Source organism: Python bivittatus, unplaced genomic scaffold (genome assembly GCF_059951505.1).
Source record: "Python bivittatus isolate LINGU-HERP-01145 unplaced genomic scaffold, Pbiv_v1 ctg000980_np1212, whole genome shotgun sequence".
NCBI classification, from domain to species: Eukaryota; Metazoa; Chordata; class Lepidosauria; order Squamata; family Pythonidae; genus Python; species Python bivittatus.
Genome location: NW_028277125.1, coordinates 44,082,376 through 44,340,197, shown reverse-complemented (window position 1 = coordinate 44,340,197; position 257,822 = coordinate 44,082,376). Strand labels below are relative to the sequence as shown.

The 257,822-nt window shown below is 38.7% G+C and overlaps 2 protein-coding genes and 1 long non-coding RNA gene across 7 annotated transcripts; 2 read left to right on the top strand and 1 right to left on the bottom strand.

Annotated features, from left to right (window-relative positions):
- Positions 1–12,669: 12,669 nt before the first annotated feature.
- Positions 12,670–105,223, top strand: LCOR (ligand dependent nuclear receptor corepressor). Of its 5 annotated transcripts, none has more exons than XM_088132193.1 (7): positions 12,670–12,776; positions 34,046–34,111; positions 34,504–34,583; positions 43,843–43,975; positions 49,220–49,507; positions 56,403–56,496; positions 93,318–105,223. In XM_088132193.1, the coding sequence occupies exons 1-7, from the start codon at positions 12,680–12,682 to the stop codon at positions 97,999–98,001; spliced, it is 5,442 nt and encodes a 1,813-aa protein (XP_087988319.1). In that variant the 5' UTR covers positions 12,670–12,679; the 3' UTR covers positions 98,002–105,223. The 5 variants fall into 5 exon arrangements, with proteins under 5 accessions (XP_087988319.1, XP_087988320.1, XP_087988317.1 ...); XM_088132194.1 differs by lacking the exon at positions 93,318–105,223 and adding an exon at positions 59,568–66,349; XM_088132191.1 differs by lacking the exon at positions 12,670–12,776 and adding an exon at positions 35,614–35,708 and having other exon boundaries at positions 34,071–34,111.
- A 6,075-nt stretch (positions 105,224–111,298) lies between these two features.
- SLIT1 (slit guidance ligand 1) lies at positions 111,299–255,732 on the bottom strand. The gene is made up of 37 exons (XM_025167881.2): positions 255,536–255,732; positions 231,571–231,642; positions 231,231–231,302; positions 229,278–229,349; positions 163,689–163,760; positions 160,074–160,145; positions 159,543–159,614; positions 158,178–158,341; positions 156,302–156,449; positions 151,494–151,565; positions 150,678–150,749; positions 149,790–149,861; positions 148,763–148,906; positions 147,962–148,125; positions 147,256–147,279; positions 144,677–144,821; positions 144,194–144,268; positions 143,453–143,596; positions 143,186–143,329; positions 141,446–141,612; positions 139,531–139,663; positions 138,605–138,673; positions 136,032–136,103; positions 134,423–134,494; positions 123,397–123,468; positions 122,105–122,268; positions 120,468–120,592; positions 119,746–119,843; positions 118,092–118,228; positions 117,102–117,195; positions 116,745–116,882; positions 115,418–115,655; positions 115,177–115,307; positions 114,702–114,856; positions 113,807–114,095; positions 112,291–112,502; positions 111,299–111,614 (listed from the first exon to the last, which is right to left on the bottom strand). The coding sequence occupies exons 1-37, from the start codon at positions 255,730–255,732 to the stop codon at positions 111,376–111,378; spliced, it is 4,602 nt and encodes a 1,533-aa protein (XP_025023649.2). The 3' UTR covers positions 111,299–111,375.
- LOC112540893 (uncharacterized) lies at positions 122,103–133,585 on the top strand. The gene is made up of 3 exons (XR_003084938.2): positions 122,103–124,375; positions 125,287–125,397; positions 127,509–133,585. It is a non-coding gene; the product is annotated as an uncharacterized LOC112540893 (long non-coding RNA).
- Positions 255,733–257,822: the final 2,090 nt, after the last annotated feature.

Here is a 257,822-nt window from a genome sequence, read left to right as displayed (position 1 = left end):
TGTAATATTTCTGTTAGATATGCTGACATGCACCAATTCAATTTCATTGAACAAGGAGATTCTGTCTAGATTTGAGTCATTGGTAAGTATACTATCTTGGCATGGTTTAAAATTATCTTCCATAGCAATGGGAGAATCAATTTTGGTGCAACCATTTCTGACTGTGTCAGAACTTTTTAAGTTGTTTGAGATATAATTCCTATAGAGAAATAGGTAGAAATTAATTTAATAATTATAAACATCCTGATGGGAACCAAATTCTCATGAAATATGGGCTGCTGAATAATAGACAAATGAATTCCCAGTTTCTTTTTTGTAGCTGAATTAGCTGATCTGAGAACTTCAGATCAGAGGAGGATAAGGTAAAAGCCAGCTTGTCATTAAAAATAAATGTTAGACTATTTACATGGAAAGACAAGTGTGGACTGAAATTTATCTTAGAAAACAAGTTCACATTCTTAGTTATTGACATTACTTGTATTTGATTTAGAGATTGCTTGAGCATACCTGTGGGCTCCACCTCTGCCTGCTGTCTTGGTGGGAAAACTGCTAGTTGTCTTCTTTGCTCCATCCATGTGGGACAGTGAGGAAGGTTGAGTGGAGGAGCAAGAGACAGTGATAAGAACTACAGAAATGAAGAACCTAGAAAATTGGTTGTCAGCAATGATTGGGTTTGGCAGGTGCCAACCTCATAATTCTGTGCTATTTTCTATAATGCTACAATGTTGTATTTTACAAAGTCCTCTGCAAGATCATCTTGCCTCAAATCAACATAATTTCAAGTGCTGTGTCTCTGTGCTGTACTTCCAATTAAAGCTAGAACAATATTGATGTTTTTCAATATAACTTGTTCTTAGATTTGGTGCTCATAGGAATGATGTGATTTGATTGCTAATTCAGCTACAAAAAAGAAACTGGGAATTCATTTGTCTATTATTCAGCAGCCCATATTTTGTGAGAATTTCTCTTTCATTACAGCTGTTTCTTGCTACTTCAATGAAATTCATAATGAATACCAAACAGAAAATTAAAGGAGGCATACATCAAATGAAAGCAAACATACAGATTTTCTGCTGTATTTCTGAAGATAATACTTCAGTTTTTCATGGTCTTTGTACTTCATATGGATTATGCACCTGTCAGAGCTCTGTTCAGAACTCAGTGCTTTCAGACAAAGTTCTCAAATATTGCAGTACCATGTTCCCTGCCCAATGATAAATGAATTTGTGTAATACCCCTGACTGAAACTAGTGATTTTACTGAAGCTAAGATGAAGCAAGAAATAAATATACCACTTTTAACAATTACATTTTAATCTATATATCAAACAAAACTATGACAGAACCTTACAACTTGTTTGCATTACTTGTTTCCAGATGTCATTTTAATGTACTTGGCTCTATACGCTAAATAGACAACATTTTCTGACAACGCATTGAGGTCATTCTTGAGTAACAAAAACATACTGTATGTTAAATCAAACAGTATGTTACTTCATCATACCATCTTGATTGATGCTTGCTTTTATTGGCACTACTGATATATGTCACCTCTAACTATTCTCTTATCACTCAACAAAACCTTTCCCATTTTGAAAAGCCAGCAATTAAAATAATGGATAAAAATACTGAATTTCATTAACATGTATGTTTCTATTGATTGGTTATTGATTATGTGCCATCAAGTCAGTGTCGACTCTTAGCAACCACACAGATAGATTTTCTCCATGACAATCTGGCCCTAGCCTGGTCCTTCAGGTCTTCCAATGGTGCACCCATTGCCCCTGTAATTGAGTCCATCCACTTTGCTGCTGGTCATCTGCTTCTCTTTCCTTCCACATTTCCCAGCATTACAACTTTTCTCTAGAGAGGTAGGTCTTCGCATGATATGTCTGAAGTAGGATAATTTGAGCATGGTGATTGTACCTCATTGATTTATTCAATGATCCATTTGTTTCTTGGCTGTCCATAGTATTCTTAGGAGTCTTCTCCAACACCAAAATTCAAAGCATCAATATTGTTTCCATCTTGCTTCTTCACTTTCACTTCCATAGAGTGTCATAGGAAATACAATTGTTTGCACTATTCTGATCTTTGTAAGTATAGACACAACTAACCACATGGATAGAGAAGGCTTCTATAGACATTCCAAAAAGTGTATGCCAAGTTAGTGGACATACTGGAGACACATGAATGTTCTCTTGGGGTACCTGGCCTCAAGCTGGTGCTGGTTAACTCCAAGTCTGTCTGTAATAAGACCACATCTATCTGCAACTTGGTGGTGGATGAATGGGCAGACCTGGCATGTATTACTGAGACCTGGCTGAGGAAGGGTGGTGATGTGGTCCTCTTGGAAATCACTCCTGCTAGGTTTCAGGTCTTGCACCAACCTCAGTGCCAGGCTGAGGGAGGTGCAGTAGCATTGATATATTGAGACATCTTACCTGTGGCCAGAATCACTGTTCCAGAGGTGGCTGGGTGTGAGTATCTTTGTGTTCAAATAGGCCATAGGGACAAATGAGGGATCTCTGGTGCACCAGCCACCCTGCTGCCCTTTAGGATACCTCTCTGAGCTTCTGGGCCAGGTTGCCAACTTGGTGATAGAGAGCCTCCCTCCCCTTATGTTGGTACTGGGGAACTTCAATCTCCAGGTAGATGGGCTGGGTCTAGTAGGGCTGAAAAGATCATGGCCTCCATGACAACCATAGGCTTGTCCCAGATTACCTTGGTTTCGACTCATGTAGATGGTCACATATTAGACCTGGTTTTTGCCTCCAAGCAATTGCTATGTGATCTGGATATGGTGAGTATTAATAGAATGTATGTAGCTCAGGGTCAAACTGTGGAGTCCTTGGGGTTCTCTGAGCTTGGTTGTTTTCTTGAAAACGTTTCGTTACCCAGCTAGGTAACATCTTCAGAACAGAAGGTGTTACCTAGCTGGGTAATGAAACATTTGCAAGAAAACAACCAAACTCAGAGAACCCCAAGGACTCCACAGTGGTGAGTATTGTCATTTGCACTTTGCCATAGACAGATCACTTTCCAGTCCAGATGTGATTGATTGCCACTTGTTTCCTCCATAGGGTTGGACTCATTTGGATGGTCCACCCCAGAGACCTTATGGATCTATCTGGTTTTTGGCAGGCACTTGAAGATCTCCCTGACAATCTTGTCGGAGAGTTGGCTGAGGACCATTGACAAAGTCACTTCCAAGCAACCTCTCTCTATTGGTCAATCCCAGTTGACTCCTTGCTTCTCTGAGGATCTCTAGGAGACACAACATTAGAAGCAAAAACTGAGGACAGCAAAGACTGAATTTGACTGAGCATGGATACATGCTCAAGTTCAGGCCTACTCCATGGCAATAAGAGAGGTGAAATGTAGTTATTTCTTCTTGCATTGCATCAGCTTGTTGTTATCTAGTGGCTTTTTTCCAGATGGTCAACTCCCTTTTGGGTAAGGGCCCCCCCATTGATCTCCCATGTAGTCACTATAACCCAGTTTGCTTAACACTTTGCTGGCAAAGTTTCCCAAATTCACTCCAGTGTGGACTCTACTTGGGCAGGGTCTCAAGTGGTGGCTGGGGCATTGTCTTGCTAGGTTATTTGGCTTTCTTCAAGGATCCTTGCCCTTCCTGACTTCTTTGGGCAGCCAGAGGTGGGGGAGGTAGTTCCCAAATCCAGGGGATTGTAAACACTTCTCAGCAAGAGAAATTGATGCTGTCAGCCCTTAAGGAGTCATTGGTTCACCCCCTCCTTAACAGACCTTCTCTGGATCAAGAGGTTTTAGATAACTACTGCCCAGTCTCCAACCTTCCCTTTGTGGTGAAGTTTATCCAGATAATGGTGCAGGACCAATTACAGAGCACGCTAGATGAAGCAGATTGTCTGGACCCATATCAGTCAAGATTCAGGCTTGGACCTGGGATAAGAGATGTCATTGGTCATTCTGGTTGATAACCTATGTTGGATCCAAACAGGGGTAGGGCACCTATCCTGGTCCTTTGGAATTTCAGTGGCCTTTGATACCCTAACCCTAGCAAGACAGAGCTACTGTTTATACATTGGGGGTCCTCTATACCCCATTTTGTCTCTGGATGTGGTTGTGCTACCCCTAAGGAAGCAAGCCTGCAACTTGGGGGTCCTCCTGGATTTGTGGCTCCTGTTGGATCAGCAGGTAGAGGCTGTGGCCAGGGACCCTTTTTCTAGCTTAGACTGGTGTGCCAGTTGTGGCCTTACTTGGGACAAGAGGATCTGACTATAGTAATTCATGCCCTTATCACTAACCAGTTAGATTACTGCAACACACTCTGCATGACGCTGCCTTTAAAGACTACCAGGAAGCTTCAGTTGGTACAGAAGGCAGTGGCCCAAGGTACTCATGGGTATGGATTGTTGGGCACATATTTTACCTGTTCTGTAGCCCTGCATTGGCTACCTGTTAGCTCCTGAGTGCAATTTAAAAAGCTGGTCTTAAACTATAAAGTTTAAAGCCCTTTATGGCTTAGCACCTGGTTACCTGCAGGACTACCTCTCCCCATTAGAGTTGGCCTGACCACTTCAATTCTGCTGTAATAAGCAGCTGTTGTTCCCCAATTTTAGGAGATCATGGGGGGCATACCCTAGAAACACTATTTTTTGGTGATGGGCTAGCCCTCTGGAATGACTTCCTGTTGGAGGTTTTATTTGCCTTATTTCTAAGTTGCTTTATTTTATTGTATTTCTTCATCTTGTGAGCCACCAAGAGTCTCATGATTGTGGCGGCATACAAATTTAATACATAAATGCATTTTTGAAAGGAGACATTGTTCCCAGGGCTAGGAAGATTATATTGGATAATTATAAAGTGGATGCTAAGCTGGTCAAATACTTTACAAAAATTATATAACTTTATCATTTTATTATTGCTCAAAATTGATAACCATTGATTAATATATGATTTGAGCCTTAATACATTTCTAGGGATATCATCAAAACAATCTATGTAAGATGGACATATAATTTGGAACCCAAGTGTTGGTCATTACCTTTAAACTCCTGAACAGCATAGCACCAGAATATATCAGGCAAACATTGCCAGAATTGAGTATGTACATCTGAACAAGACATCTAGAAGTTTCCTGAGGTTCCCCTCTGCTTACAAGATTCATGGTATATATACCCTGCTTCTCTGGGGTAGCCATTACTCTGAAACACCATTCCCTGGAGATTCATGCAATATTATTTAGTTGTAGAAAACAATTAAAATCAGTATTGTTCCAATGTGTCTTGAGCCTGGTCGATTATGAATGGCCATCACAGATAATGTTGTTTATACTTTTACTTTGCTATTCTCGGATATTGTTTCTGTTTTTTAATTTTATTTTTGGAGTTAGCTGCTCAGAATCTTTTCTGGAGGTGGTGGTTATTGTGAAATAAACAGACTGACATTACTGATGAATCAAAGAACAATTGAGAAAGCAGGTCTTTGTTTACGGAGAGGTCAGTGAAATTAATAGACAGCATCATTGTCTGCTCAGATGAAACTTTGGACCAGACATGCTCAAAGCCAGTAATCCTGTCACATTCTCCAGTGCCTTCTGTGTGTTTCAGGTCAAAGACAGGTAACCTTTGAGGGTGGGGGCTGCACTTATCTCTCTTTAAGGTTGTGAGGACTGCAAGGGATGGAGAGTGAAATGGTGATGTGAGAGGATAGAATTTTTAGCCCAGAATTTTAAAATTTGGGGGCTAAATGTAACAGAAGTTTCTCAGGATCTTATTATAGCAATATAATATCTCAAGGGCTCTGTTATTTTCAGGCTCACTTTTTGAGACCCCTCTTAACACTACCAGCTGTGTATCAAATGCCATAGTCCTTTTAGAGACAGGGCAAGGCCCACTGGAAACCAGGGCATGGTTAAGTGCAACTAAACTCTGGTTCAAAATGTATGTGTTCTATTCTACTTCAGGACTACTTTCTTACCTTGTTTATGACTCATTTGATAGTTCTTGGTTCAAAATTACATCTCAGAAAATTATTCAAATTGGCCTCTCTCCAGATCACCTATTTTTAATGGGGCAGGCTTCAGCTTTTTTGTTAATTAGGCAAAGACTCTGGGATGTAAATTTGCAGGACCTGATTAGTAAAGCCAATTCACCCTGTTCTCCAGTTCATTTAGGCACCTATTATCAAAATAATTGGCTTATGGCCTCATATATAACTAAACAAAGTCAAAGTACTTATCAGATGGCTTTTGCAAAGGCACAATTAAACACTTTTCCATCATAGGTCCTGTTAAGAAGATTCCAGGGCATACCTCTGTACAAAGACTCTGCCATTGTAATAAATCAGAAGTAAAGTTGGTGGAGCACATACTTTTGGTTTGTGGATTGTATATTGATCTAAGATAAATCTTTATTTCCCCTTTATGGAGTTTTTCAACCAGGCCATTTAAACCATGTACTGTATATGCAAATTTTCTCTTAACTGACTCTGGGCCCAATGTGACTATGCCAGTCGCCAAATTTTGGGTTGCTGTGATTAGACATAGGAAGAAACTATTTTCGAAATGATTTGTTTCCCATGAAATGTCAAAATGTATGCTGTTTTGTTATTATATTTGTTCTTGTGGCCTTTGACTGTAATAAACTTTCAATTCAACATTTATCAGTCTTATTGTACCTGTTTTGAACCTTTTTTAAGCAATAAAGACATGGCACTGATACTCAGCAATTATCTGCAGAATTCTGACAATGCAGTCTTGGAGTTTCTGAGGTAGGCACAACAGCGAGGATGTGTTTGCAGTTTACCCATTCTTTTTAAAAGAAAATCAATATCAGGAACTAAAGTTGTTAAAAATTGCAATTCTAAGAATTAGAAATTAGGAACTAAGTGTTAGATTTGTTGTTATAGTCTAATTAGCCCCATATCTCACTAAGAGGCAATGCAGAGGCTGTTCCAATCACAGGATAACATTTGGATGCTTATAAGGAACTGTATCAGTTACACTTGTGCAATATTTTTATTTGTACATTGCATTCATCACAGAATTGGAGGGGTCTGTTTAGTCCATTAAGTGCAACCATCCATTCAGTGCAAGAATCTAAATTAAAGGGTCTCCAACAGATGGCAATCTAGCCTCTACTAGATTCATATCCAGTGAATAGGAGCCCACTACCCTTGAGGTAATTGGTTTCACTATAGGACAGCTCCTAGTGTTAGGAATTTTTTCCTAACATTCAGAGAGAATCCCATATCCCATCTATAAACAAATCCTTACAAGAAATCCTTGTTGTTCAGTCCTGATTAGCAAAAGTCCATTGAGGGTTACCAAAGATTTACAAATTTTAACCTCTATTTTAACCTCGATCAAATAAACCAACTTTATATTTCTTCTTTTTACTTTGAACAATCTTGATCTTTAGTCCCTTCAAATAATGTCATAGAACTTGATTTAATTTCATTTTTCTTTGTCTCTTCTCACAAAATTATTCAAAACTTTAACAAGCCTCTTTTGTAAATCCAATATAGGAAAATTATCCAGGTCATTCTCTTGGTTTGTTATTTGTATATCCCTTTTAATTATTAAGGCATCAACCAGTTTCTTTTGTATGTCCAGTGTAGCATCTTGTTTCATATCATTCTTGTAGCCTGTCATTTTTAAATCTACTTTCAGATCAGTCTCAATCTTGCTAGGTAAAACATGTTCCTCTTTTATAACATCTTTGAAACACAGTCTATCTATAGAGGCAGACACTCTTAAAATTAACTTCTGAGTCTGTTGTTCAAAAATATCCTTCAATATGTCCAATGTTAAAATATTTTGCTTCATTCTGTATTCATAAGTCAAATTTAAGTGTTTTACTCCTTTAATTGTAATCTTTAGTTCCTTCTGGTTCCCTCTAGTGTCCAACCTTCAAAGTCTCATCCTATCATGTTCTTTTTAAAGGGAATTAAATAATTTTTTCCCCCGGGAAGGATTTTTACAATTAATTCCAAAATCTTATTTCAAATCCATCTGGACCCTTAATCTGTTTGTAACTTTCCATAATTAAAGTTCTAATCCCCCTTTTGCTGTTTATTCTAAAATATTTTTTTAAGTCCTTAAACTTGTATTTAAAACTTCTAAGGTTTGAAGGAAACTCACTCAGTCCTGTAAAACTTATCAATCCAAAAGTTCCTAATAGCTGAAAAGCAGTTAACAAGCAATATCCAAAAGTGATTAGAAAAGGAAGTATGCAAACCCAGTGTCCTTTTTGAAGGTGCTGACCACAGTTTCAGCAAGATGGTTATTCCCTCATCTCCCAGAGCTCTAAACCCGCCAGAGACTGCTGTCTTGTGGTCTTCTTGCAAGGAGCAACCATATGGAGCACTTGTAGGCAATGTCAAGTCCTCTCCTTGTCCAGAGAGGAATTGCAAAGAGCCAGTCTACTCGTCAGCTCTGCTTTTAGCAGAGTGGTCTTCAGCCATTTCTTCCCTGGAGGTCAGCTTAGAATAGTATTTTGACAAAACCCAAGATTCATCCTCACTGATGAGCATTGTTTCAGTTCTTTTATTTATTGATGATGCAGCAATCTTATCTATATTGCAAGTTGGAGTATTTGAATTATTATTTATTAGATTTAATAAAGCCACACACTCCAGTGGACTCTGGGTGGCTTACAAAATATAATTAATAATTAAAATAATTAAAAACATAAGCAAAATGAAACATGCTGATTGGACAGCACAATCATGCTCGCAAGATTGATGCCAGCCTTATAAGGTAGACTAGACCAGAAAATCAACTCCACACGAAGGCTAAAACTACTTTTACTGAGATTGACTATAACAAAATCTTGCAGTCTGATTGTGCTATACCTCTGCCACCTTCTTATAGTTCAGTGTACTAGGGAGGTATCTGCCTGAGCCACTTCTGAATGGTATAGTATCTCACTCTGGACTTAAAGAATGCTTCAGCTCCTTTTGCCTATGTAACAGTTCCTACATATTTCTGTCAAGATAATCTTCTTTACTCTCTACAGCTTCCCACCTGATAAGGACAGAAAGGTATGGAGAGGTACAGCAAATGGTATTGGTGTAAACTAGATTTAGTTATATTTCTTTTTCTTTTATCTCCTGCCTCCAATGTAATTTGCTTATTTCTTTTTTTCTGCACTTTGCATGAAGTTGCTTATTTTTTTATTTTATTTTTTTATAATATTTATATATCATATTTATTCTACAAGGGAACAGTATGATGGGTATGCATGTACTGTGTGTGTGCCTGCGTGCGTGCGTGTGTATGCATGTACAATTTAAGGACCTTTTGGGAACATGCAAACTTTAGAGTTATACAAATTTTTGTAAAGAGTAGCTCCCGGATTCCCAGATCCCATAAAATATATGAGATATGGGAAATTTCCAGAAAAACACAGATCTATATACCTAATTTTATATCCTCAGAGAGAGGTGATTGTATTCTCTCTCCAGTCTCTTAATCATAGGAGAATATTTGGTCTTTTGTTCCTATATCACCTTATATCCACCTTTATTTTGGTCCTCAAAAGAGAATAAATGAAAATAGATTTCTGGACAATTTACAATAAATAGACAGGTTGCTGTTTCTCAGCTGGCTAACAATAAGAATTATAGCTGCAAAAGAATAGTGAGGTGACTTGTTTCTGATTTAGAAAATATATTTTTAAGCTCAGCATGTGTTTAGGGTACTTGGTTCCTGAATTCTTAATCTATATCTCGCTTCCCTATTCCAGTAGGTGGAATCAAGGTTCTTGTAAAGTATAAAATATATCTACAAGTGCAAAGTCTGCTCGCTTTCTCTCTAAACAGTATGTTTTCCTGTTGAGACTTCATTTTTACATAAAACTGAAGTATGAACCTGATAAGAACAATCTGCTCTATATTCTAAAACTTTTGCATATGAAAACCTGATAAGACAACTTTAGCATGACATTAATTCCAAATCTGAGGCAGTCTTCCCACACACATGGCTGCCCTAATTTGACTGAACCATGGGGAAAGTGTCTTTTCTAGTAATTTGGCATCAGACAATCCAGTGACTAATGGCTGCCTTGGTTATACTAGGGATTGCCATCTATCTGAGGTTTTTGGTTGGTCAGTTAAGATTTAATAAAACAAAATTAAAATCACAGTTGCCCAATTAAGGTCAGAGCCATCTTGCATAGTATAGAAAAATGCTTAGCCTCCCCCTAACTCTTTTTTGCCTCATTTCACTCTCCCAACACACATCTTTTTGTAGCGACTTTCATATCTTAGTGCCTCTATGTTTAGAAACTGAAAGGAAGATTTATACTAAGGTTCAGAATTAGTTTCATTAGAATAATGCATCAGAATAAAATCTACAAATTTAACAATATTCATCTTTTCTATTGTTCTCAAATTCATTGCTGCTTATTGTTAGTTTTCTCCCATGTCTTTTAACACACTGAATCTAACAAAACAAGCTCTTTCTCCAAGTATAAGTATCCACTAATAACTGGTTTATACATTTCTTCTTTAAAAAAGCATGAACTTTCTTTTATCTTGAATCTTCATTCAAAATCCTCTTCTTTCCTCAAAATTCAAATCATATCCTAATTTCTTTCTGTGTCCATAGTATATATTCTAGGACTGTAGCCTAATTAATTTAACATGCAATAGTATGAAAAAGAATGACAGGACAACTTACAATGCTGAATACAATTATAATTTTCATTCTGGCAGCTTCAAACTGAATATATAATTGAAAAAAGTTTCCCTCTTGGATTATAATTCACCATGTCCATATCAGCAAAATATTGTAGCTATTGGCTGGTTGAAGAAAGAATGTTTGGATTAAACTGAGAAATGTATGTCTTTTTAAAGATTCCTGCAACAAAGCTCTCTTGACCTCTGCTTTTGAAACTCTTTTTGCCTAGGACCTTCTGAATGCAACGTTTATGCTACCCTTGAGCTACGTCCCGTCTGCTGTGCAATAACTGAAATAATAATTCATCTTACCTAGTGACAAAATAATTTGGTAGCTTATGGTTGGTTATGTATAATATATCCTTCAAGAAGCTTATGCAGAAATTGCTGCATCACTCTACATTGTTTCAGAATTATGTATTGACAGATGAGACTGGCCCTTCTCATGATACTGTGCCAAACGTGAGGATTGTTGTTAGGAGACAAAACAGTAAAAGGTACTAGTTGTGCTGAAAGTACAGTATATGGCAGAAGATATTACTCATCACAGTTTGTTCCTTCGTATGATGACTGGGTGAAATAATGCAGTGGTTGTCTTTGGCCATGGCAAAGTCAGCAGTCTATAGATGTTCCATTTATCAGAGGAGTTCAGATTATCTGAGAAAATAAATTCTAAGAAATGAACTGAAGACAACATTTGTGAAGGATTATAGTTCTTGGACAGTGAAAAAGCAAATAAACCCTTGCATACTGTAACCTACAATAAAGGTACATCATCATCTTTTTTTACAAAAGCAGAAAGATTTCAGTATTTCTAGTACTTTCATGGCAATGTTGTTATAATATAATATAGTTGGTGGTTCAATTTTCTTTTATCAGTGAATCCAGGGAGTTTCTTGATAGCTGTAAACCTACATACTATTTTGAATGAGTTATCTTTTAGTATCTGAGACAGATACACATTTTATGGGAGAAAGATGCAGCAGAAAAAATTGCTTTGAGTTGGAATGGAGTTGCTGCCTTACTTGCCTTATGGCAGATGTTATGTGTGGCCATTTTTTTTCTTAGGCCAGTTTTTGAGTGTATAAATGGAGACAATTTACATTTCCAATGATTTCTCATTCAAAATGCCATGTAATAGGGCAGTGAACTAGAATACAGTATCTCACTATTCTGGATAGGGTAACAACAGATTTTGGGGTACTGTACAACTATTTGAGAGTTGAGCTGGAATAATCAAAATGTGATTTCTTTAAACTAGTATTTCTGATGAAACATCCTCCATAATGTTATCAGGTTTAAATATAGAACATCCAAGTTCAGGAAGTCATTCAGGGCATACTGTATATACATTCTTAAAATTAATACTTTGTATTTTCAACATTCTTGTGGGAAAGAATGTGAAAATGTGAAAGACAATGTTGCAGAGCCTCATGAAATTGTATCAACGAGACCTAAAGATGACTGTGTGCGGTTTTATTTTTTTTTTATGTATGATATTCTATTAAAAACATTATTATTATTGTTATTTAAAAGGTTGAAAAAGAATGCCTCTTATCTTCGTGTCAAATTTAATTCTTTTCCCTTACGGTATAATTTTATCTTTGTTTACTTGGAAGGACTCCCACATCAAATGGTCTCCAGGCTAGTTGGGGCCACCCCTTAGAAAGGCCGATTCGTGTAGATTTGAGATTCATTTATCGCAGTTTCGCTTCTAGTTTAAGCTGCGCTGCTAGCGGCCGGGCCGGGCCGGGCCGGGCCGCGACGCATCGCCGGCCGAGCTCAACGCGCCTCCCAAGCGCGGGAGTCGGGGTGCGAGACTCCGCACCTGCCAACCGCGGAGCCTTTCATCCCTCTTCCAGCGATGAGTGCCATGCAACCAACGCCTGCCCACTTTGGTTCGGGCGGTAGCCGCCAGCGGTGCGCCCCGCCCCCGCGTGGCTTGTGCGCGGTGACGGGCGCGTGACGCAGATGGCAGGCGTGCCGGCGGTGACTTGGGGCCCCTCCCCCAGAAGATGGCGAGTCCGTGCGGGCGGCAGGAGTGCTCCATCGAGAGGCGCGGCTTCCGCCACCAGCTCGACTCGTGGCGACACCGGCTGCTGCGCTGTGTGGGTGAGGGACCGAGGGGGGAGGCGAGGAGAGCTTCTGGGCGAAGGGGAAGCTGACCACTGCTTGACCCCCCTTTCCCTCCCCACGCAGCGAGGGGACAGCGCGCCGCACCCCTCCCCCCACTCACTCCCACCTGCTCACTCGCTCGCCGGCTAGCCGTGCACGCTCCCGCCCGCGCGGATCCGCCGCTTCTCGCGCGCTCTTCACCCCTCCCCCATTTGCGCCTCACGGAGCAACCGCGGCCTAGGCTCCGCCCCGCCCACTCCGGCCTGGCCTCCCGCCCCCTTGGGGGAGAGGAAGAGGGCCCTTTGTTTGGGGGAAGGGGGTAGGCCGGTCTGTATCCGCCGGAACGGGTGAAGGAAGGAAGTGTTTAGATTAGCCCTCGCCACGCGATGCACACCCGCGATGAGAGACTGAGCGAGTTGGGGAAAGTTGCCCTTGATGGGATGATCGTGGAGTCGAATCGTTCCGGGTGACCACGCCCCTCTCCTATCCCCAGATTTTAACGAGCGGATCGCCATCGACACCCTTTTTTCCTCATCGCTTTTACTCCTGGCTTTCCCTTTTGACAGCCGAATTATGTCCATGACTAAAGAGTAGCAATTTTCTTAGCACTAGTTTAGCCACTAGTGCTAACTTACTTTGAGGTCGTGGTAGGGTCGAAAGATTATGGTGCTTAACTCATCTTTTGGATACCTAAGTTAGATTTTGGTCAAAAATAGATCCTGTAGCTTAAGTCATCTTGCTACGTTTAATGAAATACTGATCTCCAAATGCTTTGAAAGTTGATAATAGATTTCTGTTGTGTTTTTTTCTGAGAAGATAGCTGTTATTGCAATAATAATTAGCTGCTAGAGATAAAACAAAGATGAAGGTGAAGGATGCACTAATTTAGGAAGCAAGGGTTTTCTATCTGGTTGATTTTCAAGATGTATCAACAATATAGGCTCCTTTCAGTAATTAACAATGTCTGCAGTCCTGTACAAGTCTGTTCAGCACTAAGCCAGGCTGAGTTCAGTGAGTCTTATTCCCAGGTAAATTAGAACAGGATTATATCCTAAACATTTTAAAATCTTGTATGTATTCTTTTGATTTACTTGAAGAGTAATATGTTTTTCTTCAGGCTAAGACAATACTGTTACTAACCCAGTACTTTACTTCAGAGTTCTAAGTTTACAATATAATCTTTTGCATGCTTATTTGGAAGTACACTCACTGTTTTCAGAGGCATTATTGCCAAGCACAGAATATATTGGTTAATGTTCAGGAATAGTAGAATCTAAGATCCTATTTCTTAAATAGCAAAGGAAACATGCTGGAATATATTTACTGTAATCTTAAAAATATTGACTGCTATTTTATCTTAACCCCCAAGTTTTAGTATAAGCAGAACTCAGTTTAATAATCATGATCTTTAGTTAATCAGTATGATTCAGTTGTGATGTTCTTATTTATTCTTGGTCATTATTTATTCCTAACAATGCACTATACTTTCTTTACAAAATCTTGATTATTTGAATTCAAAATATGGAATAATTGCTTTTTGTTTCACTAGTATATTGCTCAGTAAACTATTTTGGTTAATTGTACCAAAAATAGTCCAAGGTTTCTGAGAATATATGACTATATCAACTGTAAGAATATCTGAGTAAGGTGATTAGTTATGTCATGAAAGTAGTTTAGAGGTAACTTTTTAAAAAATATATCTTCATTTTGCTACTGCTGCTGCTTCTTTCTCTTCCTCCTCCTCCTCCTCCTCTTATTTTGAAAAATTGCAGAATTTAATGTATTCCACATGTTTCTTTTAAGGAGGAAAACATTGTGCCTAGAGTTTATTTGGATTAGTCTCTGGTTACTAGGATCTTACTAGGAGTTGGATCATTTTGGTGCTTCCTATATTATTGGATTTAACATGCATGTATTTTCTGATTTAATATATTTTTGTGACCATTGCAAATTCTTCAAGTAACCCTCCTCATTGTGGTGTTCTCCAGATGTACTGAATATAGCTCTTATCTTCAGCCACTATTGCCCTTGTTTTGTAATCCAGCACATCAGTAGTGCAAATAGTTGGAGAGGTTTCTTTGCTTGAATTGTACTTTCAGTTTTAGAAGGCTTTTCAAATTTCAGCTTGGAACTGAAACTGATTTTCAGGAAATATTGATGATGGTCTTTTATTCAAGCAGAACCAGTAAAGCTGTTTGTAGGCTCAAAGGAAGGAGAGCTATAAAGCAGTTTGGGAAGCTTTAGCAGCCAAAATCTGAGCAGATGGCAACACCTAGCTGACCTTGTTTAGGCTCAGAAGCTAAACGGGGCTGGACCTAGTTAATACTTCGGTGACCACCAGGGATTTCCAGGGCTGTAGGCTAAACCTGGAAGTCAAAACAGCATCCCAGAAGAAGGCATTGGCAGCTTCCGTATCGCAGTCAAGAAGATTACATGGACATATCCATGAAGTCTCCTGGAGCTGAACTTGACTTGGAGATTATTTTTTATATTAGCAGCCAAATGTGCTCTGGGCAGAAAAAATAAGGATACTATCTATGCTAAATGCTTCACTCCTTTTCCTCTTGCCCTCCTTTGCAGCCCCAGTTTCTATTTGGGTGTACTTTCCCCCTCTTGTGTAAACAAAAGATATGAAGGAAATGACTAAACTGTGAAGGTTAATCACCTAGTCATCCAGATTATTTTTGGAGGTAAAGTACAAAAACATTTTAGAAGGTCCAAAGTATAATTATGTTAGTGATATTTTATCTTGATAGTATTGTACCTAATAGTTTGAACTTCACATTGATCCATTTTATGAGGTGGTGTTTACATCATGTATCAGCTCTCATAAGATTACCAGGATATATTAAGATGTTTTCTGATCCTTCTTTAACCATAGAAGTGAAACAATTGTATGTATAATTTCATTTTCATTTATGAGAAAGGAAGGCCATGAAGTATGGCATGTTATCTCTTTTGTTTGCAGGGTTGATCTTAGGCAGCAGGGCTGGAAAAGAAATCTTTTTGTTACTTCAGAGACTAGGTTCCAGACAAATTAATAATATTGTACAAGTGATATAATTCATCTGCCTTTTTTAAGGTAACAAACAGGGGAAGTAGAAGAAAGATGAAGTGTTTAAGTTGGAGTGATGTAAAATCATATTGAAATAAGATCACTAATTTTGGTTTCTTAAACATTTTGAAATAGAACTGTTTTGGGAAGCAATATAAAGGCATAACTACATATTTTAAACAATATTTGTATGCTTTGGGGTACAGAAATGGCTCTTAAATATGATAAGCATATTACTTGCTTAGAAATGGAATATGGCATTTATTCTATTTTTTATCAAGATACATTTGGAATAAAAGAGCTTTTTACTGTTCAGAAACTAGAAATAAGTATGATGTCTTCCTTAACTTAATATTTGCCTGGGTGTCAAGACTACAAATTGAAATGATAATTTGCAAACTGAAAAACAAGTTATCAAATATCTATCCCTTTCTAATATAATAAAAGGGCTATAATTGGTATGAAGGTACTAAGATTGTATGCTATCTGTTTTTGATCTGCATGTTGCATACCATATGACTATTAGGTAAAATAAAAACTAATAGAGTAACTCAGATTTCATTACTCAGTTTTAAAATATGCTTTTGTTGGTATGGATATCATTTTATAGCAATTGAAGAAATAATTAAATTCAGTTTCAGATAAAATATGCCATTAATATACCTTGTATCATACATTTTCATAGACTTTTTCATGAACTTTCATTGACATTTTCATGAAAAAAAAAAGTCCCATTAAAGTTATTCAGTGTGCTATCTTATGTATTGCTATCCTACCAGGAGAATTTTAGGGTTTATTTGAGATAACTTTCTAGAGTGAAATTTAGAAAATATTTTCATTCAGTGCTTTGGCAGTTACAGTAATGGCCATCTCTTTCTGAATCTTTAGTAAAAGCACATTACATTTAATACTTAGTTTTTTTCTGAATATCATACAGGCAGATATTGGAGTTCATCTCTATGTTTTTTCCCTAGTAGCTCTACTATACAAACATCTAAAGTCATTTTGTGACTGGTGAAGAAAAAATGGCCTGATATTAAGTGTATATACCTTTTTTATGTACATGTGAACACCTTGACAGGTTTCAGTTTCAAACTTTTTAAAATCACAAGATGAAAACCCATACTTGTTATAATGCTCCTTGTTATATAGATTATAAATAAAATATAACATCTTGGAAACATTATAGTTGAATGTGTAACTGTATTTTTAGTCTTTTGTTTATAAGTACAACTTTATCATATTTATAGGTAATATAACAGAATTTCAGAGAACTGGCACTATCTGATTTGGAAAAGAATATAGGTGAAACAAAACCTGTCTTCAGAGAAAAGTATTCAGTTATACAGGACAAATGAAGTTCAGGAAAGGCCTCTGGTGGAAGAGTGACAATAAGGTTAATGTTAAGTGCCCTATGTTCCTTTGCCTGGTATCTGGTAGTACTGTGTCACTGAATGCACAACTAGGAAGGTTCATAAAATATGTCAAAGTTGTTAATTTGTTGTGTATTGCTTAGGAAGCAGACCTCATAAAAATTTAGGTAGCAGGTCATAAAAAATGAAATGATAGAAACAGTGCACCAAAATCTCAGAAATTTGAGTACAGATTACATTAATCTCCCTCAAGATTGTATACATTGATAAAAAATATTTGATGAAAGAGTCTTTTATGATTACAATTACCTAAAGTTGTATCTTCATGATTATTCATCAGAAGTGAATGAAATATTAGTTCTTAGGTAAATAATTAGATTAGGAAAAAATGGTAATTTATGCAGAAATGGTTTCAGCTATCCAAAAATGAAAGCTCATTCCCTCCTTTGTGTCTGGTAAACAATTTTATAAATGTTATTGTAGAAATGTATTAAAGATTTGATTATGAGAAGGCTATGTTGTGCTGATCTACTTTGTAATTTTTAAAATTCTGTTATAGCTTGTTCTAACTAATAGGAGACATCTCTTAGTAAAAACAGTATAAGAAGCCTTTGTCACAGAGAAAGATTTATAGGTAAATACTGTATGGTGGCTCTAAGATCCCGAGAGATAGATACTCCAGATAGATATTCCAGGTATGACTGTGTACTTCAAAAACTCTAAATGTGTCCTGTAACTGAGAGGTGAATGGCTTAACTAAAAAGCTACTTTGAGAATTTTTTTAAATAATAGAGCGATGGCTTACAGCTAAAAAGTGAAATTGGTATTGCTGTTGATGCATATTTATTAACGAAGACCTCAATATCTAAAATATATGTGATGGCTGGTAACCCATTCTTTCTCAAATGTAAAACAATTATGCTTATTTAATTGATCTTCAGAAGCAGTTACTCTCATGAACTCTTATTTGCAGAGTTTCCTTGTTCCTTTGCACCAAATATGCAGGTATATTCATGGTTTTGTAGCAGTGAAAAATGTTAAAACCATTTAAATTTCATTAAATACACAGTTGTATGTTTTAAGCACTCAGGGTCATATATACTGTAGCTAAGGAAACAACATATATGTGAAAATATATTCCCATTTCATCAAATGTGAAGTGCACCAATGTATTTAAAAGTGTCTTTCTCTTTAGCAGACACAAAAATGGTGATTGGAAAAAGGGTTGGGTTCCATCTTGCATGTGTTTCAAAGGGAAAAGCTGTAGTGTGTACATAAATGTGCCTTTTATAAGTCACACATACACATTCTGTTAAACATAATAAAGTATCTCATAAAGTTACCTTCAGATTTAAGATGGTTCTGAATAAATAGCTTGCTTGAATATTTTAATGTTGTGCAGGATTTTCTATAGCTAATGAAAGAAATCCTGTCTTACGGATCCCTTTACTAAAAATAAACAAGATTGCCTTTTGCCTTTCTTTTTTCTCCTTTATATGATTAGATGTTTGTTTGTTTAAACAAATATTTTGTCACATGGTATGCAACTATACAATATGTTTTAAGCTTTGAATTTGGCCTATACTATATCAAGTAGTTTCAGCATTTGTATCTATGTGGTCAGTATGAATCAGTACTTTCTTGATGGTATGTAATTAATACATTGTCACACCTCAGGCTTTATATACTAAAATTTGACTTTGCAGTATACTGTTACTTTACATGGGTCTTACCAGTTTTCTCTGAGGAAAAAAAAAATGTACTACTGCATTGATCATACATGCTTACAGGTCATTAAGTTAAATCAGAAAAACCTCAAACACAGACATGAAATTTTAGTGCTGAAGGTCTGAATTCCAGTCCTTCTGAATTGTGAGGAATAACAATGTTATTTGTGGGATGGAGGACCGTGTATGGTACAGGCAATCTAAGTGCCTGTTAAGGTGACCCAGACAAAATTGCAAAATATTAATTTTCAGCAGATTCTGGATAAAAATGCATGAACAGAATGATAGAGAACAAGCCTATCAGAGGTAATTGGTCTGTTGATCAGGAAACATTTATCTTTGAGATTGAGTACAGTTGTTGGAGCTTGCTATCTGTTGCACATTATTTCTCCAGGTTTTTTTTTAATAGTCTGCTGAAAACCCTGTGAAGAGAAATATATAAAACCACCTATGCTATGTTGCTGTATTGTCTTTTGTCATGAGGTACTCCATATGTGTTAACCACAACAGTATATAGAACACTGACATTGACTCAAACCCAGATAATTGCATTGTACTATTTGTACCAAGGTAGCCAAGGGGATGTGTTCTGCCAGAACATGCAAAGGAATTGCTAGACTATTTTTCATGATTTTTCATTCAGATTCTGTTGGCAAGCCAACTGAACTTCCACTCTTTTTTTGAAAACATTTATTGGTGAAATATTCCCATCAAAACAATAGCTTATTCTGACCAAAAAAACTAAAATGTGTTTTTCTTTTGTAAATCCTGAGGTTATTTTTTATACTTGATGAAAGAAAGATCAGCTTAGAAAAAGTTGTCTTTACCATGTAGCTGAAGTTCTAGGTAGAAAACTAAATAACTTAATATGAATGTGCACCTTTTGCTTCCTAAGCATGCTTACTGCATCTTTGTGAGAGGAAATGCAGTTTTCCCTCTTTAAGGGTTCTAATTAGTACATGTAACTACAGTACAAGGTTCCTGTGTAGGAGTGAATGAAAATTTCAATGGAAAGTGTCCATGGTTAATTTTACTTAGTGTAGCGAGGCAAGAGTAATTTTATTGTGGCTCAGAAATGTAACATTTCAACTCTTGCAATTTTCTTATCACCCATAGCTCCTTCTGTAATTTTTTTGGGAGGGTGGGGCGGAGCAGGGTGGGGGAGCATTTTCACTGTCTGCTGAACTCTAATTGCATGTCATTGTCACATTTGTGGAATATGCATTTTCCTTCATGTATTCCAACATCCATTTGTGTTTTTGTTCCTGCTAATGTTTGCAGCAGTACCCAAGTAGTGCCATCTGTGAATTTAACTAACATGCTGTTTACCCTTTTTTCCAGATCCAGTTTCTGATCCTACTTCCACATTTGGGAGTATGCAAGGGACAAAAACACCTCTTTGCGTAGCTTGACTGGATGCCCCAAGACTAGGATGTTAGTATATTTAAACCATTTTCATTTCTTTATCGTGTTGCCAATAACTATTTGTACATTGGTTGTTTGGCTAGAAGTGGCTATTATTGTAGCACTCTGAATGCAAAAGGAAGTTAGAGAGCTTCTGTAAATTTGGCCAAGATGTTCAAATTGTTTGGCAAAAGCTGGGCTCCTAATTAATGTAGATGATAGATTTTTGGAAGCGCCAACTGATGTCTGTTCCCTTTATCAAGAAAGCTAAGAAAATTGAGTATTTTAAATAATTCAAAATGGACCTGGAAATCTCATTTTCAATATCAGTTTCAAAAAAGTGTGTGCTTATGATAGATAACATGGTTTGCATTAGAGTATCATTAACTGGATTCAGATAAGTCAATAAATTGAACTGATTCTGTCTTTTAGAGACTTATCAGACAGTTATCAAAATAATGACATATTTTCCATTTTTATTTTATTTTAAAATCTGTATGTTCCATAGTTAAATATTCATAATCTTTATTGAGATTCCATGTTGAGTAGGTCAGTTGCAGATTGTTGAAAAATGTGATTTCTTAGCTGGTGTTTATTGTTATATACGCATATATATTCCGTAATAAGGATTGATTGAGAAACTAACAATTGGATAGGCATTTTTAAATCAGTCCAATGTTTGGCTATGAATCTTATTCCATATTTTAAATATTTGGCATCTACTAATTGCTAAACAATTTGAAAAAAATTAGGTCCTTTAATGCTTTCATAGATAAATTCATCTCAGCCAGATTCAGTGACCACAGTGACATATTTCTTTGTCTTAGCTTATTCCATCCTTCCTCCAATCTTTATAAAGCCTAAAGTGAAAGAGAAAGTTACCATCTAGAAAAGCTGCAATAGTTGTATTGTGCTAAATAGAAACAGCAGAGGGTAGGGATAACAGGGAGGGCAGAAAGTGGAGGCTGTTGAAGTGGGCTGATACAGCAAAAAGGTGGTCTATTGCGTTTTGCCCCTTATGAACAAAGTCTTAAACTTCGAAAGGCTACTAGTGCAGTTTTCAGAGCTTTGACTGTGATAGCTGTCTTACCCAGCATTGCTACTTTTTTTTTTTTTTTTTTACTGGAGATGCCAGATTGATTGTGGGACTTTTCATATGCAAATTTTGTGCTTTCCATCAAAGTTTGGTCTATCCTCCCAAAATGTTTATCTGACCTATAGCAAGATTTACATGGGATTGTAATACAGAACTTCAAATAAGAATAATATCTATGTATCAAGATTTTAGATAACAAATTGAATGGGTACATTCACTGAGTTTTGATATACTGTGGATTAATTACATTGCTTTAAATTGTATCTGTTCCATTTCAACATGAGGCAAATATATTTAAGGACATAAATGCTAGATTATACTTAGCTATTATATGAATATTACATTTATAGCTTTTATACCTTACTGTTTTGTCAGTCTTTAGGAGTGGGGTGGCTATAACAAATCTAATAAATCATCATCATCCTAGCACAAATTGTTGAATCACATGTTAATTTGTTTTTGATGGCAGGAAGGGAACATTTACTTTTTGTTCGTGTTCCTTAATACAGTTATTCAGGTGTATAGACTATAGCTTTTTTAGCTGTTTTCAGATGTTCAGCATTAAACTCTCCTTGTGTATTTTGAAGTGTCTGATAGCAGATTAGAGCGAGTGAAAGATTTTATAATGTAAAAAGGGCAAATGGGCAAAGAGGTAAGTACAAGATAAGAATGAAAGTATAGTGGGAGAAAATGGAAAAGAAAACACATTTGTAAGTGGTTGAAAGAAACATGGTGTATGAGTGAAGGAAAAAGAGATACCCAGAGGATGATGGATGTATAGTATCATAGCAGCAGATGACGACAATAAAAGGAAGAGGTGAAAATTCTTTATACCAAAAAATAGAGAAAAATCTTCAGAATGAAGAATTCTGTTACAAGATATTATATGCAGTGTATTTGGCAAGATGCCTTCTAGAAGATTTGAAAAGAGACTCTTCTGCGTATTGGCTGTGTCAGCATGTAATGGTAAGCCAAATTTTGAAGTTTTCTGGCTTACTGTGAACGAGCTGTTTGGCTTCTCATGCCAGCAGGAAGAGTTAAACAAGCCACTGAAAACTCCTTTCATGATTTGTTTATCATGATATGTAAACTTGGTTCCCTGGCTTTTCTCTTCCTAATAAGTCAGGAATTAAAAGCCAAGAAGTTATGGCTTCCAATTCGGTCTTACTGGGAGTGGATCAACCCAGAGATCCTAGTTTGCATGTCATACTGCATACCACTGAAGAGTTTTTGGAGCTTATTTAGATGCTTCTGCTGGCATGTAACGTCAAGCAGGAGCAATCAACCACTATGCATTAGTACACTATTGCTGGAAAGCCAACATTTTTAGAATTCTGAATCATGGTAATAAAGAAATGCACTGTGATAGGCATATCTTCTGATTTCTGAATGCCAAATATAATTTTTAAACTTTGCCTCTCTTTGAGCCAAAACACCATGACTAACTTGTAATGAATAGATTTGAGATATTATACTTGCTGAAATAGTGCATCCTGTCCCTGGCATTCTGCATCTGTTTTGTCAAGGAGGAGCTAACATGCTTAGCTAAGATTTTAAAAGCAGGACCAAATCTGGTTGAGGCATGAAGCAAGATAAAGCCTGTAGCTGTCATCCCTATAGAGTAGATCAGACTAAGAAACCAGTGTCATATAGGACTAAAACTATTATCAGAACAGCTGTAGTTACAGAATTTTGCAGGTGGTAATGTCTTTCCCCCTTCCTCACTTTATTTTTGTGTGAATTAAAGAGGGGCCTGAGACATTTTCTCAAGTTAGTTTTTGGAATGGACTTAAACCATGCTTGTCTGACCAATCTCTTGGTAACTGATCTTTCCACTGTCCTTCAAGGTCATTATTTATGCCCTCTACAGTAGAAAGGTTTGGAGACAAGATTTTGGAAAATTAAACGACCTATAATATTCAGGTGCTCCAAATGATGACTTTCACATTTTGTTCCAGTAAGTGGAAAAGAATGGACCCAACATTTTTTTATATGCCAATGCCAAGATGATTTCCTTCCTTCCTTCCTTCCTTCCTTCCTTCCTTCCTTCCTTCCTTCCTTCCTTCCTTCCTTCCTTCCTTCCTTCCTTCCTTCCTTCCTTCCTTCCTTCCTTCCTTCCTTCCTTCCTTTTTTTGCTTAAAGTATTTATCAGAGAGAGCTTTGAAAAAGAAAAAGGAGGAAATAAATCTGAATTGTACTACCTCTCCCCACCCAGGATTGTTTTTGAGAGCCCATGAGTGTGTGTGTGTGTGTGTGTGTGTATAACAAATTCCCTAAATAACTTTAAAGTTGTTCGGACTCTGAACAAAGTAGATGATCACATAGAACATAAAGTTCCCTTATCCTTGTGGACAAACTGCCACAACTGCAAATGATTCTCAAACTAGTAGAAGCTGAAAGCTGTGTAGCATACACTATCACAAAATGTTGGCAATAGAGCAGCTTAAAGACAAGATCACTCACCCAAATGAAGCAACAATTTAGGCAGAAGAATTACACAGGTGATCTGGTGTTTATATCTCTTCAGTTTGCAACCAAAGGTAGTATAGTTGGATGTACATCTTCTGAGGCCAGTTCCCATTTCCTGAGAAAATCCTCTAAAGGGAAGGGCTTTTTTAACAGCTTGAAGAATTACATAGTGTAAATTAGAGACTGGGGTATACTTTGACAGGTTTTTTTCTATTTAAAGAGACAGAAACTTAAATTGGCTAGGATTCTTGACCATAGATAGATCTATGTACATCTGTATTGCTGCTCTTTGAAATGAGGGCTGTGACTGATACATGCAATCAGATCTAGAGGGTGTGGCTGGCCAGTATGCTGTTTTGCAAATACCAGTAGAGGAATTATTTTGCATCAGGCTCCAGATCTGCTTTTTGGAAACTGGTCAGATATTTCTCAAGGTGTAATGGGAAATATGTACCTCCAGGGAGTTATATTAAATCCATCTTGGTCTTACTGCCACCATCAAATCTTTTCCTGATTTGGAACTCTTCTGTTTATTTTAGTAACATGACTTAAGAGGAATGTTGGGAAAGTATTCATAGGTTCAGTTAATGGTATAGCATTTAGAAACAAGAGTTCAACTTTAAAAGGTCAATAGAAGAGAATATTTGTATCTCAGGGTTGAACTGTGGAGTCCTTGGCGCTCTCTGAGCTTGGTTGTTTGCTTGCAGATGTTTCATTAACCAACTAGGTAACATCATCAATGCTAGTGAGTATGGGATTTGCTCCGTTTATATACAGTAGCTTGCCCTGCCAGTGTTGGCGGGGGTGTGGTTTTCTCCTTGGTAATTCCTTGATTAGGGTATTGTTTTCTGCTTGATTGTTTGTCTGATGTTAATCACTGCTAATCTGGGGGTAGGCTGCTGGGGAAGATGTGTTTTGGACTTTTTGTTTTATTCTTAGCTTTTTTATTGTCTCTTTTGAATGGAGTGTAAATGTGGTTTATCTCTATGTGTCTATTGATGGCTGATTTGTCTGAATGCCAAGCTTCCAGGAATTCCCTAGCATTTTTGGATTTAGCTTGGTCTGGGATGCTGACAGTTTCCCAGTTGAAACTATGGTTGAGTCTGTCCATGTGTTGAGAGATTAAGACGTTTTCATGGATGTTTGTGGTTGGTGTTCATGGATGTACTCTGCTAGTCTTCTGCCCCTCTGTCCTACATAATGGCTCTTACAGTCGTTACACTGTATGTTGTAGATGACTCCTGTTTTTCCTTCTTGGGCTACTGGGTCTTTTGGTTTACTGTTGGTTTACTTAAGATGTTTTGGAGGGCTTTAGTTGGTTTGTGTGCTACGGTGGTGCTATGTGGTTGTAATAGTCTGTTGGTTGTTTCTGATATATTTTTATGTCTGATATGTTATCCTTTTCATACCTTGTGTTGGTTGTGCTGTAGTGGGTTGAGTGGTCAGGCACTTTTTGATAAAGGTGCGTGGGTATCCATTTTGTTGGAAGATGTTGTATAGAAGATCTGTTTCCTTTTTCTGGTGTTCTGGGTTGCTGCAGTGCATTTGTAGTTGTCTGAATAATATTCTTACGCAGTTCCCCTTGTGGGAGGTTGGGTTGTTACTTTGGTAATGTAGCACTTGGTTAGTGTGGGTTGTTTTTCGGTAGACAATCAGAAGTTATGATGAAAACTCTGTAATCTCACAAGACATGGACAGACTCAACACCACACTCAGAACCACCCTCCCACCAACACTGGCAGGGCAAGCTGCTGTATATAAACAGGGAGAAAGCCCCACACTCACTAACACTGATGATGTTACCTAGTCAGGTAATGAAATGTCTGCAAGCAAACAACCAAGCTCAGAGAGCACCAAGGACTCCACAGTTTAAAAGGTCAACTAAAATTAGCATTTCTGTATGTGGAATAAATAACAAGCTTGCTTCTGATACAATAATGTTTTGACTTGGATATAGATTTTTACTCTTAGAAGTATCAAATTGTCTGGTAAAGGTATTTCTAATCTTACAAAAGACATTCAGAAGGATATTTGTTAAGATCAGATTTACTTAAGAATTATTTCAGAGATTATTATCCCATCTGACCTAGCCTTTTGGCTCCCAGTATTTTAACCACTCTGGATTACTATTCTGCTCTAGCTCTTTGGCTGAAATTGCTAGCCATCTTTTGCTGAATAACTTATTGTAAATAACTTACTGTTATTTAAACCAGGCATTCTGGCTGCTGGAAAATATATTTAAGTAAAGACTCTGAGCTTCACTCTCACACATCCTTCCATCCAAACCTCCTATTTCCTCTCTTCTAGTTGTCAGCTAGAGACAATTGAATTATCACCCTTTCCTTTCTATATCCCCCTCCTTCAGGAGTCCAGGTAAGAGGAGGTCCTCAGTTTAAAATGTTTTAAGTGACAGGTTCCATTTACCTTGTTATCATACAGTTTACAACCAGCTTTCAGAGCAAAGGTTGTATTAAATTAATTCATTTCTGCTTGTTTTCCAATTTCTTTCTGGAGAATAGGCAGAAAGAGAAGAGAGTTTATTCCATACTTTTGGGGAGGATGGGGCAAATAGCCAAGAAGGCAGTAGGGATTGTAATATGTGAAATTTTTCCCAGGTGTCTATTTATTTTGCCTGCAGGATGGGTCATACAATAGTTTTGAATTTTTTTATTTGCATCCTGTGGTACAGTCCAGGCCAAAGTTTTTTTTATGTTAAATTCTCCTATCTAGGAAGTGCAGCCCTAGATATTTTAGTGCATGAGCAGCTTTAGTGGATTAATGAACCGTTTCATGGTTCCTTTGTACCTGCTAAAGTCATCCTGTATTTTCAGCTTTTAATTTATACTTATCTTTTCTATCCATGAGAATGGCAGCAAAATTAAAATACATGGCAGTCCCAAATGACAAATTACTAGCTATGGAAGTATGGAAAAAGGAAAGACAAATTGGTGTAGTATCATTGCCAAGAAGTTACAGAAATTGAGCTCAACTTTATTTTGTATATGTAATATTCCTGTGGAATTAGGTAAATCTGTTTCTGGGATCATGGTCTGAGTTCTTTTGCATATTGCATATAACAGTTTGCTGACCGGAAGCCTATACTATTTAAAGCATGATCTGGGAGAGAAAAGCATTTACAATTAGTTAGCTAATTAGTTAAAGTGAAAAGGTGTGCTGCTTCTTTGCTTTCTTCCCTGTCCAAATCATCTAGAAGATGAAGACATAGTCTGCCAGGGCAATTAACACTTCACTTGAAGGTGAAGGCACTGATTACCCGGGATGCAGATTTGTTTCATCTATATCAATTAAATTCTGTGGACAAGAAGAATGTTTTTAGAAAGCTACATTCTCTCAGTCTTGGCCCTTAACCCCAAATTTGGAATTATAATCTCAGTGCTATTTGTAAATTTTACCAAACAATATGCATGGACTCTTTTGAACACTTATCTCTGTGAAGTATTACAAGTATCAGAAATTAATATGTTTTTAGTGGGGGACAGAGTATGGTTGGTTTTAATTGCCTCTGGGGGTCTCTACCATCTTAGGGATAAATAGGCTTGGCTATGTGTACTATGCCCCCAAATAATATTCAAATCAAAATGAGGCAGTAGTAAAAAAAGTGAATTTGTAACTTGTATAAAATCAAAAAACTGAGCAAGCTTTTAATTATTTTCCTTTATTAACATAATTCTTTAAGGTTCTTTTGCATTCTTTTAAATTTTTATAAACTTAGAAAAGGAAAGAAGTTAAAAGTTCTGTGTCCTATGCCTTATTGTGCAGGTTTTCTGGCTTCCCTAATTTAATTAGAAATCTCCCAATTTCTAAGCCTATTTTAGCAACGATAAATGCTGGAAGTATTTTTTTTTTTTTAAAGAAAAGGTGTATATGTACTTGTGCAGTATAGGATGAACGTGTATAATTGAATTGTGCAGATTTATATTTACCTTCCTGTCTAGACAAAACATACATGAAGCATGTTCGTAATATATGGTCCTGATGCTGACTGCAGATACTTAGATGTTAGAGGCTTTATTTTATTTATTATTTATTTATTAAATTTATGCGCTGACCATTTCTCCCAGTTTTGACTGTAAATCTTTGCAGTAGCTTTAATTTGAGATCTTACAGCATCCTACAGCCACGTTACATTTACTGATAGTATAATACAAGAAGTAGTGCTTATGTTCATTATAGCACAGCCCTACATCAGCCCACAAAATTACTTGCCAACATTTTGACTACGTCACCTACTGGTGAATAACTAATTTTCAGTGTTTCAATGCATTATTAGTCTGGCAGATTAGAGTGTGAGGATTGAAGATTCTAGTTGTACAAAAATGTGCCATGAGAGGGGTTGGGTTTTTTTTGGTTTTTTGGGGTTTTTTTTTGGCAACTCACCCTCTTTTCTTACCTTTGTATTGCATTGGTAGAGAACAAAATGTTATTGTTATAAGCAAGCTTATAAAATATTCACTTCTGACAAATAAGAATCACAACATAGGAGAGAGTTTTTTTAATCCATTAAATATGAGTTATTTGTTTTCTTTACCAGGATGCTTGGGCTATTGCTACTTGTGAACGGTCATCATTAATCAATGATCTAATGTTGTTTTATCATACTGCTTTCAATCTGTTACTATCCTGCTCTGTGTGTGTGTGTGTGTGTGTGTAATTCATCTGTGAGCTGTAAACTTGTGTTTATAAAACTTCACTAAAAATTTATGCCACCCCAATCATAGAATTCAGATAGTTCACAAAAGTCAATATAAAACAAAGCAACTATACAAAGTTTATGATTGGGATGGTATAAAAACAACCAGAAAATCAACATAGAATCCTTCAAAATAATCATAGTCCAATGTAATTTTTAAAAATTATTATTTATGTTTTTTATATACCAATGTAGTTAAAATATGGCTCCCAGTGTTTAGTTAGTTAAAAAAGTTAAGTAATTTTAAAAACACCCAGTTGTGCCTAATTTAATTGGCAACAATTATATATCACATGCTATGCAAAACAGTACTAGTTGACCACCTGAGTGATACCAAGGACATGCCAACCTAACATCTGGAGGGTGGCTATTCCAAGGGAAATGGGCTGAATGGAGGAACATTGCCTTTTCCTCCTCATCCATTCAAACAGGGAGAACTTAAGCATTCATAAAATTAGTGTATGAGACAGGCAGTTCTATTGGGCATAATGTGTAGCAGCATCCCCTCCAATCAACTTTGCTCCATATGCTTGATGAAAAGGATAGTCTTTACCTCTTTCCAAAACAGGGAGAGAGCCATCTTGATTTTAGGGAGGAGAATATTCTGTAGGGTTGTAGTAGGAAAAGCCTGTTCCAGTATCCCATTTCCCCTTGGGGATCAGCATAGTCACAAGCAGTGTCTCCGGATAGAACACACAAGATGGATAGACTCTGACTGGAGAAAAAGGTTCTGTAGTTAATGAGGATCTGAACCATAAAGGCCATTATAGGTAATTGCCATAATTTTGGATTCTACCTATTGGTAACTAATTGACCTTCTGCATAATAAGAGTTATTCTGCTGAACTGGCCATGACTGACAGCTGAATTTTGAACCAGTTGTACTTTGCAGGATGTTGCCCCAGTAATCTCTCTCTATGATGCTTCTAGCTCTGGTAATATTGTGTGCTAAAATAATCTAAGAATGCAAGTCATTCTTGATCAATATTGGCAAGCAGAAAAAAAAGCCAAAAAAACCCTTAGATTTTCCAGTTAAAGAAAAGGGCAGCAGTTAATCACAGCACTCACAGACAATATCCTTGTGTGAAAATAACTAGAACTTGCAAAATTGTTTTAACTAAAAGTAGCAGGATATCTAGATAATCTGTTGCAAAAATAGTGGTAAGCTTCAACTATAAAATCTGATCTCAAATCTTTTGGAAGTGCATAGGGATTGCCAACTTTCTGAGAAATTACCATTGTTGTTATGTACTTGTTCCAATGAGCTCAGGACCAAATACAAGAATTTGCCTAGGAAGTACTGTAACTGTTCCCTTTTCGCAAAATAATTCTCCACTCTTGCTAAATTAAGGAGTTAAGTTTGAATGAGCCCTCCCCTCCATCCTTCTGCAGTTTAAATGAAGAATTTAAAAAGTCTTATCCTTTAGGCAATCTTATGCAGTCATAGAGGTCATATGGGTAAGGAATCATTTCACTTGGCTTCTGCTTCCTATTTTGAGAGGTCAGTGGGCAAACCATTTGAAACCCGTCTTCCCAGAAATTAAGATTTTTTTTAATGCAATGTCTACCCCCTCCCTCCTGCTCATTGTCAGACATATCAGACTACAGATTGTCCCCAGTTTAAGAATGAGTTCCATTCCCAAGGCCTGTCCTTAGTCGAACTTGTATGTAAGCTGGAACAGTATTATTGTATAATACTATATAAGTAGTATTGGGCAATTAACTTGAACCATTGTGTATTTAACTCAAATTTTGCTGCAGTAGGCTTTATTCTTAACTGTGGGTCGTCATAAACTGGGCATTCTTAACCCAGGGACTACCTGTATTGAAAACTGGCAATACATTCACTGAAAATCATGAGATTAACCCAGGTTTATTTCCCTGATTGGTATATGATTTTGAACTTATTCTGAGCTTTATAGCTTCAGTGGTTTCCTTCATGCAAAAGATGGAAGAAACTGAGGCAAGCTGGAAAAAAAATAATTAGTGATCATGTTGTACAAAGGCTGTGCTGCAGTGTTGCAGGAGTGATATGTATCTCTGGTTGGTTTGAATAGCTGAATCTTCTCTGTATTTTGTACAGTTAACTGGCAAGGTATTTTGGTTAGTTCAGCAACTGCTTATGCTACCAAGTCTTCCTGAGAGCATAGTATAGGCTCACCTCAGGAAGCAACCCTAACTTTAAATTCACTGGCTTGTCCTCAGTTCAGAGAACAGACAGCCATTCATGTATAGCTGTAGAGTCTTCATATAAGCTTTGCCTGAGCTGGGCCACTTGCACTTCACCATATGAAATTCAGAAGAGAATGAAAATGTTTCTTGGCAGCTACTTGCAACTTTGTACTTAAAAAGGCTAAAACAAATAAGGAAACCCTGATAATAGATTCTAGGATTCTTTTCTTTGCCTGTTCTTTAAACATCTATAACAAAGCACTTTGGAATCTAGTAGCTTTTCTTTTATGCAGCATAATGACTCTAGCCATCTATTGGTTGTTTCATAGCTGCCCATTAGATCCTCCTATGGCCATTAGAGGAGGTACTATGTAAATACCTCTGGAAAAAACCAGAGAGAATGAAACATACAGTATAGCTGGGAACATAAAGGATAACCAGATAACTGATGCTTAGTGTCTGTGTTGTATAACTTATTAAATATGAGCTATTTATATGGTATTAATATAGATAAGATAAAGTATGCATATTCCTGGTATCCTGTTTTTACTAAACAAGGCAATAAATAATGTATTAAGAGAAGTAAACATAAACAGGGCAATACATACATTTTACAGTAAATTTTTCAAATTTAATTTAAAATACCCAAATTTAAAAAAAAAATCTGTTGGAAGAGCTGCCAGCAATAATAACCGAAGTAATACATGCTAACATTTTAAAGTATGAATCTATATACGTGAGTGTATAAGATTACTGTTTTCTTTGCATTTATCCCTTATACTGGTCTATGGCCATAATAAAGATTTGATTTGATTTGATCTGCATTAATCCCTGATTTTTTAAAAAATCTCTTAGTGAGTCTTCTATGGTGAATAATCTATCTCTTACAGTGGAACTTTTTTTTAAAAAAAGTCAAGTGTTGTTATTCATGGTAGTTTTTTTTAATAGAAGGAGAATATAACTGTATTTCCTTGAAATCAGTCCATCACCACCAAGGACAGAAAATCTAAATTCATTGTGAAATGGAAATAACAAAATGAAAATTTTCTGAGACTTTTAAGATTCTTCTGTTCAGCAGTAGAAATGATCAAACATTCCTGGGAATGAATGAAAGAACCAGACAAAGGCAGCCATATTATTTCCTCTTAATCCATAGGAACATATCACATCTCAATGCAGGGGAGTAAGATATTATCAGTGGATAAAATCGTATTTCCTCCTAGTTCGTAAAAGGTTGATAAAGAAATCTTAGTAAAACATTAGCAGATTCTCATATTCTCAAATCTTTCCAGTGTAATTGATACATGCACACACGTGCTTGTCCTTTGCTTTTTCTTTATTAAAACTTAACATAGCAAATCACATTATTTAATTAATTTGTTCCCTTTTCTGGTGTATTGGGTTGGGCTGTATAATCTAAATCTAATAAATTATAATGTGGGTCTTTAAAATAATTTCTGAATAAGTTCATCCTTGCTTGTTTGGCATTTTCTGTGGCAAGTATTTCATATAAGCTTTTCTGCTGTTGCTATGCAACTGTTAAATCTAATATTTAATATTAATATAAACCAAGTGTCATTACCATTGGTAGAACAGTGAACAAAGCAAGCCAGATTGTATACTTTATGTAACCCATTTCATAGACACTGTGAATGCTTGTTTAGTTGCATAACAAATTCTGTGTCATATGAATTAATGGCAATTATTTAAAAGATTTCTGGTTTTTTAGAGACCAATTTGCATAAGCTAAAATGTGTAAGATTTTAATATTCAAGATTTTAGTTGTATATTTACATGTACATGTGCAATACAACTCCTAACGAGAAAGCAAAATATAGGAAATTTTTAATGGTGAAATGTTGTGCAGTTCCTAACATTTTCTTTTTCAGCACTCCAAATTCTTTCTTTCAGTTCTTAGTTTTCTAATAACTTTAAAAAACAAACATAGTGCTTAATTATATTAATTTATAATATACAAAGCATCCATGTTTCTGGACTATTTCTGTTGTGAATTAGAGATGTGCCAGTTTCGCTTAAAAGGCTAGACAAGGCTCCTTTAAAATTAACTAAAAGACTCAGTCTACATCCCAAAATTTGGATTTATCATCTGTGTTTAGATGCTCCCAATGTGCATTCTCTCCAATTCCTTATTTTTCTGTTGTTTTATTTGTATTTTGTCTCCCCTATACTTCTGTCACTTCTTTGTAGTTTTGTCATTAGGTAATCAACAGACTGAAGTGTGATTATGTTGTCAGTTTCATTCCACCACAGTCGTTTGAATATCTTAGTAAATACTTTCAGGATCTACTTAATAACTGTTACTCTTCAAAATTTGCAATATGACTCCTGATAATATTTACTAAATGAACATCGGACTTTTTCTACATACTAGGAGGATATCACCTTTGCTTAATGGTAATTTGTTTCTCCAAAGCCAAATGATCCGTCTGCTCTCTATGTAATATAGATCAAGAAAAAATTTATCCCTTGAATTTTTTTTTACCTGTAAAACATTATAAAATCTGTACTGTTCAGCTCAGATATTGTAAGGCAAATGTAAAGTATTTGTAAATTATCTTTACATGTAAATGGTAAATGGATTACCTCAGTAGAATTCATGCTTGTTATGATGCAGTATATTTCCTATTTCTCTTGTATTGTGAGAAGCTGATAAATAGGTATGCTGTTTCTTTAGCTGCAAGCCAAAAGTACACTGTAATTATATTCACAAATATGGCAGTAATTGGGGGGGGGTGTGAGATGTAATCTTTGAAATAGGAACTCCCAGCATTGTAAAAAAACAAGTAAATACCTCAGTAATAATTAAGCATGTACAGAGTGAACACACTCTATATTTGGCTTCAGATTAACCATCAGTGGCTCTCCTTTTCAAATAATTAATAAGGCTTAAAAGTGGACTCTATTTGGAAGATAAATAAATTTCTGAATTCATAATCTGAAGTGAGTAGTTTTTTTTTTTAAATGTTGGCATCTTTTAATTGAATCACATTTAAATACAACATTTTCAATTCCTGAACTACGTTTTGCTTAATTTTCAGTATGCTGCTTTTATGTCATTTTGTGTGTGTGTGTGTGTGTGTGTGTGTTTTAATTGACTTGACAGGATTGACCAAGGGATATAGAATACATAATAAAAGCACATTCAGATTTGTTCTAAGAGCAGATAAATATAGAATTGTCGGTATTCTGGCACTGATATGTATAATTGAGGAAATTAAACATTCTTTCTTTACTTTTAGGATTTGAAAGTATTCTAGAAGGGCTGTTTGGACCTGAATTATTAAAAGATCTGAGTTTGTTTAAAGGTATTATATCTTTTTTTTTTTTTGCCTTGATCTGCATCTTTAATGACAAACTCAACCTCTGCTCTGTCTCTAGAAAATGTATGTTACCTTGGTGATTTGTGCTTTCTTCCCTCCCCCAGGCAGTGCTCACAGTTAGTTTCATATTGGCTAAAATTACTAATGAGCATAACTGGCAGTGGTTTTGGTGTTGCTTAGGAAAATTAGCTTTGTGTGTAGGCGAAAATTATACTTTTGTAACATTGTGGAAATTAAAAGCATGGTAGCATTCAAACTAGCATTGCTCATATAGCATCAAGCGTCTTATAAAACAGGTAGGGAATTAGGAATGAATTTTAGTCATTCAAAAGTTGCATCTTTATAGATGTGAAATAACTTTTTCTTCTTATTCACAGACTTTGAGCCTGAAGGTGTCTCTGATTGGTCTTTTGATGAAAATTGTCTTTTCTGCTGTTTGAGAAGAGAAAAAGTGAAGGTAACAATGCAACGATGATAAACTTCGGCAAAGATTTGGGATTTTATTTAGCTTTGTTTTTTGCAAAACATAATAATCAGAAGGTGCTTCTACTGTTCCTATTCACATCTTCAAAGCAGGAGAATGTTGAACAAAGTAAGCAATACTGACTGGGTGAAGTGTTTTTTTTCCCCCATTTGCTTTCATTTTTATCCATAGTGATTACAGGACAGTTATAGTCTTACTGTGCCCGGGAAGGCAGTTGGCACTAAATGTTCTGTGGCTACTATCTGTGAGGTACAGTTTCTAAACTACAGATATGTTGCATACAGCTCTCATTGCAATTGCTATACAAAGACTTTTTCCTGTGCTGACACTCTGGAGATTCTTTTCTGCACTGTGGCATCCTTTAACCATACATGTCATGCAGTTGTTTCATGGATAAAAGAGAAGACTGCATCTATTGGTCTCCCCCCCACCCTTTTTTTCCCTGCAATATTAAAATTCTGTCTTCTAGTATTTCCTTAGTTAAGGAAATAGTAGCTACAGCTACTTAAAACAAACTGCCTAATATCTATTAGATTATAATTCTGCTCTTTGTTTTCTGGATGTATTAGATAGCATTCTACAGTTTTATTTTTTTCTCCTTATCTTTAAATACTGTACTCTTGTCAGTAATTTATGAGATACTACATTCATTGGAGTGATTGTTGCATTTCTGGTGTACTTCATTCATACACTGTAAATGCCTCTACTGTTTTTTCTTATCATAATTACAGTAGGGAGAAGAAAATAGATCTGTAAAGGTCAACAAGAATTTCATGGGAAATGATGCAAGAAATGTCAATAAACCTGATTTTACGTATAGGAATAGGGTAGATTTTGACACATACTGCTATTCTATTGTATATATTTTGTATGTATTTTAAATTCATCAGTTCAGAGTAATTGATTCTGCATGTGGGAGACATTTAGCACATCTAATAGCTTTTATAAAATGCATTTGTTTTCAAGAAGGCAGATTTGAATCTGCATTGTCCTCTTATTTTAGATGTTGCTGAACTACAATTCCTAGCATCCCTTACCAATGACCCTGTTGGCTGGGACTGCTGGGACATTTTTCAGCAATAACTGAAGGACCATTAGGTATTGATCTTACTTAAATTACTATGGTTTGTTTGATCACTAAATGTATATATTACCTCAACTCCAAAATTAGGATTTGTTTTGTATTTTCAAATTAATGCTAAATAGCATGGTGTTTAGGCTGCATTAATGATAAATGGCCACTTCAGTACATAATTCCACAGCCTTTTTTACTTTTTGAACTTTGTTAAGAATATTTACAGCCATAACATGTTGCACTGAGATAAGAGCAGTAATGAGTAGATTTTTTGAAAATATGATATTTAGCTACACTTGGAGGAATAGTTTTGTTTTTGTTTTAAATAGGAAAGCAACTAGTTTTGTCAGAATCTATGTGAAACAGTTAAAAAAAAAAGCTAATGCTGAATATAATTGTATGCAAAAGTTTAGGCATCCCAGGTCAAATTGAATATTTCAGTGAATTCTGAGTGAACAGAGGCTGGCATAATCTCTGTATGGTTACAAACTTAAACCTCACATGTTTTTGCAAATTTGAATGCATGCTTACTATTCATGTGCATCTGTTTACAGATTCAGAATAAGAATACAGCAAAAGTGGGTTAGAGTTAGGATCCCAAAACTTGAATATTATTGAAAATGTTTATGGAGGTCTCAGATAAGCAGTACATGCAAGAAGATGTAAGAATATTTTCGAGCTAGATGAGTTATGCAAGGAAATGTAGGGAAAATTGCAAAAGAAAGAATAGATCGACTCTTAGCTGGTTACGGGAAACATTCTAAAGCTGTAATTTCTGCCAAAGCAAAGCACTGACTGAAAGGGTTCCCAAACTTTTGTACCTACCTTATTCACTGCTTCATCATTTCATCATCTAAGCTTATGTATGGCTTGAAGGGTAATAATGAGTGCTTCGCATTCTGTTTGAAAACAAATTGGCAGCTACTGCAGTGCTTTATGCACAGATGTGATATGGTATCTTCACATCCTTCTTGAGACTAGCGTGATTGCTGAGTTTTATACCAACTGAAGGTTCCAGACTAGACTCAAAGGCATCCCTTATAGCGTACGTTACTATAGTCAAGCCTGGAGGTTACCAACCTGTGAACCACAGTTTAAAGGTCATTATCTTCTAGGTAGGGATGCAGCTGGCTTATCAACCAAAGGTGATAAAGACATTGCTGAGAAATCAAAGATTAGGATCAAGAAACACACTATCTGCATACCTGCTCCTCCTGGCAGAATGTAATTCTATTCTGGACAGGCAGATCTACTACCTCTATAAAATTATACTCTATCACAAACAGCACCTTTGCCTTGTCTGGATTCTGTGTCAATTTATTTTCCCTGACACAGCCCATTACTGATTGTAGGCAGTAGTAGAAGTTGTAGCCACATCATTTCTTGCAGATGCCATAGAGAAATAGATTTGAGTGTGATCAGCATACTGGTAGCACCAAGTTATACATATCCTGATGATCTCTCCCAGAGATTTCATGTAGATACTGAAAAGCATAGCCCTGAGAAACACTCTATTAGCTTCCATTTTGAGGAGCAACTGTCTTCAAGTGAAGTCATCTGAAATCCGCTTGAGAGATGGGAAGGGGTCCACTTCAAAGCCATGCCACTTATTCCCCAATCTCACAGCAAGTCTGAAGGATACCAGAGTTGTTGGTATGAAAAGCCACTTAGAGGTCAAGAAGAACCAACTGAGTCATGTTCCCTCCGTTGATTCTCCAGACAAAGATCTATCAGGCTGACAAAGGCAGTTTCAGCCCTGTATCCTACACTGAAGCCAGATTGAAATGGGTCAGAATAATCTCCTTCTAGACTGTCTGCAGTTGAGAGGTCACCACTCTATCAACCACTTTATCTAGCCATGATTGATAATTACCCATCTTTGAGTGATCTAGGGCAAGCTTCTTAAGAGGTTTAAAAGTTCTTCCTTATTTAGCTGTCCTCCATCAGAGAAGCATTTGTGATGCTAATTAGGATTTCTTTAATCACTTCCTGGGTAGGACTTGCAAGTCAAGTTGGTTAAAAGTTCTTCCTTATTTAGCTGTCCTCCTCCAGAGAAGCATTTGTGATGCTAATTAGGATTTCTTTAATCACTTTCTGGGTAGAACTTGCAAATCAAGTTGGGTGGGGATCCAGAGGCCAAGTGATTTCAATTTCATTTCAACCAGCCTGTCTACATTGTTGGGGATCACAAATAGAAATTGAGCTAATCTAACTAAGAGTTAGCAAACACTCCCATATTTGACTTTATGTCAAAAGTGGCATTCAGTCCACCCCAAATATGGGAGATTTTATCTGCAAAAAAAAAAAAAAAAGGAAATTGAAAGCATTATACCAAGCCACTGAGGATTTTGTAATAGAAGAGGTTGCTTCAAAGAAAAATACTTTGAGTTCTCCATAGTTTTGTTTTCAAGATATACAGATATCTGTACAGGATGTATAGGTAATGTATTACAGTACATTAGAGCCAGTGTGGTGTAGTGATTCAAGTGTTGGATAAGACATCAGAGACTCAGGTTCCAGTCAGCCTCAGCCTTGGAAACTGACAGGTGATGGTTCCTTTCAGTTCCTCTCAGCCCAATGTATCTCACAGGGTGGTTGGGGGTAGGATGGCACTGGAGGACTATTTTGTACAGTAGATTAAGCTCCTGGAAGAAAGGCAAGATATAAAGCTCAGAAATAAATGCTTTGATGTGGATGGGGTACATAGAAAAGTTGCTTCAAGGGCATGGTTGTAATAGGCAATCTGGGGCCTGAGAAGTAGGTCGGTTGATAGATGCCAATATGTGGGTTTAATTACCATTCTTGAGTGATACTGTTGAATTATCTATAATATTTTCTGGGTTTTATGCTTTTCCTGCTGGCAACCATCTAGGATGGGGTCAGGCAGTAAGACTAGAACCTAGGACTCTGATAGTACAATAGCCTAACCTTCAGAGTCACAGAGGCAGGCAGAAGATAGGTAAATAGAAATTTCTAATATGTCCTTGTCTATAGGCATTTCCAAGGTCAGTTTCTGATGTTACAGACTACAGAATATCAGGGAGAATAAGAAAGCCATTGTAAAGATGTAGTGAAGGTTTAACAAATCTGATGTCAGTCACTACTGAGCATTATAAGCAGATGGCCTTTTTCTTGACCCTGAAGGGGAATGTGTGCTAATCTGTGAGTTTGCACTCACACATGGTGGCCTTTTCTGCTCTATATGAAGACAACAGTGAAAAGGCATTCTCCTATATTTCTTGAACCCATTAGACATTTCTTGAAATTTATTAATATTGGACATGAACTCAGTGTTGTTCAGTGCAAGCAATTTTTAGTTGAAAAAGGATTTTCAGAGGAAGCCATAGTAAATTGAAGTTGTAAGTTTGAAATTTCAATGAGTATTTCATAAATGTCAAATTAAAAACAAATCTGCATTACTTTGAAGTTGTTTCATTACTAGATGTGCTGCTTTAGCAGGAACTTTGCATGTGAATTATATCAAATAAAATAAAATGTACATTTTCTAAAACTATGAATTATCGGTGGGTTGAATTGTTTAATTTTCTTACTTTGCTTAATTCTAGCAGAGATGTTTTTAGGACACTTAATCTGTAAATTGCCATAAGCATTTGAGAGGACCAATTAATAATTTGTTTCTTCTCAAAACTGACTTGAGAGCTCCCCTTCTAGCTGATTTTTATGATTTACTAAACAGGAATCATATATCACTTCTTTTTCATTGTTCTCATTGTTAAGGATTTAATGGGAAATTGGAGAGCGCTCTCCATGGGAAACATTTGTAGGTTTCTTTGCAGTAAAGACTCTAAAAATTGCTATATAGAGTGGAACAGAGCTTAGCCAGAGTAGTGCTTTGTTTACAGTATTGAGCCACTACTTCTGAAAACTTGCAACTTATCACAAATAAGTTAGGAAAATGAAGACTATTCCCTAATACAGCCTTTTCTATTTTGGGTTCCTGCCAGTGTTTAGACTATAGCTGAAACTGTAGTCATCTGAAGGAATTCAGGCAGACTGTCTTTTTTCTCAAATCTTTGGTTCTCTTGGGTATGCTTGTAACCTGACTCTCTATCTGCTAATTGCAATCATATCTTGCTAATTAATTATACATTGCATGAAAATATTGCTCTGCAACAGCTCCTTATGGAATAGGGTTTTGGACCTATCACAGAATCTTATGCTGGCTAGCTGCAGAATCTTTAGGCACCTTTAAAAATATTGCCATTTCTTCTCCTTTACTTACATTAAAGGTAAGCGGAGTATCCTACCCCCTCATCCTGTCTTTGCAGGTAAAGATCTCTGGACATTTATTTTTATATCTAGTCACGGTATTTAATAAGTTTATAAATTCCTGGCCTGTTCTACCATTGTTCATTTTCTTTAAATCTGATTCCCATTACCACCCCATTATTAGTCTTCCATGGCATGAAATAGTCCTCTGTTTTACATGATCCTTATAGTTGTTCTTGTAGCTTTGCTAGTTCTGTTATGAACTTTAGAAATCTTTTGTGAACATATAATGTGATTGGGTGAGATATTTGAATTAAGTTGAATGATATTAACATCAGATTATATTATATTTGTTTTGTTTTGTCCTCAGTTAATATTTACAATTTTTAATTAGATTGAGATTAACTCACTAGTGGTTAATGGAGAGAAAGGGTATATGGGATATGGTCATTTCTTTAAAGGAGCACATTTGCCATTTGCAATATATCTTAAATCCAGCTTTATTCCTGGAAAATCAGGCATTAACTATGGTTAGAGTTTTCTGTCAGTTGCACAAATCAGACCTTTCAAATGTTCCATCCATCACTAGTGATTCTGTAGATAGAAGGCTGCAGTAAATTTAAAAAGATCTCCTTAAATTCAAATGTAAATTAGAAACAAGACTATTAATACACTGAATCTCGTGTACTTATGTTGGATTTTCAGATAATAATTTTGCCACAGTTGCCATAGAATCTGGACTAATGAGTAAGTTCAGCCTTGACAGAAGATATCAGGGTATTTATATGTATAATGAACATGTGATGTGAACATAGTATTCATTTTTTGAAGTTTGCCTAGATTATTTTGTTTTCTCTAGGTCATGAATACAAGAAGAGATGTCCAATGCAACCTGCAGTGCCCCTTTGCTCTCTACCAAACTCCCCTCCTGCCATTTTTTTTTTTTTTTGCACTTCTTGTGATGATCAAAAGAAAAGTAGGCAAATGAAAAGTAGGCAAAGTCACCTTGGGAGAGGCTTCTGTATAGTAGGGAAGCAGCTTTTTTCAATCAAAGTAACATTCTTTTTTCCTAATAATTTTATTAAAGATTATATAAAACAGATAAAACTAATACAAAAATCTAATACAAAAATAATTAAAAGAAAAAAAATAACATTAAGAAAGTGCAGGGAAAAAAATCCCCCCCACAGAAAGATAAGAAGAAACTTCCCCCTTCATCACCAGCAAGTATATTCAACATTAACAACTTATCACTGTCTCTTAAAATACTACCCAATACATCTTCATTTCATACTACACCCCATTTTCTATAGACCTGTCTCTAAATCCTCAGCTCTACTTATTAATCAACAAAAGGTATAAAAATTGACATAACTAACAACATAAGCATTTAGTCCCCCTTTCCATTTAAACATAATTCCCCTAACCTGTTTCTTAATAATCAAAATCTAATCCCAATTAAGAATTAAACATTACAAAAAGATAAAAAATAACCATTAATCATCACCAGAGATAGCAACACATTATTAATCCCAATTAACAATTAAACATTACAGAAAAACAAAAACAAACAAAAACACGACCAGAAATAATAATCCCTTATTTATACACCAAAAATAGCAATATAGATATTACAAATTAATCCATTACACTCAATGGAACACTTCCAAAACAAAAAACAAAAAAACTACCCTATCCAAAGTAACCATTTAACATCATCGAAGATAGCAACCTATTACTTTACCATAATGAAATAAACCAGTTTTTTCTTGTTCCTCCCATCAATCCTTCAATCCTATAGGTAAAGTTCTAACATCTGCTTTCTTCTACTATCCTTGTCTCTTCTCTCGAAATCCTTGTCATCTTTATCAGAGTCCATATGTAATTTCAATATGGCCACTCCAGTAAGTTTTTTATATTCCAGTTTAAACAGGTAATCCACATCCCTCTTTTGATACCTTATTTGTATATCTTTTTAAAATTTTTAAATGATCATCCAATTCCATTTTTAAATCCAATATTTCCATCTCTTTCTTATAGGTTATAATTTTTAAGACCACCTTAAAATCCATTTCAGTTATCTTCCAAGGAATCTGTTTCTCTTCAATAACAAGTTTTGGTTCCAGTATAGGGTTAAATAGTCCAAGCATTTCTTGAGCCAGCTTATAAAACGTTTCCTTTAAAGTAGTCCTTTGGTGCTGTCTAGTGATTAACCTTCAAAGTTTTGTTATCAAGTTGAAATATAAACATGATTTTTTTCCCCACACGAGACGATCTTTTTAATTAACTTCAAAGTCTTTCTTTAAATCAATTTCATCCAAATCCTTAGCATTTAAAAACTTACCAAAAAACAACACTATAATTCCCCTTTTGTTACATATTACAAAAAATAAATATCTTACAAAGCTGAAAACACAGTTTGCTTTCTTTTTAAACGAATTGAAGGGAGACTCACCCAGCGAAAGCCCAACTTGCGGTTCCGAAGGTTTTTCAATCTTAAAGAATCAGTAAGAAAAAAATTAAACTCCAAGGTGATTAAAAAGATGAGGTTTGGATGAATTTTGAGTCCATGAAAAGGCTACATTAATGGCTCAGAGCATGATGAAACCTGCAACTCCCAGCTGATCGCAAGCAACAGCAAAAATGTCAGTTTCTGCTGTCAACTCATAAAACAACCCAGCTGTCCAGAATGCGTGGGGGTAATCTCAAGCTCTCTGTTATCGAGAGAGAATTATCAGCAGTCTGAATCCTGCATTCAGTTGCCTTTTGGCCATAATGTTTCCCATGGAGCGTGGGGCGTCAGTTCACCATTCCTCATCGGCAGTGACTCCTCAATCAAAGTAACATTCTGATTCAGCTGCTTAGAAATAGGAGGAGGTTCCTTTCTTTATTAGGTTGCTTTGATCAAATCTTCATCAAAACAAATATTCTTTTTAAGATCTTCACATCCCTAGGTAAAAAAAAACCACTATTTTTGTACAGAGAAAAAAGATACAATTATATATTACTTTTGGAATTTTGTATGGCAGCAAATTATTACAAAATAAAATTAAAGCTAATCAAAATAGTTCTGTGCACTTTTGCAGTGTGGTCATTTACATGGGGTACATTTACTGGCGAGACCTTCAAACCAACAGAAGTTGTGCATCCCTACTTTAGCCTGTGTCTTGATACCAAAGGTTTTGTCAGAAAACTTCCCAGTAAATATGAAGAGAATTGGGTATGGCTGGAAGAAGAAGGAAAAAATTGAAATAATTTCCTAGAAGCAAGATTATAAGTTTAGATAAGTGGAGGTTTATCAATGAAGCTGCAGTTGGTAATAATAGCATTTTTCCCATCCTCTTTTTTTCCCCTTGTGTGATTTTTTTTTTTTTTGACCCTTGTAATGATGAGAAGCTGTTGCAATTTCAGTAAGGCACACTGCCGCTCTCCTCTACAATATCTTAACTGGAATTGTATTAGTTTTCTTGATCGGTTTGGAAGAAAATGCCTAAAATAGTAAATCTTGTGTTGTTATACACCTGTTGAATATAGAGGAGATGTTTTTTTTCATATTCAGTACTTTGATTTTATTACGCTAATAATTTAGGAAGGAAATCTATGTTTTACCAGGCTCAGAACTAAGTAACATGTGTGGGGTCTCACTATATAGTATTAAATGAGGCCAGGGTCAAACTAAAATTAAATTAGATTGCAATATAGATATTATATTTCTTCTTCCGTGATATATTTTCCCCTTCTGTAATCTAGAAATAATTCCATTAAGATGATTGAACTTGTGTAATAACTCAGCAAACCTAAACAGTGAAACTGGCTTGTATACCAGCATATTAAGTGCTTGACTGTTTGAATTGTATTACAGTTGTTTTATTAAATTTAACAACAAGAAGTCTTTGTGTTTTTACTCTTTTGTTAAATGTTTCACAGGAACATTTAGTCAGTCTGGATGATCCAGCGTTGGAAGTTGCGCACCACGCTCTGCTTAGACGAGAGCAAACAAAGATCATTTGGTTTGAGAGGCAAGCAAAAGAATTCCTCCATGAAGTTTTTTATCGAAAAGGTTAGACTTAATAGTTAAAAAAAATGTTTAATGTAATAGTTAGATTTATTAATTTTTAAATTTCTTTTGTGGTAGCTAAATATTGCCCTCCTCTCATCTGCTCATCAGCTGCCACTGCAACATATCGTAATGGCCTGCCAGTCTCCAATTTTTCCTGTCTCTTTCCTTTCCTTCCTCTACTTTCTTCCCCCAGCCTCTTCCACCAGTGACCCAGCGCAGCATATTTCAATAGCCTGCACACTCCTCTGAGCTTCCCAGTGCCTTCTCTTTCCTTTGCTCTCTCATCTGGCACCACCAGTGTGTTAGTGTGGCATATCTTTGTCCTCCATCTTCCCATGGCCATCCCTTCTATCCCTTCTCTCAGCTTCTGCTGTGATATCCCAGCATGGCACATCCCACCAGTTCCTTGGGATAAAATTATTTGGTCATGGAGATTTAGCCTCTAAATAAATTTGGTAGTCCTTGACTGTGTTTGTTAATCTCAACCTTCAGTCCTGCCCTTTCAACTCACCCTTCATGATGTCTTAGTGGAACACATAATTTTTTGACTGAACTAAAATAGTTTATTTTATTTTATTAAACCAATTTATATAGCTGCCCATCTCACCACAGGCAACTCTGGGCAGCATACAACAAAGCTTGTTCAGTTCAGTAGCTTTGCCTTTTCTTTGTTACCTGTTAGCATTTTATATTGTTTATTGAGCTGGTTGTCAAAAATCTTATCAAGTAAAGCTCCTCAATATAGGTAATCCTCAACTTATGACCATTTGTTCAGTGACCATTTGAAGTTACAATAGTGCTGAATGAATGGTGGTGATAACCAGTCCTCGGAGTTAATGGCCGTCCCAGCACCCCCGTGGTCACGATCTGGACACTTGGCAACTGGCTCACACTTATGACCAGTTGCAGCGCCCCACAATCACATGATCGCCATTTGCACCCTTCCCTGCCAGTTTCCCCAGAAGGCCAGTGGGGAAGCCAGCAGGGAAGGTTGCAGTCACTGGGGTAAGTCTTTCCCCCTCGTGCACCCTTGCCCAGCCCCTCTGCACTTGCACCATGCCAGCAATTCGTGCACCCTCCCCTAGCTTGCCATCCCTCCGCATACCCCGAGCTGTGCCTCCCTCACACACCCACACACCCTCCCCAAGCCTCGCAGCAATAGTCCCTTGCGCACCTTCCTCCACTTGGCCGCAGCCACCCAAGCCTCGCTGTGCTCGTGCTGTTCCAGCCACCCATGCATTCCTGCACACCCTCCCCCACCTGGCAGCAGCCACTTACTTGCCTGTTGGCCTGCTTGCGAGCCACCTGGGACTTGCGACTTCCTGCCGGCTTCTCCACTGACTTTGGTTGTGAGAAACCGGGAGGAAGTTGTGAGGAAGTCCGCTGCGATTCAGTTAACAACAGCAATTGAGACTGCAGGAATTGCCATCACTAAGCAATGTGGTCATGCTTAGTAACCGCATCACTTAGCAATGGAAATTCCAGTCCCAATTGCTGTCATAACTCGAGGATTATCTGTAATCCTTTTATTAAAACTTGTAAAATATTGTGACTTACAATGGGTCCTCATAAATACAACATTGCAGCGTCCCACGGTCACGTGATTGCCATTTGTGACCTTCACTGCCGGCTTCCAACAAACAAAGTCAATAGGGAAGCTGGCAGGAGGTTGCAAATGGTGATCATGTGACTGAAGGACACTGTGACTGTGTGGGATTGCCTAAGAATAGCGACTGGGACTGCCACAGCTACCCTTGTAAGTTGGCGTGGTCATGTGATGTCACAACCTAATGACTGTGTTGCTTAGTGATGGAGTTCCTGGTCCCAATTACCATTGGTAAGTGAGGATTCCCTGTATTTCCAAGTGCTGCTTATTTCTCTTTTTTAATAATAATTTTATTAAAGATTACAATTGAAAAGATAAAAACTAGTACAAACTAAAAAAAACTAAGAGTAAAAAGAGAAATTGCACAAAAGAAAAAGAAAGAAAAATAGAAAAGAAAGAAAAAAATATATATAAAGAAGTAATTTCCCCCTTCGTCACAAGTATAAACAATTTTAAGAACTTATCACCTTCTCTTAAAATACAACAAATACTCTCTGTTTCCCATATCTCATCTCTTAACTATAAACAAAATCTTAAAGCCTCACCATTCATTCCTGGTCAGCAAAAGTCCATTAAGGGCTATCAGAGATAACTGATTTTTAATCCCTTCAAATAATGTCCTAGAACTTCATTTCTTTTCATTTTTTCTTTGCCCCTTCTCAGGAAATCCTTCAAAACTTTAACGGGTCTTTTCTGTAAATCCAGTGTAGAAGAGTTATCCAAATCTCTCTTCTGGTTTGTTACTGGTATGTCCCTTTTAATTATTAAAACATCAACTGGTTTCATTTGTATATTCAGTATATCATCTTTTTCAATATAATTCTTGTACCTTATCATTTTTAAATCCACATTCAAATTAATTTCAGCCTTGACTGATAGAGCTTGTTCCTCTTCTGTAACATCATTTAGACACCATCTATCTATAATGACAGAAATTCTTAAAATTATCTTCTGTATCCGTTGTTCACAAATATCTTTCAAAACATCCAATGTTAAAGTATTTTGCTCCAGTCTGTATTAATGAGTTGGCTTTAAGTATTCTTCTTCAATTGTAATCTTTAGTTTCTTCTAGTTCCCTCTAATGTCCAACTTTCAAAGTCCCATCCTATCATTTTTTTCCCCCTAAGGAATCCAAACAACACCAGTTTCCCAATGGAAGGATTCTTATATTTAATTTCAAAGTTTTATTTCAAATCCATCTGGACCCTTAGTACATTTTTAACTTTCCAAAATCAACACTCTAAACGCCCTTTTGCTGTTTATTACAAAAAGTATTTTTTTTCTAAGTCCTTAAACTCAGAACATCTTTCACTAAGGAGAAGGAGCCTCACCTAGTGAATGTGATAAAAACTTGTCATTCCAAAGATTCATAATAGTTGAAAAGCAATAAAATAGTAATTCCAAAGTGATTAAGAAATAAGGCTCGGTTGAGCTTTATGTCTACGTAGGCCACATTACAAATGTGAGCTTAGATGGAATCCCTTGACTTCCAGCCACTTGACTCATAATCTTACTGCAAAAACTTCAGTTTCTGCCATCTACTCACAAGGAGCAGCTGTCCAGAGTACATGTGGGCTATCTCACAATCTCTCCTTTCTCTGGAGAGATTTCACTGGCCACGATCTAGTATCCAGCCACCGATTTCTGCCGTAAACACCATCCCTGCTCCTTCAGGGACATTTAGTTTGCCATGTCCTTGCTGGAAGTCCTAAGTCCTGCTTATTTTAATGGGAGAGATTGAGACACATATTTAAAACCCACCTTGCTTATTTACTGATAAACTTCTACTAGTATTTTCAGGCCTTTAGCAGAATACAGTGAAATCTGCTTTTGCTGCTTGTGTTGCTGCTGTGTTTTTATCATGTATATATTTTCATTTTCATTTATTTAACTGTAGCTTTGTTATACAGAGTCAAAATTCATAAATGTATAGAATAAAAACAGTAAACAATAAAACTCTTGAAATGATGGGATTGTTAAATGATTGATTTGCAGAATTGTGCCTTAAACTTGTCTTTCAAGAAGCAGTACTCGTGAATGATGCTGTCAAATGTTGGATTAGTAAGAAAGAGAATTTGTAGGATTACTAATAACAGTAGCTTTTATTTAGCACATTTCAAGTGTTCACAGCATATACATTATGCCAATTATCTTTATGACAGCCTGTTAAGTAGGCAAATATTATTCACATGGTACAGACTGAGCCATGGGTTAGGGAAGAAGAATGTGTATGATCATGCTTTTTAGACATCATGCTTATAGCAGTTTGGTTTTCTTTGGTGATTTAAATGTTGCAAACCTAGAATTCCATTGAAGGAAATCTCTAGGTCTCACAGATCTTCCATTGACTGAATACTATTAAAGTAGATACTGTTTTGTAAACCGCTGCCTCAAAGAAATAAAACCAGGTTTAATTCGTTTCCCCACTTCTGAAGAAATTTTAGTTTGGTAAGATTGTATGATACCTTTTAAATTTAGCAATATTAGAAATGAGATGGTGTTATATTGGTCTGATATAGGGTTTCTCAACCTTGACAACTTTCAGATGAGTGGGCTTCAACTCCCAGAATTCCCTAGCCAGCAAGGCTGGTTGGGGAATTCTGGGAGTTGGAGTCCACCCATCTGAAAGCTGCCAAGGTTGAGAAACCCTGGTCTAATGCATTCATGACATCAGTATTCTCTGAAACCAAAGTTAGGAAAAGAAGCTATGGAGAGGAAAAGTTTTGCAATTGCCACTTGTTTTATATTTCTTAAAAGATGGCAACTGTGGCCTGGAAGGCCTTTGCACAGCTTCATCTGGTATAACAGTTGCACCCTTTCCTAGATTGGGAGGCCCTCTAGAGAGTCACTTATGCCCTAGTTACCTCACAGCTTGACTACTGCAATATGTTCTATGTGGCGCTGCCCTTGAAGATCACCAGAAACCTTCAACTGGTCCAGAATGCAGTGGTGTAGGCAGTGAAAGTCATGCCTCGGTATGCCCATGTGACACCACTGCTTCATGAGCTGCACTGGTTGCTGGTTAGCTTCCAGGTGTGATTCAAGGCACTGGTTATGACCTATAAAGCCCTACATGGTTAGGGACAAGTTAATTGAAGGACTGCCTATCTTCTGTTGTATCAGTCTGCCCAGTGTGATCCAGCAGGGTTGGTGCAGTTCCAGGTTCTTTTAATTAAGCGGTATCATCTATTGGGACCCCAGAAGCAGGGTCTCTGTTGCGGTGCTGGCCCTGTAGAATGAGATTACTCCTGAGATCCAGGTAGCTCCCACCCTGTTGGCATTCCAGGGGGTCTTAAAGATCTGGCTCTTCACCCAGGCTTTAGGCTAGGATGGTTGGAGCCCTTTGTAGGGTATATGTATGTTGCTGTTGGCCAGATTTGCCATGTTGTTTGCTGTTTCTTTCTGGATTGTATATTGTTCTTAGTTTTTACTCTGTGAGCCGCCCAGAGTTAATGGGCGTTGGGCAGTGTCCAAGCCAAATAAACAAATAAAATAAATATGTCTCAGTCTTGAGCTTGCATTTTAAAATAATTGAACATGATACCTAAAAATATTTGGATATATTTAGGTTATTAATTTATAATTCAGGCTTTACATTTTTTTCGGAGTATTACAACTTCAAATGTTATGCCTTTTAGATAGTCCCAGGGTCTCTGACCCCAACATTCCCTTAGTGGCCCGCGAGATCATGCAGCGGATGATCCGGCAATTTGCTGCTGAATATACCTCAAAAACTAGCTCTACTCAGGACTCCAGTTCGCCCAATAGCACAAAGAACCAAAGCCTGCTGAAAGCATCTCCGGTTGCCTCATCCACTGCGGGTGCAACAGCTCAGAATCCCGTGCTCAGCAAACTTCTCATGGCTGACCAGGACTCACCCTTGGACCTCACTGTCAGAAAGTCACAGTTGGATCCTAGTGAACAAGGTATGCATGCCACATTTCTGTCTAATGTGTTTTGCAAGTAGTAATAATACGTTAGTCATGAATTACTAAATGAATAGAAGAATATATTATGACTATGAGAAGTGAATAAGACAAGTTTGGAAAATTTCTGCTCCAGCAGACACGTCCATTGCACACGAGGCCTCAAATTCTGGTTTCTGTCCCAAATCTGTCAGTGAGGTAGCTGTATTGTGAAAGCTGTTTCTGCCTTGTGGTCATACTGAGCATTGGAAGCATTGATGATCTATGTAATGTCAGAGATGAAAACCACATTTCAAAATATCTGAACATGTGCTGGACTTCAGAAGTCATGAAATTCTTCATTCCTGATGCTTCTGCAGTCCAATATTTGTCATTTCACGTTGGTGGTAGCTATTGTTTGTGTTTAAGCAGTAGTTGACCCTGATCATCATTTGTGTGTACCCCTGTCTGTAATCCTTATTTTAAAAGAAAAGCTTCATTTTTTTATGACAAATTGGACATGGTGAGCAATTTTATTTTTTTCTATCTGTCTGTCAGTTAATCACATTTGTGTGGCTGCTCAAATCCACAACACCTCTTCACTGTGAAATTATTAAAAGCAATTTGGAACAGTACAAAACAGAAAAAAAGTAATAAGCATCCAAGAAGAGCAAAACACACTTCTTTCGCATAGAACACTCCCACGAGGAGCCTGCTACCTACCCTAGCCCAAGCCCTGGGGAACAACCATGTTTTAATGGCCTGTTTAAACAAGGCCAGGTAGGGGCCATAGATGTCTGGGGAGATGCTGTTCCAGAAGGATAGGCACTGCAACAAAAAAGGCCCACTTCCTGGGTCCTATCAGATGACGCTGTTTAATTGAGGGAACCCAAAGCATGCCAACATTGTCAAATCAAACAGGACTGGCAGACACCACAGGACAGATGATTCCCCAGATAGTCAGGCCCTATGCCACTGAAGAGCTTTATAGGTAATAACCAGCACCTTGAATTGTACCCTGAGGCCTACTGATAACCAGCGCAGCTCAAAAAGCAGAGGCGTTACCTGGATATACTGTGACATATCCGTAATTCCCCATGCTGCCAACTTCTGGACCAGCTGCAGCTTCCGAGTGATCTAAAGTGGCAGCTCCCTGTAGAGTGCATTGAAATAGTCCACATGTGAGGTGATCAAAGCATGAGTGACTGTTCCAAGTACCTCTTGGTCCAGAAACAGGTGCAATTGATATACAAGATGAATCTGCAAACACTTTTCTGGCCACAGCTATCAGCTGCTTTTCAAGCAGGAGCTCTGAGTCTAGAAAGACTCTCAAATTGCTTGATTAGGTAAATGCATCTCCATTCAGGACTAAAGATGGAAAGTCTCCCATTCCATTGATCCAAATACCCATATCACTTGGTATGTAGATATTAAAGAGGGTCAGACAGCAAAGTCCTATGGCACCCTGCATGTCAGAGGCTTTGGCTCAATATAATTCCCCACCAAAGCTGACTAGAACCAACCACAGAAAAAGAACACTGTGTCCACTGCTCCTAATCCCTGTAGGCAATCCACAATTGCATCACCTGTCCCTGTTCTGCCAGGGGTCATAGATGAACACAACTGTTGCTGTCTCCATATTATGTCCTGGTCTGAAACTTGACTAAAAGGATTTAAATAATATGTTTCTTCCCAAGACCTCTGAAGCTGCAATTTGATCTTCTCAACAGTAATCTTCCCTAAAAGGGGAAGATTGTAGACTGGATAAAAATTGGGTTCAGCAACAGCTTCTTGATGAAGGGGCATACTACCCTCTTCAAGGAAGGCAGAACCACTCCCCTCAACAAAGCTGACACTACCACATGGACCCAGCCACCTCCCAGGCCACCTTCGCCAGTCGAGGGGCATGGATCTAACAAACAGGTGAGCAGTCCCAAGGACTCTCTCTACTTCCTCAGGAGTTACAGATTCAAACTCGTCCCAGCTAACCACACAAGACTGTTTCAGTTAGCTCAACAGGTCTTGCCCAGAATCCAAGTGAATTTGCAATTCTTTATCCAGTATATGCCTAGAATACAGGAAGGTCTCGATTAGTGTGGTTAATTAATCCCACAGTATGGTTGCATTATTCAGATTTGCACTATTCAAAGTGATATTTGTATGGAAAATATGGTAACTGGTTCCAGCTTGTTGGAAATAGGCAATGAAAAAATGTAAACATAAATTTTTATATGTATATTAATGAAATACTACAGTAAAGGATAAGAATATAATTTAATGTCTGGTTAACAAAGTCACAGAATAGCTTTAGAAAGCAAAATATAAACAAATTCTGAGTAGATTCAGGCATTCCAACATTTCATTGGATGATTAGCAGTGTCTAAAACCCCAACTGCAACTCTGCATGCACTAGCCTCAGTTGCACACTTGCTAACCTCGCACTGAATTTTGGATCACATTAAATGCAACCTGGTATCAAGTTACAATTCACACTAAATCGAATATCGCATTATTTGAACGCACACTAATTGTGACCTACCTGTGTTCTTCACAGCAGCCTTATAGATGGTCCTGTGATTTATCCCTCTGCAGCAACGAACAAGCCACCTTAAAGAGGGCCATTGGGTGACTATCTGTGGACACGATAACAGTGGAAAAATAACTAAGCTATCTGCCTTATCCAAGATAAAATCATGGATGAGGGAAGTGTTGTTACAAACTGACCAGGGTCCAAAGCCACTAGGATCCAGTGATCTGGCATTGGGGGTGAATACTTGAGTACTGGAAGGTAGGACCTATCTCAGCCATTGGCTCTGTCATCCCAGTGAGTGGCCCGTCCTAGGATTCCCACCAAAATTCTCATCAATTTTAATGGAACTGAGTTTGGCTTTTTGTTTAACCTATAGTTTGCCTGTATTGATTGCAAGAAACGTATGAATTCCTCATATTAATTACTTGCCCTGTGGTTGGATTATTTCAATGTTAACTTTATTAATAAGAGCATAGTAGTGTAATATTATATTATGATTTAATACTGCTGGTATTGCTTTTAATGTTGTTATACTGCAATAAAAGGGTAGCTGTATCTGCTTCACTGGACTAATGATGTCTGGGGGCAGGAGTTTAGGAGGAGAAACCTCACCCCCGATACTATTCATCTACCTATGGTGGATCCCTGTCTTTCCTTCAAGACATAGTCTTGCCAGCATGCGTGCTAATAAGAGAGGGAGAGCCCACAATCAGCTGGCTTTGAGTGCCCTCTGATTTTACTCTGGGCAAAAGGTGCAAGGTAGTTGAAGTAATGTGCTTTCAGAGGCTCCAGAATAAGTGAAGTCTTGCTTGAAATTTCATAAGCAAGAGGTTTCCTATTTCTAGTCTACTGGTAGAATACTATTTTTAAAATTCCAGAAATAGCTGAGTAGAAACCCAGGGAGAAGCAGAAGCAGAAAGGGAGGAGTCAGTGAAGAACAAGAGTTGTAATCCCATATTGTAAAGACTGATAAAGATCAAGACAAGTTTTATTTCCTGAGTATTGGGTTAGGTTTGAGAGCTAGATGCAGGTTTATTGAGAACATAATAAAAAGCTTTATTTTTCATGTTGAGTTTAAGCTGAGCAGGAAAGAGAGAGAGAAGCAGGGTTTATTTGTTAGTTTGTTTGTTTCTACAATTTATATACCATCCAATTTTCAGGAACTCTGAGTAGCTTACAGTAGAAATATAGTAAACTTATAATTGTATGAATTTATTTTTTTAATCAGTCTGATGCACCACCATTTGGGGATAGCATGATAATACTCATCCCCAAATGCCTTCCTGAAGAACTATGTATTTATAGCTTTCTGAAAGTGTAGTAAGGAGTGGATGGTTGTATATCTGGTGATATGCTGTTCCAAAGAAATGGGCCATCACTGAGAAGACTTGAGCCTTGGGTCCCTGAAGTTGGCCCTCCTGCAGTGATGGGACCTTCCACAAATACTCTCCCCATAGCTTAGTGGACAGGCAGATTCAGCTTGAAGAAACTGGTCACAAAGATATCTAGGCTCTGAGCCACACAGGGCCTTAAAAATGACAGCCAGCACTTTGAATTGCGCCTGGAAGCAACTGTCAGCCTTCGTAGCTCCTGTTTTAGCGGTGTTCCTCAGGCAAAGTTCAATGCTCCCTAAAATTGCCTGGGCTGCTGCATACTGTGATAGCTGAAACTTCCAGGTGGTCTTGAAGGATAGCTCAATGTAGAGCACATTACAAGAATACAGTTGCGTGGTGAGAAAGACATGGGTGACTGAGTAAAGCCTCCTGATCCAGGAAAGGTGATAAGAAAGATGTTAATTCTATGCACTGCTTCTCTTCCTTGGTAGAGAAACTCAAGACTTTTAATTGGCTGTCTGGTGATATTAACAAATAATACAGTTGTACAAGTGGTCCTCATTATCCATGATTTCATTACCTGCAGTTATGTGAATGCATGAAGGTTAAAAACAGACCAGTCTTCATTATTCACAGGAAAATATTTCATATATCTACAAGTTTGGCATGTGGTTCTGTTTTGGGGTATTTTTTGTGTATTTTTTACGTGTACATGTAAGGATGGGCTTTTGTGCATGCACAGAGTATGTTTTTCAAGGTCTCGTTATCCATTGTTTTGTTATCCATGGATAGTCTAGAATGGAACCTCTACAAACAATGAGGGCTTTAAAAGGCATTGCCCATTTGCAGATGTCAGAAGCAAAATATATATTACTAAGATGATGTGAGTTTGTTTTAACTACCAATTGTTTGAATAATTATTAAATCAGAACACATTGTGAGCATTATTTAGCTAGGAAAGAACTAAAAGATTTAAAGCTGCAATAAGCTTCTTCATTAGTGTGCTAAATATAGTGTAGATGTCACTTAGCATAGCAGGAACTTTGATCTGAATTTGCTAGAAAAAGAAAAGCTTGAATTTTTACTCTATTTCACAAAGCAAAACCTACAAACATAATTTTAGGATGTGGGCATTTATAAATACAGTAATAGGAGTGTACATTTTGAGCGGATATAAAGATTCATTAGTCAGACAACTACTATTTCCTTCTGGTTGCTTCTTTTAGAGTCGTTTATAATAGGGTTTTTACAAAGTTATGCATTTCCTAAAAATGATTGTTCTTAACTTATGCATTCCTAGGAGACTGGCCATGGAATTAGTTTAGAGAAAAGTGTTTCACTACCTGGGAAAATCCTAGAAACAAGTATCAAGCAGTGGGTTTGCAAGCACTTAGAAAGGAACAAGGTGATTACTATAACCATCACTTCATTAAAAATAGGTGGTATCAGACAAATCATACTACTTTTTTTTTTTGACAAAGTGACTAAATTAGTAGACCAAGGGAGTGCTATACATATAGTGTATCTAGACTTCAGTAAGAGATTCACCAAAGTTGACCAGAACTACCTTCTTGATAAAATAAAACAAAGTGGGATGGATAGTCCCACTACCAAATGGATTTGCAGTTGATTGAACAACTGTACCCAGTGTGTGGCCCTTAATGGATCCATATCTACATGGAGAAAGGTATGCAATAAAATACCTCAGGGTTCTGTTGTGGACCAAGTGCTCTTCAAAATATTTATAATGACTTAGAAGAGGATATAGTAATGACACTCAGCAAATATGCAGATGGCACAAAGCTGAAATTTGTGGGAGGACTGTCAACACCTCAGAAGACAGGCTCAGGGTTCAAAAGGATCTTGATAGACTTGAACATTGAACCAACAAAATGCAGTTCAGTTGTGAGAAATGTAGTGTTCTGCATTTAGATAGGAAATGCAGATAATACAGATGCAAGATAGGTGGTACCTGACTCAGCAGTTGTACTTGTGAGAAGGATCAAATTGTTCTGTAAACCACAGATTAAGCATGAGCCAGCAGTGTGCTGTAGCTGCCAAAAGAGAGAATGCAGTCTTGGGTGGTATCAACAGAGGTTTAATATCAAGATCACAGGAAGTGATCATTCTCCTCTGTGCTGCACTGATCAGACCACCTCTGGAATATTGTACCCAGTTTTGGTTGCCACAATACAAAAAGGATGCTGAAAAACTGGAAAGAGTGCAGAAAAGAGCAACAAGCTGGTGAGTGGCTTGGAGGCTAAATCATAAGAATGGTTAAAAGAACCAGTTATGTTTAGCTTGAAGAAGAGAAGATGAAGGGGAGACATAGTAGCAGTCATTCAATATTTGTAGGGCTGTCACAGGGAAGAAATTATGGATTTATTCTCCATAGTGCCCAAGGGTAGGACAGGAACCAATGAGTGAAGCTTTACAGAGAAAGATCCAAACTTGAAATAAGGAGAAATTTCCTGACTAAGAGAGCTATTAAGTAGTGGAACAGCAGCATGGGTGCTTCATCACTGGTGCTTTTCAACAAAGGTTGGACAGCCATTTGTCTGAGATGGTCCAAGGATTCCTGCCTTGGGCAGGGGTTGGACCAGAAGTTCTCCAAGGTTCTTTTTACTATGATTCTGTGCTTCTATGTAATTTCATTTGGAAATTATATGGGGAAGAAATGTTTAGCCAGTCTAGCCATGGCTAAAATCTCAAAATATTTTCCCCTTCTTTCTAGGATGTAGCCTACTGTCCTGGAACTTGCATGGTTAACATTTTTGGCCTAGAAATATTTATACTAATTGAAAAGCTCTTCACCTTTGCTAGCATAAATATTGGAATACTTTGCTTCGGCATTTTTGCTAAATTTAAAAATATGTTATAAACAATATAAGTAAAAATATTTATTGATCTGCTAAGACCCTGTAGTCTGAAGTTCAGGAAGACACATTGAATTGATCCAAGATTAACCCAAGGCTGACCTTAACAAGTTTTCATGTATGTGTTTGGTTTTCCTGTTCTTTCCCATTCTCAAGTTATGCTCATGTTGTTGTAGACGGAGTGCTTGATCTGTCCACTAAGAAAAGTCCTTGTGCAGGCAACGCCTCCTTGAGCCATTCACCTGGCTGCTCTGCTACTCCTGGGAATGGGTAAGAGAAATTCTTAGTGTTTTTGCTCACACCTCATGGCTTGGAGGTATAATTGGGGTCAACTGCTTATGATAGGTTGAGTTTTTAACTTTTGGATTATAATTAATGTAGAAAATACATTATTTCCAATTTTCAACTATAAATTCAAGGGAAATAATCAGTCTTACTGTTGAATATATGGAAATATAGACATATGTTTTATCAGCTTTTAAAGTCTAAATTTATATCCAGTGATTAACACCCACAAAATTGACTGCAAAAGCATTTAGGCCATTATTATGCTTAAAATCTGCCAAGAATTGTGTGAGACACTAGTTGCGTGAACCAGCACTTTACTTGAAACCAGTACAAATTACATAGGATTTCATTTAAAGCCTATATACATTTATATTATCATAGCAATTCTAAAGATTATAATTGCAATTACAGCATCCCTATATATATTTAGATCATTTATAGAGATCCTAGTTTCTACTGTTATACCTGCATATGAGCTGTGCTTGGAGGGCCTACTACAATTTTTAGAGGATCTCCAAACAGCTTTCCTGCCATCATCTTTGGACTAGTGGATACTGCTTTTCACAATTCGTATGCCTGCTACAAAGTTCTCATATGGCAAACAGTGATATTCTGGACTGAACACAGAATGTAGTAACCATTCATCATATTACATTATCCCAGATGCAATACCAAATACAATACAGATCAGGAATTACATTTAGAAGAATTTAACACTTGGTTTAACTGTCATTGAAAAACTGTTGTTGAGAGGAAACATGTCAGTGAGGTTAAGCCACTTCTCATAGAAGGTTTAATTGGTTTTCCTGTTTTTCCTGCACACTGCAGAGAAATGATCCTTGTAGTCCCTTCCATCTTTACAGTTCTTATGAGTCTGAGGTGAAGGATAGACCTTCTGAGCCCTTGGCTCCTTAGCAGCTGTCTACAACCATATTGTTGATGGCTCTGTCAGCTTTGGTTAGTAGGCTTCTGAAAGCTCTGTGGACTCCTATAAAGGACTACATGAGATTGGCTGAATAACTTAGCCAGGCCTCATTCTTAAGTATAATGACATGATAATTGATAGTTTGAATGCTTTAACAGAAACCAAACAGGAATACTCAATATTAATGAACACAGTGTTTGGACAAGGGCACCAAAGCAAACTAGTGGGTGAAGAATTGCACAAAATTTGGGCAAAAAGGAGAAATAAACTATTATTACAACACAGTACTGTCATCAAACTAGTTTCTTATGGTTCATTAGGTCAAGGCAGATTTGTAATTACTTGTATTGGGGATGTTTTAAAGATAAAATACAGAATAAAAGCACTTATGATACTATTCTACTTCTATACTGGGTAATATTTCTCTCGAAAAAGGTTGTGTAGTCCTGTCAGTTCTGAATTCTTAGCTATGTGTGCTGATAGAAGTCATTTAGAAATAAAGAGATACAGGATGGCATTGTAAGGGCTATAATAGATATAAGAGCCAGGATAGAATATATAAAAATATTTTCTTCAGGCTTAGTTAGACATGTAAATATGTCGTTATAATTTGTTGGACGTCTACCTAAAAATAGCCATTGTTGGCAGCCACTGACTTGCAAAAAGAAGTATTTAAACTGTTCATTACATGGACTCTTTATTTAACCCTGTGATCTCTAGGTTCCTAAAACTCCAAAGTTTTTTATAAAGGAATATCTGACTACATCTGTTCATTTTCTGAACAATTTAGTAAGTTCTGTAATTTGTTTTAAACCTTCCATTCAACATGGATAGTTGAAGGTCTTCTTCAAAATATCAGCATATTTTGCTGTGTCTTATGTAGAGGAGTTGGCATTAAGAGTTGTTGAACAGTACTGTTTGTCTATGTTTATGCTTGTACTGTTAAGCTTAATGCCAGTGAATGTTTGTCTTCTTAATTAATCTTGTATGGACAGTGGTTCATTGCTATCAAACTAGTAGAAATATACAGCACATATTTAAATATCTATTAGACATATAACCCACTGGGATGGTTTTGTTCAGAAACAATGAATAACATTTGTTATCAAATCAAGCTTTAAATTTGGAGTCTAATATTGAAAATAGATCTCCTAAATGATTAGAAGCCCTAAAATCTTTTTTAAGTTCTTTCTTTTTCCATTCCATGCTCTCAGATCTTCCTACTTGTAAAATGGGAAAACTTACATACGTTATGATTGTCCTAATGGACACAATAAAAAGAATGTGTTATATACATTTGTGCAGATTATTTATAAGAAGAAATAATTTAATTTGCATGTTTTAATAGTGTGATTAAACTGTGGATAAAATTGAAATAGATTAATTCCTAATCTGTTGAATCAGTAAAGTTGGAAATGCATAGACTGCTAAGTAGTTATGAAATAAACTGTTTTTTCATGACTTGGCATAAAGAAAAAATGAGACTAATGTTTTTGTAACTCATGATGTTGAATTTTTTAAATAAATGAAGTCTGGACTTTAGTTCTTAATTTGTGAACTATTCATTATTTTTGTTTTAGTGTTTAATGGAAAGAGAAAATCATTTGAGTTCTGCTGAACAGCTTTGATGCTGAGCAACAACTAGCATGTATAGTGTGAATCCATATCCTCCAGAGCTTTCACCTTTTATAAAAAGTGCAGGTGGCTGGTGTGTATGAGTGTGTGTTGAATTTGCTGCAATTTGTCACTTGGCTTACTCTTTTATTACTGTACTTGTTTAGTGGTAACGTCACACTAGTAATACAATCGTGAATAGACTGATGATTATTCCTTTCTAATCTATAATTAAGATGCTATTTTCAGACACTTGCGCGAAGTCTTTTCTGCTCCAAGATTTTGTGAACCCAACCAAAGACCAGCTGACAGGTTTCATTTTTCTTTGCCCAAAAAGCTTCTCTTTGTTTTTTGAACAAGTTTTTAAAAACTGACTGCTGAGACTTTAAAAAAATAATAAAACCACAAAAGTGATGTTACCCAAGCAAGGCCTTCTAATAAAGGAGTGGCCCCCTCACCCATTCCTCCCTACCTGTGCAGTCCTGCTCACATCAGTTTCCTTCCATCCAATTAGGCGACCTGGGAGACCCAGCCAGCACCATGCAGAGGGACTTCGGAGTGGTGATGGGGTGCCCCCAAGAAGCTGGCAGGATGGAACGAGGGAAGGGTCTGGCCACTCCACATCTCTCAAAGTTCCATTGGCTCGATCACTGCAGATAAGCGAAGAACTGCTGAGCAGAAACCAGCATGCTACCGCTGCCAGCCATGGGCCATCTGGGCTGCAGAATCATGGACAGCACATGATACTATCCAGGGAGGCTTCTTGGGCAAAACCACACTACGAATTCAACTTCACCCGAATGAAATTCAGGGGAAATGGTGCACTCCACAACATCAGTGACCTTCCTTTTCTTACAGAAAACTCTGCTTTTCAAAAAATGGCACTTCAAACTAAACAGGATGGGAAAAAGGACATGAGCCATTCAACTCCTGTGGATTTAAAGATACCACAAGTTCGAGGCATGGACCTTTCATGGGAATCCCGTTCTGGTGACCAGTATAGCTATAGCTCTTTGGTGATGGGTTCACAAACGGAGAGCGCGCTTAGTAAAAAGTTAAGGGCTATCCTTCCGAAACAAAATAGGAGGAGCTTGCTGGATCCTGGACCAGATTCCTGGGGCTCAGATGCTGAGCAATCTACCTCTGGACAGCCATATTCCACCTCTGATCAGGAGGGCGATCCTGGCTCTAAGCAACCTCGGAAGAAAAGAGGCAGATACAGACAATACAACAGTGAGATATTGGAGGAAGCGATTTCTGTGGTGATGAATGGGAAAATGAGCGTTTCCAAAGCTCAGAGTATTTATGGGATTCCCCATAGCACCCTGGAGTATAAAGTGAAAGAGAGGCTGGGCACTTTGAAAAACCCTCCAAAGAAAAAAATGAAATTAATGCGTTCGGAGGGACAGGATGTCTCTGTAAAGCTTGAGATAGATCCCCAGGGAGAGGCAGCACACAGTGCAAATGAGTCAAAGGATGATTAGGGATGTTGTAGAGTGCCAATTACATAATAAACTGGGTGAGCACTATGGCATTGTTCAACTCCTGCTGTGTGTACCTAACTCCTCTTCAGTCACTGGGTACAGAACATGTTCCTTTGCAATTCAGCAGAGACTTGTGAGGGCACAGGGGAAAAGGGTGCTCTGAATGTTGCATATTTGTAAATTTTCTGGCTCAGTATGGCTTAGAGCCTTTTGTGTTTTGTTTTGTTTTGTTTTTTGGCCTTTTGCATGTTTCTCTAATATTTTATAGAGAATTGAGTTACCTCACAAAAAATGCAGACATGGAAGTGGACTGCTTGCCTCTTGAGCCTGCATGGACTTTCAGTTATTTTATCGGGTTTGCTTTTTTCATATGGCCTTTTAAATAATAATAATAATAATAATCCCTTTCTTGAACTCTTAATACCAGACTTTGAAAACAAAACTGGATTATTGGATTATACTTAGATTTTCTCTTTTTGTTCCCTTGGATCCAGTTGGTTGGAAATAATTTTTTAAAATAATAATTGGTGTTTTTGAATTCAGAGATTTGGGGTTGGTTTGTTAGTTGGGTCTAATTGGAGCCATTTTGTTTTAAATTCAGGAGGTTTTTATTTTTTGTTTTTACTGTTTGCAATCTGCTTAGTGCTCACCTGGTGAGGTGGGTGGGAATGGGACGGGATCTTTACATACGTACACTACCTTCAAAATGCTTTGATTAATTTCTTTGGAACACTATCTTCATTGTAATTTTGTTAATTCTTTTATAAAGATGAGAGTTGGACTTGCCTGCTTGAGGATGTAGCCTTATCTCAACAAACTCCTTGTATTCAGGAGAATCAGGGTACACTGAATGATACACTAGGGTATTCCTCATTTTAACAGAATATGGCTTTTTGTGACCAGTATGCTTTTCACAGATTTGATCCTGAGTTCGCTAAACTGTGTGTTTCCAACAACTAGTTAAAACATACCTTTCTGGGGGTCAGAAATACATATAACAGTTTACTGTATTCTTGGGCAAACAAACAAAAACCCTCATAAATTCACTAATCTCTAAATATTACAACCTCAGTAGTCTGACTAAATAGTTGTGTAAATGAAGGATCTATGTTATAATGTTCAGGGAAGAAATTTTTACAAATTTTAATAAAACCCATGATCAGATAATTCTGGTCTGGCTTAGGCTGAGCATCTTATCTAGCTATAACGCTGTCAGGGTTGAACACCCAATGGGTGTTTCCTTTTTAAATACTAAAGTTGCCAGTAACAGGAAATGTTCTTGCATCTCCTGACATTTTGTTTTTGTTTTATCCACTATTGATTTAATAGTGGAGTAGCACACACATAGGTGGATCATCAGAAGCACTCCTAATCAACAGTTCAGCCGTTTTAGTTACAGAAGCATCTGTTCATTCTTATATTTTAAGCTTTAAGTAAAGCTTTCTGGATCTGCAGCTTCACTGAATTAGACTTAATGGTTCTTCGGGTAGAGAGAGAATTTGATCATAGCTGTGCAAAAGATTGATAGGACTCCATTCTGCTTTGCACAACCAAAAGAGGCAATGGGATTTGTATGTAAGATGACATTAAGCACTGTTCATGGTTAGTTTTTGTCCTGATGACTGAAAGTGGATGCTATGATTCATAGGAAGAAGGCCTAAATAACCCCAGGACTGCTGCTTGAATATGGGGCAATTCATTGTTGGCCTTCTTGATTTGTTGATTGAATACAGTGGATTGCTGGGAAGCAGAGGTTAGGCACACCATTGCTGTCATGTTAAATATGCACTTCTCATTCTTGAGAGAGATTGGGCTTCTAGCCCATATATGCTTTGTACTACTGTTAATGTATTTTTTTTAATTGCTTAATGTATTTCCATACTCAAAAAGCAGAGTTCCTTAGCTGTCCTAGATGCCATCTCAGTACAGACATCTGTTTGAAGCCCTGTAGTAATATAGAAACTCTGCAATATAATCCAGTTTCGCTGGAAATTGCAATAAAAATGCACTGTTTTAAATTTGTGGTTTCATCTGCTATTGAAAGTGTGGGAGAGGGTTTGCTGCAAGCTAGAAGTGTAACACTTGCATAGAGTTTAGCTGTCTGAGGTTTAACCTTTTGTGGCTGTTTTTATTTAAGTGATGTATGAATTGAGTTCCGTAAAACCTGTCATTGTATTTGGTGTGCTCATTTTACTTACTTAATATTTTCAATTTGTATCATTAAGTGGATGACAATCGTGCAGCAGAAAAATGGTGTGCCTACCCTTTAATGCTGCAGTTTAGAAGAGAACTAATTGTATGTCATTTCAAACCATAGGTTGAGAACTGTAAATAGCTAGTGATAGTTGTGTATTCTTATTGCTTTGGTTAGAAAATGAATTAAACAACCAAACACTTAATTTTCTCAGATTTAAGTCCTGGGACCTGAAGATTGTAAGATTCTTATCTACAAAGCTTTGAAATGTAACACTTATTATCTGTGATCACTTCCTATTCAGGTAAAAAAAAAAATCCCAGAAGCTTTGGAACAACCATATTTCCTCAAAAGGTCTCTGTTTTTAAAAAGAAAAGAAAAAGAAAAGAAAAAGTAGGTTATTTTTAAAGCACTAATTGCATTACTTTGGTAATTGCAATATAAAATAGCCATTATTGTTTTGTGAAGCATGTTTAAAATTAGTTGTCCCTTTTTAAAATTTCAGAAGCCTCTCAAAAATAAACAAAACGCTGCTGAATATTCAAAAGATATAAATATATCTATATTTTATCTTATTGTAGGTTTTGTAAACTTAGTCGTAATATTCAGGTGCACCTTTTTAATGTTAAACTTTTGTTATAAGATTTCATCCCAATTGTTTTTTTCAAGGTGGTTCATCCTGTGGCTGTATCTTGCTTTAGATCCCTAAGTGATCCATTAAAGTCAGACTGCTCTAATAGGCGCCTTTGGTGTAGCTTTGAGTAGTATTTGGGAGCATTTTGCCTGTAGAAAAAAATGGAATCAGTGTTTATCCATTAGCATGTTCAATTTTCTGCTGAACAGACGTTTGCATGGCCAAAATCCCAACTGACCATAGTTTGATGTGGGAAAATGTAGTTTGCTACTGTCTTTGTAAGAAAATCTTTGTTTCCTCCTGTTTCCAATAACGACGCTCTTGTAAACTTGTACAAGAAATTTTGGCCTTGTTTTCCTTGCTGATTTTCATGGCAGGTTAAGGAATAGCCAAGTGCAATGCTTCAGAAGTTGGGAAGTCTGTAGGAGGAAAATCGGGACATTTTGATCATGTATGTCCAAACCTAGAACCAGAATTTGGTAGAAATATGGCATATCTGTTGATGGTGTTATTTGCACCTGCATGGCAGAAAGAAAGAAACTGTGAACATCATTTATGGCAGCCTCTGCTTTTATAGACAGTGTATGAAGGGTGGGTTCTCCCTTTACTCCCAGTCCAGAAGACTAATGATAGTGTGTGTGTGTGTGTGTGTGTGTGTGAGAATGTGAGTGTGTGTGTGTGTAAAAAATGTTTAAAATCAAGTTCTCTATTGTACTGGAATTTAGATGTTGGTTGGTGACCTTTTGCTGCAGCAGGTTATACAGATGAATAAGGCGTAGTGTTGTAGGGGTACAAGTGTGGAGTTAATTATTGTACAGTTCTGTGGAACAAGCCCGGTGTGTAGAAAATGTGCCAGTTTTTTACTTGGACCTGTAAAATATAAAAGTTATTTCCTGAAAAATCTGGAGATCTGATGAACGATTACCTCTCTATCAGCCATTTTAGAACCTCATTTCCAATGCCCCAGGCCTCTTCACCATAGCTATCAACAATTCAAGTTATAGGGTTTGGGCTATGGCCTTACTTTTAATTATCCAAGTTAAATAAACCCCAAATTGATTAAATAGGAGCATTTTAAGATCCTATCCCTCCAAATGCACCAAGAATATATCCATACTTCTTGCTGGTTCCAAGGCTGCTCCAAACTGCCTAAAGAAAAGCCTAGATTGTATATGTTCTTAAATATGTTTTGAAACAAATCTGGATAACTTCTTACATTACTTTAAGAATGTGATGTGTCTTTTAAAGAAGAGAGCAGTATGGGACTGTTTTCTCCATAATGGTTTATCTTGAATATTGGCAAGTATGAGGCAGTTGAGGGAACTTGATTTTAAGTAGATACAATGTTTAGTCCCAACTTCAGTGTATGATACATTTTGGATTAAATGTTCATAAATATTGTGAGTTTTTTAGAGGTGAAAAGAGACATGGCACATAGGCAGATGGGGAAGCACACTTATCATTCTCTTCTCCTATTTAGAAGCACTTTGCTAGAACTCTAGAAATTTAAGTCACCTCCTTCAGTCCAAAGGTGGAAAGATTAATGTTGTAGACAAGGTTGCCTGAAAGATTTAGGCAGCCTTCAAAAGAACAGTTTGTAATAAAAACAACTGAGATAAGACCTCTTTTGCTTTCTTCCTTGTAGTTTCAAAAGATTTCTCTTTAACTCTCACACTCACTCACTCCTTTTGATAACTTGAATTTGCTGACTGCATATTATGCTACTTGCATTTGGTGTTTTTTATCATTTGGTTGTCCATTGTCAGATTTTGTTTAGAAACTCTAGCAGGCTTCTTCATATTTTATATTTGGTAGAAAGACATATATTTTTTGGTCCACACTTATTGTTTCAGTCACAATAAATAAACAACAGGTTAGTAATTTACATGTCTTTTAACTGTAGAGGGTCTCTTCATAGAGGTACTTGTTTAATGGGACAACATTGCTGAGTAATATGATAGATGAATAATTGGTAAATGATTTTATCATTGGTTTCCCAAACTGACTTGTGAAACACAGATAGTTCCTAAGCAGTTTAAGAATGTGAAAAGAAATGTATTCAGTAATAGAGATTCTGGTATACTTGAGACATGATAATTATTTTCCATCATTCACCCTATCAACAACTTTTAGCTTCTTTCTACCCAAAAAGAGGACAATGCAGTAGCGGTTATTATTATACCTTATATTTGACTACCTGATAATTGAGCACATAGAAAAGAAGGTGGAACGGGTGATCAGGAATTGTGACTAAATCAAAAGTGATCTTTGGAACTAAAAGAAATGGAATTAAAAGAGTTGATTACACAGCTCTGGAATGTAGAACTTTTAGTTATTTTCTAGGTAATGTATCACAGAATATCTAGTCATGAGTTGAAATATAGTCAGTGAATAGGTTTTCTGCTAAATATAAAATTATGCAATTATAATTTAAATGGAAATAACAGGCATACTTTTACTTCCTTTCATTTGCAGATGATATTATGTAGACAGAAGAAAGATCCATACTCGAGATACTATAGTAAGAAAAGCTATTAGCCATTGCATGCTTTCTCTGACAGATAACTGGATATCAGTAGCATTCTTGATAGTGCAAAGGTATCCTAATTGGATTATGTCCTGAAGACATTCATTATAATTTTTTCAAGAAAGTATCAGCTTGCTCATAACACTCCCATTGATTATGTTACCAAAATTCTAAGATCTTTCTCTCATGTTAGTACAACATATATTAAAAATCTTTGGTAAGAAAGAATTATCTGAGGATCACAAGTTTATAAAAATCTGATAGAAATATTTCTTCCCCCTCTCTGTAGTTATGGGCGTGCCACCTCAGTCTCTAATGTACCTCACATTTGGTGCTACATTTAACAGAACTTAATAGGTTTTATAAAAATATCTATTAATCTTTACAGAAGATTAATGTCCACTATTAATCTTCTGATCAGATTTGAAAAAAAAAAAAAAAAAAAAAGCAGAAAAAGGACCTTTCAGCACTTTTACTATTACAACTTTAGTCTTAATTTATCTGGTCTTCAAGTCCAAGGTACTGTTAAAGTTTCAGTCCACAAAAGATTTATTGCATTTAGGTCAGATGATTTCAGTTGATAATAAATAGCTCAGTTATATAATGTTCAGGAAACTTGTGGGCATATTTACCTGATATTTTACATTTCAGTAGACTATTTTAAAGACCATTTAGGGCTTTAAGATTTGGGATCTAAATATGGGAGGCTAAGTGAAGTTTCCTAAATGAAGAATAGTTGTAGAACATTGTGTGGAACTCGGTTTGAAAGTATATCACTAGGGAAATGGGTAGGGATTCTCTCTCCTTTTTATCTTCAGGGAATGAGCAGTATTTAGAATCTTTGGCTGAAATTCAACCCTTTTTACCATGTAAATTTTAATGTAAATTTACTGACATGCTTTTACATCAGAGGACTGAAAATGGATCTTAATGTTTAAGTTATTGAATGGTATATTGGTATACCATTAAGTTGTTGAATGGTATACTTCTTAAATGAAGGGGGAATTAAACAAACAAACAAACTAGAGTAGCATACCAGCATTAGTGATCTTAAGGGATTTTAGTATGTTATAGAAAAAGTATTTCATTAAAAATCTAACCTTGAATTGCTAGTCTGTAATTAGGTGCATCCTACATTAGCAGGTGAAACTGCTTTAATTGTTGGAAAGAGGGTCAGTGGCGGCTGTCGTGTGCCCTAGCATCAAAGAAACAACCCAACAGACTGCAACTTCTCTTGAGTCCCATTTGGTGTTTATATCCGTGGGATTTTTGCTTACAGCAGCTAATTGCTGCTTAAACATGTATAAATATGTTTTGAGTGTTTGCTCATAACTCTTTCTAACCTCCACTCGTTCAGTCGTCAGATGTTGGTATTTTATCAGTCCACAGTGTAAGTTTTAAACTAATGTGCTTAGGATTCCAGCTTGTACACACACTGTTTGAAAACCCTCAGGGACAGTTTACACACTACCCTCACTCAATTCAGGTACTTGTACACTATTCTTAAACCTAGCAGTGACTCGTGTTTTGTTTTGCTTTTTTTTTTTTTTTAATGTGCTAATAGCACATCCTTGATGAATGTCAATTTAAACTCAGTTCAGGTATCCAGGTATAACTCAGCCAAACAGATTTTAAAGCTGCATATTACTCTCCAGCACGCAGTGCCTCAGACACGTAGTGGCATTCTGTATATTCAGTTATTACTACTGAGCAAGATCGCAGGGGGGTTCCTGATAATTATGTATTGTAAGAAATTTCTATATATAGTATGTGTATTATGTTATATACATATATATTATATATGTAATCTTAAATATTTAAAAATGCCACTACCAAGCCAGCACAGCTAATGTCAAATACATTCCTACTTGCCTCTGTAAATAGAGCAGAGGTAGCTTCTCAGTCTAGCTGTGGTTTCTCCTTCATCCTAGGTACTTATAAACTTGAGCACTGGCCCTTGGATGTCTGACCTCTACATTCTAGTTATGCAATGTCTCTAGGAATTCTGTGCACTGGCCACTGTGATGGAAACCAATGGGTCAGATTGGCTTGAGTTTATTAGTAACCCTTCTGCCAAAGTTGGTGTGATATGGCAAGAGTGTAAGCTTTTCAAATAATCAGCAGGAGCACATATATTGTGGAAACATATAACCACTTCCAAATTGTAGCCCTTTTCAGGTGTTTCACTGTGTGAGTAACATATTAATATAATTAGAACTGCTTGTACTGGCATCAATTTCACTGTAACTATACACTAACTATGCTTCTGCATTATTATTTGATGCTTTTACACTTTAGAAAGTTCTCTGTATGTAAAATATGGAAAAATGGCATTTTTACAGACCTCTAAAAGTACAAGTGTCATGGAAAAATAAAGCAGGAACCCCCTTTTTAATCTATGGACCTCATTTCAATATACTGTTTACAGTTTGACGGAATTGTATAATTTAATATTTCTCTTGTACTGTAGCTTGTATTTATTTACAGATTTTTTTGTACTGTGTGATTTGAACTTTTTTTTGTTCCTTGCTATGATCAACATTTTATGTAGTAGAGCACTTATGATCACAAATTAAGGTTTTTGGTTTGATTGCACTACATTTAATTTTTAATGCAGTTCTGATTTTTTGACTGGACTTAATAAGCTGTGTCTTAATGTATGTGATAAGTACTTATAAAATTTTAATTCATGTGGTTCTCTCTCTTTCTCTTTCTCTCTCTCTCTCTTTTCATTGTATGTCAAAAATGCTGATTCTATTGTGCATGTATAAGGGTTAAACAACCCTCTTGTATTTGGCCATGTCATTTTGGAAACACATTCCCAGCTGTAATATGTATGGTAGTTTTCACTGGATGCTAGACTTTTCAGAACCACTATTCTTCTAATAAATTTTGTGGTGAAAACTTGAATGTTTTAAAGCACTGCTTTCTAAAGTGTCTTTTTAAAATAACAATGGTTATGCTTTTTCATGATGTGTTAGTCTAATGGAATACTGAAGTAGATTGATGTGTTTCAGTGAGCTGAAGCCACAAATGTATTTGAAAAGCCAAACAGATGCCTACGAATGCAAAAATCTACTCTTGCAGCAAAACTTTTACGTCAGTTTTAGAAACAGGAGGAGGGGGTCTTACATGGATTGATTGAATATAATTATTCGTACAGAGAAGAGAGAATTTGGATTATAAATAAGTAATATTTAATGAGATTTGCCTATCATTTTCATGTACAGTATTCCTTCTGAATGTTCTTTCAGTGCAGTAGAATGTTAGTATATCCTGCTGCACTGTGAGCTTTTCCAGGGTCTCTAAATGTGATAAATCTCAGACTTTACCACATGAGGTTATATTCAGAAGAAATTCTTGCCACATGAAAATAATGGATTAATTTATGCCTTTTTCATTGTGTCAAAAATATACATCTGAAATCAAATGGAGTCTTTACTAATCATTGTGCTTAATATTAAAATTACATTTTCCAACAGTCCTGTGTTTATATGCAAGACAAGAATAAAGTATAATCCAGTACATATAAAAATTAAAATTCTTGCTCTTCTTACAACAACTTTTTTATTGTTCTGTTCTTCACACAGGGTGATTCACTGTATTCACCCAATAATGCCATATTATTTCTATAATCATAGCTGTCCCATCTGGGCAGCTTGCACAGTTCTCAAGTTACTTATATATCATTTTTGGATTCTAACTTTATCTCTGGTATAGAGTTTCTAACACAGTGTTCAGTTCTCAGTTTCTTTTAAATACTATAGGGTATAAAAAATGGGTTTTAAATGGCAAAGCTCCTGTTTCAAACAATCTTTTTTTCCTTGTGAATTATGAGTGATAGAAATTATCTTGTAATTAAAAGTAGGTCTGTGTTCATGTGCATAGGCAGCCAGGGACTGTATATTGTATTATTCTCATCCAAAATGCTATAGTGATAGAAAATCACAAAAATGATTATATTTTCCTATCTCTTTAATGGTAAAAGAGTATGCTCACGGACATTGGCAGAATGAGGAATAAACCTGTTTTTTATTTTAGTGTATCCCATAGAATGGAGATACGGTCTAAATTAGTCAACAAGCAGTTCCTGAACAGGAATGGAGTGGGCCAAACCAAGCAGCAAGAGGCTGGGCCAGTGTGACCAACATGCTCAGCGATGGCTTCTAGTAGCAGGACGCTCTGGGCTGGACTCTGCACTTTAGGGCTGGTCTTGCCAGGTGACATTGGCAGGGTTGTCTTGCTGTCCCTTCACCCTTCTAAGCATGTACCACATAGGTACATCATCTTCTGCACTCTTGTTTGGATGCAGCTAGTTTCTCCTTGCGTGCCATTCCCTTGGATGCCAGATTGCTACTTTTCAAGTAATAGAATTGCTACCCTCCAAATGCCCTCCAACTGGTTCACAAGAATCAGGCTAAACCAGCTCAATAACACCCCTGCCAGATAAGGAATTCAGTAGGATTTTTAGAGAAAATCCTCTATCCATATCCAGAGCTTTGTTTTAGTGTCAGTAGAATGTGTCAGAACTTTGCAGCTTTAGGTAGATGCTTTTTTAAGGGTTTTTAAATCAGATGCATAATGGAGTAGCAGAGAGAGTTAGGGTATACCTCACTGGTCTCTTCTATATCTGCATTTACTATATTTACTACAGTACCAGTTTTCTTCATAGTTCCCATTCCTTACTGAATATAATAAATTGTTTTTCAGACTGTTTTCTCCCTTATTTCTATAAACAGATCACTGCTACAATATTTGATGGAGTTTCCTATTTAAGTGATGAAGTAAAGAAAGTGGAACATAACAGTATTTTCTTAAACTCGAGTTCTTATTTGGAAGTGAGCTCTAGTGAGCATGGCCATTGATCAAGAATGATGAGACTATTAGGTGGTAGTTAAGGAAAGCTAGAATAGGGCTAGAACTACCCATTGTGATGCCAGCACTAGTGAGAGAAGCAAATGTGTGTATTTCTTTTACAGTCTGGTTTGTTTGTTTTTTTTGGTCCCACATGCTTTAATGAGGTCATCTTGATTGTACATATTCTAGTCTGGATATAAAGATTTCATGGTTCATCTTCTATGCTTAGAAATGCCACCGTGAGCTATATAAAGCTTGCCTGGTTTGTAAGCAGCCCAGGAGGTGAAGCAGTATTAACAGAAATCTTTGGAAATGGTTTGGCTACTTTTAGGAACCAGAAAGGCCACAAAATCACATTAGGGAAGATACATACAAAGTTCAGTTCAAATTAGACACTGCCTTTTATAACAAAGAATGTTCCTACTTAGTATCTTATGGAAAAATCATTTACCACTTTTGTACTTAATCTTTCTTGCTCCTGGAACATTCTGGCTAATTAATCTTAGGTGAAGTTTTCAGACCTGTCTGTACATTATATTGTATATTATATGAAGTATCTGTTTTTTACCAATCTCTACTGCAGAAGAAGCATAAACCTTAGCAGCAAAAATATGCTTACGTCTTTGAGCAAATTTGTACATCCATTTCCTAGATGCCTATTCATAGACTGAAGATTAAAGGAGTAATCCTGTGCTGCAGCAGCATAATGAAAACCTTAGTGAACTAGATGCAGTCCACCAATCCCTGGTATGGATTATTTGTTGAAATGATAATTAGGGTGTGTTTGTTACGCTGCTTGTGCGCAAACATACAGAATCAAAAGAACACATAGGCAGCAAGGGCTAAATTAAGGGGTTGAAATCTTCATAACCCCCCACCCCTTTCTATTATACTGATCAGTCTGTGTAAAGAGAAAACATGTTTTTACCCAGGTGAAAATCTGTCAAGGTCTATGAATCACCAAATATAGCCTCCACCACCACCACCACCGCCAAATGGAATAGGGTTTTGGATTACTTTCTTTCCCCAAAGGTTTTTAAAAAAAATTTCAGTTCCTTTTAGCACAGCATTTCTCATGTTCTTCCAGATGCTGTTAAAACTCTTGATGTTTTTAATTCTGAACACTTTTTATTTAGAAACTCATTCCTACTGAATTTTAAAAGGATTTAATTTCCTACTTCATATGAACTGATAAGTAAATTCTGAGTGAAAGTACTGGTGCTGGTAGAACCATAACAGGGACAGTAGCCATTTTATTTTATAATTTATTTCATATGCTATTGAATGCAACATTAATGTTGGCATTAACTAGTCTGTTAGCATATGTAGTTTCCTTGAAAAGCATGTATGTATGCCCAAATAATGTAATTATTAGAAGTTCTTACACCTGCTTTCTGCACAATAACTGGTACCTTTGAGTCTAATCAGTGTATTGACAAACTCCAAGCTTGCCCGCCTGTTCAAGGTATTTTATCCCACTAATTAGAAATGCTGTGCAATTCAACAGTACAGTGGGGCAAAAAAGTATTTAGTCAGCCACCAATTGTGCAAGTTCTCATCTTAAGAAGATGAGAAAGGCCTGTAATTTTCATCATAGGTATACCTCAAGTATGAGAGACAAAATGGGGGAAAAAAACCAGAAAATCACATTGTCTGATTTTTAAAGAATTTATTTGCAAATCATGGTGGAAAATAAGTATTTGGTCAATATCAAAAGTTCATCTCAATACTTTGTTATATATCCTTTGTTGGCAATGACAGAGGTCAAACGTTTTCTGTAAGTCTTCACAAGGTTTTCACACACTGTTGCTGGTATTTTGGCCCATTCCTCCATGCAGATCTCCTCTAGAGCAGTGATGTTTTGGGGCTGTCGCTGGGCAACACGGACTTTCAACTCCCTCCAAAGATTTTCCATGGGGTTGAGATCTGGAGACTGGCTAGGCCACTCCAGGACCTTGAAATGCTTCTTACGAAGCCACTCCTTCGTTGCCCGGGCAGTGTGTTTGGGATCATTGTCATGCTGAAAGACCCAGCCACGTTTCATCTTCAATGCCCTTGCTGATGGAAGGAGGTGTTCACTCAAAATCTCACGATACACGGCCCCATTCATTCTTTCCTTTACACGGATCAGTCGTCCTGGTCCCTTTGCAGAAAAACAGCCCCAAAGCATGATGTTTCCACCCCCATGCTTCACAGTAGGTATGGTGTTCTTTGGATGCAACTCAGCATTCTCTCTCCTCCAAACACAACGAGTTGAGTTTAGACCAAAACGTTCTACTTTGGTTTCATCTGACCATATGACATTCTCCCAATCCTCTTCTGGATCATCCAAATGCTCTCTAGCAAACTTCAGACAGGCCCAGACATGTACTGGCTTAAGCAGGGGGACACATCTGGCACTGCAGGATTTGAGTCCCTGGTGGCATAGTGTGTTACTGATGGTAGCCTTTGTTACTTTGGTCCCAGCTCTCTGCAGGTCATTCACTAGGTCCCCCCATATGGTTCTGGGATTTTTGCTCACCATTCTTGTGATCATTTTGACCCCACAGATCTTGTGTGGAGCCCCAGATCAAGGGAGATTATCAGTGGTCTTGTATGTCTTCCATTTTCTAATTATTGCTCCCACAGTTGATTTCTTCACACCAAGCTGCTTGCCTATTGCAGATTCAGTCTTCCCAGCCTGGTGCAGGTCTACAATTTTGTTTCTGGTGTCCTTCAACAGCTCTTTGGTCTTGGCCATAGTGGAGCTTGGAGTGTGACTGTTTGAGGTTGTGGACAGGTGTCTTTTATACTGATAACAAGGTCAAACAGATGCCATTACTACAGGTAACGAGTGGAGGACAGAGGAGCCTCTTAAAGAAGTAGTTACAGGTCTGTGAGAGCCAGACATCTTGCTTGTTTGTAGGTGACCAAATACTTATTTTCCACCATGATTTGCAAATAAATTCTTTAAAAATCAGACAATGTGATTTTCTGGATTTTTTTCCCCATTTTGTCTCTCATAGTTGAGTTATACCTATGATGAAAATTACAGGCCTCTCTCATCTTTTTAAGTGGGAGAACTTGCACAATTGGTGGCTGACTAAATACTTTTTTGCCCCACTGTAGATGATGTATATTTCACTGACAGATCTCACTGTTCTTCATGATACATGTGAGGAGAACATTAAAAAAGGTAGGTAATAGAAGATTCAGGTGGCATTATGTAGTTATTAAAAACAACTTCATTTTCCCTCCTCCCAACTCTAATGTGTTGCTTAAGATTCATTCCTTTTCATGCACTGCATTGCAGTATGGGATCTCTGCATATTTCTCTCAACATAATATAGGTGTTAAGTCAAGGCTTCTCCATTACCCTTCAGTTATGCACTATCAGATGAATAAGGAGCGTTGTACTTGTGCTGTGAGTTTTTATTTCAATTATACATTAAGACCTTATTTTTGAACAAGTGTTAACTTTAATGATTGCAAATAAATATTAGCATTGAATTTAATTAGTAGTGCAACACTAATGACATTGCTTCTCAAACCAGTGCTTAAATGGTGCACTTCTTTTCTGAAATAATTTAGAAAAAGCAAGTATTGTCCCACAGATGCCATAGATTCCTATTGTTTTCTAAAAAAAAAAAAATCATAAGTGGATCGGTTGCTTTGTTAGTTGTTTGTAGTTAATAAAGGGGTATTTTAAATAAATACATCAGTCTAGATTAAGAAGAGTGTGCATATATCAGCCCTTCTCAATCTGGTATCCTCAAGATATGTTAAAGCTATGATTCTCAGAATTCTGGCTGTGAATTGAAAGTGTTATCTCTACACATCCAGAGTAGAGATAACATGTATATACCATTCCTGAATTGTTCAAAATGTGCTTACCTTGCCTTTCAAATTTTGTGATGTAGTATTCTTTTTATCTGCTAGGTATTGCTTTATGAATTAAAAGAGAACATATTGATAGATATCATAATAAAATTACAATAATCTAAAATATATGGATAAATCATTTCATTTTTATTTTAAATATGAATAAAAATAAATTCATATACATTTCAAAGACAGAACGGTCCTAAAGCAGGGCTAAAAAAGCTCTGCTTCAGCCAACTTCCACAGAGCTACTCGTTGTACAATTAAAAGATAAATGCTACAGATGTGAAGAATACTTTACCAATGGTTCCCTGCACAAAACCCTGTTTTTGTATAGTACATGCCCCAACAATGCTCCCCTGGTCCTAGTCCAACACCTTCAGTGCTACCTTTTACACCACTACACTGGTTCTTTGTCAACAACCTTCAGTTCCAGTCAACATGGCCAATAGAAATTTATTTATCTGTTAGATTCATGCTTGCCCTTTAGAGCTTAAGGTGGTATATGTGATACTTCTTCCTCCCATTTACCCCAAAACAGACTGTGAGAGTTGGTCAAACCAACTTGCCTGCCACTGTTATGACACTTTTGACATGGCTGGTATAATAAAAGATTCACTTCTGCAATAGGATATTTTTACAGTTGATTATAAATAAGGTAGGGAAAAAGCATGGCTTGAATGCTTTCCAGCATCTTACCAGCAATGACTATAGGAGCTGTCTGTATTTTCTTATGTATTACAAAATAACGTGTGTGTGTGTATATGTATACACTTTCTCCCAGGGATTGCTTGATTTATTTAAAAGACTTATGCAGTACCAATAGAGGCGAATAGGTGTAGCTCAGGGTTGAACTGTGGAGTCCTTGGAGTTCTCTGAGCTTGGTTCTTTTCTAGCCGGGTAATGAAATGTTTGCAAGAAAAGAATCAAGCTCAGAGAACCCCAAGGACGCCACAGACTTATACGGATACCCGTTTTATATGCCATAACCCTGGGCAGCTCATAAAACAACAATAAAAACAACAAAACTAGAAAATCAGAGTGTGTACATACATACATACATACATACATACATACATACATACATACAGTCTATATGTTCATGTGTATTTGAGAGTCTGATCAGAGTAGATACATACATGTTGCTTCTGTATGTTTATGTGTTTCTGCTCTCCCCTCATTTTTGTGGCTGTGTGTTTTTGGGTGCAAGTGTGTCAGGGAGTGGATTGCATATGCTGTGCTCTGGGTGGTATGAGTGTGAAGGAGGAGGAAGGGGGCACAACATTCCAAGCTGCTACCCAGCTTCCATAGAGATGCATTGGAGGATTTTTTTTCTCCAGTTTATTTCTCTGCAGCCCCCAGCAAGATCTGTCCCCTTTTCAGATTTGATCTTTCTTTTGCTGGCTGCTCCACCCCCCAATCAAATTTGATCCTGTTCTGTTAAGTTTTTGGAGAGTTATTCTGCAGTTGGACAGCAAAACCGAGCTCTAAGCCTTTTTACATAATCTCTTCCATCATATTGTTAGGCTAGAAAGAATAACAGAGAAAGATTCAATTCTTTCCTATTTGTTTATTAGCAGCGGTCATAGAAGGTGACTGTATTTTGTTCTGTGTAACAAAATAACAGTTTTGTTTATGTGTTTCTGCTTTCCTCTCATACTGCATCTCTGTGTGTGAGTATGTGTGCACCAGAAAGCACAGGGTAAACTGTTTAGGCTGTGCTTGTGTGACCTTGAAGGACAAGGTAAAGGGTCTTAGAATGGAACCACTGCCTAAATGCATCTCCCAGTGGGTTGCTTTGAGACTTTTTTGTGTGAGAGTGTTTGCATTGATAGACCCAAGCTGGATCTGGCCCATTTTTTAATTTGATCTTCCTTTTGCTGTCTTCTACAATTCCACATTTGGTTCCATTTAGCTTTCAGAGAGTCATCCTACTGACAGAGTCCCAAATCCTTTTACATAATCTCTTTCCAGTGTTCCATTAGGTTGGAAAGAATAAGAAGGAAACATTTTAAAGGCATTTATTTGAGGTACAAGTATTATTGGAAAGAAGTTCTTATAATATACATGTATTTGATTAATTAACGTAGAATGTAGGCTTTGCTTCTAACCAATTATTGTCTGCTTCTCGTATAACAATATCTCCAGGGATATTTGTTTTTTAAGTTGTTTCACTAGTAAGAAATAAAATACTACATTTCCCTACTTTTGCATGAAGTATAATACAGTATGTAACAATGAGAAGTGGAAATTATTTCACTTACAGTATTCATTGACCTGGTACATAAAGGAATTTAATAAGGATGGAAAATATTTTAAAAATAGGCATTACTTGCAATTGCATATTTATTTTAGAAATTTATTAAGGCCACCCTGGGTGGCATATGGTAAAAACAATCATACAATACAATTAAAACAGGAAAAAAAACCCAAATGCCAGAAGAAAAGCCACCTTAAAAGACAATCAAACTTGCCAGACCTGCCACGCACACCCAAGGCCTGGGGAAGGAGCTAGGTTATCAGAACTCTTGTGAATACAGTCAGGTTAGGGGTCAGATGTATCTTGGGGAATAGTGTTCCAGAGGGCAGGTGCCGTGACAAAAAAATTTCCCTAGATCCCTTCAGGTGACATTGGTAATTGGATGGGACCTGAAGCATGTAATCTCTGCCTGATCCTACAGGCCAGGTAAAAACCATGGAAGACAGATGGTCCTTTAGATAATTAGAAGTAAAGGCAAATACATGGTATATTTTTAATTGCTTAATTGTAATTGGAGCAAATCCTCAAAAAAGTAAAAAAGAGATCAAATGAGAGTAAAAGGATAAACAGAAAACAAGAATAACTGCATAATGTCATAGTGAGGATTAGAATCCTGAATGAAAATAATAGAATTGGGTCTCGGATAGAAAAAATGTTGCAAATTTATAATAAGCCAATATAATTTTGTACCAGCAATCATGATTATAAAACTATTACTACTTAAAAGGAGGGTTGCCATGTGAACAGAAAAGAAACAGTAAGGATGTTTCTGGATTACAGAAGACAGAGGCACATAGCCATGCATCTGAAAAAAAAAAAAAACCACGTTCCTTCATTATGATGGCAGATGCTATCTGAATATTTTCAGATGCTGTGTTTAAGCTCTAATCTAGATAAGCACATCTTTTTTTTTAATTAGCATTCCTTCAGTACTAAGGTCATTACAGGTTATCATTTTTCAAGAGAGAAGAAAAATATGTATGCTGATATAAAGGCCCATAAGGATCATTACCATAGAACTTTATAGAATTATTCTAACTATTCAGACACTGTTTCCAAAGATTCATATACAGTATATGATCAGTCATATGTGTGGAGGGGGGTATATTAAAATGCATTAGGAGAAGCTTCTACTTTAAAGTGAATGAGACCTACATAAGAACATGGTTTGGTGCAGGAAGATTGTTGAACTATTAAACAACTTTTTATGATCTGGATGCCTCTAGTCACTCTTTCTACTGCTGGACCAATGCTGAAGATGAAGCTGAGGATATTAAAATAATATAAATAATATAAATGTAAAATAAAGTATTCCTAAATTATAAATGTAGTTCCTGGCCATCTTGCATGCTTGTTTCCAAATTAAACCTAGAGCTTTAATATTGCTATCAATGAAGTATTAAAAGTTGGACAGTGAGCATTCTGAAGGGATCTGAGAGTTATTGGTAGAGTGGTTTCATCCTGACATGCTGCTCTGGATATTTATTCTCTGGGATACTAAAATGTTTTATAAATAAAAGAAACTATTAGAATATTTGGACTTATAATTTACTCATATAACTCACGCACATATGGTATCCACAGATCTCTTAACTGATTTGTGTAGTATTACTATGTAAAGTTTTAAAGATTTACATAAGATAAACCTGTAGATCTTAAATATAAATGTTAAATGAGTGAATAGTATATTTATAGAGTAAAGGCAAGTTTAAGATAATCATGCTTTATCTTACTGAGAGGGAGAAAAGGGATTCAACTTCTTGTATCTATTCTTTTGTGCAACCAATGAGAAATATCCTAGCTATTTCATTAGTAGATAATGTGTCCAATTTTCTTTTATTAATTTCAGTTATTGTAATCAGGTTTTTGTGGTACATGCTAGCTTATCGCTCTACGTATGATCTTTGCTTTCTAATTGTTGAATCTTGTAGAGAGATACCTGTTTTCTTGGTGGTTGTAAGTGTCTCACTGAAAGGTGCTTTGGTGGTTTGTTTTTTTCCTAAAAAAAGAAGATGCTTCTGGGGAAAACCAACTTGGACCCAGACATCGTTAATCAGCATACACTAACAGCTAACATTCCCTTCCTGGACAAGATGATAATGAAAGTGATACCTGAACAATCCAGTCATTTGTGCATGAAACTTGATATTTTAGGCCCATTTCCATTGGCTGGTTGCCCTGTGGAATGACTTGTGTAAGGGAGTGACAAATGAAATGCGGTCCTTACAATACGATCAGTCAGGCTAACCTCCTGGAATGGGTGCAGGACATCTTTCAGCAGTGATTCCACTTCAGTTGGCCAGAGCATTGCTTTTCAGGTTTGGCTGATACATCATTGCATTTTCTACTTGGAAGAAAATCAGTTGGCCACAATATCCATGCATTGGTAACCTGTGATGCAGTTAGGATTCTGCCTTTATTCCAAACAAAGGCCACTGGATTACTAACTGATATTGTTCAGTTTGAACATGATACATGTATTTTGTCCCAGTTATTTCCAGGGCCTGCTTAAAGTTACAACAATTAGAATACTAAAGCTTTTAGGACTACTTTATCAGAAAGACCCCTTCTTCCATTGTAGTTACCCAAACCTTAAAGTATTATTATAGGCTTTACTGCAAAAGTTCCCACAAATGGCCCTTAGGAGAAGCTTTTTCAGTTGTAGCTGAAATGGTTATGGAAATGTTTTCCTAGACAGGCTCGCTTAATTCTACCTTTGTGGTATGTTTGTGGCAAGCCAAGGTCTTTCTGTTCACCCAGACCTTAATTCTGGTAACAGTATATCTTGCTTATGACTACATGTCTTTATATTTTATTTTCGAATTGAATTGTTTCTGATAGATTACCCAGATGACTTAGCAATGAGGCACCATACAAATGCCATAAATAAATAAACCAAGCAAATGAATCAAGAGTTACACAGCTTCCTTTGACATCTGTAGACTAAAATGTGGATTCCCACTCAAGTCCTCCTGTGCTGCCTCAGCATGGCAGAGAGGAAGGTATTCCTAGGAGGGATGAGTGACAAATGTCAAGAGTGTATAATTCCAGCAGGGTCACCTAAGGGGTGAAGGTCATCTCAGCTGCCCTGTTAAAGCAAAGCAAGCAGGCACAACATTAGACAGTAACAAGATAAGAAGATGATAGAGGTGGATGATCACTTTAGTGACAACAGCAAAGACATCATTTCATAGTGCACAGGAGATGGCAATGGTACGCCACTTCTGTATTTTATCAAGAAAACCACATGTATAGGCAATATAATATGATTATATAATTATAGTGCAAGATGATGGGTCATCCTCAGTTTGGATGACATTCAACATACTGCTGAGGATTGTTCATAGTACTAATGGTGCTTATGATATGGTTAGATTAAAGCCTTTGGAACATCTAGTTGCTGATGTTGTCGTGCAAGAAAAAATCTGAAGCTGCAAAGATAGAATTACAGTGGGAACATGAAATGTAAGAAGCAGGAACATGGGAAAGCTTAGTACAGTGAAAGATGAAGCGAATTGTCATTGTAGGCATTAGTGAATTGAAATGGACTGTAATTACACATTTTCTATTGGAAGATCATACTGGATCAGGACACACACACACAAAAGGAAGGAACGGTGTTGCTTTCATAGTAAGAAAGGCTATAGCAAGGACAGTACTTGAGTACAATGTAGTCAATGACCAAATAATGTCAGTTAGACTTTGCAGACATCCCCTTAATATGGCAGTTATCCAAGTTTATGCTCCAAGCCCTGATGCAGAAGAAGAGGTTGATGAATTTTATGGTCAAGTTCGCTTTGAAATTAATAGAACATGCAAGCAAGATGTACTACTTATGGTTGGAGACTGAAATGCCGAAGTTGGAAATATTAAGAAGGAAAATGTAGTTGTTACATTTGTTACAGCATAAAAAACTGAAATGAACCTGGAGAACAACTTATCAATTTCTGCCAATCCAGTGATTTCAGCATTGCTTACACTTCCAGCAACCAGAAGGATGCCTCCATACGTTGACATCACCAGACAGAAGACACAGAAATCAAATTGACTACATTATTGGTACAAGGAGGTGGAAGAGATTGGTAAAGAAGTGACCAGAGTTTGATGGTGGAACAGATCACAAACTGCTCATTTGCACATTCCAAATCAATCTAAAGTGGAAGAACAAAACCAACCAGTTTCCACAATATGATCTTGAGCATATACCCACCATTCTCAAGGAGAACGTCAGAAATCATTTCGAAGCCCTGAACCTCATTGTTGGGGAACAAGAGAAACTGTGGAATGAAATAAAAAAGTTATTAAGGATGAATGTGAAAAAAAACACTATCAAAGATTAGGGAACCAAAGAAAGCAAACTGGATGTCAGAACAAGTATTGGAAATTGCCAAGAAGAGAAGAGAAACCAAAGCCAAGGAAGACACAAATCTCAGGAAGCCAAAGTCTGGATGGAACATGGCAAAACAGACTAGCTCTAGATCACTCCACAAAGGAGTGAGGCAAGGTTGTATACTCTTCCCTCATTTATTCAGACAATATGCTGAATACATATCAAGGGAACTGGACTGGAAGAAGATGAATATGGTTTTAAAATTGGAGGAAGACAGGTCAATAATCTAGGCTATACTGATGACACTACTCTGCTAAAAATGCAACATCTGGAAGCTCTAGTAATGAAAGTCAAGGAGCATAGTGAAAAAATAGAACTAAGTTTAAATAAAAAGAAGGCCTAACTAATTGCAACATTTACTGTAACCAGCCATAGAATTGACAATGAAGAATTGAAGTCGTGAATAGTTTCTGCTTTTTAGGATCAAAAGTAAACAGTTAAAGAATCAGCAGTCAAGAAATACACCAGAGAATACCACTTGATAGAGCAGCAGTGAAAGTCTTGGAAAAGATATTGAGATGTTATGGCTTAATCCTACCAAGAACAAATGGCTGTGGGTACTAGGGCCTCCTAGACCCAAGGATTTTCCATCTATACTCTTGAATGCAGTAGCACTTCCCCATTCAAGAGTGCTATGCAATCTGGGGGTCTTCTTGGACTCATAGCTCCTGCTTGAAGAGCAGGTGGCAGCTGTGGCCAAGGAGGCTTTTGCACATTTCCATCTGGTGCACCAGTTGTACCCCTTTCTGTATCAGGAAGCCCTTTAGACAGTCACTCATGCCCTCATCACCTTGACTACTGCAGTGCACTCTACATGAGGCTGTTCTTGAAAGCGACTCAGAAGCTTCAACTGGTTCAGAATGCAGCAGTGTGGGCAATGATCTGCATGCTTTGATATGCCCATGTGACACTCTTGCTTTGTGAATTGCACTGATTGCCAGTATTCTTCCAGGTGCAATTCAAGGTGCTGGTCATCACTTATAAAACCCTACATGGTATAGGGCCAGGTTATTTGAGGGACCACCTATCTCCCATGGTTTCTGCCTGGCCGGGACGTGCTGGCAGAGTTGGTGCACTCCAGGTTTCTTCGATCAAACAGTGCCATTTATCAGGACCCAGAAATCCAGATGGCTCCCACTTTGTTGGTATTCATAAGGCCTTGAAGACCTGGTTGTTCTCCCATGCCTTGGATTAAGTTGGATGGAGCCCCTCATTGGATGTGTTTTGTCTATGTTTTTGTATAGAGCAATTGATCCTATCTTTTGTTTTGTACTGTGTTTTTATGGTTTATTACATTGTGAGTCGTCCAGAGTTGATTCCGAGTCTAGTGGTGCCTAAATTGAATTAACTATATAAATAAATGCATGGCTAAATGTGTCTATACCTACAAAGATCAGAACTGTGTACACGCTCACAGCAGCAAGAACAAATTTTACCCAACACTGGAATAAAGATACAATTCTGACAATATCTGATTGGGAACCTGGAGAATATGCATCGATTGCAATATTAACAGTATATATTCACAACAGAAGTTTAACCAAATTTAAGCAAGAATGGTTCCCATACGTACAATATATCATGCAGCATGGTAAATATAAATACAGTTTGGCTTCTAAGGCTGCTAAATGTTTATAAACATCACAAATTAGCAGAAGCACAAACAAGGGGAAGTTAGAAACTAAATAGCCTTTTGTTTTCCTTTTTTTCTTTTACTTGTCTATTTTCTCTTTTTCTCAACATGCACAAACAGTAAGTAACAATACAGTGGAGACTTTAGTATTAAGTATTTAATACCTTAGTATTAAGTATTCAACAAGACAGAAACCTTTACTGTACAATAAATAGTTTGATGCAATTTGCAGTTGTTTATAATATAAACAACTGCAGCTTTGAATATAAAATTTAAACAATCTTTAATGTTTATGAACATCAACGTTTGTAATCATAGTTAACTCAGGTAAGATTTCTTTTTTTTTCTGTCTTTAAAGGTCTAAATTATATAAACATTAGAGTATTAATAATCTCTAAATATTGAATAAATACCACTGTATCAAAATTACATCATAGAATGTATTACGTATGTCTCATAATGATATCATATTTTTTTAAAAAGATTCTTTGTCAACTTTATTGAAATTAAAAAGAAAAACGGAAAAAAATTGTGCAGGCAGTGACTTTCACTGATACACTCTATGGAAGTGAAAGTTGGACTTTGAAAAAAGCAAGTCAGAAAGAACATTGACACTTTTGAACTAGCTGTTGAAGAAGACTCCTAAGAACACCATGGATAGCCAAGAAAACAAACAACTGGATCATAGAACAAACCAATCCAGGGTTCTCACTTGAAGCACAAATGACCAGCTCAAATTACCATGTTCTGGAATTATTATTATTGTGGGTCACACAGTCAGCCAGATGTTTAGACTGGATTTGGCATTTTTATCCACCTCTCGAGTCCTTCCCAAGGACCTGGGATAGACAGATGCTGTTTGATGGTATTAAAGGTATCGTTGCAGGATGTAAGCTGTGCCAGGTAAAGCTGCCTTTTGTAATTGACTGATGGTGATTTTGTCGTGGTTGTTGTTGTTGTTGTTATTATTATGGTTGGTCGCACAGCCAGATGTTTAGACTGGATTTGGCATTTTTGTCCACCTATTGAGTCCTTCCCAAGGATCTGGCATAGGCAGATGTTGTTTGATGGTGTTAAAGGATATAAGCTGTTGTTATTATTTCTGGACTTAACTCTGTGGAGAAATCTACAGCACTGGGAAAGATAGATTGAATGAGAAAAAGAGGACAACCAGCAGCAAGGTGGATGGATTCAATTACAGTACTGATGGTTGCCTCATTGAAGACTTAAAGGAGGCAGATCATCCTGGAGAAGATCTATTTATGTGGCTGCTAAGAGTCAACACTAACTTGATGGCATGTAATCAGTCAAAATGTGGACCAAAATTGCCTTACAGTATGTACTTTTCCAGCCTGTAAAGCTTATTTTCCGTAGGCTTAAACTGTTATCTTAGAATAATGTTGAGGATTTTACAAGCCTTTTGTATTTTGTTTCTTAAAGCCTTTTATGAATTTATCCATTTGTAGGCTCTTATTTATGTTTTGTGTTGTGTAGATGCTGTATGCTGCTATGGTTTTATCCATGGAGCTAGCTTGTAAGGCAGTGGTGTTTGTACTATCCTAAGGGGAGAAAAAAGAAAGCTCCCCAATGTCCTTGATAATCAGAAAAATTAGCTGGACCATTGTGCAAAGCCCTTGAAAAGGAAGCAATACGTGGGTTAATGTTTCAGCATGATAAAACTCCCCTGGTTTTAAAGGGATGGACTGAATGGTAATGTTTTTCAATTAGCCACAAGAAGGCTGTTAGATGCGTCACAGCTGGTGATTAAAATGTTGTATGGGAAAAGGGGGAGAGCAGAACACTCTGGAATGAATGCTCACTCGGGTACATGTATATTTAGGTTAGAGACAGTTCCCATCTGACTTGGTTTAGATGCAGGCAGGATATAAGAAGGCTGTTTTTTAATGTATAACATCTCAAAAACCCAAACTTGAAGATATGGTAAAGTAATGATTAGCTGTGTTCATGAAAATAAAGCCAGCTACTTCTTAAGCTAATTTCTGAACCTTTACAGTAAACAAAATATGTTTGATTCTCTTCCCTTCCAACCCTGGATAACCATGTCTGTCTACATTAGGCACTTGATAGACAACTTACCCCTTTTTCTGTTCATGTGTTCCCTGTGTTTCCGTAGCACACTTAGAGATCCTCTTCAGTTCCACTATTTGGCAATCAACCCATTTTAGGGAGATGAGGCATATATCAAGCTGCGGCCATACTTCTGATACATTAATCAGCCTTCCTGAAAAGTAAAACATAAATCACTTACAGAATTAACACATGCTGTTCTTGTACATTTCTGTGTCTATGGACTGGGTTGAAAAAAATTACAAGTTCCCATCATATTCCATTTTAAAACCTTCCAATTTCCTAAAAACTTTAGCAAGACTTTTTTTTTTTTTTTAATAAAAGGCATTACTGGCATTATGAAAATACCTTTGTGGTTAACAATTAGTCTCACCTCTACCTTGCCTCAGCCCATTCACATATAACTGCATAGCTACTGTATAAGGGGTTTTTTTTTCCTCCTTTTTTTTGGCGACAAAGTGATACAACTTTGAATTGACTGTGTTTTGGGAATATGGGGAGTTCTTTATTATTAATCACCAGGGGGCACTACTGATGTGTCACGTATTTATTGACAAGCCAGCTTAGTACCTCATCCATCCTATGACAAACAGGCTAGTGGTGGTGTTTTGATTTTCGTTGCCCCATTAGTTTGAAAGAGAGGAAGCTGTAACTCCAGCAGGGTGCTGGAGCTGCTGCTTCTGCTAATCAATCTGACTTCTGAAAAGTATAAGGCAGAAGGGAGAGAAATAACTATGTGCTGGTACATAAAAATCTAGGGGTGGGAGATACAAGCTTATAGCTATCTCTCTCTCTCTTTTTTTTTACAGAGCTATAATTGTGATGCTTAGAATGATCTGAAAGGAACAGAAACACTTAGCCTTGAACTTTTGTTCTGCTGCTGCTTCTTGTGCCTCTGAGGTACAAAACATGCCTGTAAACTTACAATCTGTGAAACTGATTTTCCAGTGAGTTAAACAGAGATGGAAAGGTTATATATGTTGAATAGTGAGGAACTTTGGTTAGAGTGGATGATAAAGTGGGCTTTTGTATGTGTGGATGTAGAGCAGTTCTGCTATTCTGGTGGGCAACATTTACTGTACTGTATCTCCTTTCCCTATCTGTAACTGATGTAGATGCACACATCTTGGTTTTATTAAGCAAGACAAAAAATAAGTGTGTACAAAGTGAAAAGCTTTTTGGTAGTTCTGTAAGTATGAGTTAAACTGATTGATAGTACTTAACCTCAAGAACTCTATTCCAATAAATAAATCCTCCAAAACATCCAAACTGAAAGTTGTTGTTTCTAACTGCAGCTATATCTTTGGTTTCCACCCTAAAACTTTTTGTCAGGGTTCAGGTTTTTTGCAGTGCTCTTTATTATCATATGTGTGCATCTTTCAGATAAGAATGAAAAAAATTGGAGGTGTGGATGTACAGATTTGTACTCCCATGCTAATTGAGAACAGAAAAGCAATCAGCGGCAGCTTTGTGTTTCCGGACGTGTTTCAACATCCAGCTATAGTAGACAGCTTCACAGTACAGCAAATTCTGAAAAGCACTAATTGTAGCACTGTGACTGTTGCATGGCAACAGTTGTGTTTGTAGAAATCATAGCTACTGCCCTTGATTTTCTATCATATAGTCAGTGACAAAATAGATTTTTATTTATTTATTTATTTATTTATTCATTCATTCATTCATTCATTCATTCATTCATTCATTCATTCATTCAACTTGTAAGCCACCAAATCAATACAGACTCATGGTGGTTTATGAAACAGTCAAGAAAAAACACCCATAAACAGTAAAACATCCATAGTAATTATAAATAAATTAAAAACAACCAATGACTAATCAAAATTACATGAATACAGAATCAATTGTAATACTATTCATGAAATAAAATCATACACTCCCCCCGGAAGGTTAGCCCCATCCCTCATAACATTCCGCAAGTCTCCCAAGACCTGGCCCCAGGGGACCATAGAGATTTTGCAGTGGCTCCCTTACTACGGTTAACTTCATCCTCTCCTATTTTGTGTGTTTTTTACAGTTTTTATAGTTTTAATGATTGTTATATTTATTTATTGGTTCTTTTAATTGAGTGTTATATGCCGTCCAGAGTCACCCTCTTGTAAGATGGATAGCTATACAAATATGATCAATAAATAAATAAATACAAAACCAAATACTAAAGGTTTTTTTGTGTGTGGGGGGGTACCTTCGAGTCAATGTTGGCTCCTGGCAACTGCCTGGAAAAGTCCCTTGGCAAGTTTTTGGAAGTGGTTTGCCATTGCCTACTTCCTAGCATTGAGAGTGACTGGCCCAAGTTCACCCAGCTGGCTTTGTGCCTAAAGTGGGACAAGAACTCATGGTCTGCTGGTTTCTAGCCTGGTGCCTTCACCACTACAAGCTGGCTCAAATACTAAAGTAAATAACATAAATAAATTTAAATAAATTCAAGATAAAGTAAAGATGTTAATAACAAACTATTCACTGAACACTTTTTGGAAGAGTTCCATCTTTAGTTTCCAGAACATTAGAAGGAATAGAGTGAAATTTAATTTAATTCTATTCCAGAGGACCAGGGCAGCACCCAAAAAGCAGCAGCATTTGTCCTGGCTTCCACTCCCTTTACTTCAAAAAGCGGTGTGAAAATGAAAGTGGTGTGAAAATGAAAGAATATTGTGCACTGGTTGAACAAATCCAAATGACTCCTCATGAGAAGCCATGTCCCATTCATGTGCTTTACATTCTGTTCTGAGTGCTTGTTGCATAGCCTTGTTTTTTTTTTATTTAATTTTTTTATTACAAAAAAGAAAAAAATACATAAACGTGTTTTAACATAAAAGCGAAAAAAAATACAACAAAAAGTTAATATATCATTATAATAGTACACAGTTACAATTCTATATATGCTTATCTAATACAAATATTAGATACCAAGTACATACATATTTCTAATACAGTTATATGACTATCCTGGTTTTTTTTTTTTAGTCCAGTGTATTTTGTATAAATGAGTCCCATATTTCATTATACTTGTCCATACAAAGTCTAGGTCTATAGGCAATCCGCTCCTAAGTAGCAAGTGTAATCAGTTCTTCAATCCGTTGACTAAATGGGGCCATACATTTATCTTTCCAGTGTTGCAATATCAGCCTTTTGGCCATAGTAAGGGCACAGAGAATCCATTTACGTTGCCAGTTGTCAAGTTCCATGTACTAGGTATAGAGTTCAAAAGAATATTATCCTCTGAAAATTTTAGCTTTTGTTGCACAATCATATTTATATAGTCCAGTACTTTCTCCCAAAACTTAACAAGTATAGGACATTGTAAAAACATATGTTTTAAAGAGGCACTGTCCTTATTACATCTCCAACAAAATGCTGTTTTTGACAATCCTTTTCTATACAGACATAGTGGAGTCCAATAAATTCTAAATATTGTTTTTTGCTGTGTAAGTCGTAGTTTAAGGTCCATTGACACTCTTGATATAGAAATTAAGACACTCTCCCATTGTCTAGGCAATATAGAAACCTCTAATACTTTATTCCACTCATCCCTTAGCATCTGCATATCAAATTGATTTATTGATAACAAATATCTATACAAACTAATAGTAGATTTTTTAGTTTTAAAGGATTTAACAAGTTGTTCTAATATCTCAGATATTTCAGAAGCTGAAAATGCTGCTGATCGAAACAATGTTGTTAACAAATGTAGCTGTAAATATTGCCATAGGGTTACATCTGATAGATGATATTTATCTCATAACAAAGCATATGTTAAAAATTCATCTTCATCATCTATCAGTTGGTCCAAAGTCAATATCCCCACTTCCATCCAATTTTTACATATCACCATCTTTTTCCCAATTTTTAAAGTTGGGTTTCCCCATAAAGTTGATTTGGCATGAGAAAAAGGGTCAAATCTTTTTTTATTAGACATTACTTTCCATAGCTTTCTAACTGATGACATTGTTTCCAGAGATATTAGAGTTTTAGTGTATTTTGATCCTAATACTGTCCATCTGACCAAAGGTATTATATACAGTATGTATATTCCAAGATTGCCCAAATCAGAAAATTAGCACCACTTGTTGCCTTCCAGTATTTAATACTTGACAATAGATAAACATGATGCTATAGCTCCAGATTTGGAAGACCGAATCCTCCCTCATTAATTGATAATTACATTTTCTGTAAAGATATTCGCAGAATTGAAGAACCTCCTTGTTGTGGGTATCCTTTCCTTACTATCTTTTTGTTCTTCAAAATTAAAACAAAGTCTATTAACTTTGGAGAAGTGTAAAAGATGTACGTGTCTTATTGCCACCAATAAACCTTTATTTGTCTCTAGGTGAAACGTAAGGAAGGTATAGGATGGCTCAGTCATATTTAAAAACACATGTACTTTTATCAAATAACTTTAAATATATTATAAACATGTTAAATTAGTATTATTACCTATTTATAGTCTATCCATTCATAACCTTTCCTCTCTGACTGGTGGAGGTTTCCCTAAGGCTCTGAATCTCCCTTATACCTTTTCTGACCCACACCTTTGCAATCCCTCTCTCCTTGGTTTCCTCCTCTCTCTGAAGTATAAACTGAAACAGGGCACCTGAGTTGCCATGCTTTGATTGGCATTCCAGCACCCAGTCATCACGGTAAAACATTTTTTAAAAACAGATAAAAGCCATCACATAAAGCTGCCTTCTGCAAGTTGATAAAGAAATTAGAAGAGGAAAAAGCTCTTTCTCCTGTGGGAAAGTTTTTATCAGAAGTAAGAGTAAGTGAAATCTTTATTTATGCATGCAGTTCTTATAAAATCTACACTTCAATTTTTATGGAGCCTGGATTTAAAATTTCTTTTTCCCCTTTGCTTTTTTTTTTTGGTATAGGAAAGGAGCACATGGATAGTGAAAAAGGATAATAAATGCAAATTATTACTGTTTACAGATAGTGCTTTTAGAGTTTATATTTTGGGTTTTCTGCTTATCCTTAATAAAGTGTCGAGAACAAATAGAACTAAAGGAGTCTGAAACTGAATCCCCTCTGGGGTCAAAACTCCTCAAGTTACAGCTTGGTTATAATGCAAGCCTATAACTTCAAATGTGCTGGAGGGTGTCAAGTCGAAACTACATTCTACCCAATCCTTGGCATACTGTTGCAGCTTCAATCTAAAAAAAAAAAGGCATCTACATTTCATGTGAAAATATTGAGACAATACTTATTTTATGGTAACATGAGTTTTATTAACTTTTTTTCTTAAAGTGGTTGATGGAAATTAGGGCTACAAATTATTATATGGCATGTTTAAGGTTATGAAGCAATAAAAAGTATAACGTGGAGTCCAGAACCACTGCTGTTTTGTCATAGAGGTCTCAAGCTCTAAAGAAGCACTATCAGCTGCTGAAACATGTGGTTAATTCCCCTGAAATTGGTGCATGAAGCTAGCCTTAGAATAAACCTACTTAAAATTAAAGTCCAGTATAGAATGTAGCATTCCTCCAGTGTGCTTGTGACTGAACCCTTCAAATAAATGAAATTATATCTACAGTATTTTAATTCTGCCCTAGGATTCTTTTTCCGTGGTTTTTCAGAGTTCATGAGGTATTGTTGATTGCAGTCGCACAATAGGAATATAAAACTACACCATACTTGTGGTTATAAGTAGTCATAATTCATTTTCAAGAACTATATGTAAGAGGTTTCAAATTAAAACAACAAAATAAACAACATAGATAAAGTTCTAGTTAGTCATAATTGCTTTATTTTTAAGAATTGTACAAAAGAGGTTGCAAAATAAGAACATTACATGTTGTGGGGAATGATGCATGCTAATGAAAATTAACTCTCAAGATATGTAGGCCCCAAGTTAAAATGATCATGGAATTTTGTGCTGATCATATTCTCTGGCCCACACAATGTTGTAAGCTTCACAAGAATATTTGTATCTGTGTATACAGGCACACATTCAGATTTTTTTCTACACTCATCTATTTCATCAGGTTGTACTCCAATAGATTTTATATACATTCTGGTTAGTATTATCTTAATTTTCATTAGTTATTCTATATTTAAGAACACTAAATTATTTTAGAGCACCACAAGGTTCTAATTACGCTGCTCTTTTTTCTTTTTTCCTTCATCCCCTTCTTTTAGCTTATTAAGTATAACTATTACACCATTTATTTCATTAAATTTACTGTATTAAATTTATTATTTATTATATTATCTTTGAACCAGACAGATTAGGTTAAATCACCAAATGGAAAAGTTGGTAAATGTAGTTTCTATTAGAGGCAAACAAATCTAAGGCTTGTGGATCAAATTAGGTTGTTGTTTTTTTTAGAAGCCTGGGATTCACCATCAAAAACTATAAAATTAAAGAAATGTGTGTTGGCATCAGAACTTAATGGGGTTCATACTGTTTCCACAAAAGAAAATCCAGTCCTGTTTATTCAAACTTTCTTCATTTAAGCAGAAGAAATCATTATGTTGCTGCTGTTAAACAACTGGTAATCATAAATTCTTGATTCATTGCAAAACACCCAGAGACTTAATAGCAGGGCTTTATATTCAAAGGCAAAAGGATGTTTTAGGGCATGCAGGGTTGCTGTTATAGCACCTAATCTGCAGCTTTTTAAAAGCAGCTGCATCTTTTCCTGGGACTATGTAATGACCCATCTCAAACAATTGCTATGCGAATATCCCTATCTTCTCTGAAGTACTCATTTACCTTCAAGTCCAAAACACTACACAGCCCTACTTACTATTTTGTCTTCCACTGTCTGAAACATTATTACTTCAGGGGATCTAGTTCTCTCAAATGGTAATCCTATGTCTGAACTATGCCCCTTCTGAATGTAGCTGGAGGCTCAGTATGATTGATTCATCAAGTAAAAGCAACATAGAGCACTTGTAAGTTAGGGAGAAAGAACTCCATAGTATTTAATTACGTATGGGCAGATTGTGTTTTTGTAATGGGGAACATTACATTACATTGTACATTGCAATCTGAAATGGTATAACCCAGAAACACACTTACCAACTACTCTACTACTAGTAAGAATTAAACCTGAGTGATCTGAATATGAAATGCTTTTTATTTGGGATTAGTAAGTACTCTCTCTTAGGAAATAAATGTATCTTTAAGAAATAAATGAAAGGTGACATTTTCATGGACTTTTCATGCATTTTCCAAAGACCAAAAGCAATCTTATTATGCAGTAGTTGTAACTACTGAAGATATGACTGCTGTCTTCTTTAGACTGAAGTACTGTTTATTTTCCAAGAAGTTGGCCAGTGAATTATATCAAAGTGAAAAACCTCACCACTTATTTTGGGAGAAGGGGCTTTGTCCAATATCCTAGCCAAAACATTTGTGCTGTTCTGAAATAGTCAAGTTGTAACATCCATGATGAGTTGAGCCATTCCCTCTCCCAGCCAGAAACCTAGAAACATGCCTCCATGCTATTAATTTTTTTTTAATCAGTAAGTTTTTAGTTGAAGTCTGATCTGGAGACTTTGAACATAGGAAGGCGTTTATATTTTCTTGAAGTTTTACCCTTTGATGCAGTTAAGTCTTGCAGCATGTTTTGAAGAGATTTTAACCAAGCTTAGAATGATGTATTGTATTGTATTGCCTGTTTGTGGTTCAGAATCAACAGCAATGAAAATAATCTACTTGGTTTTATGTACTTTGTAAATATTATTCCAGTCTGTTTTTAAATTATTAGGATTTTTAAAAGTTTTGCTCATTAAGATTTCTTTTACACCTTTCCTCCAGGAGTTCAAGGTACTATACATAATACACCTTCCTCCAATTTTTACTCACAGAAATCACCTGAAGTAGGTTGGGCTGAGAGAGGGTGATGAGAGATTGCTGGTCAAAAGCTTTCTAGTGAATGTCTGGGTAGATTTGATCCTGGATCTCCCCAGTCATAGTCCAAGTCGTTATACCACGCTGGGTCTGTGTGTATAGCTTGTAACTGCAAACTAATTTGTTCAGGTTGTTTCTTTCACATTAGACTGACTCTTCTTAAGGATTATATTGTAAACAGGGTCTTGTCCTGATGAGTTTTCAGCAATAGTAGTAACACTTGAGCTGTATATAAATGAGAGAGAATGAATATGACAGAGACCAGAAGAGAAATTCAGGCATAATTTTGTTAATACTGTATGGGATTTTGTGTTATCTGCTTGCTCAGTTACAGTGGAAATTAAAGCTACTGCTTTCCAAAGAATTCAACTTGTGGCAGAAAAGAGAATTATGACAATTTGCACTGTGAATTTTGTTCCTGAGTTCTGTACCATACTGACTATTTCTCTCTCCCTTTCTTTAGTGAGGAGACAGCAGAGGCAGTAGCAATAGATTCTCTTGGCCAGCCGAAATCTTCATTGGAAAAAATTATGGTCAGACTGTGCACATACCACCAGAAACACTTTGTCCGTGTCCTGAATGACATCTGCACTGAAGTACAAACAGGCTATGAGGGCCAGCAGTTATCTGGACCTGAAAACATGGATGTGTCCACTTGTAGTTCAGGGTGCAGCCAGTATCATACTGAGAACCAGGAGCTTGGAACTTCTTGCTCTGAGTCAAAACTCCCTCTATTACTCGACGCAGAGCAATCAGGGCCTCGTGGTTCTTTGCGAATACTCTGTCATGCCCTGAAACATGCTGTGGAACTGAAATCTACAGACAGAAGAGAAAACTGCAGCCCTGTTGTCAGAAGAGATTTCCCGGAGCTTCCAACTGTTAGAACAACTTCTGCAAGTCCCAGGGATAGTCCCACCCAAGGGTACCTCACTGCCTCCAATACCCATCACTCTGCTAAAAATCTGGAAGGACAAACCTCTGCTACTGAGCAAGAGATAGGGGTTAGGAAAGGTGAAGATGACAAAGATCAGGTGCAAAGTAGAGCTTTGCTGGGAGGCTATGTTGCTGTGAAAGCATCAAATGTAAACATTAATGAGGAGAGTTTAGAGAATAGGATGAGCTCTCTGAAGAACCCTTTCAAAGCTTTCCCAGAGGAAACTCGAGAGCCAGCTTTCACCACTAGCTCTCCACGGAGAGCAGACAAAGAGAATGCCTTGCAGTGCAGCTCCAAAGCCTCTATGCACCAGGATACTGAAATAAATGACCAAGAAACAAGATCAAAGGTAGAGAATCACTACCTGGCTTCAGGGAAAAGCAAGGGAGGCTACCACATGCATCCTGGTGACAAGACTCATGTGGAGAATGCCAAAGACATTTGGCTGCCTATTAATTCCATGCCAGCAGTGCACCACAAAACCACCAATGGGCACTCCCGGGCCAAGAGTATTTCAGCCTCTACCAAAGGTACACGTAAAAGCAAGAGGTCTTCAGGATTAAGAATAAATGACTATGATAATCAATATGATGTTGTCTATATCAGCCAACCAATTACAGAATGCCACTATGAGAGCAAAAAGACAGTATCAGCAAGGAAGACAGCAAGGAAGAGCACTCGTGGATATTACTACAATGGTGAATGTTGTGAGCTTCCTACTATTCGCACCTTGGCCAAGACTCCCCATTTACAGGAGAATGGGAACATCCTGACAACAAGGCCTGAGGTGCTAACAAACCCTATCCAGGGCATTTCTCTTCCAAGTGGTAGCTATTTGGCTGCAGCTGAACCTGTGGGTAGTCATGGTGATCAAAGATCTTCCACAGTGGCCCCTACTCAACAAGAGTCCTTCAACGAAATAAGAGCTGAACAATGCTCTTATGAGAGCATCTCTTCTGAAATCAGTGTCCTGAGGCAAAGCGAGGTTAGTCTTGCTGAAGCACCTACCATGCCTCTCTCTCTACTTCCCTGTCCTATTTTGTGTTCAGATAAAGACAGCTTGTTTGTGTCTTCATTGCAGACCATGACTGTCTCTTCCCCTCAACAGAATGAAGGGGATTTGGAAGATGGTACAGACATGGTGGAGGCACATAGTGGCTCTGATTCTTGTAAGTGTAATAGACCTAAGGAAAATAGTGACAGTATAGCAGATTCTGTTGTAAATTCTGTCCCAGAAGCTGTTAATGATAAAAGTTCTCTGTTCTTGGGAAATGTGACTATCCCAGAAGCACCAATTTTGATAGACCCAGAACCCCATGTTAGCATGGATCTGCTGATGCCTGAAGTATCTGCCAATAGCATGGACTTGTTGCCTCCACTGGATGAACCTGCTTCTGTTGTAGATATATCACCATCTGTAGAACCCCCACCGCTTTCCCCTATAGACTTGGCAGAGCCCCCAGCAGTACCACCTGCTCTTGATGTTCTGGAACCTTGTGTGGCCTTCCCTGCAGAGATTCCCTATATCCCCAAGAGTGTATCACCTGTGCAGCTTGTTGCCAGCCCAAGGAGCATGTCTACTGTAATTCATCCTACCAATGGAGTGCCTGAACTTTCTGCCGATATTGACCTAGAACCTTCAGAGACTCTTTCTGTAGAATCTTCAGTGGTAGCAACTACCAAAATGGATGTGGAGCTTCCCCATCCGTTTTCTAATTTAGAAGCAGCAGAGCTTCCCTTCAATTTGGATTGTACACATGAAACCAGTATTGAAAATTCCCAGAATTTGAAACAGGGACTCTCTGTGGAATGTGAGAATATGCTGTCTGTTGTGGATACCAATGAAGATAAGAGAGAGAAAAATGTAAATGATACAACAGACATCAGTGAGACCACCAAGTCTGATGAGGAAATGGAAGCTGATAGTGAAACTCCAGTAGCATTCAAAACATCGGAAACTGACAACAAGAAGGAGGCTTCTTCCAAAACAAACATAGACAAAAAACGAAGGCGGGAGAAAAAAACCCAAGTTGTTTCTGATCGCTGTCTTCGAAGCCAGCAATCTCTGTCACCTACAGAGGACAGTGCTGAACAACCCTGTTCTTCCAACTCTCTTCAGCTTCCTCAGCTACAGATAAAGCTTTCTAAAAGTCCTGGTGCTAAGCGTTTTAAAAGAGAGGTACATCTTGATGGGGCAGCATCTGTGTGTTTTCCAAATGACAGATTCCATCACACACTGCTAAATGATAGTAGCAAATCTACTGAACAGCAGGTAGATGAAGGAAATGACATCACAATAAGGCAGACCTATAAGAAACTGTTGGCAAAGGAATCTGTAATAGAGGGAAGCCAGAATGGAGACGGTAACAAAGGTAAACCAGCAGCAATGCTTGAAATTTGTTTAGAAGCCAATTCTGACAGGAGAAGTGTTCATGTTCCAGCAGAGATGCCTGATGAGACCGAAAAGCAGGTAGATTTAAAGCCAGAAGCTTTAGAGAATTCTGACAATACTATGAATATTACAGAAGTATTGTGCAACCAGCATGAAACAAGTAGCCCCACATGTCCTGGTAACAAGTATGCACAGCCAGAGAAGGCAGTGAAATGCAAGAAACCAGCCCTACAGTTCTATAACTTGAGGCACACCCCTGCCACAGCCCCTGTGGCCACTACCACCAAAAATACATCAGAAAAAGCAACTGTACAAGTAAACTCTGACATCATGACTACAGCAGCAGATTCTGATGTCATAGAAGAACCAAATGCAAGAAACGAAAACTCCATTGGTTTTAGCAGCATGAAAGTACTTTCTGACAACAAACCCAGATTTGTGGAATGGTGTGCTGAGGAAGACAACCAAGAACTCATCACTAACTTTAATGCCCAATATATGAGGGTCCAGAAAGGCTGGATTCAGCTGGAGAAGGAGGCTCAGCCAGCTCCAAAGGTCAAGAATAAATCTGACAAGTTGAAAGAGATTTGGAAAAGCAAGAAGAGGACTCGAAAATTCAAAGGGTCCACCGAAGTCCAGAAACTGTCCCCTGTTCAAATGCTCTTCATGAAAGGTTTTGATATATCCAATATCTGTAAATGGTTTATGGAGACAACTGAAACCAAATCTCTAGTCATTGTGAAGAAGCTGAACACACGTCTCCCAGGAGACATTCCTCTCATGAAGCTTCCACTCCAGAAGGGTTGTTCCTCGGGCATCTATCCCAGTTCTCTTCAAGCAGAGCGTCTAAAGAAGCACTTAAAGAAGTTTGCTGCTATGACCCCAGCAAAAAATACTATAAAGACCCAAAAGCTGTGGGCCAGGCTTCGAGAGAATGGTGAGGGAATTGAGTCAGAGCAGGTTGCCAGTCCAAAGCAGACATCTCCCTCTGAAGTCAGCTTGGCCCAATGTATTGAACCCAAGAGCATCCAGCCTTCTCCTACCATGCCAGTGCAGACCAGCTCACGGATCCTGAGGAAATATTCCAACTTGAGAGGCAAACTTCATGGATTCCACAGAGTAGTCAAACAGGAGAGACATGATTGTATGGCCAAGCACCTCTTAGCTGAAAGCAATTCAAGCAACAAGAGCATGTGCATTAAACCTTTGATGTCCCCCAAGTTGGCCCAGCAAGTCAAAGCCATCCAACTTCCTACTAAATCCACTCTGGTTGAAAAAGGAGGAAAGGGGAGAAAAGGGAAAGGAAGGTTACAGGAGGATGCCTCCTCTAAAGGCAGCCTTCAGCAAAGCAAAAAGAAGACACCAAATGAGACTATCAGGACACCAGCCCTGGGGCAGGTGAGTCCTTCAAGCAAGGAAAGAATCTCTCTTAAGAAAGTCAGTAAAGTGAAGCAAGTGGGAGCTCCAGCTACTAGAAAGCAGACAGCGGCAGGAAGAAATAACAAGCACACCTCTCAGAATGAGAAGGCAAAGAAACTAATTGACTCACGACCTGGGAAAAAAAACGCTGCCACCCACATGGGGAAAGCAAGCACCAGTCAAAAGGCCAGCCTGCTTTCTAAGCAGCGAGGGCTTATGAAGCCTCTAAAGCAGAAAATGGTGCGAGATCCCCCCACTCAGTCTCTTAAAAAGGCAAGCAGTGAGAAAGCTCTCACCAGGTCAGTCAAACGAATTCAGGAGAACAAAACTCGGAGCAAGAGGAAGCTGAGGGCAAAGAAAGATTCTTCTCCCAGCAAGCGCAGGCGGCTGGATGCAAAGTAGCAGCTTCTTGGGTAGGAGGTGTGTCATAGAAACCTTTCCTCTTTCTTTCAGTGGTTCCACTGCTGAACATGGAGGGAGGGAGGGGCTCTTGGGTCTTGCTAAAGGCCAACTCCCTCTTACTTTTTTAAGGAGCCTTCGAATTGTGTTGCATCCAGAGAGGGGCACCATTTTTTTATATCACTGAGAAAGGAAAGTTGAAAGTTCCTGGAGTTGAACTGGAAGCATGGCAATTTCAGTTCAAAGTACAGTGCCTTATTTATCATTTTAGGAAACAAATAAATTAGTCTGCTTGATTTGAAGCTAGCAGTTTATGGTTAATGCACATGCACTTGTACTGTAATGGAAAGAGAACCACCTGTCATGCACACCCCATAGAGTTTGGTGGCATGTCTGCTAAGGTTCATACAGGAACGTTTTCTTCCTTTTGTGCATTGTAGCATACTGACACTGTTTAATTTGAGCAGGGCATTATAAAGCCAAAACCCAAAGCTTTTTCCTCCTCTAATTATAGTCTTTACTACCAGGTCATAATAATGGATTTCATTAAGTTATTAATAATTACCTATGTTATGTAACTTTGGGCTTTAGGGTTTGGCTATAAGCTAGCCTGGTTCTTGTGTCAAAAAGATCTTGTAGTGTTTTCAGTGATTGTCAGCCATGCTTGGCCTACCCAAGAAACTGGCCCTGTTGGATGAATGGAGAATGCTACCCTAAGTACAGATTGCTTGCCTCTTTTAACGTTGCTCTATACCTTAAACACCTTAAAGTCTGTGTTTTAAAATGCAGCCTGAATTTCTGTCGGAGTAGTTCTGAAATGCATTCACCCCAAAATTCCTAACTTTTTTGGGGGGGGTATCCCTGTTTAAAATACTCCTGAATTCATAGGCATATTACTATACTAAGTGTATGGATCTCAGAATAAAATATCTGTAAAGAAAGAAATGTAGGAAGATGCTCATTGTCAGAGATCTTTCTCTGCTGAAGATTTCTTAATTTCTTGTAACTATGAAGTTGCTGCAGGTTTCTTTTCTATAGATTTCTTCAGGTGTCTGAAGGCTTTTTAAAAAGTAAAAACATGATAATGCTGGTTGTGAATAAAGTAGCAGCTGGAACTTTCTGGTAATTTTATAAATATATTGGTTGCAGCTTAAGATAAAGTAAATTCCTTTCTGCCTTCCCCCAAGAAGAGTGTAGGGTACAGCTCGCCAAATATTCATTAACTTTATATGCAACTTGTCTGGCTTCACCGTCTAAATTTAAACTATGTATGATATAAAGGTCAAGGTGTCATCTCTCTTCAAAGAAGTTATTCCTATGAGAATATAGTATACTAAAAATGCAAGAGTCACTTTTCCAGTTCAGACATTTGTTTTAGATCCAATAAGAGGGAAGCAATGTTTTCTTAAAGAAAACGTCCTGTCCTGTGCTGCCCATTTGCGGGTAACAGTGGCTGCTTTTGCTCTGAGGCTGGAGAGAAAAGGTAAGGACCAGCTTTTTATTTTATTCTTGTAGTACTCTTTAAGCCACAACAAAGGCATAGTTATTTGCTTAGAAACTTGTGCAAACCTCCTCATGTTTGCCATGTTTGGCTCATGAGAGCTTCCTGTGAAGGCCTTCAGATAGTTTGACCTTTCAGAATAGTTTGCCATGGATACCAAATGAGATCGACTAACTCAAACATCTTTACACATTATTGTATTAACTGGCTTGAGCCAGTCTTTCCAGTCAGTGAGGGAGTTATTGAATATAAGGAAAGGCAAACTCTTTGGGGAGAATGAAGGTTGAGGTGTGAGGAAATTGATTTTTTTTTAAAGGAGAGAGGGTACATTAGCATTTGTATTCTTATACCAAAGCTCATTACTGCAGGCAGAAAATTGATAACTAGCTGTGTAATGTTTCTTATTGATCAAGGAAATTGGAATTTGGCATCTGAAAATGCAAAGCCCTCTTACTCACCCACTTACCCAAGTCTGTGACTTGAGAGGGTGCCCTAAAGCTACAAGACACATCAGGGTGGACTCATTTTTTATGAACTATTTTTAAATCATTTGATTTTTAACTTCTCTTTTCATTTAAATCATGATGTATAAAATTAATTGTTGTAAGCGTCAGGTTAGGCTTAATGTTCTCTGTAAAGATTCATATGAATTTGTCTGGTTGCTATTTTAATTGTAGATATCAAATGTGCTAGACATTCCACCAGGAGTATTAAAAAAATATTTAAGGAAATGTGTGAGCACATACACTTGTATGGTGGTGGCAAGGAGTTGCAAAAATCTTTTTTCCAACTTTACATGATTACATTCAGATGTGCATAAAACTTCCTGCTCCCTCTGCCCAGGGCTGCTTCCTAACAAAATGCTGGGTAGTTGGGGCATCTTGTGGTACTTTAAGCTAAGTGATTCTGATTTAGATCTCTGCTAATAAAATCTTTCTACAACTCCTGCTGTCCCATTTCTTGTGTGGTCTGGAGTCTAAAATGTTCCTTGTGTAAGCATTATGTAACATACTTCAGCTTCAAATCTGCCCTGTTTTGCTGTAATCTACTGCACATACAAAGTTGCATAACTCTGAGAAATCAGTCAGTTGCCAGGCCCAGAGTTGTTGGTGTTCCTGAGTTCGGCTTCTTACTATTTTTCGGAGAAGGGCAAGTGGCTCTACACTTGAGCACTCTTGGCTGCTACTGGACATGCCTTTTCTATACAGTCAAAGGATGGGGAAAGAAGAAATTACCCAAACAGCTCAAAACAATTTATTTATATTTTATTTTTTTATTTATATATATATATATATATATATATATATATATATATATACATACACACACACACACACACACACACACACACATACACACACACATATACATACACACACATACATACACACACACATACATACACACACACACACATACACACACACACATACATACATACATACACTATATACAACTTGGTATAGAGAGCTAACAAAACTTGAGATAAAGGAAAACAAAGCATTATCTAGTTGGAAGACAGACTGTGCTCTGTGCATCAATCGCAGTGGCACTCAGTTGACCCAGTGGCAGAGATGCTGAGCCTCTAATATTTAAATACTTTTTTTAAAAAAAGTTCCTTGTAATGTCCTTCGAAATACTTCTTCCTTGATACTCAAATCTCTTCGCTAAAATGAACTTTGCAACTTGGCTTGTACTATTGCTGGGTCAGGCTTTTCTCTTAGAAGCCAACAGGACTTATGTGCCTTGCATTCTACTGTCAACATTTTACCTTTCCCCCATCTAATAGATGTTTAGTATGTGAGGTGCAGTTTTAGGCTCTGATTGCCATAGGAAAATTCCCCTGAACCTGTCCTGTTGTTGGGCTATTACCACCATTTGTATCTTATCCTCTTACTCTGGTCTTTTTCTTTCTCTGCCTACAAGTCTTCCATTTGGCATGCTTCCATTCTCTCTTAATAATCCTATTCTTAGCCAAACTCTTGATGCTTTGTGGTTGGGCATGCTACTGTTTTCAGTAGTTTCTAGCAATGGCTATATGGAACAGGTTCAACTCTTATATATGAAGTGAGGAATTGCACCTTCAATACTATGTGCATAACATCCAGAGTAGCTTCTGCAACAACTGGAGCACCCACTTTCTCTATTTATGGCTTTTTTTCCACCTTGCCAAACACATATTCTCAACATATCTATGTTTTTACTTTGAAATAATAACAACAACATCAAACAACAATTGCCTATCCCAGGGAAGGACTCAATAGGTGGATAAAAATGCCACATCCAGTCTAAACATCTGGCCGACTGTGTGACCAACCATAATAAATTATTATTATGGTTGGTCTCATAATTATTATATATTTATGGTTGGTCGCACAGTCAGCCATAAGTTTAGACTGGATTTGGCATTTTTTATCCACCTATCCAGTCCTTCCCAAGGACCTGGGATAGGCAGATGTTTGGTGGTGGTAAAGGTATCATCGCAGGATCTAAGTTATTCCAAGTAAAGTTGTTGTTACTATTATAGCTTATTTCTCTGGGAAATATTACAGCTACATAAAATGACTGTCAGGGCCTATCAAGAAAGATCTTTTGTGATGAGCGAGACCCCCTCAAGCCAAACTTTGCTAGTCATCTGTCCCCTAAAGCAAAAGATCTTTTCCCCTTCATGTCCTTGGCATCTTGCAGTTTGTACCTGACTTCTTCAAGAAAAGGCCTCTTTTCACTGCAGGAGCCAGAGGCTGAATTCACAAAGCACACCAAGCTTTGGTGTGATCCATATTGTGTGAGCCCCACAATTGTGGTTTGTAAACCATAGTTAAAGGCCATAGTGACTTGTTCATCATACGAAGTTTAGAATTAGCTATGGCTTAGCATGATGGGTATGAACAAGAGCTATTCCCAAACTTTGGCTTTTTACATACCTAAAACACTTCTGGCAGGATGTGTCCAAAGGGCTCTGCTCTTCAGTGTTAGGAAACCCAGCCAAGCAACAGAGCATTAAGTTGCATTAATGGGAAATATATTCTCTAAAAGAGATTTCCTCCCTCTTAAAATATTGCTTTGAATCTTACACTTTCTCTTGCCATTGTTTCATTGTCATGTTTTTAATATATTCATACATGAAACGCATGTAGCCCTAAACATTGTTTCCCCCCCCCAAATAATTAGTTTCTTTTGCATTTACCCAAGGGGCTGCAGAATGCTTATCTTAGGATAATCTCAGGAGTTCACATTTGCATTGAGGGTAAACTATCCTCTTCTTAAAAAGCTTGTTTTTTTGAGCAGGCTCCCTAAATAATTGAAAATGGATGGAGTCTGAATGGTTTTTGTTACATGTATGTAATAATTTACATAAATGACTCTTTTTACATTGCTATCAAAGGTTTCTAAATGTGTGTGTGTGGGTGTGCGCATTACATTCAAATGCTATGTGAATATATACCTATATGTATATGCATGTGTAATATACACACATGCACGTGATGCTGTGTTTGCACAGCATCTGGCTGGTGATTGAAATGCTTTCCTAGGTGCAGGTAAATGCTGCCTTTTGTCCCTAGGTAGTCACAAAAAGTGGAAGAATAATAATGTAAATAGAAATAGTTTTAAAATATTTATTTCCTGTATTTTGTGCTGACAAGTCTCAGGAGTGCTGTTGGTTTGCAATGTTATAGAGTGGTGGTGGTATTTTTTTTTTAAATAAAGGCATGTTTCATACTGCAAATAGCATTAGACAGAAGAACTGTCATCTGGTCTGGAATTTATGCTGCAGAATCAAAATCCTAGATCTTACTGAGATGGTAATCCTGTGCATGGGCTGAAACTTTTCAGACTCATCATTAAATATTCCTCTGTGTTAAATCCAATATCTTTAATACAGAAATCTTGATATTAGGCAAAACCATTATGGTCTACATTCTGCATTAGAACAGAGTGCTGCGTGTATGATAGAGAAGAGGATTCAATTATTAAAGTTCTTAAACCTTTACGCTAAAGTGGGAATAGCACAGATGCAGGCTGACCATCTCTGTAAAAGCTACATCTAATGGATTCAGAGCATGATATGGTTTTTCTTGCTTCTGTGGAAGTGACTTGAAAGTTCTCAGTTGTTGAGCACAGTTCTTTGAAGACTGCCTAGTCACATGCACTTTTAGGCACAGCACTTGAAAGCAATAAGAATTCTAGTAATAATGTTTTCTGTGATTAAATAGCATATGGGAGGCCATATGTCTGTGTGTGCATGTCTCAGTAAAGCCTGCTTCTCTTCAGTGGTTTTGCCACCTAGGGAAAGAAACAGCTTATGTTTCAGTCTTACTGCATGTTAGGGCATCATCACAGGGAATACCTGGCAAGCCAGAAGAAATGTGTTCATTGGGGAGATGGACTCAGGGATAGTAAATAAGGGGAGACTTTACTGGAAGCCGTAGGGGAAAATGGCAGTGGCACATATGGGGAAAGTTAGGGTGCTCTATGTCATTTGCAGCTGGTTCTTGTCAATTCTTAATCTCACCCCAAATTCTCAGCTGCTGTGTTGAGTCTAAAGTCCTGTTTTTCTGGGCTCTCAGTGAAGTTATTTTTACTTTATTTCTTTGGATCATAAATACTTTTTTGTTTTCTAGTCCGTCTCTCTTGACACTCCTTAGGTCACACTATGCTGTTTAGGATATCATTCTTTTATTTGTTATGGTTTTGTTTTAATTATAGGATTGTGTGGACATTCCTAAGTGTGCGTTTTTCATGTGCTTTGGGTTATTGAAAATGTTTGCCCCATTCCTCTCTTCCTTCTGGAAATCTATTAGTTGCCTGTTTTAAGGCCTAATATTATATGTAGCTACTTTCTGCTAATTCTTGCACCCACTTTCTGCTATCCAAAAATTTAACTCCTGCCCGTATCTGTTGTTAATGTCTTCAGTTCTCTCACAAAATTGCTACAGGTGGTTCAGTATATGGAGCTGGCTTGTAATCTTCTGCAATCATTTTTTTCCAATAGCATGCCTGAAAGCTTGGGAAAAAGTTCGATGAGCCCTCATCAATGTGTTGCACTCAACAAGCCAACAAATGCATTTGGCAATTTTAAGTTCTCTGCATTAATTTATATTCATTTTATTATCCACTCATTGTTTCTCATAAGGGTTTTTATTTGCTTTGTCCAAAGCAGTCCTTTCTATCCCATCTCAAGAATCAACTGTGGGGATTCCTCCTCCCCATGTTTGACCAGCCTGATATTGTCATCCTAACCCTACATGTGTTAAGTAGTATTTTGGGAGGGTTTGATTGGTATATCCTTTTCTTCTCTTCAGGGCACTGGAAAATGCTGTGATTTTAGGAGAAGAATGTGTCTGTTGTGAATTGTTGGTTAAAATGTGTCATTAGATAATGGTTATATACCTCATCTGAAGAACATTTTAAAATGTATATAAAAGTAAAGATAATATTCAGTTGCTTTCCAGTAATTCATAAACCTATGACAGCTAGGGCTATTTTACAATGGAAATTGTATCAATTGCTGTTGTGACAACTTCATACTTGTGTGTGTCTGTTATTTCCTTGACTAACCAATGGAAAGTGATAGTGCTTGTTACTGATCACAGGGCCCAGGCTGTGATTTAATCCTTTTACCTTCTTTCTGTGCTGCTTTCTTTCTTTTATGCATTGTGATGGACTCTATGTACTCTAAGAGTCCTTATTTTATTGCAGCTTATTAAACTTTTTAAAATATCAGCACTGGTGTGGTGTGATGAAGTTTAATGTTAAGATTTTCAAGCCATGGTCCACAATCTACTACTGTTTCACAAGTTCTGTTCAGCTGATTGATGGAAAAGCAAGCTCATTATCCATTTCAGTAGCTGTTTTCTGATAAAACAAGTTGTAGTAGATACCACCAGATATTGAACTGTTGAAAAATGGAAAAATCAAGAGAGCTTGGTAATATTTTCTTTGTTAGCTGTAGCCTCCAATTTAATCTATATGTGACTAAAGGAGCCCCTCTCCCACTTAGCTTCATTTTAGTGGTGGAGTTTGTAGAGTAATCATGAAGAAATAGCTATCAAAATTCTGAGAAAGCTGAATGTAAGTAAAGCTGTAGGCTCTGCTGCTTGGGTATTCTGGAAGTTATAGTCAAAATATCTGGATATTTTGGACACCAGATAAAGGAAGGCTGGTCCAAAGCATGCTTACCCAAGACCTGTTTTGCTGTCAACTTTTTTTTCTCTCTTTTGTTCTTTTTTTACTTAAGTACTCCTTCCTGTTTGATCCATCACTTCATTAGATTAAATTCTAGAATTTGCAAAGAGATGCTATTTTTTTCCCCTTCCCTTGGCGCTGCTGCCTGTACGAGATGTCTTAAATGTCACTGCTCCTGTTTCAGTGCCGAACATTGGGCAAGAGTTAAAGAGAGAATTGCTAACTTCTTACAGTCCACTCCTCCTGAGTAAACTGCCTTCCCTCTTCCTTCAGAGTTATGGCAAGAACTGTCACAAAGCCAAGTGGTAATAGAACCACTAAGCCAGAAATGGCCTCTTAAAATTCTCATGCTGGTGTTTCCCTTTGGCCTAAAATAAGGGCAGAATGTACAGAATGTAGTAACTCCAGTCGTGAAGATCCAGTGTGTTAATTGATGCAAACAATTTAAGTCCAAATGATGCAAATATCTTTTCTATTGATTTCAATCTTCAAAAAAGGGCACATTATTTTTTTTCCTTTTTAAGAATAATATAGGAAAAGTAGTTCTTTTCCCAAATATAGTTGTAACAGTCTGATTTTTCCATTTTCCCGTACAATATTTTCAAGCTTATAAGACAGAAAACCAGGAGTTTTGTCAGTTTAAGGTAGAAGCATAAATGTTTGCTAAATTATACTAAAATACTTTTTAAAAAACAAAATTATTGCATGCATAAATGCTAGGGACACTTACATGGGGGTACTGTATAGTCCAAGGAGCAAAAGCAGGCATGTAAAAAAACCCTGCTGCAAAGACTATTTGTGAACAGGGCTGCAAAGATACACATTTGTGTATATAGTGCCTTCAAGTAATTCTTGACTCCTGGCAACTGCCTGGACGAGTCCACACATTTTGGGGGTGGGGGGGGGCAACAGTTTTGGAAGTGGTTTGCCATTGTTTTCTTCCAAGGGTGGAGAGAGAGTGACCCAGATCCTTTCTAGCCTGGTACCTTAAACAACTACACCAAATTGTCATGCATACGTGCATGCCTGCACTCACACACACACACATATAATAGAGGCTGTATAACTAAAAGCAGAGCAGCAACAAATTTGATTTTATTGACTGGAATGTTCAATTTATTGTTTCCTATCCTGGGGAGAAGGGAGACCGAGAGAGGGACTCTTATTGAAATAAGTATGTTGAATCCATCATATATATATATTTCTCTTCATTTCCTATCAAAAAGCAGCTTGGGGAGGTCACAAAAAAGTACTCCATCATACAATGAAGAGGAACACCATTGTTATCTTTTTCTTAGGAAACTGAACAGCACATTTTATTTGGGCAATCGTAGGAGTTGGGAGAAAGCACATTTTGTTACAGGGAGAGGAAAAGACTAGCCTGGTGTCTCTGACTGAATTAATATTATCTTCCCATGAAAAAAACACAGACTACTTTTTCAAAGTCTCCAACAATACTGCTAGCTTTAAAGAAATGCCAATCATAAGCTTCCTCACTGGATCCTTCATAAAAACCACATCTTCAGGCTTGCAACACACACTAACCTCCATTATGATAGTTTGCAAATGATAGAGAAGTATGTGCCAGAAGATTGATGCTCCCTAACATCCTTACAGTATAGAAAAATACCGTATCAAACAGAAATATAAATTTAAGGTTATGTCTTTAAGCGCTGCTTAAATATATAAATATATGTCACCTAAGTATTCTGTATAAAGGGGAATTTTAGCTTACAAAAGTAAGAGACAGCTCACATGTTCATCCAAGTGTGGCACTGACTAGACTGCTGGACACCAAAAGTATTATTTTCAATAGTGCTGATATGAAGCTCAGAACACTTTTCAAGTGCAGAGGTTAGTGAGACACCATTGCATCAAGAGTAACAGCAACAGCAAAACTGAGTTTAAAAAGCTACTGCCAAATCTGAATTGAGAATTGTGCAGCATACAAAGATTGCTTTGACAGTTTTACAAGTGCCAAACAACATGGGCATCCTTAGAAAGGGAAGATGACAAACTGACACTATTTGTCAATTTCAAATAAATCCATTCCAGACTTTGATTCATAATTCCCCACTATTATGACCAAAGGATGTGTTAGCTGAAAATTATGAGTTGACGCCTACATTTCCAAGTGTATATATGGGGTGGAGGTAGGGGGTGAGTTGGCTATAATCAGCTAAATGTAACCATTGCCACCATGGCACATAACTACACATGTGACCCAACATAATTTACTTTATTCCAACATATGTCTTATGTATTGAATTGTCAGACACAGTGTAAAAATTCAGACATACTGATATTCTGTAGATTCTAATTGCTACCATTAGAAATAGGAAGTTGTTAAAAAAAAAAAAAAGGTCAGAAGCCCTAATTAGTTTATTTTGTGTCATTGTTACTTAAAACTCCTAAATTAAAGTTTAAAAGTTGCACTTTCTCAGTGGGAAGAAAAACACATTTAACATTTTGCGGGTTTTCTACAGTAAAAATGAAAAATATTAGGAGGTGTAGTAGTGATTGCAATGCCTCTGTAAATCACGTTGTATTCAAATCTGATTTGGCCTCACTTGGTATCACATTTTAGCAAATCTCAAAGGAGTCATGGCAGAATAAACCTGAGTTTTACTCCACTTACCCACTCTCTCTTAGCAAGGAAAGCACAGGTCCCAAGGTAACCCAGGGATTGCGTGGGTACGTGCTCACACACAGAACTCATATATACCTTGCAAAATACCCTTTTGCAAGGATTCACTGAGCAATTACTCCCTAGTTTCCTGCGTATCTCCACAGGAAGTAGAAGATGGCTTTATTACTGCTAGTTTAATGGACATCATGCATACACTTATAGTAATCTATTTCACCCTTGGGAGTATCTTACTGAAACTGGTATGTAATAAAATCTGATGTTTTAGAAACAGTTACCTTGAGATAACATGTGTCACATGCTCTCAAGCTAGTGCCAAGGAGTTACCGTTCCAGCAGACCCTTTTGTAAAAAAAAACATGAGCCATAAGTTTCAAACAACAGGCACCTGGCTGAGGTTGTCTTGGAAACAAGAACATTGGTAGCACTAAGGCCCCAGAGGTTGCATCAGAGACCGTGATCTCTCAGTAACTGCATACGTGCAAGGCTACTGCATGATAGTGTCTACCAAGAGCTTATTTAATATTTGAATAAGCCCTCAAGATGACTTAAAACAGTGTAACATCACTGATTGGATAATTCATGGAGGACAGGCTATCAGGAACAATTACTGGACATAGGGAACATGTCTTCAAAGACTAGTTGCAGGGGAACAATGGCGGGAAAGGTGGATACAGTATCCATTTCCCATTTCCAAGCATCCAGTGGCATCCGGGAGGCCCCCATGAGAAGCAAAATGCTGCACTAAACTGGGCCTTGTCTCAATCCAGTGGGGTTATTTTTTTTATGTCCACTATCTCTTGAGGTCTCAAAAGCTGGAAAAGGGTAAATATTTCCTATCATCAGGGCCCCTGCATGGAGGGACCAGGATGCATCCACAAGTGGTGGGTAGTGGGACAGCCTGCAGATATACAGGTTAGCTGCAATATAAGTGGGATATAGTCTGATAAAAAAGGAGTCCTTGACCATGAGTGGCAGGGTCAGGAGGATGTGGTGAACTGGGGGTGAACAGAGTTGTACAAAATGCCACAGAAATGGAAACATGGCACTGTTACAGGGTGAGTAGGGACCGCCTAAAAGTCCAACCCCATCTCCTTTATGACCAGGCAACCGCAGGAGAGGTTGCAGCAACTCTGTTGGCTCTGGCACCCTGAGAAAAGAAGCAATAGCAAGCTACTTCTCTAGATACGCCAAGAATACAAACGGAGAGAAGTTCAACAAGGAAGAATGTCATTTTGCCAATCGATGCTCCAAGAAACAGGACAGCTTGGAGAGCTTTTGGCCTTGGAGTCCCCCAAGTTAGCTACAACTTGACAGAAAATAACAATCACAACATAATCACGATTGGCAGCCCTGGTGTTTTATAGAAATTGCTCTTCCTAACTAGCAGCAAAATAAATTATGCAAATAAACTGCAAATGTATTGCTTAATTCATGTGTGTGTGTGAGCATGAGAGAGAGAGAATCTCAATTTTTACAAAATTTGGGTCTACAGTAACAGAAAAATCTGGTTTGTTTTTGTAACTTAAAGCTACTGGTATTACTTGTACGTGTCAGCCAATTGTAAGAAGTACCAACAGAATTCATTTATTGACAGGAAACATTGAACAATTTGTTCCTGCAGTTAAAGTCCACCACAAAAGCCCTCTCTCAAGCAGGGATTTGGAGACAGAAAGAGAAGACACTCAGCTTATTTTATTTTAAATGCCTTGCTCCATCTTATTCCCACTGAGTGTAGTACAGTCCCAATCTCATTCCTCTCTCGTTTACAGAAGGACAAGGGTTCTATTTTATGGGAAGGCCTGCTGCATCCTACTGCATGGCTGAAAAGTAGCAATACAATAAGCTGAATGCAAGAAATACATGCTATTCATTTGTCCTCCTCCCTCCATGAATAATGATGGGGGTGAACAAGGTTATTCTAGAGGTGATAGCAATTGGACTGTAGAACTGGCATCTTCCATCAGTCCAGACTTGTTACAATAATCAAGTGGCATGTAGCAGAAAATGATTTTATGGTATGGAAGACTGTGATAAGAGTAAGGAATTAAAGAAATTATTGTGGCAATTGCAGAATTTGCATCAAGGAATTGGATCTAGTCCTCTTCCTTCATGCCAGCAGACCTGCAGTTTCTAGCCCAGGATCTTCTTTAGCTTTCATGTAATCAAATCTTAGTCTTATTTAGAAATTAAATCCCATGGAGTTTAGTAGGTTTTACTTCTAAATAAGTTGGCACTAAATTGCAACAGTACAGCAATAGTAATGCTGGTGGCTCAGCCAATCTGGTTTTTTATTATTAATAAATGAAGGCAGCTTTCAACCGATGACCACAATGCAATTGCATGTCTAAGCTGTTTTTATTCCACAGTGCCTTATAACCATTAAGCTGTAGGCAGCAACAATTCCTTCCTCTTTTTCTGAAGTATTTTTTCTTTTCTAGTCTTGTAATAATGTCCCATTTTCTCCTGGTCTCTGCACTGCTTGCAGTTTAGCCCCATAAACAGAAGATGGAGTTACCATGAGCAGGTAGTAAGAATGAGAATAAGAGAAGCTACTCAGCAAGAGAAAAAGTAGAATTGCCCAACAGAAGAAAGAAGGCATGGTGCAGATAGGAGATTCCAGTTAAGGTACAAAAGATACGAAATGACTGGTTCCTGAGGCCAGGCAAGACCCACGCGCATGGTTCTTAGGACATTACACTGGCAGCACAAACAATTGTGGAGATCTTCAGTAAGAATCCATGGTGTGCCCAATCAGTGGCCCCAGGTAGAATCTGTGCTGGATATAAATACATCTGTTCAGCTGGATTTGCCAGCAGAAAACAACAAACAAACAGCTTTTATCTACACCTTTGTCTCTTCTGTCCTGAATAGCCACCGTCACCATGATAAACAAGTGGCTGAGATTCCAAACTGAGTCTCCTTCCTCACCCCTCTGCAAAGCAGCTCAAGAGGCAAGAGGAGATTACAGGAATGTCCCAAGGCTTCTGCTAGGGCAGGCCTCGCTCCCAGGTCTCTGGCTATGGCCTGTCCCTCACCGGAGACTACATGCAATGGGAACAGCCACATTTGCTAGGTTTTTCCACTTCCTCCACAAAGGATGAGCCATCACTGCACTCAAAGGTATATTTCCTGCGCTTAAGACGCAGTCCTCCACAGCAGCCTAGTCCTGGGCACGATCCCTGACACTCCATCCAGGAGACTGGGCGTGTTGTCTGACAAATGGCATAACCTCGCTGGACTTGATGGAAATCTCGCACAGCCTCTCCTCGACACTCTGATTCTGGGGAAAACAGATAGGTCAGGTAAAGGGATGACTTAAATTAGCAAGGTCATCATGTTATAGGCATTATTGTTATTATCATCATCATCATCATCATGAAATGGAGGGATTCCAGTGAAGGGCAGCTAAAATAATGTTCCGGTATCTTTAAGGATACTGTAATGGAGAAGTTTATTGAATCTTCAGATAGTTCAGAGACAGGCTGAGAGAGGCACTGATTTCTTCTCACAAATGCTGATAAGTGAAATGCCCCTGCTTTTTCCAATGGAAAGAGAAGATATAATATTGTTGGCAGTAAAGAATCATTCTAGATTTTAAACATTGGGAAATGTGGTTCTGTTGCTCATGCTCCTTTATTATTCAAGTCGCTTATACCCACCATAGTTGGAAGAAAAGGTATCTTTCTTCTAGGTGTTTGCTGCTTGCAGGGACCATCTGTGCTGTAGCCGATGCACCAAGAAGCTTTTCTGTACTATCAGAGAAGGAATATTTCACTGGCTAGAATACCCACTTCCAGGAGGAAGTTGATTCCTGAGCAAGATTTCTTCCATTCACAGAGGACTGGGTTAATATTAACTGCCAGCAAAAACATGAGCCTAACTTTCTGGACAGAAGGGGAGTTCCTTTAGCATCATTAGTAATGGTCAACATATGTGGGAAGGGAAATGTTTCTGACCTTGGTCACAGAGATCCCCATCGAATCCTGGGCTACATTCACAGTAGGCTTCTCCTGCATCCGAGATCTGGCACTGACCATGAACACACTCTAAGCTCTTGCATGGGTTGTGTAGTTCCACTTCCTGGTTGCACAAGGCCCCTTTGTAACCATCTTGGCACTGGCAACTATAGGAGAGTGCATCAAGAGGCATACAGATTCCATGTTCACACCTGAAGATAAAGTGAGACATAAAGCTAACTATAGGTAGATAACATGTGATTGCAGTTAAGCCAGTGCCTCTTTTCAACTGTCCCTACTGTCTTGAATTGGAGACAACCAGTAACTTAGGGATCTCTGTATGCCATAGATGTCTCCCCAGTGAAAACACTTCCTCTCAATACAGTTACGTATTTTGCTCACAGAATTGCAGTGAGATATCTGATTTGCATAGAAAGTTTCAAGCTAGGATAGGCAATGGACACTAATATGCCCTCAAACACTTCACTTAATGCCCACCAGATTCCCTGACCCACCTGATTTTCTTTAAAAATTCTTCTAATTAAAACAAAATTAAATTAGAAGCTAGAATGCTGCAAGATAACAGACCTACCTCTAGCATCATTTACTTGCAGCAATGCCTTTGGATAGGATTCTGTAAACATTCTGTGGAAGAACCATTCCAAGCATGGATAGTCCATGCCCAAACTGAAACATATGTGTTTCGGATGTTTTGGTCCACAGACGAAATAGGGATGAGTTTTTTGGGGACGTGGATTGAGATGCAGTTGTCATGGGAAAAAGTGTTTGGGGTGGGAGTTGCTAAGAGCAGGAAGAAGCCAAGGCTGAAGAGTTTCCTTGGCTTTAGCATGCACCTATAATTCTAATGGTAATGGAGAAGCAGCAAAAGATGAAAAGACTATCCCCTCAAACAGCCCTTATGATGTTGGGAGGGCCCCACATGTTCCCCGCACACACTACAAAGGGTCCATCCTCCTCTTTTCCCATGCAGACATTGGCAACAGTGGCTGAGGGTGGGAAGATGCTGGAAAGATCAGCAAACAGGTGGGCCAATGAGTTATAGCACACTAAGAGCTCCCAAGATCATCTCAGTAAGGAACAGGCTCACAGGTCATCCAGAGGAGGAGGGGAGCAAGGGGGCCAACACATATCACCCTTCCTGTAGTTGGATCCCCCTGGGTTTTGTTTCAGCTAAAACTCAGAACAACCAAAATGTTCCAGGTTCTGTCAGCAGAACTGGAATCCAATGGCCAAAACAAGCACACTTTATTTTCACACACATCACAGCCAGGTACTAAAGGTCCCACTGGGAAGACAGAGTATATCCAGAATTCATTTGCCTCCTGGGTATTTTGTGACTGGCCACATCTTGTCATAGCAGCTGTTTTATGAATAGGCAAGCTCCCATGGCAGATGTCTTGTGAGTGTCCTCAAAGTTCCACATATGCTCTTGGCCCCAAAAAGATTGTGTTCCCCAGGTCTAGGAGAAAAGAAAAATTTTAATACATGTACTTACTTGTGTCCCTGGCAAGGGTTAGTAATTGGCTGGTCACAATGGGGCCCGGCCCACCCTGAATCACAGTAACAAATGGGTCCGTGAGCAGTATTGGGTTGGCAAATGCCATGCACACAGTAGAGCTTGCGGCAAGGTTCACAGCCAGGCACAACTCCTGGTTTCATCTGAGTCTTAGTAAAGTCTTGCAATTCATTGTTGATGTATAGGTTGCGGATACATCCATGGAAGCTGGAACCATTCAAGATTTGCCAAACGCGGAAGGCAGCAGAATTCACATCCACTGGCATGCCTGGTGGGAAACAGCCATAGGAGCAAGGTCAGGCAGGAAGAGGAAAGAAGATCAGAGTGCTGGTGATTAAGATCATAACTGATAGAAAGAAGTGAACTTTGAAAGCCTCAGTCTCTGCTTTCCCCAAACTGATGCTCTCTAAATATGCTGGGACTGCAATTCAGTCAACAGTCATTAATTATCTGGAGTATGGCAAACTGGAGAAGGCTGGCCTAGTATATTGTAGGGAAATGTTAAAGTCAGAGATGTCAATTTAGGGAATATTGAGCCCAGACTATTACATTTTACTTCCTTCCATCTGCCAGTGGGCCTCTTTCTTTTCTTATATTTTGTCCTTGACTCTCCACATATTGGCTTCTGTTCTGATACGGAGAAAGAAAGAATGCTTCTTCTTCCTCCTCCTCCTCCTCCTCCTCCTCCTCCTCCTCCTCCTCCTCCTCCTCCTAATTGATATTATACAAATGGTCCAAACTAAGCATTACTAGAACCTCCTAGTCCACATGGTAGCCTCTGGTAAAAGTGTGGGAGTGTTGGAAATAACTGATTCTCTCTCCGGTTTCAGCAGGACATTGCTTCCCTCTTCCCCAACAGAGATTGCAGTCCTACCCCCCACATAGAGTGGAGCCTCAGAATTCAATGTGTGGGCCTTGCCAAAGCTATCCATGGTCATGGGATCACCTCCATCGATGGATAAGTTTACCATCCGCTCAAATGTCACCAGTTCCACTGTATGGAACTGTCCATCATTGATGGTCTCTGCACTAGGAGAAAAGAGAGAAATGGGATGAGAAAGATTCTTGTATACACCCCTTTCCTGATTTCTAATACCCATAGTCAATCTTGCCCATATGACACTTGTTCAGCACTGCTTGTCAGTCTTGCCCTGTGCTCTCTTTAAAGATCACTCTCTACTTTCTACATTAACTCTCAGCCCAAGTTGCTGGAGCCTGATATAAACCTTAGCATCTCTCTCTCACCCCACAAAGGCCAGTGTGCAGATTGCGGGGCCACGCAGACAAATTTGCTCAAATTCTACAGTACTGTCCTTTGATTGAATGAGAAATCAAGGGTAAAGGGCTACCTGTAAAGAGCCGAGCTAGGGTAAGTGCCTGGATCATAGCTGACACGCACATGGCCTTGATAAAGCTCCACTGCCATGTGGTCAGTATCCCCATTATACAAGAGAATCCCATTGTCTTCGGCTGTGGAGACCTACAGAGAACAAGAGAGTGGGAAAAAATAACAGGAAAACCAATTCTATACAGGAAAGTAGACAATGCTTCTTCTTGGAAATTTGGAATGGAAACTTAAATCCCTTTTACCTGCAGAGTAATGTTGGCACTGGGCCAATTCTGCAAATCCGTGAATTGTAGGTATGTGTCCCTATCCACAAAATTGACACTCAGTAGCTTCTCACATTTGAGTCCTCCAAAGCCAGGAAGGCACTGGCATAAGGCACGATTACCTAACTCCACACAGTTGGCACCATTCTGGCACTCTACCCTCTCACAGGGACTGGACTGAAAGGAGCCATGAGGCGGGATCTCACAGAGCTGACCACTAGAATGAAGCAAGCATACAATAAGGCATAAGTTTATTGCCAGAATCACCTATTGCAATTCATACATTTTTAGAACCAGCATGTGTTCTAAAAATGTATGAATTGCATTCTTTGTAGCAGCCCCTGCCCTTTGGAACACCCTTCCCCCAGAAGTGAGGTTGGCCCCCTCCCTCTTAGACTTCAGAAAAAAACTGAAGACCTGGTTTTGTCATCACGCATGGAGTGGGGATGGGAAGAGTCAGTTTTGGGGTTGTCTGATTCCCTAGTCTTACCTTTGACCGATATTATCTGGTCACAGGCTGAAATAATATCACCATTTCTTGGATTTTATTGTATTTAATAATTGTATTTTATGTTTGTATTATTTATGTTTTTACTGATTTTACATTGTTTTGTTGTGAACCGCCCAGAGTTCCTCCTTGTGGGGGAGTTGGGTGGTGATATAAATTTGACATATAAATAAATAAATAAATAAATAAATAAATAAAATGTTCTCTATCATTCCAATGTTCTAAATTGATTTCTCATCTTCAGCATCTCAGTAAACCACCACTGGCATCACCTAGGTGTATAAATGCTATTAATATTTTCTCCTAATTAATTCCATAGGGACACTCAAAATGAAAGGGGATATTTAAATATTTTGTTTCGGTGATATATAAGTAATCATGCACTTTGCATCCCAGAAACTCAGATTTGTTTATTCAACTTGCTGTCTACCATTTCCCAAGTAAATAAAAATATGGTCCAACCATAGTGGAAGGATAATGATACGACATCGATTTCTGTCCACTGCTACTTGGAGCAACTTGGATAAGACTCAAAACACACACCTACGCAGTAGCATTGTGATTAAGCCACTGTAGAAAGTACATGAAACTGGTTACTAATTAGTCTAGTCACTACTTTATATTTTTTGCAAAAACTGCTCCTTTTGTTACAACTCTTCTTCCTACCTACATTTCAGGCAGGTGGGAAAAGGGTCAATCCCGCAGAGGGCAGGCCTTGATCTTGAGCTTTGTAGGACACTTGGTATGTGTGTGGAAATTATGTGAATTCCTGGCAGTGTCTCCATCTAACATCCTTACCTGAAACCGCCAGTACAAAGACAGGAATAACCATTTGGTTCATCGAAGCACTTGGCATTGTTCTGGCATTGGTGGTCTAGGCAGTCATCATAGTCCACACTGCAATTATCTCCCACATAGCCAGGCATACATTCACACCTGAAGGCAGGAGCAGGAACGAGATCCAGTCACTGAGACGGACTGGCTAGCGCTCCAAAGAGCAGCAAGGCACACCAACCAGGAAATGGCTGGGGCCAGGGGTATGATTGTGTTTTTCCTAACTCCACTATACATTTTTATCTGGAACATGTTCATGTTCTCCACTTGAGGACTTTAAAGCTTTTTTTCTCCCAAAGCTCCACTCCTTCCCTCACTCACTTGGGTCCATCAAGGGAAACTCTGCAGATGGCCTTATGCTGGCAGGGGCTGAGCTCTGGGGAACAGACATCCACGGGCTGCTCACAGTAAGTCCCTGTGGGAGGAAGACAGAGAAAAGGCAGAAGCATGCCAAATAGGGTCTCTGCCTGAATCTGCCCCATTCTACCCCACAGAAATGATAAGCAGGAAGGAGGAAAGCCCATCTTTGACCTCTTTGCATTGCAGAATCAGTGGACAGAAACACATATTGCCAAAATGTTCAGCTTTTGGACCTATTAGATGGAAACGTCCACTCATTCAAAAGTTGAAATATCCCTAATCTCTTTTTATGCTGGTCAAGTCAGGTGCTTGACTTGCATTTTTTTCACTATTTTGTTCCAGGATAGCTATCCGCAATAAGTAAATTCTGTGACATTAAAATAAACAGATGAATTCTATTATTATTCACAGAACATTCAACTTCTTGTGGTCATGCAGAAAGACAAGGAGCTACTTATTACACAAGTCTTTTGACTACTAGACCAGAAAGCCTATTTACTCCTTTCCCTTCCTCTTCCAAGGGCCAAATTCAGCAAGATACTGGCCAACAGAAGATATCTTCAATGTCTATAGCAATTCTGAAGAAGCAACTTTCATTAGGGACACAAAAGAAGAATTAATCATTATGGGGAGAGTGGAGCAACTTATCTTTCCATGAGCTGCTTTTTGCACTTCAAAAAAAAAAGTTAAATGTTAAAAAGAAACATTTGACATAAAAAGATACATTTAACACCGAACATAAACCACACAATTTATAAAGTATCTCTACAACAAAGGGATGGATAATAAAATCATATTAGTAGTCTGCAGTGGTGCATGTAGCCTCCCCACCCCCAGCACCATGTAGGGTCACTTTAGATATCATGACTGACAGTTTTGTTCACTGCAGATACAAAAGCAGAAGCTCTGCACTCCCCCACCATAAGCAGTAGTTTACAATTGAGGTCATACCTGTATAGAAGGGTGGGCACAAACATGTGTAGTTGGTGGACCCATTAAAACATGTGCCTCCATTCTTGCAATTGCTGTTGCAACTACTGGTCTTCAGATTACATCTTGGACCTTCAAATCCATCTGCACAAGAACATCTGTTAAGAAAGAAAACAAGAGCTGTTTGACAGATTGAAAGTTTGGAAGCCATTCTCTTTGAGGCTTTTCTGGAATTTATATCCTTATCTAAGTCTTAAGGAAGGTGAAAAGTACCGATGATTTTTTTTTCCAGAAACTGGGTTCAATATCTCCATAACTCTCAGTGTTCCATCTTGTATCCTCTTGCACACCAACCATTTTTGTCTCCAATTGCAGGAGCTAGTTGGACCACTCTGGAAGTCCCTGAACTGAGAAGGAGCTAAAGTTGCTTTGATAAAAGTTCTGAGAAAGATGGAATGGAGTGTTAGTGAGGTCTTCAGTGTTAGCACCAAAAAGAAAAAAAGGGGCCTTTGCGAAGGGCAAGAGAAAGGCATATGTGAGAATCCTTTTGTATACCAAGTTTTGATCTGTATTTTTATTTCTCAGTGAACTCCCTTAAATCTATTCTGTTTAAGGGGATCTTGAAGATTATTATTTTAACTATTTTTTAAGTTTTCAAAACAATCTCTATAGCTGTGTTTGATGTCTACATGTCGTACATACAATCTTCATGAGGCAGTACTATTTGAACTGCATGTATAATATGGAGATTCATACAATACACTAATTTATATATGACATACCTGCAAACAGATGCACATTGACATGAAGTGAGAAGAATATTGAAGTTGTAGATGTATGAGTGTATGCTGTGAGTTGCATATGGTGGCATTTGCATTTCTATTGCTTGAACCTTATTTAGGTAGAGGAACAAGCAAAGACAGAAAAAGCTGGTGACCTTGCCTAACAAAGAGACCGAATTGCTCAGAGGGCTGTCAGCCCTGATGCCTTTGATCAGAAAATACATATTCCTCCTTGCTACCTGTCTACAAAGGGGTAATGCAGGGTGACATGTCCAGGGAAACATCCCTGTCAGCCCCCAAAGGACAGTATGTGCTGGCTTTAAAGATGCGATGTTGATATGGTGATATGATGAAAAGCCATTTAGCAGTCTGGAAATTGGATACACAAATAGGGCTGGGCCCATTTTTTCTCTACTGCCTGCAGTTTATTTTAAGCTACTAATTATGGTCTGTTTCCCAGAAAGCCACCCACACTGTATTCTGAGGAGTGGAGTGGGAAGATGTACATGGAGGTCCAGAGTATCAAAAGGCTGAAATAGTTGCTAATCCATTGGATGCATATATTTCAGTGGCTTTGCCTCCCAATTTCCAAGCCATATTTACAGAAAGAAGCTGCCTGCAGAATCAGCCCATGTACCAAAAACACCTCCTGTCTCCTAAGTAATGGAGTGCAATAGATATGATTAACATTGAATAATTACTCCCCAATACTTTTCAGTGACTGATTCTGGCTTAAAGGGAGAAAATGGAACTGGATTTATTTTAGCCTGACATCTGACAATTTGGTAGTAGATGACTGCCCTAGGTTCTTGGCAGACAATGCATTGCAGCTAACCAAGGTCTTTTTCCATCTTAGGCCTGAAACCCTTTCTGAAAACTGGAACTGCACTCACTTAAAGCTGGCTCCATCTCCTTCTTGAGGAAGACAGGTCCCACCATTCTCACAGGGCCTGCTGGAGCAACCATCAGCAGAGAATTCGCAGTTTTTCCCCTGGAATAAGGAAAAAAGAGGAAACAGTCATATTTTAAAGAATGGATAGCCAAGTTCTGGCCAAGATAAGTTTTGAAAACCAATTACTTGCTCACCAGCCATAAAAGTACAATGAAAGAACAACAACATGTTATATTTAAATTATCCTGAAGTTTTAAATTTTTTTGCTAACAGAAGTAGCTCCCCCACCTTTTTTTTAAACTCAGTTTCAAAGGAACAATTTGACTGTGTTCACATAACATATTCAATTTCACTGAACTGACCCATTTTCTGGGGTTGTACAATACTGAAGCATAAAGTAATCCAGTGCATTGCACATTCTAAGCCACAAAAAGGCAAACCAAGCTCAGCATTTTGTATGATTGCAGCTGTTACGTCTCTCATTAACCTGGTTAAATGTGTTGTGGGAACTTAGCCTGTATATTTCCATGTAGATGTAAGCCACCCAGAGCTACCCAGGTTAGCATTAAAGATACCTTTCTGAATCCACATAGTTCTCACTTCTTGAGTTTGCCAACTACCTAGGGCTTGACAAGATATGGCATTAAATAGAGAGCAACCCCCCTCCCTTTTTTCTTGGTGACTCACCCCTCTTGTCTTTGTGTTCTTCATTTCACTTCTTACCTTATAACCACTGGAACAGGCACAGTGGTAGGAGCCCAGAGGATCTTGCTGACAACTGCCCCTGTTTTGGCAAGGACTGGAGAGACAGGGGTTACATTTGGCCTGAATGATCAGTGGGGGAGGCCCTGCATAGATATGGAAATTGACATGGCATGAATAGGACTAAGGAAATATTGCTGAAATAACTGAAGATGAGTTCTTTGCATCTGACTACAAAGTGCTTCTTGAACAGAATCTCTTCCAAGGTATTTCTCTTTGAAGGCAACCTGTTTACTGATAGTAGAAATAATGGGTCTCTGACAAATTTATGGTGTTGTGTGTGTGTGTGTATGTATTTGTGTATATATGTGTGTGTGTGTGTGTGTGTGTGTGTGTATGAATGAATGAATGAATGAATGAATGAATGAATGAATGAATGAATGAATAAATGGATAAATGCTGTGTTCCTGGGCATAATGTCGAATTGCCAGGCCAGACTGGAGTCCTGGTGTTCAAAACAATTTTCTGCAAAAGCAAACAGAGCTTTCCCTCCTTTATTCCTTTCACAGGAAATGAAATAACTTTTCAAGGAATTCTGCAGTTAACTGATCATTTACAAGGAGACAATGAAGAGGAAGGATGGGCAGAGAAGATCTCCCACTTACTACAAACACACATGGAAGTATTGTTTATCAGAAATTAAGGTGAATTTCCTTCCCCTGACATTCAAATTCCAAATTCCAACTTGGAATCCAAGTTGCAGAAGATCAGTTTGCCTTCATTTTGCCATGTTCTTTTATGAGTTGGAGTGAAACTGACACAGAGTGATCTTTTAGTACAATATTAATAATGCCTGATCTTGTTAATTGTTACTCCCTTCTCAAGGGTAGTCAGTGTTTTTCACTAGAAGAACATAACTTTACATGCAAAATGTCCCAAGTTCAATTCTAAACATTCCCACTTTTGAAAGGATCCAGAAACAAGTGATACGAAAGACTTTTGCCTAAAACCCAGAGAGTTACTGCCAATCAGAATACTTGGCTAGATGGACTTAAAGTTTCATTTACTTTTTAGTGGTTTGATACACAAGCCCTGCACAGAGTTGTCCCTTTTCCATATCAGAGGATTGGTGACAGACATAGAAGAAAGGGCTCTGACTCAAGGCCTGTTATCATGCTAATTAGGCATTCTGGAAATTATAATCTCATTACATCTGCAAGGCACTAGGCTGACATAGCTAATGTTATGCCTGTGTCCATCCTTCAGGCCTTTCATCAGAATTTGTCATTCATAATCTTCAGTGCCATGGACCATATTAGGGGTACTTTTATTGGCTTCACTGACCAGAATCAACTTCCCTCATTTCATCCTCCTCACATCTCTACACATGAACAAATCCCATGACTCCTTTTTGCATATACCCGATTATATTAACTTCAACAGTCTCAGATTTGTAACATTCATGCCAGCTCCTGACATGGGTTTTAGCACAGATGCCCTGGTCACAGGGAACTCATCTGGGCAGAACAAACTACAGTACACATAGCCAAGATATCTTTAGTTATGCAATGCTGTTCTTCAGAACTGATGTCTTTTCACTACTTTTAGAAAATATTCAGGGAGCCCTTCTATTTTCCTCGTTGGCTTCTGTAGCTTACCTTGGCATTCAAACTTCTTGGCTGGAGTGGTGAGTAAAAGTTTGCCTTCCATATCCGCAGGACCAGCACAACGAGCAATGCCAGGCTCTTTGTAGCCAGTTTTGACCCAGCCTGAGAGCCAGCGCATGTGGCAATCACAGTACAGGGGGTTGGCACCGATTGCTCTGTAGAGCAGGAAGAACCATAAAGTCTGTATAATTACTCAAAATACAAGATCCCTTCTTTTCATCTGGTCGCTCTGTGGAAATGCTTCTAGAGGCCCTAGAACTGATTAATAATCTGATTTCTACTTCTATCTGTTTTTAAAATGCAACATTGTGGCATTTTGGATAGTCTCTATTTTCATCATTTATTTTAAAGGGATGTGTCACACATGCAAGCTTATCATTTGATTTCCTAATACCTGATGCTAAATCTGCTAATTGCCTCAAGTAAAATGCAGTTTGCTCATATCACTCACTCATGCTCTGAGGTTGCAGACACTGTGCAATGACTGTAAACTGAGATAGTATGTAGGATTTCCTCTTCCCTTAAAGATAGTGCTCATAAATATGTCTAAAATAATTTAAAATTTATGTAAATTCTGAAGGCTGAGCCAGGAAAAAGAATCCCAGCCAATTACCAGAAAAAAAATTATGTCCTCAAGATTAAGATTATTTTCACTTGTATTCATGTTTGTAATTGGGACTGTTGTGGTGCTTTAAAGTTTTGAGGTATGTTCACCCAACACACGAAGTGATGGTTTACTGAATAAACACACTTGCTTGGCTTCACTCAATACACTAGGTTCTAATTTATAAATCACAACATGCTAAGCCATAGATGAACAGATCATGTTATGTTAATCCAGCCTTGGTCTAGAACAGTTTCTCCTTCATTCTTCTGAGTTGCAGCAGAAGATACAATGTGCACTCCAGTTTCTTTCCCCATGGAGGGTTCAAGACCTTGCTTTCCTTGTCAGTACACAATGGAGTATTACAAGTTAAGCTGCTATTTCATGATGGAAGATGCCAAAAGGAACTTCAACACATTTCAGCAAGCTACACTGGATCAGTTCCTACCACTACAGAACAATGAGAAAAATGCTACTTACAAAGCTTCTGGAACTACTTTGTCTAGGGCAGTTATTACCCAAGACATGTGCCTAGCACCTTCTCTGCACAGCTGAATAAACACAACTAAACAAATGGTGCTTTCTTTTTTATACCTCCAAGTAGCATCCTACAAAATGCTAGGAAACCTTATATGGAGTAAGAAGAACAAGTGCTTATACTAATGATACAGGTACTCACAGGTGAGATAGGGAGGTAACATCAGCAAAGATCCCTTCAGGGAGTGTAGAGATATCATTTCCATGGAGAGACCTGAATGCAAACACAGGCAATTGTTCTTTAGCTCAAATAAGTGCTCCAGTTATGAAGAGGAAGCAACAAAGCCCTAGCTTTTCATGATGCAATGCCCCATTGTTTACTATCTTTAGAAGGCTATGTTTGGGGCAACGGGTCTTAGTAAACCTGGTGGGATGTTAGGAATTCAGGATTTGGAATGTCATTAAGCCTATTCCCCCATCTCCCTCTTAAGCCAACCATTGGGCTACAGACTGGTATGCAGAAGAAGGCGGCAGATATTAGCTAGACCCACAGTTCCTAAACTGTCTGCCAGGATGCTCCAGGGCACCCCAGAGAACTCACAGGGGCACCATGGCACATTTCACTGCTTAATCAACACACAGTTTGGGAACTGAAAAAGTTTGGGAACCTCTGAGCTAGGCTAAGCAGATCACCCCTCCCCCAGGCACCTCTCCTGGGTCCCTTAAAGAAGCAATACAAGTGCCAGTACAGCCATAAAGATGCTTGGAAGACAAAAGAATGTTGATAACAAGGAGAAGGTATAGATGAAGGTGAGAGGACTATGGAAAGCAAGGACAAGGGAGATAACAGGAAGGAATAGAAACATCAGACAGTAACCGTTATTCTAACGCAGAGTTTTTGTATTCTCAATAAATCACTGTTTTTGTAGTTGCACCTTCATTACCTCACTACCTCTGACCTCATGAATTCATGTAAGTTCTAATTTACATAAACCTATATCAAGGGGTTTCATTCCCTGCCCATTAGACTAGTTAGTTCTGGTCCACAGTGGACTGTAATCTACTGCAGTTGGTGGTTGTATTGACGGGTGTTCTAGTATCAATTATTAAATGTACAATGAAGAAATTTCTCCTACAGTTTGGTGTCAGCAGTGGAATTAACAGAACACAGCATTCCTGTGGTAAGTATCAAAGCACCTCTCTACTGAAATATAAATTGCTCAGGATTGTGATTTTCTTCCCCTCTGTTCTTTGGTGGTGAGCCACATAGGCCTTGGAGGCATGTCTCCATTTATTTCATTCTTCATGTGTGCCTATGTTCTTCAAATGTTGGATCTAGGCTTTGGCCAGTGGTGGGTCAGGCTAGGGTGAGACTGAGAGTGGCTGCAAGCTTCTATCCATTGGTCAGTAGTGGGTCAACCTTAAAGCCTTGAGAAGGGATTTTTTCTTGGATGATTCAGGGTGCCTGTAACTCCCAAACCAATACGTACCTCTGCAAGTAACATGCCTATATTAGTTCCCCACAGATTTCCAGTTCTTACTTGAGGGAACCTTTGACCTTCAGTCTTGAACATCTACGTGTTTGCTTAGATGTGCATCCTAAGCAGTGAGAGTTGGAGCCTGTGGCAGGTGCAGGCAAAACAGATGCAGAGCAGAAGCAGAAGCAGCTTGTGGCTCTGCTTCCCTCTGCCGGTGTGAATGACCAGGCCCTGCCTCCCTGCAGCTCTGGCATGCCTTTTGTGTTCAAGCCCAGTCAGAGCTCCCAAAATTTATCCAAGTCTTTTAGTACTCCAGCCACCCTTGCGGGGGTGTGTGTGTGTCTCAAGACCTAGTGCTACCACCCTTGGCCCCCCCAAAGGCAGCCTTTCCCACCAGTGCCCTTGGCAAAGATGAAATCTGAAAATGACCAAATTGCACCTGCCAGCCTGGCCTCAGCTTCTTGCCCTGCCTTAAAAGGCAAAGGACTCATGAATAAGCATCAAACTCCATGTGGACCTTAAAGGCTGGTCATTTTACCATGCTTCACGTTTTTGAATCCTGTTGTGTTCTTGGATCTTGAAGTTCTGACTTAAGGTTTTGGTTTATTCCACAGCACTCTGAATGACTTTGCTGTGCCCACTGATGTGAATTTACTTTGAGTTTACTCTACCTGGCTTTTCATCTCCCCTACTGCTCATGATGTACAACCTTGCTCTCCTTTCCAGTAAGTCTGTGTGCCAATTTGAGTTCTTGTTTCCTCCCACCACACTCACCATCTTATCTGCAAATGCACCTTCCCCTCAACTATTTCCCTGCAATTGTTTACCCTGGCTCTTCTGAGTCAGAGCCTGGGGGAAAGGGGGCAGGATTGAGACACATGGCACCTAGCCTCAGGATGTGCCTCAATGCGGAGCTGAGACTCTCAAGCAAGTTTGTCTGCCCAGCCTTTTCCTTTAATCTGAAACAAGACTATTCCTTGAAAAAAGCATCCTTTCCCAGGCTCCCTTCCTTGGGGTGCCCCATTCAAACCTGAGGGTGGATGGGATCCCTATGCACTATCTCCTCTCTTCCCCCCACCCTTAAATTTTTTTTTTGGCTGCATTCTAAAGTCAAGTTTGGCTTTATCTAAAATACAGAGAATTATGTAGCTCAATGATTCTTTATAGCTGCAGTTATAGAAATTTTATGATAAAATGCTGTCAGGCAGAGTGATAATCACAAACACTCCTGTTTGTGCAGAGCGCAGCAAAAACTCCAGGAAAATATTAGCCATGAAAGCAAACACAATGCAATGTCCATTTCTTGTTTCCCAAAGAAATCCAGTCAGAAAATATATACTAACTGGTGTTTATTGATAAAAATGCAAAATTCCATAAAATGCAAATATCATACAAAATATAAAGAAAAACACATCTTCTCATTTAATGTAGCATCCAAGACTTATTAGCAACACAAGCTTAACAAAATCTCTAGCTACAAACTCTTAGAGAAGAGGTACGCTACTTGGTACTTTGTTACAACTACGTAGCCCATAAAACCTACATAGTGGCTAACACTAAAACAACTAACAACTACTCAGAGAAGCTGAACATTTTCCTCCCCTTGTATTATAGCTCTATGCCACCCCCACTGGGTACCTAGCATACACACGCCAATAGGTGGCAGTAAATAGCACAATACACACCACACAATAACAGGTGTTTTTCACATGATCTCTGTAGTCAAAATATTATTTGTTATTGTTGTAAAGATAACGGGATGAATCCTTTCCCATGAGAAAGAAAACCCTGACAAATGCATGGATCTTTCTTATGCCACTGTGGTGTTATATATATCAAGAGAAAGAAAGTCTGGTGTGCCCATTGTTGTTTCATCTTGTTGCATTTTCCTTGCTCACAGATTCTACATCCTTTGTAAAATAGTGAGAGATGAATTTTATTTTGGGAAACTAGGAACTCATGAAAACGAAATATTTTTCAAGATTTTTTGCACATGCTCAGAGAGTAGAGATTTCTGCATGCTACTCTTTTTCTGGACCTGTGCAGCTGCAACTAAGTCCTTATTCTGCTGATTGTGATTTCCCTCTCTGTGGCTGAATCCCTCTGAATCCTCCTGGGAAGGGATTTATTGTACACATTTAATGTTATAATTTATTTATAACATTAAGTTATCAAACATATAATTTGTACTCGTGTGAGTTTATTTCAATCTCCTTGGCTTTCTGTGCCTGGCTTGTTTCTTATGCTCTTGCTATGGGGGAGAAAATGAGCAAAATGGTCTTGGTAGCTACTGGAGGATTCTTTCTGAGTTCCTTCTCTTTCTTTCGTTCGCTCCTTTCTGATGTGGGTCTCTCACAAGATGCCAAGCCAGTGAAGGGAAAAAAGTCTCCCTCAGGAAACGTCTGTTCCTCAATGCTTGGTCTCAAGCTACCAAAGGAGGGTGGTGACCTTCTTGTCCCTCCTCTTTTCAAGGGGATCCTGGGACTTACTGCTCCCCCTATCAATACACCCACCTGCCCCTAAGCCTAAATGCATGGATTTGATGAGGGGGGCGGCATCTACAGGCTCCAAGGTTTCTTGACTCTCCCTCTCTTTGGGATTGGTGCTGTGACAAACCTTGCTGGCTGAGTTTTTCCTGATGGTGCTACTCTAGTGTGATGCCCTCCTTGTGGCAACCTCTCCCTTTCGTGCTTGTGGGAATTTTTAAGTGCAGCCAATATATAATGGATAAGAGTCTTGTAAATTTTAACTGTGTTTAATAGAATTAATTGGGGGAGGGGGAGGGGGGATGGTTATAGATTGGTGGTTCATTTATCCTCTTTTTCTGCACACAAAGACTTTTCTCTGCTGATCAGATTCCTGGCTAGAAAACTAAGAAGGAGGCTGAAAGAAGAGGAGTACCATCTCCATGAAACTTCAAGAAAATAAGTCTGAATATTCCAGAGAAGCTAAAAGCAAGAAAAAATAATATTAAGTCTGGAAAGGACTTCTGATTCAAGGAAATGTTTCTTGAATACATGATTCATTTCAAAGTGTTGTTAGTTAAGCACTGACATGTCTTTGAGAGTTTTAGAATTTAGTGGGTGCTCATTGTCTGTTTTTATGATCTCACGTACAGAGATGTGTACAGTTCTGGCCTTTTTATGCATCTCAGACTGCCACTCCAGCCAGATGTTTCCAACAAGAGCAAGCCAGAACACCATAACATGGTCTTTTCCCCAGTCTTACTCCCTATAGATTCTTTTAATATGCTGCTTGTGATTTTAATGAAGCTATAGGACCAGTTTCTCCTACAATGTCCTTTTAAGAACTGTTCAAAGGGGAGAGAAGACTTTACATATTCTTTCCTTATTTTTAATAATGTTTAATTTACAGTTAAAGCTTACCATATTGTTTTATTATTTTTAGACACTTCTGGGCTTTGACACCACCCTGATTATTTTCCATGACCCCCAGCCTCTTATATTCCAGGAGAGGATTGCCTCTCTGGTATGGAATGCCCCCAAGGTCTACCTGGAATATTGGCCAACATTATCTTTAATCAAACAATGTTAGCCCATTTTTATCAGTCTAAGACAACATCCCAGTCACCTGCCCATTCCCTGAAACCTGGAGATTATGTCTTCCATCCATGGGTTTCAGAGAAAATAACTGGCCAGTGCCACGATGGACTGGACCTTTCCAGGTGCTGCTAACCACCCTTATTGCCCTACTCATAACCCATACCTCCATAAAGTGTGAAATTCAAGAGTGCACACATCCCTTGCCGGGAAAATTATCAAGCCAATGTAGGTGAAGATGAGATTTATATCCTCCCATCCACTCATCTAAATTGAATTCGGTGAGCCTCCAAACAATTTTTCTCAAGAATCCTGTTCCATTCTGCACTATGGAAATATGCTTACAAGATTACTAGCTTAATTGATGGGGTAGCTAGGATGCTGTTGGAACACTACTCTATCCTCTCCTGTTCCCTGGAGAAGTTCATGTATTAATTACTTTACTGCAATAAGTGATAGAGCTATATTCATTTACGCCACCAGGATGTTAGTATTGAACTTTACAAATATGCATACCTGGGCTCTTTATTTGCAGGAATAAAGCATACAAAGCATTGCCTCAAGATGGAAGGAGAATTGTGAGTTTGGGTTACTTACTCCAGTGTGATCCTAGTTGGGAGCTAATTTCTGGACATATCCTCAATCTGGGAAGTTTCTTAAAAGGATACCTGTTCGGAAAACTCATAATACTGAGTTTCTGTGAAGGAATGTAGACCTGGCCTTGGGAGTGGAGAAAGAATGACTAAACCATTAAGGGAGGACTTTCAGAAAAGATTAATCAGTCCTGAGAAAAAGGAGAGCATGAAAAAAACCCAACCCTCAAAAGACAGTCAGGACCAGAAATATTGGAACAAGGATAACTGTTTTGGCATTTGGCCTCTGTACACCACCACACTGAAGTTGAAAGGAAACACACCCAGATGGGAGTGAAGCCAGGACTTTCAGCTGTAATTCAAGGGGTTTGACAAAAGTGGGACACTAACCCTTCAGGAAGTACAGCCAGTGCTGACTGTAGCTGCACCTTGACTTTGTTTGCATAAGATGGGGCACAGAGAAACTGAGACACTTTCAAGATTCTGTTATTTTACCCTACAATAATATACATATTCCTGGAATCCCTTCTATGCCTGTTTCTTGACCTTGTCTACTTTAAAGGGTTGGCAACAAACTTGAAAGCCGCACTACTCTCTCATCAGAAAGGCAGTGGACCTTGCCTTCTGGACCTGGAATATGATGATAGATCCTCAAGGCACTCTGATGTCTGCAAAACAAGTTGCCAGAGCACTAGTTCAGTATCAGTAGGAAGTGAATACACAAACAATGAACCTGCATAGTGCTGTGATACAGCTAGCACAGCAATTGGGACAAAGCTTACCTCAGCCTGGAGCAGCCCCACAAGTTGCTGCACAGCTAGTATTACTTTGTTCTCCTGGAAGTCTATTAGATAAATTTTGGGGTGGGGGGTTGAACACAAATTCCTGATTTTCAAAATGCAGGCAGAATTGGATTGGACCAAGGCCACCTTTGTTCCTAGTCTGCTGAAAGAAGTGGCAGCCAAATAGGTTGTGCTGCTCATTGAGGCAATCTTGCATTGTTGGATAATTGCAAGAACTTCAAGAAAAGATTTATAATTGCTTTGGACAACTCAGCTAGGAAAGCAACAGCAAATTGGGACATTCACAATCTGAAGCAAGGAAGTTGCTGAGTTCATGAATACATGGTTAATTTCCAGCTGTATGCCAGAGATGCGTATTGGACTGATCTTGTCCTGATTAATTGGCTTTGAGAAGGACTTTCTGATGAACCAAGTAAGACAAAGCATGCCAAATATTTGGAAGCACTGTTTCTTATTAATCGATGGGTGATTGTCAGAATTGAGTCACAGAAGAAATAATAGAGGCAGGAGGGTGTACAGGCTTCTGCCACCCCTAACTTCTCTCCCTGTGACCTGCTCAGGTGGTCCTATAACCACTATAGAACCCATGCAGATAGGAGCAGTGAAGAGATCCTTGTCTGCAGTGGGGAAATACAGGAGGGATCTTGGTTTATGCTTTTACTGTGGAGCTCTAGGACACTTGTCCTTCTTCTGAATTGGCTGGAAAGTGCCACACTTGTGGAACTACAGGTCACCTCAAGAGTAAATGTCCAAATTGCTCCAGAACAAAAGCTTCAGGAAACTCATCATCCAAATAGCTATTAGATGCAAGAAAAAATTTCTCTCCTCTCTCAAAAGTATCAACAGTCCCATTCTCTTCCTTCTCTTCCTCCTCCACCATTGTTTGAATTGCCTCCCTTGCCAGAAAAGTACAGATTTTCCTGAGGTTTGAGGAAAAGAGGAAGCAGCTGCCTTGCCTCCTCATTGGGTGTTATGATTGTACTGTCAACTTAAAACCTGGAGCCAGATCCCAAGTAAAAGGCAATAACCCATGTCCATGCAAGAGTTAATCACTTTAAAATAGTTTCTGGATAACAGTCTAAAGAAAGGATTTATTTACCCTTCTACATAACCATCATCTGCCAATGTTTCGTGTAAAAAAGAAAGATGATTCCTTGAGAGTTGTGCACAATTAGAGACTTCTGAACTCCGTAACCATTAGCAACCATTGCACACTGCCTCTTATTTCAGATCTGCTGGATCACTTTCAGAAGGCATACATTTTCACTAAATTGGATTTAAGAGATTACAGTTTGATCTGAATGGAAGAGGGCCATGAATATTTAACAGTTGTTTATCTTATAGCAAACCTGAATACACAAATTGGTTATTGCCCCATGGTCTTATCTAGATTCATGAATTAAATATTTTAATTTTAAATCTTTTCTGATATTTTAGACAAATATGTAGTGGTGTATGGGGATGACATCCTGAATTTTTCAGAGGGCCCAATCTTACATGAGCCTCAGGTCAGAAATGTCCTAAAATGCCTTCTCAGCCACAAGCTGTTTGAAGAAATATACATCTGATCTTCCCCAACTGGGCTATTTGAATTATCAGATCTCTTCAGAAGGAGAAGAAATGGATCCTGCAAATGTACAATCAGTTCTCACATAGCAAGTGCCTAAAAATATGAAAGATGTTCAACATTTTTTGGGCTTTGCCAACTTTATAGATAATTCATCTCCAATTTTGCAGAACCCACAAGACCACTCAATCAACTTCTGAAAAAAGAAATTTAAATGTTGTACTCAACAGCAAGTTACCTTGAAAAATCTCTTTGATCCCAATCACTACTCAGGCATCCAAATCCCACTCACCCCTTTACTGTAAAAAGTGATGCCCTAGAATTGGTTTTCGGAGCTGTTCTCTTGCAAGTTTTGGCAAAGGATGGGAGGATCTTTTGCCTTTCACATTTTACTCTAGATTCCTCCTCTTGGCTGAAAGAAACTATGATATTTTCAAGGAGAGATCTGCTGGCCATAAAAGCAGTATTCCAACAATGGAGGCATTTCTTGGAGGGAGCAACCCACCAAAAATATGGAGCACCTGCAAAAGGCACAGACTCTCATTCCATGTCAGATCAGGTGCATACATTTTTTTCCTGTTTCAATTTTTATATCAACTATGTTTCTAGTTCACAGAAAAAGCTGCTACATGCACTCTTGTGCAAACCTAAATATATCTATTCCCTAGCCATGTCACCATGATCTTGTAACAGAACAATTTTACTACCCACCCCCCAAAAAAACAAAGAGACACTCAGAGGAGCAGGCAGTAGATCTGTTGGATTGGATTTGCTTGCAACAACATGACCCATATGTCAGGGGTTGGATGCCGGGGAGCCCCACCAACCAATTCTTCTCCTTTCTCTATGACTGAAGGACTTATTTCACAATGGTCTTTTATATGTTCCTCTTCCTCTCAGGGAAGAGGTATTACAACTTTACCATGATAATAAAACTGTGGGACATGGGGTGAGTGTCCAAAACATTGCATCTTGTGCTCAGAAAATTTGAGTGAAAGAGTGAAAGCTGATGTCAAAGACTATGTTTCATCCTGACATGTATGTTGCTGAGCTAAGACTCATGAATAAGCCAGCTAGTTTGTTCCAACCACTCCCCTTCCATTCTGGACTGTGGGACATATTTTCCCTGGATTTTATTACTGATCTTTCAGCTGTAAAAGGTAACATGACCTTTTTGGTGCTAATGGATTTGTTTACCAAGATAGGTCATTTTTTTCCCAGCAAGGGACTATCACTGGCTTAGGAGACTGCCCAACTCTTTTTAGACCACGTTTTTTGATACAGAGCTTAATCAATCATGTGATCTCAGATTATAGTACTCAATTTACACCTATGTTTTGGAAGGCACTTTCCCACTTCCTGGCATTCATATTCATTTGTAATCCTCTCATCATTCATAATCTGATGGATAATTGCAGAACACAAACATATTACTTGAAGAGTATTTACACTGCTGTCTCTTATTAGCAGGATAATTGAATTACTGCCTCTTGCAGAATTTGCCTATTACTCATTGCATCAGCATGCCTCCTTTTCTACCAGTCTACAGTTACCACCCTTGGATCTTGTCCTCCAGAGCTCCTGCCTCCATTGTTCTTCAAGCCTTTGACTTTCTCCAGGAGAGAGAGGCTGCTCTTAAAGAAGCAGTTCGATTTGGCCAAGGCTGTATACAAAGGTACAGCAGATGTACACAGACAAGATTTTGCTAAGTAGTGGGGAATTTGTGTGGCTTTCCACTAAGTATTTGCTTTCCTCCAGCCTAAGAAGTAGGGCTTGTGCTACTTAGTATGCATTTAGATATTCCAACTGGACACTGTGTGGATAAAATGCTGTAGGAAGCAAAGCATTGGATTTCAAAGCAACAACTTGAAAAATGAAGGAACAAGAAATTGAATTACAAGGGTTTCTATGAGTGGAGCTTGAAGAGATGCAGAGCAGACTGAAGCTTCAGAAGGAGGGACTGAAGAAGAAAAATGGTATTAGCTAGGCTAAGCAGATCATCCACAGCCACACCCAACCTCTGTATACCTCTCCTGGGCCCCATAGAGAAGCAGTAAAAATGCTAGTACAGCCATAAAAAGACTTGGAATACAAAGAAATGTTGATTACAAGGAGAAAGGATATTTGAAAGCAAGGAAATCTATGGGAAGCAAGGACAAGGAGGATAACAGGAAGAAACAGAAACACCAGACATTCATCATTATTATAACACACAGTCTCTATAGTTTCAATAAACTTTTGTTTTTGTAGTTCCACCTTCATTATCTCTATCTAGACCTCACTATCTCTGATCTCATAACGTACATGTATATTCTAATTTACATAAACCTATATCAAGAGGTTGCATTCTCTGCTATTACACCGGTTCTAGTCTTTGGTACATCAAAATAAACTGCAATTTATGCTTCTATGGATGGGTGTTCTGATCTCCATTATTAAATGAACTCATACAGGATAAATTTCTCCTATGCAGGTAACTGACATGAGTAATGGAAAATAATGGAAGACAATAACTGCACATATAACTTGTAACGAGCATGGCCTATATGAAGGAAAGGTCTCTCAGATCATAGGAAATAAATCAATTTTCCCTCAAGCACTCCACAAGAAGGCCAAATAGTATCCAAGGGTACCTATATCCCCATAGGCATTTCTTTTGACTCCTCTAAACACCATATTCCACCTCACTTCTTTTTAAATAATCCTTTAGTTTAAACATAAATAGGAAGTTGGCCTGCAGCAAAGTAAGGTTTCAGCCTCTAATTTTGTCTTTATTTATAAGAGTGCCTCAGTCCCCACATAAACCCCATGGTCATTATTTCAAAAGTAACAAACAGCTTTGTTTGAAAGTTTGCCCACCTGCCCAGTAAAAAACAAAGTTGAGTTGAGGTAGTAGAAAGCATTCTGGGGGTTGGGCTAGAGCAATGATGGAGAGACACATAATAAATTCTAGCAAATGTATGATTTATGATTGGTCATTCAAAATGGAAGCTCTTTTCTCAGATTGCCCACAACATGCCCTCAAAATTCCAAATGTCCCTCCCAGTTCCAGAATATTGTCTCACTCTACAGTACTCTTTGCCTGGCTGCTATCTATTAAAACAAAATAACAACCAGGCAAAATTCATTCTCCAGTAAACCATAGACTAACAGAAGATTCCTCAGAGGAATGAAAATGGAGGAACAGGTGATAGCTATGAACTGGGGACAAAACATAAGATACATACAGCAGCCGTAGTGAATGGAGACCTTCAAAGGCCAATGAGGGGATACACTGTAATGCGTTGTAGCTGAGGATCCTAGGTGAAGTTGGAGAGAGGTAGAAACAATTTGAATAATCACATGTTGTGTAAATACAACCCACACATTGACTGTATCCTTGATCCCCCTCCCTAGTATTAGTTTTGCAAGATGCACTAATGGATAACTCATATAAAAATCTTAAATATTTGGAATCAGAATCTCTCTCCCCATCAACCCCATTTTGGACAGGCTATAAACCACCACTGCTTTGCACAGTAAAAAGCTGTATAGCAGATGCCATTATTAAGTCTCTGGGAAATCCACACAACCGCCTTGCCCTGGCACAAGGAAGGCCCACTAACAGTTTCCTGAGAACATAATTTTATGCCTCTGCCTGTATCTCAGTGTCTCCCACAGCTGGCTTAAGGATGCTTTAAGGTGCTACACTCTAGTAGTGGCATTTACCCTAATATCCCACCTTAACACACTGTATGCAGGCAATGTAGGGTGCATTAATGGGCATCAGGGAGGTGGCCTGAAATGACATGCTCTGTGATGGCAATCTTGTGACTCAAATTAGTTCTACTGGTTTCCTATGAGACCACCCTCTTCAGTCTGGTCTCTGACCCTTTTTCCACTCTAAGTCCTCTTTTGGTTGTAAGGGAAACTGGAACTCCAGTTTTTTCAGCCACTTTTGGGGGGGGGACTGGGGGGGTGAACTGGTCCACCTAGACAGGGGGAAGTCTTGAAATTGACTAGCTCATGCCTCACTTGACATATGGAATCAAAAGTGTAATCCAAAGAATTGGCTGTTCTCCTTCTCTTGCCTGCCTAGCTAGGAATTCCCTACTTAGTGGCCATTGTTCCCAGGGATGCCCTGGGACCTTCCTTCTTCTCTTTACAGTGTTCCCAATCAATCTCCACAGCTACACAATTTCTGTTTGCTACCAGATGGCAGCCACCAGATACAAAAACTAACATTTTGCTGCTACCTAATGGTTTGAACCATAGAACAATTGACCAGTTGACCTAACAGAGTGTGAAGCCCTAAAACTAATTAGACAACCCTGGCTTAATGTATCTAGTTGGTGATACATACAATACTAGATGGTAGCCAAAAGATAACAACCCTCTTTTCTGCCACATAGTGGTCAATAGTCAGTCAACCAGTTGTCCCACATTTGTTTCAAAAAAACAATAGGCCACTGGGAAAAGAAAAAAAAATGGTGTGCATGGAGTAATTACAGCAGTATGCATTCTAAATGGAATAGGTTTTTCATATTTTAGATGATGCTGGGCTGGGCTGGAATTACAGCCAAATCACAGGCCTTGGGATATATTGCATTAAATCTGGATGGCCAGCAGCTCAGCATAGGTGTGTTCCAGGTACCTGATAAGGATGTTCTACAGGAGCAGCAAGAGTTTGGAGAACATGATTTCCTGCTAGCTGTAGGGTGGGAGGGGAACATGGCAAAACAGCTCTGTGGATGTGGCCTTTGCCCATGTTTCCACCACAGGAACCCAAAGATATCTCTCCCTGCAATCTGAAATAGCGCTTCTCTTTTTGATTCAGCTCTGTTAAAAAACACTCACAAAGTGGTCAGTTGGCTCATATTGGTGAAGGAATTGTTGCTGAGGAAGCTGATCTTATTGTTGCTCAGGTCCCTGCAAAACAGAAGCATAGTGCAAGTTCTAATATCACTTATATCTTTCTGCAATGCCATTCTTCCCTCCTCTCATTTCCCAAGCCAAAATCTGCAATCCTCTGCAACTGTAGTTCCAGTACATCCATCACATATACTGATAAGTTTGCTTTGTCCTTTGACAGAACTTTTGTGCAAGTGACTGCATGATGTTAGTTAACTCTTCTAAGCCCTGGTCTATAAGATATTGCCAGAACCATTGTTGTGCAGGAAGAAAGACATTTAAGGGCATGTATGCTCTGAATGTTACAAAAAGGGCATAGCATTTGGACAGGCAAATGTTCTCCAAGGATAGGTAATCTTAGAACCTTTGTGTCACAGGTTTGTTTAATATCCAAGGGTAGGTTATCCAGACTCATCAAGATATTCCCAAGGAGACGCTGCACACACACACAGGCTTTTCTCTCCCCTTTTATGTTGGGGTTCCTTTACTTATAAAACCAATATGCACAGTACCAAAAGTGTTCTTTTTTTCTACCCAGGTGTCCCACTGATACAGTTTTCACCTAATCTATATTTCTATTGCTCAGCTTACTCTTATACTACTCTAACTATTAAACTACTACTATCCCTAGAATATCTACTACTATTTCTAGGTACTAATGCTCCTGGCCTTTCCACAAATCTTGACTGTTACTCTCTCCCTTGCTTCCTTCTGCCTCTCCTCTACACACCAAAACACCCACTACTACCACACCCAGCTGTTCCAAACACGGGGCTTTTTATACAATCTCTCCCCCATTTGGACGCTGAGGTGTTTTAGAATTAAAGGGGCAGGCACACAATTCCAGCTGCCTACACTCTTTTCCAACCCATCCTTCCACACTTTGCTATTAATTTTAGGATAAAGCTTTAACCATATTTTACCAGACAGAAAGTAAAATAAATAGGTAAAATTCCACCTGCTGAGTTTCTCAGGTAGATAATAAACCAAGTGAGGTGCAATAGTCCAGATAGAAAGAAAATATTATTCTACACTGCACAGAAAAACACACAGAATCACATCTGGGAGAACAGTCATGAGAATGAGGATCTCCAATCACTTTAAGAATTGAATCTGATTTCCTAAAAGTTTCTAACACACTGTTGTAGAAGCAAAGCCACTTTGATTTTCTAGGTACTTCAAAATACTGAGAACATAAACTCAGTGGGGGTTATCGAAAGACCTTAGTATAAATAGAAGAGAATATATGTAGCTCAGGGTTGAACTGTGGAGTCCTTGGTGCTCTCTGAGCTTGGTTGTTTGTTTGCAGACATTTCATTACCCAACTAGGTAACATCATCACTGCAGGAGAGTGTGCGGCTTGCCCCCCATTTATATATAGTGTTGGTGGTAGAGTGTTTTTCTCCTTGGTAGTTCCTTGATTAGGGTATTGTTTTCTGCTTGATTGTTTGTCTGGTGTTAATCCCTGCTTATCTGGGTGTTGGCTGCTGGAGAGGATATGTTCTGATCTTTTTGTTTCCTTCTTAGCTTTTTTATTGTCTCCTATGAATGGACCTTAGTATAGTTGATTTCTGTTTATATTGGACAAGTAGGCATTTTAAGAAGAATTGGCCAATCCATCATTCTATTAGCTGTACCCTATTCAAAATAGCTGAGTTTTTCTTGTAACTTTATTTGCTCTATGAGAGTGCTATGACTAAGAAGACTAAATAACTAAGAAAACTGAATCTAAAAATGTTTCCCAGTAATTAATTTTTCCTTAAGACTTTTCCATTCTTCTGCTTGAAGCATCATTTTATGTAATGCAAAATATTTCTATTTCTCTCCTCAGATGTTTTCTTATGCAGAATACTGAAGATAAGAGGAGACTACCTCTCTTGATTATTTCTTGGTCTTCTCTGATGCCTTTCTATTTGAATATACAAATAGTTCTATGCCATTCCATGCTTTTAATTAAACACTGCTTTTTGCTAGTTATTGAAAAAAGAATGTGAAAGATAAATCACTGGGTTGTCCAGGGCAGCCTGGCCTTATGGTCTACTTTTGTTCATAACTATGTGAAGCTTTACTGGCATTTCAGTAAAAACATGGCCATCTGCTTCTTTTTTTATATATATCTGCACTCAGTCGTTACCGACTCTGCAGTGACTGCTTTTGGACGAGTCCTTTACAGTTTTCAAGGCAAGGTGTTTCAGAAGACTTCCTATATACCCCCTTATCTTCTGCACTGGCTTTAATCTGTAGCAGTACATCAATTAACAACACATTGATGTACAACTTATGTCTCTCCCTATTCATTCCTTGTCCAAACTAGATATGCAGCAAAGGAATCCAGGTCACCTACTCATCTGGAGTCAGGAAGTTGGAGAAAATGGATCTAGATTATGGTGAAGATCTTAGCAGTTTTCAGAAAATCCTAGAGGGTGTTATGATCCATATATTTAATCTCTACCATCTCCAGGAAAGACCACTGTAGGTTCATCTGATGAGTAACTTCTCAGGGCTTCTCAGACACTTACACCAGCTGCAGGTAACGGAAAGTGGAGAGTTGTCCTGGGATAAGGATGAATTGGTTACCATCCAAATAGCTGCAAGAATAATAAAATATGTATCAGATATTACAACTGAAAATGTGGGTGGAGCCAGTACAAAGTTCAAGATCTTCATATACAAAGTGTTTAATCTGAAGATATACTGCCTTGCTCTGTTACTGCTGTGCAGATTATTCATTAACATTTATTAACGTTAGAGAGCAATGGAATGATAATTATGGCCCTTTCTGCATACCACAGATACACTATTTGTGGATGATAAGGCAGAATACAAATTCCCAATAATACCCAAATAAATCCATTTCCCATACAGAAAGAAAAGTTCAATTGTTGCTGAACATCCAAAGGTATTTTTAATCTTTATTCCAGTGTTTCTCAACCTTGGCAATTTGAAGATGCTGGCTGGGGAATTCTGGGAGTTCACACATCTTCAAGTTGTCAAGATTGAGAAGGACTGCTTTATTCATACAAACGGCAGCAGAACTGCAAATGCTGTACAGCTCAAGAGGTGCATCTCACTTGGTTCTCCAAATCCAGAGTGAACCACCTGAGACCCATCCAGCCCCTGAAAGGTACAACGCCAATAGCTCTTCCAAACTTTGCTAGTCACATGTGTCATTTTTAATGTGATCCGAGAAAACTTAAATACATGGAAAGTAATCATATTAACTGGTTTTAATAAATTTAATGTGATCTGAAATACAGTTTAGTTTTTGTACTGGCTCCACCCACATTTTTGTCCTATTTTTTGGGACTGCAGTCTCTGGCACCACCTCAAAACCAAATGTGGTTGTTAGCCTGAAAAAAATTGTGCTAGTCCTTTAGTCCAGGGATACAATGGGCCAGTTCTCATAATGCCCCTTCTAGCTGACATCCTGCTTATCCATACTCACAGCTCTGTAACGTTCTTGGGTATTCCTTTTGGGAGGTTTTTCAGGTGCTTATTGCTGCAACGAACTACCGTGTCTAGGCAGGTGCACTCTTGGGGGCACTGAGGGCGTGGGAAGCAGATTGTCTCCTCCTGACCTGCCAAGGGACAAGCCAAAAAGAATGCAATGTGAGACTCCAGAGGTCAATATTGTCCCAAATCTCTGCAGGGAATTCTGGGTTTTCTATTGGTGTCCAGGTCTTTAAGAGCCAGAAACACCAGGAACAAGTAGAACTCAGGATGTTAATCAACTGATGTGATTAATTCATTACCGATAACAATGTAGGCTTTTATTGGAAGTGATAGAACGGTCCCTTTTGAAACTGTGCCTTCCTATTGATTTACAAGAGGGTTTCAAGGCAGTGAAGTACACTCAAAAGGCTAAGTTAACTTATTTTTTCTGGGTTGCAGCTATCCTTACCCATCCTCCACACAAAGGCTATGCTGAAAGCAACTACTGTATTTGGATCAAGGCCAATGGCATAAAATTGCTTGCCAAAGTGCACGTGATTTATCCCTTTAGTGAATCAGTATTATATTAAATATCTTCAAAATATTTCTTGCATCAAGATATTCTTATTTAGTTTGAATTGTTAAACACCATAGCTGATTAAATTGCTTTGTTCTTAACCAACTAATCAACTTTAAAAAACAGTGCTTCAAATCAGTGGACATCGGAAGCATTACATAATTAGGACACCCTGCGTGTTCGGCAAAGGTAACATTTCAGCTGATTTGTGGCTTGAAGATACTAGATCAGTTTTCTCTACTTTGTTGCTACTTTTCAATGCTTAGTTTCAGTGTATCTTTCTAAAGGCCACAAAGTTGTGTGGATCATATTAGGTCAGTTGGTCATGCCCATGCATTTGTAACTGAGATAGCTAAGGTCAGCGCTGAAACATGGTAGTTTCCATCCAAAGACTGGGAGGAGGGCAGAAAACTGAGCAACTGCCCCGCAGACTGCAGCTCTCAGAGTATTTCTGAACAAAGTGGCCCAAGGAATTTGAAGGGGGTCACCCACGTGATTCCACTCCACTCCACTCCACTCCTCACCTTATTTCATAACACATACAGTTTTTTGTGCCTTTCACAATAACCTTTTATGCTGTCCCCATTTCAGTCAATGCCAAGTGTGAATTGCTTTTGCACCTTTTGAATGACTTGTCAGAGTTGGACCACTAAAGATCTGACATGTTAAAAGTGAGGGAAAAACTAATTTAGTTATCATTTCAATACAAAATTCAAGCTTTCCTAACCTAGCTGCAGATAAGAATGCAGTTGTTATTATTTGATATTCACCATTTCCCTGATTTTTCTGATGTAAGTTTCTAAATAAAACATTCATACAAAAATAGTTTGCTAACTGGGACAGGTTAAAAAAACTGGAAAGGAAGGAAGAAAAAAAGCACACAAAAATGTGTATATCGGTAAAAGTGACATGACATATGCATTCTATTAGAGGAAAATGCTTGCAAAAATGGGTGGATTGACCAATGTGCATCAAAATTTGCAAAATGATGCAGCAATGGGACAGAACAAATATAGTTCAAAAATAAGAATCTAAGCAAATTAAGATTTGTTGAAATGTAGAATGAGACAGTCCCATGCTCTACTGAAGTCCATTACTTTGCAGCATGTGTTTATGTGAATGCCCTCTGCTATTTTAGATTTACAACAAAATGTTGAATACAGAAATAGGATAAAGAAGTCAATTGGATCTTTGCACCGTATTTAAGCATGGCACTTTACTAATCTGGATTGCACTGATCTTTTAGCAGAGACAAGGAGATTTGGTGCACATATACAAGAAACCTCATTGTGCAAAACTTGCATTTTTGCTGTCCTTGCTATTACCCAAACACTGAGCGCCTGTAAGTTACCTTCCTCACACCTGAAGTCGGGGAAGGCAACATCCTGCAGTGGGATTTGGCGCAGAAAATCTGGATTATGGCAGCGTGGATTCCCAGTCACAATCTTCCTCTTGCGAAGCCAATCACCCAGCCAGGCCAGATGACAATTGCAATTGAAGGGGTTAGCCAGCAGGTTCCTGGGTTCAAAGGTTGTGGTAAGAAGATAAATATTCCCAGTGTTGATGGAAATCTTAACTGCCCTGCAGATAGAATTAAATTCCCTCTCCTCTTTTAAACCCAATCCCCTTCCTCATATCTAGTAAACACATAATCTATATTCGTGATAACATAAATCTACTTTATATTATATTGAGTTAAACTATTAACAATTTAGTATTGTCTACTGCCAGCCTTTCCCAAACATGGATGTTCAGATATTGTTACACTATCATTTATAATTTTATTTCAAGCAACATGGGTACTAGTCAGGGATTATAAGAGTTCCATCCCATTGGCATCTAAGGCTCCTCTATAGGGAATACCAGCAGCTCCCCAAGGTAGGAAAAACTGGTCTCAATTGATTACCATGAAGTCTGCAAGGTTTCAAGAATAGACCACCAGCAGACCATTCAGACTGGCTACCAACCCATGTGGTTTTTTGTTTTTTTTAACTTGTTCATAAAGGTTCCTCATGGTTGCTAAGGACATAATAGATAACAATTGCTGGGAGCACAAGTCAGAAGGAGTCTGGTAACACCTTCTGAGTCTAACAAATTTTATTATGAAGTGTAAGCTTTTGTGAGATGCATCGAGTAGCTAAACTTCATCAAGCTTATGGATTGAAAAGGACCTAAGAGACTCCTTTTGATTTTTGTCCACCATAGACTAACATAGCTCTCCTCCTGCAATGAGAACACAAGTAGTTGGATGCTACAGCACTTGTGTTCTGGCTGTGAGCTTCCTGTTAGCCTCTGATTGGCCACTGTGAGAACAGGATGCTGGTGAAATAGAGCTTTGGTCCAATTCAGCAGAACTGTTCTTATCCCTTACGTCTTTCCCAACATTGCTACAGAAGAGCATCTTTCATCTGGGGAGGTCATGAACTGAATCAAGGAGCTCTAAGTTAAGACATCTTGCTCAAGTCTCTCCTTTGAGTCATAAACTCATTAAACTGCCTTAGGCAAATTGTTACTCTTGTATCTCATGCTCCTGTAAAAGAGGAGTGAGCAATCATGCTTAGAAGATAAGATGAAACTTTGTTTTGACTCAAGCAAATGGTATAAATACTCATTTATTATAATTCTTGTGTATTTTAATAGCTTTGTTCCCCAATAAAGAGACTTCATTACACTTACAAAATGGCGAGTTAAAATCAAATATTAGCAATATGCAAAATAATTTCTCAGCAACATCCCATGTTTCCGTAATAATGATAAATACCTAGTTCAGCAACTGTGGCATTTCAACACGGCCCCCAGCTGAAAGTGAAAAGGACCATTCTCCCAAACTAGAATTTCCTGTTGTTTAGTCACAGCTCCAGAGATGTATCCCTTTGCAAACAGCCCTCTGACAGCAGTGCTGCACCCAACAACTATTCAAAATTTAAAATGGCAACACCCTGAATCTGGACCAGTTTATGATGGTAGCACATTTCTGAGACCAGAGAATAGTTTGGAAAGGAAAAAAATAAAATAAAATAAAATCCAGGAGAAAGGACCATGGATGTGTATCTGTTAGCTTTAACTAAAATTTCCCTGCCTCACAACTCACAGAGTAGAGAGTGACTGCAATGTATCAAAAGCCCCGGGTGAAATAATGCTGATCTGATTGTCATACAAGGAGAGAAGGCGCACGCTGCGCAGCCCAGTGAAGCTGTCATTATGAATGCAGTTGATGCGGTTGTTCCTCAGCATCCTGGGGAGATAAGATAAGATGGGAAGAAAGCTTTTTTTACTAACTATTCCTTGACTGCCAGATACATCAGCATTCTGCATAATGCTGCTCCCACCCTACTATTCCCAGTTAGGGCTGACTTACAGCGTCCGCAGCCCATCCAAGCCCCGGAACATGGCGCTGCGCACTGACTCTAGCTGGTTAGCAGTCAAGTGTAACTCGCTCACTGAGGCTGCTCCCTCAAAGGCCCCATCCTCAATCTCTGAGACCTTGTTGTTACTCAAATTTCTAGGAAAGCAAGGAGCAGGAAGTCAAGAGTAGGAAGAGAACAGTTGCATCTTAGTTCACAGCCTACCAGGCTCTGTTGCTTCAACAGAAACAAAAGAAGAACAGTTCTGAAAGATCCAGTGTTGCCTGTGTATTTTATTTAGCAGCTCTTAATTCTTCTCTAGACTACCTCTGCACCCAACCTGCACATTTGTCATAGCTTTAGGCCTAATTTTGTAACTTCAAACAGATTACTGAGAGATTGATTTCTGCCTCAGAGAGTCTAAGCATATTTGCATCTATTTCCTGAAGAATAAGGCTAGTTGTAATTATCAAAAGCAATATGCCTCCTAAAATCACTTGCTAGGGAATGTGGACAGGAGGGTGTCTTTCTTGTGGACTTCACATAGGCAAGGAGATAGCAGAGGTCCTTGGCTTGATGGATCCAGCAGAGTCTTTATATCTATCTATACTTATGCCTGTAGGACCTTTAACAGCTCTCCCCCCGCCACACCTTATCGTTTTTAAAATATTGCTGGACTATAAGCCCTACTCCAAAATCCTGTGAAAGGAGGAATGTTTCCTCTGTTCCTAGAAACCCTCATCCATATAACTCACATTTTTTTTAAGTGTGGGAGTTTCTTGAAGATACCTGTCACCTCCACCACTGTGATTTCATTGTTATTCAGGCGTCTGCAGAGGAAAGAAAGTAAAATAAACGTGCAAGCCTGAGAGCAAAGCAGAGCAAAAACTTATATTGTGTGGTGAACATATAATATCCATGCTTCCTTATACACAAAACATCTCAGAGTCAAGAAAAAATGAAGTGAGTGGCACAGTGAAGGTCTTGAGGAATTCCTGAGAAGGACATGGGCAATTCCACAGCGTTCTCTGAAGAGCTTGCACATAGACTATGTATTGCACCCAACTTTATCTTATTAAAAAACATTGGTAGAAAACATCCTTAAAATGATGACACCTGGCAACTCTCATTGTTTGACTAAGCCATAGGGAAGACAAAGAAGGAAAGAGCATTCTATTTTGGATTGGGAGAAAAATGAATGGATGCTCAGAGAAGGACAGGGCAAGTTCAAGTCTTACAATTCAGCAGTAGCCTGTGGGAGGCGCTCTGGGATCTTTGTCAGCCTCAGATTGGAACATTCCACTACATTGGCTTCACAGCGGCACTTGGGTGGGCAGACCACATCACTGTGGCATTCACTGTTCAAATGATAATCTTCTGTACCTGCCAGAAAAAGGAAGTGTGAGTCAAAGATAGCTGGTACTGCTGGGGAACCTTGTTCTAGAAGAGAAGGAAATGCCCTTTATCTGGGTGCTCCTTTCTATACTTGTGTATAATTCTGCAAGTCAGTGCCACTTTTCTGCACAGAACTAGAGAGCAAGGATCATCTGCAAGAGCAGAAATTTCCTTTTCTCTACCCACGTACTGTATATAAAAAGAGCCTGACGGGCTGTAACTCACCAAGACACTGTTTTCAGTGACAGTGTTAAGCTAAATCTTCCTAAGAATCCCATTGGTTACCCTCCCAACTGTACCCTTGGATTTGGCACTCAGGGATAAAGGGCACTTCCACATAAGTGGAACATGTCCCTATGGAACATCCTGCCTCCTGAGGTCCGGTGTGCCCCCTCCCTCATGGCCTTCAGGAAAGGTATTAAATTAAAGGTATTAAATCCTGGCTTTGCCAGAAGGCCTGGGGGCCAGAGGGGGGCCCGCACCTGTGGAAATGGCTGGTGGGATGATGGGTTGCCCCCATCATCTTACAGGTTTTTATAGGGCCAAAATTAGAGGAGGTTTTTTAGGGCAGTTTTAATATGTTTTTTAATTATTTATAGTTTTTAGCCATCTTGGAGAGAATTGTGTTTTTTCTTTTTTATTGTGAGCCGCCCAGAGTCACCCGTGGGGGAGATGGGCGGCATACAAGCCGAATAAATAAATAAATAAGTAAGTAAGTAAGTAAGTAAGTAAGTAAGTAAGTTTATGTTGCTTCATCAGATCAGGATCTGGATTGATCTCATGATGTTTGCTTTCAATAGTTAAGTCTATTTATAATTATGTTCTGTTTTATTAAACACTGCAGCAAAACTGGCTTATTTGTCTGAATCTCTGCAGTTCTACAGACATTGTGGGAAGCCCGTTTTCCCATTGGGATTTTCAATTCATCTTGTAACTACCTCAAGCCACCTATCACTCTCTCCATCTGCCTCAGAAGTTGGTGTTCTGTTCCTGGAGCTGCTGCAGCAACATGCTATCAAGACCACAGCTATTGGGGGAAAGGACCTGGTTGCATAACTACTGGCATATTTTCATTTCACTTACAAAACTTGCAGGGGCTTTTAATTAATAGAGGAATGATAGTAAGATAGCTGGGAAAACTTTGGAGGATTTCAGTGCAGGTCTCTATATTTTTTCTAATCAACATTCCCATGGCAAATCACTGGGCAAATGGATATAAATACATGTACTAAAAACACATAAGGGGAAGAATATAGGAAAGATTTTTTTGGTTTTTTTGTTACTCTACAGCCAACGGTAGCTTAAGAGGAAGGACACTGAATTATGTTTTTTGCACTTTCCTGTTGGTCAGCTAACAGAAATCAAAATGAGCACTGATTTACTCCTGATGTTTTCTACATATTGTCTATATTTTTAGCTCAGTAGAAGTGAAAATGATACTGGGACAAATTTAAACCATTCTGTGCATGGCTGAGATGTGGAAACACTGTGGTGCTTGATAGGCAATGTGAAAAGTAATATGATAGGCAATGTGAAGTTGTCTGATGGATTGAGCTACAAGTCCAATAAACCCCACTCAGCATGACCAGTGGTAAGGCATAACAGGAGTTATACTACAACACACATAGAACATATCAATTTGCCTGCTTCTGACCTAGCATAACCAAGCTTAATATCAGAAGAAATACAAACTTCTTTTGGCCCAGCAAAAGGCAACAGTTGAAACTCCATTCTAGTTTTGAGAAAGGCAAGTGCCACAGCACTGAAGAAGAGATTTGGTCATACTGTTCCCACCAAATTTGCTGGGTTTATTTATTACATTTATAAGGCCACCCAATTCCATAACAAGTCTGGGTGCCATGAAATAATACAATAATAACAAAAAAAATACAAATAAAACCACAGGAACCCAGAAAAGAAAGACCATAAAAAGGATTAGCCCACAGGACCTGTAATCCAGTCTAACCCAAGGAAAGACCAAATTTTAAGAGCTGTTTTAAACATGGTCGGGGAGGGGGGGAGATAACGTTGTCCCAGAGGGCAGGGGAACAGTGAAGGCACTTTTTCTAGATACCATCAGATGACACTGCTTAATAGACAGGACCTGGAGTACACTGACTCTGGCCAATCATACAGGACAGGAAGAAACTTGAGAAGACAGATGGTCCCTTAGATAACAAGGCCTTATGCCATGAAAGGCTTTACAGGAAATAACCACCACCTTGAGTTGCACCTGGAAGTTTTAACATAAGCCATTTAAACATAAGCCATTCAGTTGCACCTGGAGGTTTTCACGTAAACCATTCACCTTAATGTGCAATTCTGAAATGTTATTTTCCCAGCAAAGAAATGGCACTTAGGTATATGCATGCAATGAATACATTAATTCCAGCATATCCCACTCTAACATTTCCTCCCTTACCTGGAATGAAGTACTGCTCCTTGGCTGTAAAGAAAGATGGTCAAAGAGTAAATGTTAATGCAGCAAACATAACTCTTTCAGACCTATTAGAGCAAGCATGTACTGTGCAATACATGAAAAGGAATATCAATTACACATAAAAGTATCAGCATACAGTATGTGTGTATGTGTGTGTGTGTATCTTTACCTAAGAAGTATATCTAAAAATAGCAAGCATATTTTCCATCATCTGTTATAGCACATGCATATTTTCTGGCACAAGAGTTAATTTTTTAAAAAATTAAGAGCGTGGAACACTTTAGTTTCAAAATTTCAAAATCAGTCAACCAATTTATAGTAAACAAATCTATCCATGTGTTCTGGACATTAAATAAGAGGTTCAGCAGCAGGCTAGTTGGCCATTTTAACCAAGCCATTCCTGTTGGTCTAAGTTCACTTTCAGGGTGGAAGATGGTTTATGGTTTATATGTTAGACCTCTGGGCACAAGAAAGGTTAAAATGAGAGGGAATGCAAAAGAGGCAATATCTTGTGATATGCAAGCAAGCAGGCAAAAGATGGCAGAACATTTCTACACGTTCTTTATAGTCTGTTGTGTGTTGAGACAAAATCCCTGGAAAGGTGTGCTGGAATATGCAAAGGATACCCATTCTCATTCTCCTGAACCCAAATTCAAAAGCAACCCTATAGCAGGAAAGCAGCTCATACGGGAACAGCGGAATTTCTTGCTCTTGATCTGTCCAATGCGCTTGTTGGCCAAACGCCGGGGACTGGCACAACGAGCACCACTTGTCTCAATAGGATTGGCACGCAAGAAGTCTGCCAGCCACTTCAGGTTGCAGTCGCAAATAAAGGGGTTCTGGGCCAGATGGCTGTGGTAGGAAAGAAAAAGGAACAACTGAGCACATCCATTCAGGGATCTGTGGACTGCTCTGGTGGTTGGTCAGAGAACCACATGTAGCTGCTAAAATGGTGTTTCTAGCCTGTACAAAGCTGAAGGTTTTTTCAGGCACCTAGAGAGCAAAGTAGCCCCTTTTTTGGGGCTCCACTTAGTTGCCAGGACACTGAGGCCTGCCAATGGGTCTGGAACATCCTCTAGGATTTATTTTACTTATTCATGAATTATATATATATTAAGTTTATAGCCTGCCTTTCCTCCAGGAGCACTTTGTCCTCCAATTTTTCCCACCACTATCACCCTGTGGGATGGGTTGAGCTGAGAGATGACAGACTGACCCAAAGTTGCCCAATGAGCTTCTGAGACTGAAGGTGGGAGATGAGATTGGGCCCAGATATAGCCCAATACCTTAATCAATGTACTACACTGACTCAGTGATAAGATTGTAAGAGCAAGACTTCTTGTTTCTTTCAGATGGCATACCTGTTGTAATCTCCTGTTTTTTTCCCTCAGACTCTTGCCTGCCTTCCCCTTGGCACTCTGGAATTCCTACCATCCTTCCACCAACCCCTATCATCATTGGACAAATCTGTACAGAAGTCAGCACTCACAGTGTCTGGATGGCACGCAGGGTAGCAAAAGTGCCTTTAGCCAGGGTCTGGATCTTGTTGTCATAAAGAGAGAGCAGTGAGAGGTTCTGCAGGTCAGCAAAGGCATCTGCCCGGATGCAGTTAATCTTGTTGGCATTCAATAGCCTGGAGTGATGGAGCAATCATACTATAGTAATGTGTGCACATGCTGTGATGACAGTCCTGGATATTACACAAAGTTATTCTTGCTCATTATGCAAAGGACCTACCCATGTGCACCCCATCAAGTTACTAATAAAGCTCAGGAGAAGAAATAAATTAAAATTGCATTTTAATCTGGAGTCATCTAATGCATATTTCTTAAACCAATATGAAAATTAAGCAAAGTTATTAATATTTGCATCTTTCAAATTGGGTGATGCTGTTTTGTACTCATACAAAAGTGCATATCTTAGTGGGAATAATGTACCACATTTAACTGAGTCATGGAAACTGCAAAATTGAAAATTAGAAAAAAGAGTCTACAAAAATATATATAACAAGGAAATGCACACAAAAATCTGTATGATTTTTCATGTAGTTATTTTTTAATGACATATTGATGCAAAAATGAGATGCCGTTAATTTAAGGTTGGGAAAATGACAAAAGGTGTACAACTATTTGTCCATCCCTAATTCAAGCCAAGTAAAGGGACAGAGAAAGTCCACAAGGAAGAATTATACTGTTAAAGACAAACAAGGTTTCCCTCTGGAATAATGCAGATGGAAGGGGAGAAAAGGTAGCTAGGAAGAGACGTAGAAGCTAATGTTGGAAATGAAATGATAACAACTACAGGTGGAAATGTGGGAGAAAAAGATAGGTGAATAAGGCAGGCAGTGAGTATCATCAGTTTTTAAGCAACTAGGGAAGCTGTCGGTTTCTGAAGATAGATGAATAACTATGTCACTGGAAATGAAGTTCTAGACTATTGCAATAGAGGTATCTAAGGGTCTCCTGCTATGCTGATATCCAGATAGCCATCCAGCTAACTTTCTTATATGTGCTTACAGTAGTTGTAGTGCATAGAGGCCTCCAAATACTCCTTTGGGCAGCTCTGTGATCTTGTTCCCATACAAGACTCTGGAAAAGAAATAAAATCAGGATTAGCGGTGCCATTTCAATGTCCCTATAGTACAGTGTTTCTCAACCTTGACAACTTTAAGATATGTGGACTTCAACACCCAGAATCTCCCACCCAGAAATTCTGGGATTTGAAGTCCACACATCTTAAAGTTGCCAAGGTTGAGAAACACTGCTATAGCATATTGAGAGAGGAAGCCATGATGTATTACTGAATCTTAGGTTCCCTTTTTAATACACAGTTGCCTCATGACACATACAACAGCAATGGTTTAGCATTTGAGAAGATGAAATCTGGGTTCCTATCAGTATCCAATATGCCCAAAATATGCAGCTGCTTAAGACAGCTGAATAGCTGGAGCTCCATAAAGCAGCAGTTTTCAAACATTCAGCAAACACCCTGAAAGAAGGATTGCAATATTATAGTGTAATTAGTCACCATGATGGCATGAAAACCTGATTCACAGAAACATTTTCCCTCTGAAACTAACTATAAAATTGCATTATGAAGTAACTACACTACACATTGTATTTAGGAGAAGAACCAAATGAACTTATATGGACAGAGGTTTGGCAGCCTCTGGAAACTGAAATAGCTATACAAAATATTGGCCAAAGGGACAGGGAATAGAAACTGGCGTCTTTAGGGAGCCTCAAGTTGGCATTAACAGGATATTGTAAACAGCTACTCTGGCATAAATTAAAGTATGCAGGTAGAGTCATGAAAGAAGAACATTCTTGCCCAACGTGCAAGCAGCATTTTGCATCCTTGACTACAGTGGTGTATTCCGTACTTTTTTCCCACTGGCTACTCACAGAGAGTTGAGCGAACGAAGGCCTTGGAAGGCATCAGGCGCAATCTCTGAAATCTGGTTGTTGCTCAGGTCTCTGAAAGGTATAGACAAAGTCAACATCATAAACCCTTAAAAACCTTGCCACTTTTCTTCCCTGTAAGTGACGTTCCCTTCCCAAAAAGAATCTATTTGCCACTTGCAGCTTCAAAGTCTTGAATTATAGATGAACATAAGTAGATATTTTCCATGACAGTTATGGACAGCGCTGGGGCCACTTGACAACCTTGGAAAACTGAAGAAAGATACAGTGTTTGATCCAACCCTTGTTTCTTCCATTCTTTACCCACATAACCTAATGTATTCTTGCACTACCCTCCTGAAATTCAGAGTTGGATTCATTCTTCCTGTTTAAAGATAGAAGAGGTTTGAATGGATGCAGACTGAAATACTTATTTGTGTTTGGAAAGGCAAATTGCCTTTCTGTTCACAAGGTGGAGCGTGGAAGGAGAAGATCTAAAGCAAAAGCTGAGAACCCCTACTCCTAACCTGCTAGCTGGAGGAATGCTAGGAACTGTAGAACAGCAACATCTGTGGATTTCAAACTCCTTATCTCTGACCTAGGTCTCATCAGCCTAATTTGCTGTTCAGTTTATCCTTTCCTCACCAGTTATCATTCTCAGCTGTGTAACAGATAGACCCCAATGATAAAAAGAGAATTGTATGATAAGTAAAGATTGCACAGAAGGCCAAAGAAGCATAGACTGGACCATGGTGGTGAGAGATATAATTGACAGAGGCAGAATGACAGGATGGACATGATCTATATCAAGACACTTACATCCTGCGCAGTTTCTTGTATGATGAGAAGGCTCCAGGGGGGATGGACTTGATGCCATTCAGTTCCAGACGTCTGTGTGATAAGCCAAGCATTAGAAAGAAAACAACTTGGGCACACTAATAAAAGTGGCTATGTGATCTGAAATTGGGGGAGCTTTTGGTGTCCCCCTTGTCATGGTCAGATCACGCCCTGATTATAATGGGATTTCCTAGCACCACTATCCACTGCAGGGAGGTTGGACCTATTAGATAGGTCTGCCCCCAGCGACTAATGGACCTGGATGGGTTCCAGAGGGAGCTGAGGGTTGTTCCTGCTGGTCTTCTGCATGGTCCACAGAAGCCTTGGTAGCCACTTGGAATAAAGGGGTGGCTGAGGCTTTGGATCGGATCACGCCCATGCAACCTCTTGCCTCTCAGGGATCCCGGCACTCTCCGTGGTTTACTGAAGAGCTAAGGGAGAGGAAGTGAGAGAAGAGACTTCTAGAGCATCACTGGCACTTGATGAGGGATGAACTTGACCAAACATGGGTTAGAGGAGCTATTCATGCCTACTTAGTGGTGATAAGGGCGGAGAAGCGTCATTACTCCTCTGCTCTTATTGCATCTGCAGATAGCTGCCCTGCAGCCCTGTTTCGGGTGACACGAGCCCTCCTGGGTAAGGATGGTTTGGAGAACCTTCTGCAGCGATGTGCGGAGGAATTTTCTCTGCATCTGTTGGATAAAATCACTCAGATTCGTTCTCAGTTAGATGCTGGCTTTACTGCAGGTCCAGTGGAGGTGTCTAGGGAGGAGTCTTGCCCTGTTATCTGGAAATGGTTTGTACCTGTTGTACCTGAGGGAGTGGACAGGCTCAGCCACCTGCTCTTTAGATCCATGCCCCTCCTGGCTTGTGAAATCAGCCCGGGGGGTGTCGTGCAAGTGGGTTCTAGTGATGGTTAATGCATCTTTGAGTGAGGGGATTGTTCCCTCACCTCTTAAGGAGGTCTTGGTTCGCCCTCTCCTCAAGAGGCCATCACTAGACCCCACTATACTGGACAATTTTCATCCAGTATCTAACCTCCCTTTTTTGGGGAAGGTGATTGAGAAGGTGGTTGCACAACAGCTTCAGAGGACCTTGGATGAAGCAGATTACAATATCTGGATCCCTTTCAGTCGGGATTCAGGCCTGGGTATGGGATGGAAACAGCATTGGTCGCACTTTGGGATGATCTCTGGTGAGGGCGGGATGGGGGTTGTGCATCCATCCTTGCCCTACTTGACCTCTCAGCGGCTTTCGATACCATCTACCATGGTATCCTTCTGGATCGGCTCAGAGGATTGGGGGTGGGTGGAACTGTGTTGCTGGTTCACCTCCTTCCTCTGGGGTTGATTCCATCGGTGGTGGTTGGGGAGGAGAGATCCCACCATCGGCCCCTGTTATGTGGGGTGCCACAGGGTTCAGTGCTCTCCCCCTTCCTATTTGACATCTACATGAGGCTGCTGGATGAGCTCATCCGTTGTCATGGGGTGAGGTATCATCAATATGCTGATGATACCCAATTATACATCCCTGCCCCTGGCGAATTCAGTGATGCTGTGAATGTCTTATCCCGGTGCCTGGAGGCTGTGAGGGTCTGGATGGGGAACAACAGGCTTCAGCTGAACCCTGGCAAGACTGAATGGCTGTGGGTTCTGGGGCCTTCTGATGCTAGAGTTATGCCATCTTTGGTACTGAATGAGGTTGCACTGCCCCAGACAGACCCTGTGCGCAATCTGGGGGTCCTCCTGGACTCACGACTCCTGCATGAAGAGCAGGTGGCAGTCGTGGCTATGAGGGCCTTTGCACAGCTTCGTGTTGTGCGCCAGTTGCACCCATTCCTAGATTAGAGGGATCTAATCACTGTCACTCATGCCCTGGTCACCTCCCGTTTGGATTTCTGTAATGTGCTGTACATGGGGCTGCCCTTGAAGAGTATCCAGAAGCTTCAACTGATGCAAAATGCAGCGCCGCAGGCAGTTATGTGTGCCCCTAGGGCAGTAGATGTTACACCTCTGCTTCGCGAGCTGCACTGGTTGCCAGTTTGCTTCCAGGTCCAATTCAGGGTGCTGGTTTTGCCCTTTAAAGCCCTTCATGGCATGGGGCCAGGTTACCTGAGGGACCACCTCTCCCCGATTACATCTGCCTGTCCCATCAGATCTGGCAGAGAAGGCATGCTGCGGATCCCATCTGCTAGAGAATTACATTTGGCGGTTCCCAGGAGGCAGGCCTTCTCTGCTGTGGTGCCTGCCTTGTGGAATTTTCTTCCCCTGGAAGTGAGATTAGCTCCATCCCTCTTAATATTCCGTAAGTCCCTCAAGACCTGGTTATGTGATCAGGCCTGGGGCTCCCAGGGGACCGGGGAGATTTTATGATGGCTCCCTTATTAATTTTATCCACTCCTGTTTTATGTGTTTTTACAGTTTTTTATGTGTAATTGTTTTTATGTATTTATTTTTTAATTGTTGTATGTCACCCAGAGTCACCTTGTGTGAGATGGGAGGCTATATAAATATGATAGATAGATAAATAAATAAATAAATAAATAAATAAATAAATAAGCAAGCAAGCAAGCAAGCAAGCAAGCAAGCAAGCAAGCCATATCTTTCTGTAGGGATACTGCAAAGAGCAAACAGAATCATGTACATAAGAGAAGGGAGAACTCTGCCCTATCTGCATGTGAGTTAAACTAGCACAATGTTCAGCTCAGTTTGCAGATTAATTAATAATCTTTTTATACAGTCAAACTGATGTATTATATGTTTTGGAAATCCATGCAGAGTTTTACATTTAATGAAGTGATATAACTGTATGCACACTTTGCTACTCAGCACATTATATTTTCATTTGCAAGCTAGTTATGTGGGTGTAATCAAACAATCATACGCTAAACAATTTCTCAGTTATCTGAATCTGTAAATCTACATTATTCATTTTTCTAGTGTGCCTACTTGGAGATAATACATGAATTAGCTACAAATTATATTTAACCCAGATAGAACGTCCACGAAATGTCCAAATGCTGACCTTTTAAAACCATTATTCGGGGTAGTTCTCTGCATAGCAGTTCATGTCTAATAGCCAACAACATGGATTAGAGATTGTCTCCACATTATCACATACTTTAGATTAATAGTGGTGTAGAGGACTTATTTTGTCTGCATAATGGAACTACACAGGACTGATTTGGTGAATGGAGGAGGCACAAGGAGAAGCCATTTAAAGAAGCTTTCATACATTTGGTTATACATTAGTATTCCACTTTATTCACTTAAACAAACAAAAGGTAGATTCAGACAACCATTAATTGATTCGTTCATGCAATTTACATGGCTGTCTACTCCACACACAACTTAGTGTGGTATACCCAATTAAAAGCAACAAATAACACCTGAGAAAATAAAATGTATTAAAACACAAGAGGTGATTCAAACAACCAGAACTATTAAAACAGGCTCATAAAACTACCTGGCCCAACACCCCCTTGGGGAGAGCTAAGTCTTTAGAGATTTTGGAAAGCAGGCAGGATTGAGATCATCCAGATCTTGAGGGACAATGCTATTCTATAGGCCAGATGTGGTGAGACAGAAGGCATTATCTCTTGTGTCCCATCACTGCTTGAGTGATGGGACCTGGAGCATGCCAACCCTATCAGATCTTATCAGACGGGTAGAAGTAATCAGAGACAGGTGGTCCTGCAAATAGCCAGACTCTATGCCATGAATGACAACCAGCACCTTGAATTGCACCAAGAAGCCCACTGGCAGCCAGCGCAGCTCATGAAGTAGCAATGCCACATGAGCTGCACCCACAGCTACTCACAACACTGTATTCTGGACCAGCTGTAGCTTTTAAGTACTCCTCAAGGGCAGACCCATGTAGAGCATGTTGCAGTAATCCAGGTTAGAGATGGCCAAGACATCAGTGACTATGAATAGGGCCTCCTAATCCAGATATGTGTGCAGAAATGGGTCCCCTCCAATCCACGGCTTCTACCTGCTTCTCAAGCAGAAGCTGTAAGGCAGGAGAACCTCCAGATTGTGATCACTTCTGATCTAGGCAGTGCAGCCCCCTCCAGAGCTAAAAATGAAAAATCTCCAGGATACAATTACCCCCAACTCCACTGTTACTAGGTCTTACTAGAGTTGAGTCTGAACCTGTTCCTCTCCATTCAAATCCTCACAGCCAGCAGACAATGAGAAAGAACATTGAGAGCATCATGTGAGTGACCAGGGGCTGAAATATATAGCTGTGTATTATTAGCATATTGAAGACACCTATCCCCATGTCACCAGATTTTTAGGTTTTATATAGATGTTAAATTTTTAGGTTTTATATAGATGTTAAATAGGAAAGAGCAGAGTGCCAAGCCATCTGGCACCCCACAAAGCAAGGGTCTGGGCTAGATCTCTTCCCTTACCAATGCTAACTGGAAGCAGCCCTGGAAGAAGGAAAAGAACCAAACTATATAATTTGCATATGTCATCCTTCCAATATCACTGTGGCTTATTACAGTCACTGATGTTTGTTTTCCTTTATCTCTGATATCTCTGATGGTGCTCACTAGCCAGCGCTGAAGAGCTCTGTAGGAACCCATAAAAACTAGGATGATATCCAAATAAAGTCACAACTGAAAGGTACTTAAGTGGTGCTTGGACTAGAATACTAAATTCCCTGTTCCACAACCATCGGAATCAAGCAACCACAAGAGTAAACAACAGGGGAAATCTGATCAGTAAATGTCTTAGTGCTCAGTCACATAATTATTTCCTACCCATCATGTTCCTACTCACATCTCTGTCATGGTTTCTGGCAAGTTGGCAGGGATGGCTGTTAGCCCTTTGCCACGACAATCTACAATGCCATTGCTACAAGTACACATGGCAGGACAGGACCCAGATGAAAAACTGCAGATGTGAATCCTGGTAGCATCATCCTGGCCTGCAGAAAGAAAACTGAGAAAGTTATTGGGTTCTCTTGTATAAAGTCTGTCTCCTTATCTGTACTGCAGAAGCACTCAATCTTTGCTTGTGGAATATTAATTATAATTTGGGGAATATAGGGCTTGACCTAAGTGTAGGAATTTACTGAATTAACTGACAGTTTTTGGCAGTATCTTTCAACACAGAGTCATAGAGTCACAGAGACAATAGTTTAATTTGGTCAACTCTTCAATTCTATGATGTGAAGAAAGAATACAGTCCTTATACCACTGTTTAACCTCTTCCCTGTGCAAGCTGGAGAGAGAGTAGACTAGAAATATGCAAGACTTCAAGTGCATATTTGCTTTGGGACTACAAGAAAGCATTGCCTTGCGGCACTGATTCCTCTCAGATTCACTTTAAATTCAAACAGAACTAATACTGAGTTCAAACATTTAAGTTGCGGGAGAGCAAGGGTACAAACTGTAATGAGAAAGGGGCACATATGCCTTTCGACATGGTTGAGAAGTGCCGTGAGTAAAGAAACCACAAGGGATGGAAAAGACAGCAGTGTCATGGAACAGGGAAGGTAAACATGTTCTATCATCCTGTCATGTGATCTCCCAGACATACAAACTGAACTGGTAGTGATAATCTGAGACTGGAAAAAAGATGGGAGAAAATGAGAAAAGGTTTGATACACATACAGTTTCTTTCACAGAAAGAAAAAGTTGAAATGGGCTAAGAAGCTGGCAGGAAGCTCGTAGTAATATTGGAGCTGTTCTAAAGAAGAAACATAGCTAGCAAGTGAAGATATTAGGCAATATCAGGCTGCTGAAGAGATGCAGGTTACAATGTGATTGAAAATCGCTGAAGAGGAGTCAGTATAGGAATTTCTGTGCAAGAAGGAAGACAGCATGGCACGGGATGTGTCTACCTGGTGCAGACATCCAAAGGGAGGAAACAATCCAAAGGCACCAAAAAGATCAACACCGTGCTGGCTGCAAGAGGTTGCCAGTTAAGTTTTATCTGAAGCCTTTGCTTAACTCTTTGGGGAATTTAGTAATAGCTACACACCTTGTTACAGCTTAGGACAGTCATGCTGTTATATTAACAGAAGCAATTATTGAAGGCAGGGAGATAATTCATCTTGGAATGGTAGAGTAATTAGGTCATAAAGCAATTTGCTACATTCCATCCTCCTTTGAAGGCAGATGCCAGAAGGTAGGGGGAGTAGTTGAAGCTCTGTTTGCATGCATTAGTTGAATGCCACTTGCATAATTATCTGGCTGAAAGAGTCAATCTTACAGAGAAATGAATGTGTTTCTATCCTTGATATGCCTCAAATAATAATATTTTTAAATGGACCTGGTTCACATGAAGATCCTTGTGTGCTATGTGCTATCCGATCAATCCTGAGAACTCATGACAAACAGAATTCTCCTCAAAAATATAGGCAATTTTTGCAGCATGAAACCATTTCTGCTGTGCATTGCCTATAAAGTGAAGCAGGAATGCTGAGATCATATTATGGTACAAGAAAGTGTAGCTACATATGCAGGAGGGAAGTTTGCAGGCTTTACCATTAATTCTTTGGTATGGTACAAGTGCTAATCTGTCTTAAATCTGAAAACAGAAAAAACCTCAGCCTGGTTGTTCTGGGGATCCTAAACAGAAAGCTAGGAGGGAAATTCATTTTTTTGGCGTCCATATAGAAAGCTTCCAGCACTCTGCTAATGCCACTGACCTGCACAGTTGAATTCATTCTTTTGGATTTCTGCAACATTTAGACCACGTAGAGATGGAGGACCAGCACATTGTGTGAAGAGTCCAATAGTGGGTCGCTGGCGGAGCCACTGGGAAAGCCAACCCAAATGACAATCACAGATCAGCTGATTGGAGTGCAAGCGGCTGCAGAGACAAAGGAAAGGTATGGGAGGAAAGAAAAAGACATCTTTTGCTTGTTACTTCTAATTTGCAAAGCCAGTTCTAGGAGATAGAATAGAACTAATGAATTTGCTTGAAAACTTGGGAACATTCTCTGGGAAGGAGATTCTGATTCTATAGGAGTAGGACTCAATCTTGCATAAAGAAGTGGATTGAAATGGCCACCCAGATTTTTGTTTGCCTCTCCAGTGATGGCATACCCCCATCCAACATACACCCCCTGTTCCTGGAATGCACTCAGAAAAGGGCCATTTGAGATAGTCATCTTAACCCACTAACCAACATAATTCCATCCAGTCAGTTGTGTTGTAAGAATACCTAACCCCAATCAATTCTCCAATTCTGTATATCAAGTCCTCAAAGAAAAAGAACTGGAGAGGAATTAGCCAAAGAAGCAAATATCTTCATTAAAGGTCTTACTGCTAAGGTCTAGCATCACAGAACATGCCTCTCAAGCATTGATTGGCAACACTGGCCAAGCCAATGAGGGAGGGGCTAGTGGTGAAAGATGCCTTGTCAGTATCCTCCTCTTGCAAGGTCTTGTGGGATACCAGATACTTCTTGAAATTGGGTGGGATTCTGTGTTCCCCAAATGGTAATTTTTTACTGCTGGCTGCCAGTACCCCCAATAAGGAGATTTGACTGGTTTAGTGACTGATTGAATTAAATGTCCTGTGGGAACAGAACTATACTTTACCTTTGAAGATCTTCCCATGTTATGATGGTGTCTCACAAATCGTTTAGTGTCTACATGGGTGTATCCATGTAGTTTTATTGGCAAAAGTAAGTATTTGCCAAGATTTTTTTTTTAATTTCCCAGTCCAGCCTATAGCCCTGAGATTTTCTGATGCTCTTCTATCCAAGAACTACCAGGATTGTCCCTGTTTAGCTTTTTCCAAAGTACCTAGGAGGGCTACCACCTGTTATGAGTCTCCCATTACTATAGAGTTCCAGATAATGACCCAGCATGTTGGGGCATTTCACACTGTGAGAACATTAATCTTGAAGCTAATCTGCAGAATCTAAAAGTGTAAGTAAGAGTTTCCACCAGAACCCCTTATATTATTTATTAACTCCTGGTTCATCATGATGTATATGATACCCAGTCAATTATCTTCTACCTCGCCCCACCCTACCACACCCAGCCATTTTCTTATGTGCTCACAAGGTGCGCAGTTTGGGCATATGGTTGAAGCTGGAGATGGGAATGGAGCTGATGTTGTTGTTGTTCAAAGTCCTGCAGGAATGAGAAAAAGAAAACGCGTCACTTAATACTTGAGATGCATGCACTCTCTTCTTATCAGATTATGTGTTCAACATAAACATAAATTCCTATCAGTCATGTATGGGCCACACCTTCTCAGCTTGACAACCACTATTTATCTACTAACTCATTCTCCACAAATGAAAGGGAAGCCATGTATTCTATGAATTCTGTTACAAATTCTCTTACAAAGGGGGTGACCTGAGAGTTTGTTTTCCGTGGCTTCTAAGTCTGTAGCTCAGTCTGGGATGCAAAAGATAGAGCACCTTTTCTACCTTGGTGTCCACATGTGGAATTCAACCCCAAAATTCTGCAGACAGCATAACTACTAATAATGATTCTGGGATTCGAAATCCACACATTTGGAGGACCCTGAGATTGGGGAAGACTGCAAAGTAGAATCTTGTATATTTCCTTGAGAGAGATACTTACAATACTTCCAGCCCACGGAGAGCACGAAAGGCCCCTTCCTCGATGCAACTTATATGATTCTTGTCCAACTGCCTGTTTGAAGAAAGAGAGGATGAAATTGCTACCTATTCCAGATGTACAAGTAATATGTTTCATACATAAATCAGCACAGCTTTAGCAGATGAGAAGTGAAGGAACACAAGACAACTGTGGTCAGGAATAAGGGGCATTAGAGAACTGCAAGAACCAAGGATGGGAAGGTTTGATTGGGGAGTATTATGATTTGGGGTGCAACAGTGGCCACAAATATTGCTTAATACATTTCCATTGTTTTTAACCTATCTATCTTGCTTTACATAGGCTTATGAAATCAACACCCCTCTCATCCTGTTATGCCACCTCATTTTGGTGGGAGGTTCCTGGGAGGAATGAGTGAAGAATGCCAGAAATGTACGCCAAGGGTATATACTCCCACCAGGGTACCCAAGGCATGAAGGTCACTCGGCTGCCCATCTAAAGCAAGCAGGCACTTAAGTTGGGCAGCAGCAATATAAGAAGACACTGGAGAGGTTAGTGAGAATGGCAAAACCATAATTTCATATTATGTGAGAGAAAGCAATGATAAGCCATTTCTGTATTTTACTAAGAGAACCACATGGATAGATAATGAAAATGGACTGACAATATAGTGTCAGATGATGAACCACTCAGGTCTGATGGCACCTGCCATGTTATTGAAGAAGAGCTGAGGATCTTTCAGAATACTAATGGTGTTTATGAAGTGGCTAGATTAAACCCTTTGGGATGTCTAGTTGTTGATTTTGCCATGTGGGAAAAGAAAATCCAAAGCTGCAAGGACAAAATTACAGTGGGAACATGAAGAGACATGAACATGGAAAAGCTCAACACAATGAAAATTGAAATGAATCAACTACACATTAGTATCTTAGGCATCAGCTAATTGAAATGAACTGGAATTGGACAATTTCAGTGAGAAGATCATACAGTTTACTACTTAGGATACAAAAAAACAACCAAGGAACAGTGTTCCTTTCATAGCCAGGAAAGATATAGTAAGGACAATATTTGTCTACAATGCAGTCAATGACTGAATAATATCAATTAGAGTTTGTGGATAACCCTTTAATATGATGATTATCCAAGTTTATGCTCCAAGCACTGATGCAGAAGGTTGATGAATTTTGTGGTCAAGTTCCATTTGAAATAAATAGAATATGCAAGCAAGATGTGGTTGGAGACTGGAATGTAGTTAGGCTATCTGAAAGGGAGCAGGAGAATGACTTATTAGTTTCTGCTAATCCAAAGATTTCTTCATTACTGCCATAGTCTTCAAACAACCAGAATGATGCCTATATACATGGACATCATCAAATGGAGGACACAGAAATCAAATTGACTATATTTATGGCATAAGGAGGTAGAAGAGCTCAGTTATAACAGTAAAGAGGTGGCTAGGATCTGGCTGTGCAACAGATCACAAACTGCTCATTTGCAAATTCCAAGTCAATCTAAAGTGATTGGAAATGGAAGGACAAAGCCAACCAGTTTCCACAATATGATCTTCAACATATACCTACCATTTTCAAGGACAACATCAGGAATCACTTTGAACTCCTGAATCTCATTGTTAAGGAACCAAAGGAACTGTGGAATTGATTTAAGAAATTGTTAAAGTTGAATGTGAACAGAACTGCCAAAGAGAAAGAAACAGAAGGAAACAAACTGAATGTCAGAACAGATAGTGAAAATTGCCAAGAGGAAAAAAGAAACCAAAGCCAAGAATGATAAAGATCTTAGGAACTTACCAAAGAATTTTACAGTGCTGTTAGAAAAGGCAAGAAGCAATACTACAATATCTGTAAAGATGCTGAAGATGGAAACAGATGTGGAAAAACAAAGAAAGTCTTCCAAAAGATCTCTGAACTCAGAAGAAGAATCTATTTTCAAATTGGTATGCTAAAGGACTCCAATGGACAGACGGTAACTGATTCAAAGGTCAAAGACAGGAGGACCATACTGAAATTCTATATGGTAGAGATGTCAACATTCAAGATACCTTAGAAGATATTCCCTATTTACAAGAACCTCTAACACTAGAAGATGAAGTTAGAACAGCACTGCAGTCATTAGCAAGTCAGAAGACTAAGTAAAGTGATGGAATATCTATAGAAATATGACAAGCAACAGAAGAAGAATCAATAAAGGTTCTTACTAAGCATGGCAGCAAATGTGTAGAATGACACAGTGGCCAACAGATTGGAAGAGGTCAATCTACAAACCATACCAAAGAAAGGAGCTTAACAGGGTGTACAAACTATTGATTTCACATGCTAGCAAAATAATCATCCAATGCAGGTTAGAGCCCTACACGGAAAAAGAAGATGCCAGATGTTCAAGCTGGCTTTAGAAAAAGCTGAGGAAAAAGGGACATTATTGCTGATGCATGTTGGATAATTGAGAAAGTTCAATAATACCAAAATAACTCAATAATTCATGCTTCATTGATTATAGAAAGGCCTTCAGTTGTGTTGACCATGTCAAGCTGTAGAATGTACTTACAAAAACAGGAATCCCAAAACATCTGCATGAGAAATGTATACAGGTCTGTAAGCCAAATTCCACAGGGAACATGGCAAAACAGATGGGCTCTGGGTCAGCAAAGAAATGAGACAAGACTGTATACTCTCCCCTGATTTATACAATCTATATGCTGAATATATATTGAGAGAAGTTGGATTGGAAGAAGACGGATGTAGTTTAAAATTGGAGAAAGAAACATAAATAATCCTCACTTTGCTAATAACATTATGCTGATAGCTGAAAGCTGAAAGCACAAATGATCTGGAAACTTTAACAGTGAAAGTCAAGGAGCACAGTGAAAAAATGGGACTATGATTAAATAGAAAGAAGACAAAACAAATGACTGGAACCAGTACTGGAACCAGCCATAGAATTGACAATGAAGACTCCGGAAGTGGTGGATAGCTTCTGCCTTTCAGGATTCACTATGAACACTAGAGATAGTTAAGAAATACATCATAGACTAGTTCTTGGTAGGGTAGCCATGAAGGCTTTGAAAAAGATATTCAGATGCCATGATGTGTCTACACCTACAAAGATCATAACTGTACAAGTAACTGTATTGCGTGTGACACTCTATGGAAGTAAAAGTTGGACTTTGAAGAAGCAAGATGGAAACAATATTGATGTTTTGAACTTTGGTTTTGGAGAAGAACCCTGAGAATACCACAGATGGCCAAGAAAACAAACAAATGGATAAAAGATCAAATCAATCTAGAGTTCTTGCTCAGGCACAAATGGCAATGAATTCTGGACACATTGTATGAAGACCTAGCTCTTTTGAGAAGTCTATAATGCTGAGAAAGGTGGAAGGAAAAGAAAGAAAAGGACAACCAGCAACAAACAACCAGATTCAATTACGGCAGCAGAAAATGCACTATTGGAAGACCTGAAAAGCTATGCTGGAGACAGATCATCTTGAAGATCTATCTGTGTGGTCGCTAAGAGGCAACACTGACTTCATGGCACATAATCAATCACAAAAACAACAGCATGACACAATGGCAAAATATTCCATTTGCCAAGGTAACTCACAAATTCTTGAGATCAGTGGCTCCACGAAATGCCTTTCTGGGCACAGCCTGAAGAAGGTTTTCACTCAGGTCTCTGCAGAAGAGAAATTTGAAAAAAAGAATTTGTCAGTTAAGAGGAAGAGGGCTGACAAGGCAGTAGGAGACGAGGACTGGTGGAGAACACTTAACAGCTCAGATGCATGGTCACCTTTACTATCATTACACACATCAGAATTATCCATGCGGTTGCTAAAAGTCAACACTGATTTGTTGGCACTTAATCAAGAATGAGCCCTGGCAATGAACAGATCCCACATTGTCCGAGACACTGCTCTTTTTAATAAATGCTACTTTGGGTAAATCTTCAGTAGCAAGGTGTTTTGGGACCTATTTGTATAACCTAAGGACTTGGTTTTAAGAAGAGTAAGGAACTTTTCTTGAATTTTTTTTCCCCCCAAACTCTTATATTTTTGTATATGTGAGCTGCACTGAAATCCTGCTTCACAGATCTAAAATATCTGCTCTCTCCTTTCCCTTCAGCTTGCCTTATCCACTTTTCCCCCACATTTATTTATTTAGTATTCTTGAAATATTAAATAAATAAATTTATTATAAGTAAATATAGAAACATACGTATGAACAGGAAATAAGGCACTAATAATAAAGCACTGTTGAGCAAATGAATCTAAGATAATAAAATAGTATATATTCTAGTATGTCATTAAAGACTTATAAAATTGAGGAATATTTCATATTCTTTCTCTGAACAGAATCCAAATATCCCTATGGGACTTAAAGCTAAATGTACATGGTCAACAGAGCGCACAAACCACTAACAAGACTATAAACAATAACATTAAATCAATAATGTAAGTTAGAGATTAATTCTTTTGCTAAGAAAACTCAAATTTTGAATGGATCTTATACAACATAATAGACCAAGAATGGTTTCCAATTACAATTAAATCCTACATCAGATTTACTTGTCAATTAGGATGGTATTCTAGACAATGAAGCATACTCTCACAATTTAGTTAGCCTTTCTTCCAAAGAATGAATCAAATCTTTTCCAATAAAAATCACATCTGTTGAAGGGATATATGGTTTTGCACAGTTTAATAAGAATATCTCAGGCTGTAATGGAATTACAATTTTCCAAATTTGTCTCATTCTACTTTTGATCATTTCCCAGTATTATTGTGCTTTGCAACATCACCACCACATATGAAAAAAAAAAGAAAAAAGATCCAACCTGTTTGTTAAATTTTCAACATTTTTTGGAAAAAGCATTATTTATTTTAGCAGTCAAACCTGGAGTAACACATCAAAGATAAAACATCAAATACTAATTCCAAGTATAATATTCAAAGTATTTGATGTTCTTCTATTCAGATTCCTACTGTTGTATCTCTATGACTAAATATTCAAGTTCTTTATCCATTTGACATACAATCTTTAACTTGTTCGGATTCTGAATCATACTTCACTAGTAAATTATAAATTGTGCCTAAAGATGTTCAGTAGATTTCAAATTCAGTCACGTCTCTTGTGTTCCCCCTTCTTTCTGTACAGTAATTCTTTTGTTGCTGTGCTGCTTGTTTGCTTGAAGCTGATGGGCTGTATGTTTCATAGCATCTATAAAAGCTACCAAGATAAGACAGTGGACAGTTCACTACATATTTCTGGATTACAACACATACACTCACTCTCTTTCTCTCACACTCACACACACATCTACATTGTTCAACAGTTTGCAAATAATTGAATGATATGTTTTCCACTAGCTTCCAGAAGGGGGCAGAATAGGCTTTCAATTGGCATTGGATATATTCCTCCATTCTGTTTTTGAGACTTGTTTCTAAGATCTTTGAGACAGAACATCTGGCTGTGCAGTTGTGACTTGTAACAGTGGGGAAGTCCTGATTTCTTACCACACATTTTGTGCCAAACAACCAAACATAGTTGATTTATGCCATAGTAGAAACACTTCTTTTATAATACATATGCAATACTTCTGTAAACTAGATCAGCCTTTGCTGCTGAGGAAAGTGAAGGCTATCAGATCTGGTTTGCAAAAATCCAGACACCCACTAGATGGCAGAGTTGTCTGGATTTTTGCAAACCAGATCTGATAGCCCTAGGAAAGGCAGGACCAGTTTCATGTTTCGCTGCAGAAATTACGTTGTGCATTTTCTGCTCATGGAGAGAAAATATTGCCTTGAAAACAACTGCCTTCATTTCCTCAGGATCTAAGCATTGCTCTACAAAAGGCACAATTTATTTTGCCTTCTTCTCCTCCAGGCAATGATTAGTACTGCACACATTCTAGTCCACTACTAAGGCAGTATATGTTAATTCATTGAATATTACTATTAAACAACCTGGTGACCAAAACAAAGATTTAACAGGGTCATTGTTCTGTCAGGAAATCAAGGAATTTCTGTCAGGAATTCAACCTCTGCTTTTCAGTAGCAACACAAACATTTAAAAAAGCATGAAAGAATAAAACTCTGTTATGAAAATGTATCTCTCTTGTTTGTTTGACAAAACTGTTTTCCCAACAATTTAAGTGTTCTGTTCCAACTTCTTGAACCATATAAATTGCTTTATTATAAAAATAGGATGACATTGATAGATTTAATAGATCCCTTAAGACTTTTTGTCATTAGTCTCTTAAAAATCCAATGAAGGATATGATCATCATGCTGTGACAATTGCAGCTCCTTCTGCTCACAGAATCATGTCCTTGTCAAAAAATCAGAACAGAACTTACTATTTAGTTACAACAGGGGTTTTCCAACACTTTGTGGCATTTTCAAAAGGCTTTTAAAAAACATATACAGGTAGTCCCCAGTTTAAGAACGAGTTCCATTCCCAAGGTCTGTCCTTCGGCTGAATTTGTAAGTAAGTTGTAAGAGTATTATTGTATAATACTGTATAAGTAGTATTGTGTATGAACTCAAACCATTGTGTATTTAACTCAAAACATTGTGTATTTCACTTGAATTTTGCTACAATAGGCTCCGTTCTTAACTATGGGTCATCTGTAAACCGGGTGTTCTTCACCCAGGGACTACCTGTAGATATTCCAAAGTGAGAAATTCTTGCTGCTTTATTCTCAGAAATGAGAATTTTACAATTGAAATAAATGCTCTAGGAAATTTCAACTCTTTTTACAATGTTTTTGCTCAACATTGGTGCTTATCAGCTCACTCATCCACTCCTTCCTATTGAGAATTTTTATTTGCTTTTGGATTGTTGCCTCTCTTCTGTCATTAGTCAAGAGCGCTGTCAAACTGCCACAGAACTGCACGATTGCAGAGCTTGGAGGAAACACTAAGCGTCTGACCTTTAGAGATCTTATCTTCCAGAAAGACAGCTTCCTTCAGGATCTTTTCCCTGAAGGAAAGGATGGGTTTTCTTTGTGCAAGTCTGATTTCACTCAGTTTCATGGTATTTCCAAGGAACATTAAGCTGCCAGTTTCCCAGACGTGAACTGCTCCAGTGTTGATGAATAACAGTTTGCAGCAAGAACTCTGTCTGGCTCTAGAAGAATAACCTGGCCGTTATTTCCCCCGTCCAGCCATCCATTCATGCTGAGTCAGATAAATGGATATCCAAAGACAAGCAGCTTTATTACAGAATAAGAGATCACTACCTAGCAATGAGTGGGAAACTAGCTGAGCATGTGATTAGACCATGTGCATCACCAGGTCTATTCCTGGCATGCAAATGCTATAGTAAACAGTGGAATAATTTTTAGGTCCTACTCTATTCATCTCCACTTTTATGCTTCTTTACTATTTGATATTTAACTAAGGATAAGCAAAAATATTTTTTTGGTTTACATTTTAATATGAATTGACCTAATTTGCATTCCTTAATGCAGAAGTTGGGAAATAGTTATCCTCTGGTTTTTCATGTTTCTTCAAATCTTGTGAAAAAATTCTCTGATTAAAAAAATGACTATATATATATATATGGGAGGGGAGAGAGGGGTTATTAAAAATTCAAACTCTAAAGAGATTATACAAAATCAAATATTTGGAATCTTTCTAATTATATATGATTTTGTATAATCTCTTTAGAGTTTGAATTTCTAATAATCCCCCTCTCTCCCCTCCCCCCCCATATATGTAGTCATTTTTTAATCAGAGCATTTTATTAGAAAGATTTAAAGTAGACAAAAGAGTTTATGGTTTTGAACATTGTAAGACTGAGCTTGAAATGGAATTATGTTCAAATGATGAACATGTAACTGCTAAAATGTATAAACTTCTACTGAAATTTGAAACAGAAGAACAAGTGAAAGAATGTATGATAAAGTGGGCTAAAAATTTTGGTTATAATATACAGATGGAACAATGGGAAAATATGTGGTTGAAAGGATTGAAATTTACACTATGTTATAATCTTAAAGAGAATTTTTATAAAATTATGTACTATTGGTATATGTCACCAGAGAAATTTAGAATGTATGAAGGCATTTCAAATTTATGCTGGAAATGTGAACAACAAGGAGAGACATTTTATCGTGCTTGGTGGACATGTAAAAAAGCTAGAAAATGTTGGATTCAAATAAATATACTGATTCAGAGGATTTTAAAGATTAATATACAATTGAGACCAGAGGTCTTTCTTTTGGGATTGATGGACAAACAGTTGGAAAATGTCACAGAATTTTGTTTTTGTATATGATAACTGCAGTGAGATTATTGTATGCAGAAAGATGGAAAGATTTGGCAATACCTACAATAGAGGAATGGCTGGTGAAGTTGATGGAACTTGCTGAGGTGGCCAAATTGATTTCTTTGATTAGAGAAAAGATAATAGCTATGTTTATTGCTGACTGGAAACCCCTTATGGACTTTTGGCAGAAAGCAGAAAAACATGAAGTTATGATTTATGGTTTTGATGATTAGACAGGATAGATTATAGAAAGAAGAGAGTCATGTAACTTTAGAGAAAGAGGTAAATTTATAACTGTACTTATAACTGCTGTAAAGAAGATCAGAAGCCACTTCTTTGTATCTTTTTTTCTTTTCTATTTTTCTTTTCCTTTTTTCCCTTTCTTGCACTTTTAGCCTTTTCTTTGATTTCTTTCTTTTTCTTTTCTTCCTTACTTTATACTAGTTTGTATTAGTTTTATCTTCCTTTTTAAAACTTTTAATAAAGTTATTTTAAAGAATCATATATTTGGAGAAATTGCCTACAAAAATTTATTTACTAATCCATACTAATCATGCACATAACCATGAAAATGCATGTAAATGTGCAGACTTTAAAAATATCACCAACTGATATATAAATCAAGCAAAACAAATTTGGGCTTAATAAAATGTAATAATTATAAAATATCAAACAGATTTATCTAGCCCTATTTATATAACCTAAAAACAGAAGATCAAATTCAATGAGCTTTGCAAAAAATAAAAGCATTAAATTACTTTAATACAACCATTAGGCACAGGTTCCTTGTTCTGTGTCCTCGTATATACAAGTAACAATTCAACTTTTATATTCACTACCCATCCTCTTGCCTCTCCTGATAACTATTCAAGACAGAAGAAATTAAGACTGGGTACCATGATACCTCTGGCTTCCTTGGCTGCTCTGATAAAAAGCACTGATAATCAAGGGCCTGATGTCTATGAATTGAAGATAATGCAATGGTCCAATCACTTTTTGGGTGACTTGACCTCATCAGCTCCAGCAGTTCCATCCAACATAGTACCACATTTTTTAGAACTGAAATTTACAGAATCCAATCAATCCTCATAACCATCAGGGTTGTGTCAAACATTGTGTAACACTGACTATTTCATGAAGTGCCCTACATTATACTTAGCATGTGTACATGCGATTTAATACCAGGAAACTAAAACTCCACTCTGACAAACAGCTTAATTACATTCACTATACTGACATTCCTTCTTTTGGAATACTCCAAAACATTCTGCTCGCAAAAACATTTTAATCTCCTTTATTCCTGTGACATTAAAAATGATTAGTCAGTATCTCTTATTCAAACATTTCCTTAAAACTGGAATGACTGTGCGTTAAAGACCAATCTAACAAAATTTCTAATTTAGTTGTTATCCCATCTCACCACAAATTTATGGTGCTTAGAGAATTTCATGGAAACATGTGTCTGCCCCAACTCTTTTTATCTTTGTCTCCTACATCACTCCCTATGTGCTTTAGACGTGTCACTTGTAAGTCCTATCTGGGATGGGCATTTTGACTACCAGCAAGGCCTCCCAATGTGAGATCCTGGCCAGCCTTCAGCAAGGAACTGAAGCCAAACTATCTGACATCCATAGGGCACAGCTTTCTCAGTGGGGTGCTCACTCAGACAAGCAAGCCCAGCATTTAATCTCCTGCCCTACAGGCCAGGCTGAGCCTGATGCAATAAGGGAGCGCAATGGTATTATGAGCCTCTCATTCTCTTGACTAATCCCAACTTCACACTTTAACCTGATTGAGGCATGTTTGGCTTGCCAGTTCCTTGTGCTGAGAGGATTAGGGTTGGACACAGCAGGATGATAATTGCTTCTTACTGCTTCAGATCAACCATCCTATTTCCAATGCCTGGTTGCCATCAGTGAAACAATCAACTTGCAGTTGTGGAGTTCCCTTCTCAAATTTCCACCTCACTTATGCCATTAGAAATACAAGCAAGAAAGAATCTTGTGGCACTTTAAAGGGTAATAAGAATTTAAGTTTAATTCATCTTTCTCTAGCTCAAAATAATAAAAAAAGAGGACTCATGTAAGAGATGGAAAGAGGGCCAAGTCACCAAGGACTAATATGTACCAGTAGCCCAGAATAGTAGAAATGGTGTCATCAAAATTAAAAATCAGAATAAGTTAAGTTTGGCAAAGGATGCTAAGAACAATAAAAAGGTAACAGAAAAATAAAATAACCATTATAACAGTTGCTCAGTGAAGGTGACAAAAGGCTATCATGTAACAAAAAAAGGAAGATCTACTCACGTATTACTTTGGTTCAGTTTTTTTCAACAACTAAGTATATGTTTCACGAGGCAATTATGAAAAGCAAGATAAAAAGGCAAGGCTGAAGCATGACTTTGATAGAAACATGGTAATGGAAGATCTATGAATCTCCAAGGCCAGATGAATGTCATCCTAGGAGAGTAAATCTTTATCCATCATATCTGAGAAATCCTGGAGAACAGATGAAGTATTAATTCACTGGGGATGTCCCTATCTTCAATAGGGGGAAAGGGAAAATCTTACAAACTGCAGCCCAGTTAGTCTGAAATCTAAACCTGGGAAGATTCCAGAGAAGGTCATAAAGAGGTGAATCTGTAAGCAATTTGAAAACAATGCAGTAATACCAGAAATCAGCATGGATTTGTGAAGAACCAATCTAGACAGACTAATCTCACGTTATGTTTTGATTGGGTAACTTCCTTAACAGATTATGGAAATGCTGTAGACAAAATAAACCTGGACATCAGCTAAGCATCTGACAAAGTACCCCATGACATTTCCATAAACAAGCTGATGAGGTGTCATCTGGATGGCATGACAATTAAATGGATACATAGTTGTCTTGAAGATTGTACATAAAAACTGCATATCAGTGGTTTCTTATTAAACTGGAAAGAATGAAAGATATTCAAATCATTATTTTATTAATGATTTGAATATCTTTCATTCTTTCCAGTTTAATAAGAAACCACTGATATGCAGAATGGTATGCAGAAAGAATACTTATTAAATTTGCACCTTACACAAAACTGAGTTGGACAGTTAATGCCTTAGAAAGATAAAAATAGATTTCAAAGCAATGTTTCTGGGTTAGAGAAAAAGGCTGCAAGTAACAGAATGAAATTTAATAGAAACTAATAATAAGTTTTTTACTCTGGAAACAGACATCAAATGCATTGGTACAGGATGGAGGACATTAAAATTGGTAACAGTACTTGAGAAAAAGATCTTGGCATAATTCTTGATTGCAAACTGAATATGAATCAGGAGTATAATGTGACTCCAAAAAAGGAAATGCAATTTTAGGCTGCTTCAAAGTCATGGGAGGAAGAGTTCCTACTTATTATTTTTTTGTTGGAACCAACCTTAAATACTGCCTCCAGTTCTGGGCATCAGACCTCAAGGATTCAGATAAAACTAAGAGGTTCAGACAAGGCAACGAGTATGATCAAGGAACTCAAAACTAAGTCCTGAGGAGAGGCTGAAAGAGCTGGGCATATTAACATTGAGAATATTGAGGAGGGTTACCTTCAAATACTAGCAAGCATGTCACACATTAGTAGCTCCGGAGATGCTTGCTATCATTCCAGAGTTAGAGAAATGGAGTAACAGATTTAAGTTACCGGAAGGAGATTCAAATTGTTAGGAAAATCTTCCTAACGATGAGAGCAGTACAAGACTACAGTCAAATACTCAGAGGGCTCCCCTTCACTGGATGTCCTCAAGGAGAGGCCAGGTGGCCGTCTGTTGGATTCCTGCACTGAGCAGGGGCTGTATGCAATGACCTAACGGGGTCTTCTAAACTCTACAATTTTATTATTTCTCTTTTCCATACCAGGCATGACTTAGCTTACGCTGAGATATCTTTCCACCTAGCTAGAGGGTGCAACCTAGGCCCTTTCCCTGTTACAGAATTGAAGTGCCAATCTCCATCTTGATTCTATTGCATCTACTCCAAACCACTACCAAATAGTGTCCTGACTGGTGAATGTGCCGCTTGTTTCGGAAAGGCAATGGGTTTTTCTTCTGGCTTTGCTGTTTTTCTTCAGCTTGTTACTAGCCAGTGGAGAAAACATCCCCCACGCAGGGCACTGTAGCAGGAAGGAGGAAAGCTAATTTTAGAAGTCTGCCTATCTTTTTTAAGCTGATTTTTCTGTTCCTCTTTCCATGGCCCAGTTAGGCATCTTCTGAGTTTCAAATAATGTGAAATATATATTCCTCTGCTTCCTCAGACAAAATAACAGAGGTTTGTTCTGTTCTTCTCTACCTTGTGGGAAGCCTGTTGAGAGAAGGGGGGCCAAACCAGAAAATGAGGGAGCTGACAGATCTGAAAGGAACTCAGGAAATAGTTGTAATGGAGAGGACAGCAACTGGAGAAATGGTTGAAGTGAAGGGTTGCTAGCAATGAGAGAAGGGGAATGTTTGTGCCTCTCAACACACTCAAAACATGTGTCTTTTTTATATAATAATTTTTATTAAAGTTTATAGTTACAAAGATAAAAAACTAATACAAACTAAGAAAAATGTAAAAGAGTAAAAAGAAAAAAAGTGCAGAGAAAAAATTAAAACAATTAAAAAATGAAAAATATAGTAAAGAAAAAGAGAAAAGAGAGATATAAAGAAATGACCTCCCCTTCACGTACAATTTCAGTAACTTATCACCTTTTCTGATACTGCAACAAAAGATCTCTTCTTCCCATATCTCATCTCTTATCTACAAATTCTTAAAGCCTCATCATTCAGTCCTAATCAGCAAAATCCCATTAAGAATTACCAGAAATAACAACATATATATATTTAACCTTAATTAAATAAACCAACTTTATATTCCTTCCCTTTGCTTTTAACAATCTCGATCTTTAATCTCTTTAAATAGTGTCCCAGAACCTGATTTCTTTTCATTTTTTGTCTCTTCTCAGAAACTCCTTTGAAACTTTAACATGTCTCTTTTGTAAATCCAAAATAAGAAAGTTATCCAAGTCACTCTTCTGGTTTGTTATTTGTATATTCCTTTTAATTATTAGGACATCAATCAGTTTCAATTGTAAATCCAATGTAACATTTTTTTCCATATCTTTCTTGTAATCTGTCATTTTTAAATCCACATTCATTCAAATCAGCCTGTTTCCATTTCCTCTTCTATAATCTCTTCTAAATCCAGTTTTATGATAGCAGACAATCTTAAAAGTAACTTCTGAGTGCATTGTTCCCAAATATCCTTGAATTCTTCCAAAGTTAGAGCATTTTACTCCACCATTTTGTATTAGTGGGTCTCTTCTCCTTTAATTAAAATCTTTAGTTGTTTCTGGTTCCCTCTAGTGTCCAACCTTCAAAATCCCATTTTATCATCCCCCCGCCCCCCCCAATCAACAGCATTTTCCCATGGGAAGGTTTCTTATACTTAATTCCAAAGTCTTCATATTTTTTTTTTATAAACTCTAAACAACCCACAGGAAGGTTTTGTGATTGGTTTCAAAATCTTATTTCAGATCCATCTGGCCCCTTAGTTTGTTTGTAACTTTCCAAAATCAATGTTCTCCCTTTTGCTGTTTGTTCCAAAATAAGAATTTTTTAAGTCCTTTAGCTTGCATAAAACTTCTTTTGCCAAGGATTGAAAGAAACTCATCCAGTGTAGTGAAACTTGCCATTTTGAAGGTTCTTAATATCCAAAAAACCATTAACAAGCAATTTCCAGAAGCGATTAAGAAAGGAAGTGTGTAAATCCAGTGTCCTTTTGAAGGTGTCAACTGCAGCTTGGACAAAGATGGCAATCCCTTGGCTCCCAGAGCACTAAGCCCACTAGAAACTGCTTACGGTCTCCTTGTGGGGATCTGCTGTCTGGAGTGCATGTGGGTGATCCTGAGTCCTCTTCTTGTCCAGAGAAGGATTTTGAAAAGCCAGCTCCTTATTCCGCCATGGTTGTCGGCTCCACTCTCAGTGGAGCCATCTTTAGTTTGCCATTGCTTCCCCAGAAGTCCCAACATCTCAAAACATGCTTCTAATCATGCCTCCTACTGTTGACCTGATTTGACCTCCATGATAATGGATGGTAAAATGTAACTTTCCACACCTTCATGCTGGCTTTGGATGGTACTAGAGTAAGGGATAGGGATCTAATACTAATAGGGCTAAGGATGACTTCAGCCCATCTCCTTCATAGGAAGGGATGAGATAAGGCTATGTCATGGAGGCAAGGAGGGAAATTGTGTCAAGGCATGATGGGCCATGAATAATGCAAGTGGAAATAAGGCTTTTAAACGCTTTCATATCACAGTATCTTTGTTTTTGTTCTTCTTGCTAGAAAAGCCTTGGAATATTGGACAGTTAAAGTATATTGCTAGTGTATTGCTAATCTTTTCTTAGAAAATAGATGTTTCCTGGTACTAAGCATATGACTTCCATTCCTATGGGACATTAGGCCTGCTTGAAAGCTGCTACAGCACCTGCTCCCATTCCTCCCAAGTCCCCCTAAGATCTCTCAAGTCCTTCCAAGATCTGCCTGTATCCCACCTTCCGCTCTGGAAAATTCATAACATCCTATAATGCAATGCGTTCTCATGTCACCTGTCAGGGACAGGAATAAAGAAATCCCTATGGAGCCAATATTTTAAGAGGCTTCACAACTCCTCCCATCCAGCTGGTCACTAGCACCACCAAAACAGCAGGCAGCCTTGAAACCTCCCATCTCATCTCTCCCTGCAGGATGGATGCAGTAATTAGTGCTGAAGTTGCCTCTGATTCAGCCCCTGGGACTGATGCTTTCACAGCTGCTGGTCTTGCTCTTGTCCGCTGGAAGCATGCAGACAACAGACAGCAGACAGGTAGAATTAGCTGGGGTAAAAGATGTTTCCCCAAGCAATATTTGGTACTATGTCAAAAGGAGGCATATTTGCAGCTTTGTTTAGCAAAAGCTTCCTGTTCTTGGAGCAAAGGGCCCTGTTTTAAAATTAAAATTATCGCTCTGGTTGGTTAGGATTAAAACATAAAAAGCCACAGAATCAACATGAATATATTTATTCTAGCATATCATAAAATACTACCCCTTCTGGAGAGAAGGGCAAGGATGGCACCATCAACTGTACTGGGCAGGAGGCAATAGGCAGGCTCTGGAATTGTCATGGCAACATTTAAAGCTATCAGTGGACCAAAACTCTTTAGAATTTATAGTATTGTGAGCATCTCTCCAAAAATCTATTTCTCCCTGGCTCCCAAAACAAATTTAAAACTGTCCAATTAGCAGTTAGGTACTTGTAAATTCAAATGTAATTTACTGCAGCAGCAGTGGCTTCCTTCCTCTCCTGCTGTGACCACAAATCTGAAGGGTATTTAAACCCCTGCATGTAAATGAGATGTTTGGGCCAATTCAGTCACTGGGGAGGGGCATATTATGAAAGGCTCCTTAGTCCCTCATCCATATATATCTTATATGTGCCTGCACGTATACAAGCACATGTACAAATCCAAGAAAGTCGATGGGAGCTGTCTGCCTCGCATCTGTTTCATATTTTAAAAAGAAAGGTACAATGGAATTAGTGCATTGGCAGATACCTTCCCAGGGAGAAGAAATTGAGCACTAAAGAGCAAAAGAGACACAACGTGAACTGACAGCTGGGAGGTGAAGCATGACACATTCCACTATGGAACAACAATGAGTATGAATGAATTAGTTTAAGCACTGGAATAAGCTGCCCATGGAAGAACTGCATTTGCCATTACTTTTAATCTACAAAACAAAGTCAGAAGCTTTCTTAGCAAAGCCACATGTAGGCAGAGACTGTTTGGAGAGAAGAGACAGTGTTAACAAGTCTGTTAAAATGATGGTGGGAAAAGCCCTTTGAATTTTGTAATTCCGTATTTTAGGACAGCACATTCGGCACATAAATTATGGAAAAATGTAATTGTTTTGTACATGAATCTATTACTTTTGATAATAGGATAACCACATTTTGAAGTATTGGAAAGGTTTAGCCATGCAGAAACTAAGAATAAGGAATAGTTCCTCTGGAATTTCTATAGCAGGATACTCCCAGTTTGCCTTTGATCATGATTCTAATCAATTCAGGACTTCTGGGCAGGCAGGATACTATGAGGAACTTTAATTTTATATATTTCCTTATTTCCAGCTTTGATCAAATCTACATGTTAAATTACACCTACTGTACTTTATAATTTGAAATGGATGAGCACCACTTTTTATTGGTCTATAAAATCACAGGATAATCACTACCTCTAATTGAACATTGAGAGGTGGGGTGAAACTGCCTTATTCCCATTAACATTCAGACAGTTGAATTCTGCATCCATTGAAGACTTCTGGACTTGAAGTTTCTGGACTGTCTTCAAGAGCAGCTACATTTAGGGCATATTATAGTAGTCCACCTTAACTGTCACTGCAAAAAAACTGACAAGGTACAGTATATCCTCTCCAAATAGGGCTACAGTTGGCACCCCAACACTCTTGAAGACTGCATTTCTGGTCTGATCACTTCAGCCACCAGAGCAGAAGGACTAAGACTCCCAAACAGTTCTGTCTTCAAGCTATAGCCTTTCTTCAAAAAGTTCTATCCAAAGTATTAGTTTGCTGTGAAAAAAAAACCTGGAGCTAGCTAGTTACTGAATAGCAACATGCCAGATGTTACACAGCAGCTTCACCTTGCAATTCTGAGCCAAGATTAGTAGTAGACCAAGTGGCAACTGCTTGGAAACACACTTCCCTGAGTGCAAGAGGGAACCAACGTCAGTAGCACAGAGAAGGGCCACTCTAAGCCTTGAGCCATATGGAATGTCTTGCATAGGTACTGCAGTATTATGGATGTAATTCAACCAGGTCTAACTCTACTAATGCCCATTACATGTGATGGGAGCCTTCCAGTTGTTCCAGTCTATTAGAGGACCATGTTTTTTTTCTTTAGCACTGTCCTATCTTGAACCTAGCTTGCCTACTGATTCAGGTGCTGGAGAGAGGACATTATCCACTACCAGTCCAGTTGTGCTTGTTATTTGAAATGACAACTGGTAGCCAATTTACCTTTGACTAAGGCAGCAAAACATTTTGGATCAGTTATGAATCCAACCTAGAAATGCATAAAAACATTTTGCAGGAATTTTAGGCATCTCTTTGACCTTGAATGCATGAATTCCATTCCTCCACACTCAGTCATATTATCCAGGACATGAAATGATAAAAAATAAATTCAAGGATTAAAGGGAGTGCCTTTGGTAAGGGAAATCAATAGGGCATCCAGCACTTGCATTATAGATGAAGAGCCTCAAGGTAGCTGTATACACTGAGGATATCTTGGAACATTTTTTTTTTTTTTGCTGTGCATTTACAAGATTTCAGCAGGGATTTTCAGATGTTCACAATTTGCCAAGGTATATGTGACATGAGGAAAAGTTGCCACTGAAATACATGAAGCCAAAATTGTGGATGTGACCATCATAAAATTTTTATGGGATGTGAACATGCAATCGTTAAGACAACTGCTGATTCTGAGGAGTGATGTTTCAGTGTTTAATTCACTATAAACAGGAGACTAAAATCATTACTTAACGATCTATCTAATTCTTAACTTGCAATATAGGGATAATAGAATGCGCTGGAATTTGTACAGACTTGATTTGTTTTTTCAAAGTTTAGAAATTAAAATAATAATTTAGAAAACCTAAATTATTTCACACAGAAAGATTTGAACTAGAAAGAACAAGAATGGCACTCTTTGCTACTTTTTTTTTCCATTCTGAGTGGACATACTGGTGCCCATAATACTTTCAGTAAGATCTTTCCATGTATTTCTGTGGATAGCTCACACTGTACAAGAGAGGAGACATTAATGGGTTTTCTCTTGAGAAAAGATTTAGATTCTATTTATGATCAAATATAAAATACGAATCTCTGATGTTTTTTCTCTTTGGTTTGGGCATACTTTCATGCTATAGACAATTTTGACTATTTCTTGAGGGCATTCTGCCACATACCATTATATTGTGGCTAGGACTTCTGTTAGTTACAATTCCAACACACCTGAAGGATGCCAGATTGGGGAAGGCTGCACTACAAGTTGCTGGACGCAGTGAGAGATCTCACTGAGCAGAGCCAACAGACGAAAAGTCGTAACAGTAGCAGGAAGCCATGCCAGTCACCAAGAATTTCATTGGTTAAAACAAGACTATTTTGGAAGAGACTTAATTTACCAGACTTTCAAAAGTATCACTGGGCATTGATACTTTTGATAACTCAAAATAGACCAGCTGTCTTCGTACTTGAAAGAAACCTGAGATAATCTAATGTTTGTTGGAGTCTGCTTTTGAAATCAGACTAATTTCATATCTATATCAGAAACATAAAAATATCTTTAAGTTAAAATTATTGACATTTATGATTTCTTTACAAATGTTAAGTTGGTTAGATGAGGTTGAAACTGATTCATAAACATATTTTATTCTGAGATTATTGGCTGACTCAAATAATGCATTAGAAAGGATGGACTACAGATTTTCTCAGTTGGCAATGTAAGAAATTTGAGAATACATTAACTCATATGATTTGGCTTTGATCATTATTGGTTCGTTTACTTATTGTAAAATAAGTAGTTGCATGGCTAGATGCTTTCATGAACACTGTTTTGAATTATATCCCAAAATTATGGAATTTGACCATTTTGAGGAACTTTGGTTACATGGGGAATAGCTAAGAGAATTATACAGAGAGACTGTAAAACAACTACAGTAAGTTTTCTGTGTATTTTTTTTAATTGCAATTTTTTAAAAAAAAGACTGTTAATTTAGCAACTTTCTGTAGCTGGTGGCTGGCTGGTGTCTCTTTCTGTAAAGCTACATTTCTGTCAGAATGTAGGTCCTTACAAACACAGTAACATGGAAGATGTTATAGTCCACCTGGCTGTTTTGAGAAGCAAGGAAAATATCTGCTAAAAAAGAGCAATTTTAGAAAGACCTCACCATTTTTATTTTTGCTTATTGTTGCCCCTGGCCCCTCTTCTTTTACTATCTTAAAATTATACAAGCTACCTCTTCCAGAACTGCTTAAACTTCTGAGGCTGCATACTTCAGATAAGCTCCAATTTATAATTCTTCTACCTGTAGTGATTGTGTATGGTGCCTTTTACACACAGAACAAGAAATAATTAATCAGCTGTGAATGTAGCAATTGCTATAGAAAATGGGACCTACCACAAATATTTATGGCAACTTAAAATAGCCATGCACTGATTCACTCAAACAATTCTCCTTAGCTCCCTCATCCTTGCAAGTCTAGATATTGCTCTATGTTTTGTGCATGTGAAGAGGCAAAGCAGTGTGTTGCTCTTTCCTACTCTGATATTTACTGAAGTACAGAAACCATAGTGATGAGGAACAAAGGGTGACATTATACAATTCTTTTATTTCTGGGTATTATAGAGCTATCAGAAGACAAGTATCTGCATGCAGTTGTCTTAATTTGAAAACGACACTTTACTCTTCTGTTATTCAAAGTCATTTGGAAAGAGAGCCATATCTGAGTCACAGGATGCTCTTGCCAGGACAACAAGGAGGACTCAATGCAGATTCTTTCTGGGAGTGAAGCCCTGCAACAACTGAGCTCTCTCTCGGTCAATCCCAGGATCTAACCAGCTGAGTTGAAAGGAAAAGCAGCCTTTCTATAGCTGCAATTGAAAAGTCAGCTGGGGGGAGGGGGGGGGGGTGTCTTGAAGGAAATACTGTAGGAGCATTTTCAAACTACAGGCTCATGCTGCTTTCCAAACCATCTCTGTATGTATGTATTTGTGCCACTTTTATCCTGCTTCAATCCACTCTGACACTGTGCCATTAATAGTTATAATAATGGTACCCCCATCTCTTTAAGAATTTGCCACAGTTTGTTGTGATCCACACAATCGAAGGCTTTTGCATAGTCAATGAAGCAGAAGTAGATGTTTTTCTGGAACTCTCATGCTTTCTCCATGATCCAGCAAATGTTGGCAATTTGATCTCTAGTTCCGCTGCCTCTTTGAAACCCAGCTTGTACATCTGGCAGTTCTCGGTTCACGTACTGCTGAAGCCTAGCTTGTAGGATTTTGAGCATAACCTTGCTAGCATGTGAAATGAGCGCAATTGTGCAGTAGTTTGAGCATTCTTTGGCATTGCCCTTCTTTGGAATTGGAAAAACATCTACTTCTGCTTCATTGACTACACAAAAGCCTTCAATTGTGTGGATCACAACAAACTGTGGCAAATTCTAAAGAGATGGGGGTACCAGACCACCTTACCTGTCTCCTGAGAAATCTGTATGTGGGCCAAGAAGCAACAGTTAGAACCGGTCATGGAACAACTGATTGTTTCAAAATAGGGAAAGGAGTACGACAAGGCTGCATACTGTCACCCTGCTTATTTAACTTATATGCAGAGTACACCATAAGAAATGCCGGGCTGGAAGAATCACAAGCTGGAATTAAGATTACAGGGAGAAATATCAACAACCTCAGATATGCAGACGATACCACCCTAATGGCAGAAAGTGAAGAAGAACTAAAGAGCCTCTTGATGAGGGTGAAAGAGGACAGTGCAAAAGCTGGCTTGAAACTCAACATTAAAAAAACTAAGATCATGGCATCTGGACCCATCAATTCCTGGCAAATAGAAGGGGCAGAAATGGAAGCAGTAACAGACTTCATTTATTTGGGCTCCAAGATCACCACAGACAGAGACTGCAGCCATGAAATCAAAAGACGCTTGCTCCTTGGGAGGAAAGCTATGGCAAACCTAGACAGCATATTAAAAAGCAGAGACATCACCTTGCTGACAAAGATCTGCATAATCAAAGCTATGGTTTTTCCAGTAGCAATGTATGGCTGTGAGAGCTGGACCATAAGAAAGGCTGAGCACCAAAGAATTAATGCCTTTGAATTGTGGTGCTGGAGAAGACTCTAAGGAGTCCCTTGAACTGCCAGAAGGTCAAACCAGTCAATCCTAAAGGAAATCAACTCTGACTGCTCATTGGAAGGATTGATACTGAAGCTCAACCTCAGATACTTTGCCCACCTAATGCGAAGAGAGGACTCTGGAAAAGATGCTGATGCTGGGAAAGATTGAAGGCAAAAGGAGAAGGGAACGACAGAGGATGAGATGGTTAGATAGCATCACTGAAGCAATGAACATGAAACTGAGCAAACTCAGGGAGGCAGTGAAGGACAGGAAGGCCTGGCGCAATATGGTTCATGGGGTCACGAAGAGTCAGACATGACTTAATGACTGAACAACAACAAAAAATAAAATCACAGACTATAAAACAATCACAATAAATAATCCTAGTGGATAAATAATCCTACTGTACTATATAGTAGTCAAGGTACCATATATTCCTTACCCCAATAATCTAATTTCCAAAGGCCTTCTTGAATAGGCAAGTCTTAACTACTTTTTGGAAGACCACAAGAGGGGAGGGGGCACTCTCGCCTCAGGGCCAGGCTATTCCATAGGAGAGGAGATCCCACAAAGAATGATGGCTTCCATGACCCCTCCCACCATCCCAATAGGTAGGGATCCAATAGCTAGGGATCCTCAACAGGCATTCTCTGTTTGTACATACTGGAGAAGCAAATTCTACCCAGAATAGGCAACCTTAAAGATACACAGGTCCCGAGCTATTTGTGTAGGAAAAACACAATCAGATTAGTGTTGAGCTTCTGCACATTTGGTGCTATACCGAATGATATAATTAACAGGGAATGCTGCATCACCTGCTGATAAAAAACTAACTACTCAGTGGTAGTCCTTGCCATCTTTCAGAGAGACCAATCAACTGTATTCTTGTTACACATCAGTAGATCCCTGAACATAAGCAGATCTTAGAACTGTCCTCTTTTCACAGAACCATCAGTTATTTTATGTGAATATCCAAGCTTATAAATAACACTGCAATAGGCTCTTAACTTGATAGCAGTTTTCAAAACATTTCTTCTGGGATGCTGCTCTGTGAGAGATGATGAAGAAGTCAGAACAACAGACTGTAAGTACAGTAATGTAAACCAAGGCTCTAGAATTCTCTCTGAATAGAAAGGTGGGATAGAATAGTAATCATAATACGATTATGATATGGTATTAAACCTGCATACAAAATCTCTTCTGAGCAGCAGGACAGATGAAAGAAAATCAGCTGTGAACAATACATGCACATATATCAGGATGCAGCAGCTCAATTAATGCCTATTTGTTGGGATAAGTAGGAGTTGGATCACAGATCCTATATTGACATACTAGAAAATATGTCTTATTCCAGAGTTCAGGACATAAAATAATAAATTAAATTACAGGAGGACAGATTGCAATTCAATGTTAGAAAAAACTTCCTCACAATAAGAGCAGCTTAAGAGGTGATATGTTCCTTTTCATTGGATGTGGAGGTTAGATAGCCCTCTGTCTGGGTATGCTTTAATTTGGATTCCAGGACTGAGCAAAGAATTGGCCTCAGTGTTGTAAATGGTCTTTCCAAATCTTCCATTCTGTGATTCTGTGTAGTGAAGATCCACAGTAGATTTAATGTAAGATGACTTGCTAGTATCAGAATTAAAGTTGCATCTAAAAGGACCCTAAATGTGGATTTAATAAGACAGAAGTAAAATGTGGCAACTGAGGGAAGGTTGTGGAGACTCGCTTCTAATGAAATGTCTGATTTAGCCATGGAATTGTTGGGCATTTTGTCAAAGCAAGAGGGGTTATTACCAATGCTATAACATAAATAATGCAAGAAACAACATGAAAGAGCCTATGCATTTTTTATTTACAAACTCCCTAAGTGAATATATCCCAGAGAAACTGGATTGAGATCAGCTTTTGTGTTCTAGCAGAAGCCCATTAGGAAGGCCTTGAGGCCAAAGGTGTTCTGTTTTTATTTCTGTATATTTATGTGACTACCAGGGTGGGGGAATGAATTTGGACTGCTGATTGGTTGTGGCCTGGTATTAAGACATGCAGCTGGAAAATGCAGATGAGAAATAAAATAAAAATGGGAAATAAAAATCAGCTGGCCAGGAACATTAAGTACAGTAGTAACTGTCTGGAGGAGATATGGTGGAAGGTGCAACTTGCCTATTACAGGGTCAGAAGGGCAGGGCGAAGTCTGGCTGCCCTTCACGGATGCAACCAAAGAAATCAACAGCAGTATGATGGCTCTTCCAACTTAAACATCCTGTTCTTCAATGCCAGATCAATTGCTGGTAAAACATGTATTATCCTGGAATGAATCTTGGTTTACAGAGCTGAACTAACTTATTATAATGAAACCAGGCTGATACAAAAAAATTACACCTCTCTCTGCTGGGTTGCCATGATGCAGCTGACTAGGATCAGAGTAGCTTGAAGAATTCCATCCTGCTGATTAGGTGCTCCATCTGACAGTGTCAAATCTGAGTACATGCTGTTAGAGTGGCTAGGATGGTACAGAGGAATTGTTAGTATTCTGTTCGTTCAACTTTCTAATGAACTTTCTTAGCTTATTTGAAAAAATTGAAACAAGATGTGATCTGTTTGCAAGAGACTCATATAAGAGAAGAGCTTTGACTCTGTTATCATGGACAGATAATCCCGTAGTCAACTTTTGACAGAAAGTTGACAGAAATCTCTGAAAGCATGGGTCAGTGAAAATGGTCTGGCCCAGATACCAGAGGGATCCAGATTAAGTTCCTAAATGTGTGAAGGAAATTTTGCACATTGTCCTCAGTAAAACTGTCAGTAGCCTGACTGATTTGTGGAATATGAAGACAAACTTTCATCCAAATTCTATGAACTAGATGGATGCAAATAGAGTACTCAGATGCTGATTTTGGAAAACATAGAAATCACCTGGGGACAGTATGAAGTTAATAATAACAATATTGGTAAAAGTTAGCAATAACCAGTAGGACCCTGCAGGAATCTATCTTGCGGCCAGTATTATTCAATGTTTTTATTAATGACCTGGATAATGGGATTGATGGGCTGCTAATCAAGTTTCCAGATCATATAAAGTTAGGAAGTCTGAAAATATCCAGGTTGATAGAACACGATTACAATCTGGACAGACTGGAAAACTGGGTTGAGAGAAACAAGATGTCCTGCAACAGAGAGAAATATATGGTATTCCACATAGAAAGGAAAAATATAGGACACAAATACAAGATGGGGGATTCATGGCTTTGAAGCACGACATTGGAGAAAGACTTAGCTGTAACAATAAGCTGAATATGACACAGCTGCTAGAAGAGATAACACAACTCTGGACTGCATTAGAGGAAGAAATTAATCAAAGATGTCTGATGTCTTTATTCTTCTCTACTCTGCACTAGTAAGACCATACCTAGAGTACTATGTACAATACTAAGCACATTTCCAGAAGGATATTGACAGGTAATGGGTTCAAAGGAGAGTGACAAAGATGATACAGGAACTTGAGGACAGGCTAAAGGAACTTGGGATATTCGGTATGAGGAAAAGGGGAGATATGATATCAATGTTCAGATACATAAAAGGATGCCATAGGGAAGATGGTCAGAAACTGTTTTACATTGCCACAGAAATTAGGGCCAGAAATAATGGTATAAGTTGCAGCTACTTAGATTTTGTTTAAATATAAGGAAAAACTTACTGATGGTAAAATCTGTAAAACTGAAGAACAGGCTACCTATGGAGATTGTGGGTCCCCATCAGTGGAGGTTTTTGAGAAGACAGCCAACCCTCAAGGATGGTTCCCTTGGTTTTCCTACCCATTGCAGAGGATTGGTCTAGATTATCTTTGTGATCCCTTCCAACTTCATAGTTTTATGACTCTATGAAATATTCTTGGTTGGACATCCAATAATAGAATAACGTTTTAGATGGTGAGCAACTCAGGCTGTAATGACATGATGATTCTTCTTTTTTCTTTCCATCTATTGCTCCCTTCACTGTATTTCTTCAAGATAAGTTCTGTCTGTACAACAGCACCTCTGTCTACCTTATTTTTGTATAGTAACACTTGAAACTGCTTTCTAGGATCCTAGACAGAGGTCATTTCTAACCTGCAATATTTTTACTGGAGATCCACAAGACTGAGTCTATGACTTTCTGTATGCAAAACATGTATTTGAGCTTTGGGCCCACCAAAATTCAGGACTGTCTATACCAGCTCCTCACTGCCAGTAATCACAGCCATCTATTACAAGGCAGCTGCTGCCACTGCCAATTATGTGCTGAGTAAATCAATGGGTGGTAATTGCACTATTAAGGTCTCATTACACCCCTGACTCTGCAGCCCTGGCAGCTTGCATTGGGCTGTGACAATTTGGCGCCAAGCATTGACAGCTGCTGACTCAACTGGGCTTTTTACCCATTAAAGATACAAATTGGAAAAAAAATCAGATGAAAGCAGTGAGGGCCATCCAGGGTTTGTAGACTGCATGACATGGAAATAAAATGGAATGGGCAAGAAAGAGGTAGTGGAATATAAGACACACTCTCAAATAAGCAAAATACCAACTTAACAGAAATATTATTACCTGGTATTAACTGTATATTTTATATATGATGTGAAGTTAATGCAGAGCTTCAGCGAAAATACTGTACTGGGGATATATTTATAGAAAGGTTCTTCTTCAGCTTTCCTCATCTCTATCATGACAACTTACCATACATTATGCCAATGATGAAGATATACTCGGGAAGATAACCTCACCATTATGGAATGGCTACACAAGATTTTCACTCTGAGCAGTGCTTGTTACAGAAAAATGGGTGGGTAATTCCCAAAGCTGTTGTGTTTTCTGCCTCTGATTGGTGTTGCTGCTAATTAACTAATTACCCCCTCCTCTAAATATCATAGGAACTGCTATTTAACTGTTCTGAATCAGCTTAGATACCAAGGTCTCTCTTGCACTATTTGAGAATGGCTAACTTCCTACATCTTTCAGCCTCTTTGTTCTAGGTGTAAAAGCCACACTCAGAAGAGCTTTGCCTACAAAAGAAAGATAAGAAGGTCTATTCATATTAATGTTAATATGAATATAATAGTAATCATATGATTATATTAATAATTAATATAATATTAATTAATTATTGATCATTTAATTTAATTTTAAAAATAATAAATTAACAATGAATAATTAATTAATGTGACAATTCTGTCATTTAAGATTACAAGTGGGGGGTATCATTTTGCTTTCCAATGTGGAAAAAAAATCCCTACAATGCATTTGGGGAACAAAAAAAGGTACATTGATGAAAGTCCCTAGCTTTGTCTGCTTCCGCTGTAAAAGGTTTCTGTAGACAAGGAGTCTTTTATATATAGAGAGAAGCATTTTTTAAAAGGTACTACCCACTAAGCATAATTTCTTTATTGCCATATGACTTTCCTTCATTTGTACCACATTTTTTTGCATGTGTAGATCAGGCCTGAGTGTGTCCTTATCTCACTGTTAAAAATTAAAAAATAACAATATTTGCACACTGTTGACATTGGCAGAGCAAAGAGAAGTGCAGCATATGGCCCAAGAACAGTCCACTTTGCTAAAGTGGGAAGGTAAAATAGCTATGATTTATTCTTTGTCCAGTTACACATCGCATTAAGCCATAATGTAGTTTGTTCAGTTTGCCTCAATATGCTGTACAAAACCTAGCACGTTAAAAAAAAAAAGCCTAGCTAAACCACAGTTTAGCATGATGTACAAAGCTAGACATCAGGTCAAGATGGCACTGTAACTAGACAGATATCAGCATCCTCTGCCACTCCTGCAATATTTCATTTGGATAATTTGTTATTGCTATTTTTATTGCTACTATTGGGATTAGAAAAAGGAAACTATGTTCTGTTTTCAATATTAGAGAAGATCTGATTGTTGTTTGTCTGGATGGCACCCAAGATAAACAGATAGATCTTTCCCAGCTAAGGTGACACTTTTGGCAGTATTGAGAATAATGCAATGGTCATTCTTCTGGAAATGAAAAATAATATTAAAGTTATTACACAAATTGTTAGCACTATAATTAAGCAAGGCTGACAACATAATATATCAATTGCAAGATTGTCTATAGTTCATTTACTAAAGGCTAATAAGATCCTTCATGATAAAGTAATGTCCCTGGAATCTAACTCTTGCTTGGCCGATATACGTGCTGTATGATCAGAATTCCAGAAGAAGCCGAGAAAGTCCAGCCAATTCTTTTTATGGAATCTCTAATTCAGGAAGGAATGGCTTTGCCGAAAGTTCATCAGACAGATATTGAGGACATCAGATAGATGTTGAGGACCATTTTTTGAACAGCTGATAAACTATTATTCATTTGATTGCACAAAAAGTATGTTGACTTTTTATCTTCTGTTTTGTGGAAGCTGTCTAATTAAGCTTCCCCCCCCTTTTTATTATATTGTTATAAATCTTGATACGTTATATTGTTTCAATACAATGATATTTGAACAGTATTAATTAAAATTATTAACATTCTATTGTTTAGATAACTTGGAAATAGAGAAAAAAGAAAGATATATCCTATCAATATTAGTTACAATTTAAAATATTGGTATTACAAGCATAAAATTATTTCACTTTTTCATACAAAATTGAGGATAACATTAGAAAGAAGAAACCGCTGCAAATTACCTCAAAATGTTTGTTAAACATTGAGGGTTTTGGTCTTGAACTGATTGCTTAATACTGAAGTTTGTATTATGTAATTGCTTCACACACACACACACACATATACGTATGTGTGTTTTATATGTTTATGAAAGGAAAATGATAAGCAGATCATATTTAACAAAAATTAAAATACCAAAAAAATAGTTAAGCTTTTTCTAATAAATTATTTAATAAATTCCTTTTCCAAATAAATTTAATGAAGTAAATTACAGTTATTCACAACCTTGGCAAGTTGCCTGCCATGTGTTGTGATTATATAGTTTTTCCCTAATAAACTACTAAGATTTTAACAGCTATTTTGGCCAGAAGATTATAGCTTGGTCTTCTGACTATTGTACACCCAGCTTGGGCTGGATTTATATGGAACCATGAAGTTTCAGAAATGTTAGATCTTTTTATTGTGATGCCATTTAACCAGCCCAAGAGTGATGCTATTTTCCAGACACAGAATCAACATCACTGTCTCATCCTTCTGCCTCTGGCAGGATCTTCCTGTTGAGGCAATAGCCTGAGTATATATGCCACAGAGTTTCTTTCAGCCCCTCCTCTCTCTAGAATTAAAAAGTTATTTTAAAATCCAAGCCTTAAAGGTGTTACAACTGTGGAATCGTTTCAAATAATTCTCCTCCCTCCAAGATACATGGTGGCAGTGGAAGTACTACAAAGCAGTTATGCCATGGCAGGAAAGTAGGGGTTAAAATGTTGGGGAGTGCCAGACGCCTTGCAGAAGAGGGATAAGACCTCGTGCCTGGTCAGACCTTTTCTTTTGACACACAATGGTCTTGCTTTAACTCAAAAAAGACAGAGTTCATAAGACATAATTTCTTTGGATGGTTCCTTAGAAATGTTAGAGGCAGGTTTTAATTTATTTTTGGTTTCCCCAAAGCTTAATGCATTTATTTAACCCTCTAAGTTATGAGTAATTATTAATAGTGTGCTCCCTCACTGGCTGAATATATATTGTAGAACATTTCAGATATGCCCCTTTTCTCTCTTTCTTTTTAATCTGACTTGATAACCTCTTGTCCCTATTCAAATATAAAGTCAGAGTAAGCATCCTTAGCATAGTAGACTCTGTGCCATGGACCATATAAGCCTGGGCAGCCCAAACAGTGATGAGGAGGTGATAAGTTATACTGCTGCAAGGATAGACTCTAGGAGGCATTGTGTCTCAAGAAGGTCCAAAAACCTTACTATGCCTACTATGTGTTATATAGTAATTGCCCTTCTTGCTTGAGCTAAATGGGTTAGCTGCCATTAGATATGCCCTATCAGCATGGAACTCCTTTCTCTTTCTAGACATTCATCCAAGGTGAAAATGAGAAAAAACTCTCTCTCTCTCTCTCTCTCTCTCTCTCTCTCTCTCTCTCTCTCTCTCAAGTTGTTACTAATTTCTACAGAGGGCTGTGCTGCCAAGGACACTGCATGATGATGTGCTTAGAGTTCCTTTTATTTCCTACTGTGATTTTACTTCACTAATAAGTGTGAACTAGATATTCTCACCTGCCCAGATCTGAGAAAGGAAAAGATGAAGCTAAAGCAAACTTAGAATTGAGTTCCAGTTGTATGGGGTTGCAATTCAGATGCACATCTCAATCACTGACTTTGAAATAGTCTAGTCAGTGTGTTATGTACATTTTTGTATTAAAATGCTAATTTATGCTATGTTTTAAAGATGATATCAACATTGATGAAAAGCCAGATAAAAAGAACTAATGAGATTCCATCAAAAAAGAATGAATACAGATTTATTATTTTCAATATAAACACTGGGAATGTTTTAAAGAACTAGCTAGGTTTGTTAGAAAGCAATGGGATTGAAAACTACATAAGAACCAGCTTTCAATTATAGAAAATATCATAAATAAATGGACACATTATGCAATGAAGATTTGTGAGAAGAAGATAAATGGCTGCTAGGAATAGTTTTGACTCTCTTTCATCTTTGGATTGGATAATGGAAGGATAAATAATATCACCCCATCGAACCAAGCATTTCTATTGCTGATCAATAGCTCATGCTGAATAAAACTATTCCCTAATTTTAATCAAGACAAGTTAGCTACTGAAATTCCTAAGACACAATATGCAGAAATACATTTAGATTATTGACAATATCTGTACTTGGTCCAGTTGCAAGTGAACTTTCTCATAAGTAGTCCACAGAAAGCAACTGTGTAGCAGGACTGTGCAAGGTATTTGTTAAACAAATATACTACTACTTAGATATTCAACAGCACTATAATTGTACTAGGACAACTTTTTTATTGACAACCAGTAATGAAATATTCATATCCAATATAACTATCACATTTTCAATTTAAGCAAATTTGAATTTTTCAGTCATTATGGCTAAATTCAACTCTTAGTTTAATGTCTGTTTATAGCTCATATTTTATAATGCAAAATCCAGTATAATTATTTCTTTCAGATTAAAGATCAGTGTTAATCATTATGTAGCCAAATACTGTAACTCTATCACATCTGGCATATAAGGCTATTTGCAGACTTGGGGAAACCACAAGGATGACAAATGTATAAAATCAGTTTTATGTTTGTTTTTTAAAGCCTAATTGCCGTATGTGACCTCAAAACAGACTTTTGAGGATTGAGCATAAGTCGCAGCCACAAAATACTGAGTGGCCCTGTTAATAAGGGCTAAGAGACGTCTAGACCGCCGCTGGCGGAAAACGCGGGACGAATCAGACCGAACACGGGTTAGAGCTGCTGTTAAGGCCTACCTAGTGGCGGTAAGGGTGGCAAAACGTCAGCATTTCTCCGCGCTTATTGCATCCTCAGAATGTCGCCCTGCAGCCCTGTTTAGGGTCACCCGGGCCCTCCTGGGAAAAGGGGGGGCGGAGGACTACTTGCAGGGTCGTGCAGAGGAATTTGCTGAACACCTGATGGATAAAATCGCTCAGATCCGTTCTCAGTTGGAAGCCAAGCGTGGAGTAGGTCCAGTGGAGTTGCCCGGGGAGCGTTCTTGCCCAGTTATCTGGGAACGGTTTGATCCTGTTGCCCCTGAGGAAGTGGACAGCGTCCTCGGGGCTGTCAGTGCGACCACCTGTGGTTTAGATCCTTGTCCCTCCTGGTTAGTTAAAGCTACCAAGGAAGTGACTTTAGGGTGGGTTCTGGCGGTGGTTAATTCATCCTTGCAGGAGGGGGTGTTTCCGAAGCCTTTTAAAGAGGCTTTGGTCCGCCCACTCCTCAAGAAACCATTGCTAGACCCCACCCTCCTGGACAATTTTCGTCCAGTCTCCCACCTTCCCAGCTTCTGAGGATACTGGAGGAAACGGATTATCTGGACCCCTATCAGTCAGGATTCAGGCCCGGTTATGGGACAGAAACAGCATTGGTCGCACTTTTAGATGATCTCTGGCGAGAGCGGGATGAGGGTAGTGCATCCATCCTTGCTCTTCTTGACCTCTCGGCGGCTTTTGATACCATCGACCATGGTATCCTTTTGGGTCGGCTGCAGGAGTTGGGGCTGGGTGGCACAATGTTGCGCTGGTTCAGCTCCTTTCTCCAAGGCCGAACCCAATCGGTGTTGATAGGGAGCGAGAGGTCTAGCCCCCGGCCCCTACTTTGTGGGGTGCCACAGGGGTCAGTACTTTCACCGCTCCTATTTAATATCTACATGAAACCACTGGGTGAGATCATCCGGCACCATGGGGTGAGGTATCATCAGTATGCAGATGATACTCAACTATACATCTCCATCCCAGGTCCTTAAGTGACGCTGTGACTGCCTTCTCGCGGTGCCTGGAGGCTGTGGGGGCCTGGATGGGGGACAACAGGCTTCAGCTGAACCCTGGTAAGACGGAGTGGCTGTGGATATGGGGAGCCTCAGGATCTAGGAGCTTGTCATCTTTGGTTCTTGACGGGGTTGCACTACCCCAGACAGACCCGGTGCGTAATCTGGGGGTTCTCCTGGACTCACGACTCCTGCTCGAAGAGCAGGTGGCAGTCGTGGCTAGGAGGGCCTTTGCACGACCGTGTTGTGCGGCAGTTACGCCCCTTCCTGGATCAGGAGGGCCTCCGCACGGTCACTCATGCCCAGGTCACCTCCGGTTGGACTACTGTAATGTGCTCTACATGGGGCTACCCTTGAAGAGTATCCGGAAGCTACAGCTGGTACAGAATGCAGCGGCGCGGACAGTTTTTAATGCCCCTAGGAGGGCACGTATAACACCTCTGTTGCGTGAGCTGCATTGGTTGCCAGTTTGTTTCCGGGTCCAATTCAAGGTGTCGGTCATCACCTTTAAAGCCCTTCATGGCACGGGACCAGGTTATCTGAGGAACCGCCTCGCCCCGGTCATCTCAGCCCGCCCCACTTGGTCCAGCAGAAGGGGCAGGTTGCAGACCCCACCCGTCAAGGAATTTCGATTGGTGGGGTCTAGGCAGAGAGCCTTTTCTGCTGTAGCGCCCGCCCTATGGAACATCTTGCCGCCTGAGGTGCGGTGTGCCCCCTCCCTCACGGCCTTCAGGAAAGAGATCAAATCCTGGCTCTGCCAGAAGGCTTGGGGGCCAGAGGGGGGCCCGCACCTATGGAGATGGCTGGTGGGGTGAGGGGTTGTCCCCCCCCAGCATCTTACAGGTTTTTTAGGGCCAAATTATAGGAGGTTTTAGGCCATTTTTATATATGTTTTTAACTATTTATAGATTATGTCTATGTTTGGAGAGTTCTGTGTTTTTTTCTTTTTTATTATTGTGAGCCGCCTAGAGTCACCCATTGGGGGAGATGGGCGGCATACAAATTTGAAAATAAATAAATAAATAAATAAATAAATAAAAAAAAAAAAACTATCCACTTGTTCCAACAAGCCAGTAACCAAAGTAAATCTTACTGGGGATTCTGGCAGCATATGGTCACACCATCTAGGTCAAAAGTAACATTTTAGGAAGAAAAAAATCCCCACCCACTTTCTGCAGGGGGGATTCCCGTGAGCCTTATTGTCAGCCATTCAAGGTAGTCCAGACAAGAAGCACAAACCATGAGTAATAATACTATGTTTATTGTAAGGTTACAGTAACAGAATCTTGCAAGTCTGAAAGTATTTCTTCCCTCCCTTACTTTTACTTTCCAGAAAACTAGGCAGAGTCCCTTCTAAGACGCTTCCATGCCCCTTTTACTTCTGTAGGCTGAGATACCTTTGGCATGACAGTTATCTAGTCTGAGGCTCTTCTTCCTGTCCCCCAAGGTCATTTCCACATACCATTACACTCATACTGGAAGAGTACTGGCCAAGCTTTAGTATACCACTAACCCCATCCCTCCCCACTTCCCCATGGCTAAGCACAAGTGGGCTTGCTTATTCATGGCAGCTGCCATGAATAAGCAAGCCTGGGGTGGGGTGGGGGACAATGAATAGGCAGGGCCTTAGGCCCCATATTTGATAGGACTATGGGGTCTCTGCAATGCAGCTGACTGGGTGGGCTAGTTTAACCCACCAGTCTGTCCTTCCCCATTGCTTATTGGGTTATGGTTGATCCTGCAACATGCTTATCTCTATCACTTAAAAATGTTTTGCAAATCCAGCTACTGACAGAGGATTGTGGAGAAAGCCAAGGGAGGTGAAAAGAATGACATATCCTAGGGAGGGCATAGATATCAACTGAACTAATGAACTAGAATACTACATATACAACTTTTTTTTTTTTGCAAGGACAGCTTCTATAGTTCTGTAATTATAGAGACCACATCTGATCACAAAGAGCCACACGATTTTTCAATATAAGATTTAATTTAACTTTTAATGCAAGGCTTATATCTCAGTATGACTACGAATAATAAAATACTTATCTCAGTGCAAAAGGATTGAGTGATTTGTAGAGGGAACTCAAATAATTTAATCACAAAAACCTTAAAACTAAAATTATCATGCTAAAATCACTAAGAGTTTTATGATACCTTAAAATCTAATAAATTTGGTAAAAATCATTTACCAAATCTTACTACATTTAAAAATATTACCTTTTCATACAATTACATTGTTTCAGATATAAACTATAAATGTCTTTTAAAATATCCAGCTAGGAAGGAAGTTGGGCTTGGATCAGCTGATACAGGAAGACTTTGGAGAGTCCATTGTGTGTGCTGGGAGGTGGCCCAGTTAAAACCTACCAGATGAGACTGACAGACATCAGTCTAGTAAGTTCAGATGGTGGTGCCTATAAAATCATTTATTTTTCACCATTGGCTGAAAAAAACCCACTTAGAGTGGAAAAAGGGGTACTAGGAAAATTAGACAGCTGTACTATTGAGGTATTGCTATACTTACTGTATATCTTAAGCTTGCTTAGTCAGAGAGCAGGATGCAACATGGTACATAGAAATGGTAACTAATTCTAACTACAGTCTGAATCAAGAACATGATATGCAACCTGACAATAATAATATGAGAACAAATTAGCTTCTTTCACCATCTGCTTTTTCCTTTAAAAGATTTGGACACAGTTCTTTTGTGAACCCTCAGAGAATGGTGGTATGGCTATAGCTCTCTTCCTACTTCTCCAAGCCATGACCCATTCTGATCACGGCTGAAGAAGTGGGTTGAGTAAAATGGCTTGACCAGAGAGGAGAGGTCTTATTTACTTGATTGGCGTGAGAGATTAAAAGCCAGGGAGAGGCACTGAAATCTTTTCCTCAAAAAAGGCAACTCGGTCCAGCTGGTGAGAGAGCTGGGAATAGACATTTCAAGATACTCTGCCTGACTTAACACTCTGTAGTTTTGGAGTGGGGGGTATCATGGGTTACCCCAAAACCTGGGTGGCACACTTCAGCCACAATATGACAATGCCAAAATATTACAGAGATGTTGTTTCTATCAAGATAGAAAATGGTAGCCTTCCATGATTAAGCCACTGTAGATAATAATTTCATAGATGAAGAGCCTATGATTAGTATACATTTCAGCCATCCCATACTGCTTAAGGAAAGACAGCATATAAGGAAACACAACACACACCACTATCAATAGAAATCAGCCCAATTAAAATTAATCTGCGCATACTTCTTTTCCTCTGGAGCCACCAATGCCATGTAATAACACTTGCATTCACAACAATTCATCACTTGCAAAAAAGGATCCCAGCAGAAATTGCACTGGGGTTGTCAGTGGCACCAAGGAAGAAACACTCTATCAGGCTGAATACCCTGAGAAATGAAAGGCAAGTGGGCTTTTCTCTCCCTCTCTCTTTTCTTTTCTTGACATTTGTATTCCTTTCTCATTATCAGGTCCCTGATCTCCCACAGCCAAGGTTACCATAAGAGATAGGATTTCTAGGTCTGGCTTGCAAATGCATCAAGTCAGCCAGGCTTCCAGGTTCACACATAACAAGCAAATGGACTATGAAGTCACTGTGTTTGTTTGACATGTCCAGAGCTTGGAAAACTTCTGAAATTAGAATGAAGAAAAGAGACAAAAGAAAATACTGTTTTCCTGTGGAAACTATCCTCCAGTTTTCTCAGCTTTTCTGGTTCTTGGAGCTCTGAGAAGTGGTTTTGAAGTGACGGTTTGTAGTTTCTTTTGTAACAGAATCTATATCTGTGTATTTTATTTCATGCATTTAGATCCATTTTTCTGAAAAGGGGCCCATAGGTTTCACCAGACTCTCAAAGGTCTCCATGGCACAAAAAGGTTAAGAAGCCCTGCTTTAGAGTTTTTTGCTCAAAATTGCACTCTCCCAATACATCTTAGTGGAACATGACTAGCTTTCCAGATAAACACTGAGACCCCCACTTTGTCTCCCTGCTGAACTTGGCAGCATTTGGCAATTGAACAAGAGCTGGCACTGCCTTTTTGCCAAGCATACAGCAATTGGCAAGACTAGCATCTTTTCTTTGAGTCTGACACCACAGTCTCCTGTCATTGACTAGCTGGCAATAGTTCAGATCTTGGTATTAGCATGTCCTATTAGTTCCCAGTCTCAGCCAGGCAGCTGCCTCCTCAGACCTTTAGTCACATAATGATTGAAACATTTCTGGATAATTCCTCTCCCACTGTGAGACATACATCATTTTGATAATTTGCTGCACTAAAACAACCACAAAAACTATTCTACCTGTACTACAAAAACTAGCCCATAAAGCTTTCTTCCTCCTATTTTCTTTGCAACAGTCTTTCTCAAGTGGCCCTGAACAGAGCAATAAAAGAAATCCATGACAAAATAATCTCAAATGCACAATGGCCTTCTTCAGGCATTTTAAAAGTGTATAACCCAGCCCCTACCCAGATGTTTGAAACTGCAACTTCCAAAATTTCCAGCCTCGTGGAAAAATTCTGTGAGTTGCAGGCTCAGTATTCCACAGAGAACCAGATGGGAATGCTTGGGTAAAGTCTCCAAGAAGTAGAAAGAATGGCAGTAAATATCCCCAATGCTTTGCCCTCTATGTATAAAAAGTTACTGCAATAGGGGTACTCTACTAGAAAACCCCTTTGTGTCATTTGGAACCTGATTTTCCAAATTCTAAGACCATGAAATTTTCCATATGTGATGGGCTACTAAAATCTCCAATCTGGGAGCCAGTACACCATTGGATATTCATGAACCTGTTGCTTTCAAATGTTGTATGTTGTGGATTCCCCAGGGGCTTCTGAGACATTACAGGAATTATTTTATTATTTGATTTAATGTTTATTATTGTAATATTTTATTATTATTTCTGACGCTATAGTAGCTATGGCAGGCTATCCAAATTAGTTTCTGGTCCATACAGTAGCAAGGAAAATGTGCCTTTTTTGGCTTGGTGAGCAATCTTCATACATTTTTCAGACAGGGTAGAAGGGGCCCATCTGCAGTTCATTTATTAGGACTAGGTGTCATCATGGGCAATAAAGTGATCACCCTGAAACACTATCACTTTGCAAACATACATACACAGTGTTACAGCCCTGAAACAAGCTACTGCAGTGTTCCTCAACCTTGGCAACTTTAAGATGTGTGGATTTCAACTCCCTGAATTCCCCAGCCAGCATGAGGGGAATTCTGGGAGTTGAAGTAAACACATCTTAAAGTTGCCAAGGTTGAGAAACACTGACCTAGTGTGCTAGCAAACATACTGTACTGACTGCCTGGGGTTGGAATCCTGGTATCCAGCTCAAAATAGTAATGCATTTATATATTCATGTATGTAGGAGAGCAAAATAAGGGTCTCTTCTAGCCAAGCTAAGTTAATACTTTGTATGAAACTAAGTACATGTACTTAGTGTGGACTGGAGCACCAAAAGTCCTCTTGCACTCCCAAATTCCTTTCCATCTAGTTTTAGGCCTGTGAATGTATAAGCACAAAATACTAATAGTGCTAATAATGTCCTTTAGTGATGCTGTAGCTTACTCTAACTCCAGACTTCTGTAGACACTAAAGGCAGGAGTGGTTTCCACATCAGGGAAACATTCTCTCTACTAACTAGTCATCTCAGATAGACTTTCAACTGAGGCTAGGGAATTTGTGAAGGAAAAAAGTGCAGTATAATTGCCTAAAAACTTATCACATGTCCCTCCAGCAGTGGCAGCCTTCATTCTCCATGCTGACTGGGGAATTCTGGGAGTTGAAGTCATGGCATAAAAAAATGCAGCTAATTCTCTGAGGCCAACCTTTAGTAAATGTCACAACAAATCAGGGCCTCTACACTGTTGGTAGAAATTATTTATAATATCTGATCTATCTATCAGCTGATGAGTTCAGATGGATTTTGGAATGTTTCAGGAATGCTTCCTAGAAAGCTGGAAGGATAGGTGTTTTGATAAGCATGAGTCCATGCTTGGCCTTTTTGTTTTCATCCTGTAGACAGAGCAGGTAGCTACAGCTTTGAATATCATCAGATGTATCAAACTACATAAGCAAAGGTGTGAGATGGGCAGCTATATAAATGTGATATATAAATAGATAAATAAATAAAATATTCAAATAGGTTCAGTTACACACTTAGACTATTGCACAAACAAATGCACGGCTGCTTGTGTGAGTCATGCAATAGCCAGTCACATCATGGAACTAGCAATATTCAACTTTTACAGAAGTTCAAATATTTAGTAAAAAAAAAATTGTGGGCAAAACAGCACATATGAAACTTCAGGCCCTTAATCCTTCAAAGCAGAGGTAAGACACCCTACCTTTCCTCTGACTTCTAATCAATTAAAGCAAGCACATATGGACTGACCCATTATCAGAGAAGTAAAATGCCTTCTGCATTGTGAGCAATTCCACTTTGTCACCATTTATCTCCCTCACCAACTGCAGGAGATCAGCGAATGTTTTAACATCTGATGATTTGAAATGCTGAGAACAAGGAGTAAAAATCATTGCCAATGCCTCAAGCTGATGCAGAATCTGTAGCAATACAGATCTCTCACAATCATTCCACACAAATGGAAGAAGAAAAGACATGCAGCCAAGGGCTTTGAAGGCCAGTTGGGGATAATGAAGAGGTAACAGGAATGATAAAATTCTTGTCAATTTCATTCCTGGCTTTGGGAAGGGGTGGAACTTCAAAGCTGTAAGACTTTTGGCAGTCAACTTGAAAGCAAGATTCTCACTGAGACTTCAAGAATTACTAACTGGAGAAAAGGTTACATTACAGAATTTGCAACAACTGCATTGCTTTCATTCTAGAATCCAGCTGATTTTCATTAGGATGGAAAATCTTCCATTTTTTTTTTCTAAGACTCCATTTCTAAAAGAGGTATCCATTTTCCAGACAACTTGAGGAATTTGCAGATGTCTGTTAATCTTTTTCCAACCATTCCTGATTTTTTATCAAGTTATGTACATGCTATCACAAAAGCCCTCAAGCTTACAGATCCTGAAGTCCAGGAGCTAGAGGCGTAAGGCAAGAGTTACCTCTAACATGAAAGCACAGCTGCAGAATCTAAACCCACTAAAAAAAACCCCTTGATTTCACATGCTTTCAGCTTCTGTAGCTTTCTCAGAAATAAGTCAGCTCAGTTCTATAATACTTTTGATGTCATGGGAATGCAAAAATCTGGAGCTACTTTCATAGTAGCTTAGAATCCTTGCATGGAAATCCTTTCATCTCATCTGAGGCATGAGTTTGGGGTGAATAAACACTTCAAATCAGATAGTTAAAACAATGAGTAACCTAAGGTCCATTGGTCTAATGTGGCCTACCAATCAGCCAATTCAGCCTACAAGGCTTCAAGCAAGCCTCTTCCAATCATCAGCACTCACAACTGCTAACTCTGCTTTGATTGCCCTATGCCTTTTTTAAATGAGGAAAGTACAGGATGGCCCAAGATAGTATTATCAAGACCTTCTAGTTAGGAGCACCTAAAGTGCAGTGTCCTCTCTGCTCCACCTGAATTGCTTTCGCCCACATCCAGACTGAGGAGGTTGGGAGGAATTTATCCTAGTTCTTGGGTCAGATTCATTCCACCCTCTGCCCCTCAACTATCCATAAGACTTAATCACCCTACAGATCCTTATATCCAACCTTCATGAACCTCTGAATCTATATACAGAGGCCTGCTCTTTCATTTAAATTCTTAGAGCTTTACCCACACCAACACCCTATTTATCCTTATAATATCCTTGTGAAATAAATTCATCTTATAGTTGATAATCCCTACAAGGCATTCTAGAAAATGTCTTGATTTAGTGGGGATTTGAATCCAGCTAATTATGATATTTGATTCTAACAAAGGGAGATTTCAGTTGAGATTACTCTATACTCAGATCTCATTGGACACATCTAGTTTCTGCAGCTGTTCTCCTCCATCTGGCTGGGAAAAAATCCTATCCCGAAATGTCTAGAACTGGAGCAATTAAGGCAGATGGTAGCATCACTTGCAATAGTCAGGAGGAATATGGGTGGCACTTCTCAGTTATAGCCTCTAGGACAGATGCCTTGCCCTTGCTGTCTCCTGGTATGTAAAAGAGAGACAGGGTGGCTATGAGCATGTTAACAGAGGTGTTGCTGCAAGGTCCCAGAAGGCTCAGCCTGAGGTTTGGGTCATTAGGACTGCTGTTTCAGGAAGATTATGTAAGCATTGCCTTAAATGTCAGAAACTTGTGGTTACACGGGGCAAACACTGGTTTAGAAGCACAGATGTGATTTCATGCCACAAATCATGATATAAGTGGCAGAGATTTGTTATTTCATAACAGACAGTGAGTTATAAGGCAACTTTTGATTTTTAAAGGAATATTTATGGTGCAATTAGTTCAGGTGGAAGCAACCAAAGAGACTAAGTGATTTAATGAGCCATTTGCAATTTCACTGTGATGAGAAACAAAAGTGAATGAAACAATACTATGAAATAAATAAAATCACATGTTTAAATACTATACCTTAAAATTACGCGATGCATTATGTGTGGCACATGATATAAACAAGCTCTCCTTTTTCAACTGCCTTCTTTTTTGAATGTTAAAATATGGCAGTCAATTATTTGGTACGTTCTAACTGTAAATATGAAGAAGAGAAAGCTTCATTTGGGTTGGTATTGCCCTTTACCTCTCAGCCTAGGGTCAGCCTAGGGTTTCATCACAAATGACAAACTATCATCTGGTAACTTATCAATAATTCACTGGTTGAAATACAAACTTTAACTGCTGTCTGGGAACTTCTGTCCAGGGGAGAGATATATTTTAACTATCTGTGGTATAAGTTTGGGAATATGAAGAGGTTCAACTCTAAGGAGAAATATTTAACAACATACCACTAAGCAGATGCCCACAATTACCTTCTGAACATGAATATTGAGGCAATATTGCTTCTGAAGAGCCATCGGAATGAGCAATAATGGGAACTGTTTTTCAGAAGTCAGATTTGTAGCAGCACCAAAAGACAACAGATTTCCTTGGTCTACAAGTCTTATTAGCATGTTTTATTTAATTGCAACTACATGAAGTTCAGTGTTAAGGTATATGGTTACACAATTTAAATGTAAAAAAATAAAGACAGGCATGCTTGAATAATTCTGGTGGACTTCTCTTTATAGGGATAACATGCAATAAAAGGAATAATAACAATGATAATGACAATATATTTATGGTTATTAAAATATAAGTCATTCATTAACCAGACGCTATTTTTAAAATTCACATGATAGCCTAAAACTAGGCAACAAAGGCATTTAATTCATCCCCTTACCTTCACATAATTGCATGGATTTTAGCTGAATTAAGTAGAATACTCTATTATAATGCTTCTGTTTAGGCAGCTGCCCTTTCTTAATATGATACAAACCTTAATTTCTCTTCTACATTTCATTAATCAGTCGCCCCCTATTATCACAATAGGAGAGATTCTCAAGAGAAAATACCAGGATTGAATTAGTTTACTGTTGAAGTACATCTGGGGCATGAAAGCAAATTGCTGTATATTATATGAGAGAACACCTGGCATGCTTTTGAGAGAATACCAAACATAAGCACATTGATTTGACATGAAATAATGCTCTTGTGTGCTATTCTAAGGGAAGCCATTCTGTTTTGCAAAGTAGGAAGATGCTGTTCTCTTACTCCAAACGTCAGCACAGCCTATTTGTTGATAGACAACAATGGATGCTAAAATCAGGTATGGCAAAAAGTCCCTTGCCTAAGCATCTGTAATAGGCCATAAGAGATCACACTCTAAAATGACTTGCAACCATCTCAGGGAGAAAAAGACTGCCACTGGATAAAGAACAAGTTTCCTTTAGCAGCTTGTAATACCTTCCCAATCTGTGTATCTGTGAATGAATAGTTTATCATCAATGCACCATATTTCATTCACTGGGTTAAATTTAAAAAAAGGAAACTACTCAAAACAGTTTGCATCTTTTTTTCCAACTTCACAAAATTATATAATGCCACAATAAACATTGACCATACACGGGATCACCTAATATCTCTGTAGGAAATCCTGTGAAGACATAGAATGGTATTATTGTTCTAGCCCTACTGAAGTAGCTATTCCAATCTGTTTTTTTATAGCCATTACCTGATTTAGAATTAGAGAATTATAAATAAAAAGTTTATAGCCCTCAACCCAGACTCCTTTGTACAGTCCGGTTGACACAAGCCACATCAAAACAAAGGTTATGGTAAATCTCATTCAAATCTCAAACCCTTACATTTTTCATATCTTCTTAATATCACTATGTTTGTACTTTTATATACAGTTAGACTGACAGATTGGTTCCACAATCATGCTGTAACCATATTATAAGAAGTTCCATAAATATCTAGGTATTAAGATTCTGGGGGAAAACAGGATGCAATTTGCAGAGGCTACCTTAAAATTGCAGTGTGTCAAGTCCTTATTGGTGTGAGTGCACATATGTGCATCCAAGGCTGATAACCCATCTGAGCCTACTTGATGTCCAGAGGTTCTAGAGATAAAGATCTAAGACACAGGGAGTCATAAGCTAATGTCCACTTTGAAATAAAGCAAGACCAATAGTTTTCATTCTCCCCCCGATATCTGTAATTATATGCAGGATGAGACAGTTACAAGCAGACTGAGTAGCAGAAGAGTGTTCAGGGTTCATTCCAAAAAACAGAATGCTAATAATTACAGACTGCTCCTGTCACCAAAGCCTATGCACTATCTTGGGTAGGTGGCCAGGACAGTTTATTTTGACAAAGAATGACAAAAGGCACATAATGAAGTTGCATGCTCCAGTTCCTGTGACCTTCTTGCACACTGGGTAAGGACTAATTTTCCTTGGAGTGAAAAGGCTAGGCTTTCTACATAAATCCCCTACACCAGGCAAGAGAACAGGTGTATTTGTTAATGGAAGCCTAAAGAAAATGCCTGTCATCAAATACAAAGTCTACCAGTGGAGAGAGACTATGAAGGAGCGCATGTACACTCACACAAAAATATGCAGTTATACAAATACATAGGCACTGGCCAAGGCCAACTCTACCATTAGGTAGAGAAAGATAGACAAATAAGCATTTAATACACGATAATTGCATTTGTCTGCAAACTGCATCTCTGTTTTTCCCAGAATCTTAATATCTGGATGCTTACAGAACTTCTTACAACATGGTTACAGCATAACAGTGGAACTTATTCGTCGGTTCACTTCAAAACTTCACTTCTGTTTGTCCAGCTGTACACAGGCCACCACCACAGTGCTCTGCTTATGAATCTCTCAGAAGCATCTGTTAGGCACTTCTGAAAGTGAAGAAGGCAAAGTGCTGAACTAGATGGCCTTGTCAGCAACTAGTTTTCCAGTAGGGCCATTTTCAAAGGGGTTTGAGGGATGATGCAATAATGCCTACATCTCAGCTACTAGTGTTACCTGTACTGTTACTATAGTTACCATGCCCTTTACAATTACAAGAAGATGGCCAGAGGACATTCCCTGGATTGGAAGCCTGATTTAGTAAGCATGTTTAGCTAAATTTGAGCTATTTCATGTCTTCCTCCTCTACCACCACCAATTTGGCCATGATCTATCATCTGATATTTATATTTGTCTTATTCTGATGCTTGAGAATGATATAATAGGGAATAGGTTTGATATTATTTAAAGTTTCAAGAGGGGAACATACGGAAGAGGAATTCACCCACAAATATTTGAGTTAAGAATCCAATGAAATATCTGGAAGGTCAGTACTAAGTCATTGATCATATTTCACTACCATATGAATCTAAACATCAGATTGAGTAGGTTTAATAAGCAGAGAGAGGTTGCACTTCTTCTCTTTGGCTGTCCCCATAATATCCCATTTAATCCCCAATTTATGTCAGTAAAATCTGTTTCATTTCTGCTTATCCAGAATGTACTTTCTCCTATGCTGTTCATTAACTCTGAATATTATGAGCTAACCCTCCCATGCTGACCTGTTAAGTGGTGTGCTAGGGAAAACACAAAAAGACAAAGATAGCTAATATAAGTTGTGGAATCAAAACAAAGATCGCTAGTATAAGTTGTGGAATAAAACAAGATTATAGAAATATGAAGATGGGCATATTACTGCTTTACTTTATTGTAATGCATCTAGCTTTCATAAATGGCTATATGAAGGGCTATAGGATGGGGATGAAAGAATTCGTTAAACTGGAGATATGTTTAATGTCCAAGTCTTGTATTAGTTACAGACTGTATGACTTATGGAGTTTTGCCACAAAATAGGTGAGATCTTCATCCATCAGAATTGCAGCAGTAGGTACTAAGTAAGTTCTATATCTGTTACATGTTATAATTTGAAAGCTAAAAGTTAGAAACATACTGTAAAACTGAGTAGAAGTGAAGTCTTACCTCTATCTAGCTACTTTCTTACCCTCTAACAGACGCATTTTATCCATCTAGTGAAAACTTATAGTTTTCATTGAAAAAAAAAGATTTACAAACAAAACCATCAAGAACAAAATGAGATAGAAAACATGACTTCACCATCTATCAGCTGTCATTGTCCAGTTATTTCCCTATAAGAGGAATTCACACATACTCAAGTCTATTAATAGCCAAGGAAAAGCATATACAGAGCACTTTTAATGATCTTTAAATCGAAGTTGAAATGCACCATCTTCTACAATGTTTTATCTGAAAGATCTACTTTCTATTGAATCCAGCATTTGGCTATGTCTACTCCCAGGGCAGACCTTTAGATTACCACTTGCCATGACAAGGAGAGGGCTGATCAAAGAAGCTTGCCTATGGTTGAGAATAGGATAATTTCTTTTTATGGAGACCACACATCCTGCAGCCACAAGTGCAGTGTAAATGCAGGCAAGAAGTCTAGACCCCACAACCAAGACTCAGGGGAGAGCTAATGTTTGCTTTATCTCAAATTAGTGCCCCCAAGCTGCTGTGGAATGTCAGGGGTCAGCACCTGTGGAAAAGGAGAATAAAATGCTCTACATGAGACTGGCAATCTATCCTGCACATCAGCCTTCTCCCCAGACCCCTGAATCCCTGCTCTTGCATTCTGCACTACTTATTTTTTTCATTATTTGTGGAAGGAAATGAGAGAAGGAGGAAACATGAATCCAAGTAATAAGGAAGCAGCTCAGAGCCAGAATGTCTGGGGAAGACCAACAGGTGGGCCTCCCTGCAGCCTCAGTGTCATTAAAACTAAGAAAGAATATATCATCAAAATGATCCATTGTAATGTACTTTCCTCAGCTAAGAAGCAGTATCTTCTGCCTTTCAGAAGACAGTCACCCTAAACTAGGTCTTTCCCCTTACCCACAAGTGAACATAGGATCTTCAATACAAATATTTTAAAGGCACTTAGCTTTATTTAAAGTAGGGATTTATAGCTGTAGTGCTGGTGGTTCCACTGGAAGATTGGTGGGGAGGAATAGAATAGTAGTATGTACCTCTTTCCTTTAGGTGCATGGTACATACCACTATTCAATTCTTCCTTGTCAATTCCTCCTCACCAATAGAACTCTGTGTGATATTATATTTTCATATAATGGCGCAGTATGTAGTGCAGAATTAGGCAAGCATTTATTTTATTCAGTAATGGGTCATACTTGGGTCTTATATTGTTCGCCCTGTCCTTGGTGAGACACCTGTGTAAAGTAAGATGATCCTTCTCATCTTCAATCCAGTTAACTCTGAGAAACAGATACTCCTTAATTTTGAGATGGTCTCATCACCATCTGTTATAAACAAAGACTCCTTAGCCTTGATGGTCTCATTCTTGGCAGGACTCCTCAATCTTGAATCTTGATGGTTGCAGAAGGACAAAGCACTCCAAGATAAGACAGACATTTCCTTGTCCTTGGTGAGTTTAGACCATTGAAAAGCAGGTGTGCTTAATTAGGATTCAGGACCTATATAAATTAATAAAAAAACAAACAAACATAGGATGGAACTTCAGTGCTGACCTACCAGGGAGGATGCTGCATATTTACTGGCTTTGAAAGGGTCTACACACCATCATCTTTCTGGGGTTTCCTGAGTAGCATAAGATTTTTCTTTCTTGTCATGTTGTTTTCTTGAATGTTTCTATTTGCCATCTTGTACTGATATTCTTTGATTGCTATATTGGGTTATGCTATAGTTTCAGTATTCCTGTATATTCTTTGATTTCTGCCTCATGTTATTCAATTGTGTCATTTTTTTTATACTGCCTTGGAATAAAGCCTTAAGTACTCATATTGGTACGGTCATTGCTCCCCGAATCTAAAAGAACCTGTAGAATGTGAACCAAACCTGGGGGGCTAGGAACACAGCAATATAACATCCTATAGCCCTGTCTGAAACCTTATGTGTGAGTTCTACAGGAACTCTACAGGTTCTTGCTGAATCATAATTTTAAATAAGATAGAAGAAGGAAATTATTAAATATATGGGAAAAATATTTTTTTTCCTGGCCTATCCTACTCTTCAATGCTTGACTTTTTTTTCAGAATCTGGTCCACTTTCTTGCACCACTCAAGACCAAGTCTAGCTCTTGGCCTGAAAAAGATTGTGCATCTCTGTTTTAAAGGAAAAAAGTAAGTATCTAGCCCTTCAGTCTACAAAAATGAATGGGGAAGGCAGCATCTCCTGATGGCTCAAATCAAGGTAGGAGGTCACTCATAATATGCATTGCCCAGTCAAATTCAAATAACAATCCAGGTCCCTAGAAAGAAACATTTAGCTTAATGTTTTGAGCACTGGGTCAAAGAGGGCATGAGAGATCTGAGAGATCTGTTGTTCCTGCATACAACAGCAGTTACAGAGAAAGGTTTAAATAAAATTCATGGCACAAAAGCTTCAAGGACCCTTTTCTTTTACCATTTTCCTGATCTAAATCCTTTCCCAAATTATTTATTTGTGAGGAGGAAAAACCTGCAGGACAAATTCTTATTGTGGAGTACTTAAAATCAGGAAAATGAACTTGGGTTGTCCCACTAATTAATGGGTTGTCCCATCATTAAATTTTGCCACATTCACACCTACTCTTAGTTATATCTTTGGCAATAACATTCTTAAAAATGAGAATAATAAAAACTTGTAGGCAAAATTTAGATTTTTTTTTCACATGCAGATTATGATGTACCTTGAGTTTTGAAAGTGCAACCCAAAATGAATGTTTATAATGATGGTGGCCACTACTGGCCTGATCTTATAAAGACCTAACAGATTTCAGCAATAGTAAAGAGAAAGGTTTCTTCCTCACTATGGTAGCTGGTTACCAACAGCCTTTTTGTCTAACTGGAGAAAGATATGCTAGAGAATACAGCTTCCAAAATTCTCTAGACAACATGCCTTTTCTGGGAGTTGAATCTCATCTTAATGGAGGGTACCAGGTTCAGTCAAGAGCCTACCCATAGCTAATAGCCATAATAAGTAAGAACCCTGTCTGCTCTATTGGCAAAAAAATCAGGGATATTTTTTGCCTTGTATATTTTACATTTTTCAAGATAATTTATTAATAGATATATGTTTTTCATATATATGAAAAACACAGCTTTTTACACTGAGCACTTCAAAAATAAGTCAATATATAGCAGCTGCTAGGGCAATGCATGCAGCCATGGTTAATGAAAGGAATTTGTAAGTTGGTGAGCAGAAAAAAAAATTGCAGCAAGGGTAACAAAAGATAGAAAAGCAAAGCAAAAGGGAAGTCTCATGGAAGTACAGAGTCATGCTAACAGCTTATCAATAAACAATATTCTAAAATTGATAGTCTTAGAATGCAGGATACAATTTCTGTATCTCTGATGTGTATGAATCAAAAATTCATTTCCTGTAGACACTATCCTTCTTTGCATCAACAACAGCTGTTGACCTCTGTGGAGAGGCAAAACTGGAACTGATTAACTGTCTTAAATCTCCATTTTAAATGGTCAGTGTCTGCACTTACACCTGCTCCACTTACATTAACATGCAGCCATTAAGCAAGTGGCTAATTTAAACAAACACAGTGCAGAAAATCATGTGCATAGTAATGGAATATGAAAATGCCAAATTCCACTAGACTGTGTGGGAGCTGGAATGTCTCAGGGCTCCACATTCAAGGATAAGAGTTTAGGTAGACCATGTCCACACACTCTGCAGCCAGAAAGAAGGTAGTTTGTTGATGGATTTAGCAATCTAAAATGGGTAGGTTTATCTTATTAGTCCCAAGTCCTTAAACAACACAGTACACTATATAATACGTACTGTAATGGAATAAACAGATAAATATACTGGCCTTACCCCCTCCCCATCCACCAACAAATCTAATTTCAAGCTTATTAAATATTCATCTGACCTGTGTTTTGCCATCTGGAGGAAGATATGAAGGAGAAAAAATGGCATGTGGGTGATTTCACTCAGAAAAAAACACCATGGGTGAAACATGTTCTTCCCTCTCTTACACCCACTGGAACCAATTTCAAAGCCTCCTGAACTTGTATTTCAAAGACAGTGAAGTGGGGGTGGGAGAAAAGGGACTGCTTCCATTTGTCTTGAAGGACTGGTTCCCCACATACAGGGAGCCACACAACAGCAATGCCCTGACACCTCTACAGGAGGCAGAAAGCACCGTTCTTTTGATGGAGGATGACACTCCAACCCCTACCCCATTCCTGCCACCACCTCTTTCAAAGAAAGGACTTAGAGAAAGGGGGAAGGATTTGTCCTTCCTGGCCAGGAAAGCCATGGTAGTGGGAACAGGAATTGAAAACTGCTAGGGATGATTTAAAAACTTTTCAGGATGCAGAAGACCAAGGGAATGGATTCCCAACGAGGCATCAGCTGTGGGCATGAAGTGTAACTGCAAAACACTACATTGTTATGAAGAAGTCAGGTGGATCACCAAACTGGCATAGGTCCCATGCTGTTCAGCAGCCTGCCCCCCCCCCTTTTTCTCCCTCCCTCCACACACACACACAAACCCCACAGGGAAAGAGGAGCAGCTGACAAATGACAGAGGAGGGCCCAGGACGCCCAGGCAGTTCTGCTGCTTTTATTGTGGCTGACCTAAAACCAAATACCCAGGCCCTTGTCTCCCTAGCGACACCTGAAGGACCATGTTTCCTAGCAACCACGAACAATAGCCCCTGGGAAAAACACATGCAGCTGGGTCCTGAACTGGCTCAGAGTCCCTGCTGGCAAATAATGGGATCCTGAGGGCCTGGCACTGTCCTGAGTTGAATAAACCAGGAGCAGTTCCCTAACCGACCTTTAGGCTCTTCCTAGGAATGTTATTCCATATGTCTCCAGTTCCTCCTCCCTTCCCAATTCAGCTCCAGTTGGAAAGGCTAATCCCCTCTTGAGGGGCCTAGAGAGTCAAATATGCTCTTTCGTTTATCTAGCAGCCAAATGCCAGGTCTCTGTGGGCTGAATGAACTTATTGCTCGGTAAGCCATACAATGCATTTGCAGTGTGTAGAATTGCAGGCTGAGAGCCAGGACTTCTATTTTCCCCAAATTTGGGAAGGGAAGGGAAAGGAAAGAGTGAATACTATTTCTGACAAAGGGGTTGGGGAAAGGAGTCAGGTGGAGGCATCAGGTCTTCTATCTTCTATTTCTTGCACTTAATGTACCTTTCAGAAAAGCTAGCAGAGCAAAGCACTGCACATCTCCCCAACTTTGTAAATATTTTCCTTTTCATCAAATCCCAGCTGTAACATAGGTAGACATCGGGGGGGTGGGATTGGTATTTGTTACCAGCCTGGGTTCTGTCGCCATTATCTTCTTACAGTCCAAGAAGCAAAAGCACTTATAACAGAATTATAGTGAAAGACAAATCTATTTAAGGAAGAGGGAACAATACTTAGAAACATCCTGGAGGGTGGTGGGGGAAGTATAGAATCTTGTCTGCCAAATAACTGAAGCCTTTTGTAAACACCACTTGGATATTTCAGCTATATCAAATATATACACACACACACCCCCATCATACTATTACCTTTCAAAGTAAGTAATCTTATGCAAGACACAGAGAAGGAATAAGAAATAATAAGCAAACAAAATTAAAGGCACAAGGAAAAAGGAAAGGAAATGCAACTAAAGGTAATTTACTAGCTTTGGTAATCTATGCCATTCACAGAAATGTGTACCTCCATCCTTCTATCCTTGCAAACCAACTTTGCTTCCACTATATTTGCCTTTTGTTCTTTAAACGTATCGACCTTTCATCAACTCTATCCAACTACGACTTTCTCAGCCTTCCTTTTCCTCTTGAATTCACTCCTCTTTCTTTTATTGGTTTTTCCAATTCTATCCTTATTCATTATCTCTATAAGATCAAACACTCAACATTCTTCTTTCATACTGGTCACTGACTTTTGTATTCAGTCCACATTCATTCAGTAATCATTCATTCTTCATCCTGTTTTTTCTTGTTTTATCATATAGGTAGTCCTTGCTTAACAATGGTAATTAGGACCAGCAACTCTGTCACTAAGCAACAGAGTTATAAAGCACATCACATGACCATGCTGACTTACAACAGCAGTTGCAGCAGTTCCAGTTGCCATCGTTAGGCAAATCCCACACATTCACAGCATCCTGCGGTCACATGATCACCATTTGTGACCTCCTGCCAGCTTCCCCATTGACTTTGCTTGTCAGAAGCTGGTAGTGAAGGTCACAAATGGCGATCATGTTTCTGCAGGATGCTGTGACCGTCGTAATTGTGAGCCAGTTGCCAAGCACCCAAATTGCAATCATGTAATCACAGAGATGCTGCAACATCCACAACTATGAGGAACGGTCATAAGTCCCCTTGTTCAGTGCTGTTGTAACTTTGAATGGTCGCTGAACGAGGACTACCTGTACGCAGTTCTTAAGTAACCCATTCCACCAGCATTCAACTTACTCTCTTGACATATGTAACTCTTATTTCCATATAGGAAAGTGGGCAGAAGCACACTCTTATACATTATATAAAGCCACATATTTCTTTTGACAAACATCCATTCCTTGCAGCACATACAGTACTACCTACTACCTTTCTATCAGCATTTACACATCTTAAAATGTCACCACCCATTTCCCCATCATTAGTAAACATATTATCATGTTATACAAATATATGCTCTAGTACATGTACATATACATTTATGTATAATTTGCAGTCATTCCCTCTATTTTCCCTTTCAAACACACACATACACAGATCCATATTTCTCTTTGTATCATACAATTTACCTAATATTTGTTGCAAATCAGGCTCTCAGTCAATAACACAGCATATGCAATATGCACACATTCATCTTAAGAAAAACTCCTCTAACATCACACTAGGGCACATTATATATTCTTGTAGAAGGGAACGTATGTAGTTCAGGGTTGAACTGTAGAGTATTGCACTGATATTACCTAGTTGGGTAATGAAATATCTGCAAACAAACAACCAAGCTCAGAGAGCACCAAGGATTCCACATATTATTGTCTTAAGCAATAGATTTTTGTCATCATCATTATTTAGTTCTTTGTCACGTTCTGCAGAAGCTTCCAGTCTCTCTTAACACTATCAATTTTTCCCATAAGCATTTGGCTGAATTGTATTGATATACTAGCAAAGGACAAATTTAGAATGGTATATCCTAAAACAACTTCAGGATTTGGGAGAGAGGCTAGTTGTCATAGCTTCTCTCCAATGTCAAATAGCAGTTATAAAGAAGCTGTTTTTTGGTACAGCAGGATAAGAGAAAAGTTAACTTCTCTTCCCAACCTTCCATTCATCATCTGTGACTGCTATTTTAAATTTATAGAAAAAACACTCAAGAATGAAATATTAAAGTTAGACAAAATTTATAGAAATGGACTCAGATTTGAGTAAGCTAAATCAGCTAAAGTGAATCTAGAATGTTTATGCAAAGTGCCACATTCCTAAATGAACCATAAGCTGAAATACTCCCAATTCTATAGAGTGTGTTTTTTCTTAACTGCACAGAACTCAAGACACATTTCAGTCCATATAATACAGTTGGACAAGTATCCCATACAAGAGATTTATAAAACCTATTCTGATGCAACTTGATTTTCGCTGGTGGAATTTTAACACACCTGGATGCACTAGATTGGAAAAGCCTGTTTTACAGTACAAAGGAAGAAATTTGAATAATTATGAACACTCCTGGAATTAGGATGAAAGACTGCAGCAGCAGAGTTGGGGTTTACCCCTTATTTTAAAAGTGAAGTATTGACCCCGTCTCTCCCTTTTTTTCTGGATCAGATGCTGAAGACTAAGTAGAAAAGAAATATTCTGCAAACTTTCTTTATTTCCTACCACCCAGTGCATAGTCAGTTAGACAACTTTAATTGCAAATAACTCCCTTGGGCACAATAAAAATTAATCCAGCTTTCCTTGTCTTTAGGAAAAACATGTGTGCAAAATGAGATTGGAACCTCCAAGGGATTTGGGTTGGAGGAGGAGGAGGCGGCAGACAGTGAGACATGCTAATCCAAAGCCTGTTTAATTGCTCAAGTGCTCTAGGACAGTTTAGACAAGGGTTGTGTCAGGTTAGGTACCTAACAGCAGGTAAGCTTGGAATTGTAATTAGTTTAACAGACGAGAGATATAACCCTATTTTTCCAAAACAGATGAATTTAGTGTGCTATTAATGATAGGATGAGGGTCTCTATCTGCACACATATACAGGGTATACCAAAAGTCAGGCCCCATAGGCCAATCACTGTGTGTGTGTGTGTATGTGTATGTGTGTGTATATATAGTGGTACCTCGGTTCACGAACTTAATTCGTTCTGTGACTCTGGTCGCAACCCAAATTGGTCACGTCCTGAATCAAATTTCCCCATAAGGTTCAATGTAATTACGGTTAATCTGTTCTGAATCATATGTATTTTTTTTTTAAACCGCAAAAATATGAAACAAAATACAGTACAAAGAGAGAGAACGCTAACCTTGCTCGAGGCAACTTCTGGCGTGGAGGACAGGAAGGCGGGTGGGGAGGCGGTTATTGCTTGGAGGGAGAGTCCCCCTCCCTACAGGAAGCCATGACCATGTGTCACGGCAGGGAAAATGGCCGCGGATCCTGTTCATCACCTGATCCGGCGTTCACGAACGGAGGCAAAATTTTGTGAACGGAGCTGTTCGTGACCCAAATTGGTTGTGAACAGAAGCGTTCGTGACCCGAGGTACCACTCTGTGTGTGTGTGTGTGTTTTTTAACGAAAATTTTGCTGTACTTAGGAATGTTCAAAGGTCATGTGTCAAACTACAAGGAAATGTTTGGAAGAAAATGGCAACCAGTTCAAACATTTAATGTAATTTATATAATAAATTGTTTATGGGGCTTGACTTTGTCTATGGGGCCTGACTTTTGATATACTGTATATATCTTATTAAGCAGAATTGGTCCAAGAAGGAGATAACTTTCTCACGTGAGACACATTTTATTTTTCAGTTTCTTGTAAACTCATCATACTAGCTCACCACACTACAGCAAATGCTGGCACGATGTATTTGTAATCACACCTTGAGACCAACACCTTTACAAGAAGCAAAAGCTGATATGGCAACTCTAATAGCGGCTCATATCTCATCTGGCACCTCCTAGGAAGACTATGGCTAAGTGGCAGAAGAGGCAAGGGTCAACCATTACCATGTCCAGTTATGACTAGAAAAGTCCCCAGAAACATAAAGAAAAATCTTCAGTTAGTACAGACTGTGGAATGGGCAACATTTGAGGGGCCAGGGCCTGCAATTCAGTCTCCTGATCTTCTGGTGGTCTGCAGAAACCCATTGACTGATGATGTAACCAGGATGGGTGGGTTTGAATTGTTCAGCCTATTGGGGTGGGGTTGCTAAAGATGAGCACAGGAGCAGGAGACACATAAAAGGCAAACTGCTCCCTTACATATCCTTAAATCTCCCAACCCCTGCCCCCAAAAGCTTAGAATCACCATTTTCAGACCAGTTTGGGGATATTTTTCAGAGTTTGGGATTAAAAGTGCAGATAGGAGTGGAAATGGTTTGACTTACAAGGCAAAAATCAGTCTGAAAAAAATGGCACCTTCCTGTCCATTTGGGGAATGTGTTAAGGGGTAGAAATAGAAACAATTTATCTCTCAGAAGCTCCCACTCCTACCCTTAATTTTGTAACAAAAAATACAAAATACAAAAAATACAAAAATACAAAATACAAATACACTGGGGAAAATTCAGTGACCTGGGGAACAATCAAGGGCCGTGTGGTTGCTCATCTCAATGTAGATGTTACTAAGTTAAATGAAGGGATTGTCTGCCTCAACTTAAAGAGGCTTCTTATATCGCTTTGTTCTACCTACCATAACCCACAAATCATGATGTTGCCTGCCAATGGTGCCTCTGCATTAGCTATGAATGAACGGAAGCAATCAACCCACAGTGAGAGGTGATATGCTGTGATGACTTCCCTCTACTTAGAACACACCCATACCCACCCCCTGCTCAAAGGGGAAATAGATTCCTAAGATGAGATAGCCACATCAGAGTATTTATAACCCAGCATGTCAGGAAGCTTACATTTAAAGGATTCCCAGAAGAATGGTTTAAACATGATTAAACTGCCATTGATTTCAAAGAGTCAAGGTCCCTAAAATTGCATGCAATATATTTGTAGAGTGTCTCATGTGTGAAAGAAAATCTTTGGGGAAAGGAAGAAAGACAAGGAAGGTTGGAAGCAAGTGCATATAAAGTACTACAGTGGGCAGCTTGCCAGCTTGGTGAGAAGGAACAATGACACAGGAAATGGGAGATGTGTGTATGATTCCCATCTAAAGAGAAGAAAAGCATCTTCCACAAAATAAAAGTCACTTTTGGAGGGCTCTGATGGCAACAATATTTATAGATAGATATATGGAGAGGCAGCAGTATTAGAATCCAAATCCTTCAAAGAGCAACATCTAGCTTCACAGCCACAAGATACAATATTCTTATTAAGAATAAAGTAAATCTGTTCTTTTATACATATTTTAAAAGACCTTATATTCAATTCTATCTCGCTCTCATTTTCTGAGGCTTAAATTTGCTGCATAACAATTTGCAATGAGCTCAGATTTGAACATATACATTTAGGCAGTAAATTTGTCAGTGATTAAACAAACACAATGGGTGTGCATTTGTCTACCCAATATCATGTGATTCATCACAAACATGAGCAGGCATAATTGGAAACTCTACCCCACATTCAAGACTACAGGCAGCACAAACAAGGTATGGAAGCATGTCAGGAACAAGATATGCAGAAAAAGACAGAAAATCCAGAAAATTACAGAACAAAAGGAGTCATTTGTCTTGTACAGCAGAAAAATCCAGCAAAAAGAAATCAATGGACAGGAAGAAAAACCAAAATAAAGCAAGTGTGCCCAGTAAATGCACTTACATTAACCAGCTATAGAGTAATCTGTCATCTCCAAAAGCTTCATACCATTAGTCACTCCCAATAATCCCCACTTAAAGCATAGAGTAATATCTTTTAACCTTTTTCTTTCCCACAAATCAAATTAACTTAGACTGATCTGCTTGGTAAACAGTTGATAAGCTTGCTTACTTTTGTTAATTACTTTGAGTTATTTTTATTATATTGATTGAACTAAACTGCATTAGGAAGATGGTCTTTTTAATTCTGCTAATAGCATCTAAGTCCTGAAAAGGACAATTTTCTGTGCATCCTTTTATAAAATAAAACTGACTATTTGGATAGTTTCCTGCTCTAAATTTTAATTTAGAAAACATTAATTTTGGAAAACAAAATATGCTGCATGATTTGTGTTGATACAAGGAGAGAGGGACAGGCTTTTCTGTCTTTTTTCCCATGCAATGAAGCAAAAAGGTGTTACTTTATTAACTTTCCATTGTTCAGTCCCTTTAAATATTCCTTTAAGAGAAATGCTACAATTTAAAAGTGCACAAAATTCCTGCAAGTTAAGCCAATAGATGCAATATTTAAATAATTCATTAAGCTGACACTTGGAGAGTTGCAACACTGCTCAGTGGTCAGTAAGCCAAGTGTCAAGGGGGAAAATTCTGTCTTTGCTATATGACTAGACTAGAAAGGTGCCTTTACTGTGCATGCTAAACAGGAATTGCATGAACCCTTTACAATTCATCAACTGGTGTTGAAACACATGCCCATAGGAAATTGTTTCTTACTTGCTGAGGTGGGTTGTGATACAAAAACCTCTTATTACTTTAACCCCCTGAGATCTAGGAACATCCTGATTAAACCAGAAATGATTTGATTATCTTCTGCTAGACTGATTCTCCTAGACAGACTAAATCAAGGGATCCCTTTTCTGACAGTTTTAGAGCCTTTGATAAGGCAGGAACTATAGTTTTAAAGGATTCAAGCACAGAACAGGCACCAGCATCACAGTGTCATTATCAAATAAATCCCTTTCTTCAAGAAACTCAATCTGACATGCACAAAGATTGTTTTATTTTATTCTTCCAGCTACCCTATAAGAGACGGACCACTTAGTGTGCTTCCTAACAAACCGCGCAAGCTTATACGTCCGCTCCACTGCAAGCTCAAGAGCTTTTCCTGCTCTGCTGATTTATGCCAGCAGAAAACCGTATCAGCATGAAATCTGCATGGCCCATTGAGGATGCCTATTCTGCCTTTAGTGCCTCTCTTTCAAGTCACTGTAGACACGACTTCCCTCCGCACACAGCTAGAAATTTGTATCACGTTTTGACCCAGGTTTTGGCCCAATCTGAGGACACAGTGGTTCTCATCAAGAATCCCTTAGCACGAATTATTAAATTCTTGTATTCTTTGTTAATAACTGAACATCTCCATTAGCAATTGGGATACCTAACACATTTCTCTTTTTATTTACTTGATTCACCTTCCAAAATTGATTGCTGAATTTGCACACTGCATTGAACTATAGTTGCTTGAAACATGATTTGTTGTATAAACCACAATTAGGTGTTTTGCACGTTGTACTCAGCCATCTAGGTGCACACAACATGTTATGGATTACAGCTTAGAGTGGGCTTGTGTTTTGGATCAATATATCAAATAGATGTAACTTTAAAAGTTAAAATAAATGTTTGACTTGATTGCAGAAAACAATCAGCAACAAGAGTTCCTCTTCAGTACCTGAGTGATACAATTATTGGTTAGTACCTAACCGCCATATGGTATTTTGCATGAACTGATCATGGACATTCTTCAAGAGTAGCTATAGGTAAATTTTATAAAATGATATACTGTTGGTATATGACACCAAAGAAATTATCTAAATGTATGAAGGTACTTCAAATCTATGTTGGAAATGTGAACAACAAGAAGGGTCATTTTTTTTCATGCTTGGTGGATGTGCAAAAGGCTAGAAGATTTTGGGTTCAAATGCATACATTAATTCAGAGGATTTTAAAAATTAATATACAACTGAAACCAGAATTTTTCCTCTTGGGACTGATGGATAAACAGTTGAAAAAAAGTCATGGAATTTTGTTTTTATATATGATAACCACAGAGAGATTATTGTACACACAAAGATGGAAAGATTTGGCAGTACCTATAATGGAGGAATAGTTGGTGAAGGTGATAGAATTTGCTGAGATGTAAGTCACTTCTCAACTATTATCAAACCCAGATAATGTTTAATGAGGGGCAATATTGATACTAGTCTCCAAAGCACCACATGACTTCATACTATTTTTCAGCATTGACCTGTTTGATTAGAGAAAAGACAATATCTACGTTTATTGCTGACTGAAAACCCCTTATGGACTTTTTGCATAAAACAGAAAAAAAATGAACTTATGATCTATGGTTTTGACGATTAGATAGAATAGATTACAGAAAGAAGAGAGTCACGATGTAATTTTAGAGAAAGAGGTAAATCTACAATTGTACTTATAACTGGAAGCCACTTCTTTATATCTTTTTTCTTTCTATTTTCTTCTTTTTTCATTTTTAATTTTTGCACATTAGCTTTCTCTTTTATTTCTTCCTTTTTCTTTTTTCCTTCTTACTCTATTTTAGTTTGTATTAATTTTTACTCTTGTTTTTAAAACTTTCAATAAAGTTATATGTAAAAAAGAGTAGCTATAGGTAGAGAATATTGAAATATTCTAGACATGATATAATCAGGGCATAAATATTGTTGCCATATTAGACTGGCTCAGGAACAGTTGCCATTGGTGTGCTAAACATGATTGTCCTTATTCACCCCGCTGCCACCAAAAGATTCAGGGAAATATTAAGATTAAAAAAAAATCTAATTTAGGAAGTTTTTAACATGCATCACAATGCCTTCTAGAACATGCTGAACCCAATCCCTAAGACAGGTTTTCTAGTGATCATCATCTCTGTCATGTCTGAATTTAATCTCAGTATGTTCTATCACTATTATCAAACCCAGGTAATGTTTAATGAGGGGCTATATTGATACTACTTGTCTCCAAAGCACCACATGACTTCATACTATTTTTCAGCATTGATATATAATTAAATAATGCTAGAAAGTTATAGCAATTATTTGCTTAGTATGTTAGTATGTTGTCTTTTTTTATATATGCAATTCAAGGAAACATACATAGGGTTTCTATGCAATCTCACATTCAAGAACTGAGCTGAACTATATGCACTGAGATTTAGCAAGGCAGCAACATTATGTGTCTCCAGACCATGCCTAAATGGAACCAAGCCTTTGACTATTCATATCAGTACCAGGACCATAGCAAAATGAAATCAATTTACATGTATACATTTAGTCAATCAGATTTTGTAACTACTTCCTTACGAACAGCATTTCTGAATGGGACAATGTCAGATCAGAAGGACTCCAGGATAACAACTTCAGAAGATACATGTGCAAAATGTTGTTGTTGTTGTTGTTGTTGTTAATAAAATGCAGCTAAGGATGGCTGCAATTCTGAGGGAAGGAACAGCAAGGGTAATTTTTTTCCTCCATCATTCTTACCTATGACAGATAGAGATACCATACAGGTTTAAGAGGGTGCATTTGAGCAGAGAGCACTCAGAAGAGGTGCTAGCCATGCTCTAGTTCACACATGAAGCCTATTTCTCTCCCCCTCTGCTTGACATACATGTCTAGACTGCAGAAATTTAAACAGCCACCAGACAGTAGCAAAAAGTATTTTCTGTATCTATTGCCAGCTAGTGGTCCTCTGGATTTTTGCAGCTCAGATATATGGTATATCTACCTTCTGTATGTGTATCTGCGTATTTGTGTGAATGTATATGGATGTATATAGACAAGATAGGGAGATGAGACTACTATAAAAAAAGTTCAATCTTATTTAACAACTGTATGACAGGAATGCTGGGAATATTTTCAGAGTAATGCACAAAAGGGCATTACTATTGTGCTATCAACTCAAATAACTTTCAAATACATGCAAGCTGGATAAAGCACCTGTAGAATCAAGAGAACAAGAAACCCAGACAATCATTCTCAATAGCTAGAAAGTCTATTCAGAACGAATATATTGGCAAGTTCTGAATGTAGAATAAGAAGCAACTTCTGAATACAAGATACGGAAATGAATAATAACAACGCTTTTATCTCTGGAAAAGATGGGAACTACATGTATCAGATATAACATGTCTTACTGGCAACCAGTTTTAATCTACAATTTACTTTAATCCACCATTCTATATTAACAATTTTATTTGTGCTACTTTTCAGAGGTTACTCATCATATCTAGTCATTAAAAGTGTTGATGAACATGACAAGGAAGTCCTCCTAGTATTCATAATGAGGCAAATGTTGCTCAACCATCTTAACAGGAGGACTAAGTGGTTATAGAAGCAATTTCATACACAGGGGCATGATATAATATATAACATCGGTATATCTCTGCTTTGAATGTATTTATCTTTCTGTTAGCTTTTAGATATCCCTTTCTGCAGCCACTGAGTACCAGGAGCTGGATAGTTCCTAAAGCTAATGCACTATATGTAGTCATCTAAAGTATGAAAGTTTGTGAGGTCAGTTCCTGGTAGAAGGTTTGAACCTCATAGAATAACATCTGACTACTACTCATATCTAAGGAGTCCTACTAAGGCTGAAATCAGTCATGCGGTGCCTCCTGGTGGTCAATCTAAGTGGTTATAGAGCAGAAGTAGGGTTATTTATTTAATGTCATGTGATATTATTTCAACTTTGTATTTATGCCAGGAAACTTCTAAGGAAGCACCAAATTCCCCAATCTGAATGTTGTCTGAAAAGGAGATTTTGCATTGAACTTGTGATACTGGAACCTCTAATATTGGTGGAGTGCACTAGTGTAATGGCATGGAACATTCATAAACAATCCAATTACCTGAGAACAAAGCAGTATGTTTGCATTCAAACTGTGAACTAAATGATTATTTTCCCATTTTGCTTGGGATTAAATAATACCACAGTGATAAGAATAGGAAAGAGAAAGTGTAGGGGAGCTAAGGGATAGCCAATCTAGAAGCAAAGTGGCTGCAGAAAGGCTGCAGAGTATACTCTGCACTACTGTGAGCGCACAATGAGTCTCAAAGGGCAAGAAGATTTAAGATGGGGAGAACAAAGGTACTAAATTTCATATATTGACTTAATAATATTAACTATCTGCATCCTTTCGCTGCAGACTTCAAGAACTAGATTTCAAGGGCTGTTGTAATGTGTATCATCCTCATCTAAAATGAATAATTATATTTCTTATGTCAGAATAAATACTCATGCAAAATGGCTGAGACATAGAGGAATCCTAAAGCCAGGGTTTACCTAGTTGTCAAAAAATTGCCTGCTCCTGTAATATAGAATGAAAATTGTGCTTTGCACCTAATCACAGCACAGACGTGCCCTGGTAATATTTTTTTTCCCCACTCTCATGCCTCCATAATGTTAACTTCTTCCTGAGTGAAATAGCTTAAATCATCCTTAGTTGTACCAACATTAGTGTTTTTCCTCTTAAGCTAATAACATCCAACAACAGCTACAAGCTGCATAAAAGTACAAAATCTGTTATACATTGCAACCCATTATTCTGAGACAAAGTCGGGGACAAGTCGCAGGTAGATCAGAGTGTTGCTTATTGGCCATTACAGGCTGAAGTGGGCAGGTGCCCTCAAATCCCAAGTTAGCCATGTCAGCTTCCATTCTTCTGTTGTCTCCCTAAAGAGCTGGACACAGCAACACTGTGCTGGTGGTCTATCAGGCAATAGTGCTAGACCATTCAGCTGGCTGTTCTGTAAGTGGTTCAACTTTGTGACTCTCACCAGCTCAATGTAAGATTGAAACAGTAGACTAACCGAATCAACCCTACCCTATTGTATAGGCCAGGAGGACTCTCTGAGTCAGCATTTGTTGACTGTATAAAGAAAGGGAAGGAAGGGGAAATAAATCCTAATTAAAATTGCTGCTTATGACCCAGCTTCCTTTATCATGCTGATATTTTTAAAAAATATATTCAGCTTGATTTATTCAATTTATATAGCCACCCGTTCAACATGTGGAAAGCTATAGGACTCATCCTTTTAGTTTGGCTTCCATGCACTACTTCCCATGTAGTGCATGGGATTTTGCAGCTATTGTGCAAGCCAAGAAAAAGCTGCAGCTTCTTTATTGAGGGACCAGCTATTACAACATATGCACCCACCTGCGGTTTGAAGACCTTTTCAGTTTTGGATCTAAAACACAGCACACCACTAATATGAGTACTTAAGACAGTGCCATTCTGCAGTGAGTCAGAATGGAAGCAGCACAGACATTGACAATGGGGACAGCAAATATTAGGTTACTATAGTTTTCACTGACTCAAAGAATCTGTTAAAGCTGAAGTGGTTAAAAATTGTATAGAGAGCATAGAGTAGAAAGTTATTTAAGTCAGCAGTGGGAAAAGGCTGTTAGTTTCCCCACTCCATGGCATTTTTTTCCATGCATGTGAATTCCAGCTCAAGTAATAAAATATATTTGCATTTTGTATTTTAAAACCAGGAATAATGTAGAATCTGCATCATGGCTGATGGACATAATCACAAACACAGAGAAAGAAAGAGAAATTATTTATGCTTTAACTTAATGCTAGATGCTCTGAAAAAAAGGAACATTTGCTCTCCCTATCACTAAAGTCCCCTGCCATATGTTTTCTTAGATATAACAAAGGTCACTGTCCATGTGGGTCACCAAACTATATATCTAGCAAGAATGATGGAAATGTATTTGGCTGGATGATTACCAAAGCAAGAAGGTGACCTTGGCAATTGAACAGTTCTTCATTTTCACAGTGAGACTGGTCCTCTTGCAAATGTGAGACAGAGGAAAGGAGCAGGAAAGGCCTGGCCCTTTGTTCGTCTGTCCAAGACTGACAATTTAATTGAATCCCATTTGAAATAAGGTCAGCAGGGTTGGGTCTTCTCCAGCAAACTATCAGACAAGCACCATTTCCAGGCTCTGAACATTCGTTAATGAGATACTCTCCAGAGGAGAAAGAACAGAGATTTAAGGACATGTATTTCTCCATCCCAGTGTAATTGACTTTCAATTACTCCCCTCTAGAGAGTATATAGATGATCCATATGATGATCTAAATAATGCAGAGATGTGCAACCATTGGGGGAGCTGAGGGCCACATTTGGCCTTTCAGTGGCATGCCAAGGGCATGCTTCAAAAATTGATTTAATTTGATTTAATATTAATTCAAATTAAATTAAACAGAATGAATATGTTTACTTCCCATTTACTTAATAATCCACCCTTGTCATATTAAAAATAAAAAGGTTGTGGCCACTTTTGGAGGAGCTCTGGAAACTGTATGCAACCATAAGATCTCTGAGTGTGCACCCATTATAGGGGCTAAATTGTAGTCTGGGACAACAGAGGAGGTCTGTCCTGAGGAGCATGACTGAGAAGCTGACTGGGTGATGTTCAGCAAGTCACAGCTTTCCATTTACCATGCAGATTAGCTAAGGGACTAAAATGGAATAGAGCTCTATACTATTTTGAGCTCCTTAAAAGAAAAAGTTTATATATATAAAAATACCCATGCCACATGTAAACCATGAAAATAACTCAGTAATGCTCGGTAACCAATTAGGAACACACAGCTTCTAGAGCTGTGCTTCTTAATCACTTATATGAAGAACAAAAATGGCTGTAGTGCTTTGAAACACAGCTTTATTTACCAAAGAATATATTTGGTAGAAGAGCAAGTCTGTTTATCCACAAACTCTCACACAGACACATTGGTTGAGATGAAATGTAGGTAACTAATCATAATCTATGTATTTTTGTCTTGACCATTAACTGTCAAAGTCCACTCCTCCTTTAGTCCTTTTATAAAATAGTTTTCATGACAGAGATGAAGGAAATTCCCCACTTTCCTCCTCCACCTGTCTGCAGCAAAAAGCCATACAACAGAACAAAATAGATATCAGTTAATGGGAGCTCTGTGTGTTGCGCATAGGTGCTCAAAGAATCACTGAGACTACATAATGAATATCAAACAAGTTGGAAACCATGTTGTCATGGTTACATCTATGAAAAGTAATGTCACAGAGATGCTAGGAATCCCTTCGCTCCCATCAAAGAATATCCAAAGGTTTCTTGACAGAAACTGTCACAGTTAAACCAGTATATGCTTGCCCTTTAGAACTGACTTGAGAAACTTCCAAGTCAGCTTAGCGAAGGGTTAACAATAAGTCTAATAAAGGGAACAGTGACAACTAGTTGTGACACAGCATTTTAACTGCCTTCACACTGTTCTACACACACCTAAGTTACAGGGTGACAGTGGTTTAGGCTGTAATTCCTGCTACTGCTCATCCTGGACTTCGCCCTATACTACTCCATCATGATATTGGGAAAGTGCAACGACAGAAAGTCAACATTTTGTTATGTTGAGTACATTTTATGATCAGAATTGGATATTAAGACTTATGTGCTCCATAAAAGTAAGGCAGAAGGAGAAGCAGAAAATTGTGCTACACACAAATCTGGAAAGTTAAAAAAAAAACAAAAAACCACATTCTGGGTTTTGAGCCTAACAGCACCCCTCTTATATATGATTCCTATTACTGCAACACAATTTCAATCAACTATGTATTAGAATGTTTGTGTTATTATTATTACTAATAATAGAAGCAATAATAATTCACATGTTTTTAGTACTTTCCTTAAGTTCTTAGGGAATTTAACATACATCATCTCTTCTTGGCAAATATTACAATAACCCTGGAAGTGCAGAGATATTATATTGTTTTATATCATATTACTGATGGAGTTGAAGCTACAACACAGTATAGTAAAGTCTTACTTCATCAAAATCATGGCTAACTTCATCTTCTTTACTACTGTCAACACAAATAGCTGGTTCCCCCCTCCTCCGTTACAAAAACATGTCTTGTAGATAATTTCCACATTAGAAACAAAAGCCTTTCAAACTCTTCAGTAAAAATGTGAAAAATATCCATGGCTTCAAAAGGATGTACATGACACGCAATTGTTGGAATTCTGGGCACCATTAATAGTTGTTTGGTTACCTACTGACCCATATTCACAGAGAGGATTTTTTTTAATAATTACTATTACTGTTAGAAGATAAAATAAATGATAAAGGGACATGTTGTAAAATTTCTAAGCCCACATATCTCCTCCATATTCTGGAAGCTTTGCCTATCATTCTTATTTTACTGTAGGTTGATTGATTATGTGCTGTCAGGTTGGTGTCAACTCTTAGCAACCACATAGACTTATTTTAGGACAGCAATGCAAAGAAAAATGAGCAAGTGTTTAAAAAGTAACTGTGTGGTTATTCACTGTTACACTAAGCCTTTAATAAAAATGTCTCAAAAATGGAATTTCCTGCCTGCAGATCTTTTTTCCACTTCATTAATTGTTAGTGCAAGGAACATACAATCATAAAAAAATACATAAAAATATTTAGGAAAAACTCAGAAAAACTAGTGGCATGCCATGCTAGATGATACCATGGATTACTTGCTAGTTTAGATCCCCTCCCCTCCCCCCACCCCGCATTGAAATAAAATAGAAATAAATTGGCTATCACAATATTTTCATTAGAGCACAAAATGACATTAAGGCAGCCTAGGCAAACTTATCCAGGCAGCTCAATTGGTTTGCTGTTCTATAAATTCCTTAATGTTGGAGGATTAAGTTTATACAACATTACTCTTATTTAGTAACCCCTATCAACTGAAGATGTTTTTAATTTAAGTTAAAGCTGAAAAAAGGGAGCAGAAAAGCTTTTGATAGAACTGCTAAGGCCCCAAACAATTGAAAAATAAACCTGTATTTCAGAATACCAGATAGAAAAGATATCTTAGCTCTATAGCAACTTTTGTGTGATAAGACACAGAAATTAGATCAGAAATAAACTTAAAAATTCTCAGGCTGAACATAAAGAATGTTGAGGTTTACAACTGTTCCATAGCAATAAATAATACAATCGCCTCTAAAGCTGAATGTCAGTGGCTCCGTGCTGATCATTTTCAAATGAAATAGGGCAACCTATAAACAAACAAAATATTTCAATGCACTGAGAAGAAATTTGAGGTATGGAAAAGTCCATGACATTTAAAAATACATAGCACCGTTTGAGATAATGCATGCAGGTCCTCAGCTCATATAGCTCTTTGCATTCCATAAGCTCTAGGCTCAGAGCAAACATATGCACCATTAAAACAAACAGAAGACAGAAGCACCCCCTTGAATACAATGATTTGCAGATTTGATTTACAATTTGTATTCTCCAGAAATGCTTGAAGACTTAATAAAGTTTAGAAACATGAAGGACAATGTAACATATAATCTAGTTTGAAAGATGTATTCTAACAGAAGAAAAGGTGAAAGTCAGCTAGATCCAGCTAGAGCAGGGAGGGCTATTTAGACACACAGATTTGTGTGGAAGGGCTTAATCCATTCAGAACATGTACATGTACTGATCCCTTCATAAATCTAGAAATGGCTACGGTTTTGTCTATGAGAGGGAGACTGTCCAACAACAGTGAGCAACTGTCTAAAAACTTGAAGGAAGAAAATCATTGGCCAATGGCATTGAGCCAGATCAAGTAATCAGCTACCTTGGCAACGGCTGCCTCAGAAACCGTGCCTTTTAGGGGGTTGGCACAGACCTACCCCTGCTCTTGTCCTTTTATATCCCTTACAAAACAGAGGAAACCATCTCCTTGGTACTTCCTTTCACACTCATTCCTAAGATCTTCCATCTGGATGAGAAGCAGGTCCTGGACTGCAGTGGGAAACTGATTGCACATCTTTCCCCCCAGTTGTCCCTGAGACTGGAGCCCTCATTACCAGGCCAAATTGGCATTCCATCGGAATCAACTTGGCACTTCTTATGAGGTAGGGAAAAAGGAGGAAAAGCAAATCTCTCTTCTTTGATAGCATTTCTTTCTTCAGCTGTGCCCTTCCTCAGTGGGAGAATGCCACCCACTGGTTAAGGCTGCTGGATTCCTTCATTATTAGGCTACCCAAAAACACAAGATAAAGAAAATTGGGCTTTCTGCCTCTTTCCACTATAGACTACAAAATCTGGCTTGTGTAGATAAATCATCAAATTACCATATTATGTTTGACTACCAATTTATCTTCCTTAGCTCTAAATGGGTTTTAGACATTAGACAGGAAGGCTTAATAGTAGACAACTTGTCATATTTAAAGTATTTAAAGTATTTTAATTTTACTTATAAGAATTCCTATTCCATTCTAAGATCCAAAGCATACTCTTTATCCAAGTATCTGTTGTAGAAAAATTACTCTTCAAAAAAAAAACACACACACAGCACAGAAGAGATGATAGAATGGGAAGGGAGAAAGCATACAGGAAAAATAAAATTATTTATCAGCTGGATTCAAATTATGTGTTGATTTAGTTTAAGACTAGGACTACTGCATTGTGCAAACATGAAAATCCAGTCAACAGTGCAGCAGGACAGGGTCAATTTTAGCTCAAGCTAGACCCAAAATTGTTTGGAGTTAAACTTGGGCTACCATATCTGGTTGTAAAAATCTAGAAATCCATGAGATGACAACAAAGAATTAGAGTCTCCATACCTATTTTCTGTGGTAATCTAGATTTCTGCAGCTTTACTATGGTGACCCTAATTAACTTGAGATACTTCTGCCTTCTGGCTGCCTGCACTGAGATACAAGCCAAAAGCAGCCTTGAAGAAGTCCTGTTCTCCAAGCATACCATCTCTTTGGCTTTTATTTTTTATCCCCTCCCCTCAAATGCGTAGAAGCTCACTTTCAGCCAGTCAGTTTTTCCCAGTACAGGCTATATATCCCACCAAGCTGTTGTGAGGAAAGGAGTATATAAATTTCCTTGAGCTCTTTGATAAATGATGTAAATCCAAAGGATGTAAATGGGTGCAGAAAGGCACTGGAAAACTAAATCACCCTGCAATATCTCTGTGATACTTCAGACCGCAATCAGATCACTGTGGAATTTTTAGTTTTTCACTAAAATGTAAAAAAAAAAAAAAAAAGCCAGCTTTGATCCACTGATTATTTGCTGCTGTATCCCCAGGTAAGTCATTTACCCAGCAGACTAGTCCAGTATGCTATACAAACACAGCCACTGTAGTCAGCCTCAGTTTGAGGATTTCAAATCCTCAAAAATCCAAACCTCAGGTGCAGTTGATGTCATCTCTTTGCTTCTGCTCCATGTTCAATACTAGCTAACATTTCTACTTATGCTCCTACTTTCAGTAACTCGAGATACAAGCACTCACTAATTATATAAGTGGATTTTCGGACTCAAAAGCTTTGCCAGAAGCTCTTTTCACATCCTTCCAATATGTGATAATGAGCCTCAGCAGGTGCTCCCCCCTCACATGACTTTGTTTTGCTAATAGCTAACAATCATAGAAGAAAACACATTATATAACTTATTGCTACATTTGCATTTAGGGAAGCCATACAGGAACACAATAATGATAAAGTTGCTTTACCAACAAACTGAAGTTTAAACATTTTAGGATAAGCTATTTAGGATACAAATGTATGGGAGACATTTTATTTTACATTTGTACATTTTGCCTTTAAACTCTTTACAATGACCCTTCAAAAAAAGGTATGGCTCACTTTTTATCTTTTCTAGATTGGCAATTAAGAATGGAAACAAATAATTACATATGATCTGCTTAATGAAGAACATAAAATATTTAAATTAGCATTTAATTCTGCAAGATAGAAATCCAGTTCTCACTCATGCATTCCTCATCTGAAACATTTTGGAGAATAATTCACATAAACATACACAAAGAGTCATATATGTATACAAATACTATGCTACTAAAATGTATTGATACCAATTTAACAAGAGGCATAATTATAATGTCCTTTTAACCTAGGTACATCTGCAGAGCACATGAAATGATTCATTCCTTTGTACCCTTCAGATCTGTTTCACCTTGAATTCTATGGATATGGATATGGAATGGAGCTCCTTCGTAGCTACCGCTCTGCCTGTCCCCATTTCCATGATTCCAATAGAAGAGAATATATGCAGCTCAGGTTGAACTGTGGAGTCCTTGGTGCTCTCCAAGCTTGGTTGTTTGTTTGCAAACATTTCATTACCCAACTAGGTAACATCATGAGTGCTAGTGAATGTGGGGTTTGCTCTTGTTTATATATTGTAGCTTGCCCTGCCAGTGGGGGAACATTAGGCAAGCAATCAAGCAGAAAACAATACCCCAATCAAGGAACTACTAAGGAGAAAACCACACCCCACCAACATCTAGTCGGGTAATGAACCATATGCAAGCAAACAACCAAGCTCAGAGAGCACCAAGGACTCCACATTTCCATGCTTACTCAATGAACCAGAAGCCATAACTGCTCCAAAAATTCTTGTAGAAATACAGCCAACTGAACAATCAGCAGAAAGAATAGCTGATTACTGATCAATTTTCATATCTCAGCTGCTATCCTAAAATGGCATTTGGTAGAATTCAGCACATCTAGTACCAGCAATTCATATAAGAACTGTAGTATGTTCATCTTGGCATATACATGAGCTTTGATATGTACAATATTAAAAAAAAAAAAAAAAAGCCTTTGACTTCCTTAAAACATAGAAGGCTCTTAGGAGCCCACTGGAATTATCATGCCCAGGGAGCAAAAACATTGGTTTGTATTGATCTGGTACCTCTGATATTAAGGTAATACAACATCTATAGACAGAGACTAGACAAAGTTTGACTGTTTCTCATTCAATAACTACAAAACACAATCACACCAGGGATTCAGTACCTATTTGGATCATTCATCTGAGTCATAGCACCGATGGCCAGCACTTTAAATGCCTTTACCAAATGAACTCACCATCATTCTTCAGGAGAACAAGTTGCAAAATATTAGACATCAAGCTATGAACAAAATGCAAGACGTTACTTACAGCCGTGACAATGCCTGGTTATTCTGGAAGAGGAGCTCTGGCAAAGTGTGCAGCTGGTTCCTATTCAGTCGTCTAGAGAAATGGAGGGTGGAGAAAGAAGGCATCATAAGCATTCATGGATACACTAGAAGCAGGAGGACTTCCTCAACCCAATGATATTACAGTAGTGACTACATGTTGCAGTTCAATTTTTTGTCAGTTTTCTGCAAGATATCCTTGAAATGTTAAGGATAGGATGGAGTAATGCCTCTCTGCTCTTGAGTAATAAGTGTCTTAGTCCATATTTGTTCATCTCCCCATGCAAATGGACAGATATGTGGAACAAAGCATGAAAATTAGGCAAGGATTACTAACACAAACCCTGTAAAACATCTATAATGAAATATCCTATTTTACCAGTGATGTAGTACAACTGTCAGCATAACTCCTGCTGTCAAAGCCAGTGATTTCCACCCAATACTCAAATTATATGGGGAAATAGCCCTTACAAATGCCAGGATTGCCCTCTTCCTCTGATAATCCAAACACTGGTTCCATAGCACTTCTGAATTAGACGCCAGTGGCATGGCCTAAACAGGCCAGTTGGTAAATGCAGTCTTACAATCCAAACCCTACAAAAGGAGCAGGGCCTGGACTGTGAAACTGCATCTGCCGTCTTGCTTCTTTGGACATGCCCACCCCCCACCCCATCAATGCTGCTGCGAGAGACTCCTACTATATTTACAAAGAAGATTTTAATACCATAGGTTGACAATAATTAGTATTTGTCCTGTGTATATCTTATCCAATACAACAGTGTTGGATTCAGATTCAAATTCCAATACATTTCAGTTTTCTACTCAAGTTTCATGCTCTCAAAATCTCATAGCTTTCTGTTTTTGACATACTTTTCAGCAAATTACTCATTTTAGCTTCAGCATGTGTTTGCAGATTTAGAAGGTAAAAAATAACTTTGATGAAAAAGCTAATCACCAAATATTTTAAATAGAAATGTTGGATATGAAATGGCTGTCTGCATGTATAGTTTTAGTTTCCATTATTATTCAGATTGCAAAGTATGTGTATTTTCAAAATATACTTTTGGAACTATGATCAAGACTGAAGAGCAGAGAAAATTAATGATGCAAGAAGAGCAAATAAAATACTGAGTCATAGAATAGCAGCACAGAGGCAGAATGGTTCTCTAGCTTTTTTCTAGAGGAGGATGGGGGGGATTAGAAGAATACAGAAATAAGGAAAAAAAACTAGTGTGACACAGAAAACCCATCCAGAAGTAAACAGAAAGCTTTCATTGTCTATAGTACTTTAGAGATGGCATGTCTATATTAAAAGAACTTAAATGGTGACAAGTTCTAAGGAATAGTGGACGTCAGTCAGCATTGCACTGGGTCTATTCTATTTTTCTGAGAGTGGCAGAGTTGGGTAACTGATTGTTCAAGGAGAGAAGCAGCAAGTTTTGCAAGTGGTGTTTTTTACAGTTGCTGTGAAGAAAATATGCAGATGTTGCTTAGACAGGTTTGTGCACTGTCTCTGACTGGATGCTTCTTGCAGAAAATTATTTTGGACCTGAAAAGAATGGCAAACAGATTGAGAAGCATCTGGGTATAAATGCCAGCCAAACTGTTCAAGATGAGTGTAAAAACACATAAAGCTTGCACCATCTGCTCATGTGAGCACCAGGGTGGGGGCAGAGAGAAATTATTCTTGATCTAGGTAATGGAATTGATTGCCTTTGACCATAAGGTGTATTCTTCCTATCCCTACTTAATTCCACTTCTAAACTATCAAGGATCAGGAAGCCCAACGGGAACATTAACTTATGCCTGTGAATGCACTGTTTAGTAGAGAAGAAAAAGTAGAGGTATCTGCTAGGAAATCACATCTCCTTTTTGTTCTCTGGCATTTTTCCCACCACCAGCTTTCATAGCACATCCAGAGCCCTGAGACACTCACAGCCGTTCTAGTTCTTTCATGTCGTCAAATGCTCCTCGTTCCACCACATTGATCTGGTTTTCCATCAGCTGCCTATAAAAATGACACAGGAATCAGAACTTGGATAGCTAAAAGGAAAAGCAGGGGGAGCAGGAGGATAAAGGGCACTTACTACCCTAGTTAGTGGAATTCACGCTTCTTGGCTTTGTATGGGAGCGTGCATCTTCCTTGAGACAGGGACCAATCCTCCTATGGGACTAGGCCCACTGTCAACTAAAGGGCATGCTTGACATAAGCTTTCAGAGATACTGAGACAGAGGAGGGAGCAAGGTGATTATGTTGTTGGGGGAAGATCACTCACAGAACTCTCAGCTGCTTCAGCCCAGCAAAGTCATGTTTACTGATCCGAGTGATGTTGTTTCCATTCAGCTCCCTGTGAAAAGAAGGAGAGACATGGTAGCAGTGAAAAGATATGCAAGGCTGCAGAGTGCCAGGTGCAGTCTCAGATCCACACTCCCCAGCAGAAGCTCCCCACCTGATGCTCTCAAAATGTGTTGGCTGGAAATGAGGCCCAAGGCTGGCTAAAGAAAATGGAGGCACCAAGCTGGGGAAAATTATCATATAGCAGTTCAGCCATAAAGCAAGTCATTCCAGAGAGTTTCCGTTCTAGGTTATTTATTGAGCTAGTTCATAAACTTGAGATTCCTCCTGAACTATGACATTTTTGGAAGCAGCCCTCTCTCCTCTACCTTTTTCTTCCCGAAATAGTTTATCTCATTCTCTTTCCAGTCAGTACTCTGTATTAGTCCCTTATGAAATGGATTTCATAATCAAGAGATATTTTGAAAAAGAGCACCTTTCAGAATTTCTGTTCTTCTGTCAAGACTGCTACCACTGTCCAGTTTCAAATTAACATAATTTGACATAAATTATGTCATAACATAAATTAAGGGAGGGCAGAAAAATAAAGAATATTAGGTCTGCATATATCAGAGAGGCATTAGATGGGACCTGAGATTAACAGAAAGTAAATTTTGAATATATGTACATTTAGTAGGTGTGTTATTCAGAATGCAGCCGTGATGGAAATTTTCATACATGTTTAGGATGTTTGATGATGCCTTAGCACCCACAAGAGAATGAAGGAGAATGTGATATAAGGAGCCAATTGAGAAGAACATCTACACCAGCCTTTCCCAACCAGAGATCTTCCACCTGTGTTGGATTTCAGTTCCTCTGGCAGTGCTGGCTGATGGTTATAATTGAAGTCCAATGACTAGAAAAGGCACCAGTTTGGAGAAGGCTGCTCTATACCCACTAATTATTTGCACTGCTGAAGGAAAGGTGGAAACTGATTTTGTAGCCTGAGATGAACAGAAATTTGCACAGGAAAAACAATACCATTGTTAGCTTCTGATTTCAAAATCAACTAACTGCCCATAGATAGAGCGATGTTGCAGCAATTGCTTTACAATTATTCTTCTTGGCAGTTTCTCTAACAAGTAATGCATGTAGGCTTGCAGAGTCAACACTACAGATCAAGCTGCTCCCTTGAAAATAACAAGAATAAACCTCCAAGAGGCCCAACTGAATTGGCAGCCAATGGCTAATCAATGCAAAGATGGCCACTATACAACCCTAACTGTGCCATGCAGATTGCTAGCCTCCTTTCATTTTAGGACTGATTGGTGATGGTCAGAGAGGGTATGTTTCCTAGACACAAGGAAGCACTATGTACTAGATGGATGAATATGTGTTGTTCCTTGCCCTGGTATGTCAGATTGAAATTTACATTCATCTCTGCTGCAATTAAAAGATCTACAGCGATACAGTGAGTGACGTAATAGGAACCTGGGACAGCTACAGGCTAATTCTGTTCATGATTTGGATCTTACACTTCAAAAACAATAAATAATAGACGTGGTACAAGAATTTACATTTTGCAACCGTACTTCCCTTCCAATGCCTGAAAAGTAGAGCAGCCCAAACCAGAATGGCCCTATCTCTTCTCATTCCCAAAGGAATATGGTATCTACCCTTTTAAAAGCTCAGAGGCAAACAAGTACCATTAACAGAGCTGCAACTTCTCTCAACCCAGCAGAGCAGCAATAGGAAGTCACACCTGCTAAATGTTGCCTCGCCCCAATACTGGGAATGGATCAGATCTCCTAACTCTTTGAGGAATAAGGCTACATTTGCTATGAATGATAATAGCAGATTAAAGGCAATTAGTCAGCAACAGAAAGGAGGACAGCCACTCATTTAATGCCATTTAAAACAAGAAACAAAACAAAACCAGCAAGGCCCCTGGATAAAATTGTGGCAGGAAAAAGCGCCAAGGTAATTTTGTCCTCAGCCACACAGGATCATAATAACAGTTATTCTCTCCTTGCTGGCATGTTGTGAAGAGAAATTTAAGCCCTGCCAACAAGCTCAGAACCTCTAGAGAATGAGAACTGACAAGGACCTTTGAGAGAACGTCATCGTGGTAAAGACAACTGCTAGAGAGAGTTTGTTGCAGCTGCTGAAACTGTTTCAACGTTTATGCACCTCAGCAGGTGCTGGCAAACTGCACTCCTCAGACAGAGGAGGAGGAGCAGCCGCAGCCCTTCAGGATCCTGTGTTCGAGGGCTTTCTGGGGTAAACCAGCCAGCTTCAACAAAATGACTTCATCAGCAATTACCATTTATATTGCTTGTGGTGTCTAGAGGCCATCCTGGAGATGGGGCTATTGTCTTGGGTGCCAGTGTGCAGCAAAAGCACTGTCACACAAATGCCAGAGTAGATCACACAATCCCCCAATGCCACAGGAATTTGCATATTCAATTACAGAAGCACAACCTTTGGGCTCTGGGCTTTTGCCTGGGGCAATCGGTGTTAGAAGGGGATCGATAGATTCCTAATATAGTGGAACCATTTTGAAGGCTTAACACACACACACACACACACACACACACACACACCGCTTTCTCATTTCAATGTAGTGACTAAGTGACTGCTGTCAGAGCCCCTCTCTCTGAAAAGCACCTGGCTATCAATTCAGTGACCATGCCAAGTAAATGCAGTGGTACTCCTGATTTTTGGCATGTTAGTACTGTAGAGAGCAAGTCCAGCCTATAGCTTCATGAGGGAATGTTTTGCTTGCTGCTTCCTTGTGTACTTAAATGTTAAAATGAACAGCTTTGAGTACTGGCTGCATTTGCCAAGGTTTTCCTGGCTCCACGAAGTGCTAGCAACTATGATCATATCTAGAGGAAGTCATCCTGGATGGTGAGTGTGTGTGTGTATGGAACAATGAAAGAAAGCTTGATCTCCCAACCAGAGGCATCTGCTGGGGAGAGGGGAGTAAAAAAGTCAAGAGGTTGGCCATGACTGGGTGATCAAAATCCTGCCCCTTTTTTAAATTGTGTTGCATGAAGCACATTAAAAAAGTGGGGGTTTGATTGTGCCACTGCTTCCAGCTCCAACCAGGAAAGAATCATCAAATGGGTATCAGCATTTCACAACTCTGCAGTATATGCAGACTAGGTATCAGCTGAGGGTACATAGTATATGTCACTTCCTCAACAAAACAGAGGTCTGAACTTGTGATATGTTCAGATTTCTTCCCTATTCTAATAGAGGAGGTTGTACTATGCCTTTATTTTCAAAGTTACGTAGACACCCTCCACCGCAGAGGGTCCCAACCTCTGTAGCTAGTAAGTACACATAATTTGGAAAACATGCCATAGGGGCCTCACAAAAAGATTGTCCTGGAGTGTGTCATCAGTCAGAAAGGCAAATTGGTGAGATTATCCCCCATGATGCTTTCTAGCTCTTTACAATTTCAATTTACCTTTGTCGTCTTTTGGGCATTTGGGCAATTTCCAAATAAATCATTGAGGTGTTCCTAATTATACTTTCTACCTTCAAAGGATGCCTCTGGGATCTGTGAAGGATCTGTAAGCAACCCAGCAACATTCTGAGAGATAAATATGCTGAATGCTAGCATTTTGCACTGCAGTGCGCTAATTGCCCCTTCATTTTTTGAAAATTAAAAGAATTTTTAAAAATAAAATCAAGTAGGGCAATGAGCTGGGGGCACCAAAGAAAGCATTGTTGGTAGGTTGGCATCCATGATGCCATACTGGGGACTAAGCCCCACTACATATATCTGTAGGAATATGGGTATTTAGATTTGGTCCAAGTTATCAACTTTTTTTTTCACCCATGCAAGGCACAACTTATTCCTCCCCTTTCCTACAGCACATGTCCATCATTTGTCATGGCCACACTAAAGCTACTGCTTCTGTAACCTCTGTGTTCAGAAGAATGAGGGACATGAGAACCAAGAATGGAAACAACAGCTGATGAAAACTTATTGGCAGTGAATCCACCACCACATAGCTACTTAACTCTGTTGTAGTCTTTCCACTTCCAGGTCCCCATCCATCCTCCAGATATTAATTATCTGCTACCAAAACCATGCTTAAATGGTATCTTTCTCCCTTGACTCCCTTTGGCTTAATGTGATTTGTGAACCTAGCTATTGTGGCTTGTATTTGGGAATTAGCATTATGTGTGAACCAAGTTACTATGATTTCTTCGTCAAGATACTGCTTTAAAAAATGGTGTGGATTCATGTGTACATTTCACATTGTCTCCTCTCTGCTACTGGAACATGCTATCTTGCTGACGCAGGCTTGTAATCAGTTTGCCTTGAAGTTAGTTAAGACAGGATGGTGATAAGAAACACTGTTCCTAATAATACTGGCCTAGCTGGGATGTAAATTTTAAGCAACGAAAACAACATCCTGGATGAAAAATGGCAATCCTATTACAGGTATCTGGACTCTGAAAATCAGTAGCATTTCAATGCACTGGAAAAAAATATTCACCCATTCTATCTACATACGATGAAACACAAAGGCTGTGTTCACACAAAAAAATTAACTAGGTCAGTTAAAGACCTAGAAGCTTCATTCACATAACATACTAAGCTTGGTTAGTGTTAACTTTGGGGGGGGGGGGTTGGGGGGGAGTAGCTTAATATATTGTGTGAACCAAGTTCATTTGGTTAGTCTGTGATTCAATATATTATGCAAACTCAGGAAGTGGGTTAACTCAGTAACCTTATTAAGCATATTGTATGAATACAGTCACTATCAAGAATCAAAATGACTCAGAACACTATGTGAGTTCTAACCCTAACCCTATCTGCCTGACTGGATTCTCTCCCAAAGGACAATCAGCCAGTGGTCAAGGAGCTCCAGTGTGCAATAGATATCTATCCAGTGTGCAACAGAATAGACTTCTACGAGTTCTATCCAGGGTAAATCTCATACTGATTTTTTTTTTTAATGACTTAAGAAAATAGCAGTATTATCCTTAATTAGCCCAAACCCTTGCTGATTTTGGGTGTGGGAGCGATGTGTGAAAAATATTAACAGCCGTCATATTCTTGATATTTCTCAAGAAAATAAAGTAATAATAAGTCATTTTAGGAAAATTAGTTTCTCTTAAGAACCAGGAGCATCCTGTATATGCTGCAAGGATCATTCCTACATACTCATTCTGGAGGAAAGCCCTGATTCTTTCTGATGAAGAGCTCGAGTTACATTTCCAGCTTATTTCGATCAGGTATAACAATATAGCCCATTTGCTGTTTAACACTACTTTAAATGTTTTAAATATAGGTAGAGAAATCAACTGCACACAGAGTAAAACATCTATTAAATAGATGAGAAGGTTGCAGATGTGTATTTAAAAAGTAAAATAAATTACAGAGGACACAAGAGGATGTGTTCTTTCAGAATAAAATCATATTGATCGTGCTTAACCACTTAAAACTGTCAAATCCCCAAACTGTTCCCCCACCCAGCAATGTTTAATTAAATAAGAAACAAAAGCACAATATATTCCAGGTCTGGAACTTGCAAGAATCCAAGTTTTAAATAATGCTATGCTAATAAGAGTCAGATATGCATGTATGATGTTGTGAAAATCTGCCACATGCAAGAGGTTTTGGGGGTTCACATCAGAAATTCACTTGCCCCATTTGATCACAAAGAATCCCTAAATATAGTGCCTAAGTATTTGTATACATTGTGAAAAAAATTGCCTTAACTAATTGCAGGTGACTACAGATCAGCAAATGCTAACCAGTAACCAGTGAGTAATATTAGTATCTAACAGTCCATTAGGTTTTATGTGGTTTTTAAACTGTTTGCTTTAACTGTCATAAAGCATTAAGCCACAAAAACTGCATCCAAGTATGAAAGTCATAATATGAAATAAACAAATATTGTGATCTTTGCTGCTGAGTTTTTCAATGGATTGCTATGTTTTGGTGTATGAAATGACTGATCTAATGATACTACTAAGAAAGAAGAAAGTTGAGGTATGAACAGGGATGTTACTGAGTATGATACAGTACTTGAGAATCTGATTATCTCAGTTTGTGCACTTGATAGAACTTTTCATTGTGGTAGCATCAATGCTAGATTCTTGCATTCAGATTGTGACCTCTGGTGCCAAGCACAGCATATTCTATAAATACAGTACATAATTTTGAATCAGATCTCACAACTTTTTATCCTCCAGATGTTTTGGAGTTCAACTTCCATAGTAAATGGGCACATGGGAATTATGGGAACTGAAGTTCAGAAAATGTGAAGGCCTGTTCAGGGATCATTACCTTGTACTGCTGAAGGGGATTGTGTTCCTCAATAATACTGTGTAGCATATGAACAATCCCAGAAAGGTGACCTATGATAAGAAGTCAGACTAAGTGTGATCCTTGAAAAAGGAAATGGCAACTCACTCCAATATTCTCCAAGAAACCAAATGCATATTCACAACTAATAATAATGGAAGATGATTCCCCAAGTAAAAAGGTATCCACTGAATTACTGGAGGAGAGCAGCGGGCAAGTATGAGTGCTTACCACGTAGCTGGATTAAAGCCAGAAGGATACCTAGATACTGATGCGTTCAGAAATCTGATGCCATTGGTACATGGTATGTTAGAACCACACACCAAGGCAAATATCATGTTGTCAAAGCAGAAATGTCAAGAATGGATATTGCTGTTCTGGGAATCAACAAATTGAAATGTACTGGAATGGGTCAGTTCAATCAGAGGAAGGTCTTCTACTGTGGACAAAAAATAAAAATAAAAAATAAAAAGAGAGTGGCCGCTATTGTTAAAAGGTTATTAATGTTAGTGCATCAGATACTCTATATTCTGCAAGCAAAGATACTTAGAAGCTCTATTTGGTCACCAAAAATAAGATCTTGTACTGATTGCTGCTCAGATAATGAACTCCTTGCAAAATTACAACTTAAAGAAAACAAATCATCAGGCTAACAAGAAACAAAACAAGGCAAAATGGCTGCCTGCTGTCATGTTGAAAATAGCTGAAGAAAAGCAGAAAGCAAAAAGCAACAGAGACAGAGGAAAATTTACCCAAGTAAATACTGAGTTTCAGAAAAGACCAAGAAGATATGAAGAATTATATTTAAATATGCAGTGCAAGGAAATTAAGGATAACAATCAAATAGGAAAGAAAATAGGAGCATTTATGAAAATTACAGAAATCAAAAAGAAAAATATCTTAAGCAGAAGTAGGCATGATTAAAGTCAAGCAGGGCAAATCTACAGGAAAAAGAAAATATAAAGGAAAAACGAAGAAATGGCGTGAATATATGGAAGAACTGTACTCAACAAGATTCCAAAATTGATGATACATATGAAGGTTTAATCACTGAACGAGAGCCAGACATTCTGAAAAGTGAAGTGAAATGAGCCCTCAAAATATTAACTAACAATAAAGCTGCAGGACTTGACATGCCAGCAGAACTTTTTAAAATCTTGCAAGATGATCCAGTAAAACCGCTACATGGGGTTTGTAAGCAGATATGAAAACAAAGCAGAGACCAAGGGACTTTTATATTCTAGGACCAAACAAGACAGTGCTACTGAATATCCAAACTACTGAACAATTGAACTTATTTCACATACTGGCAAGATAATGCTCAAGACTTTTCAGTCCAGACTTCAACAATACATAGAACAGAGGCATAGTCTGGACTCAGAAGAGTCAGGGACACCCATGATCGCATTGCTAACATCAAGCAGAAATGGAAAAGAGAATTTTAAAAAGACATATTTTACTGTATTGATTATACAATGGTTTTTAATGTGTAGAGCATAAGAAATTAGAAAAATAGGTGTACTATGCCACTTTATCTGTAAATATTGAAAAATTTGTATGTTGACCAAGAGGCAATAGTTCAAACAGAATATGGAATAACTAAAGGTTCAAAAAAGGGAAAGGAATGTGCCAAGGTTTTATATGCTTTATATTATATTTATTTGATAACTTGAATGCAGAATATTAGAGAAGAAATGGTAAACTAAGAAAAATAGATATTGGAATTAAATTTGTTGGGAGAAATATCAACAACCTCAGATATGCTGATGATACCACTTTGACAGAAATCAGGAAGACTTAAGAAATCTCTTGCTGATGTGAAAGAACAGAGTGCAAAAGCTGTCTGCTGCTCAGTTTTTAAAAAAATAACTCAGATTATGTCAATAGAGAATTGCAACCCAATGCAAACAGGTGGAGAAGAAGCCGTAGCAGTAAACAGACTTTATCTTCCTAGGCTCAAAAATGTACTGAGATAGTGACTGTGACTGTAGCCATGAAACAGAGAGACTTCGGCTACTTGGGAAAAAGGCAATGATAGATCTAGACAAAATAGCAAAGCACAGAGACATTACACTTACAACGAGGTACATATTGTCAATGCTATGTCTCCCAGATATGGCTGTGAAAGCTGACAATCAGAAAGGCTGAATGAGATAACTCTATCCCTTTGAAATGTGGTGGAGAAAATTGTTGAGATTACCTTGGACTGCAGGAAAAGCAAATTATTCAATACTAGATGAAGTAAAATCAGACTGCTCACTAGAAGCACTGATTATGAAAGTAAAGCGTAAATATTTTGGGGACATAATGAAGAAGCCAGAGCCACTGGAGAAGACTTGGATGCTTAGAAAAATCAAAGGCAATCAAAAGAGGCTGACAGGAGACAAGGTGGCTTGATATTATTACTGTTAACACAAGCAGGAATTCAAAGAAACAATTGCTGACAGACAGTGATTGAACAACTGAAGAATAACATCCAGATTTGGAGAACAACAGGTTGGGGAATATTTCTTTTAATGAATCTTGACATTAGCATGTTACAGTCCTTCCAAAATAATAGGAAAGCAATTAGTATGAAAACCAATACAGAGTGGCAAAGATAAAAGAGGATATAAAGAGCAAAGAGGAAAGTTTGATGGAAATTATCACAGAATGACAGATTCTCCAGACACTTCCCACTTTAGTATTTGAAACCTCTCCTTCTCTCCTCTTGTATTTAGGATTGCTGTTATCTTATTAAAAGCAGTAATAAAAAGGTTTAAATAAACACAATAGCCTCCATAGCATAGTTTTCATATAATCTGTTATCCTTAGGCTAACCATAGTTCTTTCCCAAATCTCAAATAAAATTTAATATTTGTGTCTTACATTTCATTTATATTTATAATGCCAACCTTTCAATATAGACATGAATAGTAATACTAAGAAATATCACAGATACTTTCAAAGAAAAAAAATGTATAATATTATTCCTGGCAATAAAATTTTCACATTTGTATGATCTTATGGGATGATGATGATGATGATGATGATGATGATGATGATGATGATGAAAGAAAAAAGAGAGCAGACACTGAAGACAGAGGAAAAAGTGGGGAAGAAAAAATCCAAAGGGCTAATGAAAATATTTAAATGTCTGAAAGCCTGTTGAGTTTCATGCATGATTTATTGTCAAAGGTACCGCATATACTGACTAAAACTTGTTGATTAGTGAATTATATATGATGTGAAAGATCCATAACTGGATATCTCCATTCTCACTTTCTGTCTCTCTCTCTTTAAATGATGTATGTCAGAGGTGTGGGTTGAATGTGAGAGCTATATGAGTCAAAGGAGAGATCAATTTCCCCAATTTGAATTCTGTCTTCATCACTTCCATTATTTCATTTGTCCTAAGAGAAAAATGCATGCATGCCCAGTTTCCTCCTAAATAGTACCTAGTTCCTGACATTGAAACCAGACTAAGTTCAAACTAGTGGTCTGTCATAGCTATGGCACACTACTTTGGATAGATTTTGCAACTTTCAACCAGGCTTAAAAACTGAGAATCTGGTAGGCTCAGCTTCTCCCAGCTCTTACAAACCTTGATGTATTGAGTGATCCAGTCTGATCTTCATGCTAAAATTCATCTAGGGCCCCAGTGAATTTGGCTAGTGGAAGTGGATCATGGGAATCATAGCCCCAAACAATTGGAGGGCTTCACATTGTCTACCCCTACTCTTGATAATTCAGTGTCCAATTTAGTACTTTTTCAACTTGGAGCTGTCCATCAAATTCTTGTGAACAAAAAAACATGAGTCTGTCAAATCAGATCTAACTCTAAGCAGCCAAATGTTCTTGATGAGGTAGTATTAGAGGTATTTCTTCTCCAAAATAAAATCAGTATAACCCCTCCTACCCTTCTTCCCCTCCTACACACATGTGCACACATACACTCATCTAGCTGTACAAGGCAAGTAATGCACACTAAAAGAGTTAGGTTTTATTTTAAAATGCAACACCTTTCCTTTCTCCTAAGCTTTTTTGCCTTTTCCCTTCGCAAGTCTAGAGAGTAGACAGAAGGTGTTAACAAAACCCAGTTTCCTTCTCCTTCACCAGGTAAAACTGCATCCAGTCAATAGATTAAGCAAGAGTATATTAGAATGGGTTGTCTTCTTGACCTCCTCACTATTAACAAGTAACTGAAAATGCCTGAGGAAATATTAAGCATAAGATAAAAGGTTTTTTTCAAGAGCAAAATCTGTGAAGCATTATAAAGTGCATCCATCTTGTTTATTTATTTATCAGACCATTATATCCCACCTTTTCTCTGAGTGGTTAAGACATTGTCAGGACTGGATTACGGCCAACTGACACCCTAAACACAGCTCAACAATGATGCCCCTCGGCCGTTCCATTGCTTAACTGACAAGACATTAAGACTCAAGTGCTGAAAACTAAAGTTGAGTGTGGCAGTGAAAGATTAAAGGGCATGATAGCCAGGGGGGAAAATTCTGTGGTTCCCCACTTTCCTTGATGCCTGAGCATGTGCTTATTTTGCCTAATGATTAATCCAGGACTGGGCAGTGTACATGAGGATCTCCTCTCATTTTACCATAACAACAACTCTGTGAAGCCACTTGGGTTGAAAGGGGATGTCTAACACCTTAACCTTGTCAATATACTGATGCCAATGAACATGATGCATCACTTGGGATTAGATTTTAGTTCAGGAAGTTAACAGCAATTCTTCCCTGTCTCTTAAAAATGGCCTTATCCCATTTGTAGAAAATGAAGCCCTATGAGGAGAAGCTTTGCATGATACTTGCATGTCTTCTCCAATATGGGAAATCACAGATTATCCCATTCCCAGTTTTAAGAAAGAATATTGTATAAAATAGGAACAGTTTAAAAACTCTCCTAATGCATCTTGGTACCACCCTAAATCATCCCTCCACAAACTCACACCAGCCTCACCTCTGCCTTGGCCCTTGACGTGGCAGATTTATGTAAGAGATCTGATCTAGGATCTGACTCTCTCCCTCTGCTGTCCCAGAGACTCAGGAGAAGCTCCAGTCGCTCGTTTCAAAGTTGGAGTTACCACTTTTCCAGCACCAGAATGTCATCAATTCTTGCTGTAAGGTATAATAGGACTTTCATCTTATCTTCTCTTTAAAGTGTATGTTGTTCACCTCTGGAAATTTTGTGGAGAATAGAATTCAGATAAATTATGCTTCTGTTGCTGTCCTCAGTCTTCCACTTGCAATGCTTAAAATCAATTTTTACTTCCCTATCTGTTAAATAAAACTTGTCTTCTTTTTGACTGCCTGAAAAAAATGTCCTTTTCATCTTCAAATTTATGTGATTCAGATTTAATCAGTTTCCTGGTACAAATGGCTATTACAGTATTTAACAGGAGCTGATCTTCTGAAGTGCTGACAGAATTTTTAAGACAAGTAACTGCACATAATTGAGATCACTTTTCTGTGCCTAGGAAAAGACTCTGTGTCAAGGCATCAGAAAATATATTTATCTTGTTGCTTATGTGCACTACATACATATTTTATTTACTGCCTCTTACAGAAGCTAGTTGTTCTCTTTTTGACATATCATTTTGAGCTTTTCCCCACTACTGAGTTAAAGTGCTAACCATCCCTCTTTGATCAAACCAATGTCAGCATAACCTTGGTTGTCCAAATTGGGAGTCCCTATCCTCTTCTTGGTCACTGCTAAATGGGTGTGGGAGTGTGCCCCTCGTTATAGGCAAAGTGGCTGGTTTCTTCCTCTGGCTTTGCAGGTACATCCTCCCTACTTCAGCAGTCCCTGCTTGGGACATTGCAGCAGGAATGGGGGGGGGGTCTGTCTTAGGATTCTGCCTGGGGTTCTCTAGGCTGGTTTGCCTACCACTCCTCCACATACCATTGGGGCCTCCCAAGTAAAAATAATAGGAAAAAAGGAAATATATGGGTAGATACTAAATAATGAAGGGTGGAGGTAATGAGTACACAAGGAACTCAGGAAATAGTTGTAAAGAAGAGGGCCAATGCTGGGAGAGCAATAGCAGAGGTGGAGGCAAGCTAGTGACCAGAGGTGGAGATTGCCCGTACCTTCTAATACTCCCCAAACACAACTCTAGTATTTTCACAACAGACATTGTAGATTTTATACACTTTGAAGCTGTGGTGGAATAGTGACAGCTTATGTGGGGGGGAATATTATTATACTGGTACACATAGGCTGTTTGATAAATTGATAAATCACAAGTGGGGATCCAGGCAGGATGCTTTTATTTAAACCAAATACCATTCTCTAGGTTGCACTGTTTGGGCTGCATCCGTTCAAGGTCAGGTTTTCTGAAGACTTTAAGAGGACCAGGGAAGAATGTTCCTTGTACTCCCTTGCCACAGCACACATGCAGAGAATTTTCTTTCCATTGCATCCCATGTTAATGTAATTTTTCTTCTGTGTGTGTGTGTGTGCATGTGGTGATGGGGGCTGTCTTTTAAAGTAAATGGTAGTATTGAAGTAACTTAAATACTGGCATAATTCTTATTGTATTTTAACATATTTACATCATTGCATTGATTTAACATATTTATCTATCTGATCATTTCAAATACTGAACCATAGGTTGGGTAGGGTCCCTTCATGTGTGCTGCCCAGCGAAATTGCTCCCTCTAAATAAAAACCCCCACTCTGCTCAGCTTTTCAGTTCAACAACAAAGAAGCTTAAGATGTTACAGTGAATTTGTCACTCTACCAGAATCAGGTTCCTCTTAATCTGTCACTGCCTTTCTATGTGTTTTTTCTGAGTCACCAGTAAGTACCAGGTTTTCTCGCTTTGTCTGCAAGACTGCAATAATCTACAATTATTAAAACCAACAATGAAATCTTTATCAAGAAGAGCTCCATCAAAGGTCATACATATAATAGAAAAAGAAAAACCAAAATGTAACACAATAGGAAACTCAGGTTAGATAACTGCACAAGCAATCAGCAGATGAGAGGGAGGGAAAATGGATCTGACCCTGATTTGGGACAATAAGGAACATAAGGCTATTCTTGTTATTAATTTTAGCAAAGGATCTATGTGTCTTCTCTCAGTTTAACACATGCATTGAATAGTTTGCCTTTAACAGCCAATAAGAAACTCATCACTTTGGGAGGATATATATCAAATTGAAGGAAGATGCAGCCATGCTATAATTCAATGGGCTGCAGTTGTTCAGGGCAGTCAAGTCTTCCTGAGCTTTTGAGCAAAAACTCAGTTGATGCACAAACAGCTGATGTTGCTCAAAGAAGCATGCAGAACCTGGGGGCATGGTGGAGAAATTGTTGTGACTGTTCTGCAACTTGGATTTATACTCCAGGCATCAACTGGAATCTATTCATCTCAAAGCTCGAAATCATTAGAGAAATATCTCTTCCTGTTATGTGTTGCTTTCCTTCCCTGAAGCAGAATCATGAACTGCTGTGCCTGAAGATCACAGGATCTGCTTTGTGGGGAGAACAGCTGATTATATGCAAGAGCTTATTTGAATAAAGGAAAAGTTCAATCACGCCACAGGTATAATAACATAGATTGTATTATAAATACAGGTTTATTATTAGGTAATGAAAAAAAGGCATTCTGGAAGAAGACAATGGCAAATTCTTTCTGGAACATTGCCAAAAAAACCCTGAATAGATGTAGTCACCAGGAGTTGATCTCAGTCTACTGCTTCTTTAGCTTCAATCGTTCCATCATTACATGAAAGCATACAAATGCAAAACACACATACAGACTATGACACTTCATTCAAAGTAAATATCCTCTGAACCTGGTCTACCATGAAGTGCTTTGATTGGCACTATTTAAAAAAACCCATCATAATGTAGGGACAATTCTCACTCTTAAAGAAGACGTGATTCAAACTGAAGGAAGAATCTTAGCTTCCTTCCATTCTCAAATCAAAAGCGTTTTATTCTAAGATGAACTGAAGCGTAAAAACCATATTTTAAAAAGTCAAAGGCCTTTCAAAAAGCACTGAAGCATCATAAGCAAAGTGCAGTGCAGTGATTACTGCTGACCCTAGGTCTAAAAATTCTGAGTACCAAAGAATGTAAGAAGAACCCCACTGTACCAAGCTCATGGCCCCTCTAACACAGCATTATTACCATTCAGGCTAATCAGGAGCCTACAGAAGAACTGCAGTGTAATCGTACCCTCCCATTTATGTCCCCAGCAACAGGTATTCAGAGATAACTGTGGCTGTGTTTGCACACACACTGAATCGCAAACTAGCCTGCCACATTTTAATTTAGACTGCTAGGCAAATCCAGCCTATGTTGGATCATTGTGTCCTATGAACTCCAAAAACTGGGTTAACTAAGCAAGCTGTAATTAAGTTAAGCATGGGTAGCACTGTCAAAAGAACACAGCCACTGTCTTTGATACTAGAGATTATACAGTATATAGCCACCATGACTAATATGCATTAACTAGCAGCCTGATCCACTCACCTGATTTCTTTTTCTAATTAAAATATCTGTGGCATCTGCATTTTCTTCTTATTGTCCTTCAAGCTGTTTGGTTATTAAATATTGTGGGTGGCCTATTTATTACTCCATCCATATGTGGGCAAAGAGTCCTTCTTCCATAGGCATGGTTCATTTAGAAGCTGTCCACGTCTAGCCACCATTGTCCAGGCTGTTGAAATGTTGCTCAGCCAGCCTTCTAAGACTAAGATGCAGCCAATCTTAGTCTTAGAAGTGGTCATATTCTGTGGTCATATTCCTATCAGACTCTACCTTAAAGTATTGTTGTGAAGCTAAAATTCTGTTCTGATTTCCTTGAAAAGCAAAAAGAGATATAACAACTATATAACCTTCCCCAGTTATCAAACTACTTGCACATTACAGAGGCCACTATAACACATTAAAAGCAAGTGTATATCTATATATGAATAGGCATCATAAACCATAAGGCAATGGGAATTTGTAAGAAATCTATTGTATTTTATTGAAAAATGTTCTCTGGAGGCAAATTCTGCAGCCTTACTGCCCATTAGTGGGGTTTTCTTCATCCCTGGGGCAATTCATCCTGGTTAACAATCTCAGCTCCATCAATACAAACACTGCAGAGTTTTTAAACTAATATTTTTTCAGCACACAATTCCATGGAGAGGCGAACTCAGTGTTTCCATGGCAATACATTGACAGCATCTGCTTGGGAAGTAGCTGAAGGGAGAAATTGGAATAGAATTGCAAATTCCCCACCACCCAGGCAAGGATCTGAAGGAAATGAAATGAAACATGACTGCCATTGTGATCCATCACAAGCCTATAATACTACTTCCATAAGGAATCTTGCCTTTTGCCAAAACAGTGAACTCTCCAGTAGCAGCTTAACTCCCATATTAGCTAAATGTACTGTATCTGAAATCTCCAGAATAGATCTAGGCACATTCCAACTAGAAGCCAGTTTTTTATTTCCCCTTCACAACATCTGGCTGTTAAAAGGGGATAAAGGGGCTTACTCTACCTCTCAGCTATTCCAATATAAGATCTGAGGTATTTCAGTATTTCCACAAAACATATATGACAACAACTTTTTCTAGGCAAAAGGTTTCGAGTGGTTTGCCTGGTGCCAGACACCAAAAAGTAGTTAGTGGAATCAGGACATCAATTAAATCTGATTTAATTTAATTAAGATTAATTTAATTTAATAAGGTTACACTCATGTATCTAACAATTTTTCAATTGGGTAATAATATGTGAAAAACTTTGGCAGCTGTACCCAAGACTTTCAGGAGCCACATATAGCTCTTGATACTGAAAGTATACACTTCTGCCTATGGAATAAAAAGAAACACAAATGTTTCTCTCAAAATTCGTTCTGTGTTGATGCAAAATGATTTATAATTTATTTAGTTGTAATTTAGATTCCTAAGGTCACCCAACTCAGCAGTGGTTATGATGACACCCAAATTACAAAAAAAAACCTGTAGTACATTAAACCAGAAAAGAAAAAGATAATTGTAACAGGAGAAGCAAACATAATCATAACCCAACTCAACATAATTCAGCCTAGGTGGAAACACACCCCAACCTATGGGTGCATCAAGGCCCATTAAAAGGAAATCAGTGTCAAAAGATAGAGCTGTTAGGAGTGTCAAAAGAAAGAGCTTCTATTATTCTAAGAGCAATCTGGAACATCAACACAGACTAGGTGTTCCTTTGGAGAAAATTAAAGATTTCTGCAGGGCTGGAATACACACTATAAAGGCACTCTTTATTTGTAGAGATCATACTGTAATTGCTATACAGTTCAATTAATAATTGTACTGTGTTGGCTAAGCCGAAGACACAGCATGCCATCAACTTGGGTTTTAAAAAGAAAATGACAGCCTAAGAACAACAGAATTGCAAAACATGCTCATGTGGAGATACACCAGTGGAGCCTAGCAGGTTCAACCCTGCCACAAATTAAGCATTGGAAGGTCAGGGTAGTTAACTGGAGCTATCTTATTCATTCCTAGAAGGATGGGTTCAAAATACCATTGGGTAAAATGCAAAGGAACAGGCATGTCCATAGGGAAGTGGTCAAAAAAGTCAAGATGACAGCCACAACCATGCAATCAAAGCCCCACCTTTTTTACATGTGTTGCAACACATGTAAAAAAGGGGTGGGGCTCTGATTACATGGTTGCGGCTGCAATCCTGGATTTTTTTTATCCTCACCACACCAAACAACTCTCTGGACAAGACCAAACCCAAATTCAGTAAGGTCTTCTCCTGCTTCTTTAAGGGATTGTGACATAAAGGGAGTGAAAGGATTGTTCATTTCACCTCGAGAATACCAATTTTGATACATTCCTCTCTCCTAAATAAATAAATAAACAAATGCATGTTTTTGTACACATATGCAACCTACTTGGTTTATAATGATACATTTTGTTCTTTGTTCTACATGTCACTTGTAAACTAGCTTTTAATTTCTTAAAGATAAAAATGTAATTTACAAACATAATAAATTATTTGGACCTTCACACACTGGCATATGCAAGTCCCCACCAAGAACTATAGCAGGGGTATGCAGAACTTTTTTGAATTTGAAACATGTTGAGCTTGGAACATTGTTTCAAGTTTAAAAGTGCTGTTCAAAAGTTTAAGTTCAAAAACAGGATTGCTTCGAGTTCAAAGTACTGTACTCCCAAAGTGATTGGAACAACTCATTTCTAACTGAAAATGTTTTAGATTCAAAACGTTTTGCATGCCCCTAATCTATAGAACAGAATGGTCTTAAGAAAAATCAAGAAAAGACATCCCTTAAGTAATCTGAATCAGTTCTTCCATGTCATAAAAATAAGTGAGGTGTGAAGAATTTCTTATTTTGAAAACAAAGACCCATGGTCTTTAGAACCCATGGCTACCTGCCAGATGAACACCATGGTGATACAACAGATACAGTTTCTATAACTCAGAAACCTTATAAGAAGAAGAGGTGCAATTGGCCACCCTGGAAAAAGTGATGACTTGATTGATATGCTTATCTTAACAATACAGCAGGGACCTACTGTAACATGGCTTCTCCCCATACTGTATCTATCTAGTACTGTGTAAAGAAAAGGAACTGCACAGGCAGGTTGACTGAAATGGCCACTTCCCGTCCCAGCACAGCTTTGCTGGTGACATTGCAATGAAAAATGACCATGCCAGTTGGCCTGATTGCTTCCCTTTAAGCCTTACCAAAGCAGCATGGGAAACAGCCACAATGCAGGAGCTCCTACCCATTCAGAGTTGGACCTGTGAGGTCACCCAACTCTTTCACACAAGAGGTGTTGTTGTCTTTACAACAAATGCTTGTCTTTGAATTGATTGTCAACTGACCATATGTCATTTGCTTAAGACCAGAGACATGATGTTGGCTGTACTTCTATCTAGAATTTCTAGATTGATTTCCCCACCCTCATGTTCTTATAGCAGTAATTGCTGCCTTGACTTTATTTTTACTGGCAGTAGCTAAAACTAAGTTAGCATCTACTTCAGATGCATTCACATTATTTTGTTTTCTTTAACAGCTACGTTTTTATTTTAGTATCTTGCAGAATGTCATTGATTAAGAATGGCAAGAGGTATCTAACAATCTGTCTGTGATGTTAGTTTCTCACCAAATGTCCTCTCAGGATCTTTCTTTAGAAAGAACTATCCATGGACTGTTCCATCTTGGTATTTATTTCTGAAGCTAGAACAGTAGGGGGACTATTGTTAAGGAAGGGGGGCAATATATTTGGTGAAAGGCAGCCAAAGGAGCATCGGAACAGCTCCTGATCTATCTCTTAATGTACTGCCCTCCCTGCATTTCCCAAAGATTCCCAAATCTATAAACAAAGTACAGATCTATAAACAAAGTTTACTTAGCTAACTTCCTTAGTGATACTATAGGAAACAAGAACAGCACCTGCTCAAAGAACCAGAGGAATATGTTACCCTGGACCATGCAAATACAGGAAAAGTGAGAAGATGGGGAGGAAATATTAAACATTGGAAAGTCTTTGCAAACAGTCAAACATGCACATTTTTAGCAAGATGCAGTTACCTTAAGGATATTATGTACTCCTTTTATTACATTATCTCAGCTTATGAGAATACAGTGCTGGTCCTACCTTTAGATGCAGTGAGTGGCTGCCATAGACAGCTGATTTTGGGAAATAATGAAAAATTATTGTTTAGGTACTATATTATTGTTTTCTATTACTAGAGAGGGAAAGAGATGCTTCTAGGATTTACTGCCAAAGGTACCACAGTAATTTAACCTGAGCTGGATACTTAGCTTTGCGTACTTTGCGTCAAAAGGCATGTCATTTGCTGTTTGCTTCACATAAAACATCTCAGGTTGTTCCTACTTGCAGCCTACCCTAACCCTAACCCTACCACCGAGAGCTAGAGAGATTAACTCAATACTTGTAGGATCAGTTCAGGCATCACACAAACCACAGCTTTTGCTAACTATGAATTAGAATTCCGATCACTGATTGGGCATCAAACATGCAGAAAGAGTGGGCAAGAGATGTTTTTCTGTTTTTACAATATATTGCTTCATAAATTCCTGATTCACTTTTGTCTCCACAGAGTAGCATACAAATATGACATAACTATGATTTGTCCATTTAGACATCCTGTCAAATTGTAGTTAGTACATTATTTCTGATTGTGCTTTGGTAGACAATTAAAAAGAAATGTTTTTCAGTCTGGACATTCAATAGAAGAGAAGACATCCAGCAGAAGGCAGAAGACTAGCAGAGCACATCTATGAACACCAACTAGCAGTCAGAAGACACGATGAAAACTCCTTAATCTCACAATGCATGGACAGACTCAACCATAGTTTCAACTGGGAAACTGAGCATCCTAGACCAAGCTAAATCCAAAAATGCTAGAGAATTCCTGGAAGCTTGACATTCAGACAAATCAGCCATCAATAGACACATAGAGATAAACCACATTTACGCCATTCAAAAGAGGCAATAAAAAAGTTAAAAAGGAAATAAAAAGGCCAGAACACATCATCTCCAACAGCCAACACCGAAATAAGCAGAGATTAACACCAGGCAAACAGTCAAGCAGAAAACAATACTCTAATAAAGGAACTATCAAGGAGAAAACCACACCCCCACCAAAATGGGCAGGGCAAGCTACTGTATATAAACAGGGAGCAAACCCCACACTCACTCACACTGATGATGTTGCCTAGTTGGATAATGAAACATCTGCAAGCAAACAACAAAGCTCAGAGAGCACCAAGGACTCCATAGTTTGGATATCATTCTAAACCCTGATTAAGCTTCATTAAGCATAATTTGGCATAATGTCTGAATTGTGACATTATTTCATTTTTAGCAACTCATTAAGAATCAGAGTAAAGCCAATTTTCATAGCACATTTTCTGTTATACATGAACATCTGTATTCTTCCCAAGTATGAATTTACATTCAAGTTATAACTTTCCAAGCAAGCATTTGCAGATACAACCAGCATCAATTACTGCAGCCAGGAAAGTGTCACTATGATCCCAGGAATTGCTTCTGGCTGTATGTATGATCACCAAATTCATAATTTACATCAGCCATCTCAGTGTTCCATATATAAAATGTGAAACAGCCCTAACTGAACTTGCAGTCTAGCAACGTGGCTCCTTACATTTGCTTTTGCTTAAAATAATAAAACAAAATATATCTGTACAAATAGCTCTGTATCACTCCATGAACTGCACTGGGTTAAACCTCTTTGGAAGTCAAAAAATGTGCAGCAAAGTAAACAGCTAAAACAGATTTTCTTCCTCTCTCTTATTTATTTTGGTGGTTGGAGCAACAGAATGAGCAGGAGCTATGGTTAGCAAAGCTATGGTTAGTGCTTGGACTTTAATTGGTCAGATGGTACGAGCAGTTTAAAACCTATGCAGTACTTTCTATAGTAGTACTGGGAGTAGGAACAGGAGTAATTTTTCCCTAACACAATTCCCCTTCAAGCAAGGAGATCTATATAACATCTGGTATCAATCTCTGTATGTTTCAGGATACAGAGAAGGATGGATCAAGTGTTCATATTATCCATAAACTCACAAGGTACTCCTGAAACCATTGCATTCCTCCTCTGCCAGTTCTGATATGAGTAGGCAGGACAATTACAAGAAATGACGGCATTGCAACCATCAGTGACAACCTAGATGCCTCTTGTCCGCACAGCATGGTACCCAACCCTGGAATTATGCCATTTAAGAGCAGAGTCTTGTATTTGTGGGTCTCACACATTCCAAGTGATGCGCAGTCTCATTCATCTATGCTCCCAAAGCAGTACCCTGCGGCTCTGGCATGATAATGATTTCAGTGAGGGTAATTAAGGTGCCAAAGAAGGAAATGCCATTAAAGAAGACATCACGCAGGGCTGCTAGGAGAGTTCACCAAGGCTGCTTTGTTGTGCGCAGGGGTGTCCACAGGCCTATGACCTAATTAGGCTTAATCTGAGAGCATTAATTGGTTTGTAGAAGGAACAACAATAAGAGTGGGTGGATTGCCTAGTACAAGATCCTCTAGAGCAGTGTTTCTCAACCTTGGCCACTTGAAGATGTCTGGACTTCAACTCCCATGGCTGGCTGGGGAATCCTGGGAGTTGAAGTCCAGACATCTTCAAGTGGCCAAGGTTGAGAAACACTGCTCTAGATGCACAACAGACCAGGCATCTTCAGTGCCTATAACATGGCTACTCCATAGCAGCTGTAAGTCCTGGCAGAGGAGGCTGTAACTGTCACTGGACTGTCACATTTCAGTCTCCAGCAGGATAGACTGCATCTCCACATCTGGCTTAGATGAGCGGCGAGGGGAACTAAACTCAAGCTAGGAAGGAGACAGCCAGAGGGAGGAAAGCCACCTGCTTGCTGTGAAAGTCCATTCTTAGGTGCTTTCCAAAGTAGACATCTCACTAGAATGCCGCAATGGTGCCACATCAAAAGAAATGTTCATTGCGCTGCTGTTTGTATCATTCAAGTCAGGTGTAGCATCGCCTTGGCCAGCAAGGGGAGTCCCCCCAGTTTGCTTCTGCTGCACCTTTTGCTCATACAAATCTTGCCTTGGAATATTTGAAGCCACATACCATTCCCATTCTTTACTAGGTTACCCCGGGATTGAATCTAAAAGTGTATCCACCGCATCAAGCAGTGTCCTATCCATTTGACTCCAAGACAGGCAATCCTGAGTGGGGTGGGGGAGCAGGAGACCTTGGGAGAGCAGTGGGTTGATGCTTTGGGACCCAGGGGTGGATGCAGAACTGGCAAGGAGCGAAGGAGAGACAACACACAGCTGGGGTGGCTGAATGGGATATCAGTTCTTTCCACCAGACTTTGATCATTATCCCTCCATAGAGTTTCAACTAGTTTACTTTTCCAAAGAGAAATCCAAAGAAGCACAAGTGTGAGAGGCAATATTCTGCCCAGCAGCAGTGAATCCAGCTGCTCACTCCCCGCCTTACTCCTTCCCTGCCTAAACTGCACAATCCAGTGTTGCACTTTCTGATGAATTATTTAGTATCCCTTCCATCTTACTTCCCTTTGCACGCCCCCCCCCCCAAAGTAGTGCCCACCTTCAAGCTGCAGAAAGATGGAGAGCATTCTAATCAGCAGCGCTGACGAGGCTGCTATGAATGAGCATTAATGATTCTACCTCCCCCCCCCCCCCCCCCCGCCAACCCCTGCTTTATTCTGGAGAACTTCACGTGTAGCAGAGATTAAGGATGCGCACAGTCCATGTTTCTCGCCTGATTTCTTCTTTATTTGCTATTGCTTCAGGCATTTAGTAAGAAGCCTAGATGGGCTTAATTAATCCAAAAGGTTAGTTATCTCCCCAAATAGTTTCCTCTTTGCTTGTCTTCAACCCTCATTAAACTGCTGAAGGGAGGGGGAAGGAGGCTAACTGGGATGTATAAATGGTAGAGCCCGTAGCGCTGCAGGCTCCTTCGGCAGAGGAAGCATCAGTCCCAGAAGGATCATTCAGCCCAGATTGCTTTGAGTTCTAGCGTCTTTGCTCCAATCTCCATACAATTCAGATACATACTGGCGATACGCTTGGCTGGCGAAGAGGTTTGCAACCAACCCAGAAAGGACATTGCAAAAGGGCAGAGAGCGATATGATGACGCCAGCCAGTTCCAGCGATGTACGCTGCTCTCCATTCATCCTCCTCTTCGCCCATTTCCACAAAATACCTCACCACCACCCTCCTTCCAAAGCAGGTATCTATATAGCTCAGCTTTCCCCAGCCTGGTGCCCTCTGGATGCCTTAGGTAAAAGCTCCCGCTATCCCCATTGTAGCTCCACACATCCGATGTAGCTCCAGACAACAGTTTTCGTAGAAAGCCCTGGGAAATAACCAGCCCCAGCCGGGCCCCCAGAAGATTCACACCCGCCTCGCGAACGCACAACCAAGACACGTACAGCATGCCCCCCGCTCCCCACTCCGACACACACACAGTCACACACACACACACGTTTTCGGAACCTCTCCGAACAGCAAGAGCTGGAGGGACAAGAAAGTTGCCTGGCGGGGGATCACCGCGCTATTCGTCGCGGAGGGAAGCGCGATCCAGGGACTGCGCCCAGCGGGAGCCCCTGCTCCTCATCCGACCCGAACCGTTGCCCCGCGTATGTAAAAGGGGAGGGTGGGGAGGCTCCTGCTTCGTGCAGGCACGGGGTTTGAGAGGGGGGCATACCCGCACGGGAGCGCGCGACGGCTGCCTAACAAAGGCAACCGAGGGATTGTTCCCGAAGCTCCAGGAGGAGCGCTCGGAACCGGAGGCTGCCCCTCTCTGACCCAACTTCCCCCCCGCATTCCGACTTCCCCAGAAGGACCTTTGTCTCCGCCGCCTCCGGGACCGTTTGAGCGCGTCCCAGAGCGAGACGTCCTAAGCGTCGAGTGCGGCTGGGCTCCTTTGTCAGGGCGGGAGGGGAAGTGCAGCGGCCAGCCTTTGCGGAGATCCCGCGGGCCGGCAACACGCGGACGTCGGAGCGGAGCTGAGAACCTCAGCGCCGCCGAGATCAAACGCCTCCCAAGTGGCCCTTCAGGCAGCCGAGAGCCGCAGCGTTCGGCGCGCAGCGGCGCGTCCCCTCAGTCCGGCGACACTTACAGCCTTTCTGCGCTCCTCGGGATGTTCTTAGGGATACTGCGGAGCCCCAGCCCATGACAGTCCACCGTAGTGCCGCTGCAGGCGCACGGTGCAGGGCAGGCGGTCGCCCGGACGCGGCAAAAGGCTGCCCAGGCCAATAGGCAGGCTCCCGCCCGCAGCCACACGCCGCCTGACCCCGCTCGCCGCTTCGGAGCCATGCTGCCTGCCGGGGCTAGCCTGCTAGCGAGGAGCTGCCCCGCACATGATCTCCCAGCGGCTCGGCTCGGCTGGCTGGCGCGGCGTGGAGCCGCTCGCTGTGTCTGACGCAAGCGAAGGATGCCAGCTCCTCTCGCGCCTTTGCGCGCCCGGGACGCAGAACGCGGAACTCGGGGCACGGGCGAACGGGCGCTCCCTTCCCCTCTCTCACTCAAATACACACACACACACGCACGCACACAGAAGGAGCACTCATCCATCAATCCCAGATGGCAGGAGCAGCCTTGGCTCCGCCTCCCCCACCCCCTCCTTACTCTCACTCTCTGCACTCGCCTCGGGCGTAGATATCTCCCCCCCCCCCCCCCGCAAACAACGAGTGTGGGGGAACGGGACCAGGAAAAGGGATGCGCAGAGAAGCAGAGGGACAAGGCACAGAGCTCCTGCAGACGGATAAACATACTGGCAAACCCCAAAGGAGCGAGCGCTCATGCAGGCATTCACACAGTCACAATGAATCACGACCAGCTTCCCAAGGAGAAAGGCCATCCATACATATTGTAAAGTTGCCCACTGAGAAAGAGGTCAGGGGATGAAAGAAAATCTTCACAAGATGGGAGGCAGCTAGATGGGGGAGGCCCAGAAAAAAGCAGCCAACTTACTGGAAAGTTAGATTCACTGAGGGAGGTGGTGTTATCACTAGTACTACACTATCCTTCTTTTGCCATCAACCTTCCTCCTGCCCCCATGCCTCACCCACTACGAAATGGGTGATTATGGGTGACTATGAAATGGGTTCCATGATTAGTGCCTACTTCAGTTTTAGTAGAATGGCTGAAATAGTAATACTCACACAGGAACCTGAACTCAGGGGGTCAACTGGATGCCAAGTTACTCTGGAAATATGGAAGAAGGAGGAAGAAGGACGCAAACTGAAAGCACCTGCCAGGGGCACGGGTAGGATGGGCAGCTTAGGATCTGCAAGAAGCCATTGTTCACACTATGCCTTGAGTGTGTTATTTGGCTTGAAAGTACATTGAGATTAATCAACCATAAAATAAGATCAGCATCCATTTCTGAGTAACTATTTGTGCCATATTTGGTTAATCCCAAGTCGGATGTTAGGCCACTATTGCACACTTCCTAGATCTATCTAGACGGTTCACTCACATCTGAGCATCCTAATGTAGCAAGAGTTTCAATGTGTAGTGTGCAAAAAGATCACAGTGTTGGAGTTACCTAGTTAAGTAGTTCCTATTCAGGGTAAGCAAGCTAATTTAGACAAGGAGAATGTCAGGCGGACAGGCTAGACATCAAAAACATCTCCAAATATGTCATTTGTACTGCTGCTGCTAAGCACCACATCCCTGCAACCCTATTCAGCATCTGAGCCAATTTATTTCTGTCTTAAATGCAGTATATTAGAAATCTCTCCAAGTCCAATTTTGCACTTGAAATGCTGGAGGTCCATGGAGTTGAAAAGTTTTCCCATTCATAGCTTCCCTTCCTGTATTGGTTAACATTGTAACTTCATGCCAGAATTTCACTAGTTTTTTGAGCATCAGTCTTTTGAAGTGAGCAGGGTGTGTGTGCTGTAGTGACTTCACCCACCCATCCTATTGTGTTTGCAATTATTTTTATTCATCAAACAAATACAATGGATGGTGTTTGGGTGGTTTTTGTTCTGTTTGTTGGCTTTTCTAATTGGTTAGTTGAGGGAGTTAGTGGGGTTCTCTGTTTTGAGTCAACTGCAGTGAGGACATGACTCAATTTTAAACTGTTTCTGATGATCTGGAGATGAAAGTGAAGCTAATACAGAAGGAATTCAAAATCCCTAAATACATTTTTTTAACATAAAACCCAGATAACAGGATTCAGATAGAAATAAAGAATTGTTTTACAGAGTTGAGTTCACATTTATTTCTTATGCTTTGACTGTTAGTTCCATTATTGACTCATAAGTCCATGAATATTCCAGGTACTCTATGTATGAATTTGACAGTGGAAACATCCTAAGCTGCTTGGGACTCCATTGCAATTGTATTCCAATATACCTCTGTGACATCTTCTTCCATGAGTCTTAATAGTGGAATAG

What these genes read in the sequence shown, in the direction of transcription:
- SLIT1 (XM_025167881.2), bottom strand. Translation starts at nt 255,732, where the DNA reads ATGGCTCCGAAGCGGCGAGCGGGGTCAGGCGGCGTGTGGCTGCGGGCG. An exon ending in CTCCGTGGGCTGGAAGTATT is followed by an intron (nt 159,615 to 160,073) that starts GTAAGTATCTCT and finishes TCATTCCTGCAG; the next exon opens with GACTTTGAACAACAACAACA. An exon ending in CCAGAAACCATGACAGAGAT is followed by an intron (nt 151,566 to 156,301) that starts GTGAGTAGGAAC and finishes CTTATCACACAG; the next exon opens with ACGTCTGGAACTGAATGGCA.
- LCOR (XM_088132193.1), top strand. Translation starts at nt 12,680, where the DNA reads ATGGCGAGTCCGTGCGGGCGGCAGGAGTGCTCCATCGAGAGGCGCGGC. An exon ending in GTTGGATCCTAGTGAACAAG is followed by an intron (nt 49,508 to 56,402) that starts GTATGCATGCCA and finishes ATGTTGTTGTAG; the next exon opens with ACGGAGTGCTTGATCTGTCC. An exon ending in TCTGCTACTCCTGGGAATGG is followed by an intron (nt 56,497 to 93,317) that starts GTAAGAGAAATT and finishes CCCTTTCTTTAG; the next exon opens with TGAGGAGACAGCAGAGGCAG.